The sequence below is a fragment of the Balearica regulorum genome, chromosome 1, assembly GCF_011004875.1.
Source record: "Balearica regulorum gibbericeps isolate bBalReg1 chromosome 1, bBalReg1.pri, whole genome shotgun sequence".
Lineage (NCBI taxonomy): Eukaryota > Metazoa > Chordata > Aves > Gruiformes > Gruidae > Balearica > Balearica regulorum.
In genome coordinates this window covers 25915063-26143313 of record NC_046184.1, presented here as the reverse complement: position 1 = coordinate 26143313, position 228251 = coordinate 25915063, and the positions used below count along the sequence as shown (strand labels likewise).

At 40.5% G+C, this 228251-nt stretch overlaps 3 protein-coding genes across 8 annotated transcripts; all 3 read left to right on the top strand.

Moving 5' to 3' along the window:
* The first annotated feature begins 6199 nt into the window (after positions 1–6199).
* Positions 6200–21850, top strand: ING3 (inhibitor of growth family member 3). Of its 4 annotated transcripts, none has more exons than XM_075743261.1 (13): positions 6236–6370; positions 6546–6617; positions 10465–10687; positions 10869–10969; positions 12367–12432; positions 13642–13738; positions 15885–15956; positions 16247–16366; positions 17523–17680; positions 18046–18236; positions 19424–19616; positions 20255–20293; positions 20955–21850. In XM_075743261.1, the coding sequence occupies exons 4-13, from the start codon at positions 10874–10876 to the stop codon at positions 21069–21071; spliced, it is 1149 nt and encodes a 382-aa protein (XP_075599376.1). In that variant the 5' UTR covers positions 6236–6370; positions 6546–6617; positions 10465–10687; positions 10869–10873; the 3' UTR covers positions 21072–21850. The 4 variants fall into 4 exon arrangements, with proteins under 4 accessions (XP_075599360.1, XP_075599368.1, XP_075599376.1 ...); XM_075743268.1 differs by having other exon boundaries at positions 6250–6370; positions 10581–10687; XM_075743245.1 differs by lacking the exon at positions 10465–10687 and having other exon boundaries at positions 6200–6370.
* Positions 21851–37953: 16103 nt separating this feature from the next.
* On the top strand, positions 37954–190310 carry CPED1 (cadherin like and PC-esterase domain containing 1). 3 transcript variants are annotated; one of them, XM_075743350.1, is made up of 23 exons: positions 37954–38301; positions 49422–49608; positions 73796–73902; positions 75627–75702; positions 87914–88070; positions 89700–89868; positions 102673–102815; positions 104116–104188; positions 105976–106143; positions 107139–107243; positions 109296–109465; positions 111495–111554; positions 114666–114733; positions 115043–115087; positions 116949–117135; positions 119274–119442; positions 162640–162757; positions 169331–169467; positions 178535–178755; positions 179015–179116; positions 179312–179399; positions 181406–181552; positions 187419–190310. In XM_075743350.1, exons 1-23 carry the CDS (start codon positions 38053–38055, stop codon positions 187644–187646), a joined length of 3174 nt encoding a protein of 1057 aa, XP_075599465.1. In that variant the 5' UTR covers positions 37954–38052; the 3' UTR covers positions 187647–190310. The 3 variants fall into 3 exon arrangements, 2 of the variants coding, with proteins under 2 accessions (XP_075599465.1, XP_075599475.1); XM_075743360.1 differs by lacking the exon at positions 111495–111554; XR_012833709.1 differs by lacking the exons at positions 179015–179116; positions 179312–179399; positions 181406–181552; positions 187419–190310 and adding an exon at positions 169917–170045 and having other exon boundaries at positions 178535–178674.
* Positions 190311–207845: 17535 nt separating this feature from the next.
* Positions 207846–225495, top strand: WNT16 (Wnt family member 16). Its single transcript, XM_075743231.1, has 4 exons — positions 207846–208304; positions 208397–208644; positions 210622–210908; positions 218983–225495. Exons 1-4 carry the CDS (start codon positions 208216–208218, stop codon positions 219445–219447), a joined length of 1089 nt encoding a protein of 362 aa, XP_075599346.1. The 5' UTR covers positions 207846–208215; the 3' UTR covers positions 219448–225495.
* The last annotated feature ends 2756 nt before the right edge of the window (positions 225496–228251 follow it).

Genomic DNA, 228251 nt, shown 5'->3' with positions numbered 1-228251 from the left:
TGAGCTGTTGGAGCAAGTTCAGAGGAGGGCCACGAAGCTGATCAGAGGGCTGGAGCACCTCTCCTATGAAGACAGGCTGAGAGAGTTGGGGTTGTTCAGCCTGGAGAAGAAAAGGCTCCAGGGAGACCTTATAGCAGCCTTCCAGTAGCTAAAGGGGGCCTACAGGAAAGCTGGAGAGGGACTGTTTGCAAGGGCATGTAGTGATAGGAGAAGGGGCAATGGCTTTAAACTGAAAGAGGGTCGATTTAGATTAGATATTAGAAAGAAATTCTTTACTGTGAGGGTGGTGAGGCACTGGAACAGGTTGCCCAGAGAAGCTGTAGATGCCCCATCCCTGGAAGTGTTCAAGGCCAGGTTGGATGGGGCTTTGGGCAACCTGGTCTAGTGGAGGGTGTCCCTGCCCGCAGCAGGGGGGTTGGAACTAGATGATCTTTGAGGTCCCTTCTAACCTAAACCATTCTATGATTCTATAATGTCACTGTCTTGGCAAATTGAGAAATTTCTTGAGTATTTCTTTCCCCTGCTACTGCTTCCAACTTCTTTGAATTTGCTCCAGGGACAAAGGATGCTCCAAAAGCATGAATTTGGGTGGAGGATAATACAACTGCACTGTCATCTCCTAACTTTCAGCTTTTTATTTTTTAAACTGCTCCATCTGCAGACCTCAACTCTCAGAGGACACGTCTTCTGAGCAGCACAAGGGATAGATGGTGCCGCATTCCTTTGTGCCACTGATGGCGTAGAAGCCATTTATAGCATTTCTTGGTGGAAACCTAGCAGATATGGACTTCTTCCAGCCACAAGAAGGTGCTGATCTCATGGTAAAAATTATGGTTGTACGTCTGACAATAATAAAAATGCAAGAAATATCTTTCATTACAGACAATCAGCTAAAGGCATTTGAAACTTAACCTTTTACTGGAAATAATAATGAAAATTATTTTTAAACTTTATTCCCATGCATGCCATGTGACCCAGCATTCAGGATTTTAAGAAAATCAAGAGAACAAAACTAGAAATTCTGTGATCAGTAAAACTGCTTAAGTCGATCCGTTGTGCATTTGTGGCTTACAGTGGTGCCTAATAAGTAATGTTCACCAACTGAAGCTTCTTCCATGGTTGGGGCACTCGTTGCTCTTGTGCGTGGATGCTCTTGAGTCTAATAGGTGGAAGGTTCATATTGCAACCTTTTCCTCAGTGAAAGGAAGAAAAAAATCCCAAAACTATTATGGACAATGGAGCACTTAAGTACACAATTTATCTCTAAAAGAACATCTTTTCTTTCAGAAAGGTTGAAATTAGTCAATTAATTCAACAGAGACAGGGCACAGTGGAAGGACAAATATAGAAGTGTGCACACAAACATATGGATTGCTCATATAAGCTTTATTTCCTTAGGAAGTCAGGATCAAACATTTCAGCGATTAATATATAAACAGCAATTGCTCATATCCTGCAGACTTTCAGGAAATAACTGAAAACTGCAAGTAAATTTAACCGAGTCTGCAGCAGATAAAATTAACTAAAAGATGAAGATGTAATTGCCTGAGTCTGTACACAAAATCAAGCTGAAAGATAAATGGCAGTTCCATTTTCTTGTTGACTGTTAAAGCAAATTAATTATCTGGGGTCATAGATTTGTTTCCAGAAATAGGAACGTGAATCTCAGAATCTGAAAGAGTTTGTAATAAGTAGAAAAGGAAGGTGATTTCTCAGATAGATTACCAGCCAGCCAGAACACTTCTGGGCCAAATTTGCCCCTCTCAGGATCATTTCATGGAAGCGTGAAGTTTCTGCACTAGACAAGGGTAACATTATGTATGTGATAGGCTCACCCAGCTTTTTCCTAGGATCTGGCTTTGGATGGAGTTTCCCATCACATAAATTTGATTGCCCAGAACAAATACGATCATGCTGTAACCCTTACGTGGTGCTCAGTCTCAAGACAATTTAGTTATTTAACTAATGTCCTCCGATAGCCATGGTGTGTAGTACAGCAGGAATGATAGTTATTTCCTGCAGAGGGAGAATGAGGCTGCGGGTGATGCCCCTGCAACAGCAGAAGGGGTGGAATACAGGAGATGGCGGGGTCCGTGGCAGCTGGGAGGGACAGCTGGACTGTGAGACTGGGAGGACTGGAAAGAGTGGAAAAGCAGCAACAGCAGAAAAATAGCAGGCAACAAACAGGAAGTGAAGAGGAATTATAATAAAATAGTTGAAAGCATATGAAGAGACCAGCAGGCCTGATGCTGACACTGGTGGACAAAACTGCTAGGAATGCTGCGATCGACAACACATGCTTGCAGCAATGCACCGTGGTGAATGGATTCTGGCCTGCCAGATAGGGCTGCTGTAGTGCAGCAGCGGCAGGTGCCAAAGAAAAGCAAAATGCTCGTTTCTAGTAGTTTGAGACCTACCCAGGCTTATAGTTGTACGTAGGCTCTGTTGCACCACTGCCTGGTGCCGCTTAGCTGTCACTGTGTCTTAAAGTTCTTCTGTGAGAGCAGGCTAGCCCTCGCTAACAGACAGGTTTTGCTTTCTGCACTCCATATGTCAGTGATCTTTGTGTGCAACGGCCAGCGAGGCTCCCTTATAAGAAATCGAAGCACAGGAACATACCAGCAGCAGCTGAGACCCGAAGCATCAATCTAGGGATGGGCTAGGTAGGTCTTTCCTAACTTTTTCAAATCAAAGCATTAGAAAGGTGTCCTTAAAAACAAAAAAACCCAAAACATAAGGACTATAGGTCTGGAAACACTGTATTAGACAGGAGCTAAAAATCGGAAGAAACTGTAGAAAATATGCAACTGTGAGAGTCCTAAATGGGTACAGAAAGCCCCAGAAATCATACAGCTTAGAAGACAGAATGGATCTGGAAGGACCAATGGATTGATTGCAGGTGGAATATGAAGATGGCGAAGATGGAGTTAGAGATGTGGTAAACGACCCTACATGTGGGAAGAGAAAGAAGACATTAGAATAATAGAAAAAGGCTATTACAGAGATCTGGAACGGGTAAAAGAGGGAGAAGATTTAGAAGTCTTAACCCCATCTGAGAAGTATACATCAGAACATTAATCCATGTTTTTAATCAGTTTTTTTCCTGTCAGTTGAAAACTAATGAAACCTATGTAAGCAATTAGCTTAAGGTAGATTACTGGGCAACTAATATTTATGCCATCATTCTGTCACAAGAGATGATACATGATTTATGTGAAATATTTTCTGGAGAAATGCCATCAACATTAATAACGTTATAGCAACAAGAGAAAACAGCAGCTCCTGTGGCCTCCCTTCCTTTCTCTGTGCTAGAGCAGTTCTGTTGCTGTACGGAAGTTTTCTGAGCAATGTCAATTGGAGTACACAAATTGAATTTCTTTTTACCTTGAGTTCACGGTTGGTGTTTAGTTCTTTTTCACTCTATTTGCATCCCAATAAACACTGTCATTAATCCATGTTTCCTTATCAGGAGCTGTTCTAATTAGGCTGTTCTAAAAGTTGAGTTAATCAATAGAGTTAATTCTTTACATTTATACACAACAGGAAGTTTTCCATTGTAAAAGCAGTTTCTTTTTTTTACGGCCCGAGTGGATAATCACTTCTTAAATGTCAGCTTAAGCTCCGTTCCATCAGTATGTCATGATAAACAGCACTTACACACAATCCCACTGAAGTTGGTGTGGCTACTCATTTGACTATTCAAGATGAATTAACATTGGCAGAAATGAAAAATGTGACAGTTTCTCCATCTGTCCAAAAAAAAAAATACTGAAGAAAACTACAGGTATATAAATAAGTCCCTGTTTGCTTTTCAATAGATACTGAACAAAGTTAAATTGCATTTTCATCGTATTCTACTACATAATCCCCTTCCATCCCCTGCTGTAAAGCATTACAATGAACAACTATTGAAGCAGGTTCCGATTTTTATAAAAGCCTCTCACATGTTCCAATAAACCATGAAACACAAAGGGGCGCACCTGAAGACAGCAGCCTGTTGGCATGCCCAAGTTTCATTTTCCCTTTCCACTAACGTAGACATGCACATGCTGTTTCTCAAGGGAATGACTGAGACAGCCCAAAGAACTGCATTTCTTGGTTTGCTTGATCTGGGCACCACGACACACCGAATTAGATGAAAATACCTTTGCGCAATAGCCCTCTGTGAGGATTTTGCCCACTATTCCCAAGCTTGCAAAGATGAGAATGTGGCAAACTCAGGCATGAAAACTGGAACATCAGAGAAGTCACAAGGTCCCTATGTACTGGTTGTCCGAGGATTTTGGTCATGAAGCAAGTGGTAAGAACGTTTTGTATGCCTGTGTTTCAGTTGTGGTTCTAACAGTGGAGTCTTTGTACGGTACTTGTGTACAATATTGCTCTCTTAAACTTCTGCTGCACGAAACAAGCTCCCAAACATGTCGTGATTTTTTTTTCTTTAAAAAGCATTAAAGCCACCACTGACCTTAAAAGAAAGTGACCTCGTCCATTCAGATTTCCCTAAATTCACCTAGCTTGTCGCCTAATAAATATGTCATTGCTTTATTGTGCTTTTGCATGGGTCAAGTTCTCTTGCTGCACCAAACCCTTTCAATTCAATAAAAGCACAGGCATTCATATTCCTAGGGTCAGTCTTGTCTTCCACATAACAAAATGGGGCCAAGCAATTTCTCACACAAAACTTCAAAAACATTGTCATTCCTACACCAATGTGTCAGAAGTCATACAGTAAAGAGTGATCTGTATGAGCAACAGTATACAGATTCTTTCAACTAAGGCTTCTGGTGGATAGTAACTGAGCTTAATGGTGAGCTAAAAACTGTTCATTGGTATGTATGAAGCTAGTTGATATTTCTCTTTTGGCAGTACAAACAACGTGGCTAAATGATGGAGCGAGCATGGAAAGGGACCACTTTGGCACAGAATTTTTATTTTGCAAAGTTGACAGTTATTGTTACACCTTTTTTTCCATCTATAATGACACAGAAATTAAAAAAAAAAAATGCTTAGCTATGCCCTGTGTATTTGAGACATAGCTAACATCAGTCTTCATAGAGGTTACACACAAAATTTATGCTTCACTTGCCAAAATTCAGTCATCCTTAGCTAACTACTCACAATATCTGAACTTAAACATGAGAAAAGAATGCCATTTTCTATTGGTCCTGACACTCGAACATCCCAGACAGGTTTTTAGTCAGACTTGGCTTAAGCATACACTTTCTGTCCTTGCTTGGATGCATACGGCACAGATGAGAACATGAAAAGGAGATAAAAAGCATGGCGGAAAGCTAGCCTGTTCTGCTACCACAATTCTTATGCTCCTGTACCTGACATCACCTGTACCTGACATCATGCAAGCCCTAAAAATTCCTTCCCCCAGTCAAAAAAACCCAACTGGATAGAAGCATCAGTCCATGACTGGAGCAATAAATATTAGATAGTGATAAAACAGTGATGAAATAAACTATTTGGGGGATTGAAACTGCATAAAAACCCTCAGCCCCCAACATTTAAAATTACATTAAGAAGTATCGTAACTGGATCGCAATCACTACTATCTACTTTGGGTCTTTTCTACCCTGAACAGCAACTCTAAAGCCCACAGAAGTTTATGCTCTCGTATGCCTGCAAGGTTGTTACTACCTGCCTTACTGACGTACGCTAAACAGGGCGGCTTTCTTCACCTAGGGTCAGTCATGAGAAGACACAGAAATTAACAGTAGTTCCATTAGTTTTGTCATTTCTTATGCTTTTTCCGCACTATTAACAGCTGTCAGCATTTAAAATAACGGTTAAACAAACAAAAACATACAGCCTGATCAAAAGGTCCAAGTTTTTCCTTTCTCTTCTCCAGGCTAGCGCCGCTGCGCTCGGGCCGGGGGACCCCCGGGAGGGCCGGCAGCCGCACGTCCCGCCTTTGCCCGGCAAAGCGAGGGCTGAGAGGAGGCTCCCACGGAAAAACCGCACGGACCCTGGGAGGCGGGCATGCCGGGACGGGACGGGACGGGACGACGAAAGACAGAAACCGCCGTCGCAGCGGGGCAGAGCCGCCCGGGCGCCCCTGAGCCCCAGCGGAACGCCCTGAGGGCGGTGCTTGTAGTTTCCCGCCGCCTCCCCGCGCACGGACTACATTTCCCGTCAAGCCGCGAGGGAGAGCGCGAGGCACGGTGCTCGTCAGAAGCGCGGACAGCCAATCGCGGCGCGGCCGGAGCGAGCGCCGTCAGCCGCCAATGTTGTTTTCGCTGAGTCGAGCTGCTGGTGTTGTTGGCGGCGGCGCCATATTGGAAGGGACGAGCCCCCGTTAGCGAGAAGCCCCTTGGCGCTGGCCCGGCCGCCGCCATGCTGTATCTGGAGGACTATCTGGAGAGTGAGTGTGTGCGGGACGGGGGTGCCGGGCGGCCGGGCACGGCCGGTGGACGGGAGCCGTGGGGGAGCCGCGGCGAAGAGGCGGCGCCCCCCCTCCCCCACGGCGGCGAGCGACTGACTTCCTCCCTCCCTCCTTCCTTCTCTCCCCGCTCCCCCGCCCCTCCGTGTCCCCGCAGTGATCGAGCAGCTTCCCATGGATCTGCGCGACAGGTTCACCGAGATGCGCGAGATGGACCTGCAGGTGCAGAGTACGTGAGTCCCGCCCCCTCCGCCTCTGCCCGCCCCCTCCCCTCCCCGCGCCACAGCGCCCGCCCCGCCAGCAGGGGGCGGCCGCGGGCACCGGCTCCATCGCCGCGCCCCGCCGCAGGGCGCGGGCCCGCGGTGTGGGGAGGAGGGAGGGGAAGGTAGAGGAGGGAAGGAGGGGGCGAAGAGGCGCCGCCGTCGCCGCGGCGATCCGACCTTGTGTGGGCAGCCCCGCTCCGCTCCCCGCCGCCGCCCCGCGCGCTGGCCCGGGGTTGTTCGCGCCCCTTCCCCACCCTGCGCCCCGGCTCTCCGGCAGCGCCGCTGCGGGGAGGAGGCGGGGGGGGGGGGGGGGGGGGGGCCGCGCCGCGGGGCCGGGCGCGTCTCGTCGGCACCGGGCGCCTGGCGTCGTCTCCTGCCGGCCGGCGGTGCGGGCGCGGGGCGGCGAGCGCTGGCGCGGCTGCGGGAGGCGGCGCTGCGGAGGCCCGGCGCCGCGCCGGGAGCCGCCGGGACGCAGCGAGGGGCGGGGCGCGCTCGCCTGGTGCTGTGTCAGCGAGCGGCGCCGAACCGCGGCCCCGCCGAGCCGCACGCCCGCTCCGGGCCCGCCCCGGCCCCCGCCCGCGGCCCGCAGATGAGTCTCGGCGCAAGTAGGATCTTACATGAGTTTCGCTCCTGGGCTTGTGCTGCTCCCCAAGGCATTTTCGGTGGCACGTCCCAAACTCTTTAGATTTTTGATCCCTAAGAGCAGTGATGGTGGTTTGGAAGATGAGTTATGTCCCGCTCCTTCAGCAGGTAGCGGTGTGCTGTCTCTGAAACTTTCCAGCCAGCTCCCCTCATAATAGCCTATGTGAAGGTGCTTTTTGCTTAGTCTGTTGTTGCCTAGCTGACACGTAACCAAATACACAGTCTACTTCAGGTTTTTTTGTAGATCACTCTGTATATCTCTGCTTATATCCTGATAGAATGCACCGCCTTACGCCGTTTTCAGGATGCATTGCCTTTTCATCTTTTCTAATGCAATCTCATCTGGTGTCCCATAACACCCAGTTAGGTGTTCCTGTCATTTAATGCGCAATTAATATGTTCATCTATAACTGATGCAAAGGTCTTTGTTAATGAAACTGTTACTGCACAAAAGATGAGAGGAATCATCAATACAGAAGGGTTGGACTATTGTAAAGAAGAACAAAATAAAGAGCAAGGGTTGAAATAGCAAGTGAATGCCATACAGGAATGGAAAATGCAGCACTATGTGGGAGCACAGTTCTTGAAAACAATAATTTAACCAATAATACTTTGAAGTGTGGTCTCAGGCTTTCCCTTGGATATTTACTTTAGTGGACCCAGCAGGTCTGTTTAATAGACTTTACTGACCCATGTTGAACTGGCTGTAGGATATTTTATGTATATTATGGCCTAGGTGCTGTCTTGGGTTCAGTACTTTGAGTTGTGGGAACAGGGCAATGGCTCCTTATGGGAGATAACACCTCTGAAGTAACTACTGCTAGGGAGCACCAGGAGAGGGAGTGAGCTCACTGAGTTAGGTAGTTCTCAGTTCACAAGTTCTACTTCTATTCAGTAGGGAGGCAAAGCAGCTAGTAGTTTTTTTGAGGTGTATTTCAGAACTGAGCCAACTAGCGCTGCCAAGGTTGCAGTAGTGTTATTTCCTCTGCTTTAACTGGAAGTGGCAAATAACACTGAATGTTGTATACTAAAACCAACCTTTGGCCTGGAGAAAAATTCTCTCAGACCTTGGTACTTGTGTAATTTTTGCATAATGAGTGACAAAGCATCCAAAGACATTTATGAAACTTCTGGACTAGCATCTCTTGAACATCAGTTGCCAAACTGCCCACTGAATACTGCGTGCAAACCTGGAGATTGTTCTCATGCTGTGACATAGTGACTTGCTGTGAAGATTCAGTGTCTCTGAAGTCATTAAAAACAGTATTTTGATGAGCGATGGTATCCCAGAAACCTGTATGAGTTGTAATTTAGAAATAACTGTGCTGCTGTGTTTTGGAGTCAATATATTCTGTCCTATTTGGACCACGTGGACTTCTGATGTCACAGGTGCTGCTGTTTGTTGTTGGAAGAAATAATAAACCAGCTGTACCTACTGTAGGTTCTGATGGTACTGCTGTGGGAAAGTAAAGACCATCTTGTGACTTGACTCTTCAGCTTTAATTGAGCTGCACATGGAGCATAAAATGTGTTTATTTAAGTTCAAATCATGGATTATCAGGCCTCCGTGGTAAAATGTCAAGTTCTGGAAAGAGGCGTCTCTTCTAATAGAATTTCTGGCAACTCTCATGGGAAATCTGATCTAAGAAATTAATATCTCAGAATATAGTATCACAGTTGGATTGAAAAGGTGTGGGGGAGACAAGGTGAAGGAACTTGAGTGTACCAGAGAGAACTTTTCATGTAATTCAGTAGATCTGACCTGCATTCCCCTTTGCCATGTCTGCCCTTTCAGGAGAGACCAGGTCCTCAATAAAAAGTAAAGAGGGAGGATTTTTTTTTTTTTTTCTTTCTTTTCATGTCTGTTGAGCCATTAGGACAATTATCACCTAGCTGTTTGCACTCTGGGAGTAGGAGATAGAACATTTTGTCTCTTTGCTTTATGGACCAAATTATAGTCATTTGGTCAAATAACAAAGCTTTTAGAAGCCTCCACATAAGACGTGTGCTGCTTGCGTGCTGCTCAGGTTTCTTAATCTTCTCAGTGAATAACAGAGTATAAGAGGAAGATGCTCATTGTACAAATTCTCCCATCTTTAACCTGTTTTACGCCAAAACTGTTTACTTTGGGTCTAAATAAAGTTGATGTGAGCCTATGTCACAACTGTTCCGGCTTGGGATTACTTGTGCTCGGTCTGGTCTGTTGTTAGGTTCCTGTTGGTTTTTGTGCTGGGGATTCCCAGCACACGGAAAATCAATTAATATTTTTGATCATTTAGAATAAATTATTTTTGGTTATTTACATGAACAGTTAGTTCTAGTTGTGGATTTTCAGAGTGAGAATACCTTCGGGCTCCATTGGATTTGAACAGTTAATCACACCTGGGGATTCATGAGTTTCTTGAACTAGTTAATTCACTTTTTTTTTTCTTTTTTCTGTTTTCTTTTTTTTTTTTTTTTTTGGTAAGAGATGATGGCCATCATGTGATCCAGTTTTAATGGTGGTTTCTGAAAGGTATCTGAAGTGTTTTATATCCAGAGCCTGAAGTCTGTAGGTAGTTGGTGCATTGTTACATTTTATTTGAAACTGCTATCTGGATGGTATTGCTGAGAGTGCTGTGAAAAAATTTTCAGTACTATCATCTATCCTGAGACTAGCAAGGCCGTCAAAGCTAGTTTTACTGAGGCAGATGCATGTTTTTTGAAATACACAAGCTGTTGCATGCACAAGTGTCCAGCTGTTGAAATAGTATACTCAGTGTGTTGTTGGGGTTCTTTTTTGAAGGAGGGTGGAGGGAAAGGGAAGGGAATCCCTGTTCCTGTCTGAATAAACAACAAAACAGAGAACTTGTAGTTGACATTTTTCTTTCTTATGATAGTTAATGTTAGAGAATTGGTGGCTTTATTTTTTCACTTACTATATTTCTCAACTTCATGTAAGTGAGAATCCTGTCCAAACAGTATTTCACCAGTGCATTTACCTCTTAGTGCTGCCCTGTGGGGTTGGGGGGAGTAACTTGGTAAGTGCTTTCAATTTGCTCTCACCGTTCCTAGCATACAAGGGAGAGGGCCTTGACTTAAAGGTGGTAACTTGACTCTTCAGTTGCTCTACCTTTTTGCGGCACTAATTTTTTTCAATTATTTGGTTTTGTATTTGACTGTTTCTCTTAGGAGAACATTTTGTTTCCTGCTCAGTTTGTAACTGGCTAGAATGTTCCAAAGTCAGCAGTCTAGAGCCCTGGGTGAGGAGTTTGGGTCGTGCTTTAAGTCACTACCACTGCTCTTAGGGACAAAAAACCTTTAGAACTTGGAGTCCTGCCTGTCCCATGCTGGAGAGCACAAGAACCTTGATGAGAATCCTACCAGAATGCAATTCTGCTTCTTGGAAATTAAGGTAAATATTTCCCTCCTCTGTCCACTGTCACTTGGTTGTTTTGGGTTTTTTGTTTTATTCCTCTCTAATAGTTTGCACCTCAGTCCTGTCAACTTTGTTTAAGGAAAAAAATGGGTCTTATTTCATAATGTTTATATACATGAGAAGATAACATTTATCTTAATCTTTTCCTGTGCTACAGATGCAATGGATCAGCTTGAGCAGAGGGTAAATGAATTTTTTATGAACGCAAAGAAAAACAAACCTGAATGGAGAGAAGAACAAATGACATCAATCAAAAAAGTAAGGATATTACAGGAGTGGGTCACATTTTTCTCTTGCAAACGAAGATAACCTTAAGAAAAAATAGCTTATGATTGATGGAGACTTAGCATTCAGAACTGTGAACTTCCCTTGGGCTTTCACAGAGATGAATAGAATTACCTAGGAGGAGAAAAATGACTGAAAGGTTTCTTTGATCAAGCATTTCTCTCCAGTTTTACCCAGTATTTGCTAGCATTTTAAAAATTATGATCCTGAAATGTTGAGGAAACCAGGTATTAAATTTTCAGCTCAGACTTCTTGTTTCTGCTTGTGTGGCATGAAGCTGCATAAGTTAATTGGCTTTCTTTTAGAGGATATTTTTCAAGCTTAGTTTCAGCATTTCCTGTGATTCTACCTGTGTCCTTGTATATGTTACACATATGGTGTATGTAGCTTTAGGGAGGGAGGAATAAGAAGATGGATGTGTTTTGTTTTATCCTTCAATGCTCAGGCATTGGTGGTGGTATTGTTAGCAAGGTAGTCCATCATTTTGTCAGGAGAAACTCCTTTTTAGTCTCCTACACTTGTTACTTCAGCCCTTTATTTGACCAAGGGTGGGGTTTTTTTTCCTTAATACAAATAGATTTCTGTGTTTAAAAAAAGAAATAAATAAAGAAATAATAAAGTCAAAGCTCTGACTTCACAAGAGTAAATGAAAAATCTGCTTCTGACTTTAGTTGGACCAGAGTTTCAAGTAGTTTTTTCCCTAAGGAAAATACTCTTCAGTGGAAATTGAGAATAAAAAGGCACTTAAACATCTTTAATTGTGGAGTAAAAAGATGTTTAAACATAACTTAAAAAAAAAAAAAGGTTTTGTCTGTGGATTTTCATTAGAGCAGATTTTAAAATTGGACTGCTTTAGTCAAAATAACTTATGATTTACATAAATATATTTTAAAATAAACTATAAATTATATACATCATTATCTCTATTTAAGTACAGTGCTGGAAAGGCCTCCCCTCACAGTACTCTTTAGCATCATTTCGAAGGGCAGTGGTATCTGCAATAGTCCTAAAGATCCATGCAAAGTAAAAGACTTCATCTCATTTTGAGTCCGTAACCTTATGCTGTGTAATATAAAATAAATCCAAGATTGTTTCTATTCTTGTGGCATTTCTTGCAGAAATCTAAATATAGCTGTGGGAGGAAGCATCCACATCTTGTAGTTTGGCTATTTCTAAGGCACAAACAATAAATTGATACGTAATACCTCTCTCATCTAAAATTTAGCTGACTCTTGTTAACAGTAGAGTTTCAGTCTTTCTGAAAACTTGACTTTAATTTCTCACATTTTTTTCTGGGTAACAATAGCTTAAAATGACTGAAATTAATTCACTTAATGTTCATAATTTACAAAATAGTCTCTTTATAACAGGATTATTATAAAGCTTTGGAAGATGCTGATGAAAAAGTGCAACTGGCTAATCAAATATATGATTTGGTAAGTAGACAGAAAGCTTGTGGTAAATTACCTAAATTTATGCCCAAAGGAATTTTAAATACTTTGTTAAGCACTACAGCTGTGCTACTTGTACTGTTATGTCAGCTACACACAGATAGTTTTGCTGGTGAAAGAAACATTTAATGTTTTATTGGCTTTAAAGAATTCTGTTGCTTTGGGTAGTGTTACTTAAATACAGAACATACAGAAATAATTTTAGACATCCTAAGGTTTTCATGCATGTTGATTTTATCTTAGTTATTTTTTTCTGAGAAGAGACCACAAGCAAGTTACTCTTCCTTATAGCATGTGGATTTTGAATTTTAAGTATATTTATTTTACATTCTCTGGAAGAACAGAACCTGCAAGTCAGACTACACTAAAGTATAGTAGATATAAAACAAATACTTCTTGTCTGCTTTAGTTCTGCTTCAGCTAACCAAAAGTTAGTTCCAAAAGTTGGAACTTACCTCTGCTCTTTTGGTTAGCTGGTAACTGCAAAAAACCTGTTCAATTTTTAATAGTTTAGAGATAGGTAAAGTATTCTGCTGTATAATTACAGGTGAAGAAAGCATTTGGAACATAACATTTCTTTCCATGATACTAAGCTTAAAATTTTTTTAAGATAATTTTCAATACCCAAGAGCATGTCATACTTGACTCAAGTGCACAGGAGTCTTTACATTTTCAGTTAGAGACCCTTTTATTCAATACTTAAGTTTACTGATGTCTATAGTGGCATACAAATTGCAATTCGGTACACTTGCAATTTCCTCATGCAGCCCAACCTCTTCTAAACTGCATGTCATGTACTGTTCTCTATTCCCCTTTCTGTACCCATACCCACAACACCCCCAAGTCCTCTTAGTCTTTTTTTCTCAAAAGAATCAGTGTTATGTCTCAGAACATTGCCTACGATGAGAGGAGGGCTTCTAGCTGCTGAGCCAATATGCGGTCTTATTTTATCCTGTGATTGACTGCGCAGCTTAGGAGCAACAGTGCTGTTTTGGTGTTAATTCTAGTATCTCTGCTGAGATAGGGAAATGTAGGTGACCGAGACGTTACGCTTCTGTGTCTTTTTACATGGGCTTAGCGCTGCATGGCAGAGAATTGCTGGAAGGGAAAAATTTAGCAAGCCTGAGATTAAAGGTGTAGATATTCATGTTACAGAACTGGATGCTAGCTATTGTTGCTTTGTATCAAAAACAGGTAGACCGTCATTTGAGAAAATTGGACCAGGAACTCGCTAAATTTAAAATGGAACTTGAAGCAGATAATGCTGGAATTACAGAAATATTAGAGAGAAGTAAGTACGCTTGATTTTCTTTAAGAACTTGACAGATTTTCTGTCAATTTGCAAAATTAAATTGTCATAAACTTGTTAGCGGCGTGCAGTATTTCTGCTTGTTGCAAAACTGTGTTTTGACCTGCATACTTTTCATCAGTCAGTGATTCTCAAATTTTAATTTCAACCTCAGTTTTTACCAGTGAAGTCAAAATACAACTGAGTCATTAGAATAGTTTTGTTCACACAACTGTTGCACTAGTGAATTGCTACAGCAAGGTACAGAGTTCTTTAAACCTATTTTTAATGACTGTAAGTATTCAGAGAAATACTTCAGCCTAAGCTTGCCACCTACCCAGTTGAAAGTGTACCATTTCTTACTTGAATTGATTGCCATCAAATTGAAGAGGGTCATTATTTTAGTTATAGGTGTGGAATGTCAAATTATGTACTCAGTGGTTTTCTTTTTCTAAAGGGGAGAGAGTGGTTGTTTTGTAATGGGTTAGTGAGGGAGAAGCATTTTGAGTAAGAAACCTGCATGCTTAACAGACATAGCAATGCTAGTGTTCAGAATGTGAACAAAAATGCAATGTCACAGCTTTTTGGCCAGCCTGGCATAGAAGAATCTGGCCTTTCTGTACGCATCAGCGTTTAGACATCAAATGTGATTTCGGAGTTGACTTAACTACTGGGATTTTGGAGCTAAGAGGCAGTGCCTGTTCTTCATATCCAAGGACAGTGAAAAGTAACATAAATTACTTGAGGAGATTGGGAATAAATATTCTTTCTTTGAACTTTGTGTGGTTTTGCCATAAAAGCTGGAAGTTTTTGGATATACTACTTGTAATTGCTATTATAAATAACAGGTACAAAAAGAAAACTGTAAAGTAAGTGCTTTTAATGAACTAGCAACTACAGAAAAGGACTAGTTTATTTTAGTTGGAGTCTCAGCTCCAGTTTCATTTGCAGTACTACCTTCAGTTGAACTATATGTTTTATGAGCTAGGTAGGTAGAATTTCAAGAACTCAGAAGAGAAATGTACCAGCCTGCATGTTGCATCTTTAAGGGTTTGTTTGTTTGTTTATTTTTGGTTTGTTGGGGTGGGGTTTTTGGGGGTTTTTTAAAGTGAAAGTCAAAGCCTCTTAACATTTTTTAGCTTTCAGAGTAAATACATATTGTTGAGGTTCCGCCAGAGGGCAGCCTTTGGACTCGTTCATAACATGAGTAATGTTATCTCCGCCAAAAATATCTCCTTATGCTTTGAACCTTTTCTAAAATAATTTTCTTTAAACTTTTGTGATGCACACATATATGTTTTTGAAAGAAAAAGAGGTAGAAAAATGTTGAAACCATAGATTTTGAAAAATGAATGTGAATTACTTTCTTGAATTTCCTTCTGTATAAATGTAAATTGGTAGGTATTGCAGCTGGTTCAAAATCTTTTTGCCAAAGATTGATACACAAACCATTGCGTATTGTTCTAATGGAAATATATGGTCAAAGTCTCTTCTATGCTGCAATCATTTAGCCTTATGTTACAAGAAATGCTATTCTTAGACAGAGACTTGCATTTGTGCCCTCCCCTCTCCCACCCCCATTTTTTCTTTTTTTTTTTTTTTTCCTTTTTTTTCCTTCTTTGGATTGTTTCTCTGTGTTTTGAATGTTAAGAAAATTTGGATAATGATGTGAAGCCCTTCCTGTTGAATGTTAGATCATCTTGAAAGGTGTTGCTTGTGCTTGTGTGTTTTGACTCTCTGTGACAAGATGCCTCATTAATACCATTTACCTGTTACAATCTTCTTTTCAATTCATATCGGTGTAGATTGTTAGTACTTTTGGTGCAGCATTTTCCAACCATCACTGGCTTGTATACAACTCATTTGAATAAGTGGCATGTTGAGGGCAATGTTTTTGTTTTGTTCTCCTTATTTGCCTTGATTTTAACTTATTGATTTCAACAGGTGAACAGGAGCAGTCACCAATTTTTATTTTAAAACTGTTGTTCTCAGTGGCTCTTGGTTGTACTACAGGAAGAGTTTCTAGCAAAAAATTCTTCTGATTAAAATAAATAAAGTTGCATAGTGATTTGGTTGATACTAAATGAATCTTTATAATATTTAAAACTCAGAATAATGCCAGTGATGATCCTTTTTGCCTCCCTCTTAGGGTCTCTGGAGCTGGATACACCATCACAGCCTGTGAATAACCATCACGCCCATTCTCACACTCCAGTAGAGAGTAAGTATTTGATACTTTAAAACATGTTCACTTTTTGTGTTTCCTTAATGTTGCTGAGTCGTATTAGGGGAAAAAAAATGCTCACAACTTTTTTCTTTTTTTCCAAAACACTGGGGGGAAAGAAAGCGTAATGCAATGATGATAATGTCTATTCAGAAGAAGCGAAAGAATGAAATAATGTTTCGCTGGTGGGAATTAATTGAAAGTGCTGTTTTATTATCTTTAGTTATAGTTTGACTTTCAAGCTGAAAAGGTTTTGCATTTAAGTTCCCTTCATTTGTTTCTTTTAGAAAGGAAACACAATCCATCTTCTCACCATAGTACAGCAGATCATGTTCCTGAAAAGAAGTTTAAATCTGAAGCTCTTCTATCTACCCTGACTTCAGATGCTTCTAAAGAAAATACACCAGGTAATCTTAATTGTCTTGCATTTTATTGCTTTTTAATCAGAAGAAGAGAAACCCAGTAACATTTGTGAGTTACTGTCTTTTGACATCAGAGGCTCATCCCTTTCCTCTGGATTTTCAGTCATTTGAATCATGAGAAATTGCAGGCATTGTTACTCATCTGTGTTGTCCATGAAGTGCATCAGCTTTGTTGTCATTTAACAGCTGCATGTTGGCTGTTCCTTTTTATTGACACTGCTTGGAAGAAGATAACAGTACAGTTTCATTCAGCCAGTAGTAGAAATAGAAGAGATCAATGCATTATTATTTTGGCAAAAAAAATGCATGCAACAATTTCCAAAGTAGGGGAAAAGAATTTTCACACCTTTTTTTTTTTTTTTTTTAACCCCCCCAAAGATTGGTCTGATGTGGCATTCAGCTACAATAAAATTCTTTTGTGTGTTGTCTGTTTCAAAAGAGGTGAGAAGTCTTTTTGAGTAGTGAATAAAAAAAAACCCCACAGCTTTCTGCCCATTTTAAAAATTAGGGTCTTTCATAGTTTCTTTTCTGAAAATAAAAGATTGTGAGAGGTTATGTTTTGGAATTTAGTGCTGTTAATCAGACTTAAGTAGTCTCCCTCATAGCCATTTTACTTTTCTTTTGAAGGAACTTCCTGTGAGATGGCAAATAAAATGTAACTATATTTGAGTAACTGTCAGTCTGTAGACAGCCACGTAAATCTGTGTTGCATTAAACTGTGATTTGTAGTTTTTAGAATTAAGATTGTTAAAAGTTTTACTTTAGAAGGAGTATAGATGTACAGTCAAATTCTTACCCTTTTCTTGATGATTACAGGAGTCAGCATCATTTCAACAGAGATTGGGTTAATATAGACATAGGCACAGTAGCTGCATCTGTTCTTTGGTAGCTGAATACGATAGTGAAGATTATTTTTCCAAAAGGACTCTCTGCATATGAGGATAGGTGGGGAGCAAACTTTTTTTTTTAAAGCCAATACTGGCTGTGTCAAATGGCTTTTTAAACTTTTTTCCAAATGATGACGCTGCTCCAATGCATAAATGGAGTTCCTGCTCTTTCACTGGTTGTCATATATAACTTCTTAAAATGCAAAGGACTTCAGTTTCATTTTGAATTTCATAAATGTGTTCTGTTCATCAAGGGTGTCGAAACAGTAATTCATCATCCTCTTCAAACAATGCATACAATACAAACTCTTCTCAACCATTGGCATCATATAACCTGGGCTCATTATCTTCAGGATCTGGGGCCGGTGCAATTACCATGGCAGCAGCTCAAGCAGTGCAAGCCACAGCACAGGTAATGTCAAAACATTCTTGTCATTTTGCCATCCGCTATTGACAAAGAAGAAAGGCTAGTGATTTATTATTTTTTTTAAAAATCTGATTTCCATGATCACTTTCAGCTGATGTGATTCAGTTGTCATGTTACCATTTTTTGTTTATTTGCTACAGTTTCTTCCTGTAAAACTTGAATAAAGGGACAGCTTGTTTTCTAGCTTTTCCCATGGGATATTCTTACACCTTTTTACCACTTACTATACATCATTTTTTTAACACAGTTACTAATGAATCTGTGTAAATAATTAGTAGTTAGCAGCCTGGGGTATGTCTTCTGTAAGAGCTCTACTGTGTAATCTGATACAATATCAGTATTCCTTTTAGATGAAGGAAGGAAGACGAACGTCCAGTCTAAAAGCCAGCTATGAAGCATTTAAGAACAATGATTTTCAGCTTGGAAGAGAATTTTCATTATCCAGAGATTCAACTGGATATTCATCATCAGCTCTGGCATCTACATTAACACAGACATTAAGTTCATCAACTACAGATTCACGAAGTGGCAGAAAAAGCAAGTAGGTTTTCTTACGTGTTGATTGCAATTACAGCTTTTAAGACAGCTAAGCTTTCTTTTAAAGGTCATGGGCCATATGACAAATACATCATATTAAGTATCGGGGGGGGCAGGGATCAGCAGAAGGTAGTTATCGCCTGCTGGCCTTTTTTTTGCTCAGGGCTTTCTTCTTTTGTCGTCTCACTTTTTTTTTTTTTTTTTTCTTTAAGCAAATTCACTCCAAGGTTTTAAATAAATGTCTTGATTTTCTTTTTTATCTGTGATACAGTCTGGTTTCTTCCCTTATTTTTCTGTGTTTTGGAGAGAAGATTTGGCCTAATGGCAGATGTTGGGAATTACTATGCATTCATAGGTGGTTTTGAAATAATCTGGAGATCTGCTTCCTGCCACTTCAGAAATAATCACAATGCCTTGATGGTTGACCCTTCTAGGACAGGAAACAGAGTGAATTTTATTTCTGATTAAAATGAAATTTAAAAGTGCTTTAAACAACACAATGTCAAAACACACTTGTGACAGTAATCACAAGTTGTACTTGAAAGATTTTGTCTCAGAGTGCCCATCCTTTTCAACTGACTTGCGTGTTTTTCTTCATACAAATTTGTGTTTGGTCACAGCTTAGTTAATAATTTTGTCTTTAGAAGCATTTTTCATCTATGGATATCTTGGGTGTTAGGTCTGACCTATAAGCAAAAGTACAGAATTTGTATTCTGGCACTGTTCCTGTGGAGTGATTGGTGATGCTTGAGTGGAGATTAACATAGAATCAGTCATTTTGAACACACAGCTATCTATTCTACATGACATACGACATTATTTATGTGTAAATTCCTGTTTTATTGGTAACATAATTTTTATGGGGACTTTGTATCAAGGCTGTTGACGGAAAGTTTTGTGAAGAAAAACATTGATTAAAGCCATTGGGCACTTTAAAGCTGTTAAATTCCATTGATTAAAATAGCCTGTCTTGCACTTGTAAGCTGGTAAGATTTGTTTCCTTTTCCAAAGAGCATTCCAGGTGTCCATTTCAGTTCTTGCAATTGTTGAATGAAATCTGTCAGGGAATGATGCTTTGGGATTTATATACTGCAGTATTTCAGAGTCAACAAAATACTCGTTTTGTGATCCTTTCACTTGGCAGGAAATGAATTTAAATTATGATAAAGTTTTTTTGTTTGTTTGTTTTAGAAATAACAACAAATCCTCAAGTCAGCAGTCGTCCTCATCTTCCTCTTCTTCATCTCTGTCATCATGTTCTTCTTCATCTGCGCTGGCACAAGAACTGTCTCAGCAAACAGCAGTAATACCAGAGTCTGATTCTAATAGCCAGGTTGACTGGACCTATGATCCAAATGAGCCACGTTACTGCATTTGTAATCAGGTAAGGATGGCTTCCAACCTGAAATATAACTAGAGCTGCTATTTCACTGTAGTTGAACTTCCTTCTCTGATTGCTAATTTAAAAATATTCTATTTGCAGTCTTGAAATTGTGATTTTTTTTTTTATTTACTTACTGGTGACAGGAATAATGAACTCAACTGTTGAAGCTAAAAACAAACATACCTGGAGAGTTTTAAGTCTTCTAATGAAGACTTCAGGAATAATTAAAGATTGAACAGGTTCACAGTGGATTTAGTTAAATAAAGCGCATTAAATTTTTATGCATGCAATGGAAATACCAGTCATCAATATAATCTTGAAAACTGGGCTGATAATGTACTGAGCGCTGTTGTTTAGACCAAAATGTAGTTCATTCAGGTTTTGAATGCTGACCTTTCTCATCCAACCTGAAATATGCAGAAGTATCTCTTTTTTTTGCATTAAAAAAAAAAAAAATTGAAAATCAATTTGCTATGAACATGTTCTTTGGGTTGTATAACAAAAGCAAAATCAAAATATTGTTGCTGCTGTTAATGGAAAAACTCCTCGGAGGAAGAAACTTGAACTTTAGCTCTTTGAAAATGTTGATTGCTTTTAATTAGTAATATAATTATTAATTTTTTTTTCTAATTTACTAGGTGTCCTATGGTGAAATGGTAGGCTGTGATAACCAAGATGTAAGTAACAAAGTCCAAAAAGTTCATGAGATGCTTGTGCATGTAACTATTGCTTGCAGGCGTTACTTTTCTTTGGAGTTGTTTTTAGAGTAGAGTTTTTTTAGACTAATGTGCATATGAGTTGAACCATTCTACAGGAAACTTCTCATCTGTCCCCACAGTTCAGGTTCTTTCAGAAGGCTTCACCCTTCACTGGGAAGATTTGACATCTTTAAAATCTCCTTTATTTCTGGGAACATTTAGCTATGTCACTACTAACATCAGTTTCCCCCTTCTAATTAAAAAAAGACATTTTTAAAGAACAGTTGAATGTGATCATGTACTTACTGAGGTGCTACATTTGAACAGAAGTGAGTGATAAGATTTCTGTTGTGTCACTTAGTGTTGTCAAACTAAGTATTTTGAAGCACAGCGTACTTCTTTTGCTTTGTTATGCGAGTCCATATATGACTCTTAGAATTTTTATCACTTTTCTATTGAGTGTATGTTAGGGACTGAGATACTCATCTCTTCTCGTTTTGTCCTGTGACTTTGTGTGAAAAGCAGAATCTATGCTTTTTTACTCATGCTTCATTTTCATAGAATTGTATTCCTGATGGGTGTTTTGGGGAAAAAAAACAACCCAGAATCCACAACCTTCTCTTTAACTCTGTTTTTTTAGTGCCCTATTGAGTGGTTCCACTATGGATGTGTTGGACTGACAGAAGCACCAAAAGGGAAGTGGTACTGTCCACAGTGTACAGCCGCAATGAAGCGAAGAGGCAGTAGACATAAATAAGTTTCTTCATCTGGAAAACAAATTACATACTAAAGGTTTTATAGAGGACTTGGGAGGGGAAGGAACCCCCACCACACTTCCTTGCAACCACTTAAGGGTTAACATAGCAGTCATAAGATCTTGAACTATTGATTTTGCTAGTTGTGTTTTAATATTGTAAGTAAATTATTTATGCACATTGATGTGCTACAGATACTATTCCAGTGAGCCTTGGATTGTTCCAGTGGCCAACACATGCAGACATTTGTACTATCAAACCATTTCTCTAAGCAGTGGGCATTCTACAATTATTCAATCTTCAAAAAATTCCGATAAGTCAAGATTTTAAATGTATGTTTTATATTCCACAGATATATTCTGCTGCATGTACTGTACTCAAGAGCTGTTATGTAACACTATGTATATAAATGGTGCAAATAGTCAGTGCTTCTGAAAAAAAAAATAATGAGACAATGGTTTTTAAAATGCCTTTATAGCTTTGGTTCTTTATGAAACTTAATTCAGCAGGCTGAAGAAAATGGTTCTCGTATACAGCGGGCTGTTGTCCTCTAGGGTACTTGAGTATGTAAAAACAAAAAAAAATGCTGTAGAATAAAACAAACTTGTGCCATTAGTCTTTATATGTTTCTGCTCCAGAGAAGGCGCAGGCCGTAAGAGGAAAAAAAGGTGTTAAAGTGATGATAAATTTTTATACCAAATGTGTTTATTTTTTTGTGCAAGTAATCCTTTAAATTTGAATTGTATTAGGTGTTAAAATAAAACAACCTCAACTCCTCAAATTCATGTTTTCTGTACATTTGTCAAAAACGTTTTTCAGGTTTGTCCCTGAAATGGTTTCAGAAGAATATAGCTAAGTTTGCATAAGAAATTGCTACATATGACCCATGTGAAGGATCATTGTACAGGAGGACATTGCTCTGGTGGGTGGATAATTAATACAAAAAGAGGCAAATGCTAAAATATCATTTGCCTTGATGTCTCTGTCTCCAGACAGTAAGTGGTACTGCTTAAATGGGCACAAAAGTTCTGTTTTTCCATGTGGTTAAAAAAAGAAAATCCCTACCGTGTTGAGGTACCATCCACAGGCAGGATTGCCTTCCTGTTTCCATGGCACGGATGGAAATAGGAAGGGGAGAAGAAAACCACGGTAAGTGTGTCTTGCTGCCGTGTTCCTTCCTGGACACTGGTTTTCCTGTAAAAACCAACACACAGCTCAGGAAGGAGGAAAGGGAAAACCAGTTCATCCTGCTGTAGAATCCTTAGGGTAACAGGGAGCATCACGTTAGGAAGCCTAAATGCAGGCGCATAAATGGTTGGATTTGTTAGCTGTATGCATTGTAGTACAGGATCAGAAAACTGGTCTTTAAATCAGACCCCAGACCGTGAATATAACAGAAAGATTTTTCTATATTTTTCCCCCACTTGCTTATTTTAGACAAAGTTTGGACATTTCCTTTCTCTGACAAGTTCCTTTTGTTGTTTTTGTATGGCTCTTTCATGCAGCGGAACAGAAACAAGATGATTACTCCCTTTTTCTTCTTCCTTGCACTACTGAAAAAATGCGCTTTCCCTTTGGAATGAAGATTTTACTTTAGCACTGGGTTGCTCTTTGGGCTGTCAGGCTGGAAGATCATGACCACGGCAGCTTTCCAAACCCACGCAGAGGGGGAGGAGAGAGTGTTTCAAAGTGTGACTATGCAAACAGTGTCAAGGAAATAAAGAGTTAGGCTCATTAGTCATAAGAGTATGCATGGAAAATGCAGGCTTTACCTAAACCAAAATGAAACCAGGCTTGTGCCACAGCATTTGTTTAAAAATAAAAAAAGTAGGCATTTTAAATCCATGAAGTGGGTAAAAGGAGATGCGTAAGAAGGAAATTATAGATGGTGGTAAATAGACTTTGGTAAAAGAACAGTATAGAAGTTGGGGAAAATAAACAGTGAAGAGCAGTGTAACTAAGGTTCCATTAAAACTGGAACCGAACCCACTGTGTATGTATTTCTGTGGAAATAACAGTCTAAAAAAACACTTGAGAACTAGAATATCTGGTTTGAAGTGAGGCTATTGAGACAATAGAGATAACAGAAACTGTTTGTTCTGTTGGAAACTGGTGCCATGCTATGAATAGAAGTTAAATAATGAACAGGTAATCTAGGCTCCTCTTGGACTCATGTCTAAGTCTCTAACGCTAAGAAGTAAGTCCGTGAAGAATTAAGACTGTATATATTATAAAATCCCTCACTCTGGTGGTAACCATACCTAAGATGGTGCAGAGGCTGCAAATCCAAATAACAATTTCAATTTTCAGTGTGAGCATTGATTTCGTGTTTCATTGCACAATATAAAATACTTTTTCATGGAGGAGCTAGTTAGAGAACTCACAAGAGAAAAATCTTACCTTTGTCCTCATTAGTACATCAGTATTTTGTGTCTAAGTTAAGAAAATAGAAATGGAGAAATCTGGAAAACATGGAAAAAGTGCAATACAGAGGTCAAAGATGTAGAACAATAAGACCTGTACATGCTTTTTTTTTGTTTTCTTCTAAACAGGAAGCCTGTGAGAGAAGCTTAAGGGTCAGCATGTCATTATGGTGTGAAAAGCACTGAAAATTTATAAAACAAGCAAAATTATTTCTTCACTGTGCAAGAGGTTAGACAAATTTGAATACCAGGGCCCTTTCTGCAGGTTGCTTGAGGATTGCTGTCAAGGTGAGGCACCTGTAGAAATGGGTCTGCAACAAATTGGTAGGACCAAACCTGCTGGAGAGTTCTAGGACAACTTGCAAATGGAATATCTGAGCAATTATTAGGTATTGTAAAATGTCTAAAGGAATGGAAAGCATTAAAAAATGCCAATTTTTAAAAAGCTTCAAGTTGGATCTACAAGCTTAATTTTTATTTCTTTGTACATTGGCAGAAACTGATAAAAACTAGAATTAGTGTATGTGTCAGTAGTTACTCATTGGCAGAGTCCTTGCCTCATGGTCATCAGAGTTTGTGGAAAGCTTCGCTGAGTAGACAAAGGTGGGCAGATTCATTAAAGTTTCTTTAAAAAACAGTGATGCACTGGTTGAAGAGCGGAGGTCCCTTAATGTTACATGGCTGTTCGCAAAATAGAATAATAAAGAGTAAAGGAATAAATTACCAATATCCCCAACATGGAGAGGCTGCTAAAGGACTCCTGCAGGACTGCTGCTCAGCAGATACCTAACGGATCAGTTAGAGAGGGGTAAATAGTAACTGAATGTTTGCACTTAGGTTGGGTCCCTAAAAATAACAAAAATGCAAAGTGTTAAAAGTAGCAGAACAATCTCATGAGACTGTCTGATAAAGTGGAAGATGTAATTCAACATTTGCTAAAATAATGTAAATATAAAATAATAATATACCTGCAGCTAGGGCCTCTGAAGTAGCTATTGCTGTGTAGGAATGTGATTTTGGAGTTACCTAGCCAATTCTATGGAAACATCAGTTCATTGCTCAGCAGCGGGTCAGACAGGTGCTAAGAATACCTCAGTAGGAGATAAAGAATAAAACGGAAAACAGTTTTACAATGTGTAAATTGATGTGCACTTGGGTCTTAATGCAATACAAAATTCTGGTCCACTCCTCTGCGAAAATGTAGCAAAACTAGGAAAGGCTCAAGGGGGTGGATCGAAGTAGTCAAAGCTGTGTAATGACAGCGCATCCGAGAAGCAGCTGGATTGTCTGGGACTCTTCTGGCTGGGAAGGAGGTGGCTCCGTAAGGGTATAACAGGGACCTGTAAACGCAGGAGTGCTGTGGAAGAGGTGTGTCTTTTGACAGACAAAGTGGTAGGGAGATAGCCAGTCCTCAATGAAAATAAGAGCAGCATTTTTTCACACATGGCATGCTTAAATTGTGAAATTGGCCATATAGCTTACATGGGTGTAAAGAGCGACTGAGACATTAGTGGAAGCACAGCCCATGGAGGTGTAAAATGCAGAAGTAACACATCTGGACCAAAAAAATCACTAAAGACTGATCACTGGAAATTAAGAGTTTGTAACCAGGGTCGTGTTCCTGGATGCCTGTGACGGTCCTACGCTCCCCTGGCATATGGCACCGAATGCTGCCTGCTACAAGGCACTAGGTTACGCGATCCTTCGGCACTGTGCAATGCAGCTGGTTTCAGTTTCATCCCGGTGCTCCAGCGTTTGGGTGAATGTTTAGGATGAGGAGGTATTTGTAGTACCACAAACTGAGAAGGGATGTGCTAAGCCCTGCAACAGTTCAAAAAGTGGCCTCTGCCTTGTAAACTGTGTTGTCTGTTTGCATTGTGAAGTAACATTTTTTCTCAGTTGTAGGTTTTATTTATTCTAGGTCTGAAGTGAAAAAGAAAGAGGAAATACGTTTCCTGCTTTGAAAATCCTGCTAGGTTGTCTTTCTGAACAGCACAGAATAATTTGCCTTCTTGTCGTCTTTACTGAACTTTGCAAAATGTTGTTCAACCACACGCAATAAAGATTAGAAATTCTGAGGTTTGTTTTCCCCTTTCTGTTCCCCCCTCACCAAGGAGGTAATTTCCGCCGTGAGCTGGCTTTTCTTGGCAAATTTTCTCCTCTCCCACCTCATCCTGCTGGAATGTCTGGACCCTGCGCTTTTCTTGTTCCCCAGATGTGACGGGTGACAGAAGGAGGACCCAGGTGCCCTTCACCTTGACAGCAGAGGCTTCAGGTTTGCACTTAGGCTAAAAATCCCTGAGAAGCAGAATTGTGAGAGGGACAGGGGTCTGGCTTTTTACACTCTCTTAGGGGTATACTTGAATAACTCAAGTTGGGCCACACTGTATGAACACTTTGCAGTTTTGTTACTCTTCCCAGGATTGCCTAAAACACTCTGAGAATAACTAAACTGAGAAAAATGCCACACTTCATTATATCTATACCAAGTTACAGTAATATTCCTATTCTAGCACTTTCAAATACACATCTTGCTTTTATACTCTTATCATATTCTATAAAGACGAGCTGCAGCTTTTTCCTCTAGATATATCTTGTATTTAGGAGCTATTTGAGCATGCACAAGTTGTCAACAAGTAGCATGATTAATTACAGACATGTGCTTGCATACATCATGTCTTATATTTTAGAAAAAACAAGAGTTTCCTACACTAGTTCATAACAGATTTAAAGTCTTAGAAAAAGTCAAGAAAACGAAGAACAATGTTAGGATCCACAGCTGGTTTTGTGTTTTTACATTTTTAAAGCCCTAATACTTATTTGTACCTTGTACCTTATATTATATTATGAAAACAGTTCTGAGTGTTGTGACTCTTTTCTCCTTTCTACGTATTTATTCAGCAGTGACATATACATTGAATCAAATCTGTATGCCCACATTTATGAAACTAGCTACTGCCAATTAAGAGAAGTTTTACTGAAGCTTAAGACTACAATGAGAGGATTCTTAAATAAAGTAGATAGAGTTGTTTGGCTACAATTTGTGTGTTGTTCATAAAAGTAACAAAATTTGGGGGAATCCTAAGTATACTTTTGTTGCTGAACACAGATTTATTTATTAGTTTGACAGTTAATGTGGGTTTCCTAACTAGGGTTATACTAAGCCTTTCTTCATAGAAGAATAAATAATAGTTATACTGTAATTGCACACATGAGAATTGGTGAAACAGAAATAGGGGAGCAAAGCAAAGATAATTTTATATTGTTTCCACCTGTGAAATTGTGGCCCTATAACTTCAAAGCAAGTTTTACTATTTATTTTCAGGAAAAGACATGTGGTAGATGTTTGGATAAACTTTGCAAGCGTGAGTGTCATTAAGTGCTGGAAGGGGTCAGTCAGGGAAGTGCTATGGAATTAGGGAATCCTTTCTTGTCAGACGTACAGGAATATTTTTTCCCTGTGTTGATAAAGGAAATGTTTTTTACAGCTCTGTTTTCTTTTATTCTGGTGAGACTAAAATTACATTGTTTCTGCATGTGGGTAAAAATAAGTGCTCGTCATATTTAAAAATTCTTTTAATATATGTTCAGTTATGTGGTTTGCTTGAAAAGGTGACAAGTTGGAGTGTTTCTGCTGTGATGAATTCATCTGGATATTCTTGACTGAAATTATTTTAAAATGCGTTTAATCTCTCTGTTGTGTTATTTGGGGCTAAATTAATATCAGGCTTTTAAAGAAAGCACATTCTATAAATGGATGGATTAGTCAATAGTTGAACGAAGTGACAATAAAAACATGTGTTCCTTAGTAAGGTCTGGAAAATGGAATGGTTCTACAGTCAGTAGTATTGCCCAAACCCTTATTTTAATTTAGGAAGGTATACCATATTCCCCGGCATCTTCCCGATAGCCTAAAACACTTGGAATGGATAAGGAACTAAGGAATAAACAGAGGTTAAGCTAGGAGTTCTTTTAAAATTACCCTCAAAAATTAAAATTAGGCGTTAATCATTTTAATCCAGAGTAGAAATTTTCTTAGACACTGACTTCAAGCATGCTTTTGCACACAGAAGCCCTGATTTCAGAAGTAAGGATTACCTTTGAGAGAGTCCCTTACATCACAACGGTTTTGCCCAGCTCTTCTATAACACTGTTGGTTGCTCTTGTAAGACGTAGATACAACCTAAAATGTGCACTGGGAAAACATCTCAGTGAAGTTTTAGCCCAGGACAAGAAAACTAAAGATGATTCTCAAAAAACAAAAAAGAGAAAAAAATCCAACTTTAAGGTGTTTTGGTTAGTATCTCTATTATTGTTCAAGATTTACCAACTCCAAAGTACTTCTCATTTTCAAAGTTCTTTCCAAACACTCACATACAGCTGTTTACTTAAAGACTTCTCTTAAGAGGGTGCAAGGAATGTACTGGGATGGGAATGTCTCTTTATGGAGGCCGACAAGCCTTTTAATAGAAAAGATTCTGAGTTTTCCTTTTCCCTACTGTTTAAATCTTAAGCAGCAATATTTAAACTCATGAAGGAAGGGGTCATCTAAATGTATTGTTTGTAATTACATCAGCACATTTTAAAACTGTAACCTGATTTCTTATTTGGCTAATGATGGCATGATTTTAAATGAACTTCAAATATTCTCTGTAATTCTCTTTCTAAAGTCTAAATTAAAGTAAATTAGCTATCAGCCTTACGTACATTCTATTAATTTTCTGTGTTCGTACTAGCTGATTTTACTTTATTTTCAAAACAAATAGTCTCTTCAGTATGCTTTAGTTTTAAAAGTGCATCAAAACATGGTTATATGGAAAAAGTGATTGATTTTAAAATATTAATAAGATACTATTCAGCTACTTCATACCGTATTTCAGAAGGATTCTGATTTGGTTATATTTTAATTTTTGCAAAATCAAATCCTAAGAACATCTATAGAATATACCTCCATAATTAAAAAATATAAGAAAACAACTCACAAAAGAGACAACCCCAAACAACCCAGTAATCAGACAATGAACAAAAATACTTCTATTCACTTTTCGGCCTGTCTGGACAACTCAAATTAGGTGTTAAGTGAGAAAAGGACAACAAAACATTTTAGATCTCTCAGACCTGAGAAATATCTTGCTTAAACCTTGCACTTTCAGCAGCCCCTTGCCTGGAATGCTAGTTTTACACACGACCCGTTTAATCAAAATGGTTAAGATCACCCACTGACAGTGTGATGTTCAGCTTCCTCCCAGCCGCATCACAGCGGTTCAGCATGACATCCCTCCCTCAGTTTCAGCTTTCAAGCCGCTTCCTCCCAGCCCAGTGCAATAGCCACCCGGCGCGTTTTGAGCAAGCTGCGCAGCCCGGGAGAGCGGAGCCGGGAGGCAGCGTGGTGACTCTGCGTGGGGCAGGACACTAAGAACTCATCCGTCCGCGTGCCAGCGGCAATGGGGACGTGCTGTGCGGCCTCCTGCAGCACACGTATTCTGGCCACCTTGCTTTTGTTAGCTGCAAAAATGGTTAATTTAAGCTTAAATTTCAGCTTTACTTTTAGAAGTACCATGTGGACTAGGTTGTCAAAAGTCAGCGCTTAAAAGACGTAATGCGCTTACGGGTATGTCTGAAGTAACTGCTGCGCCACAGTGGTCTCTGTTTTCTTGTTCTGCTGTAATCATGCTGCGGCAGCTGGGCTAGTGAGAGAAACTGTATAGTTATAATCAGATTGATAAATTCAGAAGTATGCCATTATCTTTTTCTTCTTGTCCATAAGAACAACAAAATAGCATGTCTTGCATCTCCACATAGTCTGTTTGCTTGTACAATAATTTCTCATATACGTGCACAGTATGTGAAGTGCCCCGGGTGACACGTTTCTGTACTGGCTTATTGTATATTCTGGCAGCACCAGAATGCCACAAACTGGAATAAACTGTTAATATACTCCAATATATATAATAATGGCTGGTCTTGATGGGGCTGGTTAGAGGTATGGGTGTCTTGAGAGGCACAGGTGAGCATTTTGTCTATCTTTCGGTATGATGTTGTTGTCTTAAAACTCTCCTTGATAAAAGAGGAACTCTGTTAAACCAATACCCATCAGTACAAAGCCTTTTGATACAAAAAAATCAGGTTCTTGTTCCCTTGTGCCTAAAACACCCACATGTATGAACTTGTCCACTGAAGCCAGCGCACAGTTGTACATTTGCATGGATATTTACTGTACTGGGGCTAACCAAAATTTAATAATCAAAACGTCTGTAATGATTGGCACCTGGAAAATGTGATCCAAAATGACAGAGCTTGTTTGCAGTTGTGGCAGGCACACCATCTGCACCAGCGCCGACTAAATCCTCTTGAGGACAACACAGAGACAGCTGTAGGTACCTGAGAGCACTGCACCCCTGTTTTATGTGCATACAATAGAGGTAACGCTAAACGATATTTTCTTATTTATAGGAGACCTCCATTCGTTTCCCTGCTGCCAAAGAGCATCAGGGGACTGCTGAACCTAGGAGACACTGGGATGGTCATTCAAAAGTCTGTGAGTGGTCTCAGCAAAGCAACCACTCTGCTAAAGGAAGGGAGGATGTTCCTGATCATGGGAGCAGTGAAGAGGAAGAAAGGCAGCCAAAGGTAATGGAGCAGAACAAAATACTGTTTAAGGAATTTAGAGAGTGAATTGGAAGATGAGTGTTTATGGAATGAGGAGCCTAGTTGTATTTTTCGTTTTCAGCTTCTGAAAGTTGGTTTATTTGAAACACAGCTTGCTTCTGAACTTGAGGGCAACATCATCAAACTGGTGCTTGGGGATGACTGTCATGAATTTTCTGGTTACCTTGGCTTTCCTCATTTTCTGGACCGCCTTGGGTCCACTTGTGCTGTAGAACAGAAGGAGGAAAAAATAAACGTGCTACTAGTCTTGGATACCTACAAAATGAGGCCAGGCTAAAGTGAAAAGGGACCATGGCAATGAAATAATTTAGTTTACACAAAAGAAGAGGAAAGACCGTGTGACAGGACCTGGAGCACTATGACATTTCAATTCTATATTTGGGGTTTATTAGAATAGAAACTAGAACAATTAACTTAAAAAACCCACGGGGACTGGAGCACAAGTCTTATGAGGAGCAGATGAGGGAACTGGGGTTGTTCAGCCTGGAGAAAAGGAGGCTGAGGGAGACCTTATTGCTCTCTACAGCTACCTGAAAGGAGGTTGTAGCCAGGTGGGCGTTGGTCTCTTCTCCCAAGTAATAAGCAATAAGACAAGAGGCAATGGCCTCAAGTTGTGTCATGGGAGGTTTAGACTGGATATCAGGAAAAATTTCTTCACCAAAAGGGTTGTCAATCATTGGAACAGGCTGCCAGAGGAAGTGGTTGAGTCACCATCCCTGGAGGTATTTAAAACATGTGTGGATGTGGCGCTTAGGGAGATGGTTTAGTGGCTGGACTTCACAGTGCTAGGTTAACAGTTCGACTTGATGATCTTAAAGGTCTTTTCCAAACTAAATGATTCTATGATTCTATGAAACAAACAAACAAACAAAAAAAAACCCAAAACAAAAAGAGAAAATGCAGAATGCTAAACGTTAGAAATAAAAGGGCATGTAAATGCTTCTCTTCCCCCTGCTAAATGCCCTTACAGACTGGGCCTTTCCTTCATGTTTGTTGCTCTCATTCCAGGAACTCCATAACTGGCTTTGAAGCTTCACACATTCCTACTGTATGGGAAGTTATTTAGGACATGTCCTACTGTCACCCCGGAGGCCTGGCTGAGTGATCGCCCCTTCTTCTTTGCAGTAGCCTCAAAACCAGCATGCTTGCCAACGGTTGTCCCTCTCTACCCTGTCTGCTTCTTGTGGAAGCTTTTCTGACCTGGTGCTGGGGGTGGAGGGGAAGGGCCTGGTGTGGGGAGGGTGTCCCAGCACATGGAACAGTTGGTGAGCATTACAGATACGCTCCATTGCAAACATCATTTGAGCAGGTGTGAAGTGGCTAGGACGGAGTCAATGACACTGGTATTCTCAGTTTCTTCCCACTCCCATTGGTCGTTTCAATACATTTTCACCTGAATATAAGCAACTAGGAAGAACTGCAAGGAAGGAAAACGCTACTATGCAGCATATAAAGTGCATTCAGAGCCCTTCTGCAGGTACAAGGCAGTGAATAGCTCTGCTTGCAGAAGTGCACGAGAAAGTAGAAAAGTATTTGTACAACTACCTTTCATATAACAAGCCCAGAGCATGTAACTGAAGAAAGACAATAAGAAGGATCTAGATAAGCTGAAAGAAGAGATTATTCAATGTGTTAAAAGGAGAGAATTATTTTGAGAGAAGACAGAGCTGTCATTAGAAGAAGTTTGTAGGAAGAAAGAGGAAGACTTGAGAATGGATGTTCAAACGTTCCCACGTGAACTGTGAAGAAGAGGAGGACCAGCAAGATTCCAGAGGAGAGATGTGGACCATGACAAAATAAAATATTTACTTAAAATAAGAGAGACCTGATAGCAACTTTCCAGTACCTAAAGGGGGCCTACAAGAAAGCAGGCGAGGGACTGTTTACAAGGCCAAGTAGTGATAGGACAAGGGGTAATGGCCTTAGGCTGAAGGAGGATAGATTTAGAGTAGGTATTAGGAAGAAATTCTTTACCGTGAGAGTGGTGAGGCACTGGAACAGGTTGCCCAGAGAAGTTGTGGAGGCCCCATCCCTGGAAGTGTTCAAGGCCAGGTTGGACGGGGCTTTGGGCAGCGTGGTCTAGTGGAGGGTGTCCCTGCCCATGGCAGGGGGGTTGGAACTAGATGATCTTTGAGGTCCCTTCCAACCCAAACCATTCTGTGATTCTATGATTCTATGAAAATAAAAAGGAACACAAATGCTGTCAGTGGTCATGAGATACTTCACTGTGTTCCTGTTCTGCATACCCAAAGATAAATGTCCATGGTTTTGCAGCCTATCTAGGCATTTTTTGATTATCAGTGTTTCTTATACAGCTCTCAGCAGTAACCAATGAGTCTGAGCAATCAAACTGGCTACAAAATTCATAAATCTCTGTGTAATCTCAGAACAACTGCTGCAAGGGGATTATGTCAAGAGTCAATGAATAACTGTAGACAGGAAGAAGCAAAGAATTTACTGATCTATTTCTTCCTCCTGACATGCAAATTTGCCTTTTAAGCAGGAACCACTATCTTCATCAGACTTTGGTCTTCAGCTGCTTTCCTTTACCCTCATGTCAAGCAACTTTATGTATTAACATATATAAATAAATAGATATCTGTGTTTTGCTGTCACCCTTCTGCTGAAAGATAGTAGTGAGGATCAGAGATCTTCTGCGGCTGAGATACAGGGAGATGCCTCTGGACAAATAACTCAGTTGGCCCAGATCCTGCCTAAAACTTTAGGGAAACTGGGGTAGGTTCAGTAGTCTGGTGAGCTGAGTATTAAGCTTTGCTGATGCCTAAAAGATCCTGTTCCCGTCCTCTGTTTACATCCTCTCCCACTCGTGTTCTCCTGCTGTTTAACTTGTACCAGTCCTAGGGCCCGTTGGACCTCTCAGTTGATTCAGCTAACTCACCTGGCAGAAAACCAACCCAGCAGCGCAGTTTTTTCTCATGACAGAATCTAATGAGCACCACCACAAGGTAGGAAGAGGAGAAGGGAAAGCAGGAGCAGAGGTGAGGAAGAGACGCTAAAGGCAGGGGAGAGGGGAGCAAGCAAGACTTTCCATTACTGGAAATGGGAATTACTGGACTGGCTGATCTGCCCATGGAACTGCAGGCCTAACAGCATCTTTCTTGGGGCAAAACAGCAACCACAGCTCTTAACATACTGATAAAATCTATGGTCTAAGGATCTAAAATGGACTATATATCAACTGTACATATATATGGACTGTAAATCCTATCATAAGAGAAATAAACACATTACTTGTGTAATCCAGATAATTTATTGCTTCTTACATAAAGACAAAATACTAAATAAATCAAATAATAATGAGAAGCAAAACCAAAATGGGAGTCTCCCCTAAAACTCTTCTCCCATTGACATCAATTGTTTTGCTTTCCAAGGATTTGCAGAATCTTCTCCACTAGCTGCCTTCACTGTGAGCCAAGACCAGAGATCTGAGCCAAAGTAGGATTCAGACGTGAATCTTTGTTCTCTGGAGTGCTCTGTGGAACAAAATCACAGTGTCATTAAGGCTTACAGTGTTCTATGAATGGGAAAAGGGGAGAGAGTCTGGGTTTTTACTATGCTGGGATTAATTTAAACTTCAGTAGTATCAAATTTTCCAATGTGCAGAGCAGTAGTGAAATGTATTTCTCCTATTTTCTTCCCTTTGTTACTCTGTGCCAGTCTTCCCCATTCACTACGTGTAACGGGACCACACATAGGACTGAAGACACTACAAATCTAATTGCAATCTGGATTGAATTCAGGGTGAAGTAAAAATTCGTGGAGGGTGCGGCAGAGCAGGCTTTCTCCAGTACACTTTAACTAGATGCTTTGCTTGAATATTTACAGTGCTATTAATGCCTCTTGTTCATAAAGCTTTTATCCAATATTTGAATTTAGTGAGAATTTATGGCCCTTGGCATCGTTTTTAGTATGCTAGAAAATAAAACAGAAATTAAAGAGTTGACCATAAACAATGAAAATTGCATATCAGTTTGCACTGTGAAGATGCCAGACATGATTACAAGGACTTGACTATCAGTTCATTTAGAAATGAACTGTTTGAGCTTATTTTTCATGTGAGCTCATTTATTACTGAAATCATTGCTAGGATGCTATATTTTGTAATTTGAAACTTGCTCTAGAAAAGGGCAATTGTGAATATATTTTTAAACATATTTTCTTCTTGGCAGCTTCTATACAGTGAAATTATTGATGCAAAATGGTTTTTATTATATTGAGTCCTGATCTTACAAGCACTTATGTCTGGACTTAACTTTATTCAGAGTTGCAGAATGATTCATGTTAGACCTCTGAGTGAAGTTAAGCATGCATAAAATTAATCTATTCAGCTGGTCTTAAATTCCTGGTAACTTTCTGTGCCTAATATTTTCTTCTTGGTTGGCTCCTGGCAAATATCTGTCCAGGTCACTACTTAGACCATGGAAATCATTCCTCAGTGGTCACTCGCTTTCACCACTGAACAAACACAGAGACTTGTGCAAAATGGAAGCAGTGTGAATATGAGCTGGATTGCTTAAAACCCCAGTGAGATGATGAATGGTGCATGTTACGTGCCTGCATGGCATATTGGCTAAGTCCTTTCAAATCCCAGTCCCTGGCAATTTTTAGCAAGTCTTACGGCTTTCCTCTCACCTTTTCTGTGTCAGGGTACCTTTAAGCACTTACAGTCTATCCCAGATGATGCAGATGGAACTGGCATTCTGGCTGCAAGCACTGGAGACCACTCTTGACCGCCGTGGCTGGTTGGTTTTGGCGGAAGCGATACCTGCAGGACTTTGCCTGACGCAGAGCAGGGCAGCAGCCGGCTGCTGTAGGCAGCATCCAGGAAAGCAGCCCTGAGTGAGTGGAAGGAGTAGGAGGAGGTAAGCAGGCAAGACCACCCTTAATCCATGCAGTGGGAGCAGCCACTGGAAGCAACAGGTCTGGGAATCCCAAATGGGAAATGAATACTAGATATTTTTTTTTTTTATGTCAGAAAGAGGAGATTTGCAGCTTTCTGCTAAGACTTCTGAAATATGTACATATACCTGTAAGTATAAATAGTTAGCTGGATAATTCTGGATTGTGTTCTGCGGTTATTTGAATATTATGCACTGAAGACTCACGTGTTTGGGAGCCAGGAGGCCTGACTCTTTATCCACTTACATCCTTTTTTAAGTGGCTAGTTGATGCCAGGGAGATTAGTCCTATTTGCAATAGTCTTTGCTTAATTTCTGAAGTATCAGAATGTGACCAGATAAGTCAGTAGACACGTAAGCCCAGAGATGTGGTGGAATCTTGATGCAAAAGATGACAGGAATCATGTTCACTGCACTCTGGCTGTGATTGAGAAAAGTATTTACAGCTTAAGAAATGTGCATTGCATGCTATTGCCATGAAAAGAAACCACAGAACATGGGAAAAAGCCAACTCACTCCTTGGAACATCTGGAAAAGCAGATGAACAGAAGGCTGATTCCCAGGAGTATACGGGAGGCAGTGATCTGCATGTCCTCTGCTGATGTCCCTTCAGCTCTGTTTTTGCAGTATCAGTCTTGGTACAGTAAATGAGTAAAAGTTGTCAGCTTGTCCTGAAGACTTGTGGCTCATGAGTGATCTTGGGGCTGCAGGAAGGATGAATTGGCTCTGAGACATTGGGGAAAAAGACCCCACTTAGGAGCTTGAAAGGGGAAAATGATGTTGGGCTGGAGGGAGAGCACGGTTACTTGCTGTGCTGAAGGTAACTGAGGGAGCAGGGGGTGCAGACTGGAAGGATTGCTTTGTTCTAGTGTGGGACTCTAACAAGAGGGTATGATTTCCACATCATGAAGGAACCATTAATTCAAATCTTTATAAACTGGCTTTAAGCAAGTCTTCTAACAACTGCGCGTAGAGCTCTGACTAAAATCCCCTCACTAAGAACTTGGGAGAAGTTGACAGTCTCTTAAAAGAATAAAGCAACTCCACTGAGCTCTCCTCCTCTGCTGATGGGGTCACTGTGGCTTTCCCAGGCTGGCTGTAGTGTCTCTGCGCTCCTCCTTTGACTGAACCAGCTCCCCGAAGCCAGCTGCGGGGAGCCCATGGCTTTCCCATGTCCACAGACAGAAAACTAACATACAGTGCATGTGAGAGCTGAGGTTCTGCGCGAGGTGTTGAATCGCTTCTATGGTGTTTTTCTCTGTACGCAAAATTGATGGGTTTAGTATGGCAGAAAAAAAAAAAGGATCTGAAAGCTGAATAAACACCAACACTTCAAACAAATATATACTCTACTCTTCGTTGCTGTATCTAGGCCTCTAACTTGCCAACATTGCTGCTGCTGTTGAATTGTGTAGATGGGCTCAAAGTTATCACAACAACGCTCATTTCTTATATATGAGGCAGTGTAGGAAGAACTCTTTCTTTTCAAAAATAACTAAGGATGGAGGATAAAACAGATGACTTGTATACAGATATTTTTAGCTAAAAGAACTTGATTATATGAGAAGTTTAGGTCTATAAAGATAACAGAGTTCCTCAACTGTTCCCATCTGTCTCGTCCCTGTCCTGTGTGAGCAGGGGGAAGTAGAAACTAAGACCTTCTGTGGCTTAGATGCTAAGTGCTTTCATTGGAGTATTTTTGTCTGCCCTCCTTTCTTTCCCTCTTTGACATCAGGAAGAAGTTTTATTTATACACTGCTATGAGATATTATATCTACTATGGAAAATTACTGACAACTGCTTTGTCAGTGACACTTACGTCCAAGTAAATCCGCTTCCTTTTACAACATTTTTGTTAATCTGGATTAAAATACTGCAGGTGCTGCTCAGATTCCTGCTGCCTGCAAGATATTAATATTGTTTCAATTAGACTGATTGCTGTAACAGCAGTTTTCTAAAAATTGCAGTGATGGTGGCTTTGAGGCATGCAGTGTGAGCAAGGACACCTCTTGCTCCCCATCCAGATCTCAGGCTGCGTCTCCAAACCCCGTGCCTGCTCGGAGCGGAGCTGGTTTAGCCCCACCCTCCGAGCAGTCCAGCCTTTATTTATATGAAATCTGTGGTCCAACTGGCTTCAGACGGCGTGTGTATGTGCGTGTGCCTGCCTTCTGAGTGTGTGAGACGAGCTGGGATCATGAGCCAGGGTTGTTCCAAGTGGTTTTAATCAGCAGCCCATTAGAGGAGAACGGAAAACTTCTAACAGGATAAGAACCAAGTAAGTAAACCTAACTTTGAACTCGCAATCTGGACAAAACAAATGCAAACGAAAATCTTCATAGACTGTCAGTTTTCAGATAAATGAGCACTTTTAGAGAGAAAGCTGTGCATGCTGACAGGAAGGAGGCAATTTAAAAGGACTGGAATGAAGGAAACAGTAAAAACAAAGTGGGAACCGAGCATGCAAGAGAGAAAAAAACAGCAAATGATTGTTCATGACGTTGGTACACTCTCTTACTCTTTTCAGCTGTGGACAGGACATGTTAAGCTTTAAGCTTTTGCTTTCTTGAATACTGTTGTCTGGCTGAGTAGTTCCTTCTCCAAAGGGGGTGAAGATTTCAGCTCCTCACCTGTCTGCCAGCAGATCTGCTCTCCCGAGAGCATGGTGTGGACGAGCTCGCCACAGCTCCTTACAGAACTCCCCATGGCAGGCTGCTCTTTGCCGCTGCTCACTTGTTGTTTTTCCACAGGTTGCCCCCGTATCCCCACGGGAGAGTATTTCCAAAGCCTCGGCTCCTCTGGAACCCGTGACTTCTTGCCAGGAACCAGGAAAGCGCCCGGCAGCAGACATGGGGAAAACTCTTGCTAGTTTTGGGTAAAGCCTGCCTTTGACATTTTTTACCCTGGCAAGACGTGGCTACTTGGGACTGCATCTGCAATGTGGCAAAGGGCGAAGTGAGGACGGCAGAGAGGCCATGGTTTGTGGGCACGTCCCCAGGTGCCGCAGGCTTTGTCGCCCTCGTCCCTTCCTTCTGGCCTTAGTGGTGGCCGTCTGCCTGTTCTGCCAGACCCTGACTCCTCTCACGACCAGCATCCTTTCGGCAGTCGTTAACGGGATTGCACCCAACAAACTGACTAAAACACAGCAAGGGAGGTACAAGGAGGTCCCCCCAAGCGACGCACACTGCTTCCTCCCTGGCAGTAATTCACAGACAGTGAAAAAGGTAAGTCAGCTGGAGCAGAGTGCTGAGCAATAATTAGCAAAGCGAGGGATAGCGCGTCTGGCAGGATCATCTGAGTCCAGCTAAAATTAGCCTAAGCTTGGAAGTCTGAGCTCTGTATACAAACAAATGGGCGATCTAATGACAGCGGCATATGCGCAAGCACATCTCCCTTACCAGCTCCTCAGTGTGCAGTTATTAACACAAGAATCCTGAAATCCTCCACCGAAACATGGCATTGCTCTGTGACCCCAGGGAGATTTCAGTTTGCTGCACAGACCATATTTTATTCTGGCTTTAGGAGTCGGTTCAGAGGCTTTACAGTACAGGCATGTAAATCAGGAGCCAGTGGGCTTTCATGAGAGTGACTGGGGCTGTTAATTAGCACCGGGCCTGCAGCTGCCCTGTGTGGAAGTTATCTGCTGGTCAGTTTGGAACTTTACTGGGATTCTGCTGAGAAGCTGAATTTAACTGCATTTGAGAAATAAAACCCCCTGCTTGTCACGTTTTCGGATCACACCATTTCCTTTGGAATCTTTGTCCCACAAATTTTATGTTGTCCTTAGGTTACCTGACCTTATGTTTATTTTGTATAGGGTTCCTAGAATGGCTGTTAAAACCTAACAAATGCAGACACTGTTATGTTAGTTGGAAAATGTGGTTTGTTAAATAGTTCAGACTGAGGTAGTTATTTTTACTCTGGAATCTGTGATCAGCACTAGCGCAAATGTTTCAGGTTTTCTTCAATCCTATAGAGGGCTGCTAATAGTGTAGCAGCTATCTCACGGTGAAATTAGCATTATGCTGGCATTTTATATACAACTGTATCGGGACTATAAACATTAATCTGCGACTTCCCAGATTATGGACAGCATCCACATAAAGCAGTTCAAGTTTAAAAAATAAATTTAGAAGGCTGCTTTTTTGATTAGACAGGGTTCACAGCGTGAAAGGTCAGCAATATTGATTTTAGGAGAGCAGTTGTAAAGTGCATCTTCTGCAGCAATCAAAACCAGATATGTGAAATAACTTTGGCATGAACTCTTTAACCTTCAGTCTTAAAAAATGGATTGTTTTTCTTGTGAAGTTCAGAGAGATTTATCTTATGAGTTGCAGAAATCTACTCCATGCTGCATTTGTCATAATTTTGTATTTTAATGACCTTTTAGTACACCAGGTACCCAGTTTTGGATCTGTTCAACAATGTGACCTGAAGAATTACAATTTAAAGGGAAATAAGCACAGCTGACAGATGCGGGTCACATTATGTTACAGATTTTGACACTTACAGTCTATTCCTTTTTACTCATTGCTATTGTAATGGCAAAGAACATTTCATATCTTACCTTGGGCTACCTAAAGTCTGTAAGAACTGGTGAAATAATGGCAAAGTTTTGCTAGTATGCTGTTTGGCTGAAAAATATCTGTAACTTCTTCTTTCCCCATTTGCCTGAGAAAAATGCAGATTGACATTGAACGTGGCGTGCTGGCTGTTTGAAATGAGAAGGAAGCTTATGTTTTTATAACATGCTGTACTTACTGCCCTCCAGCATACGTGGTTGGATGTGACTATCACACGCACATGCTGGACCTACAGTGCAGATGTCAATGCATATGTTAACCCTTATAGGTATGTTTTCTAGGGGTGTGCTACTCGAACACATTCCTCTTCAAGTTCTGAAGACCACCCATAGCTGGCTCCCTATTTGTCTTGAAAGTTTCCTCTAGAGCATGATGAACGAAATGTGTTGCACATGTTGGGATGGTACTCTGGGTTACTCTCTGTTTCCAGAGAATACTCTGCTGGTTGTGTGGGCTGAATAATAATCTCAGGGAACAGAAAAGATAAACATCTCCAAAAATCTCTACCACTTTGCTTTGAAAGTGTGTTCTTGAACTGAGTGTTTTCGCCCACTGCTTATTCAGATAGCTGAACTGCTATCTTGTTTGATTTTATTGGGTACCCGGTAACATCTAAGACAGATGTCATGGTTGAAACTTTACACTACTTTATTTTACAGTCACATGCCCCCACAGTAGCTAGTTTGGAAACAAGTTTTCATTAAAGCAGTGGTTTAAATCTTCATGTATGAATCTAGAAAAATACTTTAAAATATAGTCCAAATTATTCAGTTTTAATTAACTAGTGACCCATCTATTCTTATTCTATAAATAGTCGACCAAGCAAATTTATTAAAAAGAATCTATTCTGCAGTTAAACAGTGACTTAAAGCAAACACTGCAATGTGTCTTATGAAATCAAAGTTCATGAATAAATTTCAAGGAAAAGACGACCCTGCTGGAGATAATATTCTTTAGATAATACCTAATGTTTCTGGGTTTTGAGCCATAGCATCTGTCACACTGCAGAATCTCTTCTGGCTGGGTAGGGGCAGGTTTAATTCTTGCTTCCCTCAGAGAAGCAATCAGTATTGTGTTGAGGCTGCTGTGAGAATTTGGTTATGATTGTTATTGCATGAGCAAAATCCCCTTCCAAAGTCTGATAATTTCTCCATTCAGACTATGCATAGCACTAAGTCCCTAAAAAACCCCCAAACTGGCACCTTTTATGAGCCATTGGGGGAAGCAGAGGGAGAGATCTGAGGAAAAGTGCAGCTTTGCCACTGCCTCTCTGATCTCTACATTCGTCTCATTTTAGAAGGGAAAGTTCCAGACAAATGTGGAAAAAGCATGGGGCTGGAAATTGCCCATTTGATCTGTAAATGTGTCTTTAACTATATCCATGATGCCCTGGGATGGAGCCATTACTGTCAGGCACATAGTGCAAGCTGTCTTTTTTAAATTGCAAAAATGCAGATTTCATTCATAGCCTGGAAAACCTGACAGAGCTCATAGTACCTCCCTCTCAGGTATCACACATTACAGGAGCTTTAAAAGCTGCTGGAGAGCTGGTCCTGTAGCCTTATTTTCACACGAACAGAGGTCAACATTTTCTAGTACAAAATTAAATGTTAATAGATGTACAATGAAAAATAGAAGGCTTATTTCTGAATCTCCAACATTAAAAACATTACAGGGAGATATCACATCCAGCAGCAGGCTGTCTTCAGGTTCAGCCAGGCACGCTTGCGTCCTTCATGACAAAATATCTGTGAATATAAATAGTAAGAAGAGTTGGTACTGTAGCATCAAAACTGAAACAGGTACCAACAAAAAAAGCCCATACAAACCCTGTGTGTAGGTCTGCCTGGCGTGGTGTGGTAACCAGAAATACCTTTGGTACCAGCCAGATGTAAAACCATTACACTCATCCTAAGTAATTTAGCTCTGCTTCTCAGCCTGTTCTGAGAAGAGCTAATTAGCAGATTATGCTAATTCACACTCTCTGAATTAATTCAGCCAGAGCCAACTGAGGTGTCTTGGCACAGCAGTGTGTTTTGCCCCGGCAGATGTAGTACCTCTGTTGTTGGGAGGAAGCAGTGAGACGGCATTGCTCACGTGGTAGGCGCTGTTTTGGCATACTAGCTCTCTAACCATGACCAGTGTATAAAAAACCCTAGATTTTTACATACTCACAAGATACTCACAAGATACTCACAAGAGCGTTGTTTCGCGTCCCCTGGCCATTTCAGGCCAGCTGAGAAAAAGAAAACAAACAAGATGTACAGCCTCTCATGATTATATGAGAATTTAATGAGTGGGTGAGGCTGGCATCTTAATAACTGAAATACAACAGGTATGGTGAAAAAAGCTGTCTTCACTTTCAACTTCACTCAACCTGCTACTTACATTTGGTGTAAAAGATCTGTCTCCAAGAGGAGCTATAATGAGGTGAGCAAACAGGAAGTATGAGAAAAGTTTTTTTTTATGGCTTCATTCTGAATAGGATAGGATATCATTTACTGGGAGTGGACAGTACGAAAGATGCAAGATAATGACAGTTTGATGTGGCCATATCTCAGAGATACTATGCATAAAAAGAGAAAAAAGGAAAAAAAAAAGAGAGAAACATCAGGTGTAAATCCTAACCAAGATCTAGAGGTAGATTAAGCTGAATATCTGGCACAGGTTAGAGGCCCGGGTACCTATAGTTGAAAATTGGGACTGAAATTACTGAAAAGCTGAGGAATTGTTACTAGAACTGTAGAACTCTGGACATCCAGAGTAGAGTTATCCTCTCTTGAGTGCTCCACTCTATCTTGTCAGAGCCAGAAAGCTGGACTTCATAGTCAATGGAAATAACTGCCTCTAATGCAAAATTCATCATGACTTAATGCAGACATTTAAAACAAATCTGATTAACTTTGCCCTCTAAAGGCATATGTCTGGGTTTTTTCTGTTGATTTTTTGGATGGAATATACTTGCTTCAGTCAGAATAAGCAGGGAAGGAAGGGGTCAGGAGAGGAGTGTCATGGAACAGGGAACAGAGGCACTGGCTGGGGAGACGTGGGAGGCAGAACAGGGAACTACAGCTGCAAAGTATTAGTGTCCTCAGAAGGCACGGAAGAGATTGTGCACAGAGGGCGCTGGATTTGTGCTGGGGAAGAGAAGGGGAGAATGGAAATGGAAAGAAAAGAAGACAAAGATAGTGGGAACTTTTGAAATGTAAATATGTGAAATGGGAGAAATGAAGCTGGATGATACAATGAGAAGGGGTGATTTTTGCTATTATGCAGAAATGGAGTGTGATGAGAGCTCTGGATAGAAAAGATTGCATTATGCATAATAAGGTTTGATACATTTTTAAAACAAATTTAATCTTTAAAAGGATATTTATTTTATAGAATACAGTAGGGGGATGAGAACTCTTTTCTCCTCACAAAAGAACAAAGAACTTTGCTAGTATGAAACCTCTGTTAATAGAAAGCAATCGACAGATGGTATGGTATCAGCAACTGGTTTCCTTGGAACGGTACCACATTTGCATTGCACCCTCTGAAAGCAGGACTTTTTTTGCAAAAGGCACTGAGGAAACAGCTATTTTTACTGCACAGATAGCTAGAGATATTTTGGAGATAAAGAGCAAGGCTATTGTGGTAGCAGTCAGGAAAGAGTGGCAGGGTGGAGACTCTTTGCAGGAAGGGAACTTTGAGAAGGATGCATCAGCAGCAAGTGGGAACTGGAGGCAGAATCTCACTCACGCACTTCGCTGGAGCCCTTTCCTCAAAAGCAGCTGTTTTGATAAGATGGTAGGATTGTCTCGTCGTCTGTTCTCAAGAGAAGGCAGTTGGTGCCATGAACTACATGCAATCATAAAGCAAAGGCATTTTGATAAAATAGCTCTGTACTTCCAGCTCAGAGTGCTGTGGATGACTATGCAAATAACTCCAGTTTTGCTCTTGGATTTATGAAGTCACCAGAAACCAGCCATCAAAGTAGTGCCAATAATCCAGTTGCTTGTTCTGTATTTATTCAGCAAACAATTGGAAGCAGGATTACATTCCAACCATTTCATTCTACAACCCAGTCCTTTTTGATTAGCAAATCTAACAGAACATAAAGCCAACACATTTAAATACCCTCCAGAAAGTGAAACAGGAAATTAACTTCTCTGTTACTTCTTGATACAGGAGCTATGTGCACTTCAAATATAATGGTAGTATGAACAACTTACTATTTCTATGAACTTTTATGCAAACATGAAGAAGAATTTAAAAGTCACATTTGGAATTAATAAAGCTCTGCACAGTCCTATAAATGAATGACTTAGGGCATTAGAGCCACATGCTAAGTTTTTATTATCACTCTTCTTATTAATGCTGTTTAATATTAGCGTGGTAGTTCCTAGGAGTCTCACTCATGGGTTTTTTTTGTAATGTTGTTGTGCCAGGTGGTATTTAGCAGTAAAGGTAGATCCACACTTCCTTTGCTGGCTAAATGGGAATTTAGGTGGTGAATATTGCTAGTCGTGCTGGTGGTGTTTACATAAGACTGGTTCTCTTTCGCAGTATTTCTGTTGCACTCCTCTTTCATGCAAAGGCCTTTTGGTTTGCAGAGTGGCTCGTATCTCTCTTTTGCAGCAGTCCAGTACCTGCAGAAAGCAGTGGGGTTAAAGCAAGCTGCAGTCAAGTTAGTTACTCAAAGCTTTTGGACAAGACTCTGACAGCCTTGGCTAGCTTGGTGTAAATCAACACAGGGACTAACGCCACCACAACTGGGTAGCTGAAAAGATGATTCACAGTTTTTGGGTTCTTTCCTGAGAGAAGCTTAGGCAGACATGAGTTGGGCCATTATGTCAGGAAGAAGAATTTTGTTTCTGCAGTTGAAGTGATGGTCAATGAAATTCTATGGCAACAGTTCAAACTGTATATTTGCTTCCTTGCCAGGCAGAGACAATGCATCAATATTTATGGAATTATGCAATCTTCTTGGAATCTGAAAAAATGCCAAGGAACTGTTTTTCTCTCCTCAACTTGGAATATCTTTGCTATTTTCTTCTTGGCCAAAACAATGACAGTAATTATAACATTCAGTTACTGACCGAATTTTGGATCTTTGGAACAACCCAGAAATTCTATACAATAGAGGAAAGCTTCAGAGACTAATACAATCAATTATATCTTTATACACTCATAACCTAGAATTGGATAAACTGGTTTCAAGGAAAATGTCAAAACATTTTCTCTTTAACAGAGAACTTCACAGCTATTTGGAACTTGCAGACAGGAAGAACTAAGAACTGCAACTCAGATAATAGATGTCAATTTTTGGACAAGGATGGTTACATAATTCTTGAGCTTTCATATTATGTAAACTGGGCTGTTTATCTTGTTTGTTAAGACCTCAGAGGAATATACATTTGATTCGACAATTTTTTTAAAAATTCGTAATAAATTTTATGGAGCTCAATTTGTTTTCTTTCGCATTTTTCATGTTATTTTATAAATGGAAAACAAAATTACAAAATTCATTTTTATTCACTTTACAGCCCATTGTGGTTTGTTTAGGCCAGTTTTTAAGGTTGTGGATCATCTGTGTAACAGCCTATTGCACTAAAATGAGGTCAGTGTCTCAGCTAAGTGCAACGGTTGGCAAGCTGTAAGAGCAGGTATATCATGTCAAAGCTGACATAGGCCTCATCCTAAATCATATGGGAAATCTCAGCTTTGCTGTAAAGCCTCATTAATTTCTGTGGAGGCAGCCACACTATTCTCTAGGTAAGACATGGGCCACAGATGTTCTTTACCAATTCTTTTCACATAAGGTGTATTGAATCTGTAATATACTGACCTGCTAACAAATAGCCCGAGACTTCATACTAGAGAAGAGGTAAGAAATGGTTGGGACATGAAAACATTTGACCATTTAATAATTATTCTCAAATATTCAAAATATTATGGATCCTTTTTTTTTTTTTTTTGGTCGAAGACTGCTGCACATTAAAGTTATAGGAATGCCAAAAAAATCAGAACCATAAACTGTCAAAATATGCGAACAGTTTATTTTCATCTATTGCACTCTGCTTCTTTTATACCAGCTCTCTGCCCAGATTGCATTTTTATGATTGAGAAACATTTTATAAAAACCAGCAGACTCTTTAAGTGTATAAACATGACTGCTATTGCTATAATATTGGAAATTCTGAAAACATCCAGTAGTAACTAGATCAGCATGGCCAGTGATGTAAGCCATTTTATATAAAGCTATGGAAGAAATTATGGAATCACTTGCTACAAGCGTGCACTTGGCCAGAATTATTTTAATTCTGCGTAGCTAACAGGAGGTTTAAAGCAAAACAAAAAACCCACCCTACGTTGCACTGGCTTGGCAAGAAAAGAGAGAAGACACATTGCATCTTGTAACTTGGACTGCAAATAGCTCTTAAAGGAAAGGGCAGAGGAAATAAATTTGGTCACACTACACATGGATCTCAAGCAAGCACGGTAAATGGTGTTGAGCTACTTCATATTATTCAATAGTACCAGATGAGAAATCAAGCTGTTTTAAATTTCAGACCCTGAATTGTCTCGGTGTCCCGAGGATCCTGTCATGGCTTTTTGGGAAGCCAGTGGATAAAAGTGCCTGGTGCCTGGGCGGTGGGAGGGAGGCTGGGGGCGCAGACAGACAAGCATGTTCCCCACCAGCCCTGCTCCGTGCCTGCTGGCCTTGTGTCCGGGGGCTGCGGACACCGGCATCCTGAGGGGTTTTCATGTACCTCTGGACTGCATGTCCCAAGGAAAGCCCTCTGGAGCAGCGAGTGGCATGATCTGTGTGCGAGGGCCATCACCAGCCACCATGAAGAGCACAGGGTGGGAGCCGGCTGCTGCACAGACCCTGTGGAGCCGCTTGAGGCTGTTTGTGTTTTGTGGAAATGACCTAGGTTACTGCCACTGCTTGAACTTCCTTTTTTTTTTTTTTTTTTTTTAATGCTAGTATCAATATTCTCTTGAATATTTGTCATTGCCAAGCTGGAGCGTTGCAAACACTTCTGCTAATCACCAGGGAACTGGGGAACATGTCGTCTGCATCAGTGGGGGCGGGAGGGAGAGCTCCCTTCCCCTGGAGGGTCCTGCTGCAGGCAAGCTGACCCCGTGGGGTCCCTGCGGCCCTCGAGACGCCTCCAGGCCAGTCGGTTCATGTCCCCCTGTGCCTCGCCGGCCAGGCGGGGGGAGCAGCGGGGGCACAGCTCGGCCCCAGGCCTGGCCAGCACCCTGGGCAGCCAAGGCCTGTTGCACAATGCGTGGGCTGCGAGGCAGCGGCCGGGCTGGGGTGAGCCCTGTGAGGGCTGTCCTGGGAGTAGTGCCCGCAGAGGAAAATAAAGTCATTGCTGGTGCTTGAGCAGAAGCTCTTAATGTGTGTTTGAAGCAAAACACTTAAGGAGCGACAGTGCAGGAGGCTTTGGCTTCACGAAGAAAGGTGCATTTTGGTAGCATGATGAAAGTGTGATAACTGTTAGTGAGGAGAGGTGCGCACTAAGCGCCGCCAAGTCCAAGGCGGGACTTGCACCAGGGAGTGGGCACCCTCAGCCGCACCGGGAGGGACTGGAGCGGGAGAAGCTGTAATCGTTAGCTGAACCCGGGCAGGGATGTGCGCTGGGCTGCAGCCGCTCCGTGCTCCTCACGCGTCCTCAGTTCACCCTGCAACACTCGCCCTTGCAGCACACGTGGGATGGAAAATTGGATTTGCTGGCAAAATAAAGCGAGAGGTGTCTCTATCCTCTGAGTTTCTTCCGCGATGAAAGTGAAATGGAAAGCGGGACGTGTCTGGCTGGACTGCCTGGAGGAGGAGGGAGCGGGAGTGCAGAAGCGGGGCTGAAGCAAGGGCTGGATTTAGGAACTGTGAGGGAGGGAAATGGAGAGAAAGGGCTGCCAGCAGCTGCTGGCACTGCAGGAGAGCAGGAAGGAGAGAAGATAAGAGGAGAGGAGGGAGGGGCAGAGGCATAAGGGCAGGTGCTGTGGTGGGGAAGGGCGATCTGACATACTCTAACGCTGTGCTTGCCACCCAATTAATGTGTTTTAAAAACACTGGGATGCCAGGGTGGACATCTGACAGGTTGCCTAACTCAGTTCCTGTGACTTCACCCTGTGCTATTTGTGCATCTTCCGGCTAGCACATGATCAACCTTTACTTGACTTTCCCAGTGCCTAAAGTAGTTTTGGGTTGCACATTTAGCAAATATACGTGAAAGACTGACAGTGTTGTATCAAGATATTTTTCAGGATTTCCTTGTTGGTGATACTAACCCTTTTCACGGGGGATGTCTGCTCTGGAGCAAAAGCAGAGGCTCAGGGCTCTGAAATAGTTTGTGTTCCTCACTGCCGCAGAGAAGCTTACACTTCAGCCAAGCGTAACGTAAAACTGCATCCTGTAATTGGGGAACAGACTGCTGAGAAGAGGGACTTTATCACTGGATCTCAGGCCTATAAACAACTGGACACATCTTGAATGACATTTGTTTATGTCAAAGCATCTGTCTCTTTTCAGTGTGGTCTACTGTGCACAAAATGGTGGTGTCTTGTTTGTGTAGCACTTCCTATCTCCAGTGATAACCTTACTAAAATTAGAAGTTATGGAATAACTTTGTTTTTAAAGGACGTACTGCTAACTACTGCTAAGTTGAAATTCATGAACTTGCCGATAACTAATTTCATGTCCTGAATTTAATCCCTTGAATGCTGGTATGTTTCAATCCTAAAGTCAAATACTTTATAAGAAAAGAAAATCTTGTCTGTAAATGGTGTTTTTATTGCAAAAGAACAGCTAGGCTATTCCAGATATTAGGGACCTGTTTCTTACATGGAGCATCCTAATTTTATGCCTTATGTAAGACATAAGATATCCCCCTTTCCCAAAGACCCAATGACAGTGGCCCAATAATTTGCTTTTTTCAGAACTTAATGTCGAGCTCACACTATCTCTGTGTGTTTGGGGTAGCTCTTTTCCATTTTCCCTTGCAAGAAGCTCATATCCCAGGCTATTATACAGAGGAAGGGTTTTCTCTAGATGCCATTGTCCCTAGGCACTATGTGGGAAGACAGTGAATGGTAGACAACCCAAGAGTTCCTTGGGATTCATTGGAGACATCATACACCTTTCCACTTGCTCCTATATACAAGCCTCTCTGCTAGTCCTCCTATGGGCTGGATCGTTTTGGACTAATCAGGCAATGAGGTACTGACAAGGATACATTTAATTTGCTAGAGGCACAGCAATCTACAGTACTGTTTAGGATTCCCTTGCATGCTTTTACATCAGTACTCTAATGAAGCTGCGCAGCAGAACTCAGACCCCTGCACTTACCATCTGTGTAGGACTCACGTTCCTTGGAACAGTTTATGTGGGACCCACCCACTCTCTGCTGGGTGACCCACAGATCAGCCTGAGGCCATGGTCAAAGTCAGCTGGCAAGTACTGTTACCAGCTCTCCAGAGCAGCCCAGATTTCAGCCAAAGGTGTTTCCATGGAGGGAAGACCATGGTTTAAAGATCCTTTGAACCCTTGCAATATCAGTCCAAAATGAAAAAAAATGGAGAGGCAGACAAAATGGAATTTGTGGTCAGAAGTCCCTGATAGAAGGAGAATTCTTAATTATACCAGAACTATTTCCCTGATTGTCACAGTAATTTACTAGTTTCTTTTTTTGAAAAATACCAACTATATATTATACTGCTGAGGAGTGTCCTTTCTTACAACCGTTGTCTTTGGATTGTGTTTGCTGTAGATCGACGACTCCATTCTCCAGTACTTTGGAAGCCGTACGAGAAGAGCAGTTCTGTACACGCCTCCTGCCCACCGTGAGACTGACCGTCAGCTCTGTCAGCGCATCCTGGCAAAACATGGATATACAGTCACAGTCCTTGAAAACAAGAGACTGAGGGAAGATCCCAGGCATGAGGGCCCTTACCACAGTAAGATTAATTGTACTTAGTTAATTCATTAATTACTAAATGTTAGCTATTCATCCAGCATTCTTCCACAGAGATAAAGCTTATAACCTCTCCATGCAAATATGGATAGAAGCCAAATTCTAGTTGTTCTCAGTTATGCAGCTAATTTTCCGGAATTAGATGATTCTTCCATTAGATATATCCTTCTGTAAAAAAAATGCAGCAGAGTCATTCATCATAGTCTTGGCAACCAAATCAGATCATTTTCATTCCTGATGACTTCTCATACCAACTTCATCAATATAACTGAGTAATTTTCAAAAGAGCATTTCATAACAAAACAAATACCTGCTACATTTGGTTCTTGCTCCTTTTCTTTCTTAAAGAAAAGCTGTATGTAAAACTTCTTCCGGTAAAGTTTTGATTGTTCTTTTTAAAGAACATGATACAGAAGAAGTGCATTTTGCACTTGCTGCAGAAGCTGGTGTAAATTACTGTTGGTTCTTAGTTGCTGTTGAAATATGATCCACAGGTAAGGCAGGCTACTGAAGAAGCTTGATCTCTTGCACAAGGGACTATAGCTTTGTCGTGTAGAGTTACACCGTGCTTGATAGAGGAGCTTTAAGCACCAGTTGTGTATACGCTGACCATGTTTAAGTGCTCTTGGACATCTTAGAGGTATGAACTGAAACTGTGCTCTCAATTTGGTATTCTGTTGGAAGCTAATTTTGGAACTGGAAGGCTTTGAAAAAAATACACAGGCCACCATGGTGTCAGTACAAAAATGGTGTGGTTGATTATTTCTCATGCTAAAGGGAGTGCTGCTTGCATCATTCAGGCTAGCAATACATTCCTGGGGTTACCAGAGAGCTCAGTTTTGCTTTGTGCTGTAACCAATCGGAGTAATTTCATAGATGAAAAACATAATTACTTAGCGTGCTTAAGGCTGCTCAGAATTCCACCACTAATTTCAAGTTTCTTTAAGAAACTTCTTGAAAATGAGGTACATGCAGTTTTCTTGGCACGCTGTGCCAAGATATATTAAATTGTCTTTACCTCACTCTTACTTGAATATGGTTTCATAGGCACCTTTCAGCCACTCCTTGCCTTGAGTACGTTCCATCTCAGAGTGACAAGACACAGTGTGTCTGCAGGCTTTGTTAACGTCAGATGGACTGCAGAGAAGAGATGGCACCTCTGGGGACCATGCGTACCATCTCCGTGAAATACTTTTGTTTCAAATGGCCAAGGAAGTGCGTATGGCAAATTCAGTTATTACCTAGAAGAAAAATGACTGTACTAGAGTGTACCACAGTAATCAGTGCTAGTTGAAGTTCTCCAATACAGGTTTTTACCCTCCAAACGCTTCCTCGGCAGAAATCAGCTTAACTGTGGGTATTTATATTTTTACAGGCTAGCACCAGCACTTCCTGTAGTATTTTTCCAGTAATGAAAAAAAAAAATGACAAAAAGGTTTTAGGTACTTTCCAAGAACATCCTACAGCTTTCAGCAGATGTTGGAGTATATAAAAAAGTCAAAGGCTTGCCAATTTAAGGTAAAGAGTAAGACTCTACTAATTCCATTTAATGGCAACATAATTCTGCCTTTAACTATTCCCTGTGTTATGTAAGTGCCTAGCTTTAAAATTATATTTTAAAAACAACAAGTAAGTAAAAGAGCATGTCTGCATACCAAACCAATGATCTTTTTTTAGAACTAAACAAGTTACACTCATAGTTATTTTTCTTTGGCAGTAGATGATGGGGTTTACTGTTCTGGAGGGGACAGTACTCCTTATTTTGGAGAAGGGTATTTTGAGCTATGCTTTGTCATAATATTTTCCTAATAGGTGTGTTATAAATTATTAAAAATATGTTCCTCTATTAAAAATACATAGATAATGAACTGAGAAACATAGATCATGAGTGTTGTGAAAAATCTATTAAAAGAGTCGTTCCTTCTTACTTGGTATTATTGAGCAGCTCTATCCGGTGCTTTTATTTTTGGTGCAGTCTGTCTTACTCGTGTATCTTTCAAAGTTCACTCTAATTTTGAAAGGATTTTTTGTTTAGAATGGCTGAGAGCCAAGAGTCTAGCTGAAGTCATATATGGAAAAAAATTCACCACAAAACATTCCTAACTTTTTTGTGCTGGCTCGCTATTAATTTTAGGACCAGTTCTGCTCCCTTTTGAAACCCAAATGTCACGGCTCTGCACACTGATCTTCCAGAGATATCCTCCACACCTGGCCTGCAGCATTGTGTTGAGTTCCTTGCTGTCAGAGAGAAACATCAGGAGAATAGTTTTCTTCAGTGGAAATTTTTTACTTCTTACAGACCAACCAAAACATTTTGAGTTTTGGTAACTGGAAAATAGTTGGCTAAAAAGGAAAAGCATACCTTTTTTTTTTTTTTATGGCAAAGAGACTGTGGTTTATGGGTTTCCTATGAAAAATCCATACAGATGTGTTCTGTAGTAAAACATAAATTATTCAAACCCCTAATTTTTCCCTGAAAAATAGCTTTGTCAGTAAATTTTCAAGCAGCTTTACTTGAACAAAAAGTAGCTGTGCTTTCACCATTCCTTAGCAATTAAGCCCACATGGAGGGAAAAGCCCCTGGACTGATGGTATCTGTGCCTGCTCTGAGCGCTTTGAGTTTTCTTTTGCAGCAGCCCTATATCAGCCATTTTTTCTGTAAGGCTTAATACATCTCTTAGTCTGCTGCTGGGCTGGAGATAGAGAGGCAGTAAGTACTGTGTTCATAGCAGATGATGGGATAGCCAGGTTTTGCGGAGAGCTGGGATTGCCACCTTGGGCGTGCAGCTGCTGCTGGAGTAGATCCATTTAAGCGTGGTGTGTACCTCCAGTGTCTGTGGTAAGTCCATCGTGAAGCAAGCAGTTCAAATGATAACAGAACAACAGCTGATGAGAAAGATAGCAGGTTGTATTGGCAGCACATCTATAAATGGTACATTTGTCTTGTTTGCCAGCTAGGCAGAAGAAGGTGTTCTTGGTGTGTTGTTCCCTCCTTCCTTCCTCCTCTTTTTTTGAAAATGTGACAATCTGCTCATAGGGACATAGCCTCTGGGACGTGTTCTGCCTTTGCTGCAGCCTGGGAGTGGGTCTGAAACAGGTGTCACACATCTTGATGGAAAATATTAAAAAGATCAGAAAGAGGAGTGAGAAAGCCCCACACCTCTGGGCTTTCACCTGGGAGGTTTTCCATGCCAAGCCGCACAAGGCGCGGGCCTTCCTTCCCTTAGCCCAGCACAGAGCTGTGCTGCTCTATCAGAGGTGAGTGGGATGAGCCACCTGGCTTCAGAGCGCCCTTAGGTCCTTCCAGAGCAGCAGATGCCGGAGAAGAACTTGCCAAATATTTTCCAGAGTCTTCTGCCTTCTTTCCTGTCCTTCCAGTCCGAGAAGCTCTCATCTCTGGGGCCACAGGAAAGATTAACAGGATCTGTGGGTCCCTATGGCTCTGTGATGCCTTGCCAATATTTTTACAATATTTTTTTAACAGGGAAGTTTTATCTTGGAAATTTGTTGCACTAAAATGCATTTCTGCACTCCAAAAATAACATTCCTTAGTTACTGTCTGCTGCCTGAACCTTTCCTGAATTCCGTACTTTCCCCAGATGGCATCTTCTAAGATAGTTAAACTACTTCTATCTTTCTTTCTGAAGCCATGAGTTTTTCTGTCCTTTGCTCAATGTGCCTGCCTCATTAGTCAATGGTGACTCCCCCCTTAATAGGCATTTCCTTCATTTCTCAATTCTTCACCTTTACTAATAGTTACGCAAATCTCAGAAAACTGCAGGCCCCGAAAAACACGTGCAGTTGTATGCTACAAATCTGACCAACCAGTTTTAATTCTTTCTGCAATAACATGCAAGATGTTGTGACTGCTAGCTTTTGGAATGGAAGAGATTCTGCACAACCTTAATGATAGTCAGTCAGTTTGGCCATGGGAAACAGCATCTATTCAGGCTGCTGGCAAACTGAGTGCAGCGTAACGTTATACACTCCCTGCTGCCTTAGAATGTTAATTTTAATAATTTGGTGGAAGTTAGTGCAATTGCAATGGGTGACTTTTAAAAAATAATCATAAACCATTTTTATAATAGTGATTTTACATGATCATTTCCTATTTCTAGAATACTACAGTTAACTATTTAAACTTTACTATGGCTTCTTGTTTGCAGTTTGAGTGCCCTCAAGATGCAAGAAGATGAAATTTTAGCCATGCCATTAGAAAGATTGTTACAGTACAGCTATTGATTTAGTTTTTGGTTGTGGTTTTTTTTAGGGTTTGGAGGGTTTTTTGTGATTTATTGTTCCATAAGATATAAATAAGATATATATATATTTATTGCAAAGAATATTAGATCTGAAGTTATTTCCTCTTTGCTGACTTTATCAATACGTACTGAATTCTGTTCTGTTTTCCGCATTTTTAGAGCATGTTGTGTCTAAGTACTTGGCTGTGTAAATTAAGCACTGGTTCCAGCAACTAACTATGAGGATGATCTGGCTTTTTGCAGATGTGGGAGCGGTGCTTGGGTGGAGCTGCTCCAAGAACGGGAAGGGATGAGTGAGACAGCAGACCCGTGGGAAGAAGTCCGAGCAAATCTTGGCCCTTGTCTTTATGTGCTGGGGTCAAGAGATCTGTCTGGCATTTAAGGTGGCATCTCATGGCATTGCTTAGGTATTACAGCAAGGAGTGAATAACCCCTCATTGTTAAAATATATTCAGGCATAATCCATTTTGCTGTAAAATGCTGATTTGAGAATTGTTGTATTGTTATGGCAGATATGGCCTCTGCTGCCTCCCTTATTGGCTCTCAATAGAGCGATCTGTTGCTTCCTTGAACCCTGCAGTTGCTCCCTGTAAAAGCCGCTGCTTGGGGAGTGTCAGGAAGCGTGAATCTGCAGAAGCAAGCACAGGTGTTCAGCAGACGTGGAGTGGTGATAGTTGCAGGTTTCTGTCTCTTTCTGGATGGTGAATGACTGAAGAAGCAGTTGGGGGCAGAGGAAAGAAAATTCTGCTTTGATTCTCCCAAAAAGCAATTTTTCAAGTCAGTCTTTGTCAGTTTTTCATTTTGGTTTGTGGGGTATCCTTTGGAAAAATTGCTCTTTAAAGAAAATCTACATTTTCCATGGGAAGAAAATGTCTGTGTCTCTTCACTTCTATTCACAGGAGGACTAGGAGGCAGAGAAATGTTGCCACACCAAAGTTGGAGATGGAGAAACTAGGATAAAAACCATATGAGTCACTGTCAGAACTAGGGTAAAATGCATGCTCCTTGCTGTATATCTTTGCTATTCCCTTAGCATATTGTATCACCTCTAGTACCGCTCACTAGTCATACTTTTGACCAGAGGCTAAATCAGCAAAAGAATCAGCTTAGCTGCTGACATCTGGCCAGCAGCAAGGTAAGAACTTGCAGAAGTGCTGTGCTACTTCAGAAGTGCAGCCAGTAATAGTTTCCTCAGGGCTGCTAATTAGTCTAGAGAATAAACTACAGCCGTGGATTTCAGAGGCCCCCAGGGCCATGTCTGGTGACTGTCAGACATTTGCTTTTCATTTTCCAAGGCATACTATATCAGCAAAAATAGTGAGAATTAGAGGAGGTGGTAGAGACAGGAGGACGCAATGATGCTCTTTCTTCAATGAGTGAGAAGACTGGTATGACTTGGGGAACAGAAGTACTTGTTAACGTAAAATATGTAAAAAGTCTGCTGCCAAGGAAAAAAGAACAATCTGTTCTTCACGTCTATGGTAAACAGAACATGAACTAGTACAACCACAACAAAAAAGTTAGGTTAGGTATTAGGAAAGCTGTTTTGGGGGTCAGGCTAATGAAGTAATCAAATGGATCCCCTGGAGCTATGGAGCATTCAGTCATAGAGGTCTTGAAATATTAGGTAAAGAAATTCTATTGGGTGTACTGTGTCCCCTTGTGGGGTAACAAGACGGACTCACAAACTTCTTAAAGTCTGTGACTAGCCTTGAGCAAATGAAGCAGATAGATAAGAAACTAAAGAGGGAAAACAGTGATTTCTAAAGCAGATGGAGAGATTTCAGGTCCAAATCAGCTGTGGTCACTTAGGGCTTTAATTGAGGAACAAGCAGTATGTAGTTTACAGCATCTTCTTAAAATGCAAAATATTCTCCAAAAAAAAAAAAAATCCCAAATGTATGAGAAAATATTGCTGACAGGAGTGGGGAAAAGGGAAGGGAGCACAAAATCAGCCAGCTGAAGTTTGAGAAGGTAGAAAGCAAATAACATACTCTTGAAATAGAGAGGGTTTTCATGGGATGGTGTGGTGGGTTGACCCTGGCTGAGGGCCAGGTGCCCACCAGAGCCGCTCTATCACTCCCCTCTTTCATTAGACAGGGGAGAAAAGGTACAATGAAAAAAAACTTACGGGTCGAGATAAGGACAGGGAGAGATCATTCTCTAATTATCATCATGAGCAAAACAGACCGAACTTAGAGAGGGAATTCATCTTATTTGTTACTAAGCAAAACAGAGTAGAGGAATGAGAAATAAAACCAAATCTTAAAAACACCTCCCCCCACCCCTCCCATCTTCCCGGGCTCAACTTCACTCCCGGCTTCAACCTCCGCCCCCCCCAGCGGCACAGGGGGACGGGGAGTGGGGGTTACGGTCAGTTCATCACGCGGTGTTTCTGCCGCTTCTTCATCCTCAGGGGGAGGACTCCTCTCATCGTTGCCCTGCTCCAGCATGGAGTCCCTCTCATGGGAGACAGTCCTTCACGGCCTTCTCCAACATGAGTCTCCTCCACGGGGTGCAGACCTTCGGGAGCAAACTGCTCCAGCGTGGGTCCCCCACGGGGTCACAAGTCCTGTCAGCAAACCTGCTCTGGCGTGGGCTCCTCTCTCCACGGATCCACAGGTCCTGCCAGGAGCTTGCTCCAGCGCGGGCTTCCCACGGGGTCACAGCCTCCTTCAGGTGCCTCCACCTGCTCCGGCATGGGGTCCTCCACGGGCTGCAGGTGGAATCTCTACACCCCCTCATCCTCCCTCCATGGGCTGCAGGGGAACAGCCTGCTTCACCATGGTCTTCACCACGGGCTGCAGGGGGATCTTGCTCCGGCGCCTGGAGCACCTCCTCCCCCTCCTTCTGCACTGACCTTGGTGTCTGCAGATGTTCTTACATCTTCTCACTCCTCTCTCTGGCTGCAAAAGCGCTCTCTAACTGTTTTTGTCTTTCTTAAATATGTTATCACAGAGGCGCTGATTGGCTTGGCTTTGGCCAGCGGCGGGTCCGTCTTGGAGCCGGCTGGCATTGGCTCTGTCAGACACAGGGGAAGCTTCTAGCAGCTTCTCACAGAAGCCACCCCTGTAGCCCCCCCGCTACCAAAACCTTGCCACGCAAAACCAACACAGATGGCATGTAAAAATCAGTACTAAGAGAACCAAATCTTCTCCCTTAGTGAGTGGTTTTCCATGAAGTTTGAAATAACATTAACAGGAATAGCTAGCATTAGTTTTAACTTTACTTTTATTTCATGTTTTATTTTAGTTGTTCAGTTAGGAGGAGACCCTACTTGCTGTTTGTTACTTAGACAAGTTTCCATGAAGTCCAACTAACTTTAGCAAACAATTATAAAGAGTAAAGGCCTCAAGGAAAATTGCTGGTGTGTTCTGTAAACATCTGGTTGCCATTTTCAATTACAAGGACCAACCCGCTGAAGGAAGCAGTTTAGTTTTTTTGGAACAGAAATGGGACACTGGGGTTTTTGTTCTTTTTCATAGTGGAGAGTAAAGGAAATGTCAGGAATAGAGAGGTCATTAGATGCTCAGCTTTTCTAAATACAAAAGTCTCTGAGAAAATTAAAGTAAATTGAAATCAGGTTCTGAAAGTGTAAACAACCCGGTGGAGGTAAGGTTAAATAAGCAGGACTGGAGATCCTAGCATGCCAGTAAGAGCACAAGATCATTCTCTCAGAAGTCAGTCATTTAAAATGTTGTGCAAAATAATAATGGTGAGGCTAGCCACAGAAGTATTTTGTGGGTTACCATACAAATACATGGATATCTTCAAATCTAGAAAATTTATATTCTCTTCCAAAAATCATTTTGCTTAACTGTTGGTACAAATATATAGTTGACAGTATACAAAACTAGTTGGTTTCCTAATGCAAAATATATGTTATGTGAATCCTGGACAAAGTTTTGAGGAGTGAACCATACATTTCAGAAGCATTCTTTTTGTATGTTGTTAAGCGAAGAGCTTCCGAAACAAGCTAAATAGGTAGAAATGTGATTCTCAGAGCATACTGAGTTACAAGCACACTTAATGTTTGTTAAATTTGTTCTGCTTCCTTAAAATGAAAGTTCATATAGTTTTAGGAAGAAAATGTATACCAGAAACATACACTGTCTTGATCACTTTTTAATTTTGCTTTTAGCAATTAAGCCTGGCTATTTGGCAAGTAGTTGAAAGTGGATGCCTAATCTCATGCCACAGACATCATTGGTTTCAGTACAAGACAGATCAGTTTCTAACATACCCAAATAAATGCTGCTCTCTAATGTGATGCTGTGGTTTCTTGTTAGAAAATCTAAATGCATCATATATTTTTCTGAACAATATGTATTCTCCTTCCTAATTACTAGCAGAACATATTCATGTTTTCTAGCAGAAGAGCACACAAACTATTTCTTTGTATCACTAAAATAAACCCTCTGTGGAATTGTACTAAAAACTCTGTTTCAAATGCACTATTTTCTTTGAGAAAGGGAAATTCTTTATTTGTTCATAACAAAAGTATAAGGACATTGAACTTCATCAAGTATTTATTGGGCTGACCTAGAACTTACAGTAATTAAAATATTACACACTGATTACACAGGGAGCTAAAATTAAAACTTTACTGGAATAAATTATGTCATGTTAATAGAATCTGAAAAACACCACTGTCCAGGCAGATACACACATTGGCCAAAGGAAAGCAACAATGTGCAAGTCTACTGAAACTGAATAAATACGAGGGATTAAGGTGTAAGTATACAAGCTGTATAATATGCTAGTAACATGCAAATCCTGTAAAAAGAGTTTGAGGCAATGTTTTGTAAATATAGGTGAATAAGACGGTAACAGCAGATAATTGTTTATTCAAGTATTTTTAAAATGCCTCCCTCTAAGAAATGAATCCTGGCTCTGATAGGGTTCAAACAGAGTCTCTGGTTTATAAATATATATGTCTGTTTCTAAATGTCAGATGATTGTCTACTAATGTAGGTGCTGGGAGAATGACAGTAAGTGTAGCCAGAAGCCCGTAGCAGTCTGGGCAGAGCACTCTGTCTAAGGGATTGTTGCATTCGTCTTGCTCAGTGTTTTGGCTGCTGGAAGCTGTGCACCCTTTTGATGCACTCACTGGCTCTGAGCCCTGATCAGCTGTGAGATGTGTGGTGTCTTTCATCACTCTGCTCCCATTTTAGGTAGAGGCATGATATACCACTGAAACCGAACCTGGCTGGGTTGTTTTTTTTTTTTTAACTTACTTTAGCTACCATGACTTTTATTGGTTCAGATAGCAAAAAGCTAATACACGTGTGGACCTTCCTTGTAATTTGCAGCCAGCCCACTCCATTCCTAGGTGCAGATTCCAACTTTCTCCAGCTGCATCCACTTTCAGCTGACAGTTCTTTTGAATGCCTTATCCCAAAAATGCCCCAGACAGCAAAAGTGCAGTAGCCACCCACGGGTTAGAACATGTTTCTGAAAATTTCACGCACCAGAGTGTTACACTGGCTTATTTTACATCAAATGGGAACCTTTCCTTTATGAGGGGAATGATTATTCTCTCCTTCTGACATTCATTATAATCCCTCAAAATTGATTTTTCAATGTAATATTGAATATTCTTTTATTTGGCTGCTGAGGTTGTCCATTTGGAGGTAATCCTAGTTTGCACAGATGTTGAAGAGAAAGGAAGCTTCTCTGACATACTCAGAAATCAAAACTAACTATCCTTCAGTTTCAAGTTGGTCATGAGAGCTTTCAGATTTCTGAAAAAAAAAAAAAATGTACAGAAGACTAATACTAAAAGTGGCACCTTCTCTTTGATTAGAAAGAAAAAAAACTTTGTATAATATTTGGCAGGCATGTTTTTTTACAAAACAACGTCCATTTTTAACAACAGGTGGACAAAATATGGAATGGGTTTGGATTAAAAAGTAACAAAAGAATAGGCTTTGAAATAAAGTTGAGCAACCTTAATGGGTAGCAAGAATAAAAAAATATAGTCTAAACATATTCCCTCAAGGGTGCCTCACATAAGTAAAATATATTCAGACTTTGATAGAGGGAAGGACAGAGGAGCTGAGTGGTATGTATTTTGGAAAGTTTGAAACAAATTATTCAAGGCATAAAGTGTTTCTATAACAAGCTCATTGTTGTAATGACTTTGTTTCTGACATTTGTGGTAATGCTTTCCAAAATAAATATTTAGCTATAAAAAGGAGTTTCATTTTTAATTTATAGCAACTACTGAAAGTGTGTCTGTACATAGAATATACTGGTGGGGGGTTTTTTGCATTGTGTAAATGCAAGATGAATTTGGCAGAACTGCAGTTGTTTTAAATCTGACAGAATACAGCTCTATTGATTAGCTTTTTGAAAGAGGACTTTTAGTGTAAAATGGTAAAATAAGACAAAACCATTTTTTCTTTATTTGGAAAGAAACCACTGTTTGCTACAATTTTTATTTTTTTTTTTTTTTAAAGAGATAAACCAGAAAACCATTCAAAATATCAAAGTATTTTGCTAAACAGGCTGATAAACAAAATAAGAACAAGACCTAGCTATTTTGGACGAGATCAAGAAGTATTTGTCTAAATGGGAATTAGGCATTTAAATATTTTTTTTCCATCTGGCTTCAGCAACTGTCTCAAAAAAAAAAAAAAAAAAAAAAAAGCAAAGCACTCACTCCAGTTTTCACAGCCACAGTGAAGCTAGGTATTACTGGGGCCTTTCTAGAAGTCAGTCTTCAACAGAAAATAATTGAGGTAATTCTCTGTAAAGAGTAGGCTGAAGACAAGGACTTTAAATACATGGAGTTTGGCACGTTAACCCCATTTTCACTTGGAATGAAGTGCTATAGCTTTAGAAAAAAAGGTTAGAGGACCCTTGGAGAAACCTCTAAGAATAGCAAGAAAAAAATACTCAAGCTGGTACTAGCACAGAAGGTAACTGTAGACGAGTTGGATTGTCCTCTTTATGACAGGATAATGTGTGAGGTAGGAAAAAGCAGCAGGTTTTTTTCTTCTTTACCCAGCACCACGACACATCTGATTTACATCCCAGACATTATAGTACACATTCTTTGCAGATCTAACAATGTGGGGGGTTCTGCTGACCTTCAAAAGTGAGAGATCTGACCCTACATTTCTTTAAAATGTTTGGAGAGATAATGTTAACGTCTACTTTAAAGTCCATGTTCCATGGATGCTGTACATGTAGTCATGATGATGTCTGTATCACTGACTTTCACTACCCCATGGCATGCCAGGTGAGTAGAGTTGAAAGGCAGCGTAGCGTTCTGCAGAGAAAACAGCATCTGTGGGGTACAGCTGGAAATCTCCCTTACGTTAGCCGTGACTTAATTATCGCATCACTGTCTTCTGTTGTTTTGTCTAACTCATAAATAAAAAGGGTCAGTTCCCTAGTCCTGAGGAGAAGTGATGCCGTATGGCTCATGTCCACGTACCTAAACTCTTTTCCCCTGACTGAGGGTGGCCTGCTCTTCACTGAGTTTTAGGAACTGTCACTGGCTTGAGCTGTCTCCTGGGGCATCGCATGGCCACCCAGGGAGAAGAAAACAAACACAGTGGATGATTGCAGGCCGATGGTTGAGCCTGTGTCCTGACACTGATTTAGCCATTGCCTCTATTCCCAAGCTTCTCTTTTTCAGTTTTCTGGTTGTTTCCTGCCTCTTGGGTATTAGGGAATCTGACACATTAATTAATGTTGGCGTGGGATGCCCGAGTGCTGTAAATGCAGTGATCAAGAGCTGTCATTCAGACTTTAAAATATGTGCTTTGTTTCTTGCAAAGGAGAACAAATGCCATACTTTTAACACTGTAATTGTAATCCTAATTCATTGTAATTAGAATGAGATAGGACATTAAGCCAAAGAAACCCATCTACTCCTTAGCTGCTTATCGTGAGGCTCTTCTATACCCATAGAAGGGAAGAGGCAGTTTTCTCAGCTCTAGTAGTTTCTGCCCTTTAAAGTCAATGATGAATTCTCATTATTGCTGTCATTCAGAGGGCTTCTCAGCTCAGGTTCCTCATGCTTTCAGTCCTGTTGCAAAGAGTGGGAGTGGTAGAAAGGTTGGGGTGAAGGGCAGGATGGAAAGTATACTGAAACAGGCAGTTTGGTTTCCTTGGGCAGAACTCGTTCCCAGGCACTGCTTTCCCATTGAATTGCCCATTGAATTTCCAGCCTCTGGCTCTCTCCATTTGTTGCATGTGCCTCTAAACACCCAGACTACTCCTTGTAAGAGTAGCAGGATCAGCAGGCTTGGTCATAATAAGGTGGGGAAGATTCCTCAGTACCTCTTATTTTTGTTGAAGCTCCTATGAACACACTCATCCAAGTTAGGGATTGCCAAATCCAGCAGCCTGACAGAGGCAAGGCTGATGCTGCGTGCTCCCGGGTCTGGCCAGCAGCGAGGCTGAGCGTGTGCTCCCAGCCACACACCTACACACCCCACACGTACCGACACACAGCCAGCCACGCAGATAAACACACTCAGCGCTCACACAAACACAACAGCGCCTACAGCCTCATCCACTCGCCAGCACGCACACACGCACACACGCACTCACACACCCGCTCCTGCTCCAGCTGCTGCCCCACTATGGACACAGTGGCTTCCGAGCCCTGGTCCCACTCCAGGGGCTGCACTTAGAGCCCCAGACACACACATGCACACATGTGCGAGAGCCCCACAGCCAGGAAAAGAGTTGGCAATGGAGTTTAATGAGGGGACAGGAACAGACTGTCCTGACCAGGTGCAGGGCATGGCCAGCCAAGAGTAGTAACCACCCACTGCTTAGACATAGCAAACCCTTTTTAACCCATTATTCCTCTGTTTTCCCATGCTTATTCCTCTCCAAACTACCTTGATACGTCCTTTTCCCCACCTTTGGTTCCTCCACTAAACAGCCTGTAATAAGCAACTGGGAAATGCTCTTACCCTGCACCACCTAAGTCCCACACCCTTAGGCAATGCACTTCCTCCCCCGCCCCCCTCCCTGGGTACACAAGACGCTTTGGGGGTCCTGTTCACTCACCGTGATAGGCACTGGGGCTGAGTCTTTCCTAGGACAGCTGGGGAGGACCAGGGCAGGGGCTTGTGTCTCTCTGACAGGATTATTGGGGTTCCCCCACCCAGCATCTTGCCTCTGTGCTCCGTCATGTTGTATTTTTTGCTGCAAAAATAATTGGAATTTTAGTAAAAGTTTCTGTAATGGAATTTTTGAATCCTGGTGATTTTGCATCAATTGACTCTGTTGGTTTTTCATTTTACAACTCTCTATCCAGCCAAGAGGAAGTTTTCCTGTCCTCAGTGTGTTCTTCATTGCTGCATGTGTTTGTTTCCCTTCTTTTGCTACTCTGCTCTGTGAGTGGCAGAGGTAACTACTTCACATATTTAAACTGCTACTTTGCTTTATGTTATCTGAAGTCTAAATCAACTGACTTTATAATAAACAGTGGGAGATCTTGAAGAACCTTGTGAATATCAGACCAGAGCGGGCATATTATGCACAGTTAGCTACACAAAAGCTGTGACACGCGCTCTTCAACTTTGATTTGACTCACTTGTTTGTGATACATCCTTCCACTTCATGACTGCATGCTGCTTTTTCACGTGACTTTGCCTCAGGGTGCACAGAACAGGGATACAAAGTTTTTTCCTGGATACAGTCCCAAGAGTTATCAGTTGGAGTAACTTGGATCAGTGAAGGTTGTCCCAAGGCAATTGTGTCAGGCGGAGTCTCCTTCCTTGGCACAAAGCAGGGAGAACTATTCTTCCCTCTCCGCTGAGGCTTGGAGAGCCAAGCGCCCTCTTCCTCATCGCATGCAGCAGTGTGGTTTTCCTCCCTCAGCAGGATGCATGTGTGAAAATCTGGCAATACTTTGATTTATTTTCTTTGATCCATGCGTAGCACACTGCCACCTGTCATGCTCGGCCCCAAACCTTGCTACCAGGACAGGGACATTATTGCAGATTTTCCAATGCCTATGACAGATGGAGCATATGGACAATAGCATCCCTAACTATAGAGTTGCCCTCCCCATGAGCTTCTTCACCGCAGTCTGATCCCTACATGTCTCAACTGCATGATCCTTCTGCTCTCCATATGCATATCCTCTCTTTCCAGTTTTCACCTGGTTCTTCATCCCAGCCCACTGTCAGTTGCCTGTCTCTAATATCTCTCACTCTGGCTTTTCTGTCAGACAGTTGCCTTCTCCACCTTCACAGCAGGTAGGGAAGCACCCACACAGATGGATTAGCGGAGCTTTGGCAGATCTGTGGCAGCTATGTGCTTTAACTAGGCACCAAGTACTTCCATCCCAGAGAAGGTTAGGTCTCAATCCCACAATGTTTTCTTGTGCAAGTGAGAAACATGTCTAGCAGCTTTGATTGTGGTAGCCTACCTGGTGTATTAAATATATATAGAGTAAGAAGTCCAACATTTGGGAACAACTAGGAATGTAAACCTTTTTAGCTTGCATACAAATTGAGCATACCGTATTGGATTACTAGATGCTTTTGGTTTTACTGAGGCTTGCTATGCAGAAAGTACCCATGTGTGGACAGCATACCAGTGTAATCTGAATATTCATCCAAAGCACAGTGTGTAAGCACAGAAGTGGAATAACAGGCTTGAGTGTTTTAATTGCCCTGACGTGTTTGCCTTTGGGTTAGGACTACATATTTTCCTTTTGCTTGCTGTTGAACTCTACTGTAGCTCAGAAAGTATTTTGACAGCATATTTTCGTAGCTTGAATTGACAGATTAAGCCATGATAAAAACTATAGGTTGCATTCAAATCTGTAATACAACTCATTGGAGAATTATTCTTAGCCTGACACAGCCTCTCCCCGATAAACTAAAAGAACCATCCAATGCACCTGTCTTACACACTGCAGTACTCTTCTCCCTATGTCAAACTAATCTAATTTTTGAATGTACTTCAGTTACTTTTATTTCCAGATTATTCTTTGATTGCACAGAAAAATATGTGGATATAGTTTAATAATACTGTAGTTTTTTTGTGTACTACTTTTTGTGATCTTGCAGACAACCAGTTATCTGCAAATTGAAAAACACAGCTTTACACCATTTGCTGCAGGTCTACAAATTATTTCATGGTTGTCTCTTACAGTAATTAGTTGATTGAAGAAAGGATTATTGATCTATTGCATGAGTGAATGTGATATAAATGGAGAAAGGATTGTCCTGTCTCTTCTCCATTCTTGTTTTTTATGCCTATGATAGATTTCTTTTGCTTCTTTTAGAGAAAGTCATCTGCCTTGTATTATCAATTACTCCAGTAAGGAAGATGGTAACTGGTTGACTTGGTAGATAGGTCCAAGGCAGTTTTAGAGTCTGAGACCAGGTGGAAAAAGGCAAACATCTTGCCAAATTTGAGAAGAGTTTTGGGAAAAACTGGTAGTTCTTGGCTTGTTACACTCATTTATTTTTTTACTCTTAAAATTCTGATTTGGACTGACAAGAAAAGCAGGCTTGCAGCCTGGCCCTTCATGATATAAGGAAACCGTAATAAAATAACTTTTTTTTTCCGGACAAGAGTGGAAGCATTATGCCTCCCCATTTGTGGTTAGACCTAACATCTCTCCACAGTATTTGCAGAAGAGATACAGAATAGTCAAGCATCACCCTGTTTTTATGGCTGAGGCACTGTGATAGGACTTCAAATGGCTATTTCACTCCCCAGATGCTGAACTTGGATGTGACACTGCATGAATTCTTGAGCACAGGACAATGTTTTGTGCTAAGCTGTTCAGGGACAGGTGAGCTGTCCTGGGAATTAGGCTGGTTCCACTTGGTTCATGCCAGCCTCTCCTCCACAAAGAATGCTTCCCTTGGTGCTTCAGATCCTCTTAGTTATGGTGTAACTGAGCCAAAATAAACCACTGATCACCCTCAAGGCAGGTGAACAGTGACTGTCCTCAGGATTCCTGCAGCCTTTCCCAGGCAGCCATACAGCAACTGTACAAAGTATTTTGTGAATGAATTGACTGCTTCCAACAATCTCAGCCTCATACATAGGGTGGGGTTTTTTTACACTTATAATACGATACTGCAATTAATGTGCCAAAATATTTCAGCCTAATTTGTTTAGTTAAGCAGGTGGTTACTGGACTGGACTGTGCGTTATGGTCAGTCTCCACAAGTAGCATGGAGAATGCTGTGTGAAACAAGGAGAGGTTTGCACATGAACGAGTGAACAGCTGCTTTCCAGAATAGTTCAGAAAATATCATAAACCTTGCTGTCTTTTCCTACACTGTCTTCATCTACCAGAATGATCATGTCTTCACTGTTGTCATAGTGAATTCAAATTGGTGATAGCTCATGACTATCAAGAGCTATGCCAAAAGAAAAATTAAAATACCTCCAATAACTACTTTAAGGAAAAAAACCTGCACACCAAGGTATGAGACATCCCTTTAGGGAAAGCCCTACAAATGAAACAGTGTTATCAAGACCTTATGAAAGGACATAACAAAGAGAAAGCATTCAGTCCAACAAGCGGCATTCTGATCTTTGCACTAGCGAGACAGCCAAGCTGCTGTAACCAGAAATAGTCTTCAAAGGATATTTTTCCCTGGAGTGTTTTCAGTGAAGCTCAGATCTTCAGAGGTGTAGAATTCCCATGTCCCCAAACCCCGTCACGCAGCCTGCCTGATGCTGCTGCCCTCTGAGATGCTGAGGGGCATAAAAACCAGCCCAGAGTCCAGGGCCAGTAGTTCTTCCACTCTAAACTCTTGACTAGCAAACCATTGGCTCCTATAAATTGACAACATTGCAGGGATGAAGCCTACTTTGTAAAGTATATTCTTCTGTCTTGTTTAAAATTGGATTTGTGCACAAGCAGCTACTTCCATAAATATGTGCCTCCTCACAAAACTTGGTTTAATCTGTGCTCACTCCATTACCCTGCAGGAGCAGAGGAGTTTGGGGTTTTTTTTTTCCCTGTAAACTATAAGGACTCATGTTACATAAAGCTAAAATTTACATTCATCATGTTTATTTTTTTTACAGATCAGAATTATAACATGCCAAAACTATATTTGAATACAGTTTAATGCGTCAGTACCTAAACAATAACTTTTCATGAAAATCTTCTCCACATCCATGCAGCTCAGAGGTGCCTGGAAATATATTTCAAGTAGAGCTGACGGGAACATCTTTTAAAAAACTGTCATTTACAAATCTCAGAATCTCCCTTGGCAGGGGTTCTGTAACCTCCTAAAGTAACATATTCCACTACTTCATCCTTGCAGTTAGAAACTTTCTTTATATAATCTTTGCTGCAAATTAAGATGATTATTTTGTATTCTGCCACCAGTGATTAAAGAGGACAACTGATTTTGGATGGGTAAAAATTTATTCTATGGTATAGTGGTTTAACCCCAGACAGCAACTAAACACCATGAAGCTGCTTGCTCACTCTCCCCCAGTGGGATGGGGGAGAGAATCAGAAGGGTAAAAGTGAGAAAACTCATGGGTTGAGATAAAAATAGTTTCATAGGGAAAGCTAAAGCCATGCACACAAGCAAAGAAAACCAAGGAAGTCATGCACCACTTCCAATGGGCAGGCAGGTGTTCAGCCATCTCCAGGAAAGCAGGGCTCCATCACGTGTAATGGCTACTTGGGAAGACAAACACCATCACTCTGAACATCCCCCTGCTTCATCCTCCTTCTTCCCCTAGTTTTTTTCTGAGCATGATATCACATGTTATGGAATATCCCTTTGGTCAATTGGGGTCAGCTGTCCTGCCTGTGCCCCCCTCCCAACTTCTTGCCCACTCCCAGCCTACTTGCTGGCAGGGCAGTGTGAGAAACAGGAAAAACTCGATGATGTATAAGCACCATTTGACAGTAGCTAAAACATCCCTGTGTTATTGTTCTGGTTTCAGCTGAGATGATAGAGTTAATTTTCTTCCTAGTAGCTAATATAGTGCTGTGTTTTGGATTTAGGATGAGAATAATGTTGATAAAACTGATATTTTAATGGTTGCTGAGCAACGTTTACACTAAGTCAAGGACTTTTCAGCTTCTCGTACTGGCCTGCCAGTGAGAAGGTGAGGGGTTCACAAGAAGCTGGGAGGGAACAGAGCCAGGACAGCTGACCCCACCTGGCCAAAGGGATATTTCATACCATAGGACATCACACAGAACAAAAAAACCCAACAAACCCACCAACTGCTCACTCAGCACCCTGTGCAGCAGGATGGGGGAGACATTTGGAAGAGAAAAGGCAAGAATAATTTCTAGGTTGAGATAAAAACAATTTAAAAAGTGAAGGGGAAAAAGGGGAAAAAAACCCAAGTGATGCAATGGTAATTACTCAGCACCCCCCCCATCAGCAGACTGATCCCGAGCCAGCCTCCATGCAATGGCGGCCTTGGAAAGACTACACCCTAGTTTTATTTCTGAGCATAGCATCATATAGTATGGAATATCCCTTTGGTCAATTGGGGTCAGCTGTCCCAGCTGTGCCCCCACCCAACATCTTGCCCACCCCAGCCTGCTCACCAGGGGTCAGAGCGAGACCCAGAGAAGGTGCTGACACTGTGCAAGCACTGCTCAGCAATGGCTAAAACATTGATGCATTATCAACACTGATTTGGTCACACATCTAAAAGACGGCACTCTGCGGCTGCAGGGAAGAGGATTAACTCCATCCCAGTCAGACCCAGTACAAAGTCTTCTAAAACTCACCTCCTTCTTGTAACCCTCTGCGCAAACCATGTTTTCCAAAACTGGGAAACAGAGTTACTGATGAGGTATGACCAACACCAACCGCAGCAGCAGGATTACCCCCTGTTCCTTGTATATAACTCTCAAACGGGTTCAGTTGCAATTCTTAATGCCTGCGGGTTATGATTATAAGGAAATAGTCCCTATTATTTAGAGTTCTCTTTGACAGAAATAAATTTAAAATGCAATTTTAAAGGAGGGGAAGTCGGCTCTTTCAGTCCCAATAAATCTTTGTGAACAACTCAAAAGTTACTTGAAGATTCTTTTTGCAACAGTATTATGTTGTTAATTCATACGCCGTTTATGAATCAGATCTTTTTCTGCAGTAGTGGCCAATTGTATCTGTCCATCTGATTTCTCCTTCCAAATTGTTTTGAATTTCCTCAGGTTGAATTTGGACCATATGTCAAAATTATTTTGAATTCTGATTATGTCTTCCAAAGTGCTTATACTTCCCCTCAACTTGATGTCATTTGCTATTTATAAATGCAATTGCTACTCCATCATTGAATTTGTTAATGAGAAATTTGAACAGAACTGAATGTACAGTGGGGTATGCATTGAGGTTCTGCTCCTAAAAAAAATCCACTTTGAAAATGTAGAGTTCATTTTTTCAAATAGCTGTGCACTCACCTGACAGGTATGTTATGTGGAAGCAATCAAACTGTTACTAAAGTCAAACTGTTTCATCTCTACTATTTATTTCCTTTGTTCACTACATCAGTTACTCTGTCAGAAGAAATTAAACTAGTTTTATATGATGTGTCCTTGGCAAACAAATGTTGGCTGTTTCTTGTCATCATCTTATTCTCTAGTGCTTGTAAATTGACTATTTTTAGGGTAATGGTGTGAACCAGTGCAAAATTGCAAATTGACTAGAAGTTAAAATAAAAATAAAGCTGACCAGCCTTTTAATTTTCCAGAATGAATGAAGTACAGAAAGATGAGAATAAAAGATGAAAACTGTATTTGATTTTCAAAGTTCTTTCATTTCAAAATTCAGAATGAGGACCTTAGCACTGAAAAATGAAATTTCAAGCCATGGTATTGGGATGAAACTTACTCATTTGGTTAAAGCAAAGAATACTTTTCTGTGTATACACATAAGAGATTAAAAACTCCATTGAGCTGCATGCATCTGACAGTTTTCCTGCAAAATCCAGCCTCCAATGCCATAGCTTATGGGGAGAATGTGATAATTTCAAAGGTAGCAATAACATTATTTCATTTTAGAAATAACCTCCAGAAATTCTTGAAGTTCATCTATAAAATGTATACACTGTAAGCTTAAAACCCCACTAAATCCTACAGTTCTCATTTTGTTTCTGTTCACTTTGAATACAAAAACTCTCTGCAGAATATTTTTCTAGAAAAAGTTAAATGTTTTTATTGATCTCTGCATTGCTGTTTCCACTGCTGCTAAAAACATGTTTGTTTTTCTCTCTAGATATTTTTATCTTTTAGATTATTTTTTCCACGTTATCCATTTTAATTCTTTCAAGTAACAAGTCAGAGTCAAAGCCAATGAAAACCGTGGTATCCTGTTGAAAATTATGATTTGTACATTATATCAATTTTCACTTGAAAGCTATTGGTACCTGAATTGAATAATATGTACTGTGACTCATTCAGAATGAGAGTAATTAAAGGTAGTCCCAGCGGATTGGAATCAAAGTACACTGTACTACTGATTCTTGGATTAGCAACTCGGGTTGGTACCCTCAGGTAAACAGGAGAAACACATTCAGGTACATAAACACTTTTTAAGATGGGATTGCAAGACAGGGCTACAAAGACTGGAGGAGAGGGGGGAGAAAGAGCTGGCAGAAGAGATAGATGAATAAAAGCCTCATGCTGCCAGCTTAAGCCGTCTCCACATTAAGCTCAATTTGCCTGCATAATAAGATGTAATTCTGCAGATGAACGTTCCTTGTGTAGGCAAGGCCTTAATTAACAGGCTGAACTAAAAAATCCGGGTTTGAAAAGGTGCTCAGAGAAGCAATGAACATACAATTGCATGTCCTTATCTGAAGTGACCACTCTTCTGCTTGTCCAAATGCAAAGTAACGCAAAGCAGTAGAGACTATCTCCATGAGGTGGGATTTCATACTGTTTAACTGATCTACTGCTCCTGCATGCTGAGCTCCACTGGTTTGCTGAATAAAGCAAACAAGATTTCCATATCTGTAGACAAAGCCCTTTACATGAAAAAAGCTTCATGCAAATTGCTAGTGGTTAAATTGTTCAGATAGGAAGTATCCTTTTTAATCTTCCACTTCAAATGTCCTGTGAAAGCTCGCTTCTGGTGTCAAGTCTGCAGGGAACCAGCAAAACAGTGTGTACATTGAAGGCAGAATAATATGGCCGTTATTAATGCTTCTTCACTAAACATCTCTAAAAACATTTTGAAACACAAGTTTTTCCATGCAGATGACTTGCATTATTACTGTCACTTTTGTTCTCCCTTTCTCTTTTATTGTAGACTGCTTTAGCTCACATGTTGTATCACTGTGATCCCTTTCTGTGAAAGGGATCTTCTTCTGTGTTAAAATACAGTGCCTGACAGCTTTGGATCCTTTGCCTGAGCCAATTGGTGTTACTGGAATATTAATAACACTAGCACTTTTATGCTGAGATATAGTTTTATAATTATTATATTTGCAGAAAGGAGGCAGACTCATGGTCTCATGATCATCGATGTTCATTTTCCACTAAAAGTTAAGCTGTGAGAGGAATGACACGGGCAATTTCTAGGCTGTATCTATTCACAGAAGAGCCTACTCCAAAACCGAGTGACTGTTGTAACACATGCCTCTTTCATTTTTGTTTTCCAAGAACAATTTTTCAAGTGTAGTTGATTAGAAACCTATTGCTACATTTAAATAGAAACCAGTCCGCTCTGTCAGCCTGGATCTGAGAGACAGCACTAGGTGTACGCTGTTTTTCTAATAGGAAGTCTCCTGTTTCCTATAAATAGACATGTTTTGGTTCTGATTGTTCTGTACTGAAATAACTGGCTAGATGTCTAATTACTCTAAATAGAAAACACAAATAATGGCAGGCATTCAGCCCCTTCTGAAAAATTGTTCCTAGCTGTTAACTGTTCTGCTTCCTGGGCACTGGCTCAGAAACACGCTGGGTCGGAGGGCCCTTTTTCCTTTCCTCTTCTGCTCTTTGCTACATTCATATCGATCACTCTGCTGTGTCCAGAAGGCAAATGATACACAGTGCAGCGTATCCTTTGGAGTCAGGGATCAAATTCATGCCTGGCCAGGATGTGTAATAATAAACAAGGGAAGGAAATGAACTGCTTCTGAGAAATGGAGTTCCCTCCAGCTCCCTTTCAATTTGCACACAGCTAGGCATTGTGCTTTATATATAATTAAAATGATTTATTCAAAGGTGTTTACTAGTCAAAGGCATCACATCTTGCCAATCTGATAATTACATAGCCGATGAGGTCATCGAGTAGGTTGTTAACACTGTCAATCTTTTGCGCTAAAATGAAGTATGTGCTTGTACGTTTCTTTAATGTTTCATTTATTTGCTATCATCTGTGCCATTTTTATCTACCTGCAGTTTTTTGTTTGTTTCTTTCACAAAGGAGCATGTAGTGAATCTGTCTTGCCTAAATTTCACATGCCTTAATTATTTTTATACCATAATACTGGTTCTCATAATGTGAAATTGAAGAATTCTTTACAGTAATGGCATAACTGAAAATCAGCGTAACTGAAAATCTCCTCGGCTTTGTCACACTGCTTATAAAAAAGGTGATAGTTACTTTCATAGTCCTGGACCCATTCTACACAATCAGTTCATTACTGCCTTAATGTAAACTGAGTGTTAAATCTCCTTAAGTGAAATCTTCACCCTGCTTGGCAGTTGTGATTGGGGTTGGGCTAGGAAAAAATTACATTTTGGAGGGGGCAGTCAGCCAAAATAAATATCTCTGTGGGCCATCAGTGGGACCAAATTTAGGGGGTAATCTAATAAAATTAGGAAGGTATCACAGATGGGTAGCACAAAATGGAATAAAATGCATGTAATCTTCTCAACCTTGGGAAAAAGTACCAACCAACCAGCCACTGAAATAGCTGTCCTGCAGAGAGCTTTGACCTAATGCTATACCCTGCCTTGGATGCTGTACAGCTTCTCTGGCTGCCCTTTCTGTTTGGAAGGTCTTTATTTCTAATTGTCATCCTGTCACTGAAATGCTTTACCCTTTATTGAACATATTCATGGTGTCCTCAACAGATGTAGTGATTCTGTTAATCTTTTGAGAGATGCCACTATCTCTTACTAGTCCAGATTACAAAGGCTGTGTAACAGAAGGAAACAAATAACCACTTGAGGGAGCTGACCAAGATCATTAGAAGCTACATTGGCATTTCTATACCACCTCACATGCTGTGACGTGGGCAAACTCCAAGACCTATTTTTGTATCTTCTAATCCATAATGGTGTTTTAATTGGTGCAATTTAGTTTTTTCTCTTCTTCAAGCCATCTCTGACTCCGGTGTTGCTTGTTTCCTGATAGTAGAACCCCATGGTCTCACAGGTCAGCTCTGCCCCAGAAAGGAAGCATCAGAACTAGCTCTGAAGCTAGCTACTTGCTCAGAGCAACTTAATTCCCACTTGTACACCAGTTCTAGTTGTTGGCAATCTGGTGTCTAATATTTAGGAAGCTACACCAAAATTCAGGCTAGATATTCCTGTTGTTTGTAATAGCATGGCCAATATTACGTCCTGTAAAATTTACTTCCCAATAATGAAAGATCTCAGAAGATGACACTGCATAGAGTGGATGTGTGTTATAAGTGTGCATGTTGAGGAGTTCAGAAAAAAGAACAAATTAAAGCAGCACCATGCTATTCAGCTTTTTTATTTCTGAATGCTAAACAGGTCAGACACCAGGGGATGGGGCATCAGTAGGCAGGTATAAGAGGAGGAGCCAACTGTGAAATACCTAAATATAGTGCCAGAGCTTGAACTGTGGTAGTGAATATGTCTTTTTCCTTTCTGCCACCTGTAGCTGTTCATATTCCTAGAACTCAATCTTCAGGATTTGGCTCTAAGTATTTTTTGTTCAAATAGGTATTGCGTGCTATTTTCTTTCTCAGTATGCTGCTTTTCTTTCCTGATAGGTGGTACAAGCCCCTGGGATCTTTTGATCTGCTTATCTTCCAGAAAAAATGGTGGTACTGGCTGCATTCAAATAGAAGACTTGCATCATCTAGACTTATTCCAGAAGGTACAAGATTATTGTGTTATCCTTTGTGGGAATGAGAGGACATGGCTAGACCAAATTTTTAGCATTCACTCATAAAAAGAAAAGTATCTAAAGCTTATTTTATACTGCAGCAGCATGGTTTAACAGCAATAAGAAGGTTTTCTCGAGTTTCCTATCTACTGAGAAATACTTGTCAAGTACCAACTTTTCATTCTTCTTTCAAAAGTGATCAAAAGCAATTTCTCATTTGGACATGGTATGTTATTTTGCATGCAAGTATTTCAGTGTAAATACTGAAAATTGTTACAAATGAGTGTCAGTTTTTCCTTTTCTCTTCTTTGCTTGAACTTTTGTGTTCTTGACCACCCTCAACCAGCAAGTCAGGCAGCAAAAGCATCTCCAGAAGTCAAGGGAAAATTAAACAATTTACCCCATTGGAAAAAGAGAATTTTTAAATGGGGAGAAACAACTAGCCAATGCATGCAATATTTCAGAATAATAGCATAAGCAGAAGATAAAGCTGGATGAATTTAGGCTTCACATCTTATATCAGTATTGAGTTTCATCTAATGTAATTGCTCCTTTGTAAACATAATTTAGGCACCTCTCCAAAGAGTGACAGTGCTCCTACAATTGATAATGTGTGAGCTGGACTGGTGCCCTCCTCCAGGGCCTTCAAAGGAGTTCTTTACTCTGGCACTGCAATCTGTTTACTCACAGTCCAAAGCATCAGTGATGCCAATATTTTATGTATTTTCAGCATTTTAAATTTTTTTTTTTCACTTGAGTATGTTGTGGGCACAGTTTAGGTTATTGAGGGACTGGGAGAAATAGAGTGGCTTTTAAAAGGTGTTTAGTTCAGATGTGAAGTTCATGAGGATGCAAAGAAACACTACGCGTCCACAGAAGTCTGAGCTAGGAGCATGTACGCTGGGGTTCCCTGGGACAGGATGCCTTATCTAAGTATATGCAACGTGAAATTTTTATAGCAGTTCCAATTTGCTATACATGCTTTGGATTCAGGTCTCAGATCATAAAACATCCCAGGCTTCTGCAAACTGCTCTTTGCTCATTCTACCCATATTATCATATCTGAGACTCTTATACTGTACAATATGATAATCCTTATAGCACTCTGCAATGTCCAGAAGTTTCACATATGAATAACTGAGACATAAGGTGATCAAAGGAATTGTCCAAGTTCCCTCAGGAAGTCTGCAGCACAGCAGGAACTTAAACCAGATGGCCCATATCTCCGGATAACTTTAAATATTGGACTAACATTACTCGCTGCTGCCATGTCCATACCATGGTGCAACACAGTTCTTTGTTGCAGAGCCTGGATGTGGTTTAGCTGTGTTTGTTAGCTTACCGCTGTTCCCAAGCACAGCGATTCAAGAGGCACAGACTATTTCCATGCAGTGAGAGACAGTGATTGATAACTGGCAGAGAACAGAGAAGCTACAGAAACTGAAAAGAGGGCAGGGAAGGGGTGAAAACTCAGCAGCCCAGAGGGGAGCCATAAGTCTAAAATTTTGATTTGTGATGGCCATGGAGGAAGAGCCCATACTTTAGCTTGATTATCTCACATTGCAGGAATGGCAAAGTACTAATTCGCTATTGACACTGAGAGGAGTTTTGCACATGAGGTGTGTCTGATAACTTAAGCACAACCCCATTGAAGGCTCCAGGAAAAAGAGCACTTTTCTGAATGAAATTATTAAAGCTTATCTTTTTACCTACAGGTAAACCTCCTTCCAGAAATCCAGCATTTCCTTTGCAGAAAAGAGGGATTATGCCAGATAACAAAAGCCTTTTCAGGTAACCTAATTTCTTCAAATCTGCATATATGATGATGGTCTTTTAATAGTTGTCATAGGAAGTCTCTGAAATGACACTGTCAGGCTTACAATTCCTTTTTATTTTTAGTCATGAATGCATAGGAAGAAAAAATGAAACAAGAATGATAATCCATTTCAGACACCTCTTAAATTACAGTTGTGCAGTATCTTTTCAGGTAAAGATATTGTGTTGAAACAGCTACCTCAGCCCCTAGACCACCTGCTGATGTGGAGACACCTAGATTAAAGAGATGGATTATTTTTTATTTTTCTTTAACTTTAAAACACTGCAGCTAATTTAGGTTCAAAATCTCTTTTACTGGTAACTGAAAGGTGAGGTGTAGTCTTTCTTCTATCTGGCAGTTTTCAATGGCTAAAGTTGTTTAGCCATTGCATACTGCAGAAATAATTTGGCTATAAGTGTCTTATTTTTGGACTGTTTTGTGTTAATACAGTGTATTGGTGTTTACACTTCAAAGCCCTGGGTTCAGTGTAATATGTTTGTTCAGCTTTACAAAAATGTTGTGGCATGGAGAAGGAGTAGGAGTTGGAGTTTGGTTCCCATCCAGACGTAGTTTACTGATAAAAAGCCTTTGTGTATTAAGATCATCAACCAGAAAAGTTTAAAGGTTATGGGCCAGTTGCCAGAGAATTCTAATTTACTATGGGTGAAATTCAGCTTTGAATAGAAACTGGAAGAAACTGTTGCGCACCATATTAGGTCTATTTAAACTATAGAGGGACACATTCTGGTCTTAGCTACACCACCAAATATCCAACATCAAAGCTAATTTGGATTTATGATCTATCCTATATAAACTTTGCTTATAAGAAATCTTGTCCTTTTTTTTTAATCCAGTAACAACCAACCCCACATTTATTCCACTAGTATTTAGGCTTATTTGCAGACAAATATACAAGATTGATTGATTGGTCTTGTCTTCCTCTTCCTCTTCTCTTTCTTTTCACGTTTTATATATATGCTACATTTAGCACACAAGGAAAGGATTGATTATATCTCATTTAACCATTTAGAAGTCAGGTATCTTCTGCACCAGTATTCTAGTCTTCCTCTTAAGCCAATGGAGAGAGAGGGGCACCTTCAAACACTACTTCATTTTATACTAAACTATGTGTTTAAAATAGGTGTGTTGAATTACCTTCTGCAGGTACTTACTACACAATTACCTCTCACCACTGACTGTAAGTGGAGCCTAGACAAGTACCTTAGATTAAATACCTGACACTTGGATGCTTGACTAAAGTTGAGGTTAGGTAGTTTCTAACCTAAGTATTCCATATTTTCCCTTTTAATGTTTTTACTGTTTCATTTAAAGATTGATCAATATTTAAAACTTATATGTGAAGTGTTTCTCTTAAAGAACTGTATGTTGAGGGTCAGTTTAAATTGGACATTTCCATTTTCCTGGTGCGATAAATTGTCAAAACTGATCATAAGGAACATGCAGTATGAAGGAACATCTATCTGGGTCCCATGAGGGTCCTTTATTGTGAACTCATATTGCACCAGTTATGTGATATATTCTGGTTTTGCTGAGTTTTAAGTATGTCTTCAGTGATGCCTAGTGCCTTGATTCCCTTGCACTGGTAAGTGAATTAGAAATTATTCTGATATAGTACCAGTTTCAGACCAACCTGAGCAGATTTCTAAAAATTTCAGGGACTTCAGGAACTGATATTTCCTACTCATGTTGTAACAGACTGCCTTTAAAAAATGTTGGTTTGCCCTGGTACTTGGAGAAAGGCCAACTGCAGTAGTTTTATTTTGCTACCGCAAAACCACAAACACAAGAGGCACTCGCCACACACAGCGCTTTCCCCTTAAAATATGCATATTTTCACTGTTGTCCATAAATTGTGGTACAAGCCACTTTGTGTAAGTGGTCTGTCAAGCTGTCCAGTGTTTTCTCCTCTTTAAGGAAGGGCCATTTGTAAACATCTTATTCCATACTTATATGCTTAGTGCTTTCCTGGCAAAGAGAAAAGCCCTTCTGTCTGTTGCCGAAATCCCATTGAAATCAAAGTAGTATGCGTGCTTGGCAACAACAGTCTGAGTCCTACTCACCCAGTAACGGAGGATTATTTTAGCAGTCTGCTGAGGGACTGCCAGATAGAAGAAGAACTACCCCTCGCCTTTCAGTTACCAGTAAAAAAGATTTTGAACGTAAATTAGCTGCAGTGTTTTAAAGTTAAAAAAAAAAATCCATCTCTTTAGGTGTCTCCACATCAGCAGGCGGTCTAGGGGCTGAGGTAGCTGTTTCAACACAAGGGTCTCATACCAGTTGAGAGGTCATGGAGGGTCCAGGACACCCAGTAGGATGGGCAGATTCGGCACAGAACCTATGTCCTTCTGGTCCAGCAGCTGGAGGCCCAGAGGGATATCCTATGGTGTCCTAGATGGCAATGTGTGAACACCTGAATTTAACACTTGCTATCTAAGCTCCCAAAATTAACAGAAGTACAGTTCAGAGCAAGCAAGCCCAAAAGACCATTTACTTTCAGCACAATTTAGGGTTAGCTAAATTGCTCCACACTGACTGTGTAGACTACACTAACGTCCGCTGACAGGAATGGGAACTTAGATGGTGGCACACAGGGGTTCATCTTTGTATAGACCAGACTTCAAAGTGTCTCAATCCAGAAATTAATCCCATTCAGTATCACTGGATGTGTAACATCTAATTTACTATGAGTGAAGTTCACCCATAGACGGTGACATTAGAATCAGAAGGGTAATTGATTTCAGGTTAAGAAGACAAAAAGGCAAACTTAAAAAGTTAAAGCAAACTTCTATGTAGACCAGATATTTCAGATCCTCTCCTCCCTTTCCATTCATCTAATAAAGTCAGCTCCTTCCACTTCTTTCTTTTGCTTGCATCCTCTGACAGACTTTTCTTCCCAACAACAGCAAAGTTGCCAATTATTAAGATTTGTTTGACCCTCAATTTTAAAATTATTCAGGGAAAGAATGGTTTTCATCAGTATTTCCTCCACAGAAGAGTTTGTTTCCTTTCAAATCAGTCATGTACTTTCACTCTTGTGTGTTTGAGACAAGGCTTCTCTGCTATTCCTGTTGAAGAGGATCAGTTGGTTTGTTATTACTGTGTTTGTCATTTAGTCAGCCCCCCAAGGAGCCAAGCAATTTCCTGTAAAAGTGAAAACATAAAGTTGCTGTTCTAAGAATTGTGTGGTCTAATTAAAGACACACTAAGTAGTAGAAAGACATATCAGGCAGCAAGGCTGAGATGATGGGATTACTGGATTTACTGTGGGGATGACAGTGTTGATATTGATAAGCAGTGGGTACGAGGGTAAAGGTTATTTTTAAAAATTCTATTTGTTGTTGTGCAACTCTTAAGGTGCTAGGTTTTGCATTTTAGAGAGCATGCCCCTTCTCATATCCCTGTGGTATCAATATGGGAAAGAAAATGAATTGTGGAAAATATCAGGTCAGTGCTTGTTTCTTCGCTTTGTCTCTTTAATGGAAAATCTTTTTGTTACTCTGAAAATTCAGATTGGTTCTATCTGTATGGGGGAAGAAATTACACTCATGCAGTGATGACTCCTTTTTTAGGAGATAAGAGAGAAGCTGGGAAGAGAAAAAAGTTTGGAAAGACAGAATAGAGGAAGAATTTAGAGGAGAAAAAAAGGCAAAAATTATGTGATGTGTGTGAATAAATTAGATTAAGTGAGAGAAGGAAAGAGATGAAAGCAGTTGCTGGAGGATGGGCACATGTGGCAGTGGGTAAGTGGCACGCGTAAGAATGGTAATGGATCTTAAAATTCAACATGGAAGACACTGATAAATGCTTGCTGCTCAGTCTGAGAAGACTGGCTTTACTCCTGCTTTTGCAGGGCATTTGGCCCAGTGTTTAATCAGGTCCCTGATGTCTGCTCACTATGTGGGACTTGGGCCATGAAGAGGTTCTGGCATGGCTGCCAACTAACCAAGGAAGGTTCCTGGCGCTTATTGCTCAGGTCAGCAAAAGCTGCAGCTGTTGCGGGGATCTGTGAAAGAAATCTTCTTGCAAGCAACCCAAACCTAGGAGCCCTCTGAGGTTGGAGAATGACTGGCAAAGAGATTTCAGGTGCTTATACTCGATGTCCCATCACAGGTGGCAGTACAACTGGGCTTGGCTACCTCCTGGAACTACTCACAGCTAGGAGATGGAGAGGACTAAGGTCCGCAACGTCGGCAGAACTGCCCACCCTCAGTTTAGGGCACAGGAAAGGCATCCTGATGTATGCACAACAAATACACTCTTTGACAGGTTTTGTCTGGAAAAGCAGTGGGAACACTTACAGCATTGCCTCCCTGATTTTCCTGTTCCCCAAGCAGCCCAGGCTAGTCTGTCTTTCCACACAAGCATTTGTCTTGCTTCATCACTTCCAGGGCCCAGACTGTGCCATGCATAGCTGTTTTCTCTACCCACCCAGATCACTAATTCTTTTTAAAGTAATACTTCTGCTGTAGCCTCCCTTCTGCATTTCTTTTTATTAGTGTCACTAGTGCAGAGACTTTATGAGTGTCTACCAGCCTCGCGTGCCCACTTGGTCACCTGTGGGGCTGGCCAATGGTGTTAATCACACAGAAGGTCTTGGGATGGGCAAGACCCGAATGAAATTGGGTGGGAGGGAGAGCCAAGATAGTTCAGATGTGTGACTGTGCTCTCACAATGTGATATGTTTACTGTCTGGTGCTAGACCCGCTCCAGCTTTCCTCTCCCCCTGCCTAGCAAATCTGCCCTCTTTGTCCCCAGCGCCCCTGGCGTCAGTGGGAAGGGTGATGAGGTGAGGGGAGGAAGCAAAGCCTTATTGGGCCACCTATGTAAGAGAGCAATTATAGATTAGATTTATTTTCTGTTGTAATAATTCAACATCTCTGTGACAGGAACATGCTTCTGTATAGAGCGATGCATTTCTTTTGCCAGCTGGCCCCTATAAATATCTGCACACCAGTTGTGATCCGTTTTGTGCCCATTACCTTTCTGCTACTGAAGTTGCTAAGAGCCTCAAGAGTGGCCAATAAAATCAGCATCTGATTCTTTTGAGTTAATTTGATTATAAAATACGTGGGGCAGGATTTTCTTTGGTTTACAACAGGGTCATATCTCAAGACAAAAATGTGCTTCTGTAATAGCAACAAATATGAGGAGACTGAAAAGAATTAAAGCAGCTAAATGAATTTAATTACTTGGGCTATACTATTCTATATTCTGCCCTGTCACTAGTACACAGTTGTAGCTGCGGCTCCAATAAGGTAACAGTCAGCCAGCATTTTCACTGAGTTGCTTTGCTGAGTTTTGTAGCTTATCTATGAATTTAAGTTCTAGTATGAAAGGTGCACACAGAAGAAGCAGTCCTTACAGAAAATATTGAAAAAAAATTACCCTATTTTTTAACTGTGGGGATGCTTTAGGAATGAAGAAGCAAACACTGTATTTAATAAATATGGTTTGCCAAAACAGAGAAGCAGAAAACATGGTAAATGATTAATCTAAAGGGAAACTGTATTTGCTAATGTTTTAGAGAGGAAAATAAACAACACATACACTTCAAAATGATGCACTATCATGATTTTGTCTTTATAACTCTGAAACTTCACAGGTGTTTTTTGATATGAATTTCAGTGCATTCCAACCCACAGTTTAAATTCTTTTCCCTCTAGATCTACTTTACTATAAACTTTTTTTTTTTTAAATACTAAACAAATTTTAGAGAGTTTAAATTTCTAGAAATGACTAATAGTTTAAAAATTCTGAATATTCAGAGTGGGTTGCTTTGAGATTAACTGTATTACAGAGGGAGGGATCACTCCATTTTTTGAATATGAAACCCTTTTAGGGACAGCCAGATCAATACTCAGTAGTGGGTGGGATATTGAACCTGCAGCAATGTGCGCATCGCAAATGAAGCTTGTAACACATGTCAAAACCATCACAGGAGTGTTAATTATCAAGCAAGAAATCATATTCCTGTGAAATCAATGGAAATTTTGCCAGGACTTCACGGGGTGGCCAGGATTGCCCCTAGTCTTCCTAGCGTCCTTCAAATACTCGGCGTCTGCTTTGAGTTACACAGCCACCCTTTTCTAAATGCATAGGTTAGAAAACTGAGTGTTAAAGGTTTTCTCTCTTTCTTTAGCAACCTCAAGGCATAATGTGTAAGCCATAGGAGAGTACTAATCTTTGTTTCAGAGTCTTTTCATCTGAGAGGTCAAATGGATAACAGAGGCAATTAAATGGAATACGTCTGCTTTCTGTGACAAGCCTGCAATGACCTCAAGGCATGTAGCAGCAGTAGTTCGACTGAAATCATCCATCCTCCAAAATCAACACTGAAAAATGAAAAAAATGCACTTTTAATGCTCATGACTTTTGTGGTTATGCAGCTTAGAGCAGGTTGCTATACATGACTGAGCAAAAGGTACTGGATAGTAGACTTTATTTTGATCAAAATCCCCTAGTCTTGGAGGTGCTTGGAAGTCTGCCTAAGACTCTATGAAAGCTTTTTAAGCATCTCCTGATGTGAAGCAATCTTTGCAGCTGTTTAACACACCTTTCCAACCTACAAAGGCTGGAAAATTGCCCAGCCATAAATACCAGAAGAGGACCAGGTTGTAGCAATGCAGTTTGCCCAGCCTGCTTCAGAAATAAGCTCTTTGTGTTCCAGCATCCTGCACCAGTCAGGCAGATGGATGACCCCAGCAGAGGATGCAATATGAAGTTCTTCAAAGTCACTGAGATGCCCCGTCAGAGAGCAAGCCTGCAAGGCAGGCAGAGAGGACCTGTTATCAGTCCTTCCTGAATATTGTGCTGCAGAAACTGCTGAGAAATGATGTGAGGTGACTCTCATTCTCCTTTTTTCCCATGTGAGAGAATTCAGGCTTCTGTTAGAGACAGACTACCACTATGAAAATGTAGGAAGAAGTTCAGAAGACTTCTGCGCAGATGGAAAGTCTCCTGTACACTTTCAGGATTAAGGTACTTTCATGTTCTGAAGTGACATTTTTCCTGCTAAAAAGAAAAGCAATTGGATGGAGACTCCGCAAGTACAAATGTGCTGAGCTTGCGATGTCCTTTATGGAAGAAATGAACAATGTGCTGAGCTCAGGATGAAGCACAGTACCTTAGTTGTGTTTCATCCCATCTCTAGCCTTGTGCTTCATGAAATGACTATGAGCTCCCAAGGTGACTCAATTGCTCTTGAAATGTTTCTAACAGATCTGACAGTTGATGGGCACTTTAGAAACAAAATGACCTTTTTGTTAAAGGCAATAGTCTTAATCGTTCCTTGCTTCATGTATGAACTATGTAAAATATAGCCTATTTCATCTTGAACAAAGTAAAAAAAAATTAACAAACAAAGCCATATCGTAACCCTCCTTGTAATAACAAAGGATAATATAAAAGCAAGGATAAAGAAGAGGACATATTCTCATTCATCTTCTGTTTCCTTTTCTTTCAACTGAGTGTTACTCACTTAGTTCAACCAGTAGGTCCTTCTGCTGAATTCATTACCTTTGCAGTTCACCAGATGTTCATGTTAACCTAAGCATTCCATTTACCACCAGTCCACGTGTCCGCAGCCAAGTCAACACTGACCTGGCTCTGCTCCAGGAAGTCTATTTGTCCAAATGTTCTTCTAGCTATTGGTAAACCTTTTGCTCAGCCACATGTTGTAACTCTTAAATCAGCTATTCTTTATTGCATATGGGTTGAATCTCATGTTACACTTCAGAACTCTGAGCCAAAGACAAGTAAATAACTTGGGAGCTGGAGATGGGGGGAGAGGGAGCAAGAAGTCATGGCTGTGTAAAATACTTGAAAGGCCTCATTAGATGTCAGTGTAGCTGCTGCATTAGATATCAGTTGTTGCTGTCAACTGATCTGTTTGACTCTCTGGTACTTTGAGAGATTGCAGTTGACAGAACAATATCTAGCACCAGCTCATGTGACAAAGAGGTGCTTAATTTTTTTGATCTAGAGGTGTTGACTTGCTTTGGTGGATCTTATACCTCCCTTTCACATGTGTCCCCCAGCTGTTCCTATGTCTCAGATCTATGTTTTACCCGTTGCTGTGGTTAGAGGGCTAATGTGCGAATTCAGCTGAGAACTTGTAGTGGCTTCCTTACCCATCAAAATGGCATCGTGGAGAACACCCTAGGCAGAGGTGAAGTGGTGCTGTTTGTCAGTATTTTCAATGGGAACATTTCAGAGATGTCAGCATAAGAAACCTTCTTCAAGCCAGAATTTCGAGGAAATGAAGGTGGTTTTTTTTCTAAGTGAAAGCAGGTATCTGGCCCTAGGTCCTTTGCTGTACACTGGATCATCACAGGTGGCAGCAGCAAAAGTACTTGAGGCAAAGCCTGAAGCTGCTCCTCAGGAAAACCAGCAGTTTGTCTAGCCTTTCCATTACTGCATAGCCACTTTAAAAGGGAAAAATTTCTTTTCTAGTTTACATCTTTTTTTTTTTTTTTTTTTTTTGATCTTTAGAGTCTGTTACAAATGTTACTGATATTAGGATTTGGATTTTTGAAAGAGGGGATGTAATCTGGACATGGCACTAGGATGCTGGGACTTTTTCTAACTTGGCTTCCCAAACTGCCTGACACATACCAACTGCTGAGCCTGCCTCACCTCTTCTATTATAAAATGTTGATGTTTTTTACGTACTTCAAAAAGACTGTTTAATTAACAACAGCTTGTAGAGTGATTTCAATATGGAAAAACACAGCAATTACTGCAAACAGTGAAGGAACCTCAGGCTAATTTTCATTGATGATAATGTTGATTAACAAATTTACAGCTTTAATAAACACTGTTACTGCTTTTGAGTGCAAGAGCAGGTGAAGAGTTGCCATGAGAACCGATGCAGCTGAGTGTGCTGCAGTTCAGCGCTACTGATGTCTCTTTATTATTATGATAATTGTATTCATTGATTACTAAGAGTAGATTTACCAAAGCAGGGACTGTCACTCCCTCATTAACTCTACCTCATGGTGTACATGCTGTGTATCATCTCAAAGGAGCAAGCGCCTTGTGACAGTCTCACTCCCCTTTCTCCTTCTTCCACCTTGTGATGGGCTCTCTCCCAGGTGTGCTGGGTTCTCTCCCAGGTGGATGCTAGCACAAAACAACAGAGATCTGTAAGGCACCATACCAACAGGATGCTCTACAGCATGAGGAATAACTTACGAGCATTGCCCCTTCTTTGTTCTCAATGCTAATCGCCAACACACTGTATTTCTTTGACCTTCTCTTCTTAAAGAGTTTTCATTTTATTACGTTGAGGCATTTTGCAATGACTTAGGGCAATATTAAGTAACTTCTACCCAGTAGTCTGAGCATTTCAGGACACCTCTTTTTCATCTGCCCCTACCCAGTTTTTTTGTTATGTCCAGCTCTAGTAAATGGTCCACTGGGTAGTGACAAATGAATTAATGTCAAAGTAATCATTTCTATTTCCCTAAAACAGCTAAAGCTCTCATTTAAGAGGGGTAAATATAGGTACAAACCTCATTACATTCTTTTCAAACTCTGCCTTGTGAGTTAATACCATATTGGTTATTTGTTGCCTTAGCAACACAATTAAAACCATATTTTAAAACGGAAAAGAGACTCTCTAGTTTTGCTTGAGTAACAAACTGAACAGCCCTTCTCTGCTGCCCTGTTCTTATTTTCAGTGAAAAATTGGCTTTATTTTAAATAAGAAAATCATTTTTTGTGCATTTCCCTTTTCTCAACATTATGGTCATTTTAACTGAAGCAATTGCTGAAAAATGTGCATCTTTGCATAATTTGTCTTTCAGATAATCAGCTGAGAAGAGATCTGTCATTCTTGTCCTTTGCATGGTTCTGTTAATGTTGTCATGTAGCTATGTCCTAAGGTAAAAAGTGTATACACTACAGGGAGCTTGGTCTGGAAGCACAGGTTCTGCCTCCTTTCAGCTGTGTGCTGTAGCCATCAAGGTAGGACAACCTCTCTCTTGTCTGCCCCCTGAGACAGCATTGGCAAGGGGGTAGCTTGGATTGCTGTCATGGGCTTCATTGAGTTTTGTGTGACTTTGATTCTATTCACGGTCAACAGATCAGTAGCTTGCTGTTTGAAGATGTAGGCCATGAGATTTGAACTCCAGAGTCTGACAGTGGTGGGCTGTTCCTGATGGATGCGCTACAGTACCAAGATACAGGGGTACAGGGCTTGGCTCCAGAACTCCACAGATAGTTGCAACAGCTGAGGTCTGCGTCTTGCCTTTTTACCAACATGATGATAAATCAGAAGAAGATCTCTAAAGTCATCTGTGCACTGTGGAGGGTCTTTCTGTGTTTTAATAATTCTGGTTTTGCCTGAACACCAAAGCTGTATGATCAAACTCTATACTCTGGGAATTACTTGCATCTGCTAGTAAGTAGCTTAGTTTTCTTGCATAGTCAGTGAAAAAACAGACCAGGAAAAAAAAAAAAAAAAACAAAACCAAACAGAGGCCAGTTCAGAACCAGTATTTCCCTTAGTGCTCCAAGGACTGGTCTCTCCCTCCCTCTCTCTCTCCCTCTCTCTCTCTCTCTCTCTCTCTCTCTCCATAGCACAAAGATGAAGCCTAAGAACACTATTTTGCTCATACAGGCACTTCAGTTAGGTAACTAAAACAATGCATAGGAGTAGTTGCAGTGGGGCTATTGCAAATTGCCATGGTGGAATGCCATTGTCTCTTTATAGGGTGGAAATTGCCATTGTGAAATGCCATTGTGTCTTTACAAGGCAGATATGGAAAAAATAGCTCTTGATTTAGCAGATCTACTATCTGTGCATATTTAGAAGCAAGTCTGGTAAATAAATGACTTAATGGGAATTTACTGGCTTATTGCTGTCATCACTGCACAATCAAGTAGGCAGACAGTAGCCCGTTTTGTCTCTGCTTCATCAACAAACAGGTAGTCACAAAGTCCAAGTCAGTTATAATGCATAACACAACACAAAGATGCCAGTGAGAGTATAATCTGAACATGAGGTGCTATATTAATAAGTGCCTGTTTTTCATTAGTAAAGCCTTTAATCCTGCTAAATGATGCATATAAGGCAAAGGACCAGATTAATTTTAGATCCCAGTTGAGCTTGGAAGGCTGAACTGAGCTGATCTGATGAACAGCTGATAAACAGAGACAATCACAATGTCATTTTAACAGCATCTCTATGAAAATTAATAGTTCTTTTCCTTGAGTGGCTGCTCACAGCTCATCACCAGAAATACAACTTCAGTTTTATTTTTCATTTCATGTACCAAAGTAGAGAGTGCATGCTGTAAATGAGAAGCTATACAAATACATTCCTAACATTTGTGCTGTGCAGTATGTAATTAAAAAGATAAGTAATAAGATTTGGGAATAATGTGAACAGCTTGACTTTCCCTGACTGTTACTTAAGAACTTGAAATGTGAGGCGTGTTAGAGTTAATGAAAACCACCCTACATTAAATAATGATATAACGTAAGGGCTCTGTGCCTTTTTAGCAGCACAGTAAAAGCAGAAAATACATACCACCCGTTGACTGATCTCACATCACAATATTTTGATTACTATTAATAGTCACATGCCTCAGTAATCTTGAGGACTCTGATATATCAGTCCTGCTCCCACTGTGTTCAGTGGCAGAACTAAGCCTCCCATAGATTTCAGGAACTACAAAACGTAGCCTTAAACGGTGAACCTAGAAACAAGGTTATGTGGTTATTTACTGAGCTCTCTGTGTGATTACAGTGGCAAAGTCCCTTGGTCCTTAGTCAAATAAATTTCTTATCCCCATTAATTGCAATTAGGGCTACATGAGAAACAAAGTTTTGGTATTCTATATTTAGAAATAAAGGATTTCTATTTAGAAGAAGGGGGAAGAGGATGCTTTTTGTATGCAGCACTCGTGCACTCACCTATAAAGTGGGAGTTGCAGCTAAGCCTCTGGGCTTGCAGCTGGAAGGATGGTGGGCTTGGTGGGCGTAAAGCTCTCTGCTAGCAGATCCAAAAAGGATTATAGTCTCAGCACTTGTTATTTTACATTTTTGGCTGATGCTGTCAGCTCCTCTCTACCTATTGTGCTTTACACACCCTTAACAGCAGGAGTCAACCGCTGCTTGCAATGCTCTGCTGACTTTCTCATCCCCTTGGTACTTTTTCAGACCTGCAGCTCCCCGTCATCTCCCCAGAGTGCTCTGGCCAGCCTGGGCTGTCAAGGGCCAGCGCCACCAGCAATGTGTCCCAGGGCGGCGAAAGCGCTGACAAGACACGTACAGCCCATCTGCGGTACTGGTGGAAGCAGAGCAGGAGCTCAGACCTGTAAGCTAATGACACCCCACCCTCGGAAACTGCGAGTGCTTCATTGTGCTTTTAGTTGGGAGTCAGGGATGCAGAAGGTAGCAAGAGAGGAGACCACAGCAGGTGGAGCACTTGGGTGTATTGCATCTCTTATACTTGCATAATGTTTGCTTCTGTACCAGCCAAGCTTGAACATTTTGTGTGTGAACAGCTGCGTCTTTATGTTAAGGGCATTGACACACTAGACAGATAAATACAGACCCAGAGACACCCCTGAATGTTTAGGTCTCATATTGGCTGAGCTATTTCTTCCCCCCATCCTTGCCTTGCCCCTAGTACAGACACACATATGTAGGTATTCCTTTGCACAGAGACCCTCCCTTAAGTGAAGAACTAAGCAATATTTGAGAACTGGCTGTCCAAGTGCTCTTTCCTATGTTACAGTATCTCACAAATTTTATGCTCTGAGGCCCTACCATTCTGCAGAAGGGAGAAAAAGGTCTCTTTAAGATAGATATTATTAGAGTCCCTTAACAGATAGCAAAATTGAGGTCTGGAAAGGCCACATATTGGCAAAAATTACACAGAAATGGGAGGGGAGCCCTGTGTCTTTTGCCAGTAATCAGTCTTAGAGACCCATAATTTGTATAGTCATCTTCTCATTGCATTTGCTATGAAGTAGATTGATGCTCAGAGATTTTAACAGGCAGAATAATAACCGCATTTGTGAATATCCCTAAGTATAGCTCAGATTTTCCCAAGTAATAAGCTTTTAAATGGCGGATTTTTTTCCTTGGGTTTGTTTTTTTTTTTTCTGTCCTGTTTCTATGGCTGATTCTTTTTGTATGGACTATAAGTGTTTAAGGCCAGGTCGGATGAGGCTTTGAGCAACCTGGTCTAGTGGAGGGTGTCCCTGCCCATCGCAGGGGTGTTGGAACTAGATGATCTTTGAGGTCCCTTGCAACCCAAACCATTCTACGATTCTATGATTCTATGACTATGGGACCTGTAGGCCAGTATCTAGAAAGCCATGCCACTTCCTAGACAAAGTTAACTTGCATAATTATTCTATGTTTAGCTGATTTATTATGGGGTATTTCTAGGTGTCATTGTCACTCATAATATTTAGAATCATAGTCCATGGCTTTCATTAGGGAAAGCACACTGTACCACATGCTTGTGTGCCTATATTACATCGAAGAAAGTGCTAAAAATAGTGCAGTCTTTCCATAGGTTAGGGGTATTTTTTCTGAATTCACTGCAAATCAGTGTTAAATTTGGGTACCTGCACTATGCACTTCTGTTATTTATTTTTTACCTTCACTCTGAATGTCCTGGGTTTGCAACAATTACAACATGCCCACAATGCATTTACCCACACGTACTCTGAAGCATAACTGCCTCCTAACATAGTTACTTTGTATGTATGGAAATTCAGATTTTAAAACACTGAAAGCAATAAAAAGACTTGATATAAAGCTTTGTTCCAGCCTGCTTGATTTCATCTACTGTGGTGTTTAGCCTGGATGGGGGGGAGAGGCTAATTTCCTAGATTTCCACTAATTTCATTATTTCACTATTTTCTTAAAACTCAATTTCCTCATTTGCAAAAGCATTTCATTAATGTTATGTATTCTTATTACTTTCCAGAAATAAGGTATCAGCTTCACCAGACCACAAGGACATCCTTAAAGCTCAAGACATTTCTGTCATCATAAAAGCATATGTGCTTGTGACATCCTTAACACCTCTGCGGGCATTCATTCATTCAACCGCCACTGTCTGGCATCCACCCAAGAAGAAGCACTTTTCTGTAAAGGTGAAACATTTCATTTCCTAATTTTTCCCTTTTTCAGGCAAAGTAAAGAGACATTAAATGAGATAATATCTTTCTTCTTTTTTACCCCTTCTTTATTTGCAGTCTCCAGCTGACACATGAATATGCTCCTAATGTACAGCTTTCATTTCTCAGGAGTGGGGTTTGGTTCAGTGTGGGGTGCAGTGGGGTTATGAAGGGCCCTGGGATTTGCTTGCTTCAGAGCCCAGTTTTATTGGTGACATTTGACAGCAGTTGCAAGGTTTTCTCTAAAGCACGGCAGTGGGGGTGCTGTCATGCAGTAACATCTTTTGCCCGGATATTGACAGTGTTGTAAAAAAGGAAAGTAAATATTTTAAAAAGTTTGTTTAGATTTCTTTTTTAGGTGCACTAAAACAGAATGGAGGAGGGTCAGGGCACTTCTAAATAAGGGGAAGGAAGTATACCATGCAGAGGGTGAGCCTCCCATGGTGTCTAGGTTTTATGAAGAAGGATGTTTTACATGTGCCTTAATTGGATTAGCTCTGGACATCTCCAAGTGCCTGGAGAGACCCCTCTCTCTCCACATCTAGTTTGCTCAGCAGTACTATGGATTTCCAAATATGCTTTCCCATTCCTTTGTTCCTTCAGCAAGAAACTGTGCTTGCAACACGGCAGCTCTTCGTGAATGAACTACAGTTCTGTCATTGCTCCTTTCCTTTTGAAGGAATAAGGTGACAAAGTAGCAGTGATTTCTTGAGGTCACATAGATCAGCTCCTGCAGCAGCCATCTGAGGGTGGCACTTTGCTCATGTAGCCCTCTTGGGGTAGGAACAGGTCTTGGCTTTGGGTTGGTCTGAGTGTTGTGGTGTCACTGTCAGGGCTTTTGATGATGCCAGCCATTTGGTATGTTCTACAATTTTAGCTCTCAAAGTTAAGTGCCTAGTCTAAGCTCCTTATCTAATTCTAGTTATTGGAGAAACAGACACCTCTAGAGAACAAATCATCCTATCCAATTTAGACACTAATTTTGGAATGAGATGAGTTTCCTGCTAAAAGTGTCTGCTTCCTTCCATGGGCTATGACATTCTTAGAGAACATGCCAAATTATAGATTGCCAAAACTAGGTGAGATGAGCGTGCTTCTCTTTCTTTCCTCCTTTGGAAGCTATGGAAGCCCACAAAGATGTAGTATTTTGCCATCTATTTTCCTCTGTTTACATTTAGGAAGACTAATGGTCACTCATTTCCAAACCGTGGGGTTCAGTTTTGTTTTATGTTTATTAAAATAGCACGATGTCCAGCAGCATCACTATTGCAGTTGAAATAAGGACTACTTTAAAGGCTAGCAGTCATTAGTAATTGTGATATGGCTCTGTAAAATAATTCCCACCGAGGGGAGTCTGCTGAATGAGGTGCCAGCCACCACTTACAGAGTATTTTTGCAACTGAAGAAGCAATAAAAATGATAGATAGAAGCAGCAGAACATCTACAGTAGTTCCAATCTGGTTAGTGCTGCTGTGTTGTTATATCTTCCACAGCTTTAGGCAGACTTGTCAAAATGGCAAGAAATAAACAAAAAATAGGCACCACAGAAAGCACATTTGTAGCGACGTATAGATTGAAATGCAAATTAACAAAATGATGGAAAGTGGGGCATATAAGACTGTCTCTTAGCATAAACAGTGTGCCCTACAAAGAACCTGGGAGGAGTCAGGGAGTCTCCACAAGAAGTGAGACACTGGGAATTCACAGAGTGCCCAGAAAGCACTACTGGGACAATCAGAGAGAGGCTTCTGCGCTTGGTGCAGAGGCATCAGGCAGGAGATCATCAGTCAGAAAACAGTACTTGGGAGAAGGTTTGAATTCAATTGTTGATAGATTACATCAAGTTTCTCATAAACGTGATGGAATCATCACTCGTTGCCAGTGGGACGTACAATGCCAGCAGAGCGATCTCTCCCAAAGTAGCCAGTGAAGCTACACATATTTGTACCAGCCAAGGAACGTGATCCAGAAAGCGCCTAAGCTTTCAATTCCTGCCAACTCTATTGTGTAGGAGGGAAAATTGTTTGTTACGTTGTGAAGCTCCAACCTGTCAACAGTCAAGAATGACAGAAAGGATCTCTAAGACCTGTTCTTCTGCTGATTGACAGAATATCCATTGGTGTCACTGGGGGCCGAACATGCCTATGGAGGACACTTTGGTCTGGAAAAATTTACTCGTGTTTGATGTGTTTTTCCCCAAAAGGAGCTGACTGATTTTTTTTTATTATTTTTTAATGAACAGATGAGAATAATTTTAAGCTGCTGCATTGCCATCATAGATGCGCTGCTTGCACAATAATTTAGAGATCTCCTCAGTGTACATGTGCTTTTGGTTAGCAAATTTTCTCAAACCAGTATAAGCAAACTGTTATTGATGAGAAATTGATCCACAATTGTGGTTAATTTGGTTACAACATTACTATCATAAACTCAGTATGTTAAGTTTAGAATTTGATCCCCTATGTACAACAACCCTTTTTGGTTGCTAGAAGTAACCAGGATGTGGTGTATATGAAGGAGAGATTTTTAAGACTGGTGATGGGGTACCAGATGATATCAAATGATTAAGAGAAACTATAAAGAAAAAAACAGAAGTTTAATGAATAATACTGCATTCCCTACTGCTTCTTTGTTAGTAAATGATTATAAATGATTTTTACAACTCAGATTTACTTATCCTAATCATAGTGGCAAGGCTTCAGAATGACTCCTTGAATAAGCATTGGCCAAATGGCAGTTCAGGAAGAGTTCAAGTGTGTTTTGCTCACCAGCTGCCAGTTTTGCTCTGGATTATATGTATTTTAGTATCTCAGTTTAGAAAGCAAAGGAAGCTAATCCTGCGCTGGCATGAGGATTTTGTGTGTAGTCAAGGAGTGGCAAAAGTGCGACCCTACATTTGGGTCCTGGCTGGGAAGATGCAGGAAATGCAGGGGAGAGAATGGCTTGCTGCCACACAAATGTTTTGATATGAGACTTGCGTAATAGCCTTATTTCCTTGAGGAAATTTGGAAACCTCTTATGTAGACCATCTGTGCTTTGAAAAATTAATAATAAAATAGAAGCTTTCTGTTTTGCATATGGTACCAATTAAGGGAAGGGTCTCTGTCAATGTATGCAATAATTCCCTTCGTGTTAATCGACATCATGCATGTTTTTTGAGCAGAAGGCTTGCCCCTGAATAATTTTCTGTTTTATAGAAGCTGATATACGAAACAGTCATTTATGATTAATTATCTCAAGGTTTAACATACTGTGAAGTGCTTCCTTTGCCCTGCTATTAACCTTTCCCAACCTGGTCCCAGTTCTTAATGAAGGGATGCACTTTTGTAGACTTTAGTGGTGCCATGTCCTGCATCACCTGGGAAGGTTCTTCTCTGCTGTCGGCAGCTTTGCACGGCCCCCGCTCTGATTCACCGTCCCTTCACTCATCCAAAATAGACAGTCAGGTGTCTCCTGGATTTGAATTCTTTGACTGATGTACTTGCATAACCCTTGATACCCTCAGCTGAAACTATGCTCTTAAGTGATTTTCCAGTTGTGCAGTGAAGTAAATATAATTTATTAAAGCAGTTTGCTGTTAAGCTTGATGAGGTATAAATCACTGTAACTATCGTTGAAATTCTCTCTCTCTGTATTAAGCATTTGAAAACTTGAATAAAAAGAAATATTTTTTGTACTTAACATATATGCAAATAAAACTAGACCCTCACCTACCCAGGAAATATATCTTTTAATAGAACGTAGAGGTCTGGCTTAGAGCAGAACACTGTGAAAATTAGGTTGCAGTATTGCCCTCAAGTGGCCAGTTTTGATACTGCTTCAAGTAATAGCCACAGATATTTAATGTGAAATAGAATGCAAACATACACTCAGATAAAGAGCAAAATGCTTAGAAACAGCAGAAAGACTCAGGATTTTTCCCTTTCTTTTATTTTTGAATTCCATATTCTTGTCCTCGCACTTAGCAGAAGCAAATAAAAAAGAAAATTACCATTGACTCTTAATCAGTTAGGTTGCAGAATTATTTGGGAATAAAATTAGATTTGTTCATTAGGTTCTGTAAGAACTTAGCATATGCATTTCACTGTTGCAAGTAGCCTGTGTAGAGAATCAAATTCTCCAATGCTCCTCTTCCTGGGAGGCTAAGCATAACATAAATGCTATCTCTGTTTTCTGTCCTCACAGCATCTACAGCCCTATCATTTCTCTTTTTACTGATGTAAGAACGAAAGTCTGCCTAGACTGGGTGACATCAAAGACATGCTTAGACATGTTTCTGGCAACAACCAGACAAGAAAGCATCCTGAAACTGTAACAGGGCAAGCACAAAATGGTACTCGTCCTCAGGCAGACTATAGCTATTTCTAGTAACCTGCGAGATAAGACACACAAAATTGGAAGCAGAATATATATCTTTAATAAGCTCCAGTGGACTTTTACACCGTGCAATTCTCTACTAGATTTTTTTAATCCATTAATGCTTTTGTTCTTCCCAACATCTTGCAGTAATGAGAATCTACAGATTATTTCTGTGTTGCCTGAGAAAGAATGTTTGCTTTAAAACGTCTACCTAATAACTTAATTTCATATCCCTAATTCTTGTCTTAAGAGAAAGAACGAGTAATCATTCCTTCTTTACCTTCTCCATGGCTGTGCCAATCTGTCATGCAGTGCACAACCAAAGTTAAAATTCTTCTTGGAGGTCTTTTCTGCTCTTCTCATTATGAACATCCCAGTTTAGCTAGTAAGAGCTCTAGACTGATTATTCTTTATATGATGTGGATATGTCATAAGTAAGTCTTTACACTGTTATCCAGGCCCTTAGCTCTCTCCTTTTCTCCTGGACCACAGGCCCTCTCACTCTGGCTGCTCAATGCAGGCAGCTCTGTCAGCATGCCCTGCTGTGGCTCCCAACTTTCCCAGACCTACCTTCTGTTACCCTGATTCCTCTTTTCATCTTTCTCTTTTTGCTTTCCAGCTTTCCTTAGTCAAACTGATCCACTTTTGATCCACAGAGAGCTGGGAAATGCTGTTAGTAAATCACCTTTACTTTTCCACTAAGAAGTCGATGCTGGGTTGGGAAACCACTCTTAGTTCAGTCTGTCAAAGGACCTAATTTAGTGGTTGCTGAAGCTAGTGAGTGGCTTTTTGTCTTTGGACTTTTACTCTTAAGAGCAAGGATCTTTAGAGGAAACCTTTTTCAGATGGCTTTTCCTCCTCCAGGTAAGTAGTTACAAAAGTGTTAAGTGACAGGAGGTTTTTTTGTCCTGAGCTATTATTAAATAACATCTCTTTCAAAAATCTTATGTAAAGAAAAAAAATATGCATAAGTGGGAAATCTGCTGTATAAAATAGCTGAATAATACTATGGCTTCCCCCTTCATCAAGTGCCATGTTAGAGCTGCAGAGAAATGGCACATCATAACAATAAATCAGGGGTGGAATAAACAGACCTACCTAAAGCTAACACTATAAACTTATGATAAATTACTGCACTGTTTTCTCTGTGATGTATTCTGGAATCATTGTTTTGATTACGGGTACATTTTTCTCCTATTATATGTCTGATGACTTTTTCTATATACTGTGATCAGTGGAGAGGCCTGCCTGCGTTAGCAGGCAACATAGGAAATAGCTTCATTGCAAAATGTGTTTTTTCTGGTCTTCTGTGTGGAATCAGTCTGTATTCTTGCAGACACCTTAGATATTTAGATACCTCCATACATAAGGTGAAAGAGATTCTTGTTTGTGTGTAAAAGAGTATTTTTGTATCTATGAATGACTACTTACACTTGGTGAAGAAATTTCACTAAATACAGATCCAGTAAGAACAATGAATGTACAAAAATGAACTGAGAGTAGAGAGCCTATACTGCAAGCTATCAGAGATTGATTGAATTGATTCAAGTGAAAACATCCTCAGCTATTTTCAAGGGGAGGCAATTACATTAAGTCTTTTGAGATCCTGCAGATCCAATTGATCAGAAAGACTGCAACAGCTCCAATGAATAGCAGAACAATCTGGAGAGGACACCGTTACTTCAAAAAGGGTCATTTTTTGAAACCAAAGGTCATGCTTTGGTTCCTCAGATGTAAACCTTGCTGTCAGATATGATCCCGATAACTTTGCCTGCCATCTAGTTTTGAAAGCTACAACTAGAAACCAGCAAGATCCTTTCAAAATCTATTCATACAAATCCTGTAAAATATGATGCACCAAATCCCAAAAGGTAAACCTCAAAATTACACTGAATTACTCAGTAGCCCAAATGGCCTCTTATCTTCTATCTCTTTGCTTCCTGGGTAAGTTCAGAGCTCAGCTACACCTCCAAAGGTGAGATACTGTTGCAGGAAAAAAATTGATGAGTTCCCATTGTTTAACCAAGCCAGGATAGAAGTGGCTAATTGATGACATGTAATTAACTGGCAACCAGTAGTAATAATAATAAAACACTCACTATCAATTTAAGTAACAGAACAGGTAAACCACGATACCAGACACTTCAAAAATGTTAATAAACATTGCACATTTCTAAACATCTTTCTATAAATGCCCCCTGAAGCTGTAATCGCACCCAGCCACTCACCCACATTTACCCAGACCCTCTCTCACAGGCACCACGGGTTACAAACACAACCCCAGCATCTCCTGGGATGCAGCTTCCCTTCTTGCGTGCACCTCTGCCTGGAGAAGTGGGGGCTCCAGCTCTGCCTGTACCCACGCAGGACCTGTGCCCATCCTTTCACCTTAGTATTCCCTGCAGCCTCTGCAGAAGGTGTGATGCCAGTGGGCTGACTTCTGGCAGTGCCTGAGCAGGTTTTGACTGCTGCTGTTTCCACCCCAAAGTCTTCCCCCACACTGCAAATTTTCGTGCTGCTTTTGTATTATTTCCCAAGCTGACTCCTTCCTTGTTTCGAAAGTCACTTTGTAATTTCCTGGTTACTGTTTAACCTCACTGATGGTTGCCTTCCTCTTTATCATGATAAGTTTGGACAAACATCCTCTCAGACAGGTTCTGTATATTCCAGGCGCACAGGTTTTGTTGTCGTGGGTGGGCTGCGCGAGCACTCCGGCGGTATATCTCCTAGCTGTCTTCAGTGTCTTATTTAGATTCCCTGTACAGTCACTGGAGGAACAGAGCAGTTTTAGATTGCAATTAATGTCACCATTTTGAGATGTCTACCATAGGATGGCATAAATCATGCTCTTGAAGAGTCTGTGTTCTGCAGCGAGATATAAAAGGAACCCAGACATTTAGCTCATATGTAGATGTAAGCCGCGTAGTCTTGCAGGGTGGGATTCCTCTACAGATTTTGACACCTGAGGGAATTGTCTTCACATGAGCTGTGCCTCTGAACACCTGTCACAATCAACAAAAGATAATCAATGCATTGAAGGCAGGCATTTTAAGTTTGCCTTTATTGCCATTCCTTAGGGCAGTCAAGAAAAATTTTCATCATCTCATCAAAAGAGAAGATTCTGCTAGGACTGAGCTAGAAGGCAATCCCAGAAGGGTTGCTAAAGGGTTTTTTTTGTTACAGTAAAATTAATTTACATCTTTGGTGGAATGTTGCTATACAAGGCCCAGTGCACACAGTGTCTGGCTGTGTCTACTGCTCAATGCACTCTGAACAGGCCCCTTAAAACAAGGGGTGGAGGTAGAAGGGGCTGGGACATGTCTGTCTAAATCAATTTATACCCTTTTGCAGGGAAATTCTCAGTCGACCCTTCAGCTAGCTGCCCCAGGCTGCCTCAGTGTCTCTTCTAAGAAATTAATTTGCAGAAAAATTGCCAGAGGAAAATCCTCTCAAGGGAATTACTTCAGTCACCATAGCATCCAGCCCTGCGGGTGGCACACACTCTTCCACTCTCCTCGAGTGTCCATGAGTCTGTGCATGAAGCTTGCAAATCAGAATTCCTTTGTCAATTAAATTGCATTTTTTCAGTGTGTCAGGCCTTTAACTGATGGTTCAGTGTATTTTGGGGGAGCCAAAGGGATCCATGTCACTGAGATCATAAACTTTATTTTAATAACTGCAGATTTTAAACAGTGGATGTCAAAGCAAGTAGAGAAAAAACATTGTAAAATTAATATTGAGTTAGTAAAATCTTTTTTTTTTTTCCAATGGCTTATCCTAAAGTGAAAGTTGTTATCAGTGAGCAAAAGGTCAATGAGTGAAAATTAATCTTAAGAATATTTCTGGTTCATTCTGCCTTTAGAGAAAATGAGTGCTTGATCCATGTAATTTGACTGCATTTACACGCTTTCTGAAAGGCATTACATAAATATGTGGAACATACCTCCAACTATATGCATCCAGCATATGGATGAATGTCTTCAAGCTCCTGAGAAGTCTTGCGATTCTGTATACAATGGTGTCATTGTACAAAATTTTTGTGCATGTCTGCATTAAGTTTTACAGCCTACTAAAATTTAAGCCTTATATCTCTCCTTAACGATTTGCCAGCCAGAAGTCAGCTTTCTCCCAGACTAAATTCCTGTGATTGCCACCAGCTTTTCCTATTCTGTCCTCTTTTTCAAGGCTGCTTTTAATCACAGTCAACAATAATGAGATTGAATCTTGCTGGACAGGTAGTCTGTTTCCTCTGAAGGTGGGAGAACAAGCATCAGTGGTGATCATCTAAAGTAACCTTCGGCTGAGTGACTTTAATATTTTGCAGTTGAATACAGATATTTATAGAACTTTATTGGGCACGCTCAGAAGAACCTGGTTTTCACACTTTATTACCCCTAATCCATATACTCTACTTTTTACCTACCAGTTGCTGAAAATCCTGTAGAATCCGTAGGAGTCAAACCTAACCTGAACTGGTTTAAATAGGATTTTTTTCATCAATTGGAATTTAACATGAAGTATTCATCTCTTGTCTCTATTGGTTCTGAAACAGACTGACTAAATATTTATTTTCTGTCATCGGGTTAGAATAAACATTGTCCTAAAACCTGATATCCCCTAATGAGGACCTGTTGACCGTTGTTTCTTTTCTAGTCTGGCTAAGGAGGGCTGTAACTAAAATGCAGTTCCTTGGAGAAGCCAGTTTTATTTTCACACCTGTTGTGTTGGAAACAATTTGCTATTATAGCCAACAGCATGCTGTGAGTGCAAATAGGGCAAATCAGCCTGTTTTTCATCAATTCTGACTAGAAATATAGGCATTGTATATCCTTTGTGTTGAGGTGCTTAGGGATTGATTTATGGTGAGTAGCAAATGAGCTAATGGGGCTTTTTCTGTCCTGCTTTCCCTTCCTTCCAGTAATCCCCACCTCTCTGTGGAAAATTCTGCAACTCCTTATCTTCCCTGTGCAGCAAAACAACACAGCTTCTGCTTAGCCCATCAATACGCACTGCAGATTTAGGACATCAGAGAAAAGGTGCAAGCTAGTGTTGCAGGAATGTGAGTGATGTACAGGATCTGGCAGAGATGCTGGAAATAGTTGTCAAAGTCAGCTGAAGAACTACCATGTAGTCCCAGCTTGGTGAGATGAGTCTTCATTTTAATTTTTTTATTTCACATGAACAGTTTAATTAATTGGTTTTGCCCTGAACAAGGAACTGAAATGGGACAATTTCACTCAGAGAGGAATCTAAATCAGAACTGATTTGAAAAATGTGAAACTTCTTGTTCTTAATCTTTGTACTACTCTGTGGGAGAAACACAGCTTTGGTGATCTTAGACTTTGGAAAGCACAGACTCCCTCTCAGCCTGTTGTGGCAATGAAATGGAGTGTGATCTGAGGATTTGCATAATCTTTTTCTAAATAGACATTCCGGGGCGCTTTTGCCCTAGAGACTCATGGAATTGCAGTACACGTGGAAAACTTTCTACAGCATAAAAACAGTGTGATGTAATTCAAGATTCCAACATGACACGAATATCCAAAGGGCAGAGTTGAGGCTATATGTGCAACCTTTGCTTTACAATGTCCTGGCAGTCAGAGGTTTAATTTTATAACTTTAGGCATATATACTGTTGTCATTTTTTTCCTACTGGCATTTCAAATAGCTTTATTGGAAACAGGAGAAAGAGTCCCAGGCATTGCAAACCTTCAGCCCAGATCAGTGCATGGGACACATTTCTTTTAGTCAGTAAAGCTTGGGAAGGGAACCACTTGGTAGAATAAAACCAGAGGTCATAAGAACAGGAAGACAGGCAAACCAACTTCCTACCCACCACTTATTTACTAGTGCAACAGAATGGAGTTACTGGAATTGAAGAGAGCATACAGCAAAGGAGGATCAGCATTAGCTGCATACTTGAGTATTTCCCATGGCTGGCTGTAGGAAATGATACAGTGATTTTTTTTTAAAGGAAAGTGGAAAATTCTTATTACATTTAACTGAAATATGCTGCCTGAAGAAACTGAAATCCATTCATCCAGCATGTTTGACAGTATTCATGCTCACAAGGGAAGGCTCCAACACTGTCTAGAAAATTCTGTGGACTAGAGTACCCAGAAGTGTGTTGTAAGGAGATTCGAGCCCGCAGCCCCAGTGTGAGTGGGGCTGTGCGAGGGCCGCTGAGGGAGGTTTGAGGCCAGGCAGCCCTCATCAGTGTAAGCACAGTGAATGCCAGTAACTAGCAGTGTACCCCAGGGGTCCCTACTGGGTCCATTCCTGTTCAACACCTTCATTAGATGTCTGTGTGATAGGACAGAGTGTAGTCTCTAATGACACAAACCCCGGAGGAGTGGCTGATGTGACAGAGGGTTGTGCTGCCATCCAGAGGGACATCGACATCTCTCCCCCATGGAGAAATGGGATGACGGGAACCTCATACAGTTCAACAAGGGAAGTGCAAAGTCCTGCCCTTCGGGAGGAACAATCTCACCAGTACATGCTGGGCACTGACCAGCTGAAAAACAACTTTGTAGAAAAGGCCCTGGGAGTCCTGGTGGACACCAAGTTGACCATGAGTCAGCAATGTGTCCTTGTGGCAAAGGCGGCAAATGGTATCCTGGGCTGCATTAGGAGTGCTGCCAGCAGGTCGAGGGAGGTGATCCTTCCCCTCTATTCAGCATTGGCAAGGCCACGCCTGGATTGCTGTGTCCAGGCCTGGAGTCCCCAGTACAAGAGGCATGTGGAGCTACTGGATAGAGTCCAGCAAAGGGCCGCTAGAATGATTAAGGGACTAGAACATCTCACATATGAGGAAAGGCTGAGAGAGCTGGGACTGTTGAGCCTGGAGAAGAGAAAGCTCAGGGGGATCTCATCAATATGTACAAATATCTGAACAGAGGCTGTAAAGAAGACAGAGCAAAGCTCTTTTCAGTGGTGCCCAATGTCAGGACAAGAGGCAATGAGCACAAACTGAAAGACAGAAGGTTCCATCTGAACATCAGGAAACACTTTTTTGCTGTGAGGGTGACTGAACATTGGAACAGGTTGCCCAGGAAGATTTTGGAGTGTCCATCCTTGGAGACATTCAAAAGCTGTCTGGACATAGTCCTTTGTAACTGGCTCTAGGTAGCCCTTCTTGAGCAGGAGTTTGGAGAAGATGACTTCCAGAGGTCCCTGCCAAAGTCAACCATTCGGTCGTTCTGTGACTCTCTGATCATGCTTTAGACCCAAAATATCAGTAAGCCTTGTTACAGACTTCTGCTAAAGGCCAAGCTTTGTTAACTCATCTGCAATGAATACTTGATCGTGCCTGTAGTCAAAGGCAGCTAGAGAGATGCCAACCACATCAGTCCCCAGTGGGGTTGTCTACAGAAGCCTGCATGCTTCAGTCATGTTACCCCCATGGGTAACATGGGTCATGTAGGATAGGTGATAATAGAAAATATATAATTACATTTCTAAGTCAATTTAGTAGAGAAATTCCTAGAAATAATCAGATTTTTTTTCTTTTCTGAATATTGATACAAAACATGTTCTGTGTATACTTTATGTGCCTTATCTCTGAAGGCAATGCTTCTATACTATATAAATGTATCTGGTAGTACAGGACGACTAAATTATCTAATGGTTTTACATGGTCCAGACATTAATTGAGTTCTGTGCAGTGTGATAATATGGTTCAAAGGCAGCCCTTTTCATAGCACAAAGAACTCTGGTGCAACAAAACCTGCCTGTGTCCTACTCTTCATTGGGGCTCTGTGTTACTTCAGTTCTGTTTTGCTGAATCCCTGCCTGAAGTGATGAGATGGGTGGATTCTCATGAGTGATGAAAGAAACCGAGAGGACAGTGTTAGGCAGGCCAGAGGATATGTGACTGGGAGGATTCATGAGTCTAAAATCCTCAGGATGTGCAAGAATCCAGTCAAAACACAGGCTGTGGTGGCTGATAATTTTTTTCAACATCTCTCTTCTATATTCTATTTAAAATTTGTTAACCTGGAATAAGGATTCATAGTCAAGGTCAAGTGGGATAGTACTTTGTCACGGTATGTTAACAAGAGAAAAGGCTTTTACTTTGAGTGTGCTATTACTACTACTGAAGAAATAAGTGTTTGTGGTTTCTGTTGCCTAGAACCAGTCGACAGCAAAAAGTTTTATCAAAGTAAGCTTAGACTGTGAGCAATGGTTTTTAAAACCATTAATACAGAGTTTGTCTCTGATATACTTATTGTAAAAAAAAGAGTCCTTCTCTACTAGTATGCTGCATGGAACTTTTCATGCCTCTTTTCTTTACTGCGCAAATGAATAAGAACTGAATTTTACATTCTAAGGCAATTTTTACTTGTACCAGCCTTTTAATTTATGATCTTAAGCATTGAAATACTATAAATGTTAAAAAAAAGTGTAATCTCTTCACAGCTGCAAAGTTTTTTTGAGATATTCTTCAAAAGCAGTTCTCCCCAACAAGCCTTCAACAACATGAAGGAAGCTATAAGCAAACTTCTACTTATAACTGAGGTCTTCAGTGAATCATCTGCCTCAGGACCAAAGTATTTCAGTCAGTAAGTGACTTGCAGTGGTCATTGCTATGCTATTGTCAAGATAGCACCTTAGAAAAGAACAAAAATTGTAGAGGATACATGACTCCTAAAATAACAAAATCCCCTCTATTTCATACTTCCTTATAGAATAAAGTGAGGATGTGCTGCATTTAGGGAGTAAAACTCTTCAATATCCACAGTGTTTCTAGTTTGCGAAAAGGTTATGATGAATACCTAGGACGAGATGCTGTGTTCTGATGGAGTGTTTCAGGCAGTACAAATGAACAGAAATCCCTCACAACTAACTGGGCTAGTCCTACCATATATAAAGCTGTATTTCCCTTCAGTGAGCCCTCTGTCATATGTCAAATATTTAGAGTAGCCCAGATGGTTCAGAGCTGGCTGCAGCAGGCAATCTGAACAAGAGACACTGTAGAACACTTTATGAAATGTACCTTATGAAATATACCTAGGCAGTAACAGTCACTTTTCTATGGGTGTTAAATCACTGTAATCACTTCTATTTGAGTGTTACAGTTCTTACACATAAATCAACATTTATTATGTAATATTTTTATTAATTAAAATTAATATTTGTTCTATATATGTTATGTCACATCCCTGACATTTTTATGGTAAATAGTAAATAAGTTACTATGTATGACATTTATATGTTTTATAAAGCTATTTGAGAACCCAGGTGTTTTAGTAGCAGTAATATAAAGCTCATTATTTGACTTATGCAAGTTGGGAATAAAGCTCACATTGTGAGTGGAGAAGGTAGCGAGGAGGGGAGGACTGTAACAGGAATGGAGCTTTTTTGATAGTGGTCCAAACTCTAACATTTTTTTTTACCAATGGGATGGATATCTCTTGTTTATATAGCCCAAGACTTGCTTAGAGCTCCTGGCCCATGCCTTCAAACATCCCCATAGCTGCAGCACAACTCTTTGGTTTCAATGAGGCCACAGAGTTTTGCCATCTATTGCCATCCAAATGTCTTCAAAGCTTTTACAGGACCTTATTCTCATCAATAGGCATTCCCTCCTCCAATGTAGTTCACCTCCCTCACTGGTTTAAAAGTCAACTATATAAATATGCATTAATCTAGCACTGTTTTCATCAGCTTGCAGTCTGACTCTATGTTTAATGTTGCTGGCTCTTCTTAGAAATTTTATTTAGTCTATATCATGTGCTCCTCTTGACCTATGTCTGTATGTTCTTGTGTATGTTCTCTGAACCTCTGCGTGTATGTCATTGTAGCATATATTTCACAATACCTAACCTCACTGAATGCCATTCCTGTTATATTGTATTTCAGATGCAGACAATGTTTTCAAATGCTAACCTTTGACATTGGATTTGGCACCTCCATATACCCAGTAGTTCTTGAGGTGAGAAAATTACACAAATTATTGCTTGTCCCACAAAACTTACACCAAAAAGAACACACCAGGGAGCCCTCTCTGACAGTTGCCCTCAAACCTCTGACAAATGTCCAAATACATTAATATTAATTTTGCCTGACAGTGAAGAGTTGCTGTGGGAGAAACCAGTTTTTAAGGGACAGAGTTCCTGTGATGAAGTTCAGCACACCACTGACGTGTGCAAACCGGTCAGTTTTAGCATTACGGAACTATCACCCCAACTGAATATCAGCTAAACAAAATCCATAGGAAGCATTTTATGCAAGTGGAGTTGGGTATTAACTGTGCCAGAACAAAGAGGAAGGGAGGAAGTTAAAGTACCACAACTGGCTTTTAATACAAGTTAAAGCTCTCCATGAATTGCATTGTACTTCTTCAATTCATCACCTGCATTGATCTGCACTGTGCTGCCTTCTTCCTGGATGGTCCTCAAGGCCCTCAAAACCAGGGAAATGTGACCTGTGGCATAAACTCCCTGTGCCAGTTATGTACCACTCCTGCCTCAGAACAGCCTGCCAGAAACAAAAATGGTACTGCTTTCCAGCCGCTTCTCACTACCCCTGTATATACATACAAATGTGTATGTACCTAGGTATATTCACAGAATCACAGAATGGTAGGAGTTGGAAGGGACCTCTGGAGATCATCTAGTCCAACTGCCCTGCTAGAGCAGGATCACCTACAGCAGGTTGCATAGGATGGCATCCAGGCGGGTTTTGAATATCTCCAGAGAAGGAGATATATATAAAATCTTTGTCCATATTTATGTTACACAAAAAGGAAAAAAAATATTACTAAATATATCCTGGGAAATTACAGGAGAACACTTTTAAAATTCATCCTCAGTTAAAATCTGTTCCAGTTTCTAGTAACAACAGTGCAGTCAATCTCTCCATCCTTCACAAAACAAAGATCCTTTAAACACAAAGGAAAAATGGACATGTGAAAGAAAGTTTGCACAATTTTAAAAATCCATGAAGACAATATCCTTAATTAGTCTGACAAGACTTGTTTAGCTAGTATAAGAAATGTGATGTCATAAAAAACCTAATAATTGTTTATGAAGCTGTAAAAAAAATCTCCCAGGAGTTGCTTAAAAATCTAAACTAAACGTAAAGCATAATGTCTACCTGCCTGTATAGTAGTCTCAACCATCAGCCATAATCCATAAATGTACAGTAAACAGTAAACCAGAAGTGTTTAATAGTTTCTTAGGAAAATACAAATTACTCTAAAAAATAATGGTTGATAATTACTATGACATTTGACTTTGAACAGTATCCCTTGGAAGCTGTATTATGCACACACCCCATGCAGCTTGAAGTTATATTTGTGTTTATGCTAAAATACTAATTTATTCATATTTTATAAACATGAGTTTATTCACTGTGTTTATATATTGTAAAATTTATACCTTCATATGCAGTAAGTTGTAAATACCTGAGATAGTTGTCTTAACACGTAAGCTGACATTTTATTTCTTTTATCAAAATTCAAATCAAACACAGAAAAAAAAAAAGCTCTCACATGAGAATGCAATATTGTGCTCTATCCACTGGAGGTCAGCAAACATTGTGGCGTGTAGTTCCGACAGAAATTGTGCTATGGTATTTGCTATATTACAATCCTGTCTTTTCTTAGTGTTATTCTGCCTTTTTTTTTTTTTTAATAAATAGTTCCAGTTTGGTATATGTGGTTATGAGAAGACTGGACTTGATATTCAAACTATAAATTCTTATATTGTTTTCCAACAGGTGCATGAAAACTTTGACTTTCAAGATGAAGATGAATTAAATATTCAGGACCAAACTTTCAAAGAATTTCTTTTTGAAGATACTTTTAAATTTCTCTTATCTAATGAATCTTCAACATCCAGTTTCATAGAAGCTTTACAAAAAATATATGGATCAGCTGTGAGCAAGGTAGTTTATTCCACCTTTTTCTTATTATTAACTATTTAAAAATATTTCATTCTAAGTTGTATGCCTTTCTGAAATTGTTGGTGCTAACATATAGAATGAAGGATTTATTTAATCAAAACTGTCTGTTACTGAATTCTAGGGAAGTCATGAATAAAACTGTAATTATATTGAATAATCAAATTTTCTTTAACAAAAATTCCACTCTCAAATTATGTTATTCCCCAAAGTACAGTACTTTAAAGATATTTTTAAAACTTTAACAAAGTAATTTCCCCACCATTTTTTAAAATTATCTTTTTTAATATACAGGATTGTATGTTTTCATAAATCTATAGGTGATTGATTAACTCAAACAAGTAGATTCATGAGCATCAGAATTAAATTTTGTTTTCTACAACTTTGTGTCTTATACTGAATGCAAGATCTGGGTCTGTATAAAGTTTGCATCGCTTGTGAAATCTATTTCTGACAAGCTGGGAACTCCTTTAGTAGTATTTCTCTCAGCCTGGGCACTTGTGAAGGGGCATTTCTGAGGAGCTCCCTGTTTGCAAGACTTACAGGGACTACACTATCCCTGCAACTTCTGCCTCTCAGGCAAGTGTGATGAAAACAGGGTCATGGGTTCTAAATTTGCCACAGAATAAAGTAGGAAGCCACAGTCATATGCACACGTATGATACCATTGCCTAAGTCTGTTTTCTGTAGGAGATCAGACCACATTTCAAACCACCCACTTCATTGTCTATACTTTATGCAGTCTCTTCCCATGGTACTTTCTGTGGGTTCTTTTCTACACAAAGCTAATGCACAGTCTCCTGTATTATAGACTGAGAAATGGGAAGAGTTATCAAGGAGCTAGCTTGATGTGACTTTGGATGAGGCAAGTTGAGAGCAGCTGTAACTTGTTCCTTTGATCACCAAAGGGATTGGGGTCTAGTGAAAGCACATCGCTTTCCATGTGATTTCACCAGAATATGCTGCCCTTTCCTTCACAGGATGGAATTTACCACAAAGATGATGAGCAATGTTTGTCTTTAGAAGAGATAAATTCAATGATTACTTTCATAAAAGAGCTGAAGAGTCTTGGACAATTTGAGCTGGTAAAATAAACAGTGTTTTCTTTTATTAGATACATATTTTATGTATATCTCTTAACATTTCTCCTTCATTATCATTCTTTGCTGTCTGGCACATGCATTAGGCTGGATGAACGGGGAAGCAGGGAGGTAGAGGTTATTCTGATTTTATTTTGGAGGATTTTTGGAATTTAAATTAAAAGAGATAAAGAAATAAAACAGCATTTGAGTTGAGGATTCATTGAAAGGACAGTGTCGTGGTTTAACCCCAGCTGGCAACTAAGCACCATGCAGCCGCTTGCTCACTCCCCCCTGGTGAGATGGGGGAGAGAATTGGAAAAGTGAAAGTGAGAAAACTCAGGGGTTGAGATAAAAACAGTGTCATAGGGAAAGCAAAAGCTGCACGCACAATCAAAGCAAAACAAGGAAGTCATTCACCACTTCCCGTCAGCAGGCAGGTGTTCAGCCATCTCCAGGAAAGCAGGGCTCCATCACATGTAATGGTTACTTGGGAAGACAAATGCCATCACTTCGAACGTCCCCCTCTTCCTTCTCCCTCCAGCTTTCTATGCTGAGCATGACATCATATGGTATGGAATATCATAGAATCATAGAATCATAGAATGGTTTGGGTTGGAAGGGACCTCAAAGATCATCTAGTTCCAACCCCCCGGCCACAGGCAGGGACACCCTCCACTAGACCACGTTGCCCAAAGCCCCATCCAACCTGGCCTTGAACATTTCCAGGGATGGGGCATCCACAGCTTCTCTGGGCAACCTGTTCCAGTGCCTCACCACCCTCACAGTAAAGAATTTCTTTCTAACATCTAATCTAAATTGACCCTCCTTCAGCTTAAACCCATTACCCCTTGTCCTGTCACTACACTCCCTGATAAACAAACAGTCCCTCACCATCTTTCCTGTAGGCTCCTTCAGGTACTGGTAAGCCACAATTAGGTGTCCCCGGAGTCTTCTCTTCTCCAGGCTGAACAATCCCAACTCTCTCAGCCTGTCCTCACAGTAGAGATGCTCCAGCCCTCTGATCAGCTTCGTGTCCCTCCTCTGGACTCCCTCCAACAGGTCCATGTCTCTGCTGTACTGGGCGCCCCAGAGCTGGATGCAGTACTCCAGGTGGGGTCTCACAAGAGTGGAGTAGAGGGGCAGGATCACCTCTCTTGACCTTGGGAGGTGATCCCTTAGGTCAGTTGGGATCAGCTGTCCCAGCTGTGTCCCCTCCCAACTTCTTGTGCACCCCCAGCCTCCTCGCTGGTGGGGTGGTGTGAGGAGCAGAAAAGGCCTTGGCTCTGTGTCAGCACTGCTCAGCAAGAACGAAAACATCCCTGGGTTATCAACACTGTTTCTAGCACAAACCCAAAACACAGCCCCATACAAGCTACTATGAAGAAAATGAATTCTATCCCAGCAAAAACCAGCACAGCTAAAGCAGAAACAGAGATCAGAAAATAGAATAAAAGGAAAAGGAGGAAAATTATGCAAATGACTAATGAGTTGGTCAGAAAATAGAATTATAATTCAGCAAAGCAGGTGTGAATGGGAGAACTGGAGAGAACATAGCACTCAGATCATGACCAGGGAATACATATAAATGAAAGAGTGGCAAAAAAAGCAGGTGGAATATGTGATATGTCGTCATCTTCACACTTAAAGTGAGTTCATGGAGGAATAAGCATCAGTGTCTGTGAACAGGCATGGCAGTTAATGACAAGTATTGGGGAAATAAAAGATCTGCAACTGGATCTGTTGTTCAGAAAGTCTGCATGATACCAGGATTTCTTCTAGACCTCCTGGATGAGTATCAGGGCTGGAGATTAATGAGGCTTTGAGTTGAATAGATCTGAAAGTTGAATCAGAGGCAAAGGAGTTAGACTTCCATGTCAGTACTAGTAATCCTGCTTTGCAAGTCTGGGCAAGACAGTCATTTTCTACACATGTGGGAACGACCATTAATATAAATCCATCCATATGCTATATACACTGTGTTCTGATCATTTCTCATTTCTTTGTGTTGTACAAGTATCATAACATATAGTTGCTAATCAGTGTCTCTCTTCTCAGCTTTTCCCTTCCACTGCACCCGAGATTCAAACTTTACTGCGCGACCTTTATCACATGGTAGACCCAATGAGGCGGCTTGGTTCAGTCCTGACTGTGCATTGGTTGCTTTCCAGTTTACTTGAACAATTCCAGTTCATGACTAAAGAGGCACATACAAATCTTTCTGAATGGTAAGATAGCTATATGATATATTCAGGAGTAGTTTCTCAAATTATATTAATTGCAGTAGCTCCAGTGAGCACCATAAAACTTAATCCTTCAGTAGATGTAGGTGTACTTAAAGCAGTTGTGATGAAGATCCATCATCCCATCATGGTGCCCTGTCAGCCATTCTGCCATTAGATTTGCAGCTAGCTTTCTACATAGGATGGTTTTGCTCATTAATAGAGAGGGCTCTGGGTTAAAAACTTAATTGAAGCTACAGTAAAATTTTTTCTAAGAAATATGAAGAGAATAAAGTAGGTTGTTTCTGAACAACTGTAAACTCAAAATTAGGAGTGCTTACCGTGGTTAAGACCATCTTTTAATTTATTCACCAAATAAATTCAGCAAAACTGCAAAGAAAATATAAAATTTTAAGTGAAGGTTTTTCCGAAAGGGACTTATAATTTTAAATGGTTCTAAATTTTCTGTCCAATAAGAGACAGGTCTAAGAACACCATACTCTGTGATCCTCGTTCTAACTGTTTTCGAAAAGCTGGAAAAATATTGTAATGACAATTCGTATCCATTGAGCTTCTGGCAGGAGATTTTAACTTTCATAAGGAGGGAGGGAGAAAGGAAGGAAGGAAGGAAGAAAGGGAGGAAGAAAGGGAGGAAAGAAAAGAGGGAGTAAGGAATTAATGAAGGGATGGAGAAAAGTTGTGGTATACTATATGTTTAGTATAAAATTTGTAAAAAATGTGTTTTCTGTGCTCATTCTGTCCTGGCTAATGACATTTCATACATGTATATGCCATACTTCTTTACTGACTACAGGCATATATTATTTTTCAAACAAGGGCTTGGGAACGGAAGCACATTAGAAAATGTGTGTGCTCAATTCCACCGAGTCTCAAGTAAAATGGGCAAATGACATTATTTTGTACATTTTGCTTAGGCAATACCATAGTGATTATATACAGCATCTGTAAGATTTCTTAAGTTTTAATTTTGTTCCTCACTGAATTGAGTGTGGCTTTCAGCAAGTCAATTGTCATCTATGTCTTTGTTTGCTTAGCTATAAAATGAAGCTTATACTTTACCACTGTGCTAGGTAACTGTTTATTAGTGTTTTGAAAATACACAATTCCATGAATGTGCTAAGTATTATTGTTGTTACTGCAGGCCACTCCATGAAAAGTAACTCAAAGATGCAGCTGCTTGCATTCATGTGTAAGCCTTTGCCCTTTTGCCAAAATATTTAGGTTTGCATATCAAAGCATACCAATCTTTAGCAGCTTTCTGTTCTAATCTAAGCTGTGCCACTCACTCACTTTGAGCAAGCCCCTTGGCCCCTTTTTTTTCTTCAAGCTGAACTTTATTGTATGTGTATAACTATGTAGAAGTACCATGACCTTTCTCTAGGGCATAGGCCAATCTGCTTCTTTGCACTGTATTTTTCTGCAATGGCTAAGCTAATAACACCATTCTGTTCATTCACTGCATAAAACCCCATGTGTTTTGACATTGCTAAATCATAATCTTCCACTCCTATAGCTACATGCATATGATGGTGATACATGTGTCAGATATGCATGTAATTATACTTAATTGCAAGGAAGAAAGAGCTTAGTGGAGCTTACTCTCCAAATAACTCAGGTATGCATTTTCTTTGAGCTTCGATTAATCTTTTTTGAGATTCCCAGCTTTGATGAGTTTGTATATCAGAACACTTCTCCTGAATTTCTTCAGTTAAGGCCAGGTTGTTCAATTGATTTATTTAACAGTTCTTATTTCTCTGACTATGCAAAATATTTCCATTTACAAAATTCAGTGATTTGCATACCTGACTGTCCAACCAGACAAGCATGGGAAAAAGAATAACTTCTGACTTAGGTTCTGTGCAGTTAATGCCATTCACTGATCATGAATCCATCCATAGCATGGAGACAGGATTTGAAGAACGTTCCAGGTGTACTTTTCTTAACCCATTTGATCTATAGGATTAATATTGAAACTTTAAATGGTATTAGTGAACTCTCCGAGTTCCTTCCACAGGAGAAGCAAGAAGAACTCTAGAAACGTATCTCAAACTATAATGAAATGGTTACAGCCTAGGTGAGAATGACCATCTTAGATATATTGGTATAACACATGACAAAGTTCTTTGAAAGTGATGGAGTAGTACTACCTAACATGTACACTGAAATAAATTCTCTGCATTGATTGTGCACTGTTTTTCAACTCTGCAGTTTCAACTTGTGATATGACTAAGACATACATCATTATAGTCTTTTAGAATACAGGCTATGAAGTACTGCAGCAAGTATGTTTGGCTGTGTCAGACAGCGGAGTAGCAGGGGGAATCAGATTAGTGAGAAAAGCTAACCCTTTTGCATTTGCATGAGACAAAAGTGTAAGCAGATCAACAAAGTTGCAAATGCTTTTATGAAATCAGCTGATATATTTGGAGAAGTGTTACTAGCTTCCCATATGCAAGTCCTTTTTTATGTCAAAATAGAAGCAGGAGCCCTCAAACTGAATTTGGGTTGAAAATAATTTCTTGGAGTTTAACTTGGTCATACTCATCACCTGGGCAGACTGAGAAACAAACATGATTCGGACTATGAAGCAGAAGAAGAGAACAGCAAGGAAGTCTGGAGTAAGATCACTGATCTGCAATGGGAAGGATGAGAGACAGAAGGAAGGAAGGAAGGAAGGAAGGAAGGAAGGAAGGAAGGAAGGAAGGAAGGAAGGAAGGAAGGAAGGAAGGAAGGAAGGAAGGCAGGCAGGCAGGCAAGACATAGTTGGGATTGAGTGCCAGGAAACCAATCCCACTCTTGAGCATGCAATTTTGTATTTCTCTTTTGATCAGCACAAGATACTTCATTCAGTGAACCAAACGCCCTCATGGAAACTCTGTGACTGAAGCCAACCAAACACTACAAAAACAGAGAGCTCACACTGCCAATTAATCAAACAGAAGAAAAACTGCTACTGATCATGTTTCAGAAAATTACCTGTGGTGGCTCCTCATTTTCAAGAGGCACCTACACAGCACCATTTAAAGAAATATAATTCATAACTCTGCTAAATACTGAAATATGATCTCAACATTGACTTTATGACCTATTAAAAATTGCACCAGAGGCCCCAAAAGTGACCAGATTTTTACCTTTTTATGTTTTAATCTTGCAAAAGATATTACCCATTTCTATACATCCTTCATTGCTTATGTCTCTGATTTCTTAGACCATCATAGCTACATTACTATTGCTGCTGTCAATCTTTTCGCTTGTTCATTTGCTGAATTAGAGGGATTCCTAAAGGACAGGTTCTCTGTCAATAGTTTGTGATGTACACAGTGGGGATCTCTCGAAAGGTACATTCACGAGCATTCATTCACTTAGGGTAATGACATATAGTCATTAGTTTCATTAGAGCTAATTGCAAAGTGTGTATGCAATGCGCACATCTGTGCTTGATAGCTCCTCCGAGATACTAAGTAAATAAGAGGCCGCTCATACAGATGAAGGTCCCTCCTTGAGTAACAGCGTGTGAAGGAAAGGACTCTGCAGAGTCTAGGATCTCAGCCGCTCTCTGCCTGAGGAAGAGCTTCATAACTGCATCATTCCTCAGTCCTGCTGGCTGCAAGGACTTTGGACAAAGGAAAACTTGATGGTGCTGATGATCGAAAAGTCCAGTCTTCAGCAGAGATAAATACAGTAATCTGAGTATCTTGCTGTAGTATCATTTCTAAATACTGCATTCTGATAACCTGCTGTAATTAGAAAGAGTTATTGTATGTCTCAATGTTGTCTGATGATAATCGCCATCTCTTTACAGAATTGACATGTGCAGGTCATGCAGTTTCTCTGGAAGCCGAGTCCTTGCACTGGTGGTGGCTGCCACACTCCTCAGGTGTCCTCTGGCTAAACAAAAGTCTGGCATTTTATAGAGTTTAGACATCTTGTTTTCACCTTACAATAGGGTTTGTGACTGGGCAGTGCAGAAAGGAACAGTGGAGGGAAAAATTGTATTTGACAGGTGTTAGCCATTACCTCCTTGGCAAGCAGAATGAGGGGTGAAAAATGACTTATAACTTGGAAAACAAACTCTCTAATAGTTTGTTAAGTGCCTCCTTTGAAGGAGGTCATGAATGTGCATGAAATTAGGGTGGTGTAAGCTCAAAACTACATGTTCATGCACACACAGACACACACAGATCTGCCAGCTGCTTCTTTCCTTATCTCAGTGACATAATGCAGAAATCTCTCTTTTATTATTGGGACAGTTTACCCTTTACCATGATTGACTTCACTATTGCTTTCAGCAACTCCTGTTGAAACATTAGCGATGACTGATTGCACAGAACAATATTGCCACCTCCCTTCCTTGGCACAGACAGTGACTTTGTGTCTTTCAAAACCCAGGCTGAATGGGCAGCAGTATCTGGGAAGAAGCTGCTGTATGAGCACTTTGAGGGAAAACACTGGGAAGAAAAAAATGTGAAAGCTTCAAGAAATGCTAATGCACCTCTGAAAATGTCTTATCAGCTAGTACATGGATTGGAGAGGAGCCTACTGCCTTTCTTCTTCTAAATGCTATATGAAAGAAAAAATCTGCAGAGTTAGCAATATGGAGACACCACTACTATGTTAATGAATTATTGCAACTGACTTGTCTTTTTTTCACTGAGGATTTATATATATACTCTGTATGTTGATTGTGTGATTTGTTTTGAATTAGCAAACAAATCAAAACACATAGATGTTCCTTTATATAACTTCATGCTAACCTCAGCACAGATAATCACCATGACACAGGCTTAATTTATATTTAAATCTTTTTGAACAAAGTCTAGCTTTAACATCAAATATATATATAAAACCAGCATACAAACAGTTAAGAGATATGATTTGGATTATTTTATTATTGGCTATATCCACTCTTCCCAGCAATTCAGCTATGTTTTGAAATTTATTTCTGGTTTTCTTTTTTTTTTTTTAATGTTATATGCTACTGTTTGTTATGGAATGTGTGTTTTCTGTCATGTTCATTCAGGTAACGTTGCTAATGCTGGGAACGTGAATCCAGAAGGTTCATCTTCCCTTGGAGAATATTAAAATACCATGTGCCATGGGTTACTGTATAGAAATTTTTGAAAAATATTCCATGGATTCTGTTTCTTCCATTCATGTAAAAATATGTCTGCTATTGAATTGACAGGAATTCTTCTCAAGAAAATGCGAGTCTTAGGCAGAATGTTCCTTCTGACTTCAGGAAGAATCATGAAGGTAAGGAATCAGAGTATGATCTTTTACATACGGTATGTCTTTCCTATTTGCACTACTTCTGATAATGTGTATGATTTAGATTACATTGTTTTGCATTCCAGCTGGAAGGTCTTGGCTTACTACATAGAAAAGACTAATTTCTTCCTTATCTGTGTAAGTCGTTCTGCTGAGCCCATGAGCACTGTTCATGATCCTAAAGCAAAGATCTCTGTATTTTTTATAATTAACACAGTGAGGATTTCTTCTCCTATGTGACTGTGAATCAGGCTTAGAGCAAATAATTATTAATTATTTCCGTTTATCTTTCAGCATTGTATTATTCCAGTAAGACTAAAGAAAGACAATGCAGTTATGGTAAGTGAAGGTCTTTCTAGTCCATTAAGAGGGAAGAAGGGAGATTACTTGAACAAATTTATTGGGTTTTACTACATAACCTTTCAGTGAATGGAGTGCCTGTGGGCTATGATGTTAAAAAAAAGATTTTTAAGTAGCAAGAATGTTTATGAATCACTCAATAATTGGGCTATTATGTTAAATAAGCCTCAAGCACAATGTTAAACATTGCTATGCGTGCATATTAATATGAGTATTCCAGCACTCATTGATCCCTTGCAGCTCTTCAATAGACTTTTGCCCCTTATTTCCAAGAACTTCAGCATACATTTGTTCTTGTGGAATAACCTTTAAACTTGTATGGAGTTTAATCAGCCTTGTATGAGGCCAGTCTTCAGTTCAATGATGGCATTTTAAAGAGGTGCTTAAGAGATGAAGAGTTTTTCTAAATTATCTGCTTGTAGGAATATTTAAAGTATATTTAAAGATTTGTAAAGATTTAAAGTATATTTGTCTTTGGTGGGAGCAATGCTTTCTGCTGCCTTCCTCATTGACACATTGTCTGAGGGGTCACTTTATAAACGTGAAACAATTGCTCTGTGACAGAAAGGCGTTTCTACCCATTAAGCCTCATTTCCCCCCTGTTACTGAACTCCAAGTGCCTCCAGGAACTCCTCTGCATCAGTCAGAGGCTGGTGGACTGGCATCACCATTCTGTTTTTATCCAATGTTATTTTGAAAATAACTCAATTAATTTTATTTTGAAAATTCCCCCTCATTTTTAAGCTAATAGTGAGATAACTTGAAGTGCACACAGGATCTGGAGAACTGTTTATACTCACCTGTAGGATTTTTTTAAATGGCTTCAGTGTGTCAAGTTACTAGCCTCTATTCCCCTACAAATCTAGTCCAAATTCTGCTCTTCCACTGGAATAACCTCCTTTACATTTTAATCTATGCAAGAGAGTGCTGATATTGCCCTGTTTTGTTTCTCAAGGCAGATAATTCGAGGTGGAAAAGGCCCACATAGAACTGCTTGCATCCTTTATGACCTTTTTAAGCCATGTTTTAAGCCACAAGATTTTTTGGATATTATAGTAAAAGAGTTTCTTGGCTGGTGTATTTTCTGAAGTTCCCAGTTTTAAACACATACTATGTGGAAAGCAAATTTTGAATGTGTAATTATACTGTAAATCTGAATCCAATCTGGTTGGATTAAAATATTTGTCATAAGTGGGTTGCCAGCAAATAATTATTCTCATGAGTCATTTGGCAAACACTACAAAATAAAGGATACATTTGAGCAAATAGGATTTGATTGTGGAGATTTCATACACAGGGAAAGAGCTGGAATTTGTTGATTTAGGAATTTTAATAAATCATTCTTCCAGCTGTACTGCAAATGACCCCATGGGTCTAGATATCTCCATGTGACTTGTTCTTATGAACAGTAAGACTATGTCTAACTTATTTTGATTTTTATTGGCAATTACACATGTACATAAACCCTGTACACGGGCTGGTACCTAAGTAGGTTATGAATTTTGGCCTAACTCTTCTTTAAGTTTCAGTTAACCAACTGGAGACAGGATCTCCCAGACCTAATCCTTGCATTTTCAAAGGCTTACTCAGACTTTGAGTTTTGTGACTCTGACTAGAGTCATTGGGCACTGAATGATTAAAATCCCTCCAGGGTCTGAAAATTTCTCTCAAGTGCCAATGCAAACTCCATTAAGAACTTACAGGAGGATTGTCAGTCTCAGAGTGACCAGGCATTAAAAAATCTTGCCACTGTACGTGTTATCAATCTGCCAGAAGTTGCATGTTACTTGAAAATGTTCATACATTTCACAGTTTTTTCTTTGATGCCTTCTTGGAACAGATAAAGATACCCTATCTCATATCAGGCAGATCTTCACCAGTCCACAGCTGGACTTGAATCCTCAGTTTAACCCAAAGATCAAGGAATACTATGCAGAAGTCCCATTCGACATGGTGACAGTGAAGATAGGAGCAGAACCCTCTAACTGTCAATGCCAAGTACACCTTGACGAGAAGAAAGGACCAAGGTATGAGCAACAAAATATCACTGTAAAAACTAAAAGTATTCTTAACTTTGGAAATATGTCAGAATATTACAAAATTGGTTTGTGTTTCCAAAAGCAGAGAATGCCTATAGATTAGTCACAAGAAAGGCAGGGGTAGTTCAACACTCAGAAATTTGCATTTATTTGTCAATGTCCCAGAGGCAATGGTGATATGTTGTCAAGCCATAATTAACTCTAGCTTTACAGACTGTGTGGTTGCTAGCATCTCCCCCGGCTTCTCCGGTCACTCACAGCATCAAAGCTGGGTGGGAACAGACCATCATTACACTGCACACAGCAGGGCAGCAATGAATTTGAGCTTTCGTATCCAGGCCTTGATTCTGCACTGTGACCTAAGCTGCTGTCCCACTGGGCTTTGTCCCTCAGCCAGCAGTCTGCTGATGTTGGTCAGAGCAGGGCAGTTGGGACCAAGAGAAGAAATAAATTCGTAGAATCATAGAATGGTTTGGGTTGGAAGGGACCTCAAAGATCATCTAGTTCCAACCCCCCTGCTGCGGGCAGGGACACCATCCACTAGACCAGGTTGCCCAAAGCGCCATCCAACCTGGTCTTAAACACTTCCAGGGAGGGGGCATCCACAACCTCTCTGGGCAACCTGTTCCAGTGCCTCACCACCCTCACAGTAAAGAATTTCTTTCTAACATCTCATCTAAATTGACCCTCCTTCAGCTTAAACCCACTACCCCTCATCCTGTCACTACACTCCCTGATAAACAGTCTCTCACCACCTCCTGTAGGCCCCTTCAGGTACTGGTAAGCTGCAAAGTTCAAGTTTACTCATTCAGAATGATCCATTTTCATCAGAATTATATTATAAGGGATTGTCATCAGCAAGAGCCCCAGCTTATCTGATCTTTTAGAGAAGTATAAGCCTGGAGGATAGGGGAGAGAGCAAAGTCATCAGTAAACATCAGGTCTGAGCACTGACCCACAATCATCCATGATGTTTAATTGCTACTATGATCCCCGGCACAGTTTTTGCTTTCCCAACCAGCTCTTTCACGGACAGCAGCATGTGCCAGGGATTGTTCCCAATACTCATTTTGGGCATGGCCTGGTTTAGGATGTTGGGAGGGACAAAACCTGTTTATTTACCTGGGTCAGGTACCTCAGAACCAAGAGCTGACCTATTTACTTAGTAGCCATCAGTAACTTGATAAAAGATTTCCTTGCTGACCACTGGACATTTCAAAGGGAGGGCAGGGACAACGATTCGGTTGGGAGGAAGCATCCTTAACCATTACAGAACTAGCTTTGCTCCATGGCATGATGTGCCTATGCAACCCACAATCTTTTGACTGACTATGAAGCAGATACTTTGACCTAGAACGCCTGCTAATAACCAGAGAGTCTGTACGGTTGTTACTCATCTAATGCCTAGTATGCTTCCTGTATTTTCAATAAGAAATTAGTCTTGATTTATTATTTCAAAAGAATCCCCCATAAAGTTCTTCTACCCAACTTTTTAGTGTTTTCATGTTAATTGTCTTGGCAGTCAACACAGATATGTGTGAAAAACTTAAGAGATTTCTTCCTTGTAAAAGGAAAACAGAATAACAATATGTCCTTTACACTGAAAAGTAAAAGCCCTGGATTTGCAGGTTCTGTGTCTTTTGGCATTTCTCATTTCCCTGCCAAGGGAAGGAGAGCACAGTCCAGTTTTGCTCTTGTCTGTCACTGAGCAGTTTGTCTGGGACTCCATCACATTTGGCTAGTGGACAATTTCAACAGCTAGCTGACACCTTTGGTCTTGTTTGTCTCCCTATGGACTTCACCACGAACTTGGACCTGCCAGAAGTTATTGTCCCGAGTGGCTTCATTCACAGGTTTCATGTCAGAATTGTTGCCACTGCCACTGAAGCTGTTTTCACTAAGTTTCACTGTCAGTATTTTGTCTTCCTGAAAGAACTGTAAATTGTTTTTATGAATCTTATTTTACATGTATTTTTTATTTAAAATTGTATGTATTTTGTAAGAGAAAGAAAATGTTAGAAATAGAAGCCTCAAGGAGCAAGTAAAATTTAGCTGCCATAGGCAAAGCAGTGTAAATCTTCATTTCTTTAGTGTTTATTCCACTTCTTTCCCATTTTACCTTGCAGCATTGCTAACTACCCACTTGGCCTTGGATTGAACAAAGTCATTGTTCTCGTAACAGATGATTCACAACCCAAACCTCAAGTTGTGAGCAGCTACAAAATCACAATTTTTAGAGAGGACCGCCCTAGCCTGCCTTTGTTTGATGACTATATGATGTGTGGGTTTGTGCAGGTATTGTCTCTATTTTCTTTTGCTATACAAATTAATAGTGAATTTCACTGTTTTCTGTTCATTCAGTGGTATAAATTAGGGTACATGGGCCAAAGCTGGGGTAGAGTCAGTTTTGGTGAGATTAGAAGCTGAGTTCTAAATGCTATAATTGTATGAAATACAGCATTTACACAACTTTTTGGGTAGAAAAAGTAAGAAAGACCTGCATAAGTACCTGTTACAGTTACCATGCATTTGAGAAGTCCAGGCTAAGTAATCCTTACTTTGGTCAGCCAAAATCTTACCCATCAGAGAGCTGTTTGCTTGTGAGAAACAGTCCCTCAGTACCATGCAGTGAGCAGACTGCAGTTTTTGTAACTATCTATCTATGACATTGGAACCATGGAAATTCTTTTACCAGGAAAGATATTTATTATGATAGTGTGTTTATCGCTGTTCAAGAGAAATGCTGCTAGATAATTTATGAATGAAAAATGTTTATTCTAGAAGACAAACAAACACAATGGAAAAAAATCACTGATGCTTCCAAAGGAAGGGATGATTATCACTCAGATCACATTTAGCAGAATGTAAGTCTGGGGATGCAAATAAATTACTCCCAACAAATAACAATCCTTGAGAAGCAGTGGGTGTCTTGAATGAAAAAAAGGTGATGATCTGTCCTATAGGGCTTAGGAGGGGATTGTAGGGGGAAAGGGGCCCTCCGGCTGAATTAAACTCAAAATTGGAAGTAAGATAATGAAAAAAAAGCAACAGTGAAGTTTTCAGTTAGTGAAACTATGATGATAAAGATACTTTTCCTAAGATAGAAAACTTGCAATGCAGGCTGGAGCACAGCTATTTGGATCCTGAAGTTTGAGGACTGAAAGTTGGTATTTGATATGGTGGGCAAAGATAAGCCAGTCAATTCAAAGAGGGAAGTGACATGGTAAATCGTAAGCAAGGGCAGTGCTTTTGCCTGTGGGATTTTAGACAGGTTCAAAGGTTTGGTGGGTTCGTTCTAAATAATACAGCCTCCAGGAGGAATGGTTTCACTGCAATTAATTCTGCAACCAGGAAGCAGGATTTTCAAAACCATAGAGTTGAAATTGTCATCCATGTCCATGTCAAGTGTCTAATCCTGTCTTATTTATCTTCTTTATGAAGATCTTCATATATTGATATATCCTTTCCATAAAACTTATTTCCCTTCTCTGATTCCTTTCTACATACTTGGGAGACCAGGGTGGGAGAAGGCAGAGCATTTTACATGATGGGACAGATCAAGAGGGATTTTTTTTTTATTGTGGAGAAATAAACACTGGGGCTTACAACAGGAGCCAAAGAGATTATAAATGTTGATAGCAAATTGCATGTTGACAATAATTATCTCAATCTGCAAATCAGAACTGTCAGAGAAAATGTATGTAGTAGTCATAGCCTACTGACTGCTCATCTGAATACCTGATTATGGTGCTGTCTGGCACTCTACCTATTTGCTGTCTCTTCTCTTACACTTATCTTACAAGCTCGAAAGGTCAAGGACCATCTTCTGGCTCTTTGTCCTGGCTCAGCACTAGATCTGCTAGTTGCTACAGTAATACAAACAAGAATAAAAACATGTAAGACCTAAGATTTTAGTTCAGGTATACAGCAATTAGCCTGACACCTTAGGTGTGAATTAGTATGAAAAGGAGAGCAGCAGTAGGTTGAGCTGGTGTTATACTACTAGGAAAACACACTGACTGGGAAGATGTGAGGAAAGCTTCTCTTGTCACCCAATTTAGGGCATGTATCTGGATGTAGGAACAGGAATTCAACCTCATACACATCCTCCCACACTAGAGTTCACACTGTTGTTAATGTTTTATGATAGCATTTATGAGACTGAATATGAATCTTTGAAGCACTGTGAAGGCAAAGAGATCTAGAATGATAAAAATGAAATGTGTTTTAGAAGTTTATTTTGATTGAGCTCAGTTTTCTGCTCATCTGTGAAAAACTGCTCTCTAATTAATATAATTGTTCAGAGCTAGGGAGGACTTCAGGAGTTTTGAGTAAAAATGAGATGAAAAGCATTCTTGTGGTATCTAATGAGGGCTGTGAAGATACAGTATGAGATTCTAAACCAACATTTTTTTTAGATATGTTAAAGGCAAACTTATCAGAGAGTGCATTTCAAAAACAAAGGCAGGCTGGAGCTGGAGATAGAAATGGCATTCTAAAACACTCAAAAGCCTGCATTTTTTTCCCCTTTTCCCTATTTGCTACAAGATAATTTATCAACTTTTGCTTAGAGTGATGGTTTTTATCAATACAAAACTCAGGTCTTAAATAGCATTATTACATTCTGCTTTTCATACCAGAGAACATTATGTGCTCTTGAAGGGTGGGTTAATACAGCCTGATCAATGGCACAAATGCTTGTTCTCTTAGTAACAAGACACCTGTTTTAGGAGCAAAAGGATAAACACAGTGTGAACTGATGGAGTCTCCTTTGGACACTTGACTAGGCACAACTGGGATCATGCATGGGGAGAGAAAGGTCACGGACAGTAGCGTGGTCTTTCTCACAGAAGGCTTCAGTTAAAATTCTAATCCAGTGACTTTTTTTCCTGACTTTCTTTTATGTTTAATCCCATTAGGATATTCAGGTTTCACTGCAAGATGATACTATAAGGACGGTTACAATAAAAAGACAGAGCGCGGGATGTCATTTCCAGTCTCCTAACAATTCTCATGCAGTTGAATAATCCTGGATTAATTTCAAGGCTATTGAGTTAAAAAGTGTATGGTTCCAAGCCTTGCAGCCCCTAAAAGGGGAAAAATATTGTCCTCTCTACTTTTTGATAGCAGCTATAATATCCTCATTAAAACCAAATTAGTAGGGGGTAAACAGTGGCATCACCACAGCACCTACAGCAGCTTTGGTTGCCCTTCATTGTGTGTTCTGCATTCTGACAGTATTGCTTGAACTGCAGATGGAGAGGTTATTGGTTTGTGCTTTAACTTAATTTTGTGTAATTATTGACAATATTCAAAGTAGGTGTCCTTGAGAGAACTGGTGCCATTTCATTATCACCTGTGAAGCTGTGGTACCAAGATAGGCAGAATGCAAAGCAAGCAGCAAAGATCAATGAGCTCGTAAGACAGGGGTATCAGCATTACCCTCACGTGAAAGATCCCAGACTACGTACACACTGTCATAAAGCACAGAATATTTTATTCATTCCTGCAGTGCCCATTACCTTTAAAATGCAAAGAGATTTATCCATGTCTCACTTAAAATGTGTGGATGCTATCTCTTTATTGTTAACCTTTGCCTCATTGCAGTCATAGAAAGTAACTGGTAACTGAAACTTAGGGAACCTTGTTTGACACCGTGAACTTTTGTACCTATAGTGTCCTGCAGCCACATGTGGGTTTTGTGGGTCTTTTTAATTTATTTTTTTTTATTTTAGTAATACAGTTATTTATTCAGTTTTGCATTGTGAGTAATGGATAGCTAATATTATATTTTATAGCCATAGTGTGTATGTGTTTGTCTGTGCATTTGCACAAAACATGAAAAAGTACTTTCCAGAATCAGTACAGTGCAGCAGGCTGATGCTCTGGCTGTCCTACAGCTTTCTGTCTGAAGAGAACAGACTTACAGAAGAACAGCTTTAAAAACTTCCCTGATTTTTATAAAGACCTTATTTTTAAGTACTATTATCTCTTATATTTTTATAAACCCTTTCATCATATTCATTTGCTAGAGTCCAGATAGCATAAGAAGTCCAACAGAGCCAATGATGAGATACTGGTATAGCGTTGCTGACTGTGTAACATCAAATGGCTGCAATGCAGCTGGCAACAAGATGCCAGCAACAAGATGTTGATTTCTCTTCCTGTCAGCTAAAATTCCATTGATGAAAAAGCAATTAAGACCTAGGCCTAATAAAATAGCTATATTTAACCTTACTGTAATCTTTGACGTGTAGAGATGAGAAAACCCTTTACAAAGGAAGAAGCCTTTAAAAAAAAAATCAAAGTAATTTCTTTTTTTTTTTTTTGTTATGAAAGGTATGAGAATACTTATATTTTTTTTCAGCTCAAGTTATAAATTTCCCAAGGAAAATGAAATAGTTTTACTTCATTTTAAACTGCGTGCTGTTACAATTACAATGCCTTTCACACCAGATAGTACACATAAAAACTGTCAATTATCGAAACATGAATTAGTCTTTGCCTAGTGCTTTCATGTAAAGATTTCAAAGAACCTTGTAAATATTAAATAAGGTCCATAAAGTAAATTTAAAAAAGCTTAGGAGAGAAACAAAGAACTTGCCCTATAGTAGAACAGGCTTGAAGCATACTAGTCTCTCTTCTGTATTTCCCATTAGCTGCATTAGGTTTGGTGTGACCCCCATTACAATCCACCCACCTCTTCAGTCCTGAGAACATTGCGGGTGCCATGTGCATACTCTTAGGTTTCTCAGTGCTCGTTGTAGCAGCAGCTAACCTTCCTGGCAGTTCTGGGTTTGAGTGCCTTGCTTGAAAACACACAGAAAGTGCATCTCTGGCACTGAATATACAGCCTAATTATATCAGCAACCAGATTCTATCTTATCTGCAAAGTTAACTTCCCTTTCAGAGAATAAAAGAATATCCATTGCAGGAGCAATTGTGCATTGCATTCTTTAACCTTCTCAGATCTAAAGCTAGTGAGAATTTTTTCATTGGTTTTGAATTTTTCAGAAAACAACAAAAATGCCCCAAACTTAAAAAAAGACTTTGAGTCCTTATTTTTTTTTCTTTTTCTGTTATTTTAAAGCTTTCTGATTATGGAAAAAATGTAAAGAAAAACATATGCTTTCTTCAAAAGAAGATGTTGTGATTCAGAGAGAGTTATTTGATTAAAAGAGATTAAAATTCAAAATTTATATTGGCATAACTGTTAAGTTAGAGATTTTAGCTATTGTGCAGTCCAGAGTGCTCTGTTTTCAGGGAGGGAGTGGCTGGGACAAGCAAGAAGCCCACTCATTATTAGATCTGAAATAACTCAAGCTTATATTTTAAATTTTCTTTAGAAACACTGGTGAGAGCATAGTATGACAGTAATTTTTTCCAGGAGCAATGCCAACTTAAGCATCCCTCTCCCTGCCTGCAGCTACTCATGAACCAGATGGGAGAACTTTTTTTTTTTTTAATGGACTAGTTTCTAGGATAAGGTTCCCAATCTTTCTGTGTTAACACAAGGGAAGGGGTAGGTGCAGGGGCAGGAATGAGCAGCTGAGCACGTAAGAGTGGAGGTGGGTGCTTAAAGCAGCTTTTGCTTCCTTCATGAAAGAAATTCACATAAAGATTGGGTTTAAAGCACTTGCGAGTGAATAGTTATAGCTGTACAGAGAAAACCTGAGACCTGTTTTTCAGCAAGCAGGAGCTTCATGTCCAGAAATTGTAGAAGTGGTTTACAGGTGAAAACACACAAAACACTAGAAGTAATTTTGCATTGCTATTAATCTGTTAAATAAAACATAAAATATTTTGGGGGTTGTGTGCCTGCAACCCACTCACCAGGAAAGACAATGCAGCGTTCACATAACCTTGAGGAGCAAATATGTGGAAACTGAATACATTGTTAAATTGGAGGCATTTCAGATGAAAGCCACAAAATGTTTAGGGAGCTAGTAGAGAGACTGCCATAAAAATAAAGGTGAGGGCTTATATCTTCAACTGCTGTACATCAACATGGTTCAATTAATTTCAGGGGAGCAATTCCGAATTACACTGATGGAGTACCTGTCCTGACAGAAACATATGGCTAAATTCTCTTCCGTTATATATGCCAGGTAATGTTAGTGAGCGGATCCACTTGCATAAAACTGCCGAAATTGTTAGAAATTTTCCTAAATACTCATGGTCAAACTGGAGCTCAGGAAATCCTAAAAACTATTTGAAGGGATTTAAAAGTATTTAAAGATCAAGAGATGTAAAATCACCATTCACTGTAAGCGTAAAATGAACAAGCACCTAAATCTAATAACACAATTTGATGCTTCTAAAAAGTATATTTATGAAGGTATAAAAGTTAGAGATGTCAATAATAAATAGATTGAGCTAATTTGTAAGTAGAGGGTTAATTTCTGTGTGTATCTCAGAACAAAATGGTTTGTTTAGTCAGCATATTCTGGCTTTGTCAACATCTCTGCCATTGGGGAGAGAACATTTGCCACGTTTTCTTAATTATAAGAAAACTTTTGTGATGATTTAAAGCATTGCTTTGTAGATGAGTCAGAGGAACAATTAACCGTTATGATGGATCTTCGCTACATTTATGCTGTTCTGTGCTGAACTCCTTTTGGATCTCAGCAGAGATGTAGCTGTTAGGTTGGTGTCTCGATCAGTGGCCAGTATCTGCTGCTTTAAGGAAAGGTCTCAAAAGCTCAACAGAGCATAGATCTGCCCTTTGGGACAATTAATGCAACACTCTGGGTTTTCTCTAGAAATCAAACACAGTTCCTTCACCTACACAGTTGACTTCATACATAGCGTGTACTATTGCCTGGTAATCATGAGTTCTCATAATCACTGTTCACTGTCAGATATCTGTGGGACTCTGAACAGGCCGTAGAGAGAAAATGGGCACAACTAGGGCATAAGCTGTGAAGAAACAGCAAAAGAAGGAGTTTGGCTGAGCTTCTACTTAGGCATCTCTTTCTCTAAGCATGGAATTAAAGTGTGCTTTACAGTTTCATCCTGTATCTCCAGTAGGCTGTGCCTGACTAGAACCATCATCATACTCTCCAGCATTTTGGAGGTGCCATGCTGCAGAGCCCAGACTTTGAAGCTCAACTCCACCTTGGGTTCAGCTGCCTGGAGAAAAGCATATAGTCTTCCAGTTTACTGCATTTTGCTTACACTCCTAATTTTATATTAGTTGTGCTTAGTCTTCTCTGTATAGCTAAGTTTCCTGTTTAACATGTGATGCGAGATTAATACCAGATACCCTCCAGGAAACATCTCCAGAAGTATCAGGCAGAGACTGAAGACAGCGGATATTTCCATGCAGCAGCTACATTTGTCATTATTACAATGCATTGTACACGGGAAATGGTGTGTTACACAGATCACTGACGGATAACTTGGCACCACTGCTTTGAGACAATGCATGTGAATGCTGATTCATTGATTCAACAGTTTTAAGCCAATAATGACAGAGATGACACCAATGAACTCATTTTGTTTCTGATCATTAGCCAGAGGAGACATATTAGGTTGCTATAATAATTAGCCCCTGAAGAGATAAAATTTTTTAAGCAGCTTTCAGCCTTCATTTTTCCTCTGCTCCCTTTGGGCAGCACTCTTGCAGTTAAGAAGTTCATAAATCAGGAATGATATCATTCTTCACCACCGCTGAATTTATTGATACCAGATAGTGTTGTTTGTAGCACCTCCTATCTCTAGCAATGGAAAATTTAGTATATCCTCCCCTTCCTTTCCCTCTTCTCTATGTTTGCAGGTTAGCACAGTCTTACTAGGAACATCCCACCATCCTAGACACTCAGGTGACTGCTGACTTGAAGGGTTATTTTGCTATTATGCTGCCATAGAAAATTGTCATTAGTATATCATTATGTGAGGAACAAAACCATAAAAAAGAAGCATCAACACCCTAACAGAGCAATTCCATTCTTTTGTGTGTTCAAGCTGTTCTCCCCCTTCATACAATTACTTATGTCATCCCATGGGCGTGCATGACCCATTAAAGATATAGAAGATGGAGATGAAGATCTGCGTGGGAATTAGCTAAGCAGAAACTCACAATTGCATAACTAAAAATGTTAGGGAGTCAAATTATGACCCATACGATTGCAACTGGTGAACAAGATCCCACCCTGGTGGGGTGTATGGTTGGACGTTTCAGCCTGACAGATGCCTTGCAATACCTGCTCCCTAGGGTGCTGCAGGATGGGGAGATGCTGAGACAGATACAGGGCTATGGATGCAGATTCTGCACATACAGTGCTATCTCTGACCCCATCGAGGACTACTAGTACAGACTGGACTAGACCCAGGTTTTTCTGATTCCTTGCCTTTAACCATAGGATTGAAACGCCTTTTTAAATAATAGCAGTGAACCATTGTGGGTGGCTGTGAAAGGAGACAGACAACAGTAAACACTGGGTAGTCAATTTGGCTCCTGGGAGAACACTGTTTTCTGGAAAAGCTTCTCAGAAAAGCTGTTTTTATATAGTTCTTGTTAGCTATGGGGTTTTTGTTTGTGTTATCAGGCAATCATCCCACATATTTAGAATAGATTTTCACTTATGCTTCTTTTTTGCTCTTATTTTGGATTATTTCTATATAATACAGGCCCTGTAACACCACTGGAATCAATTACATTTTGCTAGAGAACTGGTAGCAGTAACTCTGCAGAAGACTCCACATAGCACTGACTTTTTTTGTGCTTATTCTTGTTTCCTCTCCCTGCTCTCCACAGTAACTCCTCCATGCATTTCTGCATTGTGGCCCGGCTTGGCCAGGAGATGGTTAGAGCCCTTGAGGGAAAAGAGGGAGCCATGAATCACCTCAGCCTGAGGCCATCCTAGAGGCTGGGTGCCTGGGGGATCCTGACTAACCACAGAAAGGTTTGTTCTTCTGGATGCCCCTGCCTACAAGAGGGCACTGCTGGAGCCAGGCTCTGGGCAGAGGCAGCTCCCAGCCCTGAGACAGGTGCTCTTGAGATGTACCCTGTGTGCCGTACTAATAATTATCAGCTGGCTCTGGGTACCCTCCTCCCCGGTGTTGGGGAACACTGAATCACCTTGTGAAGGCACCTGAGATCTCTGGAGAGAAGCAGATCATTCACTCAGGGACTCTCAGTGACTGATTAGCAGCTGATGTTTTTCCTTGATTCCACAGGAAACCTATCTTAGGCCATCTCAATCAACCTGGTGGGCCAAGTTCTTGCTTTTCAGGCTTTGCATTGCCTACAATTGATGCTTACAATTTTTCTATGCTTCCATTTCTAACTGTGCAATACCAGGATATAAGCATTAACACCCCAGTAAAGTGTAAAGTCTTACAAGGATGAGCCATGTAAGCGTGAGAACTGCAAAGTATGACTTAAGCAGTTCTCCTTTACGAGCTCCAGGAAGTGCAAGGACACGTTTATAAGTACAATAATAGAATGGGGTGGGGAGGAAGAAAAGGTCATCCAAAGTTTCTGAAGCCTCACTGAAATATTTAGCTTATGTTTTGGGTAAATAGCTGTGTCAGTGTTTGCATTCTGTCAACATACCTGATTCATGGAGAGAAAGTTCATTAATCAGAAATAACTTGCACTGTGTGACAGCACACAAAATGTCACAAACATGATCAGACTGCCAGTTTAGAAGTTGCAGACAAATCAGTACATGCATATGGGCAAAGTATTTACAAAATGTATGTTGCGTGTGCATCTAGTTCTGGGGTTTTTTTTTATAAACGATCATTGCAGTTTGTACTGGAGCAAAAGGTATGGTTATAAGGTTAAACTTCAGTAGCTTTGTGTGACACACCAGGGCTCTGTGGTGCCTCAGCTACATTATTTTGTGAATGGTGGCGTCTGTTAAATTAATGACATGACAGTAGATTGCTGTGGAGCTACTTGTAGTGGCTGTGAGCAAGCTGGTGCGAGTACAGGGAGCAAACAAGGTGCCACTGCCGCATGGCACGCAGGCCAGCCCAGCTCCATGTCAATGTGGTGTCATGATTTCTGAGCTTATTCTGTCTGCAAGACTTTCTGTCATGCGCATAGACATATCATCAGGGGTGTGTGGTAAAACTGTTTAGGGCCAAGTTTGGGGCACACAAAAGTTGCACATTGCTTAGTGCACAGTTGTGCAAGTACACCTCAGCTCTTCCAGTTCTGAGATTCTCCAAGCAGACTGTCATTTGGATTTAGTAACAGCTTCTGTACCCATTTTTGTGATGTCTATAATAGTAAAAGAAGAGAAAAATATCCTTACTCCAAGCCCTTTGAACAGGGAAAAGACTCCCATTGACTTCAATGTAATTTGGATCTAACTAGACTTATTTTGTTAGCATGTGGGGTCAAAAAATTGAGTCTGCAGAAGAGAAAGTATGCCTACCATTGCATCTCCAGAAATAATAACTGTGCTTTGATCATCTCAGCTTTTGATGCTAGTGGAAATTATTGGTGACATTTTGCCATTAGAAAGCTGTAATGTGAAGCAGGGGGTATAGGTTGTGACGAAGATGATATAAGGGGAGGACTAATGAGTCATAGTAATGACTCCATAACTCTTCTTAGTAATTTGTCCGGTCTTTTAATGATAACTTATAATTCTGATTTGGTAAAATAAAAGCAAAAAGGGCAGTTCTGCAAGTCAGCCATATGGTACAGTAGAACAATAGAGATTGAAGTGATTTATTGCTGCACTGCGTAAAGGCTATCACCTCTTCCAGCTATATGCTCACAATGCATAATTGAAATTCAGATTGTTTTCCCTGTGGATTATGTTGGTAAAGAGGATGTGACATGACTGAAATCCTGCTGTGGGTTTGACCATTTTTATTCTCATTGAAAGAGCCAAGGGTGCTGTGGCACCAAGAGTGAGTAACTTAGGCTGCCACACGAAAGCCGGGAAATGGGATAATCCCATGTCTTAGTGAATACTTGAAACAAAACAGACCTGAAGGTTTTGTCAAAATATGGGGCAGTCCTTGCATTCTGGGCCTGTCCCAGAGAAAGTGGAAAATTTGGTCACCCTTGTTTAGAAGCTTGAGAAATGGTGTGCTTTGTGGACTGAAAAATTATAGAAGTATTTAGCCTAATTCATGTCTTTAACATCAGTCAGAAGTAGTTGTACTTAGGTCACAGAGCCATAGATGTTTCATAGTTTCATCAAGTCAAAATCCAACTTCCTTTCTCAAAGGTCAAAAAGCAAATAAGGAAATCGGTGTTCTTGATTATTTTACTTTGTTCTTCGGTAGTTTCTTCTTGCACAATGTTCTTAATTGAGATCCAAAACAGAAAGTTGGTTAACTACTTAGCTGGTTAGTTTCTTTTCTGTCTAGATTTATAAATATATATTATATATAAATATAACAGTTTTTACTGTTTTAAAGGGTGCTGGTATTTGCCTATATTGCACCTAAGACAGTGAAAGCTTATTGCATGGATATTCATAGTTTAATTGGCCTGGTTTTCCTCTTGATAAAGAGCAGTGAAATGAATCAGTGAGAGGTATTTACTATGCAAGATGAGCCTAACAGCAGAAGGACAAGGTCCTGCCAAAGTCGGGAAGCCAGTCTTCACTACTCTTGTTCCTTTTGGAATCAAGGTAGATACAAAACACAACCACCAATATAAGAAAAAAGGAGACTCATATTTGGTGCAATTCACTTTGTAAGTATCATCACTGAGAAAATGGAGTTCACAGTACATATCCATTGCTATTTCTGTAGCTGTAAAATTGTCTGTATCCTAAAGAGAACTGTTATTCTCTTTACCTATCCTTCTACAGTTTGTGTTTCAAAGCTGAAATCCAAGCTATTCACAATTGACAGTTCAATTACTGTATGCTTTTCAGTTCACCTCATACACCGCTCTCAAATTCATCAGAAAATGTGAAATAGCCTGTTGAATTTTCCCCTTGATGATAGCACAATAGATCTGAAAGAAGAGCCTTCAGCATGAGGCTTCCTAAGTGTTAACAGATCATGAAAATTGGCAACAACTGTTGTGCCGAGTATCATAATCTGCAAGAGGAAGGCCAGCAATTCCACAGTGATGAGAGGAGAGTGCTTGGTGTTTGAGCTCTGGTCACATTTGCCTTTCAAGTCATTTGGGCCTCCGTAACACACTTTGTGGGAGAAGAAAGCTAATGCAGCTGCCTTTGCTAATCAGTCAGTATGACCCAGCCCCTCGGGGAGGCAGGCAAAGGCAGATACATACTGAGACACACAATCCTTGCTGATTAACGGTGAAAGCTGGTAAAGTTACTCTCTAAGCCTGTCTGGCCCATCAGCTCCAGAAATGTAATTTAGATGATTATCTACATGCCCATTAAACCTTGTGACCCATCGCTAGTCTGTTTGAAGTTTGCCTGCTTAAACTTGCTAATAGGAAGAATAGAAGGATTGACTCAGAGGTCATGAAATAAGAGAGCAGCAAAGAAGATGACAAAAGAGCAGAGGAAAACTTCCTACTGCATGTATTTGGTAAGGAGAAAGAACTACCGTACCACAATCATCTCCACAGATACTGCTACTTTATGGACCAAGTGAGCCAACTGGAATTCAGGCCATTTAATACATTTTTGTGTGCTTTCAACCTATTTTGTTTAGCTGCACAAATAAAATGTGCTACCTGTGTGATAAATGTTGTCAAGTTAGGTGTTTACAGAACATAACACAACATATTGTAAAAGAGCATGGAATGACGGATATATGATAGGTGTTTCTGATTTTGCTCAGGGTTACAGGGTGTAGATATAAACAAGGAAGCACTCAATTTAAATCAGTCACATCAGAGTAGTTGCAATCAGGTCAGAATCAAGGCCAGCCTTGTTCCCTTTAGGGGAAGAACCTGTAGCCATTACAGGTGCTTGTGAACTTAAAGATTATCAATGAAAAGCTTACACAATGAATCTGTTTTTTAATTACTCAAATTGAAATAAATATAAACATTTAGAATGATCTACATAAATTAATCACAGGATGTCGCAGTAAAAATGGTGACCGGTTAAAACTAAATTTGTAGAGAAAAGGTTGGATTCATTGCAGAAAACAGAATGGAAGACATGAGTACCTCAATAAGGGTGTCCTGGCAGTCTGACTAGTTACTGGAAGAAAATGAGCTTTAACTTTAAATGGAGTCTGAAGGTCATTTACCTACTTTTGCATATACTGCCAGCCTTGGAATGAATCCTTGCCCGTTTGCTAAAGACACAGTCAACCTACTTGTGGAAAAACATTGGTTGGGGGCATATTTCACTGTATTTCAAAGAAGACAAAACCATTTCACTGATGCTATGTCTGGATCCCTAGGTTTTGCCGTATGAGATCTCTTTATACAGAATTATTGTGGTCTACTTTGCAATACTTTTGGTACATTATTTATTTATGTGCTTTTTGTTGATATAGTTATGATTAAATATAGTTCTGTTTATCATTTTATTATGTTGAATCAAGCACATTTTCCAGCTGGAGTCTCTGTATATCTCAGACTCCTTTCATTTACATGCACAACTCTGTATGAGACAGTAATATGCTGGTGGGGAAAAAAATAGAACAGTATTCAGTGCTGGGGCAATTCATTTTAGAACTTGAGACTTTTATTTTTTTCAGTCTTCTCAGTAATTTTTTTTTTTGTGGCTGATGCTGGAAACTCAGATACTTGCTGCTCTGAAGCTGCTGCCTGTACTTTGTAATAAAATGCATCAATTTTAAAATTCCACTGTAAGCATCACACTGAAGCTGCCTTGTACCTTAATCTGGTTAAAAGTATTCAACATTAGTATTAACCACGGTTGGGCTCTTCAGTCTGAAACTATTATCCTTTGTGTGTTGACCACTGGCAGTGGTTCTCACCTTGAAGAATATATTTTCCCAGAAGTTTTAGGAAGGAAACAAACTACTGTTGCTGATCCTCAGTCTTCCATTGAGTGGCATGTGCTCAGCTGCTTGCAGCCAGACTGCTTCAGAGGACAGAAGTTATTCATAAATCTCATTCTGTCGGTGTTGTCTGAAAAATAAAGTAGATGCCAATATCTGCTGGGAAGCCTTTTAGAAAACAGATCAAAGGCCTCTGGAGTTTATTTAAGAAGGACCAGTTGTGAGTGGCTTAATGTCTGAGCATGGCATGAAAAGTGAAACAGCCATGACAGTGAGCTACCATACACAGAAGTCCTCTGTGCTTCAGCAAAGAATTTGAGTAATATGTGGTACAGGTGGGCTGATGTCTCACCCTGTCATTCTGTTATTCCTTTGCCTCTAAATGAGCATTGCCCTCTCTGTCTAACCCTCTGAAAAAGGGAAAAAATTCTTCTCAAAGAGATTGCAGAATAGAGCCCTCTTCACTTACACATAGTGAAGTTCCCCCTGAAGATACGTTGTCTTCTTGTGGTCATTAGGTTTAAAGGGTCTGTGAATCTGTGTAATTCATTTAACCTGTGGTCCACGTTCTGGCTAGCATTTTTACTTCGAGAGTTTCTGAAAATGAATCACACCCTTCAGTGTATCCCTGTTCCAGGTGTGAGAAACTGGCTTATTTTGCATTAGAATTATCTGTTTTATTTATGTCTACCCCTCCTATGTCCTGCAGGACCCCTTGATTTATAAAATACTTGGAGACAGCTGCAACATCCCTCAGTTCTTACCAGTGACAGGTTGGAATACAAATAATGCCTGTGCTTTCCTATAGAACCATCACTCTTATGTTTTAGGGATTTCTCTTCTATTCATTTTTGACCAATTATTTTCTTCTTCCTTCAGACATTCCCCATGTGACTATGTTTTCAGCATGGATGGCAAGTACAACAGAAAGAAAACAAACAAACAAACAAACAAACAAACAAAACCTTAGAAGAACCCCCAAAAGGGTTAAAATTTTAAAGAAGTGGTTATCCTGGCACCTCAGGGTGGGCTCTACTCCTTAGGCAGCTCTCTCTTTGTTGATCTCAATGGGATGCAAAGGCACAAGCCCTTTCCTGGCCATACCATCCTCTGCTGGGAGAAGGGTTTAGGACTACTTCCAGTCACTCAGACCTCTTAGCCCAAGTTCGTCCAAGGAAGGGAAATGCTTCAGCAAGGAAGTTCCCAACTATTGCTTCTTTAGCAATGAAATCACTTTAGAAAAAGATCAAGGAACCTACTAGGAACTGCCATGTAGAAAGGATCTGAAGAGAAAGGAGCAGGGATCAGTTGCCCTGATACGTACTTCTTGTCACATCAGAAACTCAGGATCGCATCTCACCCCAAGCTGCTGATCCCAAAGAGGCTGGGACTGTGCATACTTGTCAGTTCTGTGTGAGTGCTTAGTATGCTGAATATAATTTTTATACCTTAATGCACCCACGTGGTACTAGATACCTGTGTTTCAGTACCTGTGCCAAACCCTGAATGGTTTTGGCTGGTCACTTGATGGGTTAAGATAATTCCCATGACTATTTGAATTTCTTCTATGAAGTATGTTGTCACACCTCAAAAACCCTACTGATACTCCGATACCTGGCTCCATTGTGCTATACCTTTCCTAGTCCAACAGCCTAGTGTTTTTCATTGTATTAAGCTACAGATGAAAATGAAAAAAAAAAAAAAAAAAAAATAGATTGGAAAAGAATTGCTTGAGGATTTATCTTCTTTTAATCAAAATACAAACTTTCCTAAGTAAAATTATTATGCAGTTTGCCATAATAGCATTATCAACAGATGCAATGCCTGACAGAAAGGTTGCACAATTTTTGTTTAGTGGTTGCTGCTGCTTTTTTTTTTTTTTTGAGACAAATGTTTCACACTTCAGAATTCTATTCTGCAAGAGGGTGGATGTGATGGAAATTGGTTATGATGTTACCAAAAATCTCTAGGATCTGCCAAGTAAATTCTAGGCAAAAGGGAACACTAATAGAATCCAGGAACTGAACAACAATATGGTGACAGCAAAAAGACACAGAAAATACTTGAGGAGAGCTCTAATCCCCGTGGCTTGATGAGGTTTCAGAGGGAAAACATGAAGATTTAGTGCATTTTTCTGCAAAGAGGTATGCGCACTTAACTCACACACTGTGGACATTTCCACTGAAGTCAGTGGGATAACTTGTTCTGAATAATACCATATGTCTCCATCTTTGCAGGCCCAAAGTCTTAAGCAGAATTTATTAAGTTTGGGATGCGTATAATTGTATCCATGTTCACATTTGTCCAGTGCTAAAACAGGACAGTCAGTACTTATTTATTCCTAAAACAGAAACATATTTTTAGTGCCTATTAATGCTCATGACTGTTGTCTTTTAATTCTTTTTGCTCTTTTTCATGATGACATGCTTTGATATTTATGAAAAATGACCCTGTTTTTAGATGATAGGAAAAAGTAAATGCTCTATTTCAATTTTATGTGAATTATTACATTAGTTATTCAGAGAAGCAGATTCATTAATTACACAGAGCCATTGATAAGTACCAAGGAGTTTCCTATATATATATGGGGCCTGAATCCTCTCTTCTGAACTAGTTTTACACTGGGATTTCCTGGAGTCTTTACAAATTGATGGAATATACTAATCTGCTAGAATAATCAGAACTAGCAAAGAAAGAATATATTCTCTTATTCTTTCATTCTTTCAGTCTTTCTTTCTGTCTATAAGCCTATCAGTAACACTTGGTCACTTTGGGCAAATGTTTGTGGAAAATATCTGTTACATCCACCATTGATGTCCATGACACAATTAAAAAAATGCTAGTCTTCCTTGGCTGGTAAAGTAATAAAGTTTGAGCAAATGTTTTGGATGAAAACAAGTCAAAAACATGTAATTTCAGAAAGTACCTCTAATGAATTTACAGTGTGTATGTCCTCAATTCCCACCGGGCTAGAGCCTTGATAAGTAGGACAAGTAATCAAAGGAGAAAGAGAAAATTGAATTTGTATGTTTTGTGCTGGAGTGACTGAGCTTTGATCTTGTAAGCATCATACTTGAGTAACTATTCAGACCTCAGGTTGTGAATATCTTTTACACTTATTTATGACCAGAATAAAAAAGTACTCAACTGCCTATAGTTACCTTGCATGTACCTTTAAAATTTCTCCCTAAAAATATTTTGCCAGCAGTATTAAATCAAATGCTTTCAAGTATTCTGTAGCTGTTTTACTCAAGACAAAAAAAGTACATTAAATGAAAGCTTTACCTGATCAAGTCATAACTGAAGCATTTTTTATTTTTAATAGTAAAATGCCTTAAAATATTATAGAGTGCAGATTATGTATTTTGGCAAATATGATTTTATGTTCTTCCTTTTCTAAGTCCATTGGGCAACACAGAGTGTTCATTTGTTAGAAATCTGCAAGATACTAATTTTTGTTACCAAATCAACCACTCCTCTTACTGTTCCTTTTTGTTTGCAATTAAATAAATTAAGTTTTCCCTCTGCCAAACCTTTGTATTCTTTCACGGCATGAGTTGACAAGCCTAACCTAGGAGTAAACGCAACACCTGAAATCCTCTAGCTGATTGAGCAATGAGAGCAGAGGCTAAACTGAGGTCTTCATGAGGATCTGGAAATCCCACAATACAATTTGAGAAAACAATATGGAGGAAGAATTCCGTATTTCTAGTTGATCTTAGGAAAACGTCAAAAAGTGCAGACACACGATGCAGGACTGTCTTTTAATCTTCGCATTAAAATCTTAGGACATGACTTTTCCATTCTTTGAAGGGTGCAGAAAAATTTAGAGGAGTTTGTTGTTGTGGATTGTTTTGGGGTTTTTAAAGCTAAAATTCAAATCTTTGGCTGAAAACTTGAAATCTAAATGAAAGCTATAGGCAGGGCCAGTCACGAGCAGAGTCGCTGCCTATGGATGTACAAGATAGGTCTCTGCAGTACACATACTGTATACCACTAAACAAATGGCAGGAACATGTGACTGAAGAATTTATTTGTGTTTCAGTAACCTTGAGATCAAAATACTCTAGATGGGTTACAGTGACCAAAGGAAAATACTACAGTTGTCTCTACAAGCAGCAAATTCACTGAACAAAATAGCCATGTGAGAACAACTCTTACAGCAGTAGATCTCTGTCCCTGGCAGGTGCACTTCCACTGGTATTTCAGTATTTTATTTCTGGTATTCAAAGCCTCTTGTATGTGATAACCTCTGCTACTGCTGCTCCCTATTCATTTGTGCGTTCATTCTTCCACTGTAATATTTTGACTGCTACAGAGGCTTGGAGAAACTAAAGCTTAGAGCAAAACTAACAAAATAAAATTAATAACAGTACAAGACTATGGTACTTTATTTCTCCTGCCTGAAGTTTTATAGGACTTAAATTTTCTTCTGTCTTTCTCCTTCCTTTTTCCTTTCAACTTTCTCACTTTTCTCATTTCCTTTGAGAATTCTGCTGTGTCTTGTTAGGAGAATGTATATAGGTTGAGGGAATGAGGTTGCAACTTGCTCTGAATGAGCTGAAGCTCCCAGCCATCCACCTCCCCTTCGGGAGCAAGTACAACATTTGTCAGCTCGGTCACTGGGTAAGTTCATGCGTAAGTTTTACTCTCATGAATCTTCCAGTTCCCCAGTTGTAAGAGGAAAGTAGGTGTCAGGAAAACTTTCAAATTTGCAAATAAATTTGGTATGTCCCAAGCAGAACTGGAAGATGAGTACAAAAGACTGTAAGGCCATCTAGGTCAGTTGGTGAAGCCCAGAACAGAGTGAACACCTGCACTGATGTCCTTTTCCCCTGGTTGCAAACAGGGTTACTGCACTCTTAACTATTGCAGCAAATCACTGAGCACTTTAGGGGCTGTTGGTGAACTGTATACCAAGGACTTTGAGGGCCAGGATGTAAGGACATGGTCTGTGAATCCATGGCTGGGCAGATACATTTGTTGTCCGGTTCACTGGATGGTGCAGAAAGTGTTTGGACAGAGGGAGCTGTTCTGCTTCCTTGCACCCGAGCCCGGGGAAGGGTCTCCTCAGTTTGTTTGGCAGGGTGCTAAGACTCAGCATTTTGTCCCAGGCCCACTCTTTCCTGATAAAGAAAATGCACCGTAAGCTTTTAGAAATAGACAGTTCCCAATATGGCTTACTCTCACTTACAGACAGCAGCTGTGTTACAAGGCAATGCTACCTGCCAAAAAAACCTTTCAGAGGAAAATGTAAAAGATGTCTATATTGAAGGCATGAGCTAAACAGCAAGCAACGCATTGTAGATCACAGTGGGAGAAACTTGCATTATGTATCACTATTAGCAGTTCTTAACTTGCAGTAGGCAGGACAAAATGCCTGGAAAGAGTTTGTGCTGAGGGATGAGAGGGTGCTTGGCTCACAGAACCCCAACCCTCTTCAGTCCCTACTTTTGCATATATTGATTTCCATTCTGCACTTTCAAAACTCAGCTGTTGCTGTGCCAGTCCGGCGTAACCCCGCCAAAATAACTGAAACTATTGTAACTGAGTACAGACTGTAAGCTTGTGTATTTTGCAAAGCATCTGGAAACTTTGGTGGATCAGAGCCAAAATCATAACTCATTGTTATTGCTCTGATTATGTGATGATTTTATGACATATAATATCCCATTTTCTTAACAGCAGTCTTTTAAATGCAAACCTCTGGGAACTGATATATTTCTGTCTCTAACTTTTGTTTGTTGCTAGCTTGGGTAAGGGTGTTATGCTGAAGACCAAGTAAAATGTATTTTGTAGACTTTCAATCTAATGCTTGAGTATGATGAACTTTTAACGCATTACATAAGCAGTTTAGGCATTCAAGTCAGCTTCCAAAACAGGACTGGCGGCATCATAACACACCTGACCTTAAGTCAGAAAAAATCATGAAGGACCAAACTATTCGTTCACTGTCTGAAAGACTGAGATACTCCCCTTAATAACATAATTTGCCTGGGAACCTCAGAATTCCCATTTGAAATGAGCACACCAGAAAAATAGAATGAAACAAGTTGAATAACCTCTTTTATACCTCTAGCTGTCTTTAGGAGTATAAAGAAACTGAACGGATATTTGCTGCTTTGAATGTTTGCAGTGTTAACCCTAGGTCTGAGACAGGATCATTTATTTTTATTTGATAGGTATTTTTTTGGTACTTGGATTTTCAGAAATACTCTGCCAAATTTTACATTTGAAACATTGTATCTAACTAAATACTCTATTAAAGCAAACAGAGACTAAAGCAAAATAGGGGCTCAATGGAAGGCATAAAAGACTTTTATTATCACCTTGGCAAGTTCTACAATAAAATGTGATTAATTCCTTTGGAAATTAGTTGATGCATGTGATAATTAAGTTCAGAAATACTGATTTGTTGTCTGTTCGGGCCTTCAGTTTTTCTACCCCTATGTTGGCTATCAGATGGCCAAAGAGACTTTTTTTTTTTTTTGAAGGCTGGTTTTTGAAGGCTCAATTGGAAATTGAGCAAGTTGGTGGGTTTTTTCATAAAATGAACCTTCAACCCAAAACTTCCTTCTGCTTTGTCAAGTCTTACCCCAAAATGAAAAGAGTAGCAGCTCCCAGCTTCTTTGTCTTCTGCCTCCGCCCCATTGGTTTCCTATCATCTTCCTTATTCCAAATGGCCTTCTCCAGTTGTTCCAAATCTGCTCCAGGTTCTTCTCTATATATATCAAAATAGAGATATTTTTTCCTCGTAAAACTGATGGGTGAGGAAAATTGGCTTCCTGGCCTATAGTTTACCTAATATTTCATTGGTGAGGTGAGGTTCAGATGGCCTGAAAGCATGATGAGTGGTCTTGTGTCCTCCTCCTGGCTCGCTGTTGCCCTTGATGAGAAGTGTGACACCACCTTAAATAATTCTAGTAACTCCCACTGGTGGCCTTAATAGTTCCTTCTGAATCATATTCCAGAGATCATCCTGGATCAAAATATGTGACTAGTCAGTTATCAGAGAAACTTTCTATTATTGGTTTATAGAATTAAGTTAAAAGTTCTCCACAGTCCCAAATCAGTATAGATGTCCTAAGGCAACAGTGTCTATAGTTCGATCTCTTATATAACTGGATGATGGATTGATGTACAAAAAGATGATTCTCTCTTACCTTAAATATCATACAAATTTAACTTCCCAGTCAAGGAAAATTCCACTCATTTGGGATTTTATCCAAGACAAAATATTTGCAACATCAAGTAGATGTTAAAATTTGAAATTATCTTTTGGGCTAAACTGTCAGTGAAGGACATTGATCACAGATGGAGACTCCAAGAAGGAACATCAGACAAAACTGGATTACTGAGAAGGTTCTGCATCTTAATTCCAGAAGTTCAAACCTTTCACTCGGACACCTTTGACTAGAGATGTGTTAACCAGACGGTGGGATGCACCAGCTCTCTGCTCTATCACTTTCAGTTGCTGCTGGTCAGCTGTTTGGTACTGGCTTCTCAGCAGAGGTGCAGTCACTTCTTGTATAAATGCTTGTAGACTATTTCAAAATAAAATTAATCAGGTTTCCTCATACAGGTTAGTTGTTTAGCAGAGAAGAGGGAGCACATTCACTAATATTGTTTTTCTATTCTTACACATTTTATTTCTTTAGCATTCTTATTTACAGTTATGATGTAAACCACTGTTTATGTCCATCACATTCAAATAAAAAACTCATGTTACTTCTCTACCATTACTCTGACATTTTGAAGGAGAGAGTTCACTAAGGTCCAAAGGATATCATATACCCCTTCCTTTCATGTTTAATCAAAACCTCCACTCAGAAGAATTTGACTCATAGTCATATTCACATAAAAGTAACAGGGGTTAGTAATCAATATCTTATATGAATTCATATTTTAATTGAAACGAGCGTAAATAATCTGGAGTTTTGTGTTATCAGGTCTTTTGGTTAAATATCCCTTTTTGTTTAAAATTCTGGATTTGCTTTTTTTCTGAATCCTTCTTGTGCTTGAAGGCAAATTTATTCATGCCAGTGTCTCTTCTCTATTGCACTGCTTTTAATTAACTTTATAGTTGCAGATCTGTAGAGAATTGCTTTTTGCCCTGTGAATTAATTCTTTTTTAATAACAGTTAGTTATAGATCCATCTATGAAACAAAGGAAAGTCCTATAAAGAAGAAATAATAAATGGAAAACAGATATTTGGCAAAGAACATTATTGCTCATTCCTTTCACCCATTGCTGTTTCTTAGCATTTCATGAGTAATAGACTATGTGGCTTCTCCCAGGGTTTTTTTAGCTATGTTGTGGAATGCCCTTCACTGGAAGATTTTCAGTGAGATTAGTAAAACTGCTGGTAAACTTGATCTTCCCTCGGTACGGGAGGATGAATTAGATGACTTCATGGTTTTCTTTGCTCACAGGTTTCTTTCCTGCTTTGTGTGTATGTGATTCTCACAACTTGGACTCTTAGTAAAAAGCTGCGCTGTGCCACATTTAGTTTAGCCTGAACTGGAAATGAAATAAAACTGCTAATGATTTGCTCTATCTATATTTCACATATCGGAGCTTAAGAACTTCTTCTCTTTCCATTCAGTTGTAAAGCAGTGAAACAAGAGAGAAGTATAATTTAGAGACTGCTTATTGCCAGAAATCTTGCTCACAAATGCTTTGTTCTCTAAAGATAAAGGTCAAGAGGGTTTTAAACCAGGATGTTCCTTGCCAGCTGAGCAATTTAGGAAGCAGTTATTTGTAGCTAATACGGTTTGGGATGGATGCCATCATTAGAACAATGAGACTTTTGCCTTGTTTTTGATCCGGTAAGCATTCTGTTACAGAGCTATGTAACCATACATGTGGGCATTAGGGAAATGAAGGCAGAATTCGAAAAAGGAAGTCACTGAATTGAAGACAAACTCATGATGCAGATTTTAACTCAAAATGAAGCTGGACTCAAGAATAAAGGCTTCATTTATGATTGCTGAAGAATTATGAAGTTGTTGGAGGTCAACAGAAATGCGGTGTTATGATCTACATAAAAGTATAAAAATAAAGAAAGCAATTACTTTAATCCATTGTTCAAAGAAAGCTATTATGTCTACCTAGTTTAAATTAATGAATTGTGATGTAGTAGAAAACAAAGACTTTTCAAACACATATTTTACTGGCTAGCAAAGTGATCTCAAAGTATATATTGCTGCTCTAATGCTTTTCCAGAAATTCAGCTTAATCAATAATCCATAAATTTTCCAGAAATCTTTTTCTATATTGGGTTCATAAAGCCGAATTGAGAAGATAGACAAAAGCATTTTGTTTGAAATGCCTTTTTCTATCTGAAGATAATTGCTGTGCACAAGTATGAGAAGCTATATATTGTCACAAGAGGTAAAGTTCTAATATAACTTCTTTTTTACAGCACAGTCTTAGGAAACATTTAACACTTTTTCTGCAGTTCTGGTCAATTGTGCACAATGAAAGCAAATTATTAATATTTTTCCTGTTCAGATAAAATCTTTCCTCTGATATTGGTGGCAATTCCAACTGAAAGGAAGATACATTTGCTGAACAAAACACGTGTTAGCCACACAGCTCCTATTGTATCTCAGAGTCCTCTGGAATGGCCAGTGTCCAAGGACACAAAAAGAGGTAAAACATCTGTTCCAAAATAAATATGGAAAACTACTTTAGGGGACATTTATGTGTATTAACATCAGCTGTGTCACATATGTTAAACTTATACTAAGCTCTAGTGTGCTGAACAAAGCCAGAGTATGTAAAGCTCTGTTCTTTGGAAACAACAGAACAGAAATAGGACAGAAATGAAACAGTAAAAAAGCAGCTGCAAAAAGAAGACCTGTGACCACATGCAAATACTAAAAAGATTACTTTTTTTCAATTTTAATGATGCTACATTCCTCATCTCCGAAACATGTATTAACACATAGGTACCAGAAGAGCTGAACATATCTTGTCAATATGTTTGTTAATTTATTAGAAGCAGAATCTATCTGGTTGTGTCTGAAAATAAAATTTGGAGTGTGGTTGCATACATACTTGTGCATCACTAAGCAGGAGTATTTTAGGCTGCCTTTTTCCCTCTTGTAATACTATGTTACAGATTTTACCTACACGCACTCCACTCTGCCTTACTGATGCTTTAACGCAGTGAAAGAAGGCTCAACGCTTCCTTAGTTGTAACAAGTAAAAGATCAAACAGTCTCAATTACTGAGACTATGTTTGGTCTAGCCACCAAAAATATTGATTTTAATGATAAAAATTGTGTATCATATTTTAAGCCTAGATAAGACTTCAAAAATAACCAGAGAAATCTAAAAATGTCGGCTCAGTCCTTCTGCGTGGGAAGACCCTGATGGCAAAAGCTATGGAAGGCCAAAATAGCAGTAGGCTTTATTATGCAACTTTGGTGTTTGGTCCAGATAGGTGCAATTGGAACTTTTTCAGAGACCTCTTCCAGGCACAAACCCAGAAAAACAGAGTCAATATGTCACCTGCACCTTCTTTAATATTTCTTTCCACTGGGGCTTAGTTTGGGAAAGAAACTCTTTATTCCTTGTTCTGTAGGTTTGCCAGAGTTTGAATGCCTGACGGGCCAAATTAAGGTGAGGCATTATAGACCAAGCTCTGTCTGAAAGGTTCATTAATAAAGACAGAGACCTCTGCTAGAAAGAGCAGTGTTTCAGAAAAAGAAAATGGAGCATTGTAGTTATTTTGTTCTATTTCGATAATTCTGTGTTTTGTGGTGGTTTTCAGCAAAGAACAGATGGAAAACTGAGTCATGCATTAAAGGTATACCACACTCAATAGGAATTTGATTATTTATTTTCTGGTTTACAATAAATTAAATGAATAATCATCAGCTTTAGACAGGAGCCCATAAAAATACAAAAAAAAACTGAAAAAGAAATGTGAAAAAGTATAATCTCTTCAGAATGCTTTTTGTTGTTCCTTTTGAAAGCAAGATATTGAAAATAGTACAGTTTTAGTTTAGCCTTAAAGCTCTGTTTTTCATTATTGTGGCTTATTGCCCACTATTAACTGTTTCCAAAGCCCATTTGTAGCTCATATGTTCTTTGACTGCTTCTGCTACAGATTGTGAGAGAAATTGCTGTATATTGTGGCCCATTAAGTTTTATATTTGGTTTGCTGTAGAAAAAATATTAACAGTATCTTCTACCGCCTACCCTTTTGAAAGCAGGAAAGATGAGGACAGTAGTGTGGATTCCCTCTGTGCTTTGTAGAAGCCTTAAAAGAGATTTGTTTGATGATGAGTTGCCAGAGAGCTGACATGGTACCCAAAGAGCTACTGTGTGCATTTCTAAAGGGTGCTCTGGCACCTGACGGCTTATATTGACCCCCTGTACCAAATACTTTGCCCAGTCCCCACTCTCTGCAAAAAAAGAAAATATGGTGGTGTGATGGCAGGCAGCAATGTAGAGCTCTGCAGCAGAGCTTGTTCCTTTGGATGCCTTTATAATCAACTGGGAAAAATCAGCCGTTTTAACGCACAATTCAGCTGATGTGTTTTTGAATATCTATTTTAGTTGTCTGAATGGCTTAACTATAAAGATGTAGTGTCTGTGTTTCAGCTGTTAGTATTTGATCAGACGAAACCTAGCCTGTGTAACTTGCATCCTGAGCAATCCTGCTAAAATATGTGTGACAATTCATGCATGCAAAGTTACATGAGTCTCGTGTTCACAGGAGGCAGGGAATGTGGTGCAAACTCCTTTAGCAGGATGTTGGTTGCGTCCACTAGCATGTGAGATACATATAGTTCAAACCTGCTGTCATAACTGTGGTGCCACTTTGTGACTGCTGAGTAGCTGAAGATGGATGTGATGTTCAGAAGTTAAAAACTTGTGGGGTGCTGGATATTCTGTATACATTTATTTCAGCAGAATGAAAGCATATGTTCCTAAATCATTTGATCTGTGTCAGATCTGACTCTTTATCCGCTGAAAATTCCTAAAACTCTTACCAATACAGGGTCAAGCCATTATGAAGGTAATGTGATTTTTTGCATAAAGGTTTGTTTTGGAAAAGGAAGTGAAAGAAGAGAAAATGAAAAAAAAAAAAAAAAAGACTGGTGATGAAGGAAATTAAATAGCAAAACCACTTTTCCCATAATAATTTTATTTGAAAGTATAAATTTGTGGGTTTTTTTTTACTTTTTCTTTATATGCCTTGAGGCTTTACCCTTCATCCAGGGTTTTATCATCTGTTAGGAATGCAATTTATAATTTAAATAAACAATACAGAAATAAACCCACTAGTGATAAGACTGAAGGCTCCGTCTTTAGTCTCTATGAAATAAAAATTCAAAGTGTTCACCCCTCACCTTATGAAATTATAAAGCTTTGCTCCAGTCACATACTTTTGTGACTATTCCTTACCTATAGGTGTGAAACACATTGTAACATGTTCAAAAACAGTTGAAATATATAAGCTGATCTGTAAATATTATGATTTGCTTTTATTATTTTGTAACATAATAATATGAACAGCACAGCAAATTAACATACAGTGTATAGGTTAAAAAATGCACATTTTTTTCTTTTTATTCTTTTGAGTTCTCAAGTCCCAGCCTGCCAGTCTGGGCTCTTTCAAAAGTGTTCCTTCACCTACAAATACAAGCTTGAAAGGAGGTAAGGACCATCTGGAAAAGTCTTCTCCCTGGAAAGAAGAAAGAAATGGATGATGTCTAAGTCTTAGGGGTAGGTGTCCATCAAGATAGAGCACATCGTACACTTAATTTTCAATCTGGTTTTGACCATCTCACTTGCTGAGCAATTGCTGGACATTAAGAAGCTTGGAAACTTACGTTGTAGTGCTAAAGACCTGGATTAATTCTATTGCTCTTAACAGGAGCATTGACTTTGCATTAATTTTTCATGGGAGCATCTCTGTTAGGGGGATAATTACAGTAAGTCCCCTTTGGGGCAAGTGGGCACTCTTTGGGTTCCTCCAGAAGGCTATTAACTTTGGCATGATCCAAATCAACTGCTGGAGCTGCTGCTCTCCATCCTTTGAATAAAGATGGCTTCAGCTGCTGTCTCATAGCTTACAGAACACTTTTAAACAGGAATATGGCACAAAACATCCATTTACATGCCGAGATATGAATGATACAATACTCTTGTGTCAATAGCTAGTCTTTGTCATAAAATGTTATTGTTAAAAAATTTAAGACAACTCTGGATTTCATAGTCCTCCAGGGAGGGAGTTGGAGAACCTAACCCATGCCGTCCAGATATTACAGAAAACAGCTCTTCTCAAAGTCAATAGCAGCCCTATTCTTCCCCTTCTCAAGGATAAGAGATCGCAATCACTTTTAAAACCAGAAAGATAGTTTAGGTGATGATGAGAAAAAAGAGGTTTGGTGAGCTTGTACTCTGCCTTACCACAATTTTTGCAAACTGTCTTGCAGCTCAGAAAAGACTTGTGAGTTTCCTGGCTATTATCTGTGAAAGCTGATATAAATGTATACGTATTTTGAGTTCTGTATTGCTAAAAATATCTTGTCTTTATAGACCAGAACTGTGACTGATACCCAGACTTAATTGCAAACTGCAAGTAAGTGCTAAATTACAGCTTCTTGTTTAGTTGAAGCTGCAGTTTATCTAAATAGGAGTTAAAATACTAGTAACATCAAATGACTTGTCAACCTTGCAGTCATTCAAATAAAACTTCATTACAACAGGTATAGTGCATCTGGTTAAATTAGGAATATCTGTTTACAGCTCATAGTAAAAATATTTTTACTGTGGGTTGTTTTCATCTATGAAACAGTTGCCTAAAGTGGAGCAGAATCTCCATGCCAGATGGACCTCTACTTTAGAGTTAGTCTCTGCTTACCCCACTGGAGATTTTTTTTCCTTAAACCACTAACTGAACTGCCATCAATCAGTGGATAAAGGATTTGAACTTTCATCTCCTACATCTCAGCACTACTCATTAAGCACTTGGAGATTACAGAGGTCTGTTAGCTGTGTTTTCCGCTGGGCTTAGTCTGACATACACATTTGCAGAATATTTACTAATCCATCAGCCTCTTCTGAGAAAATTAGAGGAATACCTACTTCTGCCATGAATCTCAGCACCATCAGGTCTGAGGTAGTTGTGTGCATGCCAAGCTACAGCATAAAAAGCCCTTAGGGGGCACATTTGACCTGCAGCATTTGCCTTCTGAGGAGAGGCTGAGGGAGATGGTCTTTTTTAACCCAGAGAGCAAAAGGATTCAGGCAGAGTTAATAGCAGCCTTCCAATATCTAAGAGGAGATTGCCAAGAAGAGGGAGCCAGGCTTTTTATGAAGGAAGTGCATAGCAGAACAAAAGCTGGTGGTCATGAATTGAAACAGGGCAGTTTCTGGCTGGGAACATGTAAGGGAACATTTCTCACTTTGAGGACAGTCAAGTGACGCAGACTGCAGAGGGGGGGTTTGCAGGCTCTATCCTTGGAGGTTTTCAAGACCAGAACAGACAAAGCAACCAGTGCAACTAGCCTGTCTGATCTCAAATCTGAGTCTGCATGGAGCAAGAGGTTAGATTAGAGACCTCCTGAGGTTCTTTCCAACTGGAATGATTTTGTGACTCTGTGATTCTGTGAACTGTGTGGAAGAAGATGCACATTTTTGAGAGGTATAAAACAAATCAGATGTGCTCTTTGACTGCGGCAAATCATTATGATGTGAAAGATTCAAAGCTATACATATATGTTAGTTTATATTAATGATTAGAAGTGCCTTTTCATTTTGAAATTCTATCATTTGACATCTGAAGTAACTAATATAATTTACAAAATATGAAGAGTGTTACAACTGTAACATATAAAACACAGATGAACATACCATAGGCTCAAGGTAACCCATTTCTTGCTTTATAAGTCAGAAATACTTGTGGGGGTATCATAATATTCCAGAGTGCTACACTGTGCAAACAGATCTCTGCTCTTAGTTGACAGATGTGGAGTAAAAACATGTGGTCAGGCAACCCCTTAAACACTGCACATGTGGATGTTGCAAGTTGCAAGTTATTCCAGGTAAAATCACTATAAAGTTATGAGTTATGGTCAGCATGCTTTCACTCCATTTATCAGTTTTCTGACAGTGTATCATGATTTGACATTGTATTTTTTGATACTGTTACTGTCTGTGTGAGGAAGGCTTCGGATAAGGAGCTTGTACTGCAGAAAAGAAGGACAAAGAGATTTGAAGAGTTGCTCTGTTGGAAAACACTTATGCATGTGAGCCATCTCTGGTAGGGTACAGGGAACTTAAGTCTTGCATTAGTTCCTGGCATTTGAGGCATTCACTATTAAGCATTGTGAAAGGCTAGAGATTACTTTTGGAACTCATATTTGCTGTGGAGAGGTACTCATTAGCCTCGTGGTGCTTTGAGATAATTACACTCAACAGTTGCCACTGAGGTCAATCAGAAAACAGGAAAAAATATCTTGGGAAATGTCCAACTTCTTGTAAAAGCTGGTTATGAACAGCATACTGCCAGTAGACCACCAACACTCATAAATAATGGTAACACGTCTGTTGTTTGGCTTTAAGTCGGAACTAACTTCACAACTTCAGTCAAGGCTGAGAAAGGCAGAAGAGGGCTGGGACAGCTTTTTTGCTTTACAAGAACTGTCTTAAAGCACATCCAAGTCTCATTTACACGAAGCTTCACTTTTGCACTTTGGTACAGTGAAAGGGCTTATACTGTTTTACCGGGAGAAAGCGGAGTCATCTCAAGCCATTGAATTTGGCAATGTGAAGGCCATTTGGAGCCTCTGTGTGTCTGGGTTTTCATAGTTGCATTGAGGTAATTTGCTGGACCTGCGTACCTTTTCATTCCCTAGCATGCTAGATGCTGAAGTTCATCAGCCTAGAAGAAGGAGCTTATTTAATCACCATAATCTCTGTGTGGTGCAAAATTGTAAGCTAGAGTTTATCTACTACGTGGTTTTTTAGTGCACTCTATATGAAAACAGTAATACAGTGTTTTCAAACTAGCGTTCAACCTTGAGTTGTTTCCTCCTATGTAATGCTTTCAACACAATAGAAGGCAGATTTAATATTGCAAAATAGAGGAATTTCAAAGTATTTGCTAATATTTTTTAGCAATTGCAAACAATTATTTAAGTAATTCTATTCAGTTGTCATAACATGGCACATCTAGACAGCCATGTACCCTAAGAAACTCATTTACCATTTATTTAACTAATATCCTTCTCTTTTCCCTTTCCTCCTTCTGATCTTCCCTCAAGCTTTCTCATTTTCTTCTTCATGTGAGTAATATGAAAAGAAAATAGCTGAAAAGAAATAAGAAGTTATCAAACATAAATACTTTTCTAGAAGTATCGTCCCCTGATTCAGTCATGCAGAATTGCCATTTTCATGAGAGAAAGGGGTATTAGCTGCTGAAGTGTAAAGATCTGTATGGTAGAATCAGCACAGCAAGATTACATCTATGTGTTTCTATAAAAAAAGACTAAAGTTTATACAATCTCTACTGTTGTCAAATGATAAAAAGGCTGTAGAAAGAATGTGGAAGGAGGGAATTAAAAAGAAGTAAATGCAAGATGACAACATCCTTGCACTAATATTTAATTTAACTTCTGTTAAATTACTATCGTATATCTAATATAGATTACAATATACTGTATATAATGATATCTAATGTATGCTATATCATAATATATATTCTAATATTTGCTGGAATAGGTCCCTTCCACTATCTCAGTCCTTTTGTCTGTAGTAAATCCTCTAAGTCTGATTCGAACTGGAAATGCTTCAGTTTTCTGCAACAGCCGAGCCTGCAGCAAGGCCAGGGTCTTGGTGTCCACGGTAGGTTCTGGACACCCTTTGCCACACGGGAGAGAGCTTGCACGGGAGGGAATCTGGGCTCTGGCTTTGGTTCAGGATTTGTAAGGGTTTTGCTGAGTTACTACTGGGAAAACACTCTGAGCAAAATTCCTGTTGCAAGATATCCAGTATCTTACTGAGGAAGAGTAAGAATATGAAAAATAGCTGGTTAACAACCAGGAGTATGGGCAGGCCAAGAGCATCCATTCCACTAGGCTGTTCATCTGTCTAGGCAAAAATATTTAAGCGATAAGATAGTATTCAATCCCTGGATTCAGAGCTGCTCAGGGGGCATTGCCTGTAATCAAATAATCCTATCAGTCAGAAAACCAATGTGAGTTACAACGTGGGAGGCTTTGCTACGGGATGTGAATGTATCCATGCCTACTTTGCTGAAGGAAAAAACTTGTTCCACATCTCCACAAGCCTGATTTTACAGCAATTTATTTTATTAGCGGACACGAGAAAGTTAAACACAAAACACCTCGTAGGCTGACTCAAAATATATACGAAAGGTGGAGGAGTCCTTAGCTCTACACAGAGTTATTTCTTTGAAGTGCTGAGTCTTGGCGAGTGTAGGTTGGGTCACCGCCTGGGCCTGGAACATTGCCCAGATCTAAGTGTAGCCTCTGTCCTTGCAAGAAAAAGAGTAGTTAACATGTTTCTGACATTTTGGGGGAACAACTCGAGTCACTCTGAATCACTTAGGTTTGTAGTGCTGCGCTGGCTGCATTATCTGTCTCCTCATTGCTCCCCAGACCTGAAGTGAATCACAGAAATCTTCCAGACGTCTGGCTATTAGGGAGAGTAAATTGCTGTATAAAGCTATTTCTGTAGGTCAGGGGAACTTAAGTGATTAATAAGCTGTAATTAACTGCCTTTATATATTGTTGAGGGAGCCTAAATTTCAAATTTTAAGGGTTTTTTTTATTTCCACTGTGCTCCATCTCTGTGCTGCTGTGATCTCAGTATTGACCAAAGCAAGGCTTCAGCTCAGCATCACTTATCATGCCTTGTGCAGTAAAATAAACATCGTCACTAAGCACATTATTCAGTTTTCAGAAGTAATTAGTTGGTTTTTGTGAGGGGTGCCTTGTTCAGCTAGTGACTGCTTGATTACTTTAGCTGAATGAAAAGGACATGCAGTAGTAAATTACTGCGAGCAGGCTGTTGGAGAAAGCAGGGTGAATTCTAACTTCAATCTGCTCATTTGGCACTAACTGCCTGCAATCTGTTTCTGTCCATGTGTGAAAGCTACCTGCGTGCAGTCTGCCGCTCAGTAAGCCATCAAGCTGTAAGGGGACTGCATTTTCAGTCTGCTCTGCACCAGAAGGCAAACCTTTAATCAGTATCTTTTGAAAAAGATCATGATTAATAAAAAATCCATGAAATTCACTTCTGTGATTATAGCAGCAAGTGTGCTGCAAGTTCATTAGAGTCAATGTTGACCCCATTATAGTTTAGAAAAAAAATTACTACATGGCCAGATTTGTAGGTGTTCTAGGAAAGCAGATTTGCCTGTCTTACTCCTGTCTCCCAGCTGTGTATATTAAACGAGTATCTGGGGATATGTAAAATTTAGTGCTGGACATAGCTATTAGACAGCAAGGAAAATATTCTAGCTCAAAGGTTCTTTTGAATGAAATGTATATTGATTTTCAAAGGCAAATCAGTCCTTCATTACTTCATTCTTTTCATGGTAAACCACAGTGCGGTAAAATGGAAGTATAAATGATAACCAGACACTGTCTATAAATACATTTATCTTTTCTGCTTTGATACAGTCTTCATTGTGTGCATTGTCCAAGAAACTTTAATCTCCAATGATGCTGACTGATTTCCTTTTAAATATTGTATTTTTACTGAAGCTTTTCACTGAAGAGGAAGAAAGGGGAAAAAAAAAAACCCATCACTTCTTAAATCTTCACATTCTCTCACTCTCTTTCATACATATAGAGTAAAAGTCATTGTCTTCCCTTCTGGACTACCGTAGGCTTATACAGCATCTACGGAATATAAGTAGGTTCAATCTGAGTTATAGATAGTGTGGAATGGAGACCTATCCATGTGCCCTGGACACAGAGACTTTCTCTAGTGTCATTTACGCATGTTTAGTTTTAGCCCTCACATTTCTTTGTGTATGCAACGATACTCTAAACTTTACATCTGCAATAGATTTTTCATAAAATATTTGCTGATTACAGTTAGAAAGATTTACGTATATGCTCTCTTTCTAAAAATACACCATCTCAAGATCTTTGAACCTGTATCTTGACTCACTTAAGCAAACAGCCTGATGTCTTAATAAGAGAAGAGTCTGATATTTGGCCAGAAAAGCCTCAGAGATGAACCCTTTATCAGAGGTGGGTCCTTCATTGAAGGCCACTTTAAAAAGAGAGCTGAATACAGAACGGTCAGGCTGCTGGTTGTGGGGCTGCCAGCCACTATGACCTGCCTCCCACTGAGCTGCTGGGAGAGCACAAGGTGTTTGGGAGGTGGGCAAGCATGGGGCCTTTCGCCAGGGGTATTGCGTTTTGAAGAGGAGCGCATCCAGCTCTTGGGAGTTGGCCTGAATGACTCGGGTGTTCAACGCAGCTGCTCTCAGGATCTGGCCCTGCGTGTTCCCTGGGACAGCAGTAAAGACAGCCAACATCAAAGTGCACGGCCGCACGAAGCTGGCCATGTGCTCGGGCTCTTCAAACATGTGCGTCAGTGCAGACTGTAAATATGCAAAGGGAAATACCTCCTGTTGTCCACCAGATACAAGTGTGCTTTCCATTAAAGTGAAGCCTCCACACATATGTAGACTCTGTCTTTACATGAAAGGCAGGAACTCACTGGGTTTTTGGTATTGTCTGGGAAAACAGTTTCAAAAATCTTCCACTTGGTGTTTCTGAGCCTGTATTAGTGGCTTCCTCAACATTCCCCAGACCATGCATAGCTCTGAAGTACATTCCAAAACCTAGTATGCCACAGAGAACAATTTCTGTATAAAACAGTGTGTGCAGTAATTCCTTAAACAAAACCCATTTTAATTCACCCTGCAACTGACATAACATAAAGTCATAATTTTTTTTTTGTTTTTTAATGAGTATATTTATTCCATTCAAATATTATCTCCATAGATGTGTTTTTGTCTACTTTCCCAAATTAACAAAGCTCTTGAAATCTTGCTGTCAGTCTATCCATGGCTTGCTAATCCCTTTTTAATCCTTTGGGCCAATTTAAGCTCAATTTAGACTAAGAAAGGAAATCTCAAAGTTCTTTTTTTTTTTTTTTAAATGGGAAAAAGGAGCAAAATCAGTGTTCCTATTGAACTGGAGTTGCAGAATTTAGTCCTTTTGCATCCTGTTTGACAGTCACCAGCTTGCTATTCATCATGAATATTTTGCTGAAAAAAATCAGTATTACATTGCTTTTCTCATGCCCAGCGGATGTCTAGGACAATCCAGGGGAATAGGTTGGGAAGACAGGTTTAAGCATCCTGATGTCTAGTGAAACACACAATGTCCAAGCTCCTTATGCATTGTACAGGGAGTGTTAGTGAGGTAAAGCTTGCAGGGAAAGGTTTAATGTTTTTTAGTAGAATAACTGATACAACTAGGGAAAAAACCACACCAAAAAAGTGTCTAGGTACAACCCCTTTTTAAATTTCAAAAAGAGCAGAGTTCAGCTTGTAAAAATATGATCTACCAGAGTCAGCACAGTGATTAGGGAGTCAAATGTATTGTCCAGCAGAAAATCACATGGAAAGGAATGCATCTTAAGTGTACCTTTCTCTGGGCGTTACACATCCCGCCTTGGGTTACCGGAGACCCTTTCCTCCACTTGGAATTGCAACATGCGCTCTCAGGGAGTTGAGTACCCACTTCAGTTGGTCCTTTCTGGCATAGCAATTAACAGGGAGCCTGGTGGTGCTCCCTCCATCCACTTTCACCCTGCATTCTTTACACGCACCTAGCCTGCGGGTGGAGCGGGTTCAAGGCTCTTTACAAGTCAGTATTTAATTATGTGTACAGAGCAAATGCAAACAGCTTCCTTGGGAGAGACCGAGACAGAACTGCCCAGAACAGCCTATAGCCCACTGACTGGAGGGAAGATATTGGGAGCTTGAACTGAAATCTCTGCTGCAAATCAGTTAAAAGAGGGACTTTAAATTGTGTTTCCTATATCACAGGGAAATGTTCTACCTATTCTTTGAAAGGGGAAGTACCAGCTAATGCTTTATGCAAGGCACACTGCCGGTGGCATGTCCTGAGAACATCTGCCAGATCAAGCACTGTTGGCAAAGGGATATTTGAACTCTGTTAGAGCTAAAGGGGCTGACTACCGTAGCTCTGCGGAGCTCTGGGTGGGTTTACCTATGCCTACTAGAAGAAACTTAGGAGGTTGGTAGCAACAGAGTGAGGGTTCTGAGACAGGTTCTGATACATTACAGGTGTTGGCTGGAGCTCCCAGTCATCTGCTGGAGCTGATACAGAAAATAAGAGGCAGAGTTGTGAATCGGACCCAAACATCCTAAATCTTTGCTTGGAATCTTAACCTCAGTATGCCCCACATCCTAAATAAAGTTAATGGATGCTCTTGTAAGGTCTACAGGATTTTGTGCTAAAAATGAGAAAGAAGTACTTTTGGTACAATATGCCCTGAAACACTGAGTTCAAACCTGCAAGCCTTGCTTACTGCGAAAAGCAGCTTAAACAGAGGCTTTAGCAGCTGTATAGCTCACTGGACTGACTCCTTGGCTGACATAGGTTTTTTCAATGCATTGCATTCATTGTCAAAGTATTTCAGTTTCAGAATTCAATGAACAGTAATGCTTTTCAACTCATTCTTTCTCTCCCACTTTCTGAATGCAGCGATAGCTGTTCGGTCTGAGTTCTGCTGTATTCATCATGGCTATGATATAAAGTTCTGAGTCTAAAATCAAGGGGATGAGGCTAGAGCTCAAGTGCCTCTTGCATATAAGAAGATGTAGAGTATAGATATCTTTGCGATGTGAACTGTGAGCATAGGAGAGTACAAAAGAATGCTTCTTAAAAAATAGCCACAAGGCTGTGGGATGTCCCAGCTAAGACACTATATTTTTTTACTTGATTACCAGGGAAAACAGCCAGGGCCACATCAGCACCTTATTGAGCGAGAACCATAAATACCTAATAATTCCTTTGTTATCACATAAAATATTTACTTCTAACACTGTCAAAGCACATGGTTTTCAAATGCTATTCCCCATTTTCAGATGGTGAACTTGGCAAAATTCAAATCAATTCACATTCAGAGCTTGCACTGGGAAAAGCGGGAGAGGGAGGGAAAGAGGAGAAGTGAGTGGGAATCCAAAACTGATGCAGCTCTCAAGGCCTCCAGGTCAACATTATGGTCTAATGTTTTAAACTTAAAAAAAACCACACCAGAACCTAAAATAGTAAAATGCCTCTCTTTATCTGCTATTCCTTGTTCCTGCTTTATCTTCATTTTGAGGGAGGAAGAAACACTAAATTCTTTTCATTCCTTTTTTTCTTGCTTTGTGCTTTTAGTTTATAAAGCATACAAACTGGAAATCATCACTGTTCTTGCTTGGGAAAAATAACATTAGTTGCATTAGAAAACATGCTTGCTAAGAAAACAGTTGAAAAATCCATGCAGATGTTAGCTTTAAATACTAAAAAAAAAAAAAAAAACCAAACAAAACAAAACAAAACAAAAAACCTTAATTATCTTTAGGTACAGTTTGAAATATTTTCCAAAACTTATGTTTACAATATTTTCGTCTTAATGGAATTGGATTTCACATTCAGCTGTCTGTCTTCAACTAATTCTGTTGCATCTCTGAGCTGTTCAGAATCATAATTCACAAGTCTCTGCTAGATTAAGAGCCGTGCTTTTTAGCCCTCATGTGAAGATTTTTGTTCTAAGGTTCACAAACGCAGAACTTTGAACTATTGACTATTTGGGAGCAGGGAGGCAAATACAGAGTCTAACTGACATCAAGTGTGCAGTATTAAACATGATGTAAAATTGAATTGAATAAAAATCCATCATAGATTGAAAGGATTCTTTTATATTCTACACACACATAAAAGATATTAAAATAGGGGTATGCAACTTGCAATATTTTCTCTTTAGAAATAGTGTTCAGTTCTCAAAACAGTTTCTTAGCTTTCTGTGTGGTTACTATTCTCAGTACAGAGGAAGATATTTTGCATATGCTCTAGTGTCAAGATGAATTTTATTTGCCTATATAAACTGTATGTGCTTTGAGGCAGTGGTCTTTGTAGAGAGGCATCTACTGGGATTTGAAAGAGCTCTTTAGCAGGTAGTAAAGATATTGTGTAGATGTGACATTCTTCCGTCGGTGCTTAAAGCATGTGGTGTTATTCTCCAGAAAATTTTCGATGTAGAAATTTGTGATTGAGAGAGAAAAATCCTGCAATACATGGTATGCTTGTATTCTTAAGACAAAATAATAATAGCAACAACATGAATAGTGCTAGTAAGAACTTGAAAGCAATTTAGACTGATGGCTGCACTTTGTCCACATTTCAAACTTCTCTGATGTCTCCACCATGCCTTGACAATATGGCCCGTATCTCAGCGTTTCATATCATTCCCAGTCTCCTACTGATGTCTGTGCACTGCATGTTCCAACTCTGTGAGTGCCCAGACTCCTTTTCTGAAGTCTTTTTATGGCCCTTTAACAGATCCCTGTGGAACGGAGCATCTCATGGTCTTTTAATGTGTTTTTTGTGACAGTGCCTTTGGGGTCATTGGGGAAACATTATCCCATTTTTGCAGATGGAACACATTAGGTTCCTTAAAAAACACAGCGGTGGCAGTTTCTTTCCTTTAAAACATAGCTGCAACACACAGACACGCTCCTCTGTCAGTTCACCCCATTAATCCTATACTCTCAGTTTAATGGATTTGTGTGTCTTTTGATATAGGCAATGTCTTCATCTATGTCTTAGACAGTGCTTGATGAATAATAATAGTCATTGTTTCCCAGCCAAAAGCAGTAGTGAACTGAAATTTCTGGGGAGACTGCCTCTCTCCTTGTGAGAACTTTCTAGACCTATTTTGTACACCCAGGAGTTTCAGTTCAATCTAGTTAATTTTGGGTGTTGAACTGAACCAGCCCGAACCTCTGAATCTTTGGAGGTCCATCTATCACTGAATAATGCAGCCGGACAGAGGGAGGCACTTGAATAGAAGTCAATATGCCAACTGTTCCTTCATTTGTTACTGCCATATTAATAAAGTTGATAGAGTGGAACTAATCCATCTGCTCACAGTTTATTCCCTAGCAATAAGATACAATTTCACTGTTTCATGAGCTCACTCTTTGACTAATTTTATTAGAATTCCTTCCATAGCATCATTTTTAATCACTTTTCATCCAGTTTTAGTTATGTGTAAAATAGTAGAAAAAGATGGACTAAAGAGAGATGAAAGGATTTAATGAGAAACCTGGGTCAGCTTAAACAGAACCAGATCAAATAAAGTTAAGTCAGCGAGCCTGCAAAGGCCAACAGAAACGCGTTCAAAATTACCTCTTTCACAGGAAGCTTTGTTCTGTCGTGTCTAAAACATAAACAGGCAAAAGCAATAAGGCAGCCCCAGCAGCATCACAGGGCAAGGCAGGGCTGCGGGGCCTGAGGGGAGGTGGCCGATGGGCAGTGCTGGCCGAAGGACTGCAGGTCAGAGCTCGATGGGCGGAGAGGTCCCCTCCCTTCTTTGCCAAGAACTAGTGAATTTTCTCATCCACTACTTCCCAGACACGTGTGAGCTCTGGATGTTGAAAAGATGCAGGATTTTGGTTACATGTTGTTTGTATGCAATGCTAAAATTAGATTTCTCTTGTTCACTTTAAAACATTCTGATAAGCTGATTCTTTATTAGTCTGGTAGGGGTAGTCTTCAGTGATTTGGGCTAGGTGCAATCTGAGACGTGAGTACCTAAGCAGAAATTGCGTGGTTTTCAAAGTGTTGAGCCCACCATTCCCATGGATCGCTAGGGGTTTTAATACAAATGCAAAGAGGAGTCTTACTGAGAAAGCTGAGAGTAAAGCCTAGGAACAGGCATCCTGGTAGGAGTTTCCAAAGCATTCAATTCATTCACATAAGTCTACTTCCACTGAAAATGATAGTTTTAGGAACAGCTTGAATGGACAGAGTTGGGTTATCCCAGAAAAGTTCTGAAAATCCTACCTTCCCATTTTAAAATGCTTTTTTGAGCTGAACAAGAAGCAGCAGCTGTAGATGCTAAAAGTAACTTGGTTTTTGTTATGTGGTGCTCTGTCACTGCTGGAGCGCTGACCGTTCAAATGAACATGGACAGTTTGTCCCTATTTGATATGAGTTTTCCTGGGAAAAGGAAGGCTTCCTACCTTCTCTCTTTTTAACTGCTTCCAGTTTGGCGGCAGCTTATGGGGTTAATCTGTAGGCAATTACTGTAATTTCAGAGTAATCATTGTTTCATTAGGGTGGAGGTCGTAAAAAGGTACAACAGCAAGTAAAAATCCATAATAGTTAAGTTAGATCTTGTAATCTAAAGCATAATTGCATCTACAGCAATATTATCTATATAACATTCTTTCCATATTAGCTGCATGACTGTGGATCATCTTTATGATGCTTTGGTTATCTCTCTCTCACACACATACACATCTACATGATTTTAAAACTGGTATTTTTTAAAATATTTATATACACCTGAGTGAAACTATGTATGTATATGTGTATATAGGTGTGTGTGTATGTATATGCATAAGTATATAACTGAGAGGAAATACAGTGCGGTTATTGAAAGCTGAGCTAAACAAAATTCCTATTAAATCAGGCATCTGGACTATAAATAAATGAAATATAACCTATGCATTAATAGCTCCAAATTAATAATTTGAAAAAACTGTAAAAAACCCCATAGAGTAGCAGGCTCAAAAATTGATGTGATCTCTTCATAAGGGCTAGAACTTATTTCCTTTATGAGGAATCAAGTTCACCGTAGTGTGCTCTGAAAAGCAACAATTCTCATTTCACACAGCGGATGGACTCCAGAAATGCTCAGTCTCTAAGTAGCAGCTGCTGCTGACTGAAAGCTAGCTAGACGTACAGAGGAAAGCTTTTTTCCTCTTTCATTTGCTAGTGTCCAGAAAATCTGTAAAGATAAAAGAAAGTTTACTAGTAAAATGCCAAACCAGTCTTATAAAGAGTCGATTCTAACTGCGCACTGAAGTACATAATGCAGGGGAATTTTTCTTTTGATTCCAGTCCAGACATTTCAAGGGCCATTTTTATGTCTGCCTTCTAAAAATGAAGGCTTGCAGGAAGAACAGGCGCAGAGCAAGAGCTGTCATTTAAGTTTACATGTCTGGCTCTCGTCACTGCCATGAGGGATCTTTTGTAAACATACTTAAGATCACAAGATGTTTCATCTTTGGGCAAGGCAAGAAGGGTGTCATGTCACTGCAGCACCTTAAGAAAGCTTTAACAAATCTGCAGGCGGTTAGAAAAGCTCTTAATGTGCCGTACGTTGGCGGAGCTGCGGTAAATCTGTGGCTGCCGCAGATTCATTTTGCACTTTATATTAAATACGTCAATGATAATAAAGGATTGGTCTCCCACAAAAGTAAAGATGAAACAAATAAGGCTTGTTCAGTGATGCACAACATCTCATGACCATATAGTTTTAGATGTGAATTACATATTAAACACAAGCAGTGTCCTTTAAAATTCATCGTTTGCATACCTTGAAAACACAACGAAGTCAAAGGGGGAATCGGTGACTTAGTTTGACCTGCATATTGATTGTGATTAGTAATAAACCAGCCACATGAAACTGTTACTGATACTGTCTGAGGAATGCAATTAAAATCAATTTTTGTTTGTTTAAACATATACCCTGGGCAGAGGTATGAACAAGAAAATCCCTGTTGAGTTATTTTATGACACTATGTTGAGAGCAATGGCAGCGCATTCAGGAATTTCGGGCTTTCTTGTGAAGTCCTGTGTAAATTGTTTTACTGCAAGGTAGGAGCTTTCTGATGTTAATGTTTGTTGAAGTAATACTGTCAAATAGCTGTACAGTGTGTCCAGACCCAGAGGCTCCAAGACAACATCACAGTTTAACACTAGAAGATACCGTGCCATTCATTTTGTCCTAACAGCTTCCCCTGGTTAGAGAGCATTAAGGAGAGAACAGGACAACTGTACAAAAGAACCCACACATATCTACCATTTCTCTGACTTTTTGTGTCCAAAAATGACCTTAACCCTTTGAAGTCAGTGGGAAGATTTTGTTTTACTACTTCTTTTTTTTTTTTTTTTTTCTTTTTCCCCCACCATGGAATTTAATGAGATCTGAATAATTGTGAGACAACTATTTCACTTTGGGTTTTGATTGCATAATCAAGACCCACCAGTATTTACTAAATGCCAGGATGAATTCATATCTCCATCTGTATCAGTGGCATGTATCCTACTAACTGTCAAGTTTCACCTTGACAATATTAGACATAATTGTCATTTGCTCATTGGTCCAATTTAGGCATAGCATCCTAGATGTAGCATAATTTCATGGAAACAGTGAATGATATTACAGGACAGTTGCCAAATTATTTTTAATATCATTTTACAAAATAAAAATAGAAGTCAGCATACTTCAATGAAGAAAAAAAACAAAGAAATTTTTTTTCTTTTTGCAGAAATTACATTTTATTACTCTTTTATTTCAAGAATCCTCCTCTTTGAAATGAACACACTCCAGTAAAAGTGTGTTTCCATTTGTGGAGTTTATTTGTAACTAATTAGTAGTACTAAACATATGCAATTCTTTAAAAAGGCAAATTTTGAATTATTGAACATTACCATAACTAATATTCCATTTAGCCAGAAAGGGCCACAACTGCATTTTTCGTACAGTATTTAAAAATAAAAGCACATTAAGTGATGATTGCCATGGTTAAATTTTCATAATATTTTCTCCTTTGACATAAAATGATCTTTTTCACTATTTTAAGTCCCGGTTTTATAGCTTTTCTGTTTTGGGAAAAAAAAAATCCTCATTGTGTTCTGGTGACCTTGTCACAATACAGAAATGAGGGTGAGTCAATGAAATATGAGAGAGGAGACACTATTTCTTGAGCTGACACTGCCCCCAGAATGCTCCTATCTTCTGATGAAACAACTGGCAATAGAACCAGTTTGGGAACTGCAGTACGGAGGATGAGTGTTTTTACAAAGTAATCTGAAGAGAGATTCATCTGAACTAATGCAGATATATGCCTCTGAATTGTTCTAAACTCTTTTTATGGTTGAGGGAGAAAGGCATTTTTAGGATGCGATTCATTTTATCCCGCAGTGCACATCTACAGCAGATTAAAAATGTGTCCTAGGAATGCTATTTCTCTGCAGAAGCTATAAAGGAAAGCTAGGAGGAGCAACTCTTGCAGCCGTAGATGCTGTAGATGTCTGAAATCACCAAAAGATTTGTCCAATGTTGCAAATGCTGTGATGTCATTTATGTGATGTCAGTGGATGCTTAAACATTATAACTGTAAGGCACAAAGTTGATATAGCCCATTGCTTAAAATGTAAGAATCCACATGTGCTAAAACTTATGGTAGGGAATCACTATTTATCTCGATATTTCATCTGAAATTTTTGGGAGCTGCTGGCACCTCTCACCTTTCATATAGAATAATGTTCAAGTTTTCTAAAAGCCAATAACACTTTTCACTTGTAAATTTTAAGAAAGTTAATTTCAAATTGATTGATTGGTATTCCAAGTTGTTACTGCTAATCTGGCATTAATTAATTCTCATATACATTTCTGCTAATGCCTATAAAATTTATCAGAAATGATCAAAATGTGAGAACCTTATGAAGTGTGTTTACAGTGTATGCCATTGCGTTAGTGGTCTCTAGTTCTTTACTACATTTAATAACCAGCCTATATTTCGTATCCAAGCATAAACATAGATAAAATATTTCTGTATTAATTGTGGGTCTTAGTAAACATTTCTTTAACTAGAATGTGAAAAAAGGTCAGATTATTTTATATGAAGAAAATGAATTAAAAGGTTAATGTTTTAAAACATAAATATTTGTTACCCTTATGGTAGTGTCTGAGGTTTATTATGGAACACATCTCACGTGAAGACCCAGTCAGAAGATCGTGTTTATATTAAATCCTTTCCTCCAGTGCCCCTAATAAGCTTTTGTAACCCCTCTACTAGCTCAAACATTTTCCCCTTGAAATTTTTATTTTTTCTTTCTCTTTTCCTGACTTTTTTTTTCTCTCTTTATGCACCTGTATCTCCTGAAGCTAATTTGGGGCATTTCATCACAGAAATGTATTCCATATGACTGCAGATATTCACATAAAATTGCTAAGGGCAAATAGCTAGAGACTGTAGGGTTACTAGAGATAACATTACATCAATGTTATGTATGTTTGTTTAATAAATTGTCTTATATCTTTAGCAAATATAGTATCTTGTACATTTACTGTGGATTGGGATAATTTATTACAAAACCATGTAATGTAACGGAAAAAGGATTCTAAATTTCTTAGTAAAAGTGTATTGAAGAGCAAGGGATGAATGAACTGCAGAACCGACCCCAAATAATTTTTTTTTCCTTTTTAAATGTCCTTGAAGAGGATTTCAAAGTCATATGGATGGGTGTAGTGCTGTCATTTTCACGGATTTCATTTTAATTCAGGACTGTGGTTCTCGAATTCGTCCAGAGGAGTCCTGTGGCTTGCAGCCTCTGTCTCATGAATATCTCTCAGCAATTACACAGACGGTGTTTAAGACCTGCGAAGCTGGAGACACAAAAGGTTTGTACTTAATCCTCTGTGTTCTGAAAATTACCTCATGCACCTCATCAAAGCAAAACTAGAAAAAAAAAAGGTTTCCCCTTTCTATGGACATGCACTAACCTACACACAATAAATTTAACTAATCTCTTGTAAAGGTTACAGATTTTTAAAATCAGGTTAATTTGCTTATGTGACAATTTTTTGTTCAGTAAGTTTCTAATCAGTGATCCATGACTGCTTGTGTTATTGTCATGTTGCCTTTAAAATGCTTTGAAATATTTCCATCAAAACCATTTAGAATAAAGTGCTTTATTCTAAATGAAAGGGATTATCTACTCAAAAATTAGCTTTAGAAAAAGAACACAACATTTTGATCCATTTGAATTTTATATTTCCACTTCTATATTGGAAACACAAAACCAATTTACAAATTCAAACAGTAAAGTATGTGGTTTTACATATAGAAATATCTTAAAAATCAAGATGGACAAATCAAACATTATACAACAACCAATATGATCAAGACATCTCTTCAATTTACCCAGATTACAACAGATTGTCAGACAGATATTCGCCTTTAGGTCGCAGCTGCATGAAGATTTATACAAGTGTACTTTAACAAATCTGTGTAATCCACGGGACTACTCAGGTATAGAGTCTTATTTGCAACTGAAGTTGTTGCTGGGTCAGACAGTAAATAATTTTGTTCAATGCTTTATTAGACAAATGAAAAATAACCCAACACTCCCGTATCGTCTGCTAACACAACTGTATTTTTTATCTTGCCATAGAAAGGAGCAGCTTCTCCCAGCAGTAAATTTGCACAAACTCATGGAATAATCAATACAAAATAAAAGGAATGTGGGAACTGCCTGAATGCATCACTTTGTGTGAAACATAGAGGCATATATTAATTTTGTGTTATGTGAAGGGAACGCACAAAGGAGACACTGTTGTACCTAACAGCATGTTTTAATCATGCAGCAAGTTGTGAATCATAAAGCAGCACAACCCATCCTATGCTACTATGAGTTCCTGACTAGAAAGCCTAAAGGAAATCCACAGAAGAGCCCTTTTGAGGCAGACAGTCTGTTCTCCTGATATATAACAAGCTCCTTTTGAATACTGCACCTAGCTAAGTGAAGCTGAATATAAAATATCTTTTACAGCCTTATTGCGAATAATACACACATTTAAAGTGGAGACAAACTTCAGGAGATGTAGTCTCAAAGGACACATATATTAAACAGGGAAGAATAATTTCTGCTTATAAAGTGAAGATTGCCAAGAGGTGTCTAATGAGCCTAGAACTGGGGTTTGCAGTATCTGGCAACAAGTGACTGTGTAGTTTTAATGTCCATCACAGCTTCCAGCTGGAACTGGAAAGCATGGCTTTTTGTGGAAAATCATTCCAAATTTGTAACAACCGAATGATATCCCAATCCTGGCAGTGAACATTTTCCTAACATGTATGGGAGCAATTTCAGCTAAAGCAGCAACATCTCCTTTATGTAAATAAGTTAACTTTTCAGAGAAGCCAAGCAATGTCCTCTCAGAAGAGAATTCAAAACTTCTGCAGAAGTCAATCAGCATGGTACATTGCTCTTACACCAGGGAACAGCTTAGCGATACTGAGGACCTATCTCAGCAAAACGTATCTACGCTAGCAAAAGCTTGCGTTTGTGCAGCCGTAGGCAGAGGCTGAGGCAGAGATAGAGATGAAACCCTAGTTCCTCTGAATTTAATGGTAAAGCTTAGAAGTCTGCTTTGCAGTTTGGTACAGCCAGGATTTTGGGGCTCCTTTCTAGTGCTTTGATGCAGTTCAGAGACAGTAGTTCAGGATCTACCCAAAAGCAGAACTCACAACCCCCTGTCCTAGCCACCATGGCACTGTTCTTTGGAGGAAGCCCAGCATCTTACCAAATATGCACTTAACTTACACAGTTTCTTTTTCTCACACTTTTTTTTTTTTAAACAATACATAGAAATTGGAATATTCAACAGGGGAAGTTTCTCTCTTTCCATCTTGTTTGGATCATGGAATGAAATTATGATTTTTATAGCAACAAAAATCTTTTTTCTTTCAGAAAATCCCCTTTGATTCAATGGGGTTTGAACCAGGCTATCATAGGAAAATTAGCTCTCTGTTCAGTATTGCTGTGTTATCAGTAATAGAGAAGTCAGCAAGCACTAACCATGTGTGTGGCTCCTCAGAGAGAGAGAGAAAATTGACAGAGACCATGAGAAGCCCAAATTGTGCTAAATTCCTGCAGGTGAATCGGGCTACTGCAGCCTGTGGGAATTTGGTATGCAGACAATTACAAAATCTGGTGGGTAAGAGATCATCACAGCCTCACTGCTAATGTTCTGCCTCGCTGCTAGGCCGTACGTGTTTTAGTTCTATCCAGCTTTCCACACTTTCCACAACTGTATCCAGTTTAACATAATTCTGTACAAGCTCTTTCTTTGCATTTAGCAGCCATCTGGATTTAGGGCCAACAGAGATATAAACTGATGTTTAACCAAACGAGTGTCTCCTTTGATTACGAGGAGTAAATGTCACTTTGGACATGTTTGTAGGCCTAAGGCCATTTTATTCTGTAGCATCAAAATCATGTCCTTTTAAAAATAATTTAACTTTTGTTTTTCATAAATGCAGCCAAAAGAAAAAAAAATTATACCCTGTTCACAGAGAAAGCATTTTTTAACAGTCCAGATGCCAAATAGACACCAAATGTAAATTAGTAATAAATCAACAAACTATTTTTACAATCAGTTTAGGTTAAATATTTAAAGTTGTCAATTTAGAATATTTTTTTTCTTTTTATATTGATAATTGTTTGGCACTATAGAAAAACTTTGAATAAAAGTAAAAAAGGCTGAAAGAAGAAACAAAACTATCAAATTAAGTGTACAGCCTTTGTTGGTTAAAAGTTTTGAACTTTAGGCTAACATTTTTTAAATACAAGGTAAACAGTTCTAATGAGTTTTTTTTAAATTATATTTCTTTTCATACCATTTTAGGACAACAATCTGTAGGAGTACTGACAACGTTTAATCTCATATCATAAGCAGGAGATTTATGAATGCAACTGATAAACTGCTCTAACTAGCCAAAGATACAGTTTACTTTCACTCTTCCTGTGGAACCCTCCTACTTACAGGCTTTCATAAAACTTTGTTCTTAATTTGTGAATAAACTAACAGGAGCTCTCCCTTTCCTGCTCTCTCTCATTGACTCGTAGGTAAACTTTGCCTTGCCTGGAGGAGCCGATGTTAACTCTTTTAGCCGAAGCACCACAACGCAGGGTGATTGAAATGGTGCTGAAAGCTGCACTGCGTGCCGCTACCTTATATAAATGGGAGAAAGCAACTTATAATTGAGATAGAAAATAAGCTTAATTTCCACACTAATATTGATTGTTTGCAATTTTTCACTGTTAATTGTCGTCTTTTATATACGAGAGATTCATTCTATCTTTTAACACAATCTTATTTTTGAAGGTTAGGAATGCATTGACTAACTTGTGAAGTTACAATACGAAAAGTTCGTAGTAATTGGATTAAAAATGGATAAATTTACACACATCATTTAAAAAAATATATGTAAATAGAAAAACTACAACTAGTCTGTTAACATTAAATATCAGTGCTTCCTATAACATGAATTTATCTCCATATATCCTTGTTCTCTATTTTTTTTACATTTGCCACTAATCTTTAGCATATGCCAAAAATGGAACTATTTTTTCTTAATATATCTAGAGAGCTATTAAATATAAATCAAACTATTTGAAAGAAACTTTTCAAAAGGTACTTATCACTTCCAGTTGCCAAAATTTAAACTTTTATTGTTCAGATGTTTCAGCTTCTCAATATTCATTTTATGTAGTTCTACTTTTCTAGTTTATTACCTAAAACCAGACCAGCTCATAAATGTATGGGATGTTAAGAAGAAAATTCCATAAAATGAGGGATCTCCGATGTTGTGGACATTGCCAGAACTTTTATGTATTTGGTTTGAAAGTAAAATTACAATGTCAGGAAAAAACCTGCCCAGATTTCATATAATTTTTAAATATAAACCACTGCCCAAACCAACTTTCAGACCATTTATGAAGAACTGTGCAGTAGTGGTAGTCTCTGAGTCCAGACCTCAACCCAACCAACCATTCCATCCTTGCTGTTACTCAAAAGGCACAAAGCAATAAAAAGCGTTCGCACGGCACCTATTACCGTGTTATCTGAGACCTTGCACTTCTCGGTCTCTTCGTACGACTGCTATGAAGCTGGGAATGACCCTTCAGCCCTGGATTGCAAATGGGGCACCGAGGGAGCTAGATCCGCAATAGAAATCTTGGAGTGTCAAAGCATGCCCAGCCCCAGTGGTGGCCAGGAGGCCACAGCCTGGAGCGAGGGACCTCAAAGCCAAGGGACAGCCAGCATGAGGAAAGGATTCACAATGGCCAGCACTGGAGGCTGCAAGAGAAATTGTCTAAATTCAGCCCTGGGTTTCCCAGCTGAGCAGGATATTCAACTGGAAGATCACTCCCAGCTCCTGGTTATCCACTTTGTACCACCTTTAGATAAAGATTCACTTTAACCCCAAATAAAAGTCTGCATAGAATCTCACCCAGGGACCAAAGTTTGGATCTCTCTTTTCCCAAATAAATCACCAGGTTATAATCATGCTATTTTCCCATCCTAATGATGTTTGAACTTTAAAGCAACCCTCAGCTGATGAGAAGAGTGGGGAAAGTTATCCATAAGGACAAGCTAGGTGATTAAAACCTAGGTGATGCAAGTTTGGAGGTCTTCTGGGCAAGCAATGCTGAGCAGGTCCATCTCCCCGCTTGTACCCCAGCACCATGGGCCTGAGCATCCTCTCCTTACGCCGTGCTGAACCAGGCTGCTTGTCCAGCGGCAGCCTTCAGGAGGCACGCGTGGGAACCAGGGGAGCTGGGTTATGCTCACTGATCCACAGCATGGTGAAGTCAGTGTCCAGGCTTTTTTTTAGGTCCAGTCTGCTGTTACTTGCTCCATATCATCTGGAAATGTAGCTGAGGGTGGGGTGAGCATGTTCTGCACGGGGCAGAAGTAGCAGCCGCTGTGCGGGCTACACAGCAGGTGGAGCTGTGTGGTCATAGCACCGTGGGATATATTCTGCCCTTAGATGTACCAGTGCGGGCTCTGGTACAAACAGCTGTTGATGGTTTTCTTTGGAAGGATTTTTTCTATCTGTTAAGATAACTCCCCCTGCTACTTACCAAAACATATTCGCTTGGGACTTTTGCTCAGTGCAAGTGCAGGCTGCCTCCCTGGGAATCCCCCTGCTCCTGAGGTAGCAGCTGTGTCTTCCAAGGCTGCTGGGATCCTTGCAGAGTTGCTTTTCTCAGCCTCCCACTCAGTCCCTGGACTGATAAAAGTCGATAGGAAGCAGCCTTGGCTTTTTGCTCTGGCTTCTTGTGTCACAAGAATCTATTGCACACAGTGAAGAACAGCGGGCTGGCTGCGGAGCTGCTGCAGCAACAGTCACAAACTCTCAGCCCAGATCAACTCTGAAGCCATTTGATTTGGGAGCTGTTTGCTGGGCTGCAATGAGAAACCCGGTTGTGCTAGCAAGGCCTGATGGCATTGACACAAGGACCTGGGGACATCTGTGCTTTTCCTTGTGTAATGCCTTTAATCAGAGGCAAAAGCAGGTTTTGCTGCTACATAGACACTGAGAGATACTGTCAGGACAATGCACTTGTACGGGTGAGAAAAGTGTTTCTTGTGTTGATCTGAATATAAAGGCAACTCAAAAGTTTTCTGTCTTCCTTCAGAAGCTCAACACCTCTGACTTCCACTAGGATTTTGGAAATTAATAGCTTTAGAGAGCTAAAATAACAAAACCATTCAACCTTAGGTAAGAGATGCCTAAAACCCACTGAATTTTTGTAATCCCACTTTATGCTCCTAACCTGTAAAATCATTTTTGAAAATAGGGATCAGACTCTAATAAATCACATAGGTTATTCATCTCATATTACTTTCAGCTTCTGAAAGGTGTATGTGTAGTCTGGGATGGTCCTCTGAGCTCTCTGAAATTAAAGGAATTAGTATTTCTGAGGGAAAGTCATCCTCTCTCATTATCTGTATATTATCTGTAAAATCTTAGATTCATTTTCTATCAAGGGACTCTCAAAATCTAGCTTCAATCAACCACCCAACTTTCAGATGTTTAGTGGTAGATAAGAATGAATCTTGTCTTTAAACACTTTCTGAATGTGAATATTTTCTCTTCCCATTCAGCCTCCTCACCCTCTTTCCCTTTCTTGTATAACTTCTGTGGAGGAAGGACAAGCTGCTACAAGAAAGGCAAACTGAGCAATGAACCCATACACGACTGCCAAATTTGAGCATTCTCAGGAAAAACTCCCTTCATTGCTAAATGCAAAGGGCATAACACAGAGGAAGGAAATAGTCTTTTCAAAGAGTTGGGGGGCGTTTAATTTAGGGAAAACTCCCATGACAAAATACTCAGAAATATCTTGCTTGCTGCTCACAAGAATACAGAGGAGATGCTGACATCCCGTTACTGTTTTCCAGGGCAGTGGATTGTCCCTTGCCTCAGCTGCTCCGACAACAGGACCTGCGACTGGAGAGAAATAACATGGCAGCCCCACGGCTGCCGATACTCTGTGCTAGCCAAGCCTGAGCTCCAGCACTGTGTGGAGGGCAGAAAGGTATGTATGTAAGAGATTTTACATTTTAATTTGGTTTTATTCACCTGGATATTTAGTGTCCTGAAGCCTCAAAAACAGTTTCATGATTGATGTATAAGAATAATCCCTTTTTATTATAATTGGAAAAAGATTTGGTTGAAAAATCCACAGGGATGAAAACCAACCATTGTCCATAATTTAGCATCATATGCAGTCACAGTTATCTGCTGCCAATTTGCACAGAGCTTAGGTCTCACCTGTGGAGTTTCAAGACCTACGGTATACGTGGTTGCCAGTTAGACCTGCAGTGAGTAGGTAAGGACTATAAATGGAGGATGGATTTGCATTGTTCTCACAGTTTGTCTCACACTTGACATGCAAGTTGGGTTTCTTCTGCTGCATACCTAATGCATGGCATTGCTTGTGCACACTAATCTTACCAAGTCTTCTTGCACATTCTTTTCTTGTAGTGAAGCTTCTAAGGTGATTGCTTGGAAATGCAAGGTCTCCTTAATAAGCATGCTATGACTGTAAAACTGTTGAGAGAGATCTCTGATCTGAGGCTCAGGTACCTTACTGAGGATACAAGTATCCAGAAAGTAAGTAATTAATTGTTATAAAGATTTTATAGTGTATTGTCTAGGTAAGAAAATAGTAATTAAAAGTGGCATTTTGATAAAATCCGAGAGCATTTCTATACAGACAAATAAAAAAAAAAAGATTCTTTCAATCAACATTTCCTCCTTCTTTTCTGGTCATTTCTTGTCCTGCACAAAGTCCTTCATTGCCATTTATCTTTATTTCTGCCTGTGGTTTTCTCCATTACTATAGAGCTGTGGGTTTCTCCTAACATATTTTTCTAAAAAACCATAAGTTTATATGACAGAGGAGAAGCTTGATTTGCTCATCATGGCAAAGTAAGCATTTCTGGTTTGACCACAGCAAAAAATACAGAAGAATTTGATAGCTTTGCTTTGGTCTCTAATTTCCGTAGACATCGGGCTGCTTTAATAAGCAAACAGCCTTTGGCCAGGCAATTGAAGGACAGCAGAGGAATGATATGCCACTCTGGAAGTGGATTGCCAGGGTATTGCTGGGAGGATTATGCCAATATTGCCACCTCCTGAATCCGACCACTGATGTTCACCAGTGTCAAAGCAGGACAACATTTGTTAAGGGTCCATTAAAACCACGTCTATGAAATGAATGTTTGTGAGCTGGATTTCTTAATTCAAATTCCACTATATTCTGACTCTCTGAGGTCACTGATCTATTCTAGTGTCAGATGAGAGCCAGATCCTATGTGATCTGCATTAACGCCATGCAAGAAAAATCTCTGTAAAACTAATTGCACTTGTTTCCCATTCTGCATCTTTTGCAAAAGTCTTCTGTCATTGTCTGATAACCTTGACTGCTCTGTAGAAATCTGGTGGATCACTCCTGTTACCTTTGCATTAATGTCCATTTAACTGGTTTATTCTTTTGAAGTCATTACTCTAATGCACGTTCCCCTTTTGGTATATTTCTCCTATATCTTTCCCTTATTTTTGTCATCACTTTGCAGTGGTTTTAACTTTGTGTGGCACTTTGCAAAAGCAGTTCTCCTTCTTTCACCAAATAAATAAACGTAGAGCATGGACCAACTCCCTTATGTCAGTAGACCTTAAGAACTCTGAGAGTCTTTCTTCATTCCTAAGTCAGATGAGTAAAAATGGTCCTCGGCTTGGGTGGTAAGGTCCTGATTTTGTCTGTGATTAAGGCAAACTTTAGAATTGCTTTACACAGTCTAAGCAATGTAACGGAAAAAATATTTTTTTCGGGTTGTCACTGAAACAGAATTTTGCCTGTCAGTTCTATTATATGCTATTATATATGTTTTGAGCAATCTATATCTTTTATAAAGGAGCTATTGAATAGACAGGAAGATAGAATTTTTCTGAACAAATATGCTTTTATTATACAAGAGATTTTGGTAATCATCTATAAATATTTATATTTCCTCTTTTTTTATATTAGTTTAGAACCATTAAGCACTACAGAGATCACTGACTTCTACCCAAACCAATGACATCATAGTTTCTGTAGTAAAATAAGCAGAAGGTTTCAACACTGGAAACGTAAGCAGGCTGCAAAAAGAGCAGGAGTGCAAACCATAAGGGCAAAAATCATCAACCCAAGTGAGGACACTGAGATGATCTAGAATGCTTTTTGATTTATATTGTCATTTGCTGAAGCTGGATAAGAAATGGCTCCTTTGCAAAGGAACGTTTTGCAGCCTCAGAGGCAAAATCGTTCCATGAGATCTGGAAGTAACCATGAGCTCTCCCAACCCTGGCCCCAGCTTCTTACCTGCAGACCACACGGCATCCGAATTCTTGCTCAAAGTTTATTCTGATCTAAGGCAATAAAACCTCCATACACCCCACATAATTACCAATCCTTCCTCAGGCAAGCAGAGATATATATGTCTATAGCATCTTTGGGTCAAATGACGTCACACTTTCCATCAAAACACTAACAGCCCTCTATGACTGAATTTCTCGTCTGAATACCATTCATAAAAAGTTTAATCATGCAAGATTTGGCCAGGAATCAAAGGTAAAGCAAGTAGTGGCATTTGTGATTCACTAGACTGAAGTCTTTGCTTTTTGTCCTGAAAAAAAAAAAAAAAAAAAAAAAAAAATTGATTTCAGGATTCTGACCTGCTGGCTTTATTTCTTATGATTAAAACATCCTGATAAGACATTATAAACAACATAAGTGTCTGTTATTATGTCTTTTCTTGTAAATAGGAGATATTAATTGATATGCTGCTGCCAAATTCCAACTACGATAACTGCAGGCTGTTTTCTTATACTCCCTTATTAGTTTTATATGAAAAAAAAAAAAAGAAAAAAAAGAAAAAAAAGAAAACAGAAAAAAAAAAGAAAAAAGAAAAAAAGAAAAAAGAGAAAAGAAAAATAAAAAAGAAAAAAGAAAAAAGAAAAAAGAAAAAAAAAAAAAAAGGCTACTTGTCTATCTATCTACTTTGAATGAATGCAAAGGGAAGCATGGAATGAGTTAACCACTGTTGTGCTGTGTCCCTGGTCTGGGTGCGCTGCAGCAGCTGATGAAATAAGATGTACAGTGAATACTCTTTTTGGCTGAAATGCAGTACATGTAAAATCAACTGTATGTTTAAGTACAATCATTCTGGTTTTCCCATGTTTCATAGAACAACAGTAAAATGCAGCATTCAGCTATGTCTCTTGCTCATTAATTTCTTTTATGCATTTGTCAATGTTTCTGAAATATGTTTACGGTCACCCAAACAGAGCACTTCTTTCCTATCATCTACATCATAAATAAGCCTCCAAAAATGCTTTCTAATTTGTTTTCTAGCTCCAGGCCGGTTTCATGTCTTATATGAAAATTGATTTGTTTTTCAGAGCTCATCTCTAAAATTATCATCTCCTTTATAACAGAAATTCATTTTCCCTGGCTATGACTTCCAATAGATTTCACATCACCGTTAATTGCTATTTTAATCTGTGTGCATATAAAACTGTGTTTGAGATAAGTTGTTTCTGTTTCATAAAAACCTAAGACCACCTGTACTGAAACAATAACACTCAGATTGGTGGAGACATGAGAAAGGATATACATCCACAAAAACAGTTTACGAGGCCTTATTTTGCTTTATGATGTGTTAGCAAGACTAGTCAGTCATATGTGTGTATTTCAGACACAGTAAACAGGAAAATTTTGAAGTGTTGAGGCTAAGGTGATTCTGGCTGAGTAGATTTTCATTCAGTCCACTTTTAATTTCTGCAGTCCTTTTTCTCCTCCATTTTAAACTCTAAGGGTAACAAGATGCAGGCTGTGTTGTTCTTAGGGAACTCCTCATGCATGCCCTAATTGAATCAAAGAAACAGGCAATCATAATAAAAATATTATATCTGTTTTATATTCGCTCAACAAAATCCTCTGTAACTGTGGTTAATGAGCTTTTGCTGTAAGATTTATACAATTTTATTAAGACATGATGCTTTGACTTTTGTCCGAGAACTTTAAAAAATGGGTGAAGGAAAAGGGGTTCTAACAGGTAATTATTTATCCAATTAGCAGCATGTAGAAAGCTGGCCTAAATAGCAGGGGGATATATATTTTGTTTATCATTGAGAAATACTACTCAGAGTTTAGTCTTATAATAAAGTACCATTGAGTCGTGTGTAATTAAGAACAGGAAATATGAAAAGGCAATATTTGCTGAAGTACTTAAAATTCAGCTGTTAAAACAGGAATTTAAACTTATAATTTCTTAATAATATTTTAGAGTTAAGTAGTGTTTTGGACTTACAGGTGTGTAAATTTCCTAAGTGTGGTTAATTTATAATGATAGATCTGGTTAAGCAGTGAATTCCACTATGCTTAAGCAATCTTTTAAAGCCTGTAAGCTATAATGGAATTTTTCACACAAAACAGCTATAACAGAAGACGCTGAAAACATCTGTCTGCCTGGAAGTGTTGTTCTTTGTCTGGTAAAATTATAGCCTTATGTATGTTTGATCCTTTAGTCATCCTGCAGACAAATCCTCCATTGACCTGAACAGTACATGACTAAGCCGTGTACCAGACTGTAAAGAAAATGAGATATGGCATATTCTACACACCTGAGCCATCATTTTGCTCATTATTGTCACAGAGCTAAATACAGAATCATCCCCAGAGCCCCTGGTTCAAATCATATTAAATACTACATGGCAGCCAACTATAGTAAGTTCATGCAACTGTATAGAAATAAATGTGGACATAGCTACCACACATTCAATTATATCGAATAATTATTCTAATTTATTTCAGTTCTGGGCTTAGTTGAAGGACATAAGTTTTATTCCTGGGGCTATACACCACTTACTTTAGCCTTTGGGTCTTCCAAGCACGTTTTGTAAATGAAGCTGAATTGCAAAAGGTGGATGCTTTGAAAAATGCTTTCTGATGGTCTGCATACCACAACAAAATGTGCTTAACCAGCTCTGCACAAGGGCGGTTTGAAGAGCCACTTTGCAGGTAGGATTCCCTGCTAATGTCCTGTTCTTCCATCTGGAATTTTTTAGGGAGAAGAAAAAGAAGAATTTGTCTATTTTTCCAGGTTTTACACATCTCATAGCATGGTTGGACCAATAGTTAGAAGCAGATTACTGGGTGGAGACAGGTCTTAATCAATGGATGCTCTGTGTGTGCAGATTTGCTGGTGATGTGCTATGCATGCACCAGCCTGGGATGCATTGGATTACAAGGAATGCACATCCATCTTTCTATTTGAAATCTTCTCTGGAAATGTGGCAGAGTACACCCTTCAAAATCCCAGCACGCGCTGTCTCCAGAGTGTGACTGCTGATACCCTCCTGTGATGACTGCAAACAGACTTCAGAGCTTTCCATCAGGGCTAGAGGGCAGGGACCAGAGCTTCACATACTGCAGTCCTAGTTTTAATGACATACCTTTCACCAATGCTGTGATTTCACTGTGAGAGAAATAGCTGGAGTGAAACAGAGCTGCATGATTCCAGTGATACGGTCCTGGTATGGCTCATACTTGAATAGTCAAAAGACTTCTTGACTGAAAGCTAATATGGTTGCTGTAATTGACTGACATCTTTGAGGATGACCTACACTTTTGACCTGGCTTTCTGTACAATCACAAGTCCACTTTGGCTCCTTTCTCTCTTCTTCACTTACATCAAATCTTAACTATTCTCTTAGCAGACTTGTTTCTGGGGATTCAGGTTAGTTTCACTAGTGAAACAACCTGTATTCCTCACCAATGTGATGTTGCCATCTGTCTCAGTCTTGACTCATCCTGCTCAGACACACCTTCTGCTAGGAATAAGCAGACGTTCCCAGACACTCAATAGCATTAGCTGTCTGATCTAATCTATTTCCTGACCTCCTGCTTTACCTCTTCACAACAAGCTCACTTAAGGGTGAAAATGGAGATGTTCTGAGACTCAGAACTTGCTCTTTCAGAGATGGGCTGTGTGCAGTCTCACCAGTCTTGTGATAATATTTGAAGAAGTGTGGCTGGGCGTTAACAGTTATCTGTTTCATCCGGTTGTACTGACTGCTCTACAGGAATCTACTCTGACTCCTGTCACCCCCTTCATGTTCTCAGAACATCAAGACAACAATAGTAGCACTGTTCTAAGACCCACCTGACATTTTGATATGGTGTTTACAGATTAAAACTACAACTTTAATACGTGATCGTACGTAACTTGTCTCTCCTGGTACTGGTTTTCTAAATGACTGCACGTAGTGCCCTCTCATCGGCAGGCCTGGCCAGCTAGGTACCCCAGGGCAGGCTTGAAAACTCACTCACGGATCCACTGCTTTTGTGTGCATGTGGGTGCAGAAATTGTAAATCCCTACAACGCTGAAGTATTTAATAGTATAAATTGAGTGTGTGCTGAAATTCTGACATAATAAAAAAATGGGACAGAGGCTGATGAGTCGATCCCAGTCTTTGATGCTCTGCAATGTTTGAGACTGGAAATATTTAGGATGACACTTCACACTTGAATTGCGAGAGAATACACAGTGTTGGCAATGCACGACATCTGTGCATCGTGTTAATTGGCTTTGGCCATGGTTCTTCTCTCATTTTATTCCATGTTTGCTATTTGAATTCAGTGGCAGATGAGATTAGACCTAATACAGTTAGAAGGAGAAAATATCTATTGGCATCTTCGTCACAGTAGAATGAAGAGTGAGATAAAAATGCCACATCTACCATATCAGTGTAATTTACACCTGAATACACTCCTTTGCAATTAGAAATCCCTATGGGCAGTGATAACAGAAATGAGATCCTATGTTACTAGAAGCAGAAGAAAAACAATATCTAGCATGTTCTGCCAACTGCTCTATGTGTGTAACCTGGTAGAGCCTGTTTGTTATTGTGCTAATGATGTTCTGTGTTTTTATAGAAAAGTTCTCACCCACATTGCAAATTAATGATACCCTTGCCTGCTAGTATCTGACAACTGCTTTTAAATAGATGTACATCTAGATACCACAGTGATGGACTTACGAAATGGAGATTAAAGAGACATGGATATAGACACATTGGAGAGCTTAAGAGATTTCACAAGTTGAAAGAATTGTTTAAAACCTCAAATTAACCTACTTTAGAATTAGGACATATTGTAAGTGCGGACTGTCTTCCTAACTGTAAATAATCATGTGTCTGTGTAGGGAGGGAAAGAGAGAATACCCAACCAGCCCTTCCAAGGATCCAAGGATCCTTGACTTCTGCGAGTCATGCCATGCTTGGTTTAAAGGGTTTCTTCTGACACAATGTGAAAAGAGTTGGAAACCCCCTTGCATGTGAGAGAAGTGCTTGTGCAGTCCAAGCAGGAATAGCAGCTGTTTCAGAATTCACTCCATGAAGCAGTTTTGAGAGGTCCAGGACAGGAGGTAAAAGAGCCTCTATATGCTCAGTGCTTGTTCTAATTTGTTTGCTACCATACATAATCTATCAAGGGCTTCTCTCCAGCCCACAATGAGCAAGGCATGGGAAGTTCAAGTCATTGTCATGCCCATTCTTGGCCCTGCCACCAGATCAGGCTATGTTCATCTGAAATTGCTTCTGTTCTGTGGGAACCATCATTGGTACACTGTTGTGGCTTATTTTTGCTCACAATAGGTTCATAGTGGTAACTGGAATCCATTCCTAAAACTGTGAGGTTCCTGAATGGAATAGATAAATAGAGATGTATTAGACGAGAGAAGTCCAAGATGCTTTCACCACATAAAATCTCTAAGAGAAGCTTTGGAAATGTATTCTTAAACATGTAATCTTGTGCAGTCTGAATTTTATTTGCTTAACCAAATATTCAAGGTGGAAGTGGTAAAGCATGAAACCCCAAATCAAATTAAAACACCGAACAACAAAACCCCAGCTTACAGGGTGCCAACTACCCTGAGTGCCAGAGAAGGTAGGAGAAGTTGCATACTGCTGTGCAGAGAACAGGGCTGTTACTGTGTTATGGTTCTGTGGGGTTTCTGACTCCCAGTTTTACATTTATGCCCCTTTATGTGGATTTCTGGCTGAGGTGACTGTGGGAATAACTGATTACATACACAGTTTCATTGGCAAACCACAGTGAACCTGGGTTCTTTTCCCATTTGGACTCTTGTCATTGCTTACACGTTCTCTTCAGCAGGAGGAAATGCTAGTCCTATCCACTAAAAATAGGGCAATGACATTAAAAAAAGCCCACAAGTTAAGTTCTGTGGTCTCCACATACAGAGATGTTTGAATTGTCAGGGACGTCTACAGAATGAGAAGGAGCAAGCCCAAATTTGACGACTTTGTTTATTTGCAAGTTCAGAGTAGCCCAGTGAAGACTGATGATACTTGAAGTACTTCTGTCATCCTGATGGCACTTCTAACTCCCTTCAGGCCACAATGCTTCCCGGTGGTCACCTCACACACGCCAAGACTATATTCAGATTATTTGCCACCAAAATAACCCCCTTCTTTTTCCTCCTCTGAAATGGCAGAAAGACCATCTCTCTACAAATAAGGCAGCAGCTGCATTCATTGATGTGTGTGTGTGTGTGTTTCTGTTTCTTTGGTATAAATTCTAATGAATCACATTTATGGAAGACAGACATTAACCAAGACGTGCTGTGTAGGAACAAACCACATGAAAAACTAGAGGAACGAAAGCAGGAAGCTGCAAGCAATCATAAGAGGCTCTGTACTAGCAATTGGAAGTAAATGTAAACTGAAGCAAAAGAAATGATCAACAAGGTTGAAAAATGCAGGACTAACTGTGCAGCTATAGCCACCTATAACCTGTACTTTTTGTCTTTGAAACACATAATACAGCTTTTTGTTAATCAGATGACACAGGTTTTGCTAAAGGAGCACTTTAAGTAATGAGATGTCAGGGCTGGAGAACTGGCAGCTCACAGAGATATTTCTTGAACATTATGAGAAGGGTTTAAAAACCTCTAGACTAGCTGTATTCTTTCCTTAGCTTTTGTTTTTTTGGAGTGTACACCTTCTAAGTATGTTGTATCTTTTTTTCCATCCAAAGATTCTTTTTATAGGTGACTCAACTAACAGAGGGATGATGTACTATCTAATAGAAAGAGTGAATAAGACTCTTCAGGAATGGCAAAAGACTCATGACGTTAAATGTTATCATAATATCAATGAGGGGAAAACATTTATCAGTTACTCATACTACCCCCAGTTTTGGATGAATGCAAACCAGAGACCGACTTTTGAAAAAGCACTAGAACAACTGCTGCAGAGGTACCGTACAAACTATTGCTGGCTTGTTTGTATTCTTACTCTACTTGCAAATGTGTTTAACACATTTTACAATTAAAGTCAGTAACAATTAAACATACGCGTGCAGACTGTATTGTGTGGTTGAAAAATAGTAGAAAATGACATCAGACCTCTGATCAGGATGCCAGACAGTTCACTGAAATGCAATGCAATGCAATGCAGTTAAAATGTTTGCCATCTGTTTTAAAGCAACATGTTGTTTTTCCTTTCTGGGTTTCAGATCACGTCCCCTGGAGAACACAGACCAGACCGTATTAATTGTAGGTGGCGTTCAGTGGCTTAATTCCAATCACCTGCAAATTATTCAAAAGGTGTTGAACAGGTAATGTTATGTGCTTGGTGTTATTCCAAGTCTTGATAGGATAAATTATGGGAAAAAACTAACAAAAATTTTAAATACAAACATTTAATTTGTTTTCTCATAGATGTGCACTTAACTGACTTTGAAAAAATAAGAACAAAGTGTCTTTTGATGTGTCAAGTAAAATGTGTATTTTTTTTTTAACTTGTCAAACAGGGAAAATCTATCAAATATCCTGGTAATTATCAAATCCATAGGGATGGGTTTTCACCTCCCAGTGGATGGAATACATTCTCTATCACAGGTAAGCTACAGTATATTTAGAGTGCATTTTCATGGAAGACTTGTCATTTCAGCAATAATTTTGCTATCTGGTCAAAATATGTTACAACCTCTGCTGAGCAAGCTTTAAGTGGATCAGAGAAATAATAATGTCTGTATTTGCTCATACGGCTTGCTGATGTGGGTTCAAGGTGATCTGCCTTCATGGATTCCACTGCAATCAGAGTGCCGTTTGAGATGCTGCGCTCAGTCAGCCGTCCCAGGAACCAGAAGAAGCTCCGATATTAAGCCTGCTGCCAAAGTTGAGAAATCAGGCTAGAGATAGGCAGATTTCTCCTCATACCACGTCAAGCACAAGCCCTCCCCAGGTTTCCTCCATGGTTACTGCTGGATCAAATTCGCCGGTCTGGCTGCATTGCACAGCTCTCCATAAATCTATCTTAACCAACCTATGAAGCCAGAACGTTACAGAGCAGCTGGAATGTACCGGTGAATCTAGCCTGTTATTTGTATGTTAATCAGATGTTACAGTCAGTTTAAATCATGTCCAAGACTCTCAGAGTAACACGTGGGCTCATTTCAATGCGCTAACTCATTCAATTCAATATTTTTATTTACAATTGGACGGTGGTTCTCTATTGGACACATATAAAATGTGTGGATGAGATGGGGCTGGGAAGCGCCAGAGGGCAGAACGGAGTAAATGATGCCTAACCAGCGCCGCGTGTAGCGCTCCAGCTATTCACAGGTGTTGAAAAGAGAAAATTATTAGCTTTCATAGTTTACATACAGCACTCCTATCACACTGGGAATGGTGCCCACGTCTTTTTGCAACCGTAACACTCTGCTGTATTCGGTGTACGACTTACTGTTCCTCTCACCCTTCTTTCCGCTACAGAGACTGCCTTGTCAGATTTTCCCCATTCTTTCTTTCTAAGTTAGTACTATCTGCCTTGTCTCTACTGAATGTCTTCTTATTGATTCCAACCATTTCCTTAATTTATCCAGATGACCAAATTAGAACACGGTAGGGAAATGGTTGGACTCAACATGAAACGTTGTTGTATCTCCTGCCATAGCTTTCAGGGGAGTTCAGTCCCAGGAGGAAGAAGCAGAACTTTGATCGAAGGTAGGTGAGGCAAGGACAGAAAGAGTATTAAAGGTGTCCCAGGATGGCCTTTTTCTGTTTCTCATCCAGTAGTTTATAAAACTCCAGAAATCAACTGCAGTGCATAACCAACATTCTTTTCCCTTTCAATTTTTGAGTCATATACCAAATGACCCATGTGGTTTGGGTGCTCTGGACTTCTGGATTACCCCAGCTACTCTCAAAGCCCTTCTGTCTTCAGTGTCAAATCCACCACCTTGACAAATTTATGGGTAACCTTTTTTCTATTCCTGGCCTTCCTGCAGTATCTCAAGAAATAATAATCTGTTCTTCAGTGTAATCATGTCTAAGATACCCATGGCCATATATTCCCTTTTAAGCAACAGTCTCAATGACTTTGATTTGAAGCTGAATTTTCTTTTACAGGAACAATTTCACCATTTGTTACAGACAACTTTAAAATAGGATTTTTTTTTCTGAATTAAACCTCATATTAGCTAAGTATATATTAAAAACAATTATGCAGTAATTTTATTTTAAACAACATTGAATTCTTTCTATGAAGGAAGCTGCACAACTATTGAAAAGTAATTATAATTACTGCTAACTTGATTTTTAGTTTTGATCTTATTGAAGTCAACCTGATTTGTTGTGTAATTAAGGGGAAATTTTTTTCAGATTTTCTTGTAACTATTTTTGTGCTACAAATCCCATTCTAAGAAATTTCTGCAAAAATCTACAACAGTCTTGGAGTAATAACTACTTTCAAGAGTGAATTTATAGTAATTCATATCTGGAGTATAACATAACTGCTTTATTCAAAATGCAGTTTTGCTATTCATTTCAATGGCAAAAATTCATTCAATGGCCTTTAAACAGCCCTTCTGACAAGACATTGCAATATTTTATCTGGAATGCAGGCAGAAGTGCAAAACTTGTGGAATGAAAACTTGGTTATTCTGGATACAGCAAAAAATTTCGGCTATGAAGTTGTTGACACCTTTGTCATCACCATGGGACGTTACAAAGAATTCCTGCAAGGGAAGTGCGGCTGCCATTTCCATGAGGTAATAGTTTATGCTCGTATCATTCCCAGGTATTTAAGAGGGATTTTAATTGTCAGGTGCTTAGAAACAAAAAGGTGTGCAACAAGGTTTGGATCCACAACTCAAATTTAGGCCTGAATAAAAATCACAGAGATAGCAGTTTGTACAGCAGTCCTTGTCCCTCGCCACTCCACACGCAACACTGCCTGAGGACAGGTTGAACTGCTGTAGTGGTGATTCCTTGAAATAAAGTCAATCAGGCTCTTCTGCAACGGTAACCTGGATAAAAGGATGCTGTATTGTTTATAGGTTCTTATATTATTTCCTATGCATTGTATATCCCTGCTGCTTTTGCATGGACTCAGTTTAGCTTTTTGCCATACCCAGTCTCACAGGGTTCTGTCTGAAGCCTTCCTAACCGAGCGGCTCAGCAGAGTCCCATCAAACCATAGGCGTGTTTAAAATGGAGCTGAAAACTGAAAGACCAATCTTACTGCTGTATATCTGTGAAAGGGTTATCTGGGATAATTATAGTGACTGACTAGACAAACAGAAGTATAAGTCAGTTGTTCTCACTCACACCCATAGTTCTGCTTTCTTTTTTGTCTGAAATCTACAGAAATTCTGTCTTCTGTTTTGTAACTACTGGACTGGTGTAACAGGGACATGGTAAAATATATATGGGAAGGGTAATTGAGAACATTTTCTTCTGTTCACTCAAAGTTCTGGCAAGGAATCTTCACAATATATTACAAATTACAGGAGTCCATGGATTAAATAAAAAATGAATAAGCAAACACATTATTATATCTAGGCACAAAATCAGCCCAGAGGCTGCCAAACCAGAGAAAGTGAAGAGTTTGAAAAACAAGATATTTAAAGTTTTTCTGGTTTCCTTTAAAACGTATTTTGAGTATGTGGTATATCTTTTTATAGTGAGTGCTTTTCCCCATCAGCAAAGGAGGTATCTGTTTTAGTTTTGCATTTCTTGTACCTTATGTATAGCAAATGAAGAACTGCACCCCTGGTTTAGTGCAGGCGACCCCGAATGGAAAAAGCGAGTATAATTTTTGAGTAGTTAAGTAAGCAGGTACCCTCTGCCATAAGACTGATGACAGTAATTTTGCATAGAACAGTTAAAGAACTGTCACCAAGGCCACCAGACTCTTGCTGTAGCTTCCAACCAAGTCCTTTCTCGTACCCATGACACCAACTTGTTGTTATAAAAGCCCAGTTCCCAGGTTCCTGTTATAAGTGGTCAGTCTGCTGAGAATCCAAACACGTCATTCTAAAGAAGACCTGTGAATATGACATTACTCCCTTTGAAAAGCAGATAAAGCTTTGAGGAATAAAAGAGGCTCATATCTTTCCAGGTGCTTAGCTCCTGATTCCCAGCAAAACATATTTGTCCAGTGAAAACTGGAATCGTGCACTCAGACATCATCAGTAACCCTATGCCTCCTTTTGTTGCTGGATATAAGGACAGAGAAGCCTTCTGGTACCTCTAAAGATAAAGTCATGTTTAGCACAGTAAGAAATTTCCTGTGATGCTACAAGGATCTTCATTCTTATGAAATGAATCTGGGTTGTCTGTTTAACAAAAGACTAGGAAACTACCGCAATTTATTCCATTAAAATCTGTTTAGGACCATAAAACTTGAACTGTCATAGCTTTCAGGAAGATTGCATTTCCTCTGAGTGATCAAAAGAGAGATGGCAGGTGCACGTTCTTTCATAGAATGAAATATAGAATGAGAAGAAATTGTTACTGAAAAGTTAAAACTGGAGGGGGAAAAAATGATGCAACAAAAGATAACTCTTTGAAGCCAAGAGTTAATGAATTTATGGTGTCTCACAGTCAGCTGTGGGCTTTGAGCCAGTAAGAAGCTACTAGTTGGAAGAAATATCAGGAGTTTGTTACTGACTAGAATAATGCAACAAGCAATTTGATGTGTCATTTAGAAGACAGAGCTCCACAAGTTAATTCTTATGGAGAAAATCCTAGAACTTTTTTTATTAGAGTTATCAAAAGTGCATAAATATTTAAAAAGACTATCAACCACACAACTGAAATGCTAGCATTTTTCCAACATGAATTTAGGAACTTGTTTTCTGTCAAAGCAAATTACTTCAAATAAGAGAGACCACGAAAACGTTTTCTGAATCTCTCAAGAGAAAGGTAAAACCCCTTTGCTTATTTTGCCAAGTCATGCCTGTCTTTCTGTAAGCCTCACTCTGCCCAAGCCTGTTCCCAGAACCTGGATGTGTGCAGGGTTAGCACAGAAGCTCCATAGAGCTTCGCAGGTACAAAGGTGGGCCGTGACACCAGGAATGAAGTGGAAGCACTAATTTTTGCTGTGAAGAAATGTCAGTACAGCTGAGATATATTTTCCTTAAAGATCCAAAAAAAGCAAAGATCTAAAAATAAGGTTTCCTTCATCAGACACCCACAGTATACACTGAAAAACAAAATATACTGTGGCTAATTAAACTTAGTAGTAGTTTAAACCAAACAAACTAAAATTCAGTGGTGATGACAGTAAAATTCAAGCACAGGCTCCGGAGTGTTCTTGCGGTGTCTGCTGGCCAAGGACTAGCATAGCAAGCCTAACTATTTTCTTGTAGCCAGTTGATTATATTTAATTCTCTCAGCCACAGCAGTCACCTTTACATAAAGTAGAATTAAAAAAAAAATAATAACTATAAGGCTTTGATTTTTCTCCTTAAATATCACAGGCAGAGATATAATATCAGAGACACTCTACCGGACAACAAATGCATTCCCAAAAGAGAGTGGGGAGATGATCAGCTGCCACTGGTTGGGGCTCTGCTGCAGTGTGAGGCTCACTGGGACTGAGCACAGGTTTGGGAGCATTATCAGACCCATCTGACCTCATGTGCTGTGCGTCAACCTCACAGCTGGTTTCCACCTCAGGCTCCTCAGCAGCTCACATATTTTCAGCCCATTGCCATGGCCTCCGTCCCACTTTGGGACCAAACACAGCAGGCGTGGTTAGTTAACCAATCTCTTAATCTACTCAGCTCAGTAGATGAGAGAGGCACAAACACAGCTCAGTCCAAATGGAGCTGGGAAAGAGGGAGTAAGTCACAGAGCAGATATTTATGCAATGGATAAATAGTCCCATGCAGTAAATGCCTCCCTCCATTTCACCCAGACAGCTATATTGACTCTTTTTTGTCTAGAATCCAGATGTTGGCATCTTCGTGGGTCATTGCTGATGCTCGCCATTTCCACAGAGCTTTTGAGTGAAACGGAGAGCTGCAAAGTGAAATATTTCAGATGCTTTGTATGGAGCTGGGTGGAAAACAACAGGGCGTGATCGGTCATCAGCATTTTTCATGCACTCCTCCATCATTTTGTATGAGCTCATGTGCAGGTTTGGCCTTGCTTCTCTGCTGGAGGAATCTCAACAGAGAATATGTGTTTCTGGGGATGATCAGGGGACAATTTGGCTTACGGAGCTGTTGTTAATGAGGCTTGAAAGGTCGCTGTGCCTAAAAGAGGAATAGATGTGACCAGGAGAATCCATCAGCCACCAAAACCCAGACTTGATCCTTGAGGAAAGCAAAAAGAAAGTCCTTGAATGCTTTTGGTACCTCATTAGTTTTAACAGTTTTGTCATCAGTTTATTTCTGCATCCGGGCAAGTGGAGTTTCATCAGGTGCTGAAGCAGTTTGCACTAGGAAAATGGCATTTTGCCTCTGAGGATGGAGCCAAGAACACGGAATAAAATCTCAGCACTTTTCATGTTTTATGAAACCAGATGAGATGGATTAAATCTACTGCTTTGTACTTTCACTTTCTTTCTCTTAAAAAATGACCTCCTAAACTTGCAGAAGACGGCACCCCTCTGTAAATGCCATCTGAGCCGTGCAGCAACAGAAGGCTGGCCGTTCTGTGCAGTCAGAAAACAAGAACTGAAATGCATTCAGCAGTTCTCATTTAGTTCTTACTAGCTGGCCAAACAGAAAGCTATTTCCCCTGATTGTCCTGATAAATTACTTGAGTTCCCATGAACCCACTTCAGAGGGCCTGGGGTCACCCTGATAGCATAGAAATCTGCAGCTCTGTAAACCCTGCAATCTTTGCTCAGATTGCCAAGGAATCTCAACTAACAAAGGGATTATATTGGTCTGGGACAAAAAATCTTGCATAACTCTGACACTTTCTGCTCAAATGTACTTCTAGTTCTATGCACACATGCAAACCTGATTTTTTTAATTACCTCATTCTTCACGAATGCGTATGGAGAAGTAGATTGGCCTGCAGATATAAAGACCTTTATGGAACCTATTTTTTTATTCAGATTTATTTCCTAACTTAATGGCAGTGAAATCATGGTCACAACATAGAAACTAGTAACCCTGGGATTTTGGTATCTTAATCAGTGGCTGGCCGCTGGATGAACATCAGATTGCATTCCTGGGAGATTATGCCTAACAGGAATGCAGTTTGGGTGATTGGTTCAAGGTGGCATCATTTTGAAATAGTTGTAAGATCTAAGGCACTAATTTAGAAAAATGAACCTGCAGTAATTGCATGAAAACAAATAACAGCCCTTGGCTTAGCTGTATCAAACTGATCAGAGGATATATTAATTTTCTACATGGATAATTCCTGGTCTTTTTTGAGTTCAGCCAGCTCCCTCATAGCCTTTCTGCCCAGTCTTTCAAGCCTTTTCACATTTTATTCCTTCACTCACATTTAATTTTCTATGAGTTGTTTCATTTATTATGAGCTTCACTACATATGAACATTGTTTCTGATTGTTCAGTGACAGTAAATATACCTTACATTTTTAAAAAGCTAATATGCTTCCACATAAATATATGCATTAGTAAATGAAGTCTGCTTTTTCAAGTGTCTGCTGTGATTGATATAGTAGGAAAATTGATGGGCATCAGAGCTATCAAGGCAGAATATATTTACTCTTTTTAAAATAAGTTAACCACTCGGCCCCTTTTCTGCTTTCTCTGGATTTTCCAGTGCTTGGGTGGCGTTCCTCTGTCCTGCATCTGTGCAAGGTTCTGAGGTTTTGTCTCTCCTGAAGTTGCTTCATTATTCATCAGTGACTGTGTTCGCTGAGACAAGACCTTCAGCATCTCACAGGAGACCACCCCCCTCAGTCATTAGGCTCCTGACAACCATACCTTTCACTTTCTCTCTCATTCGCCCCATGGGCATTTGTTTATTCCATACAAATTGAACATGATAATCCCGCAGCTTTATACATTATTGGGGGTCCAAGGAGGAGTATTCTTCTGCACTAAGTTACTGAACCACATTGTGGTTATGTCAGTGTGATGCCCCAGAGAGAGGGATGTTGAACTGCACTGTAACTCCCTTCTTGGAGAAACATGACACACAAGTGTCCCCTTGATCTCAACGTGGAGCTGGGCCAGGTTTGCATCAAGACTTGAGAGGGAGACATTCTCGTAGGGCTCACAGCTGAGACACAGCATATGTTCCTCAAGTGCTTGGGATCAGAGCAGGATTTAAACCTTCTTGCAAGTCAAGGCTGTCCTGAGTTTATTTTTTCCCATGGTAAATATACAGACAAGCTGTTAAGTATGAATTTTGTTGTTCAGATAAATTGTCTCTAACGAAGAGGATGGAGTATAATATACAAAGGCATTACAGAATCGACCAACTGAGTGTAATGGGCCAATACATTTAGATTCCAAGACTTAAGTGAATGAGATCTTGCGCTTTAATTAGTATGTAACATAACAAGTTGGCCCACTAAAATACTCCCTGTGAGCAACCTGCAGCTCAAGGTAAGAGTATCAGGACCGCTTTGTGGAGAACTGTCTCAGCATTTCTGTACACACAGCTGCATATCCTCCTATGTTACTTCTTTTGCAGGTGGTGAAATCCAATCCCTCTGAAGAAAGTCCACACATAACAATGACGTTATCAAGGCACTATACACTGGGGAAATTTTTTGGCAGTCAAAGCAAACCATCACAACTGCAGGACTATGCAACAAATTCTCAGTCCCCGTATCATGTCCGAGGTCCAATAAATCAAGTTTATTCTGAAATCCTTCTCAGCAGGCTCTGTGCAAGTAAGAGGAAGCTTGTCAGCACATAGCCTCCCTTGGATGAAGCGCTGGGACTAGAGATGTGCTGCTACCTGAGTGACAATCAAAGGACCATGGCGAATTTATGACACGCTTCCTTGATTGGCTGCACACACACCAACAGAGTTTGGGACATGTGGCATTTTTCCTAAAACTTTATGAAATCAGGATGTGCCTTGGCAACTCTGTGGTGTCAAAATGGAAGATGGAGGGATGCAAAGGAGAGAAGAGAGGAAGTTACTTGAACTGTTGCCAAAGGCTAGAACAGCTGTAGCTCAAGCAACAGTGTATTAATGATAGCAAAGAGAGAGAAATATATACACTCGAACGATTTGGAAAGCACTGCTTTAGCTCTTCAGCACTATCTAGTTTTCTATTTATAGAGACACTGTAATATTTGAATGTATTTAGAAACTGGCTACATTCCATTTTAAAGAGTTTTATTTTATGTGGATACGTTCCCTTCGATACCAAACCTTATCTATTTAGACACTTTGTTTATACAATTTGAAAATGTCTATTAACTTTTTACTGAAGATGCCAAGTTTTGAACTCTAGTGTTTTTAGTGAAAACACACCCCTTTGATGGAACAGATGTCTACTCTATTTTTTGCATGTTCTAAAGCTAATATAGAGATAGATTACTTAGACTTGAGACTGATTATAACTGTCTCGATGTAACATGTAAATATAGTGAATATGTTAACATAACCTTATTTATGGTCCCAGTTTAGGAGAATGGCCATATGCAGGAAGACTTCTTAGATATGTGCTTCAGCATCTGCCTTGGCCTGTAAGCCCAGCAAGTATTCTTCCCACATGAAAGTGCCATTTCTTTTATGATTTTTTTATAAAATACTTGCCGATGTGTGAAGCCAGTACCACAAACAGAAGAAAAATCCCCTTTGCAAGCACATATAAGAACTTTGGGGTCTGGTTTTTAATCTGTCATGACGAGTGTGTGATGCAATGTGATGGGAGCAGAATATACTGCCTGCATCTCGTGCTTGGCAGCAATAAGTCCTTCTCTGAATACTAGTTTTGTGCTGTAGCCCAGCTGCATTACCGATGTTTGCAGACCTAGTATGGGTGAAACCCCAGGGAGAAGCTTCACCACTTTAGGGGTGAACTGTCTGCTGAGCCCCTGCCACAATGCTGACAGCACATTCATTTGCAGCTATGGTGCTCTGATGGGAAACCAAACATGGCCCAGGCTTAGCAGCTGGGTGGTGGGTTAATGGCAACAGAGAGCAAAGCCCCCTGAGACTGTTCTCGCGACAAATCATCCAGTTAGGGATTTTTATTAATCCAGTCACAAAGTTGGCAATCAGGGCACCACTTTCTCCCACCATGCACTAGAGAAGGGAGTCTGAACCAGGTAAGTACGAATCTAACGAAGGATCCACCGAGCTCTGTGGCATGCTTCCTCCTTCACAATTTTACATATAATCCTCCACTAGCTTCTACTGCTGGTGGGAAAGGAAGGCTCAAGAAATGTTAGCAACAAATCATAGCACAGAACTAATCACCATCTTATTGGCCTTAGTTGCAGACAGAGGGGCTGCCCTAGATAGAAGTAGGACTAGAAATTCATGACACCACATTTAGGATTTGCCAAAGATCCCTAAACTCAACACAGTCTGTATCCCCCACTAAAGCATTGTGAATTCTTGCTCCTTCAGATAAGATCCATGGAAATATGATGGGAAATGGTCATGCAATGTGGATTTTGGCTTCCCTAGATGGATCCTCAAAAAGAGGATCTGGCATATCTAATTCATGAGACTTTCCACTATATTGACAAAGCTCCTAATTTAGACAATGACATTACATTTAGTGAGACAGTGTGAGTATTTCTGTTTCTCTATAATATGCTGCTGCTGTGCTTTCAGTAAATGTCCCTGAATTTCTATGTAAGGTTTTCCCTGGCATCGAGCTTTACATGAAAGATGGGTCAGGAGCTGTGCATAAATACTGAAAATGTCAGCATTTGGTTTTAAGCAATATGATTATCTAAGAAATATAATTGTATGCAAATTATGTAAAATATAATCTTGAGTCTGGAATTCCAGGGCTGCACAACCTTCAAGTGGAGGGATTTAACATCATGTCATTAATATCACTAGATGCAAAATGCAGCCAGATGTCTTAGGTATTAAGATGATCAATGACAGGTGTATTACAATTCTGCTTCTGTTAAGATATTTTTTGTAGCTCATTTAAATCCAGATGCTGTTACTCTTACTGTACTGTACACAAATGTTTTTAAGGCATGAACTGGTTTTTATGTTTGGGGCTTTTTTAATCAAAATCTATTGCTGAAGCATCAGCTATAGTGATGAAAAGGAAAGAGCTGACTTTGTTATATTGTAGCTGATATCAGCGAATGTGCAATTCATCACTTCTGGTTTCACCACAAAATTGTTTACATGTGCTGTATACCCAGATGTCTTAATGTTTTCCAAATCTTAATATTTTTCAAATGTATCAAGTTGAAATTTTCCTGTGTGTTTTCTATTTTTTACTTGTCTATGTACATATATATGTCTGTATAAAGTCATTAGTCAATTTACGAATTGATCTTTAAACAAGTTCTTTGAATAAGTTTTTTTCCAACACTATATATCTTCCATGTAATTTTAGGAATAAACAAAAGGAATGCAGACTATAGCAGGTACCAAGGCACATTTGTCATTATTTAACTTCGAAATATATCTAACATCTATAGGTATGTGAAAGAAGAGAGTTGAGTTTCACATGGAAGCATTGCTTGCTCATACACATAAAAATTTACAGATTAAGAATGAATTATTATGTTTGAATTCCAGTCAGAGCACATGTGTTGCTATCAATGTTTTACTTTAGAACTATCACATCTGCTGTGACATTTTGCCTGAATAAGCATTAAAGTGTTCCTGCTATATTAAGACTCATTCATAATGTAGAATTTTTTTCCCCATATATTTACCTTAGTGGCATTACTTACCATGAAAATAGCAAAGGACCTAACTGTCAAGGTGAGTTCCAGCTCCTAATGCAGACACGAATGGCCCTGGAATTGGTGGTAGGATTGAAATAATCAGGCCAGGGAACAAGTTCACCAAAAAGTGGTGTTTCCTGCTCAACATCTGTCCAGCAGCACGTGGAATTTAGAGTGGAACCAGGGTATACTTTAAGCTACAGATAGACTGAAACTGTGCTGCAAAAAATAAATACCTTGATATACAAAGCAGTAATCTCAGCTATTATTGCATCCCTTTACACTTCAGCTGAAGCTGCAGTATGATGTACCAGCATCCAATGAGTTTTAACTCCTCGTCTCTCATCTAACTCCGTAGATGTTGCATGGTGATTTGGGTTTTGGCCTTGCAGGGTAGATGGCCACCATGATCAAGCCCATCTCAGTGAGTATCTTTGGAATAAATGACTCTAACAAAAAAGATTTCCCTATTTGTAGGGAATGTCTTGACAAGTCAGCTCTGTCGTTGGAGATGCTATGTTTCAAATAGCCTTAATTGACAAGGAGCTGAAAGAATGAACTACCAATACTATTTTTAGGCTTAGTATTCATTTGAAAATGTTAATCTTTAGAATAATCTCTTTCACACCACTAAATATAAGGCCTTTGTTTTTCTCTTCTGTGACATATTAAAGGGACATCAAAGTCAATTTATTTGCTTAGTGGGTGGGGTAGCATGGCATCCAAGTACCTCAAGGTTGAAATAACCAGTAATAGTTATGCTTCTGTTGCTATGCTGAGCCAAATAGAATGCTTTGAAGAAGCAGATATGTGTGATATTAAGTTGACTGCAGTCCAGGGATCTTTCAGATTACTTTTTTAGAGTAAAGCAATTTTTTAGAGGTGCAGCGAGCTATTTGGCATAGAGTCAAACTGCTAAACAAGCCTCTGTAGGCTCACATGAAAAATACAGTCTTACCTTTTTGTTTGCCTGCTAGCCGTGCATCTGGCTTGTTTTACTTCGCTGTTATGACTATCTGTACCTGCTCTATTCCACATCAGCTTTTCTTTGAGATGACCTGAGTAGTTTCTGTTTTATCTTAGAAAGAACTTTTGGAAATCTGAGAGGTGATTGTTGCAGATTCAGGCTGAATCTTCAAAATATCAATGTTGTTATCTTAATGTTTTTGTCAATTCCAACAGCAAAATATCTACTGAGTGCAGCAAGGGTTGAGGAAGCCTCTTCTCTAGGGCAGTGATTTTCTCTGATGAATATAATCCAGCTGCATTGTGGTAAGTACTTAGTGTGCACTAGCACTTAGTTCTTCATGGAGCTTGCCTTTACCGAGCCAAACGCCACCTTTCAAACTCCACTGCCATCTTTACCTGTGTAAATCTTCAAAACACCAGAACAGTCAGTGTGTAACGTAGGCATACCTATGTATTGGTGCTGGTACATACCCTGCAGTATTTGCTGGTACCTTCATGCTATCCATTGAATGGAAAACCCTGACTACACAGTGCAAAGCTGCTATGCATTTTAGCCTTACTTACATGCGGTTTGGTGGTAGTAAAAGTAGTGTTACATGTGTCAGTTTAGGCCAGCACCTAGAAAGCTACACAAGTCATTAACCTGAACAGGCAAGAGGGTACTTGTGGCACCAAGAAGGACTCGTGTGGCACCAGTTTCTATTACGATGGACTTCTCCCTTTTCGAGGTTCATTCATCCGGGTGCTTGGGCAGCTCCCCGGCAGCTGTGGGCAGCCCTTCCTGCAATCCCTTAAACATGTTCAACAGCCTTGGCAAGGTACACCATGTTACATAGCCCTGAACTGAAGATAAAATGTATGTTTAAATGAAATCTGAACTGAGATCTTTGTGAAACACAGCACCTACTCAGCATCTCCTTGATTTCTTCTAGAATTGAACTTCTCTAATGAGGAGCAGAATTCAGTCCCCCTCAACTGAATCTCAGGTAACAGTGTTTTTCCCAACTTTTGACAAACTTTATTCTCACTTCTTGCTTACATGAAATAGAGGGAGGGAGAATGGATCTTCTCTGCACGCTCCCGCCTAACAGAGTGAGGTGAGCTGCGTTCACACAGTCGCTGCAGTAGGCATTTCCCTCATATACCTCATTGTGGGGACAAATTTCCCAGGGCAGATGGTGTTTTCAATATCGTGATTTTTTATGAGTCTTGAGCAGCGAGAGGCAATGCGGTTGAAACAGCCAGTGCCTGGCTCAGTGTCTGCCAGCGCTGCCTGCCCCAGCGCAGCTCTCAGGATGCCAGCGACATTCTGGGTGAAGACGAGACAGCAGAACTAAAATCCTTGAGTGAGGAATCAAAATACCTCAGACACCTTTTGGCAAAGTCAGGGCAGTTACAAAGAGCTCACTACAGATCAAGTGGGCAAAATGAAAGTTGTCAAGAGCCCTTTAAAGTCAGTAAATTCTGTGGGATACTGCCAGGGTTTGAATACCAGATCTGTATTTGGCAGAGTTTCTCACTTGCCATGTTCGGAAAATATCTTTTATCTTTTCTTTTGTACTTGTCATTATCAAATTCCATATTTCCGTTATGATTCTCTGGGATTAAGGAGCTTAAAGTAATATTTCTGCTCTGCCTGATAATGACTGTGCAGCCTCCCCAGATGGTAGTTGAATTGTCTTACAGATCAGAGAAGTTTTATTATTTCTGCAGGGTTTTTTTTTCCTTTACTTCCACATGCTGGCTACAAAGATGCTGTATATTTAATCATCAGTGGCTTTAGTTATAATAGCTTTAATGCCTCCAACGTATTCGAAGAAACCTGCTGATCCATTTTTATCCTAATAGGACGGAAAACACTTCAAACCTTGAAAACCTGACCTTGCAAGTTATTAGACAATGCAGCACCCAGCATGATCTAGCCCACAACTGGCTTCCTTTAAAATAAAGAATCAGAGTCACATCTTCCTACATAATAATGTGATGCTGTCCCTTACTAAAGTTTTTACTATAGTGATTACAATTTGAACACAATTTGTATGGACTGATAGGGTTTTTCTCATCTCATGGCCTTTGTTGAGCTCTCTTTACAGCAAATGGTATCTATTAGCTACTGTAAAATCCTGTTTCAACATCCTTTCTGCACTGTGTCCTGCCCAGTTATTATAAAATACGTACATACAAGGGAATTTACAGCTGATGGTAAAAGGTTGAATCATAACAGGTCTTACTGCTCTGTGGATTACTGTGCCCTAAATTCCACATTGTGTCATTTCTGTGCAGTAACAAGGAGTCAGGGTCTAGTAACCCCATAATGCTGGCTGTCTGCATGGCTCCTCAGTCTCTAGCACTGCTGTTCAGTGCTGAAGCCCTGATGGAGCTATCAAAATAGCACACCTTCAGCTATGAAATGCATACAGCAGAGCCTGCAGACATACTCAAAACATGCCTGTTGGGTCAAGTTCAGCCTGGAAGTCAAGGATGACAACTTCTAGAGACTATCTAGAAGTACTGCATCCAGCTCTGGCGTCCCCAACATTAGAAGGACATGGACCTGTTGGAACAAATCCAGAGGAGGGCCATGAAGTTGATCAGAGGGCTGGAGCACCTCTCCTGCGAAGACAGGCTGAGAGAGTTGGGCTTGTTCAGCCTGGAGAAGAGAAGGCTCTGGGGAGACCTAATTGTGGCCTTCCAGTACCTGAAGGGGCCTACAGGAAAGCTGGAGAGGGACTGTGTACAAGGGCAGATAGTGATAGGATGAGGGGTAATGGCTTTAAACTAAAAGAGGGTAGATTTAGATTTGATATTAAGAAGAAATTCTTCACTGTGTGGGTCATGAGGCACAAGAACAGGTTGCCCAAAGAGGTTGTGGATGCCCCATCCCTGGAAGTGTTCAAGGCCAGGTTGGATGGGGCTTCGGGCAACCTGGTCTAGTGGAAGGTGTCTCTGCCTGTGGCAGGGGGTGATCTTTGAAGGTCCCTTCCAACCCAAACCACTCTATGATTCTATGATCTATTTTCAGGCACCAGAACCTGGATTCCTCCTTAACTCTAGATATTTAACTGAGACATTTTAATTATGAATGTGGTCACACTAGCCTTCTTCACACTCATCAGGGAAAGACCAAGATCTGAATAATTCTCTAGCAGTGTGTTACTTCTACAATATTGCTCATTATACAGGGAACCTAAAGTAACTCGCAGAATCATCTGACAGGTGCCTAAAGTTTTGAGAGATGAATGTCAGCTCAACATGGTGGCTGGGGGATTCATTTTGCAGGTAGATGTTTTCACATCCCTACTCTGCTCATTTAGACCAGTAACTTGATCATAAACCCACCACTACCACAACCAGGACATGATCCCCAGCATGACCTAGGGTGGTACATTCTTAACATCTGCTCCTGGAGCTGGTTGATTGTTCAAATGTGCTGGATCAGAGGGAAGCCAGCCTTGTAGGCAACCTGGTGAGCAGAACATTTGATGGTAGTATGGGATATACAGGTTCAAAACCCTTCGTTTGGGAAAACGAAGAACAAATGTCCATCTACTGCCATACAAAGGGGCTGGGTGGATGTCTCTCTTTCTGTGAGAAAAGCCAAGCTGACAGGCACTTAACTGCAGAAAATAATTGAGATATTTATTGAGGTTTAGAAACTAGATCAGAGATAGGTACCTGGTTTGTATCCGAAAGCTCCAGCTTCTAGCGCTTATGCCTGTCCTATAAGTGTATGGCGAGCCTAAGCAATTTAGGGGCTGCTGACTTTACTATGCAGCAAAAGCATCTAATAGGTGTTGGAAACCCGAGCCAAACACCTTCGTCACATACCCCATTTTGGCTCTATGAAGAATTTACTGCTCCGAGCATCTCTCCATGCCTCACACACACAAACACTCCCCCAACATTACTGCCCTGTTACTTTGTGGTTTATAACAGTTCATGTAATTGCTCTCTAACTCCGTTCACTCAAAACAGTACAGATTAGAAGAGACCTCTGTGAATTAAAGTGTGTAAACTAACCTGGGCAATTTCAGATGATTTGAGTTGGGCAGCTGGTAGATAGCAACTATTCCAGTATGTGAAGGTAGCATCCCTGAAGACATAGAGGGGAAAGGCAAATGATGAGCTAGAGGCAGGATGGAGCTGACAATCTCTCCACAAGTTAGCTGCAGACAGAAACAGCGCCTTTCCCTGCTGAAGTCCCATTGATGGACTTGTCCTGCAGCCCCTGGGGTTTGAATGCCTGGCTTCAAAGCAATATCCTTAAATTAATATGAATAAATATCTGCTACAAATACAAGTCTATAAATGAGACAAAAAAGGTCAAAATCAGGAACTTCTAAATGTTTGGTAACTATATTTAACTGTGCCTAGGGAGTCTCTAGGGACTATAATGAGTCTATAAAACAAGTTAACACCTGCTCCTCACACTTTCCTTAATTAAAATTCAGTAGAGATGCAAGTCATTTTAATGAGTGATCTGTGGCTCCACAGGAGCCAGTCTGGAGTGGAGGCTGTCTCGACAGCACCACGCAGTTTGTGCAAGGCAATTACCGCACTTTGCGTTGGGCACACCGTCTTCAGTGCTGCTCCAACCCAGGCAATCGGGTTTCTTCCTGGGGTCTGGGGAACAGAATATAACCATTTAGTCATTACTTGTTTCCCAGGTTCACACTTGTTTCTAGTTTGGACTGATACCCCACAGAAAAAGCTGTGTTTTGACTGTGGGAAGGTCAATCCAGGTGCGCTGACCTGCCTGTAAGGTATCAATGCTCGAATAACAGAACCTCCGTCACAACACTACGGAGTACGGTCCTGCAGCTACTGTGAGAGAGTCGGTACATTTAGCACACCCCAAGCAAAGTGACTGAGCACTGTACGCCAGCCTAAGGCAGCATGTGCACACCCAGCAAGACTTTTGTTGTCCTGAAGAGGTGCTCCCTGTCGTGGGCCTGCTTTAATTTCTTCCATTTGGGAATGTAAAACCTAGCCTTGCTCTCTCCACCATAACCAGGGCTCTGCCTCCTTCTGGGCCTTGGGGAAGTTGGGGTGGTTCTGCTCTTTTCCGTCATCCTGGCCACACATTTTCTGGGATGTTTGCAAGTGAAAACAGCACACTGACTATTTGTTAGCTGGTTCAAGGCTGTCACCACCTCTGCTGGGCAAAGGCTTTCAGCACGGGGTGTAGAAGATCTGGGTAAGGAAAACTGATGGGGAGAAAAGTCCTTTGGCACATTTAATGGTTTGACAGTAATTCAGCCACAGACAAGTTGCTGAAGTGAAAAGTATGGCTAATGTCCAAGTGGCAGCTCACTTCAATATAAAATGAAAGAAAAATCAAAGCTTGATTTACAAGGGCTCTCGTAAAAATGCTATGACACAACATTGGTAGATTTTTCCCTATTTGTGTCTTAAAATCTTTCACCAAGTAATATTGAGGGATCGAACCTTTTTTTTTTTTTTTTTTTTTATTTTCATATGGAATACTTGCAGGTTTTTTTCTCACCACAGAACAATATTAATGGCAGTGCAAGCTATGCTCAATAGACAGAAATCTAAGGTCCAATCCTGGCTTGTTCATGCATGATATCTTATTACTTTTGAAGGAAAAGAAAATACCCAGCAGAAGTGCTCAGTATCTTTCCAGGTTATTGCTGATAGATTTAGGGACAGCTACTATGAGAGCATCTAAGCAAATGTCCTGTCACGACCACATATTCAGCTGCTCTTAATGGACTGTTTCCTTGATCCATAAAGATTTTATAGCCATCTAGTCAAGAATGTAGATAATGCTGTTTGGTATTAATGTCTTGCACATAGTTCCAAGATGTGGACCAGCTACCTGGGTCCTTTTCCTCATGTCTAGACTCCTTCCTCCAACTGTTCCCATTTTTATTTGAAAAGATCCCCAAAAAGGGCTTCCAGATGGCCAGAAAATGACAAACCTCTGAAGCCCAAAGTTCTTCAGGTTTGCTCATGCTTTACTTGGATGCACACACTGCTCTGTATGAACATGACTGCACGCAAGCAATTCATGGGCTCTCTTGGCTCATCTTGATGAGTCCTGAAAACAAATAGTTCCTATTCTATTACAAAAACATTCCCAGCTTTTTATTTTTCCTGCCTTTCATTGAATATTCCTTTGTAAAATCTTTCAGCCTTTCTTTTCCCCTTCCACCATTTTTGCCTTACTTCTTGTGTGGTTCCACGCTTTCCATGTCCCCCTGCCTCTGAGCAGTTGATCCAGCTCATTTTTTCCAGTCTCCACACACCACCTTAGCCTGCTGACCAGTGGTCAGTTCTCAGATGATGAAGCTGTGGTCTCCATCAGCTTTATTTGGGTGGACAAGTGGTGAAGGCTTTGAGAGGGAGCTGGTATGCCTCTGTGCTGCAGCCACTTTCATAAGGATTACAGACTATCGTGCCAGGGAACAGAAGGGGCAAGGTGCACGGTCTGTTTCCTCAGAAGGTGAGCGAGCACCGTACAGCCAACTTACAACCACCACCGGACCTCTGGACTCGGCAAACCTCCGGACTCAGCGTGCCTTTCCTGCGCTAAGACTCCTTGTGTTCACAACTGGGGTCCACTGCGTGATTAAAACCTGCTAGAAGCAAAAGTTGTGAGAAGATGAAAATTAAAATCAGGTAGGAATGCATTTCGGTTTTCCATGTTCTCTTACAAGAGCCATTTCTTCTTTTGTCTCCATTGTTTTGTTTGCCAGTACATGAGTTTCAAAAAATCTCTATTTTTATAGAAATATGTCTTACCTACCCTTTTAACTTCCAGTCCCTGTGCCTGTATAGCTGAAATTACGTGGTGTATTTACATAGCCATGTCCTGCTTTTTAGTCGATCCTAATACAGTGACAGTGTACTGAAGGAAGGAAAGTTTTGTGTCGGTGAGGTGGAGACCCCTGATTCGAATAGGCGGAGCTGCATTCCTGTAACATAGCAGATTCGGGATTTTGGTGAGTAAATTGCACAAACTCTCACACTCACGCGTGCGTAAGTGGTCCCAGGAGCCTTATCGTAAAGCAGTCTACCTTGTAACACATCACCTCGGCATACAGCTTTAAGTGTCTTAAAGCTTACTCCTATAAAAAAGTAATTTCCATAGCTCCTGGCCACTTTCTGAAACTCACAGATTCTGCAGCTAGGGAGTAGTTTTACATCTGAATTTTTTACTTTTTTTTCTAAACAGTTTGCTTATCTTTGTAAGGCAGGTAAATATAAAGTTAATATACAGCCCCTCTATAGCCACAACTAATACAATGAAACTTTGTCCTCTGATATTGCTGCAGGGATCTGATCCAGTAAACACTTACTGTTAAATTTGTATGATGAAAATACAGTCTGATATAGGTTGATCAGGCAGACATCTATTTTTTTCTTTATTTATACTATACAGATAGTGCCATTTGTTTCCTTGAAAGTAGTCGCAGATATAAAATGGAGACCATATGGAATATTTGCAAGCCCTGGGTTTTTTATAACCAGATCTGAGAGTATGTTCCTCTCCATTTTGAATACATATGATTCACTTAACATTTTGTATTTCTACATTTTGTATTTCTATGCTGCATTATTTTTTGCCATTGCCGGTTTCTGTAACAGTACAAGTCATCTTTATCGATAAAGATAAGTGAAAATTATTTTTACTCTCTGTCCTTCCAATTCAGTTTATATTTTTGTTTTGGCTTTTTCAGTATATTTTTACCTCTCAATTTCTATATTCACCAGAAGGACAATATTAATGGAGACATTATTGTTGGCACTGCTAATGATAGCATTTTCAATCTCAAATGTAAAACTAAAAATAATACATCAGTGCCTAAAACCATGACAACAACATAAAATTTGCAACAATTATAGTAAAACAAAATATACTGAGTTCTCTTTCATATTTTTTTTGCACCTTAACCACACACTCAAGCTTCCTCTACCATCATGAAAGCTTTTAATCACATGTTCCCATTAAGTTGTACTTCAAAACACAGGCCAAGTATCACCAAGTCAGTCTGCAAATCTTTCCTATTGCATCACCTGAAGCATTGGCCACACTATGGTATCCTGGGTAGCCTAAGGGTAAGATAGACAAGAAGTGCAAAGAGATACTGGATTCACACGCTAACCAAGTCAGCTTTCTGATAATAAAAACAGAAAGCCCCTATCACTTTCCTCCCCTTTGCTTGTGTAACAAGCCTTGGAAAACACAAGGTGAGGTGAAGATAGTGATAGTCATTTCCAGAAAAGGAAAATTTTTTTTTGGTGTTGGACCAGGCCTGCTGTATATCATCCTGATGTTTGTCCACGAATGAATGGACTCTCTTGGGACCCTTGCAGATAACACCCCCCCTAGGGCGCAGCTGAAGAGGGTACATGTCCCATTAAAACACAGATAATGGGATGTCTGACACTGGAAAGTAACTCTGCGTGATTATATATAGCTTACACTCAAATTTTGTTATCCAAATGTAGTTCATAATCACTTCTGTAGGAATAGCCATAGATATAAAAAATTCAGCAACAGCAATGAAGCACCTGTTAAGCTCTCACACATGAAAGTACCAAGCACAGCTGGGGCAGAGTGATGAGACAGAGTAAATTCTACCACAACTGCTGAGGATGCTTTCGAAACAAAGTAGATTAATATTTACACAAATGAGAAATTAAAGGGCTTGATGGTTCTGCCTGTTGTCCTTCTCTAGCTAAAGGGCAGGAAAATTCTGAATCACAAGATAATTGAATTTACTGAGCAATAATGAGGGTTGAAAGAATTTGCCACGAGCATATTGAAACTATAAAAACATGTCTAATTTCTAGGCAGAAGAAGTCATTAACTTGGTGTTGAGGCTGTAAATAAATTGTTCATTCAAGAGGGAAACTTAATATTGTGTGCGCTATTAAAAACAGATATGGTGCCGCAGCACTTAATTTTACAGCTGTGTTTGTGAACTCCTTTATGCTTCATCTGGGGAATCTTTCACATACCACAGGAACTGCAACGGGCAAGAGTTCCCAGCCTTCTGGGCAGCAGCCCTGTCTCTGTAGGACAGGCAAGGAAAGGCAACCCACTGTTGGGGTCAGGATTAGCCACTGCACTTTGAAGGAGCTGAGACTCTTCCTTCAGAGCTGCTGGTGTTTATGGAGTCCTGGCATCACCCGGACCCTCCAGGGCAGCATTGGACCACATACCTCCCGCTTGCCTCTCCTAAAAAAACCAGCTCTGGCTGTAATGGCTCCTGAACGGGGTTGGGGTGGAGGGTGCCTTGCCTTACTCTCCAGGATGAATCCCAAAGCATTTTTGCTACTGCCCACACCGTGCTAAGGGATACTGCCCTCTGCTCACATGAGTGGGGGAAATTGTAGATGCTCAAGCTCCACACTGACTACCTTTTCACTGGTGATCACTGGAGATTTTTGTAGCTGTTCAACCACTCAAACATCTCAAAAGACAAGAGTCAAAGTAAGTTTTCAAATAAATAATTATTAGCACAATAAGAAACTACCTCTGGGAAGGGCATAAAACCACAAAAAACATCCCCAAACAACCTAAACTACTCCTTTTTATCCCCACCGGCCTTAACTTTCACGTGATTTAGGTCTATGCTATTACAAGGTTGCTGAGATGTCAAACCCCAGCTACTTTGATAACTCGCCAGTTTAGCAGAGAGCTCAATTAGTTGGGGACAGCCTAAACCCTGTGGACTTTGGCATCTTGCCTGCGGCTACACACATTTTAAACCGCAACCACCCTGCCTTATGCAACAGTGGATAAATATCACAGCTGCAGGGATATAACAAGGGTAAGATTTCCAGAGCTGAAAGACTCTCTGTGACAATGGTGCTAAAAGGTTTAAGCAGGTTCAAATACTCCAGTACCAGGCCCAGCCAAAAAAAACATGTTAGAAGAGAGGAGGAGGGGATCCCTACGGAGAGGAAGGAAGAAGATGGCTCAGGAAACAGGTAACACGAAACACAGATTTAGCAAGATGTAGTAATATTCAAGGAAGGATTTGATTTTTATCATCTAACCTAATCAAAAATTCTGGAAGTATTATAAAACTGTCTACTTCAAGGCAACCTGTAACCATTTGACATTAAAATGAACCGTTACGAAGGGACAGATTACCTTCTTAGTAGGGAGTTTCTTGCACCTTTTTTTTTAACATCTGCTGTGCTCATTATCAGGGGAGAGAGATAATTTTACATGGACCTTGGATTACCCAGAACATACTTGTATGTTTTTTTATTTTATCTTCATCGGTCAGAAAGTGCTACGTGGGAATGGTGTAAGACATGAAGCAAGCATTATTAAGGGTCTAAAGGGAAAATGCCGCAGCAGAAAAGATTAAATTAATGCACTGAAACAGGTAGGATCATTGAAATTGGAAGAAAAGGTGGGTAATGAATGGTTTGACTTCCATGCTTGGGATTTTTTAAATGTTGTCATAAAACTTGAAAGACTGTGAACTTGAAAAATTAGGCCATTCATTCCTGCCTATCACCACCACACTGCAGGCAGCAGGTGACTACAAGCGTCCTGTGGCTGTCAGCGCAATACCATTCCCTCCCATTTCTTCCCGAGCTTCCTCCTTTTGCAACTGGCCTTGTAGGTAAATTCACACGTATGCTGCGAGTAGTCTGATGACTGGACCAAATGCTTTACAGATTAGGCACACGTCCATGCCTGGATGAATGAGAACGTAATAAAGTGAGTGCTGGCTTTGTGTTATGACGGTTACTCTACAGAGTAGATTCTTCTGTTTCTATCATTATCCTCGCTCAAAGGATAAGTAACTTGTTAGACATAGAATTAGCAATGACAAACTGAGGTCCTAATCGTGCTTTTGATGATGATGTGCTATCTGACAGCAGCAAATTAAATCTCTCTCTGAACGTCAGTTCTCTCATCACAGGATGGCAATAGATCAGTCTGCGAATCATGTCACTATTATGAGATATAACAAAATTATTGCTATAAAAGACTTGTGTAAAAAGCATTGTGTGCAAATTACCAGTTGGAGCCGGAATATGAACTGAACTGTAGACAACACTGCTCCTAGGAGAGCAGCTCCGCCCCTTCCTCTACCTGTTGCATACCTAAAATACAGCAACCTCCTTGTGAGCACACCACCTCTGTGCACACCATGAATGCGCACGCATGCACAAATGCGCGCGCACAGAGAGCATTTTATCCTGTTACCTCAGGAACTTCTGTATAAAGTTTCCACATACAGCAACAAAACAGTGGTGTTACACCCTCAGGGGAGTCTGATTTAAAAACTAAATAAGGAATACTTCCAGACTTCCCCTCTCCACTAAAGTCGCTTGGGTTTTTCCACCACTTGAGCTACTGTTTTCACCAAACTCTCTAATTACCTCCTAGTTCTGTGACACCAGCCAGCAGCATCAACCCTCCTCTGATCTCATACGCTTTATCTACAAAATAAAAAAATATAAACAACCAGGGAAGTTCATTGATGCCATAAAGGTGCACTGTTATCAAATACAATCTTACTACTAATTTTAATTTTTAGTAGTAAGTAGGATGTGGGTGAAATCAGAATTAAAAAGGGGATTTTTCCACATCTTTCACACCCCTTTTAGTTATGCTTTGAAACCTTATCAGTATTCCCTTGACACATTTTACTTAATATCGGTATGCCAAAACATCCCATGGAGTAACTCTAGAAAATACCTACATTTAGACTGTCCACGTCAGAGAACAGAATCTGCCAGCAGCGCTTCAGAAGAAACCTGGATCTACTTCCAGGATCCCCCAAAATATGAGCAGATCTCAAGGTCTCATGTAAATATTGGTAAGTCCAGGATACTGTCTCCAGATTTGCGAGGAACAGCAGACCCGGGGTCAGTGTGAGTCGTCTCTTCCTCATCCCTGACTTTCTGGCAGCGCATCACCAAGAGATGTAGATTGCCAGGAGATCTGCTCGGCAATTGCTTTAGCAACTGTCGCTGTCATTACTGGCTCCAGAAAACTTACTTGGAGGGTACACTAGCTTTCTTCTGGATGTTTTGGTAAGGAACGGAAGGGATTGTGAGAGATCTGCTCTTGCCTTGCCTTCCAGGTCCTACTTCTCCATTGTTTACATATCCATGAACATAGAGAATGCGGTTCTATATACTGTGTTGTGCAGCTATTATAAAGATACCATTAAGGGGTAGCTTTGGAGTCATTACGCATATGAGAGGTCTGTTTGTGAAGTCCCCGTCTGCCACCATGTCATTACTGGATGCACTTTAATTGCTGTCCCAGTCATTTGTGATCTCAGTGTGCCAGGTCTAAATTAGCAACGGACATGAGTACGTTCAGGCTATACATACTAAAATGAAAAATAACACTGAGAACAGCAATAATTTTAAACCTCTGAACAAGAGGCAGGTGGGGATCTCAGGGGACTCTGTATGGGAGAAAGGGCATCTCTAATTTTCCTTCCACTACCAACCTGAGCTTATCGAGGGCCTGATTTGTTTGCTGAGACACCAACTCACAGAGCAGAGAGATGCTGCCGTGTCAGGGGGCACTGTCCCAAGAGCACAAGGACCCCCAGCCTGATGTCTGGGGTCTCACCGCACACCTCTCCTCGTGTCCTTTCTCACTGAGAGTACGGTGCCCTCACAGCTCCCGCGGTGTGACAGCTCAGCTCAGGCAGCACTCCTTTTCTGGGGAGCCCTTCCTCGCTGCCGGAGCAAGGTGGCTGGCACCAGCAGCACTGCGAAGCCCCGGAGGAAGGGAGTGGAGGCAGAGAAAACAGGCACGCGGTGGCTGGGCTGGGTCTGGCCTCCCAAGGCACAAGCCTGGTTTGCAGACGCTGCAATATCATGCTATCAATTCCCAGTAACCCTGGCAGCATGCCGAGCTGTGCGTGGAGGACTGTGCTATCAGGGTATTGCCCCGCACCGGCTGTGTGACTGATAAGTGAGCACATACAATTCACAGCTGCTGACTGAGTAGCAGTGACCTTTACGCTTACTTCAAGGCTCTGCTGGCACGTGATCTCTGGAAACAGCCTGGGTGCTTTCCTCAGAAGAGTTTGTCACAGTCATCACATACAAACCTTGATGACAACACCTAATGCTGCACAGTTCCAGTTTCTTCCGTGCAAAGCCTCAGCGCGTCCCGGTTCCCAGGGCTGATGCGCGTCATCGTGCAGCTGAGCACGGAGGTGGATGGAAAGCGTGTGTGTTGCATTAGAAGAATAGAATTTGTGCTTGGTCACCAAACCTGATAAATTTCATAGCTGAAGGGATAACCTGAGTTACAGAATAAGAGAGATTTTTCTGTTTGGAAGGCAGGTTTTTTTCTGCTAATTTTTTTAAGATAAGGGGATAATGCCCCCGTTGGTCAGTAGGGCACATATCTATAGGTGGGATACTGCAGTCTACTGTGGTTTATTGATTTTTTCATCTTTCTGCTAGGGCATCAGAAGTTCCAGGAGAAGGAAAATAATTTGAGCAAAGCTTTCAAAAGTGGTGACTTCTTTAGCGGAAGTTAACTTCGTATATACTTGCATCTAGTAAATAAGATGTCAGACCTTCATTATAGTGAGAGCACAAGCCACTGACTTTTTAAAGAGATAATTGGTCTGGTCTCTGAAGCATATTATCTGTCAAGTGATCTGCTTATCCAGACAGATTCTGCACAACACAGTATTTTTCCTTGTCTAACAATGAATCAAAAAATATATATCTGTAATTGACTCTGTCAAGATCACATTAATCATCATCAAACAGTAAATTAGTAAATGTCCAGTAAGGAAATACCTCTCAGCTTAGACACATTTCCTTCTTTTTTTCTTTTAACAACAGTTTATTGTCTTCTTTTTAAAATAGAAAAACGTGGATATTAAGTATGAATAGCCACAGATAGCCCCACCCTGGCAAAGAAAGTAAGATAAGCAGTAAGTCCAATTTATCTTCCCTGATTTATAGTAAATTGTGATCATTCAGGCTTGGCACTTGACCTTCTCTTGGATTCCGGTTCATTGTCTCTGCATCACAGTCATGTTGCTGTCTGTTGTGGGGTGAATGGTCTTCCAGCACAGAGGGCTCTGAAGCACCAGTGAATTAGAATTACATACTTTAGAAATATTTGACAGATTTCATTAAATTGTGGTAGATCAGATTTCCAAATTGTATCCCTTCGCAGGGTTGCAAAGCACATATAGCTTGCAAAGTAATTTGCCCTTCCCTTCCTGGTAGCCAACCGACCTGTATGCACAAGCATAGCTCTAGACTGTAGAGATTGTCCTATGTAGAAATACTCCTGTACGTGCTGCTTTTGCCCAGAGAGGAGAATATTGATGGAGGAAATAAGAGAGATGGTGTACATGGCAGACGGGAAGCTGAGAGGCAGGAGAAGGGAAGAGGCTGGGGGATCTGGGGAGGAACCAGGCTGCAACAGCCAGAGAGGAGTTGCAGGGGCTGTGGGCAACGGGGGAGTGGTTGTAAGGGAAACAGATGGGAAGCGAGGCAGATGGGGGATTAGGGCACAAATGCATAGTAATCCAAACTTCTTTAAATCAGATGGTCATGGAAAAATATGGTTTCCTTCCAGTCACTGCTATAGATTGAATGGGACGATCTCAAGAAGTCCCTTACGATTTATATTATTATTCCTTTTCAGCATCAGCCCTCCAAATTGCAACTTTTTCACTTTACAGCAGTGTGCATGACCAAAGGGTTTTTCTAACTACGTAGTGGTTATTGTAGCAAAACAATGCAGACAAAGTCAGATCCCAGCATATGGAAACCAAATAGATGGGTAATTTATTTATGGTATCATATATAAGATATGCTACAAACATGATTGGAATTTTTTAAATAGTTATTCTTCTAATTTAAATCTTACATTGTTATTAGCATATAAGATTCTGCAGCTTCTAGAGAAAAAATCACATATAAGAATTTAGGACCAAAAGCTCCATACTAATTTAAAACCAAAACCAAAACCAAAATCCAAACAAACCACAGAGAAGAACTCTGTTAAAAGAACTGGCAGGAAAAAATCATTTCAGCGGATGATAAATGCATATAGCAGATCAAGAAGCATATAAGAAATATACGGCTGCTAGACCAGGGCTTTGAATTAACTTTAGTAGGTGGAGCCAGGAAGCAGCAATGAGGATAAAACGAACCATGTGTCCTGGAATAATTAGATAATTCTCTGACACAGCCCACACAGTTTTGGCTGGTTCAGGCCTGTTTCATGGCCGGTTCCCTGTGTTCCGATGTCGTCCTTCATCCATTTCCCTCGCTCTGGACTAAGTTCCTCTGCAACCACAAGCAGATGTTCTCCAGACTACAATTCAGAACAGAGAAAACAAGACGTATCAGAAGGTTTAAATAGCTCGTGGGGTCATATGGCGTCTGCCCAGAACTGGTGATGCTATGGAGACCCTTTAAGAGCAGGCAAATGAGCACGAAGTAGGAAGGAGACATAATTTTATAGAGCTAAATGTACCACAGACTATGCTCTTAAACTATCTCAGCCCATCTATGGGGAAAAAGATAGGGGGAACACCGGATTTATGTGATTATTCCTCTACATGTTGTACTCTTAAAAATGTACCTCTGTCATTTGAGAAGATTTATTGCGCTCTTCACTTAGAACTATTGTCAGTCAACAAGAGCTATTTCCTAATTTACAACTGTGTCAAATTAAAGTCTTTGCAGAGCTGCTGTTTTATCCAGATTATTTTTAGTGCAGGTGTTTCACTTACACAGAAGGAAGCAGCAATATATTGTGATCAAAGAGGACTTGAAAGTCCAGAGTGCCAACACGAGCTCTTCATCAGGTGCTGGCTGACTCACTGGCTTTTAAATGTGTAAAATGAGTAACTAACAATTATTGAGGTAGTAGTTGATAAGACTGTCTCACTGAAGTTAACAGGAGTGGACAAATGGTGTCCTAATGAATACTGATGCCTACTCGGGAGCCAGTTAGTTAATACTGCTGAAGTGTAAGAAAATTTGAATAAAATGCGTGGGGAATGTTATGATTTATTAACATCAATATTTTGTGCCGTGCCTTCTTTCTGTGGCAGACCTACAGGTTCTTTTGCCTGCAGCCCCACTCTGCCACACCCGGACCCCCCGCCAGCACCCCTCGCAGCAGCTTCTCAGCGCTTCACACCCCAGAAGAAAGGGGCAGCACCGCAGAGGGGCTGGCGAGCAGCTGCACCAGGCCCGGCCGGGGCACAGCAGTGCGGTGCGGAGCGGTGCGGAGCGGTGCGCGGAGCGGTGCGCAGCCCCCGCGCTCCCGACGCACCCCGGCCCGCCCCGGCCCGCCCCGGCCCCCGGGCGGCCAATGCGCGGCGGGGGAGGCAGAGCCGGGGACGGAGCCGGGGAAAACATCAAACCCAACTTTCTCACCTTGAAGGGAATCAAGCGCTCCCAATGCTTCCCCTCCTGCTGCCCTCCCCTCCAGCCCATCCTCCCCGGGACGGCCCCCCGACGGCCCGGGCTCCCCCGGCCAGCTGCCCCCTGCCCCTCGAGGAGGAGAGAGCCGAGTAGGGGGGGCGCCACTGGCGACCGTCCCCTCCGGTCCCTGCTGCCCGGGGGTCCGGGCGGCGGGCAGCGCCGGTTCGGCGGGGCTCGATGCGGCGGCCATGGGGCGCGGGGCCCCCCTCGGACCGCGCCTGCTGCGGGCAGCGCTGCTGCTCGCCCTCTGCCCCGCCGCCGCCGGCGGCACCTGGATGTGAGTAGCCGGGCGCGGGAGGGAGGGCTGCGCGGCGCCCGTCCCCTCGTGTGCGCCGGGGCCCGGCGCTGACGGGGGGGCTGCTTCTGCAGGTGGCTGGGCATCGCCGCCGCCGGCGGGCCGGAGAAGCCGGGCTGCGCCAGCCCGCCGCTGAGCCGCCGGCAGCAGGACCTGTGCAAGCAGAAGCCGGAGCTGGTGCCTGCCATCCGGGAGGGAGCGCGCCTGGGCCTCCAGGAGTGCCGCAGCCAGTTCCGACACGAGCGCTGGGACTGCCGCCCGCCGCCCGCCGCCCGCCGCGGACCCGCCGCCCCCGCCGCCTTCGGGCACCAGCTCAGCAGCGGTGAGTGTCGGCCCCCACGGGGCCGCCGGCCCGCAGGTGCGCCCGCCGCCGCCCCGCCGGGGCGGGGAGGGGCGCGGGGCTTCCCCGGTTCTCCTCTCCCCGGAGGAGTCCCGCGGGGAGGGCGGCGGAGAGCCGGGGCTCCGGCGGGGCGGGCGCGGGGACCGGCAGCGCCGGGCGGAGGAGTGCCGTCGTGGCGGGCGGTTACCGCATCCGCCCCGGGAGGCTGACACAGGTACACGAAATGCACCGAGCTGACAAAACCTGCCATTGTCTTTCCAAAATCATTGTGCCTTATTGTAATTTTTGCTTAGTACGTCCGTGGATGACAGTGCCTTTAACTAGATCCACTTAATTGTGTTGAAATGTTGTTATTCTTAGACTGATGTTGGGTTTATCCCCTTATGTCATAATTACTAAATAAGTGCAGTAATGACACATAGTATTTCGAAAAGGTCACTTGATTGCAGGTAAGAATCTGCTCACAGCACCATATGCAATGTGAATTACATTAAAACGTATCATATGTGCTCAATTAGGCAGTATTGCTCAGCCCAGCAAGACCAAAGCTGCTTTTGTTGCATGAACTGATAATGGCACTGCTGAAATTTACTCTGAAATAAGGACGTTTTGTTTGTATCAAATGGTCTTGATCCCACAAGTTTCTTTTGAGCACTCTGCTCAGTGATTTTGCTGTAGCCATTGATATGAACTCAAGTATTGTAGTACTTCGTTTTGTGTTTGTGCAATCTTCACTTTATACTACAACAGTGAAAAAAACCCCAAACGTTAACCATGAACACATAAAATGAGCAATCAAGTGTAACGAATACTCCAAAATGGAAAAGAACAACAGGGAGCAGGAGTAGTTTACCCCACTACATGTAGCCATATGTGTTGTATGTTAGTCCCTTCTGTCCAATGGGGAGGTCATTTCCTACAAACCCATAAATGAGTGGCACTGCTAATCCACAAAGCTTCACTAGTATGTTCTGTGGGAGCATTTTATGATGGTACCAGCACTGCAGACTGATCCACACAGGAGAGACAAACAGGAACTCTCCGCCCATGAGTGGAAACTTGGGAGACTGGAAATAACAAGTTGTTTTTAAAACAGTGGAAATTAGTAAAGTGAAATTTTAGCTGCAGTTAATGGCCAGGCATTGATTTTCAGTTTGCTTAAAGAGTATACCTTGCTTAACATGGTTTAAAAATCTGTGCCACATTATGCCAGAAGTCACAGAGAATAGTACTGGCTGAAGAGGCCCAGGCAGGTCCCACCAAGATTCTTCTGAGATGTAAGAGTTAAAGGGTTTTTATACTGCCATTTTTCCCATGGCCAGCTTGTTCTAGGAGAAGCACATGGCCTAAATATCCTTGTGCCATCTCGATTTCTGCCTGGTTTAAGATTCTTGGGGCTGTTTGCAACCTTTGTGAATTAGAACAACCTCAATGTTTGCTAAATTTAGCATGAGGTAAGTTCTGGCCCTATACCAAAGTAGCCCGGGATCGTGACAGATTCAAGTTCCTTCTCTGGGATCTGAACTAACCTTTTCTTCTTCTTCTTCAAATCAATATGAATAGTGAAAAGCAGAGTGTGGAGTAAGGGGTTTGGCGTGTGGTTTGTTTTGGGTTTGATTTTTTTTTTATTATTAAAACTTAATTGGCTTGAAAGTTTCTGTGGCAAATAAAGTTCCCAACCAAATTTAGAAAGGAGTTACCAAAAATTTCATGGTACAAGCAGTCAGAAACAGCACCATTAATAGCACGGTCATATGAAGAGCCCCTGAAGTCTTTTTTGGACGTGAACATCCACTGCTTTAAACAAGTTAACTCTACAGACCAAGCTGTGATGACTTTAAACTTGTAACTGTTCCCTTTTAATAATAAATAGTCTGGCTTGTAAAATCAGTTTCTACAGCTCCGCCAGGAAGGTAATCAAGGAGTTATGAAGTAATATATTCATGCCTTGCTTTGTAGGCACGAAGGAGACTGCGTTCATATACGCAGTGACATCAGCGGGCCTTGTGCATTCGGTGACGCGATCGTGCAGCGCAGGGAACATGACCGAGTGCTCCTGCGACACGAGCCTGCTGCACGGCGGCTCGGCCAGCGAGGGCTGGCACTGGGGCGGCTGCTCTGATGATATCCACTACGGAATGTCGTTCAGCAGAAAGTTCCTGGATGTGCCCGTTAAGAACGTAACGGGCAAGAGCGGGAGCGGGCTGGCGGCAATGAACCTGCACAACAATGAGGCTGGGAGGCAGGTATGTGTCACCATTCAGAAATGGGAGCAATTACTTGGTCATCTTCATTGACAAAATGTCATTAACCAAACGAGGCCTGTCCTTGACTGCAGGTACAGATGAGGCCAGTGGCAAGAACAGCATTAACACCACTGAAGCAAAGGTGTACAAACCCAGAATCAGAGCTGGTTTTAACTAAGTAAACTTCATAGGTTAAAATAAAATCCACAAAATACGAATTAGGTCTGGGCTAATATTTGATATTCTGTAGCAAACTTGAAATAGTCTTGTTATCAGCATAATACATTAGGAGCTTTTTCATTTATTATCTGTAATATTGTTACTATCATGACCTGCATTTTTACTTCTCTCTAATACTGAAAGAGCAGAGAGAGGGGCTATAAGGCATCGTTACCCCATTGGTATCCACGGTCTGGGGTCTGCGTCTGAGAGCAGAATCATTCAGAGAGGAAATTGAGAGTTAAGCTTTTACTTTAAAAGATGGGATGGAAATGTCACTCATGTTTTAAAGTATCCTACTGGTTAGGGCACTCGTCGGAGAAGTGAGAGGTGACTGGCTTCAGATAGCTCTTCTTCAGCCCAAGGGACTTCAAACCCACAGCTGCAGAAGGAATGTGGGGGTGTGTGATGTTCGGTCCTTCTGTCTTGTTCTGCAGAGGATGATACATGGAGACAGAAAAAGCCAATATAGGGAGGTGTGAGTCTGCAGTCCTGTGCTTGGGCTTACATCTGGAATGGCAGAGACTTGGATTCTGGTTCTGGCTTTAAAATTACTTTCTCTGCTTTACCTTGGAGTTTTTAACTTTGTAAAAGTGTTTAATGACTCTCTGTGGCCCCATAATACTTCAAATCTGTTCTGGTCAGTGACACAGCTATAACTAAAGAAAAGAAATTGAGACCCTCTGGTTTTGACTACACATATTGATGGACTCCACTGTGACTCGGTAATTTCCTGTAGCCAGAAGCAGCATCAGTGGGTTTTACTGAAAACAGCTTACCTATCTGCCATAGATGGGGACTAGCCATAGTAAGCCATCATAAGAGCCATGGTGATATCATTGCAAACTATTTTAATTTAAACTAATTTTTACACTTTATAAGGTAATATATGTTATTTTATTCAATTCAGGTATATAGTTGGAAAACTAGAAAATCTTTCAGGGACATAGGCCCTTTTCAGGTCTGAAGCAGAAGAAGCAAACTTTAAACCTAAGCAGATGCTGACAACAGTTACTGTGAGTTTAATGAGATGCCAGTCAGCTGATGTAAATAAGAGGAACAGAAGATTAAGTGATTATTTCCTTAGGAAAATAGCAAAGGGTCATTTATCATGCTTGTAGAGAGAGTTAGGGGAGGAGATAATCATCTCCATAAAACTATCTCTCTTAATTTCATGATTTTTAATATACAGTACAGATATGAATTTTTATTTTAGTACTCATGTTTGTCATTAGACAATGCCATTTTCTCAGGTTAGGGTGACAGTGGGAGTGTAGGGAAGAAGAGTGCAAAGTTCCAGAGGAACTTCAAAGAGAAAGAGAGATGTGATTTCTGTGTTTAGATGGTCTTCTCTTTGATACCCTGCTCTTTATGTTAGCAGCAGCAGTAGAATCACAGAATCATAGAATGGTTTGGGTTGGAAAGGACCTCAAAGATCACCTAGTTCCACCCCTCCTGCCATGGGCAGGGACACCCTCCACTAGACCATGTTGCCCAAAGCCCCATCCAGCCTGGCCTTGAACACTTCCAGGGAGGGGGCATCCACAGCTTCTCTGGGCAGCCTGTTCCAGTGCCTCACCACCCTCACAGTAAAGAATTTCTTTCTAACATCTAATCTAAATCGACCCTCCTTCAGCTTAAACCCATTACCCCTTGTCCTGTCACTACACTCCCTGATAAACAGTCCCTCACCATCTTTCCTGTAGGCCCCTTCAGGTACTGGTAGGCCGCAATTAGATCTCCCTGGAGCCGCCTTTTCTCCAGGCTGAACAACCCCAACTCTCTCAGCCTGTCCTCATAGGAGAGGTGCTCCAGCCCTCCAGTCAGCTTCGTGGCCCTCCTCTGGACTCTCTCCAACAGCTCCATGTCTTTCTTGTACTGGGGCCCCCAGAGCTGGATGCAGTACTCCAGGTGGGGTCTCACAAGAGCGGAGTAGAACCATAGTTTGCTAGTTTGCTGTCCTTTTGTCTTCAGTGACAGCGTTCGCTTATGGTCTTCCAGCACCACCCTTGTGCTCATCTCTCGTTGCTGCAGGTATGCCAGCACAACTGTCTGGGGTCTTGCGCTGTGAACTGTACCAAGGAGCTTTAAAAACACACATAGTCACACACACAGCCTGGAAGAGAAACTGGTTTTGGGGGTTGATTTCTTTACAGTTGGATCAGTTCCCTGATCTCACCTATAGCGGTCGCACAGACAGTTGGGCACCTTCGTCATGGGGACAGGAGTGACTGGCAAAGGGGAAGAGTGCATTCAGCTGAAGATAACATATTTTCAAATAGTGAGCTAAAGCTACAAGGGGTTGGAGGATGAGGTTAAGTGAGTCTTCATTTTCCAGAAATAGTATTTTTGACAGGATCCAAAGTTGTCTTAGATGCTTGTTACATGCATGAAAATATAATTGATTTGGAACCCACATCTTTAATGTTATGCAACTGTAGTATCTTTTATTACTGTTCATGTTGAGCAGTACCTCTTACCATACATAACTTCATGAAACCAGAGTTCTAGACTAGGCTGTCAGTCTCTGGGAACAGGGTAGAATCTGGCCGAAGAAGATCCATCAGGTCCTGAGGACCTCTCAAGGTTTCACGCTTTTCACGCTTTTCTTCTCCAGCGAGGCTCTCGAAGTATGCTGTCACAGGCTCATTCGGTGCACATGAGTTTATTCCTTTTCCAAGACACTTTGCTGCTTTTTAAAAAAGAAAAAAATCCACTGAAAGCCTGAAAGCTTGGAAGATCCTTATTTCACTGATTTTGTATCAATGGTGTATTTGTTGTTCATTATCTTGGAAGAAAATATGCAGGGTATTTAGTCAGCTTCTGCAAATAAATATTTTGTAACTTAACGGCAAACTGTAGGATAAAGCAAATATTTTGACCACTGTCCAGAGTGAAAGAGAATATTAATGGTTGCTACTTGGGATTTCTAGCAGTGATATTAGCCAAAGTAAAGTTGAGCAGAAATCTTGATTTTTATAGTTTCAAAATTCTTAACTAGGAGATGTTGGAAAATGTTGACCTTCATGTTTTGGGGCTTACAAGAAGGATATTTTGCAATATATTTTGGTACCTTATGACCTTTTGTAATAAATACTATCATGTTCCTGGTTCTGTGTCTTGCAAGAGCAGTCTTCCAGGGACAATACTTCTGTGTTTGTTTGGAGTTACTAATGGAACTGGTATGTGCAGAATTCTCTTCTTCCTTTTGCATTTCCGTACAAAATACTACTCTACATTTCTACATCTCATAGTTAAATCCAATATATCTCAATTTTAAAACAGTAAGGATCCTTTGACTGGGTTGTCCACTGTTTAGGATACTAACCTGAACCTCAGAAGATCCCAATTTCATTCCTTACTCTGCCACAAGATAAATGTTCGTCATCTTTCAGCATTGTAATGAGTCAGGCAGTATGGGTTGACTATTATTGTATTAGTATTTTTTTTACAGATGGAAGAATTCTGTTCAGTTTTGCACTTGTGGAAATTTATTTGGTGTGCAGGACTTGTGTTCTCACATTGAAATAGCTTGGCTCATCAGTTTCTTTTTACTGATTCTTGTGGGTTGGTAACAGACCCAGCAACAGTCTGCAACTGTTCTTAAGTGCTGCACCTCTGGTGGAACATATGCTTGTCTTCACGAATAGTCCTATTAGTTCTACCAGTGGCTTAAATTAGGCTGTTTGATTACAGGCATCGGTTCCCATTGCAAAAACAAGTACTGGCAGCCCCCGTCTCACAGCTGAGAACAGTGCCTGCAAACAGAGAGCTTAGCTTGGGGATGTTAAGCATTAATTGGCATTAAGGGGTATATAAACTACAATTCCACTGACACTTTCTTTTGCTGCAGACTAATCTCCACTTTCTGTCCATCCGCCTGTTCTAGCCACAAATTCCCAACCCACGCCGCTCCCTCTGTTAATTGCATTTGATCACTGAAAGGAAGTCAGTTTAAAAATGATCTTTTTTTCCAGGTTAATTTTTAACACAGATCAGTGTTCAGCACTGTATCCAGTTCATCACTTAACCCTGTACTCTTGTTGCGCTAGTACCACCAGAGCTGAGAGCAGTGAGAGGCAACAGGGGCAAGAGCAGCTGCTCCGGTGGGCTTGTGGCTGAACACAACGCTCGTGGACCCAGCTCCTTTCCACACTGATCACGTACCACCAGAAGGCTGCATCGGCTCTACAGGCACCCTCTTAGTTGTGTTTGCAAGAAAACAGCAAGAGAAGATTCCTAGTCCCTAAATTTTGCCAGGTGTTCAGCTTTGAGTGCTTGTTCACTGAAGTTCATGTGGCAGCCTGAGATCCAGCGGCATGTTTTGTGATCAGCCAAAGCAAGATGTCAGCTCCCTGTGCTGGCAGTAGAGGCAACCCAAAATATGTTGGAGTCCAATCAGAAAACTTGCCCATCCTAGCAGCTAGGAAGCAATAACCTGGGTTCGTGAACAATTGTGATAACACCATAAATCATTCTAAAACAGATTGCATCAAAGCTTCATGTGAGAAGCCTGAGCAACAGAGAATGAAAAACCCCCAAATGTCTGTAACCGCTAGCTGCAGATGCTCTCAGTGCTTCCACACTCAACCACGTTTGTAGTTTTTGCATTGATCTGATCTTCCATACACTGCCAATATATGCTGCATTTTTATATTTTTATATCAGCCTGAGACTCCAACATCAGTTTCTGCTCCTGTTTAGAAACTCTGTCTCCCTTTGGTTTTCATGAATTTAGCCTTAGAGAAGGACTCTGAGTGTTATCTGCTGGGCTACTTGCCCACATGGAAGTATCTCACCCTTAGCACCTAGCAGCCATGTCCAGTGCTTCCCCTGACAATTTGTGGATCCTTCTGCCTCATCCAGATTTTACTATGCCTGGTTCTAGCAGACTTGGAAGCACACTTCTTTACCCAAACCACATTGTATATTTTTCCCCTGTTGTTTCTTCCCTAGTTAGTACCCTATCATACTGCAGTGAGAGCAAGAATTAAATCTGTAACCTTATAAATCTTACAGCACAATGTGATTTTGAACTACTTTGAGATTCCAGTTACTTGTCTTGATACAAATAACTGGTCATTAGAAATGGAAAATACTGTTAAATCCCTTCTGTTTGTGTGTAAAATGTATTTGTCAATACTGTGTGTCTCTTGCCCTTGGTATTTTCTTAAGTTATCTGTATTCTAACAAAGACTTTCTGTCCTTGGATCTCTAATTCTCATCTGCCTTAATCACTGTTAGGTATTAATGATGCATATTCTGACTACGCCGTGATTTCCTTATTGATAGATTCTGGAGATACGAGCATAAGGTCACGCCTGTCTATTAAACAGAAACTAGCCTGTGAAGGAGGGAAGATAAGTATCTACAAGAATTACTGCCATTTGATTTGCCAGTGAAAGAATCTGTGTGTGCTCTGGGGTGAGGGTCTGTTTGTTGCAATATTCTTATTTCTGCAAGGATGGGGAAAAATCTCCAATCCCAAAAGCATTCCACAGCATGTAGAAATATCTCCTGTATTGGTGCACTGCTTCACCAGGTTTAGTTTGGAAGGCTTATGGCTGTTCTAGGTCAGGGCATACACCTGCTCTTTCTTGCTAATGGTTCTTTGAATACCTTGCTTGTTTGGCTTCTGTAGTAACCTCGACCAACAAATAGGTCCTGTTCATTCACCAGAGATACGACTCCAAGCAAACACTTTGGTCATGTGTATTTTTAATAATGTTTGTAGAGTTATATGCAAATACCAACTTGGTCTTGTGTCAATATCTTTGGGGCAGAACGTGCCGGGAGGCCTCAGCTCCCACTGGATTTAACCATGTCGGACTCATCCCAAACTTCAGTGACTGCATTTACCATGATGAAAAGTCCCAGTTTAACACACGGGGTAGAAACTGCTCATTTTATCTGTTCTGTGCCTTGACTAGCTCTGAAACTCTGAGGATGGCATTTGTGCTGCCTGAGCTACAAAGCAGTCTGGGACCTGAGTTTATTTCTGGTCCTGCTGAGGGTCAGTGGGGCTTGGTAGGATTTCAGGGCTCTGGTCTCACTGCAGAATCAGGGCTTCGGAACAGGCACAAATGAAACTGCTTTCTCAAGGAAAAAACAGAGGAAAGTGTTAGACAGTTGTCTTCTGTTGTTTTTTTTTTTTTCCCTAAGACAGTTTGAAAAAGACATAGATTGACAGTGGTTAATATTTGTGGGGGTTATGGAGTAAATGGTTTAGGGTGAAAATTAATAAATATCATGAAGTTGGGGTGGAGGTGGGGTTTGTCTTCCCATTTTGTGGGAAATAGTGGTTCCTCCACAGAGCAGTAATTTGAATCTGTATTTGCCTTGCTGCATGAGAAGTTTTAAGAGAAACTTACTATGAATTCATTTAAAATTCACACTTTCTGTTACACTTCCCAATTGCCTTTATTGTGGAAATTAAATATGAGGGGAAAGGATAGAAAATGGAAGATGGTAACATGGGCTTTCTACACCATTAACCAGTGGCCTGAATGAGTCTACAGGATGGCTCCAGAGGGTATGTTAATGGAAAAGTAAACCAAACCAAAATAAAAATTATGATATCTTGTCCTTTTGCTATATCTGTGCATGCGATGATTTTTCTGTGCACTTTTCCAAACTATAATGTGAGATGTGTCACAAGTCTAATCATATACTCTGACTATTAGATATTCCAGAAGGAGGTATTGATTGTCTGCTGACAATTTGAGTTGCAGTTCCAGATAAAGAAAGTTACTGCTTGTTTACAGATTCCAGTTCTTTGAGGCTTGGTCTTGTATAAACTGAGCCAAAATTCTTGAGTGTTGCAAAAGCTTATCGCAGGCTGCAGATTCCCATTGTTGGTCAGACAGTTATTGTTCAGCCCAGCGCTTGCATCTGCACGGGTGTAGAAAAGTAGCTCACCTAAGGGTATTTGAATGTTGGTAATAACTGTGGAAATATTGCTAAAACGTTGAAAGTTATAAAAGCAATGTGAATGCAACGATCAAAGTTTGTTAAGTAGAGCCATTATGCAACTGGAAACACTGGAAACCCATGATAGTACTACTATGTCTAAATTACAAGAACAGGGTTTGATCCTGTAAGTTGTAAACACCTGAGATTTACTCCAGAATACCTGAAGATAGCTCTGCTGACCTGTAGTGGCTCCTTTGATGGCTTTTGCCTGCAGCTCAGAGACGGGGCCGTCCTCCTGCTCTTCCAGCACACGTCTGCCCTGAGGCATCTCCAGCCTGTACGCTGTGCTGCTTCCGATGCTGAGCCACGCTGGTCACACAGGCACTGTTGTGCAACCTCAAGCCATTCCTGTGGCCTTAGTTACAGACTACGTTGTGAACATTTAGTGATCTTGATGGTAGCCACAAGGCACCCTTAAAAGATGGCATAGACCTGCCCGGTAAATGTCTTCCAACGTAGGAACAGTGCCGTTACCTGTCCAGTCTCTGCTTCCCTCCTGCTATTCCCCACTAGAATGCTGTTTGCATTCTAGCAGTGAGAGCAGTGACACAGGACGTGTCATTTCAAGTATTTAGGATCCTCCAGAATGAAAATCCAGCCAGAAATACAAGCTTTCTTTATTGTGATTCAATATTGCTACGTTATTGCCATTGCAAAGTGCAAATGCAGAGCACTTCTGGAGATCAGGCTTCCCATAGTGGGGGTCCAGAGTTGGAAACCTGATTCCTAACATTTATCCTCCTGTGCTCTGGCTTCCCCGTCGCTGAAATGGGAATGGCAGCTGTAATATTCAATACTTCGAGACCTCTGTGTTACTGATGTCAGGCAGTATTCCTAATGAATGAAAGACCGCATCCAAATATTGTTTTCCCTTTGCTTTCAGGCTGTAGCAAAGCTGATGTCAGTGGATTGCCGTTGTCATGGTGTTTCTGGGTCCTGTGCTGTGAAAACTTGTTGGAAAACGATGTCCTCCTTTGAAAAGATTGGCCGGTTTTTAAAGGATAAGTATGAAAACAGCATACAGATATCAGACAGACTGAAGAAAAAGCTACGCAGGAAAGAGAAAAGCCAGCGGAAAATACCAATTGGGAAAGAAGACCTGCTGTACATAAACAAATCACCCAATTACTGTGTCGAAGACCAAAAATTGGGGATCCCTGGAACTCAGGGAAGGGAATGTAACCGCACCTCGGAGGGACCCGATGGCTGCAACCTCCTCTGCTGTGGGCGCGGGTATAACACCCACGTTGTCAGGCACGTGGAAAGGTGTGAATGCAAGTTTGTCTGGTGCTGCTATGTGCGCTGTCGACGGTGCGAGACCATGACCGACGTACACACCTGCAAATGAGATGAAGTACAGCAAACACGGCCAAACCATCCCGCGCGGTTTGGTACACGCAACTGCCACACAGGCAGCAATTACTCTTACCGTGTGGGATTGCGGGGGGATGAGCCTCAGGAGAATGGGTATTGCCAAACAGCGGGGAGTCCAAGAATTTGGCATGTGAAAGGGCAACCGAGTGAACAGCAGCCTGCACACAGGGACAGCTAAAACAACAAGAAAGGACTCCCGGTGACACATTTGAACAAATAACTCCATGAGCAGGGACAGACACAAAACTTTCCAAGTCTTTAACAGCCACAACGTCCTGAAGGTCCATGCAGTCAGTAGGTACAGTGGAGAAAACTCAAGATCTCGTTAGCCAGAGACTGAGGAGTTAAGAGGATGTGTAAGATACATTAGATATAATCTTTATACCTGTGTTTCTAAAACTAGGACTAGATGGATCCACTAGATGGTTTATTTCTGCAGGCTTTAGAAAAAGAAAAAAAAAGATAGGGGAAATGTTCTGCTGTTGACCATGAAGTATTTGCTTTGTGACCCTTCGGAAAGCCATCTCCTGCATAATGTGCAGGAAAGCACCTGGCACTGAGAAACGTGCGTGACCGCAGAGAGCTGGGCTCTGCCTGGACGGACGAGGAGGGCCCATTGGCATGGAGCAAGCTGCGTCCAGAGTAGAGGGGCTGGAGCACAGCTTCGTGAACGTGAATCGTGTACCACATAGCAACCTCGGGATTTTTTTTCATAGGTTGTCTTTCAAACACACAAAGGACGGGTCTGAGGAGGGACAGAAATACAGTTTGGTATTTGAAGGAAATAAAATCCTTCGTAGGCATTTCCTCAGTATCTGAACACACAATTTGCGAGTCAACTGATCGTCACCCCACTGTTGGACTGTATGCAATAACCTGTCACGTTCAACCATCTTGCTGGTGGTTCACCGTCATTTTCATAATTAGCCATGTGAGACTCAGCCCAAAGAAATCTTCCATAAAGTGAAAAAAACTTTAAAACATTGCTTTCTCTTATAGAATAAGCAGCTAAGAACTTTCCAATAGGTTGCATCCTAAGTAAGTTCAATGCACAATGATGTAATTTATGGATTGGCTCACACCACTAAAATATTTAAACAGTTATTGATAACATTTTCTCCCCCTCCATATGTTGGCTCAGTTTTATTTCACATCTGTGAAAGGTTGTTTATTTTTATGCAATGATTTAATGCCTGGCTTAAAAAGCATCACGTGAAAGGATTTCTGTTGTTTAAATGTGCAAAGACCTATTTTTGATAAGACAAGAAAGTTTATATTTTGTAAATATTTAAATTATGCAAGTTATGTAAAAGGTTTTGAAAACTAATGTGATAAGATTACAGCCTTTGACATTTGTTGGTTAGATATTTCTTACTATTGTAGTAGCCTTTAATTGATTTTTATTTGCATGTGCAGGGGGAAATTAGAGAATTACATAATTTTTTTTTTTTTACCATCAGTGTGGTTATAACTATTGCAGTTAATACACACTGATGAGAAACACTTACTATGATTTTCTGAATGATCAGTTAATTGATACTCTGTTTTCTTTTTTATTCTTTTCAATCCATTTTACAAACAGTGAAATCCCGGCTCCAGCAGTAAGTGCAGGACTCGCACTGACATCAAGGGGACTTGCATGGGTTTGCAATCCCTTAACTTGTTCCACACTAACAGTTTTTAGAAAGAAATCATCTTAGTTTGGTTGAGGCTTTCAAAGTTACTTTGAGGAATTAATTTCCTGGTTGGCAATTATTTTCCCACGAAAGATGGTGACCAGATTCTCTGTCACTCTTTATCAGATGTGTAGGTCAGGAGGAAGCAGACAAAATCTTCTGTGGTGTGGTACTTCACTGCCTTATGTGGAGTATCTTAGGAACACCAGTTCAGCGAGCAAGAAGTCCTTTGTCTGCTGGTTCTTTTTGGACCTTCCCTCCACATCTGGCTAGTCTGTCTCCATTGACTTAGCCAGATAATTATCCTGAAGCCACAAAATCTGCTGTCTGTGGGAAGGGTGCTCAGTGTACCAGTTGCTGTCACAGGAGGATTCAACCCCCTTCCTGTGAAAACTTGAATGGGGAGGACACATCCTGGTGGAAGACCCTAAAGAGAGAGTTGTCAGCCCCAGGTTGTTCCCATCTACCAGAGATGAAAATAAACCCGCAGTCTCCACAGGCCATGGCACAGCACTTACTGGAATCATGGACTGGGACATGCTACTGGTCACAGTAGACATGAAGGTGTTGTAGAGACCACCCCCCCCTCTCGCTTGCTTGCTCTCAATCTGCCTTATGTCAAGCTGATGGTAAGTGCCTCGGTGCCCTACGTGAACCTGCTCCTAGTGGTGCCTTTGCCAAGACCTGTGTTGAGGTCACCACCATTTTGTTGTACGGGGCTCCAGCAGGAACCAGCTGTTGGGAGTTCAGCATGGAGATTGAGATCTTCTCTCGAAGCAGCCCCAATCTGTGTCTCAAAACTACCTTAGCTTTTATCGGACCTAAAGTTTCTTCCATGCCTGAGCTGTAAAATAAGGAAAATCACCAATGCATTTCTCAGTACGCCTTAACTTCTTGCAGTGTAGGAAATGAGGACAAAATGGTCCTCGACTCCTGGGCCTAACAGCTTCAGGGATTTGCCCAGGAGAAAAATCTCAGCAGGCTGTTTCTGTGGGTTTGAATGGGAGGGCATTCACATCAGCGTTGCAGTGAGACGTGGGGCAGTCATGATGCAGCCAACAGTCGGGGTGTCTCTTGCCTGCTTGGCTAGCCAGTATGTGAGGCTGTGGTAATTCTGAGAGGTCGTCTAGTTCCAACAAAATAACTTTTTGTTTTTAAACGTTGTTAATAAAATATTTTTTTTCTGGTTTATGGAGGGGGGAAAGTGTTTTTTTAAAGAGTGACAAAAGGGAACAAAGAGAAGTGGCAACACACATGGTTTATGAATGCTACAATAGCTCAGCAAACAAGGAAACGGGGGTTTGAAGTTTCACTGGCAGCAGTAGGACCCATCTTGCCCCTGAGAAGCTGAAGAGAGCTATTTCACAGGAGATGTCATTACGCTTTCTGGACTGAGAGCAGAGCACTGGTGAGAGCAAGCGCATGGGGTCTGTGCGGCTGCCGCTCGCTTTCCTGCTGCGCTGACGCCGAGGGATTGGAGGGGGAGAGCAGAAGCAAAGCTGAGTGCATTGGGGAGACTGGAGCATGAGCCCCTCTCTTTACCTATCACAGTTGAAATTGCTGTGTAAGTTAAGCTCCACTGTAACTTATCTAAGTTACATCCATAAAACTAGTTCTGCGTAGGCAGCATCTGTAAAAGCAGTTCTGGACAGGATTAGGATATGCGCATTGTTTTGTAGTAGCATCAGGCTTAAATAAATAAGCTGACATCTACTGCAGTATTCATTCCACAAAACTGCCTTTACTCCTTCCACCCTCTGGAAAAGCTCTCCTTGGGTGAGAATGAGAGGGAGAACCACCTGTAAGACAGCATGCCTCCTTAGCTTTTAGAGAAGCCTATGTACAACATAGCTGGTTCAGCTACTTTTGTGGGCGTATGGCACTGAGATGAATTTCATTCACTCGCTTTAATGGTTTTTCCCAGTGCTGGGACTGGAGGATCAAGGTTGTTGACTTTGAAAACATAGCTTTATAATAATCTTGTATAGCCTTACAATAATACATCTTTTCTCTTTGAAAGTAGCTGTGTGTGTGCTTATCTGAGCAAGAAAGATTAAAAAAAAAGTCACAGTTTGAGTGGGGGAAAGGTTTTATCTCAGACCTGTTCCCTCACACTGACCTTTTACGCATGGAGCAGCCGTTTGTGAAAAGTAGCAAACGTATGAAAAATGCCACAGGTTTACTTTTTGAAGAAAGGATAACTGTAACCTCTTCTGAAAGAGAAAATTACCTATGCCATTTTGAAAACAGAAATGCATGCGTGCTGGCTGCGTATTTGAAGAGCAAGGTTGTGTTGTTGACTGACAGGCTGACGTACTCAGAGGAGTTACTACAGGACTACAGCTGGTCGGTCTGTCGACATGCCAGCCTGTGCGTGCTCTGGTAAGGGAAGAACACCGTCTTGTCCTGCCTGTTGGAGATCCCTCGTCAAAGGATGTCAAAGGATGTCAAAGGATGTCAAAGGCTATGTGGTAAATGGAGATTGTCTCCATTGCTATCAAAATATGTCTGTGCACTTTCCAGTGAATGGCAAGTATGTGAAACGTACGTGTAACCAGCAACAATTAGCATTGGTCATTCAGAGGAAATGGTGTTGAACGGACTTTTCTGACGAAGCTGAGATGCTTGATTTCATTGAAGGATGAGGTTTCACAAGACAGAAAACTTGACGTTAGGGTGGTTCCTTATAGTTCAAAACTATCATGGCTAGGTCAGGTAAAATGCTGAAGCGGTCCCAACTCACTCTGCTGGCTAACATTTATTAAAAGCGTGTAAAAGGATCATCCCACTGTGGCAGACTTCATGCCAAACGAGGCACTGTCTTTCTGAGCCCTCTAACGTATTGTAGATATCACACAGGGTGGAATATCAGGAAGTATCAGGGTGGAATAAATGTTATTACTTGTTCCAGGTAACCTGACAAAAATGCTAATTGTGAATTCTCTCCTGACTGTATCCTGTCTGTCCTGCCAGGTGATGTGCAATGCCCAGATCCAGTAGTAACAGTGAACGTGGTATCATGACTTCATTTTTCATTTCACACAAGAATTTGTAATAGCAATTTTTAGGATTTTACACACTTTCACATTTTTTGCTGTCAGTGAATTGGCATGGGCAGACACTAGCTAACAATACCTAACTGAGAAACAGGGCTTCACACCCATACGTCCAAGAAGCATCAGCAAGGAGGTTAGTAGTGGTAACAGTTGTATTCTGACTATAAATGGAAATCTGGGGAGAAATAACATGCTCAAAGTCACTTGCAAAAGCAGTGGCAGACCTAGGTTTAAAGAAAAAAGGAAACAAAAAAAGAATAGGCAGGTGTCCTGATCATCAACGCAATGCGTTGGCTACCTGGTCACTGCATTTGTTTCTCAGCCCGTGTAGTTTGAAAACTGTGGTTTGCCAGGTGGGAGTGTACAGTAATCATCCAAGTCGTGAGTACTGGGCAAGTCCTGCTGCAGGGACCACTACAGGTTTTCAAGGGCAGGCAAAGACTAAAATAATAAGTTGGTGAAAATTGCATTTCCTAAACCTCCTGTGGTTTGTATTTCTGGGATTCAAATATGCCTTTTTAGCCCACGCAAACGACAAATTCATCCTGACGGGAATAGAGTTTGTGAACTCCATGGTAAATGAATGCTGCAGATAAACAATGCTAAAATACCCCAGCCTGTCCTAGAGTCTGCTGTTACATTGAATCAACAGCTCTGTAATTCCACAGGTAGTTCTGTTAAATAACTAACAGTTTACTCGGTTTAATGGGAATTAATCCTCTCTGGCCACTGTGTCAGCTCTGCAGGGCTGGAGGTATGGTGGCAGGTAGGACCACAACACTGGAATTCATGTCACAGCCAGCAGCTAACGCTGACTGGTGATGCCTCTGGCCAGGGCTGGAGTTTGGATGCCAGGGCTGGCTGAAAATGGATGATGGCCTTCAGTGGAGGGGAGCTATCGCTTCATTTGCACAGCAAAGAGGTGTAACAAGTAAGGCGCCTAGGAGAGTGAAGGCAGACACAGGCGTGGAGTTTAGATGCACTAATTGAACTGGAGGAAGATTCGTTAGAGGATAGTGCCGCATACCTTGTGAAACCTTCTGCTGAACCTGAGCCTGCGAGCACGAGTAGAGCTTCTCATGGGCTAAAAGATCAGAGCCTCTCTCAGGGTTTGGCCATTTCATTTTCCTCTCAGCCTTGCTATGTTTATGACCATACAGTGTAATTTTAAATGAGCTGCACATTTTCCTTGTTAATACTTCAAGAATCATCAGCTTAACACCCATTTTTGCTTTTCTTTTTTTTTTTTTAATATCAAGTTATGTGTGTATCAGGATGCCTTTATTAAAATGCTGAAACTTCTGATTGAGTAAGACTTCTATAATAATTTTCCCCAAACCTCTGAAAATTTGTATTTGATTGTGGAGCAGAGTGAAACACATTTCATGAGCATTTCTGATTTCTAGAGAAAAAGCTTGACACTATACTAGGGGTTAAAACCAGACTGCAGTATTATTTATGTGGATGATGATTTACCCTCTGTGCTGAAAGGTACATTGTGCCTCATGTCAGTCGCACAAAACCAGCTGACAACTGAAACAATGTCCCATTCTCCTGCACGGACCAATCTGCCCCAGAATCTAATAAATTAATTTGACACTGTATTGTGTCTCAGTATGTACTAAATAATATTTTGATGTTAAACATACTGAGTTTTTGGAGGATCTGTATATATCATTAAGAGAAGCAATGTGGAGAGGAACCCAACAGCAAGATACTATTCAATTCCAGTTTAAGATGTGCTATTTGGGTTTTTGAAAAACAGTTCTGGCTAGTCAGTGCTGATTATGCCAATGGGGGCAAAAATAGAAGTTACCTGAAACTTAGAAAACTAAGTTGTTAAAAGTTTTATGCTCGCTTGTGGTGGGTTGACCCTGGCTGAGGGCCAGGTGCCCACCAGAGCCGCTCTATCACTCCCCTCTTTCATTAGACAGGGGAGAAAAGGTACAATGAAAGAAAACTTACGGGTCGAGATAAGGACAGGGAGAGATCATTCTCTAATTATCATCACGAGCAAAACAGACCGAACTTAGAGAGGGAACTCATCTTATTTATTACTAAGCAAAACAGAGTAGAGGAATGAGAAATAAAATCAACTCTTAACACACCTCCCCCCACCCCTCCCATCTTCCCGGGCTGAACTTCACTCCCGGCTTCAACCTCCTCCCCCCTCAGCAGCACAGGGGGACGGGGAGTGGGGGTTATGGTCAGTTCATCACACGGTGTTTCTGCCCCTTCTTCATCCTCAGGGGGAAGACTCCTCTCATCCTTCCCCTGCTCCAGCGTGGGGTCCCTCTCATGGGAGACAGTCCTTCACGAACTTCTCCAACGTGAGTCTCCTCCACGGGGTGCAGACCTTCAGGAGCAAACTGCTCCAGCCTGGGTCCCCCACGGGGTCACAAGTCCTGCCAGCAAACCTGCTCTGGCGTGGGCTCCTCTCTCCACGGATCCACAGGTCCTGCCAGGAGCTTGCTCCAGCGCGGGCTTCCCACAGGGCCACAGCCTCCTTCAGGTGCCTCCACCTGCTCCGGCATGGGGTCCTCCACGGGCTGCAGGTGGAATCGCTACACCCCCTCATCCTCCCTCCATGGGCTGCAGGGGGACAGCCTGCTTCACCATGGTCTTCACCACGGGCTGCAGGGGGATCTCTGCTCCGGCGCCTGGAGCACCTCCTGCCCCTCCTTCTGCACTGACCTTGGTGTCTGCAGATGTTCTTACATCTTCTCACTCCTCTCTCTGGCTGCAAAAGCACTCTCTAACTGTTTTTCTCTTTCTTAAATATGTTATCCCAGAGGCGCTGATTGGCTTGGCCTTGGCCAGCAGCGGGTCTGTCTTGAAGCCGGCTGGCATTGGCTCTGTCAGACACAGGGGAAGCTTCTAGCAGCTTCTCACAGAAGCCACCCCTGTAGCCCCCCCGCTACCAAAACCTTGCCATGCAAAACCAACACAGCTGAGTTTGGAGCTTTAGCCTGTAGTCTCGTGTCAGGCTGGGTTTGCACGCCAGGTTGGCTGAGTGCGTGCTCGGGCTCTCTCCCCCCTGCCCTGACCCCAGCCCGTCGATAGGTTTAGCGATACGGTTCACAGAAACCCTCCACAAACAATAGATTTGGCTCAGTTTGGAGCAGCAAACTGCAGAAAGGACATGGCAGGAAGAACTCAGGGAGGTGACCAGGAGTAGTAACTCCTTGAGCTGACTGCTGCCAACATCAGGATATTATTCAGCTATGGTTTCACACTTCACATGCATTGAGAAGTCCAGGTTTTGAACGTAAACAAACCAACAAAACCAAAGCCCGCAGAGCACAAATGGAGAATATTTGACAGAAGTTCTGCAAACAAAGCAGCTAATGAAATAAATCCATTCTTGTCATTTCAATGCAAGAGATTTAGGTAGAACCAAACTTTTGGTATTATAGAATGCTACAACCACCTCCTGCAGAAGGTTTATGATCCCTCACAATGTGCTAAAATTGTGCCCTCTCAGGAAAACAAACAAGCCGTGTACAGTAAGAAGTGTTGGTGCTTCAGGGCAGGCACATTTTCCATTGATCAATGATTCTACGGCACTACAACTGCAAGTAACCTCTTTAAGATGCCCTCCTTGCTTTGGGTCACTCAGGACTAAACAGCACTAAGGCAATACAGAACAGTATCGTACTCTCTGCTGACACTGTATTTGGGGTAACACAATTCTGTCCGCTTAACCTTGAAATATTAGTTGGATTCAGTGTTTCTTTTTTTTTCCATTTGCTGATGTGCAACTGCATGATTGCAATGCTAAGAAACCACTCTAAAAACCTCTTGCATTGTAGTGCACGATCAGCAAGAGGATCAGAATTAACCAGCTGCTTTGGGCTGCCTCCAGAGATCAGAAATTTTCCATAGAGGATGGAGTGATTTCTGTGCATTTTACACAGTACACAATGTGACTAGACTATTACAGTGCTCTATGCTGATCCCTAACCCTTTCCATATATATTCTAAAGCCCTGAAAGAAAGTTTTCATTTCTACATACTTCAAAGGATAACGGATCATGTTGACTTTA

Coding starts and splice junctions, on each gene's coding strand:
- ING3 (XM_075743245.1), top strand. CDS start 6,343: ATGCTGTATCTGGAGGACTATCTGGAGA. Junction 6,371..6,545: donor TCTGGAGGACTATCTGGAGA/GTGAGTGTGTGC, acceptor GTGTCCCCGCAG/TGATCGAGCAGCTTCCCATG. Junction 6,618..10,868: donor GATGGACCTGCAGGTGCAGA/GTACGTGAGTCC, acceptor CCTGTGCTACAG/ATGCAATGGATCAGCTTGAG.
- CPED1 (XM_075743350.1), top strand. CDS start 38,053: ATGGTTTGTGGGCACGTCCCCAGGTGCCGCAGGCTTTGTCGCCCTCGT. Junction 73,903..75,626: donor ATCTAGACTTATTCCAGAAG/GTACAAGATTAT, acceptor TTTTACCTACAG/GTAAACCTCCTTCCAGAAAT. Junction 119,443..162,639: donor TGATGTGTGGGTTTGTGCAG/GTATTGTCTCTA, acceptor ATTTTAATTCAG/GACTGTGGTTCTCGAATTCG.
- WNT16 (XM_075743231.1), top strand. CDS start 208,216: ATGGGGCGCGGGGCCCCCCTCGGACCGCGCCTGCTGCGGGCAGCGCTG. Junction 208,305..208,396: donor GCCGCCGGCGGCACCTGGAT/GTGAGTAGCCGG, acceptor CTGCTTCTGCAG/GTGGCTGGGCATCGCCGCCG. Junction 208,645..210,621: donor CGGGCACCAGCTCAGCAGCG/GTGAGTGTCGGC, acceptor CTTGCTTTGTAG/GCACGAAGGAGACTGCGTTC.